The sequence below is a fragment of the Passer montanus genome, unplaced genomic scaffold (assembly GCF_014805655.1).
Source record: "Passer montanus isolate IOZ18808 unplaced genomic scaffold, ASM1480565v1 scaffold22, whole genome shotgun sequence".
Taxonomy (NCBI): Eukaryota; Metazoa; Chordata; class Aves; order Passeriformes; family Passeridae; genus Passer; species Passer montanus.
Window position 1 is genome coordinate 13,104,961 of NW_024366815.1, and position 207,016 is coordinate 13,311,976.

At 38.4% G+C, this 207,016-nt stretch overlaps 2 protein-coding genes and 1 pseudogene across 4 annotated transcripts; 2 read left to right on the top strand and 1 right to left on the bottom strand.

Annotated features, from left to right (window-relative positions):
- The first annotated feature begins 22,861 nt into the window (after positions 1 to 22,861).
- Positions 22,862 to 143,035, top strand: LHFPL2 (LHFPL tetraspan subfamily member 2). 3 transcript variants are annotated; one of them, XM_039709947.1, is made up of 4 exons: positions 22,862 to 23,321; positions 84,800 to 84,852; positions 128,180 to 128,950; positions 142,385 to 143,035. In XM_039709947.1, exons 3-4 carry the CDS (start codon positions 128,521 to 128,523, stop codon positions 142,639 to 142,641), a joined length of 687 nt encoding a protein of 228 aa, XP_039565881.1. In that variant the 5' UTR covers positions 22,862 to 23,321; positions 84,800 to 84,852; positions 128,180 to 128,520; the 3' UTR covers positions 142,642 to 143,035. The 3 variants fall into 3 exon arrangements, with proteins under 3 accessions (XP_039565881.1, XP_039565880.1, XP_039565882.1); XM_039709946.1 differs by having other exon boundaries at positions 22,862 to 23,289; XM_039709948.1 differs by lacking the exons at positions 22,862 to 23,321; positions 84,800 to 84,852 and adding an exon at positions 127,906 to 127,987.
- Positions 142,711 to 145,200, top strand: LOC120502525 (annotated as a pseudogene).
- Positions 145,201 to 150,304: 5,104 nt separating this feature from the next.
- SCAMP1 (secretory carrier membrane protein 1) lies at positions 150,305 to 190,673 on the bottom strand. Its single transcript, XM_039709831.1, has 9 exons — positions 190,426 to 190,673; positions 178,885 to 178,962; positions 171,125 to 171,223; positions 170,753 to 170,864; positions 163,895 to 164,023; positions 158,113 to 158,272; positions 156,336 to 156,437; positions 154,429 to 154,546; positions 150,305 to 153,585 (listed from the first exon to the last, which is right to left on the bottom strand). Exons 1-9 carry the CDS (start codon positions 190,480 to 190,482, stop codon positions 153,421 to 153,423), a joined length of 1,020 nt encoding a protein of 339 aa, XP_039565765.1. The 5' UTR covers positions 190,483 to 190,673; the 3' UTR covers positions 150,305 to 153,420.
- Positions 190,674 to 207,016: the final 16,343 nt, after the last annotated feature.

Consider the following 207,016-nt stretch of genomic DNA (forward strand, 5'->3'; position numbering starts at 1 on the left):
TATTGACCAATTGGAGTTAGTTCAGTAGAGAACTATGAATATGATCGTGGGGAGGGATAAAGAAATGGGTTAGTTTATGGTGGTGAGAAAAAGGGAAGTTGCTATCTTCAGCTACCTGATGTGAGAGCGTAGAGAAGAGGAAGCAGGACTCTTCTCAGAGATGCACAAAGATGAAAAGCACACAGGGAACGTGTGGAGTTCCAATGCAATATAAGGAAAGGAAAAAAAATCACACCCTGAGTTTAATTAAATAGGGGAAATCTGGGACTATGGCAACCCTAATCCTGGGGATCTTCAGTCTTTGGTTGGAGAAGAGTCTCAACAATTCTGTCCCTGAAACTGGATCAAATTTGAAGTTGACCTGGTTTGGTAGAGGTGGTGAGGAGCAACCAGTAACCTCCAAAGGCCCCTTTCTGCGAGAATTGCTCAGTGATTCTGTGATGAACAAAATCTTACTTTTATTACCTGCCTGGTAAGTACCCAGTCTTTATTACCACAGTGGAGTCTGTTTTCATCCTGAAGTGGGCTCTGAGCCATGAGGAAACCAAGCCAAGCAACATTTCTCAGTTAGTCATCAAATTGATGCAAGATAACCTGCCAGCTCTCTATTAGGGTCTCAGACCCTGAGTTCTGGTACTGTTTCTCAGTGTCCTTGGCTAAGTTCTCAGGATGCAGAGCTCAATCTGTCATCATCTCCACAAAGCAGGAATCTAATTGCCTTTTTCCTGGCTCCAGGACCAGCTCATATAAATTGCACTAAAATTTTGCAAAACTTCCCAGTTTTCTCTTGGGAGACTTGTGCTAATTGTTAGCAAACAGATTAATGAAGAGTAAGGCTTGACAAAATCTGTGTATTAAAAAAAAAAAACCCTGAAAAAAAGATTAAATGAGAAAACTGAAAATACATATGCTTTCTTGCTTTCTAGTACAGCTGATTCACCACTACACTGTCTTAAATCTAATCTTGAATGCTTGTCTCTTCTACCTTTGATGTTTTTTCTATGAGTGGAAGTGAAGCTAAAGCTCTCCAGAAACCTGTTCAGCTTTTTATCTTTCTCCCAAAGAGCTCTATGTTTCTCTTACTCCTTTATATCAGTATGTCACTTCTGCTCCTTTATATCAGTATTTTTTCCTATTCTGTTTCATTCACTATCTTCCTTGAAGACAAGGAGAAAATAAACATAGATTCAGAAAAAGTAATATAATAGACAAAATATTTTCTCTGCAGTTTAATTGGATACATTCCTATGGAATCTTGTTTCAGACCAAATTTCAATTTCGTCCATTCATCCATCGGTGGCTGAAAGCAAATGGTTGCAGGAGAATATGACTTGGTAAGCTCCTCAGATTGTTCCTCACCTAAACAATCGCTCAGTGCCTCAAAGACTAGTTTCTTTTCCATTAGGTTGCACCAGCCTTTCCACTGGGGCCCTTGGGGATAGTGCCTCACCCTTCAAATACTTTCTAAGTTGTTGGTATTCACAGAGACATGCATTTCCACAGCTTATCTAGACATCTGATTGCTACCTGCCTCCAGGTAATTTATATTTTCATTGATAAAACTTACCTACTGTGACAGAAGCTCCTACTATACTACAGTTAGCAACCTTCATATGAATTAATATATTTAAAATATTAAAAACATTATATGTTCTGTAGAAGCAGTCTGCAAACTGGTACCTGATCATATCTCCTTCTATTTCATGAAACACATTTAGTCTTTTCTTTCTGTCATGTGTCTCTTCACTCAGTTCCTGCTCAGGTTTTAGCTAAGACACAGGTCATACAAAGACCTGATGTTGCTGGGACCAGTGCTGTGAGATCCAAGAGAGAGCAACACGTAGGAAGCCTACAGGAAGGGCTCAGGTCATTACAAAGACGTTACTTGTCTGCTGCAGACATAATCCTTCCTACTGATTGTCAGTTCCTTCAGAATCCACTAACTTACAGGAATCATGTAGACCAAACTTCAAAGCTGTAAGTCGTAAACATGACAGCTTGCCCAGAAACACCTCTGAAGCATATCCAGCATCAGCCAATCTGCTGAGGTTTTCATGCTTCCTGATGGGATACATGGGAGGCCTGCACTGTGACAGAGGAGGAAGGATGAGCACTCTCCCCAGCAGCTCTGGGAGTATTTTGTTTACATCTTTTAAGTTCTGATTTAGATAACTTGTGAGTTAAAAATCTCATGAATTAAGGAATGAATTAGTGAATTCCCATGTTAGTCTTGTTTGTCTGAAGGAGATTGAGTCTTTGTTTGATGTGTGTGTTTCTTTCCTTTCCTAATGAGCTCATAAAATAATTTACAGATCATGTTGTCCTGTAAATTAGAGAGATCCAATCAGACCATGACAAGCTTGGGAGTACAGCAGCATTTCACTTTTGAGCTTTTGAAGATTCTTTATGATAACTGAGGCTTAGGCTCTGTTATTTGCTGACCCCATCAAGGGAGGGAAAATGTAGGCAAAAAACCTTTTTATAATCTATTGCATCATGTTGACAAAGCTTGCATCTTCCGTCAGTAGCTCCAAAAAAACCTTTATTGCAGTTCCCTTTCCTAACTGTTGCAGTCAGTTTATTTTATACTGATACAATGATTTATGTTAATTTATAACTTACCTGTTTAGTGCTACTGTAAGTTCCATATTCTAATTGTAGCATACATCTAGTAACGTGGTTTCAAGTATGGGATTCTGAAAGAGTGAAGTGTTAAATTACCTTTTGTGACCTTTAGATATTTTTGTATGTGTCATAATGATACACGTTGTCCTTCAAATGTATTTTTGAGATAAATCATCCAAAGGACAGAAGTTTCATTAGTTCTTATTCATCCAGAGTATTTTGGTACAGTTTATTTGTGCAATCAAATGCAAATTGAGACGTTGACAGCCATTCCCCAGTAAGTAAGGCAAGTAGATCCAAAGTATTTATATTATCCTCACTCTTTTTCCATAGTGCATATTTATTTAGTGTCCTATGTACAAATGCAGACATGTAAGATTAGAAAGCTTACTGTTCTCAGTCAATATCACATATAACATTTTCGTTTACATTAGGAGTTACAAGATGTGATTATTGCAATAACAAGGGACTGGACTTGGGAGTGGGGGAAATTGCTGGCTGACATTCCTGTGCGTCCTTCAGCATTCAGCACTTGTATTACAAGAGGAAAGATGTCTTACCCTCAGAAGTGGTAACTTCTGTTAATGATATTTTTAACTAGGTTTTTTATGCTGATAGCTAGTTTCATGGAAAAGAAATTGTAAGAGCTCAAGTAGTTAATGTCCTTGACTTCCATCAACATCAGCTTTTAGGCTGAAGTTAGAAAACATTAAAAAATTTCTGATTTTAATTTGCAAGGTAAGCAGAGCTTTTGTCTATGTCCTGCAATCTCCATTTTAATGTCTTGCTGATATTCTAATTTATATATTTCATTTACTGGGAAGCGACTGTGACATATTGTCTCACACAGGTATTCAATTCACTCTCTGTTGCCTCTCGTTATGTTTTAAGATGCAAAGATTCATTGTTTTCTCAGCTACAGCAGACCTAATTTTTACTTTTTTTAAATTGTCTAATTATTTTCCATGGGTGGTCCTTCATAAAACATTTGACTTGAACTGTGTTAGGGAAAAAAAACATCTGGCTGACACATTGAGATTGACATCTGCAAAGAGTTGTATACTATTAAGTTGTTTAAAATAGAGAATTCTTTATATGTTTTGTGGTTACTTGAGTAACATTCAAAATGCAAGTATTTTGAATATTACTCAAGTAACCACATAAATAAAACTTCATTTCATCCCTTTCCAATTTAAGATTCATTCTTAATCTAGCAAACATCTGAGAATTATGAATTTGAAAGTCTTAATCTTTATGCTTCAGAAATTATTTAAGCTTCAGAAAAGTAACCAAGTTTAGGAAGAATGCTGACACTGGCTACTCATTTTGCATTGCTTACTTATAAAAAAGATGTACAAAGTCAAGGAATAGATGGTCTTAGAAACAAAATAGAAGATCTGGATCCTTTCTTGAGTCAAAGACCCTATATTCAACTTGAAAATAATTTGTCCAACTTTCCTAAGGTTGAAAAATGGGTCTTGAATATAGATGTGAGTTTCGTCCTCTTTGGAATCTCTGAACTGAGGAACTCAGAGTTTAAACACTTGTGGTCTCTGTGGATTTGAAACTCCACTACGAGTCCTTGTTGGCCTCACATCGTACTTTCTGACAAAGTGGTTTAATGGTAGAAAGACTACTAGCAATATACCCAAAACTGTTCCATGCTTTCCTTAACAAACAGTTAATGAGCACAAAGTTACACAGAGAATCCTGTTAAACTTGTGCCACCCTGTTGCAGACAGGTCTGGATGGAAGGGCTGATGATGGTAGAGCCACTGTGCTGGAGTTTGGCACACAAGGACATGCAGTCCATACGTGTAGCCATGTTTGTAATCCTGGGGCCAGAGACACCCAAATGACAAAGTGGCAACTGAATCACAAAACACTTAAAGTCAAAATGAAAGATTACTTGACAAATAAAAAATATATACTGTCAAGTACTACCAGGGGATCCAGAATCTAGCTACAGGTTAGGGCTGTCCTAAATGTAGAAACACCAAACCATTTCCAAGATGTAGCAGTTATTAAGAGAGAATTTGTTTTCCTTCCTACCTGCTCCTTTGGCAGCCCACCACAGGCCCTGCTCCAGCTACACCCCAAGGCTGTGTTTCTCTCATAACAGTAATCTTAGCATGATGGAGGGGTCAGAGGATCATTTCTCCAGCCCAGCCCTTCCCTTGGCAGTCCTTTTGGAGCCCCACCCCAAGTAGACCCTCATGTCTCTCAGCTATAAATAAGCTGGGGTTTGTAATGGGGAAGTAGTGCTTTTGGTGAGAGAAGGGGAAAAAAACTTTGCCAATTCTAAGTTTGAGGAGGTTAAGCAATATTTTTGCCAGCGGGTTTCCAGCTGAATGTTTTAACTCTTTCAGCTTACTGTCTTTGTCAGCTGCAGGCAGTGGACTCATTTTTGTTTTGAGCTGTGTTATCGTGTGGGAGGATCGTGGTTGAACATATGGTGTAAAGAACTCCCTGGGGTCCCAAGCTGCTGCTTCTGAATCTAATGCTGTCCCATCTTCTTCCAGTGCATTGCAATTCATGTATGAGCTCATCTACATCAGGCAGAACTGCTGCAAGGAACAGTAAAAACTTTTTTTGGCACAGAGCAGTTGGAATGAGTCAGCCATCCAACCGTGGACGGGATCAGTGACGGCCCTTGTGATAATTGCATACCGTGGCTGGCAGAGGCAAGGAGGATGATGCAGTACTTCTTGTTGTGTTAGTGTTCCCTCCTGAGAGTGTTGTTTTTGTGGGGTGGAGTGCAGAGATACTGGAAAGTTGGTGATGTATCTGCTGCCAAGTTTCAAAGAAGTGACTACCGGCTGCCATCATCAAAGCAGTTACCGGATGTTGATCCCCTAATCCTGGCTAAACTCAATAGCAATAAAGGCAGTTATATTTTGTCTGCAGGACTATAGTTAGAAAAAAAAAAGTATAGTCTGAATAGCTAGATTTGGATCTAAGGAATGCAGTGTTTATTTGGACAAATCTTCAAAAGCCACAACAAGGTACTGCACCAAAGCCACAGTTCTGGGCTGCCAGATTTTGGCATTCAGGACAGTGGTAAAAATAAAAAAGCCCTCTCTTTCTTTTTGGCTATGCATTCTTGCTATTTCTTCAAGCAAACAAGGAGTCAGAACACAGTGAATACACGTACAAACAAAGTAAGCTGTGTTTGGTATTCAGCAATGCTTATTGAGTAATTTTGGGCATAGAGCCCATGGTAATGAATGGAAAACTTTGATCAGGACATCTGTGGCCTGCCCAAATAATTTCATGGGACCTGCAAATCTGCCAGAAACATCACTCCATGGCCCTATTAACCAGGGATGTTGGAAGTCTTTCTTGATTGTGTACATTCTCCAAGCACACTCATGAACTAGGAGTCATTGATTTTTATTGGATAAAAAACTCAGAAATGGCTTATTCAAGGACATCTGAGCCCTTAACTTTACCCTTCACATTTATCCTGCTTCACTGGGAAAAAACTTTAATGAGTCTGTCTGGATGATGAAAAGATGAATGTTAAAAGCATTGAGTCAGAGTGTGGACTTAACTTCTAGCAAACATACTCTTAGTTCCAGCTTAACTATACTTAACTTACACTAAAAAATAGTTTGGGTTTTTTTTAGCTATAGATTATAGTCTGGGCAATTCTGTGATTCCAAATTGTTTTCTTGATGTTGCTCATCAGTGTGCAGTTATCCAGGAAAATAGTCAATTCCTGGAGGATCATAAATTTTCCCCTCTTCCCTTGTGTATGTGGTAAGAGGAGCCTTTTTCAAAAGGCTGTGAACATTGTAACTGCCAGCACAAGAGCCATGAAAGCACTGCTGCCCTGTAGGTGGCCTCTATAGATGTACTGAATTTTCACTTTAATTCTTGTGCTTTTTGCTTTGTTTTCAAATATGCTGTTTTACAAGTCATGCTTGCTGGAAAAAGCACTGTCTGAAATAATCCCAAAGTGGCTATTAGTCTGGTCTAGTCATACCCTGCAGCCCCAGCAGTGACATGTTGTAGAAACAAAGTCATTCTCCTGCCTTTTCAGTTCTGTTTTGACTTTATAATGAAGAGAGCATGATCATGGTATATTAAACAACTGGATAAGAGCAACATATACATTACCATCACTCTGCTTCTAACTAAAGCTCCAAAACTAATACAGTTGAGCAGCCTGGCTGGGAATTTACTGACAGCTTTCTTTTGCCATAAATTCAGCATTAGAAAAAAGAAATCCAGAACAGCTGAAATGGCATAGCCTTTGAGTAAAAAATAGACATATTTATAATATCAAAGGAGACTTATGAAAATATCCCAGCTGGATTTTGAAAAATGTAGGAGTGAATAGAGTAGAACAATTGCATTTCTGTATATGTTTGCCCTAGAAAGTAGCCCACTGTGAAGTAATATTTAGGAATGTGAATGATTGAGAGATTGTCTCTTAGAGGCAGCAGGTATAAGATGTCTGAAATTCCTTTGAGTTATAATTGCTTGTGAACAACAGGATTTTTTGGTAATTATTTCTGCCCACAATTCACAAAGCCCTAATGTACATTGCTTTACGTGGAGAACTTTTTAGAATTCACATTTTTCTGTATATACTTTGTGATAAAGAAAAGGGCATGGTATATGGAAAAGAAATTTTAAAATGAATTTCTAAAAATTATTATTCCAACACTCTAAAATGGAGAGATTTTTCTTAAAAAAATAAGAGTTCCTATGTAAATGTTTATTCTATTTATAGTATTAAGTGCAATTGCAAGAATCCATCTTCCTGATGATAAAGACTGAGTGTAGTGTTAAGAGGCAAGTATAATCACTAACCCACAAATATCTTTGAGGATTTTTGTATTATTCAGTGAATTATGCATTTCAGATTTAACTTGTGACAAAATATGCATTAAATGTGTGGGCCTAATCCTAAATCCAAACAAAGCAAGCTCCTACATTATCTAAGTTTTTGTATTTCTAAATTTTATATTTTGAATCTGTGGTTCTAAATACCAATATTAAATTACTTAGCATCTGTTTTCTTCAGAAGCAGTGGGGATGCTGAGACCCTACTATCACAACACTGTTTAACAACAATTCATTTCAGAGCCTATAGCAGTGTAAGCATCATAAGGTACAAGTAAAAGCAGGCTTTTTAACAACAGCCACTATCTATCCTTTTTACTTAATATTATTTAATGACATTTGTTTGATGACATGTTCAAATAAAGTAATGGCCTCTTTTTAAATGCAAATGCTGGTTTTATCTATAGTTTATTTTAATTGTGCTTGTCATAAATGTACTGCTGATGCATGAGAATACAAGAGAGGATTTAAGAACACTTGGTTTATCCTAAATATTATCTGGGTAATAAGTACTGATAATCATCAAAATTCTAGACATAGCAGAGATCTGGCATTGCTTAGGTCCATAACTGTCAGCCCCAAATGCACACGCAACTGCAGTGCACCTGTAGCACCGTTTCCTTCCACTCCTGTCTTAGGAGCTGATTACTGCATAGATCTCTGTATTTTTAAAGGGAAAGTCAGAATAATTCCACTCAAGGCCATAGCTTCACATGAATGCAGTGCTCATGAAAGGTTATTGCCCATGAGCTGCAGTCAGAAGATTCAGAATTAATTAATGATTAAATAACATCCATGTATCTTAGTTGCCCATATGAAAAGGGGGAAAGGACAGGATATTGTGAGAAATACAGATAGGGCTGTGCTTGGAAAAGCTTTGTTTGGGGCATTGGTCACCCAGCCCGAGTGCAGTCATGGTTCCAGTTTGTTTTATAAACTGGCCCAGTCAAGCTGTAGAGCAGAATTAAATACTCCTGTTTATCATATAAACTGGCATCATTGTTTCTGTTCAGGGAAAACGCTTTGATAATTGTTCACTGGTTAATTTATATTTGTAGTGGAATCACGGCTTATTTTGAACATTAATCTGGAAATACGATAAAATGAAAACCATTACTATATCACTGCTGGAAAAGGAGAAAGTTACTCTCTCAGCTAATAACTAATTCAGCTGAGTTACTCTCTCAGTTAATAACTAGTTTTTAAATGTATGAGTATTGCAAACATTCTATTCTTACTTAATATTGTTGTTGGTTTTTTTCATTGTGTGTTTATCTTTAAAAAAATGTTATCTAGATATGACTCTGAGACCAGTTAGCAAACATACATTTATTTATTAAACTTCAGTCTCTAAACAGACCTGCAGTACAGACCTTAGGAGCTGTCATTAATAAAATTTACTGCATTGAAAATGTTATGATCTCCATTTTCTCATCCTTCTGCTCAAAAACCTGGAATGAAAGTTTTTTAAAAAAGCATAAATTACAGCTATAAATGCTATAAAGAAATATGTTTAAGATAGAATTTTCTTTTTGTAGACCCATAGTAAAGCCCACAGAGACAGAGAGCCCAGTAAATCTGGGAGATTTCTGTATTTTCAAAATGGGCCCATATATAAGTTTACATTACTGCTTAGGAATTGACTTCCAAAAAGCCATAACAGTGGCTACTGTTCTTTCCCTTAGGGTCCGAACAAGGAAATCCAATGTTTTCTGGTCAGCAGTAGGAATTCCACTTTGTAATCTGACACTCTTCATTCCTCTCCTCTCAAAGGCAGTAAACCAAAAACTTAAAGGCAGAACAGATTTTCAGATCATGTAGCATTTGTAAATCCTCACGCACATTTAATGATTTGTTGGCATGTACAAACTGAAAGCTTCATGACCTGGCCTTTCTCTTGTCAGTTCTTGCTCTCATCACATTGTCTAGTTATGCATGTTTCACTGAGAATTCATGTTTTTGCATTTCTCTGATTTCAGCCCTATTGTTCCAAACTCATGAGGAATAAAAAGTCATAGGAGAGCCAAGATCTTCATATTGGGAGGCTGATACAGCTTGACTGTAGCCAACAGATCTATGCTAGTTTAATAAGAATACAATTATTAGAAAGATATTAGTCCCTTTTTTTTCTATTTTTAAATATCTGATCTCTAACAAGCATGTGATGGTGGCATGCTTCTGCATATGTATGCAGTGGTAACAACTGGATCTTTTCATGCTCAGAGTGAGTAACTCAATTCTAGTCAGTCTGTAATTTCTTTCTGACAGGCTCGTTATTTCTCTGCTGATGGTATGGTTATGGTTAAGGGCAGCTGTACAATTTTAAAACACAATTTTTCTGTAATCACAGTATGTCTCTTCAAGTACACTTCTGTCCTAACGGTGCATAAGCCAGCACATCCAATGACCACTGCTGCATCAGTTGTAGAATATGGTTGTAAGACACTTGAGAGAACAGACATCTTGACACACAGTTTTACTTGCCGCTATCTCTGTTTATTTATCTTTCTGTAATGGATATGTATTTTTACAGGAGTAATTGCAAAGTCTCTGGACTCTGGGCTAGGAAAGTTATCTAGTTCCTTTGGCTGCTTGTTCTCATTAAGGATTTGTTCAAGTTCATGCTGGTGTCAGCATGCCCTCAGACTTCATTGGAAAACCTCATGCTATTTGAAAAAATCTGATTATTTTCAAGTATGATACAAACTTAAAACTCAGTTGGAACTGTGCAAACTTCCATAAGTCTTGTTTGTAGCAGGAACAAATGCAGTAAGGACAGCAGTTAGGAAATTTCTGTTTGCTCTTCTCTGTGATTTAAATATAGGTACTGCATTTCCATCTACATATATTGAACCTCCTTAGTCACTTCTGTGACTAATCTGTTAAAGATCCTTTTGAAGAGATAAGTATTTTTGGAACATTTCTTAAAACTATGGTATTTTCTGGACTTTCAGAAGAAATTCTGAGTAGTCCACTCCTGTAGCTAGTACAAATTTCTGGGTAAATAATAGCAAGGTTTTGGTGAATTCTACACTTTGAGTTTGAGTACCTACTGAAGCTGACACTTCTGGTATATGACTTTTAGCTTGGATCTGTACTCAAACAGTGACAGAAACTATGAATGTAAATTAGAAAAATAAAATCCTGCACATTTCCATGTGTTTACTGTAAGGAGGTTGCAACAGTAAATTCCAGCACAATGACTTTGTGCTCCTAGGATATGAAGTGGGTATTTTTCATTGTCACTTTTTGTGAATTGTGTACATCTGAAGTTTATGCATTGCCTACAAAGCAGAGAGCCATTTAGAAGAGAATGCATTTACTACATTTACTACACCCTATTCTTCACAGATCCAACACCTCAGACTTCTGCACAACCTTTTGAAATTAGCTGCTGGGAGGAAGGAACACTGGCAACAGCATTAAGGAAGTGCAGTCTCAGGCTCTGCACTCCCTTAATTACAAACTTGAGACTCATGGTTAATGGTGATTAATGTTCCATTCTATTTTGCTAGTTCTTCCCTGTAGGAAAAGATCACATAAAGCTGAAGTACTTTCAAATAACTGTTGATGTGAATGAATTTCTTTTTAAAAGAAAAGTTATTTCTACATATGTTGCTAACAAATTAAGAATAAAACTCTTATCCAAGTGTGTGTCATTTAACTAAACCTGACAAACACAACTGCATCTAACTATTGTAGCTGCTTCTCTTTCCCACAATGGTGTTTTATTTTTTTTAAACTTCAAAGTCTCCAAATTCCTCCTGATTGATGCACTGATTTTAACAATGTCTTTGTTGTGTCCTGCAATCAGACAAGTGCTAATATCCTTGAGGAATCTGGCAGGACTGTGGGAATCTTCCAGCCATAATTGCATCTTATAGTAAATGTGATGATATTGGCAACTTCAGATGAGTTGACAGAATGTGCTGTTGCTGAGGGTGATACCAGCTTTCTCCATTGGCTTACGAGGCTAAGGGGTCATTCTTTTATGCATTCTTTGCTGTCTCTGGTACAGAGTTTTTTAGTGCAGTTCTGGAAGACGTTAGAGACATAAATGCCTGCTGTGTTTAAACAAAGAAACAGTTTAATCAGGGGAAAAAACAACAGGAAATCCTAATTACATAGTTAAAATTGCTAGCATGATGAATTATGATCAGTAACACTGAATTTTAATGTTGTAGTTGAAGTTTATTATTTTGAACATTATGAGAAAAATAAAGCAATATAAAGATGCTGAATGTAGTTCAACTTACTGTACAACCATGTTAACCCAGGTCTTGGATTTATGTATTCAGTTATTTTCAAGTTATTTTAGCTGAATGCTTCATTATGTTTGTTTTTCTTCTGCAGGTTCTAAATACAGAAAAATTCCACTGAAAATGAATTTTTGGGGCTAAGGACATTTCAGATGATTCACTACATGCCTAAATGTGCAACCTCCTTATATTTATTCATTTTTTCTGAATCTGGATCTGTGCCTCAAGCTGTGGTTATCACTTGCTCAAATTCTGGTACAGACCGTCCACTTCTCTGGTAATAAATATGGTTTCCCTAAGTATGGGGCTAAAAACTCCTGATTTTTATTCTTGTGAGTTACTCCACTTTTCTTCCTCCTCTGTACTTACATAAGAAAAGTAAGATCCCTGTCATTTAAATTACCTAATAGACCCATGACTTGCAAAATATTTATTCACTGGATTTTATTTTTTATGACCAGAATATGAAGAATAAAATAATGTTTTCTCTTTGGTTGTTTTTTAAAGAGAGAGTGATTCACTTACTATGTTTAGAATAGGACTAATGTAGGTTCAGGGCCACTATCATACTTTAATTAATATGACAGATGAGAAATAAAAGGGTGCTCCTTATTTGTTTTCACCGCATGTACTCTGTCTGTGCTTCCTGAAGACCACTTGGCCTACAATCATTTTAAAAAATACCATGATTTGGCTCTGAGTCACATGTTTTTATTGAAATCAGATAGCCAAAACCAAAATAATCTTAACTTGTTAGAAACAGTGAATGTTCCAGAAGTGTGAGTCCAGAAGACTGGCATAAGCACGCTAAGTAGAGGGTACACATAAAAGCTGCTGACTTATCCTCAACTTTGGGTTTTATTAATTTTGCTGCTGTTACATCACTTGGAAACCATGGGCACCTTGCCATACAAGGCTGGGATTTTTTGTTTGGTGTTTCAAGGCCAGAATATATACTCTGCATATTAACAGTGACTTCAGTCCTAATTTTCAATGGCAGAAGTTGATCAGAAACTGCTTCATTTCAGGAACCATTTCTTAATGAGCTTGCACCTTGACTTTCTTCCTGCAGCACTAGAAATGACTGTACAGTGTGTCCTGGACATGCTGTGAATTCCCCAACAGAACCTGATGCATCACTTTGTCAAAGGAAAGAGGTGTAATTCTTCCTAGTTTACTAGATTATACTTAACAATTTTCTCCTTTAGGATTTTCTCCAAGTGCTCTACTTTTTGCAACAATTCGTAATGAAATGTGACTCCCAGGAAAGATCATCAGCTGAATTAATTTTAATGTTAAAATATGACCTGTGCTTACCTGTTATTCAATGACTTTGCAATGTACCTACCAATTTCTTTTGTAACCATCTCCTGAATACCACATAAGAAAAGGCTAGAAAAAAAAATCTTAAGAGAAACGGTACTAGTTGAAATTTGTAATTTTGTTAAAACATATTCAGCTAGCAAACCCCTGTCTTTTAAAGGTTTCTGTGGGATAGTTAGACAGCCTTATTATTGCATGGGGGCCACCATGTGTATTTTGTCTATTTAGTACTATTTTGTGAACTACTGTGATATACTGTATAATTTTTGAATTTGGCTATGACACCAAGTTCTAAGGTGTAGGCATTAGCTCAGTAAGATCTTATACACTGAAATACCAAATTCTATTATTTCAGCTTTGGAAATTAGAATTTTCTTTATTCACTACCTCTTTATGGATATTTTGCAACTGCAGGAAAAGCATGCAGTAATAACTATGTAATGTCTTGGTCAATATGTGCCTTATTTTTCTCCATAATTAATTCTTCCTTTCCTCTTCTCTTAAGTAGCCCTATCATTATCATCATTAACAATGTTTACTTTTAATCAGTTGTGGTACTTTAATTCTCAGCTCTTACTTCTTTTTCCTAATTCTCAATAATTGCAGTGTCCTTGCAATATCTGTATTGTTTGTTTCCACGCTATTGTTTTGATTCCGTCTTATCTGTTAAATAAGGAAAGCATGAATTCCTAGGACTAATCACTGTAATGTTTCATTAATGTTATCTGCAGGTAATTATTTTCATTTGTGTTTTAATATAGATCATTCATCACTTCTTAAACAGCTAATTTAATTCTTTCAGAGATGAAAACATAAAAATGCAACTTAAAGTTTCCTGCTTACACACAGCATAGTTAAAGATGAAGTGTAACTTGGTGTATGAGAGAATCTTTGAGAAATAAAAGGCTGTTGTTGTGCTTCTAAGTGTGTGATTCAAGGCATCTGTCTTTAACAAGGATAGAAACAAGTTTTATGATGCAGTCAAAACTGACCATTAGCAGGGAGTAAGATTATTTGATTATTTTGCAGAGACACAAGGCAATTGACTCATCAGTAGACAGGGTCATCACTGAGCATACACAAACCAATGGCACAGAAGAGAAATTTACACACCCTACAGCAAGATGGTACAGTGTTTGCAGTGTAGATGTGAAACTAAAAGCTGTGAAAAAAAGTGTAATTTTCCATAGGCCCATCAACCTATTTAAATATAGTGTTTAAAATTCTGAGTTTTTATGATGTGACCAGTAGAATCCTGAGTTAGAGATCCCAGCAAATCTCTCATGCTAACAGCAGATATGCACCTAAAGGGTAAATGAGCAATAAGGTGAAAGGAGTTGTTACAAAAATGATGGTCTTTGTTTTAAAGGAAAGCTAAGACTAGTGAGAAATGTGTGTTTTAGAAAAGGGCTGGATCCCAAAACAAATCCAGCAGCTTGTTGTCCAGAATCCTCAACCTCTAGCAAAAGCCTTTGTAGCAAAAGCTCCTAAATAGGTTTCCTGTATTTATATTGGGCATGATTTTCACATTCTTTTGAAGTTGATATAGAGATACCATATCAAACGAAGTGATTGATTCAGGTTTCAGTGAATAATTGGAGAAAGAAAATTCTTTCTACAGGAGAATACCACAAATCTTTTAGCAGGATTTTCGCTGTCATTACATTTATTTTTTAAGGTTTTCTTTTAGCCAGCTATCTGGTGAACACAAGGCTTCACTGATGCAAGTTTGTGAGCTCAATTACATGGAATTTAAAGCCAAAACACTAGATGAACTTTTTGTGGCTTAATTATACATACAAGCTGTCATTAAGTTGAAATACAAAGTCCGAGTATTACTTTACAGAAATGCCATTTTATAATGAAAAGGCACAATATTTTCAAAGAAGCTGAATTCTTCATAGTGCAGAACTATGATCTTTCTGAAGACAGTTCAGTGGGTTATGTAAAAAGAAAGCGTTTATTGCATTTGTTTGGCATAACAGTTTTATCCAAAAAAAGATTTCATTACTGTGTCATTAAGAGCTTCAGATACTGGAACAATAGTTAGTGTGCTGACACAAATTTGAATCTATTTCTTAATAGATTCCTTTTTGAGTTCTGAAAAAAGTTCTGAGGTTATATGTTTTATTCTAAATAGGGTAAAATCAGCAAGTTTGTTTGCTAGTTTTATGCCAATAGTGCCTCACTCTTCATTGTTTATTCAGTGTAGGTATTCTTTGAAAGCATCTAATATTAAGGGTCACTTAAATTTAGTGTTGTGTGCTGCAATGAGCAATGAAATCTGATTTCAAAAGTGTTGGAGTTTTTTAAGAATTGTGGTTAAACCTCTTTGTACATGTTCCTTTTTTTTTTTCCTGCTGAAATTCAGAACACATGGCCTTGTGCTGAGGAAGTTAACATTATAATACTCTGTAGTTTGCCCAGTTACAAGGAAATTGCTACATTGTAATTGTTAGTACATAATTGTGATTAGTGATTGATGAAGAAAAGCCTACTGCTGTCAGTTAGTATGCAGGCCATATCAAAAATACATGCTTCAACCTTAAAAAGCATTTTTGCAATTCACAAATATTTTCTTTTAGCAAGATTCGAGTTTCCCCAGGTTATGTAGACTGTATGTGATCCTCCACATTAAAAGATCATCCCCAAATTATAGTCAGTATGTATGTGCATATCTCTTTTTGGAAGAGATATGAAGTTGTGTGCCCCCAGGCATCTTAGGACACCTGAATCTCTTTAATCTGTCACATGTCAGATGAGTGCTTTTGTGAGGCCATTAACATAAACATGATGTAGTCCCACAGGATGCGTTAATGCTGTCGGATGATTTTTTCAGAGAGTGTGTCTGCCTTGTAAGATTACAATTTAAAATTCATATTTGATGGGTATTTCAGGTATTCTGTAGCTAAAATTGTCTTAATGTTTTGATTTTTTTTCCTTTCTAAATTATATATGATGTGCTAACTACCTTCTAGAAAAACTAAATACATTATGCTAATGAAGATGTTGCTGTACAGTATGCCCTCCAAAGGTTAGGGGCCATTTTAATTTTGAGTGTATTGGAATAGCTTGTGGCAAGGTCCAAGCCTTGGTAAAAGACTTACTTCTCAGGAAGCTTAAATTTAAGCATACAAAAACTCCTTTTGTATTTTGTTTTTGTTTTTAATTTATTTTCTGAGTTCTGGATAAACCAAAATATATAGTGCTGGCAAAAGTCCTACACTGCATGGCTTCCAATTTGACTTTACAATCAATAAGCCTCAAACAGAAAGTAAAGGCTTCTCAGGGAGAAACAATGATCAAGGTTGAAAGTGTGATTCAAGACAGCATGGTTTACCCTGAGAATTCTATCATTCTTTTACACTGCCTGGAAAGCTCATTTAACCTTTTTTGGAGATGGATGTGATCATTTCATAATATCAGTATTAGAAGTCAGAAGAGTTTTAATATATTTGTCATCGGAGCAGGAAAGGAAAACAGTGAAACCAGAGCCACATGGGACAAGACAGGGATTTCAAAAACATCCTAAAAGATTACAGATATTACAGATAGCTGACAAGATGACGAGGATAAACTACTAATTAACACTCCCCAGCTGGAGGACATAATTATAATTTTTGTAAGGACAGTTTTATCAGAGTGTAAGGTGTGGAAATGTGATAATCTACAGGATAAACAATGCAAAGGGGAAACAACAAAACCAAACCAGACCAAAACAAAGGGAACCCAACAAAAAACAATCTGCATCATTGTTTGTTCCTTCTTTTGGGTCTTGGCAATGCCATGATCAGTGTGTAAAATCCTGAGCATCCAGATAAGCATAAAATATGTAAGGAATCCACTTCCTATCCTTGAATGTGGGGAATGTGTAGAAATTTGCTCAAAACCAGCACAAACTGCCGGCGGGAGTAGTGGGTGTCTATAACTGCTCTGATTTGTGCTGCTCTGGTTCTCACTGACATGCTGTGATGCCTAGGAAACTTAAATGTAATAATGTCTGAATTATTCCCAAGTCAGAATTTCTAGAAATACCAATTTTAATTCTGAAAAATGTTTCAAGCAGTTATTATAGAACTGGGACTATGGAGTAGCAAGATTGTTTCACTGCATTTCTTTGGATAGTTTGGGTGAATCTTCCCAGTCCTTAAGCAATTTTTTCAAGTGTTAAATTGCTTTGAAAAACTTGGCAATGTTACAATCTTTACGATTTATCTCTAATGATGTTTACACTGATGAATGAAACATTAAACATTTTTGAGATATATAATTCCTAGAAATAGCACTAGGCTATTTCCTTTTTTAATTTGTAACTTAGCCAGTAGAACTGTAGGATATTTTGGAAAAAGTCCTAGAAAATGCCTCATTTGTGGATGAATAAGCTAGTAGTTGAAGAAGGCATCAGAATTGCTTTTTTTCAACTGGATATACGAGTTGATAGAGTAATTTCAAATGTTTTATGCATAGTAGCCTTCTCAGTCATTTGAATGTACAATTTCTCTCAGCAATCCTGAGGACATTAGAAGAGAAACAGATTAGCATAGCTGGTTATTAATGTGGGAATTTCAATAATTGAATATCTTACTTAAAACCCAAACTCTTTAATTATTTATACCTAATGGATGTCTTGGTTTGTTCAGTTGAAAGGATACTGATACTTTAAATTCCCATTAATTACTGCATCAAAGTGCACTTTAAAATTTCTCTATCCTACAGCGCTAAATTATGGGAAAGGAGATAAAACAGCTGTTACTGCTGTTTTGTCAGGCAGCATTTATTTGGCTAGACAGTTTTGTTTTTTTTTACATACTAGTTACAATAATATGTGTTTCAAAAATAGAGATTAGGCACAGTGATAAATCTGGATCCCTTCAGTGAGTCTGAGTGTCTGCATTCAATTAAAGCCTTCTTAAAATACAGTGATAGATTCTTCTATTGTACCATATTGGCAGAGTCCCAAATTAGTTTAACAATTAGTCCCCAAAACACCAGGCTGGGTTCAGAGATGGAATGTGAGACCCCAGAATACTCAGCCAGGGTCAACAGATATCTCAGACACCCACCACAGGCCTTTGTCTCTTCTCATGTTGCTTTCTTTTTAAAGGTCTCTGACTCTGAGACACTGTTTTAACTGACCTTATTTTTTCAATTTGTTTTTATTTTGATGAATGCCTGCTGCTGCCTTGCATTGGTCTGTATGTCTGGAAGAGTTCTTTCTTCATCGCTTTCCCACGGAGGCTTAAGCAGCCCTGTCCTTCGTCCCTTTCACTTATTCTTCGTATCTAAATAGGTCATTAGACTAGCTTTCCTGAGTTACCCTTGACTTCTTTCTCCTGTACAGATTAAAATCTCAAGATATGTCTCTGGATATATTGGAATTAAGTAATCAGTTCAGATTCAGTATGATTTAAGACAGCTCCCAGTCTTTCCTTCCAAACCTTCTTCCTATTTCCTTTCTCTCTGCAGACATCTCCATGCTTTCTGCTACTCAGCACTGATCTTTCCCTAGGTCATCACATGCTGGTAAGTCTGGATACTGCACACTGATTCTGTGCATAACAACTTTGAGATAGTAATTTTTCTTCATCTGTGGCTACAATTCTCATATTAACTTTATTTTTGACCTGAGCTATAAAATTCCTTTCCTCTGAAATCTATATATACAATATAGTATTGCTGTTCTCCACTGTGGATGTTCTTGCATCTTTTTCATTAGCTACAACATAAAGTGATAATTTTGAATGACCTTTTTAGCTTAACCTCAGCTTCTTCTCATTTCTCATTTGCTCCTGAAGAGTCTCCTGTATGAACAGATGAGTTTTCCCATTCTTCAGATGTCTTCTTTTTTTTTTTTTTTTTTTTGTCCCTACTGTCACTATACATCTTTAGATTAGAGAGTTCAAATTGTTTTCTGTAACCCCATATACTGGTTGGCACTAGAGCAATGAACTATTGAAAAATTAAATATCATAGCTAAGTGTTTACAAAAACTGAAATTTCTGAAGCTGCAAACAAAAACAAGTGTTACTTGAGAAAGACACATTCTCTTAAATATTTATTTCAGCTGATGTTTTCTACATCTTACTATTCTTTTGGGTTGCAGATCAAAAAACCCACAATAAAATAGCACCCATGCCCCACCTCAATTTCCTCACTCTTCCAGAGTCCTCCCTTTTATATATTTCCCACCATCTTCTGCCTATTAACTCCTCTTTTCCCATTTTCCTTGGAGTTCCTGGGACAAGTTCCAAATGCAGCATTTTCTTTAACATTATTTTATTCCAAAATATTCTTCCCTGTGGTCAGATCATTCATTTGAATAGAATATTAAAATTTATTCCATTCCTCCACAGTGAGAAAATTTTGGAACAACAGCCACTTAAAAAATAAAACCAAAATATCAACAACAAAAAGCAACAGAAGAGTAAGTGCAATGAGGGAACAAATCTAGTATGAATAGATCTGAAGCTTAAAAAGTTGAGATTGATTTGCTCTTTAGCCCAATTACTAATTCCAGTATGCACACATGATATTCACTTTGTTCATTCTTAGCTTTTTGTAAGCTCTATATAGAAATTTTTGTATCTTATCCAATATTTTAATAGTTTCCAGTGACTATTCACAGGCTAAGTGAGAACATAATTTTGAGCCAAATAGTGTCTGTTCTTCTTTCCAACCTGTATGTTATTTGCTAGTTATTTGGATGTCATAGTCTCTTTGGTTGTACTTTCTGCTATCCTGTTTTGTCTGCCCTGTCTATATTCTATTCTTACAACCTTCAGAGAATGTTTTCTGGGCCACATCCAAGGCTGTATTTGTTCAGGTGAACTTCAGGAAATTTCAGGGTAAAATAATCCTTCATTCTAACAGTCCATGGAGAATTTAAATTGATCAAGCAAAATGAGATCACTTATTACTATCTGGGGTTATAAGTAAACCAATATTTAGGGAGAAAAACTGACTAAACAAATTGATGCCTATGAAGTTAATACTTGGAAAGATCTGTGAGCAAGAGGAAAAAACATTATATCATCTTTCTCATCTCATATATTACTTAATCCAAAGTGTGCTTGTTTGACGTCTCTGCTTCCTGTTTGGATAACGCGTATGTGCTAAGTTCTGGTGATGAGTTATTTGTTTGTGCAGTTGTGCTTAAGATAAGCTAAATAAAAATGTTTACAGCTGCACATCAAAGACAATATAGTAATTAGTTAGCATTAAAACCCCACTACTTAGATAGAAGGAAATACCAAATTCCTCACACCAATTCCAAATAAAGAAGTGTACAAATTAAGAAAAATTTAAGCTGTGCTTAACTCTGCCAGGGTCACAATCCTTGGCCTTCAGACTGCATCAGGGGATTTCAGTGTGCTGGTTCCGACCTCCTTGTGAAAACTGCTTGCTTGTGGCTATTTTTCTAAGTCACAGACTTGTTCAGCCCCACAACCTGATGTGCTGAGCTTGCCACACAAATTTTCTTTTTAACACCCAGGTAGTATGCTAAAAAGTAGCTGTAACAACATGTGCTGTGGACCAGACAGGATCCAATGGGGTCAGACTATCTGTTAGCCCAAGTGAAAACGTTCTAAGGCATGCCTGCCTTTTGTTTTACATGCAGTGCTGTGAGTCAGTAACAAGTTTCTTAAAAACTTTATCAGTGTTCTATGGGTTATCATTTGCTTATTATCAGGTGTCATCTTTCCCATTAGTAATTACTTTATCCAGTGGCTAAGCCTGCACATTACCATTTACTGATAGCAGCACTGTGTAATTGTCCCTTTTGTGTATTTTTAAATAGCAACCAGTTTTTAAACAATTAATGGAGGAGGAAGAAAAAGCTGCTGGTGCCACTGGATCCACTGCTGCAGCAACCATCACAACATCACTCTTTATATCCAGTCTGTTAATTGCTGTGAGACTTAACTGTGATTTGGACACATGTGGGTGTCTATGTTTAAATGCTGACTTCGTATATGAAGATAGCAGGAATGCTTTAATAATTCTTTCCCTCCATTCTAGCTTTATTAAATCAATTAGTATTTATCTTTTTAAGAGTTAATAGATACATCTTTTTTAAGAGTTAATAGATATATATTTTAAAAAGTTAATAGTGAGAAAATAGTTTGCTACATGCATATTTGCAATGCAGACTCTATACTTTTTAGTTTCACCTTGTTTTTCTAGTATCATGGTTCTATCGTTTTGAAACAGCATGGAGCGTGTATCTATTTCAGAAAAAAACTGATCCAAAAGTAGACGACCTATGTATTGTGGGTATTAGCTCAAAGTGCACTCCAAAACTGGTGTGCAAAAGACCTCATAGCTTTCTGAAAATGAATATGACTAATAGATTAACTTTGTCTTATCGAATAATGTTGTCAGTACGCTACTTGCGTGAAGTCTCTAGGGTTAAAATATTCTTTAAAGAGATGTTTATTTTTGGACAGACCTATTGAGTTGTCTCCTATTGTATGTTAAAGTAGCTGCTCTCAAAGGTCACAGAAAGTTCAGCCTTACAAAGACACCCTTATTTTGTAGAAAATGAATTTTCAGACTCTCTAATGGGAACATTCAAAAATGTCTCTAATAAAACTTTTTTTAGAATGTTTCATTTGATGACTTGTCCAGAAAGAGGAAAAGTAATGTAAGGACAGAAGTTTGGACAATAATCAGACATGAAAGCATATCTCTGTTTTCAGTAAGTGTAGAGAGTTGCATATGTTTTTCTTGTTTTTGCCATAGGAACATAATTCTTGGAGTTTTCTATTTGTTTTTTAGCTTCCTCAACCTATGTACCTGGGAGGACATTTTCTGGCTTTTGGTTTTCTAAGCAGCAGACACCAATTAAAAAAGCACAAATCCAGCAACTGGGTCCAGTCAGATGGAATGTGCTCTTGCAGAGTTGAAGACTTTGGAGTCTCAAGCAGTCAACAGGATCAGCCTGCGCTGACTGCTCTGTATCATGGCAGTAAAAGGATAATTTAGTCAAAAGCCATAGCTTCAAGTAAATGCAGTGTTTGTGAAAGATACCGTTCTGATAGCAGTGAAAAGAGAACTCCCTACTTTTTCCCAGGAGGACAGCTTAGCTGCAGCAAATCAAATTTTGCGCTGGTGTAGCACTTCATTTATGTCTCTGAGATACCCAAAGTGATTTATTTTATTGACCGACTTAGCAGCTGGTTTTATCTGTTGCAACAGACAGTTCCAATCTAGCGAGTGAAGCTGACACTGAGATGAGCTGTATGAAGTTAGACACCTGTCATCCACTTACAAGGAGCAGCGTATTACACAAGGGTGCAACTGTGTGGGATAGCAGAGGCACGCAGAGACATGTCCAAGCCTAAACCTTAATTTTCCCTGCAGATGCTTTAAATGAGTGTCACTGGTTGTAGACACGTATGTGCTTGGCATTAGACATCTCAAGATACTTTAAAAATTACAAAGTTCTGGAAAAGCCTGGGTCATCAGAGTGTTGCTTTGAAACTGGAAGAGTGTTAAATATGATTTTAAAGGGATATCAGTGGGAAATTATTTGTTCTGAGGGGAGAAAGTTTGAAAACAGAACATTGTAGACTTTTTAGACATCCTCTTGCAATATAAATTGTATTTCTGACGGTCTAAACCAAGGGAGTTTTTGTGTAGAAGGAGTTGCTGTTTACCACTCCTGCTTTCCATTCCGTGCAACCATTATGGCTGGGTCCGGTGATGCGACATGCAATAGGCAATTCCGGGCCTGACAGTGCCGGTCGTGCTGCCCGTTCCGTTCTCAGCCTGTGTGTCGACGGGGCAGATGGAGAACCCTTGGACCCTTGGTTATTCAAAGGCCAGGATGGCGGGGCAGCGGTTATTTGGGCTATTTCCAGAGCCTCTCTCCCCGGCTGTGACAGCATCCAGGGCACGCCACCCGCCCCGGCCCCGGCCCGGCTCCCGCGCGGCCCCGCTCTGGGCGCTTCCCCGCGGCCGGCGGTGTGGGAGCGGGGGACGTCAGTGTGAGGGGGCCGGTCCTGGGCAGGGCAGGGCGCCCGCGTCCCGTCCCTCCCCGCCCCTCGCCGCGGCTCCCTCCCTCCGGCTGGGGGCGGCCGGGTCGGCCCTCGCCGGGATCCCATTCCTCCTCCCTCGGTGCATGGTCGCGGCGGGAGCGGAGGAGGGTGAGCCCGGCGGGGCGCGGGCCGGAGGCGGCGGCGAGAGCGGAGCCCCAGCGCGGAGGAGCCGCCTCTGCCCGGCAGCGGTGAGGCAGCGGCACCGCTGAAGTTGTGCGGGGTAGGGAGGACGGGAGGGAGGACGGGACGGAGGACTGGGACCGCTGGCTGCGCTTCCATTCATTGCACGAGCGGCGGCCGGGCTGCTGCTTCTCCTGGGCCAGGGCTGTAGCCTTAGGGACAGGCCGGGGACGGGGCACAGCGCGGAGGTGGCGGCAGGGACGGGGCTGTGCCGCCGGAGAGAGCCGCCCGGCGCTCGCCGGGGCAGCGGTGGAGCGGGAGGGCACCCGGGCGCCTTCCCCGCCGGCAGCGCGGCGGGGACCCAGGGCGCGACCCGGCGAGGCGCCCGCGGCCGCCAGGCCGCCTCCTTCCCTCGCTCCCCCCGTCCCCGCTCCCTCCCTCGCGCCGTGCGGAGCGGGGCGGGGCCGCGGGGCACCGCCCGTCGGGGGGCCCCGCTCGGCTTCGCGCGGGACGGGTAGCGGGAGGCGGGCTGCCCCTGGCCGCCTCTGGCCCGGGCACCTGCAGCCGCTCCCCGGGGCACGGGAGCTTCTTGGCTTTCCGCGAGCTGCCTCTGGGAGCGACGGTTCAAAGCTCACCTGGGTGCCTTCACATCGCTGACGAGTTCTTCACACTCGTCGTGTTTCTGGGACCAGTTTTTGAGGGAGGGATGTGTGTGTCTGTGTGTGTGTATTTTAGTTTTTAGGGCCCTTCAGGGAAGGGCAGGAAGTAGGTGACACAGGTTGCCGGTGCACTTTTTTTGGTAGTTTAGGTGTCGCTCCCAAGGCACTCAGTAACACATCATGAGATTGGATCCCATAATTCAGAAGTTGTGGGTGCACTGGAGCAACATCAAGTAAAACAGCATGGGCTGGCAGTGCCGTGTCCAGACAAGTGCCCGCACTGCCAGTACCTGGTGGCAGAGGAGCAATGTTGCACCATCATAGTAAATTTACACCAAGCCAGAACTAAGCAGACGCGACGCTGCGAATGTGTGCGTCCTAACGAGAGATGTATTAGTAGGAATAAATGAGCACAATTACAGAGCTCCAGCTGACCTCATCCAGAAGAGAATATTATATATGTTAATAACAAGGTTTGGCTTTCTTAGGGAAACATTTTTTAGGCACCATTAAAGATCCCTTAATGAAGATGTCTTCTTGGTCCCAGTCCTGCAGTGGGTTCTGACTGCTTCAAGCTCATACCTGCAAGGGGCCCTGTTGTTTCCAGTGGGTTTGCTTTGGTCACAGGAACCTTATGTCCTTATAGTAATTCATAGAGACCTAAATTTATGTCGTGCACAAAGAGTGGCTAACTGGGAAATGTCAGTGACATTAGATTTTGTTTTTTCTGAATCAAACATACAAAAATATAAACCAAATTAATCTCTGGGATCTTCTTGAGTATTTTATCCATGTTCATGCATTGTTAGGTCAGGGTATAGGCAGACTGTTAAGATAGTTGTTAATGACAGGGTTTCATGGGACCATTGCTCAGTTTTTCATTCAACATGCTAGTTGCAGCCACTCCAGCTTTAATCACATCACTGCTTTCTTCACAGGATTTCTCCCTCTGAGTCATGCAGTGGGTTTAATCAGTGTGGAGGAAATTGCCCACTTTATCTTTTTTTTAGTTAATCGTCTGTTTTTATTAAGCATTCTGGGAAATGTTTGCATGATGATGTACCCACACATCAGGCAAGTAGTAGTAGTAATGTGTCATTTTCTTTTACAACTGTAAATCCCTGGGAATGGATGCAGCATTGCTGTGTAAGAATGTTACATTTATTTTTATTACTTATTTAATCAAAGCATTGTTCCACCACATCTTCTAAGACACTCGTGATTGTGCTGGGCTGGTATGTTAGGATCAGAAGTACGGCTGGCAAAGACTGAAAGGAAGCCAGTAATTGCCATGATCCTTTTTCGTGTTCTAGCTTGTAGCTGTGAAGATTGCTTGTGGTGTTCTGTAATTCAGTAGGACAATGACTTATTAACTGCTATGTGTTGTTGCATCAGCAGAATCTGACTGGGCTGCAGGTGACTGTTTAGTTGGCAACCAGACAAGAAACCTGGTGTTTTATTTTGCATATGGTGCAGACATTGCTTTTTCAATAATAATTACGTGAAAAGGAGGATTCATTATTTTTCTGAGTGTTTTGGAGAACAGAATTATTATTCATCAAAATTTGTGTTTCCAGAAGATTCTACTCTGTTAGACATTGAGTACCCATTGGAGGGCTCCCCAGTAAAAGAGAAGTGATGGTTGCAACGCAGGGGATGTGTTGAACACCGGATGGCAGCTCCTAGCTAATATAAGATTTCTGCAAATTAGAAGGAAAAGAAATCAGGCAAGGAAGCAATTTCTAGGAATTTTACCCTCAGCATCTTAAACATAGCTTGTTACAAGACAAAGAGGAAAGAGTGTCTCCACATAGAAATAGCCCGTGGTGAAGCTGCTGTTTGCCTCAGAGGTGTTTGTTAACAAAGCTTGAAGTGGGAGGGTGAGGATGGCTGCCCTGCTGTCCCTAACTGTCCTCACCTCCTACACACACGTGTGTTTGTGTGTTTGTGCCCAGGCACAAGCACACACAGCTCCTCTTGTTGGCTGACCCTTCACACCATCCAGCCTGTGGGGAAGAGAGCAGTGCTCAGCTTCCAGCTGCTGGTGGCAATAAGAGAAACTGTTTTTTGTCCCCATTCCTTCCCTGTGAACAAGGGCTTTCTGTGTCTTCCTTTATCTTGCTTTCCTCTGTGTTTTCAGTGCTTCCCTTCCCTTTCAGGGGTTCCCATTTCTCTGCTTTCTGCCTACCTGATAAATAATTTTGGGGTGTCAGCATTTGAACTCTTTTGGGAACAAGGAAAGAGGTGGCAAGTTGCTGGAAGATGTTACTGATTCTCAGAGCCCTTTTTTGATGGAAGGACAATTGCTGATGTGATTGTAGTTGACAAGTCTGTTAAAATAATACCAATTTCCCTTCTGGCTTTTCAGCTTTCCCTTCTGGCTTTTTAGCTTTCTTGAAAATTGACAGGATTCTCCTGAGCTGTGGTGCCTAAAATCTGCCCTGGGAAAGTGGAACTGACAGGATGCATTCTTCCAAAATCACTGTCCTACATATGGATGAATTGGAATAAAGCTGAATGTAGGGCATTTGTGAAGCCCAGTTTAAAAAAAGAATGTTGTTATCCCTTGCCTTTTAAAATTGCTCAGGAGTTGTGGCCAGATACTGTGAAAGCTGTCTAAACAAGTAGTCAGTGCCTCCCTTCCCTTTCAAGGGTTCCCATTTCTTTGCTTTCTGCCTACCTGATAAATAATTTTGGGGTGTCAGCATTTGAACTCTTTTGGGAACAAGGAAAGAGGTGGCAAGTTGCTGGAAGATGTTACTGATTCTCAGAGCCCTTTTTTGATGGAAAGACAATTGCTGATGTGATTGTAGTTGACAAGTCTGTTAAAATAATACCAATTTCCCTTCTGGCTTTTCAGCTTTCCCTTCTGGCTTTTTAGCTTTCTTGAAAATTGACAGGATTCTCCTGAGCTGTGGTGCCTAAAATCTGCCCTGGGAAAGTGGAACTGACAGGATGCATTCTTCCAAAATCACTGTCCTACATATGGATGAATTGGAATAAAGCTGAATGTAGGGCATTTGTGAAGCCCAGTTTAAAAAAAGAATGTTGTTATCCCTTGCCTTTTAAAATTGCTCAGGAGTTGTGGCCAGATACTGTGAAAGCTGTCTAAACAAGTAGTGTTTTACTGTCTTGTAAGTAAAGTGATATTTTTATGTTACACTGCTGACAGAAGGTGATGCATTTCGGAAAAAAAATGCAGAACTGATGTCTTAATTTCCTTTCCATTTGCTTTTGTTTCTCTTTACAACTCTAGCAGGTGAGACATTAACCATGAATAAGTATTTCAACATCAGTTAATCAGAGAGTAATCAATTTTTCTAAACATATTTTCCTAAAAGACACTTTTGTGGTAGGTACTTCCAAAGAAAACCAAATGCACAGTGCAAAAATAATTAAATTATAAACTTGCTACAATGGCAAACACTGACAGCAAATATACCTGATCCATGTGAATGGGTTGGGAATGTATCTGAAATTCTGAACTGTGGCAATACATTGGACACTTACAGTATGGACACTTATAGTATGTATCCATGACTGAGTATAAATAAATCACAGCGAAAGATATTTAGAGACTGTTGTTCACATAATCAGTAGGTTCCAGTTTCTGATTCACTAACATAATTACCAAAAAAAAACAAACAAAAAAACAAAACAAAACAAAATAAAACAACCAACCCACCAAAAAAAAAAAAAACCAAAAAAAACCCCAAAAAAAGAGCATGATCTTTTGCTAAAGATGAATTTCTCCCGTTCTCATTGTCTTCTAGTTCTGTCTTTTTCAGCTTGGAGCTCTATAGTTAAGTTAGATGTGGGTTCTTCAAAGGAGAATCCAGAATATTTGATACATTGATGCATGAGAGGAATGCTGCAGCAATTTGTTCTAAAATATTTCCTATTTTGGTTTACATGTTGTTGGTTGGGGTTTCTTTAAGGGTTTCTCTGAAGTCCATGGTGAAAACATAGGAACTAAATGATAAACCATGAGAATGAAATACTATAAAAAGAGCAAAAAATGTCTGGAACAAAGCATAATTTTGTGTTGTAACCTCTGAGACTACTATAATGAACACAGACACGCAAGGAAGGCTTATTTTAGCTGATTTGTTTTTTTACCTTTAAGGTCTTCTGATTTTTTTACCTTTAAGGTCATTCTAATCAATGAAGCAATACTGCTGAAGCAGCTGTACAGTCTTCTTTGTCACTGGTGTTACCACTGTATTTCAGACTTCTTTCTCTTAATACTTAATGTCATCTTAAAGATGGTGATGGTGTTTTTGGACTGATGTCTTCTTTGTGGTATCTTACATCTTACTGATGAGTATATTTTGGATTTTAATTATACACACAGCAGTAGCTTTAGAGTTGACTAAGTGATCTTCATGGTTGCTGACACCTGACATTGCATACATTATATGCCTTTCTTGTACATAATTTCTGAAATTCAGCAAAAAGTATCAATGCTGTCATTCCATTCCAGATCAATAGCATAAAATAATGGATAGATCAATAGATAAAATAATATACTATGCCTTAGTACAACTGATACTTTACCTTAAAGTTTGACTGTAGCTTGTCAGCCTTTTCATTCCTTCTGATCCCAATTAAGTTTTTCTGTAAGAGTCCTTTAGGAGAAAATCCTGTGAGTTTAATGCTAGTAGAAATTATCAATATCGTGATTGTAGCAATTAGAATCAGAGCCTGGTCTGAATTTAATGTTGCATTACTTTATTAAAAGCCATACAGTTTTAAAATCTGTTTTATTTGAGCAGTGTGACTTCTCAGGGTTGTTGAGACTTTGGTTAGCTGTGGCAGGACTTTCTTGGTTCAGCTTTCAGTGATAATCTCTTAAATCTGTTTGGAAAGAATTACCTGTGATGTGGGAAGATAAATTCAGTCTCTGTATTTATTTGATCTTCTGCTGAGATTGCAGATGGAGTGCCAGTTGGTGCCATCTGTGTTTATAGATTTTGCAATAGTATTCACTGGGAGATTATCTGAAAGCCAAATCAGTTTACATAGGTCAGTGAATTGCAGTTTGCAAGCCTTTTGTCTGGGATCATTGTAAACAAGTTTTTCAGACTTTTCATTGAACTTTCATTTGTCTAAACCTGAAGTGTGTGGTGGTGATAGTACACCAGTATTATATGTTGGTAGATACATTTGTCTTTAATGGTTATGTACTCTTGTTTTGTCTCTTAGCATGTGCATATTACTTCGATACATCATCTCCAAACAGTAAGTGTGTGGAGGGAAGGCTGTGTCAAAACTACTTTCATATAAAGGGGTGAGGTTTTTTATTTAATGTCTAATAAGTCCTCTATGTATATACAGTGTTGTAAATATAGTTACGGTTCCTGCTGTTAAAGTACCTGCAGAAGAGAAGGTGCTGCAGATAAGAGTACATATTCTATCAGGTATTAGGAGTTTACTGATGTTCTGGTTTCAGCTGAGTTAGTTATTTTCCTTCATAATAGCTGATATAGTCCTATGTTTTGAATTTAGTATGAGACTGATGTTGATAGCACAGTGATGTTTTTGTTGCTGCTGAGCTATAGTCATACCAAGTCAGGGACTTTGCAGCTTCTCATGCTCTGATAGCAAGTAGACTGGGATGCACAAGAAGGTGGAAGGAAATGCAGCCATGATAGCTGACCACAACTGGCTTCAGGGGTGTTTCACACCAAGTCCTATGGTGTGAAATGAGCATTATGCTCAGCAATAAAGCTTGGTGAAGAAGAAGGGGATTGCAGTGATGATGTTTGTCTTCCCCAAGTCACTTTTAGCTGTGATGGAGCCCTTCTCCACTGGTGATTGATGAACACTGTGAAGCGTTAATTCAGTTCCCTGTTTTGCTTTGCTTAAATGCATGGCTTTTGCTTTACCTATTAAAGTGTCATGAGTTTTATCATTTTCCCTTTTCTGATTCTCCTCCCTATCCCCATGAGGGAGACTGAGTGACAGTCATGACAGCTAAAGCAATATTTGTACAAAGTACCTCCACAGAGTTCTTTTGTGCAAAGAATGGCAGCATCTTTTTGCACAACTGTTTAATACTGATGAATAATACAGACTGAAATATGCTTGAAATATAAATATGCTTGAAATAAAAATATTGGAGAATATCTCGTGCAAATACTCTAGTTCTTGCAGCCTGCTATGAAACTTTTTTCAGAAAATAAGGCAGTAGGTATTCATGGTCATCATGAAAATTTTGGCAATTGTAACTATTTCAGAATAGCCACGTGATTAAGACTTGAATGTCATTCTCCACAGGCAGGTCTGAGTAATTTAAAGTTTACAAGAAAATTTTAAATATAAGTTCTAGTTTTAATATTATAATGCATTATTTTATTTTGCTTGTGGGAAATAGTAGCATATATTTTCATTTTATATTCAGTCATACTTGTGGATATGTTTCTGTGCTCTTAGAAAGTCATTTTAAGTTCAACACAAGTGGTGGGACGAATATGGCATAATAATAAAAGCTTCATGCATTCTTACATCTCATCTCTCTCTCTCTCTCTCTCTCTCTCTCTCTCTCTCGCTCTCTCTCTCTCTGCATGGATTTTTCTCCAGCTAGTTTTTATCTGGTGTGGTTTCCCTTTTAGGAGTTAACAAAGGTCTAATTTTTTTCTGTTTTGGGGCTTTTAAAGGTACTAATAGACCTGCTGCATGACAGCTGGCATATAAGATATTCCGCAGACTGCCCAGCTGATTGCACTGCTGAGATGGTAGGTCATTTAGAAGAGGTATCCAGTTTGCAGGAATGTGGATGAGGTTTGTGTTGCGTACACATGTTTATTCAATCATTAGTCATGATCATGACTGCATAAAATCAGTGCAATTACCTTCAACCAATCTTTACATCTAAGTGGCCCAGACCGCATTCCATGATAGCCCTGGCAGCTTGAATTTGAGCTTGCCTTTTGTCGCAGCTGAATTTGGAGTACGGAAGTATCCATCCTTTCTTGAGCTTGGTTACTGCAAGAATGGTATATGTTAATGTGAAAGAGAGAAAGTCCTGTCTAAAACAGAGCTTTAGGAATAGTCTAATTTTTTTGGTGTTTGACTGGCCTGTACCAGCAGTTTACCTTGTTTTTCTGTTGCTCACTGCATGCATTGCACAGTAGGTAAACAATCCTTAAGAGAGCACTGGGGCTGTCTCACATAGTCATGTGCACTGTACTCTGTGTAGTATGCCTCCGCTTCCCAACCAGATTTAAAGAAGGCCCAGGCAAGGTCAGAGAATAGAAGTCCACATTTTCAGCAAAGTGACTCCAGCGCTTGGCTGGCGGTCCCTCCTTCTTTCCACAGGCTCCTTGGAACTGGGCAAAGAAAGGGTCTCAATAAATAATTTATTTATTAGCAGGTTGTAACTTCTTATTTTCCAGAGCAGTCAACCCTGTAGCTCTCTTTAACCTTCCACCCCACCCCGCTTTTTAATTTTGTTGTTGTTATATCATTGGGAGGAAGAGATTCCACCTGATATCCCAAGAATATCATACAAAGATAAGACCAGAAGAGACCTTATGGCATCATCTACTCCATTCTTCTGCCTCAGATTAGGATCATCTGTATCTGTCATCTGTGACTTGTTCTGAGGAACTCAGTGGTCTCCCTTACATCATCATGACATGTTAAGATTTTCGTTGTGTGTTATCCAATTAATTCCTTTCCTGTAGTAATTTAATACTACAGTTGCTCATTCTACATTTGTCTAGGACAAAGCAAGTAATTATTTTTTGTGTATTGTGGTTTTTAAATAGCATGCTTTTTTTCACCTCAGAGGCGCTGGGTTTTGTACACTGGTTATTTTTGTTGCTTTTCTTTGGGTTACCTTTCATTACTTTGCATCTATTTTGTTTGTCCAGTTAAGAATATATTTATCTTGAGGCTCTAATGATGTAGAATAAATCAGAACGGGATCCTCCTCTTACATACTTAGTGACGTGATGAGGATCTTCTTTTCAGCACTGTGATTCTCTTCAGCAGTTAAACTGATGAGGAGAAGAGACATCTGGGATGTGATGATACTTTTGTAAAAACATGAATGGCATGGTGAGGGGCTTAGGGATAAGTTGTTCATTTTCTCTCCCAGTACAAGAACTAATGAGTGTGAAAATTAAACTAGCAGGTGTTGGGTTTGGAATAGCAGAAAGAGGAATTTTGTAATGCACATATATTAAATTGTGTAACTCCACAGGATGTTGTGGATACTGAAAATTTATACCAATTTGAAGTGAAACTGGACAAAATTAATGGAAAAAAGAGTCTGTAAGGGATTATTAAATACATAAGCATGACCTCTGGCTTTGAAAGTCCCTGAGCTGCAAATTATTGGAGACAAGTATTTGGGGAAAGTATGACTAAATGATTACACTATTCTCATGCTCTTCCCCAGACATCTGCTTTTGGCTGCTCTTGGAGACAGAGGTACTGCATAGACAATTTGACCTGGCATGATTTTAGATTCGTCCTTTTTAATTGTAAAAACTTAAGACACATTTTTTTATGAGTTAACAGCTCAGGGTAGCATCTGCAATCCTTGTACTTTTTAGACCAAAAGCCTCCAATCCATTTTCCATGTAATTTAAGACAGAAGAAGTTTCTTAATAAAACACAAAGATTATCATGAACATTTGTCTCCTGCCAGTTGGCGTCAACTGCAAATTATGTTTCATTTCAGTCATGCTAAACTGCCAGATGAGATAATACATATTGTCTCATTTAGGCAATCTAAGCAGCTATGTCTGTAATCCTAACTTGGCTTTTCTGAATTATTTTCTCCTACGTGTGTGTGAAATTGTATTTAATATGAAAGTTTTTTGGTTTTTTGCCCATCTGCCTTCTCGTGTAGATACATTTTAACTGCTTACATGAACACATGCTACATGAGATTCCCTGCAGAGTTAGAGAAAAGACTGAAAGCCTTTATGTCTCTGATAGGGACAGACGAGTCTAGAGGGAGGAGGATGCTTTGTTGCTCTTTACCCTATAGATTTACTGATTTACTGGTTTATTTGATTTAGATGTTGATTCAATGATACATCTTTAAGGCACTTGTAAGCTAATCAAAACCCATAACCACATGCTGCAAATGTCTCATGTAAATATAACTTTTCATCCTCAGTTTTAATGTTAACCTTATACTAGTAGGTTTTCTGTTCTGTCAGATGTTGCTCATCTCTGTGACTCTGACAATACCTAAATAGATAATTGTTTTTACTTTTTCAGCTGATGTGAAGTCAGCTTGAGTGCAGCATCCTGCACTCAGACAAACTTGACAGAAATGTGCTTGTGCCTTTGCTTGCTTGGGCATAAATTTGTATTGCGTAGTGGTCATATAAAATGGTGATGTACCAAATGGTTATCTGGCATTTATGAAGACACAGCCATATGTTGCACATGTCTTCTTTACTTTTCTGTTGTGTATTAATATGTTTAACACATTTTGGCTGGGTTTTCTAAAGTGAGTGTGGGGGTTAAATTAATAGTGATTTCCCTCCAGACTATATCTGTAGGCTGCTTCATGTTTTACCACATAAATGTTTCCTCTATTCTTGTAATATCAAGTAAACAATTTTATGTTCCTCCTCTCAGTGGTTTGGGGCATGAGAAAAAGCAATTTTGCCAGGAGGTGCAAAGCCTGTGCAGTGATCATAGTGGCAGTGAGGGTGTTTTATGCCAGTTATTAGGCTGTTCTGTGTTACTGGTGGTTGATTTCCTAGATTTATCCTGTGCTACTGCAGTGGAGTCTAAGTTGAAGATACAAGGATCATGTAGATATTAGGAATTTCCTTTGTGAGCCTCTGTCGTCTGTAACTACATCTGCTCTTGGGGTAAATTCATCATACTTTTACTCCACACACTTTGCTTTACATACCAGAGTGGGCTATATTTGAAGTGTGTGGCTTTGGAGGTGGGAAGGGAAAGGCAACATTTTGGTTTGTGTAGGTGAAACTGCTGAAGTTTGTTGTAAATAACTGTGAGTGCTCTTGTGTTATTGTTGGGATGTTTGTATATAGTAAATACTTTGATCTCTACATACTGACTGAACATTAATGAATGTTAGTAAAGTTGTTTTCTGACTGCTTTAAGAACAGACTCTAGGAAAGCCTAGAAGGATTCTTTTGTTCAAATATCATTATTTAATACTTGCAGATATTTGAACTGATGATGTATTTGCATATAGCAAACAGAATTCTCTTCTCTGAAGGATTATTAAAGCTGTGCCAAATTCAGTTTGTCACAGTCAACAGCATCACAGCTGGGTATTTTGGAACTGATAAAAGTAACTATTCTTTTTAGGCAGTAAAGTTTTCCAGCTCTTATGTTGGACTAAAACACCTCTCCTGTATGGACAGAGAAAGATTCAGCTGTCTTTAACTGATTATGCTGACAAGTGTGCCAGGTAACATGAAGCTACTGTTTAGATATCTAACTGTATTTTAGCTGAAGAATAGTGCAAGGTTCTTTCCCAGAAATTCGGGGAATGTATCAGAGAGACTCACACTTTAAATGTGATCTGTGAAAACAGTGAACAACAACAACAAAAAACTTTGTAATGGTTTTTCTCCATTTAGCCTTTTGCTGTTGAGTTATGCTGAAAAAAAAAATAAAAATGTGCCATTGTATCTAGGTAGCTATCATGATTGATTGTTCATTGACCTCAGATATTGACTGAGTAAATTTTTTTCTTTCAGTGAGGATGAAAAGTTCGTATTTGAGTCAAACAAACCAAATAATATGGAAAACAGATCTCTCTCTTTCCAATGCACCTTCCTTTACTGGAAGGACTGAACAAAAACTGATCAGTATCAGTGCTATTATTGCTCTGTTGTGTTCTTCTCTATCAGATAATATAAAATGCTATTTAGAAGCATTGGTTAATTCAAATCTAGTAGCAATAGTACATCAGACTGGTGTCTTTCTGGCCTGAGGCATCATTTATCAGCTGAAAAGAGCAGTTTATGGGTAGCCATCTTTGCAAAAGTGAAATATACTCTACATTCTCTCCAAAACCTTTAGCTGTTACAACTCATAGGAGGAAGTTGGTCTGATAGCTGAGGAATGAGCACTTACAGTCCCAGTGTATGGTGAAGAGGTTTGCAGTCTGGGGGGAAACACAATTATCTGCTACTTACTTTTTGTGGGCTGACTTAGACCATTATGTGTCCTTCCTTAGTCAAATTCTCAGAAATACAAAGTTTCTTTTTAAGAAAGCAGAGGCTTGTTTTTAAGTTTGTTTCCTGTGGTTTTTCTGCATAGCCTCAGAAGCTCCGATGAATATGTATCTTCTTATTTAAAGAGGAAGCAGGTATGGTCAAACATTTGTTTTCCCTAAAGGAACTGTAATTGGTATGAATAACAAAAAATGCATTACATGAAATAGGAACAAACAAGCATTAATAGGGCTTAATATGCAGAGATGTCTTGAAGAGTCCTGTGCTTGGGGCACTGTAGTCATAAAAAGAGAAGGCAGAAGCTCCAAGTGACAGTGCAAGGGGCCCCTCTTTGTGAGCTTCCTTGCTCAGGACAGGGAGCATTCTGTTGTCTTTGGATAACCACAGACATCTTGACTTTGCTTGAGAGAAGCGAAGAGCGTATCTCTTAATTTGCATTTTGATGGTAGAAATAGTGTTTGTACTGGTCTTGCAGTGAGGCTGGTGTCCTGCTTAAGGAATAAGAAATAGTCCACCAACCTCTTCTGTCTGCTGCTTAAAAATAGCAACTTCATAGAGTCTCTCTGCTGTATGTCACTGTTCTTGTTTTGCATATAACTAAATTAATTATTTGATTCTGGATGAGTTATATGTCCTCATAGCTCTGAATTTAACTAGTTTGAATTGTGTTTTTCTGTTGTTTTAACATGTGCATGCCATTAATGGCTTAATAATGTAGTATAGTCTTTGTCTGTAATCCAAGAGAGGAATGAACATTGCTGCTCAGCATTGTCATTAGTGAGTAGAGGCTGATTTAAGCTTTGAATCTTAATTTCTCTGTGCATAATTTATTTTAGTTATTTTTATTTGCGTGTATGTGTTTTCATTTGACTGAGATAAAGATATAAAGCAGAAAACTATATGTGGTTATAGTCAGCATAAAACTGTCTAGGCTGCCGAAGGTTGATTTTTTTTTCTGGATTTTTTCCTCCTTTTTTCTTTGAAGTTCACATGCCTTCACAGTGGAATAAATGATTCAGTAGTTGGTCCATCCCCCTGGATTATGGATCCATTGAGAGCCAAGATTTTTAATGGCTCGTATGTGATCTATCTTCTTTTTGAAGATAGGGTACGGTTGTTTTTTGGAAAGTGCACACATACCTAACCTGTCAGTTGGAGGAGAAGCAGCTGTTGAATGAAAAATTTCATATTTCTTCTTCTGTAATTTAACATGATTAGGAAGTAGTTGGTTTTCCTTTGCATGTAGGTTTAATTTGCATTGTAGGCTGGCAGCACATCATCCATACCCACTTTTGTGGTTGCTGACTGTGGCTCAGAGACCTTTGTAGTTCTGAGGGCTTTTGCATCTTGAAGTTTTAAAAAGTAAATGAGACAGTCAACAAAAGACTTTGTTTTTCCTATTTGCATTGCATTATTGGGGAGTTCAAGCCTCTGAAGAGGCCTGTAGCTATTCCTGCATCCTTAAATGCCACTGGGATAGCCGGCGTTGAGTCTGGCAGTGATGGTAGTTCTTGGTGCTGGTAACCATTTGGTGAATGTCTCTCTCATTTTCCAGCCATATGTAAGTAATCTGAGCATTGCCCTGGGTGGGTGAGTTGCTTCATCACTAATATGTGTGACTTTCTGGAGGGAGTGTGTGGTCCAAGAGACCTCACAGATTTCCTGAACATGGCCCACACTGTAGTTATGTCTGTTATTTATTATATCCTTTCAGAAACAGAAGATAAACTAGTTTCCCTAATGACTATGTTTTTTCATATGCTTAAATGAGCTTCTGCCTGTAGAGGGGAGATATTTTGGCTCCCTTTCACTTATTTTCTGTGTACTAATGTTTTTGTGCAGCTCAGCTGGAAAATTCACCACCTACGCATTGGTTTATTCCAGCACAAGATAGATAGCTGTTTAATATGTGAATAGTTCAATTTTTAAACATGTGTACTGTCTGGAAAATATTATAAAAGCAAATGTGTGTTGCAGTTTTTATGATGTTTAATATTCATAATAATGTGATTGTTAGTTATATTGGTAACTTTTGAGATGTATTTTGAGCCTCACAAAAAACCGCAGTCTTAATTTTGATTGAGTGGACATGTGAAAAAAGTAGTGTTTGACCATAACTGGCATGCAGAAAAACTAGTACATGATTTTCCAGGACAGAAATCTGTGAAAAAAATATCATCAGATATAGACATCATAGTATCATCCTCATTCAACATCAAGCATCCCAGTTTAAGTAAGAGGAAGAAATTGGTTGAGTTTTATCTTGAAATATTTTATTTAATACTATGCAGATATGCAGTTTAAACTAAAAAGAAAATGGATCCAAGTAACCTAAAACCTATTAAAGAACTAGGAAAATCTGTAAGATCTGAGTTTGAGGTAGTAATGAAAAAATATGAGTTCCAATTATATGCTAAAATATTCTAGGGACCAACAAAGGGGGCGGGAGAAAAATTGTTTCTTTCCTGTTTTATGAACACTTCTTTGTCCATTTACATTTACATTTGTTTGAATTGCAGGCATTTCAGGGTACATGTTACGAAAAGTTGTTGATGGATTCACAGGAATTAAGAAGAAGGTGTCAAAAGGATCAAAGGGTTGGTGGGAAGATTTATGAGGGAAACAAAACTACTCTTAATAGTCTTTTTGAACAGTGGTGAAATTAGGTCAAAGATAGGTGATAATGAAATGAAGAAAACGTGAGCTGTGTGTCAGTGTTATGTTTGTATTGAAATAATTTTCTCTGGAACTGTTTCCCATCAAATACCAAAAATTGCATTAGTCAGATACAATAAAATTAAATGCGTTACTTTGTTCAGAAAGCAGTGCTGTAATGAGCAGTCTTGCATTGGCCTAGACTGAGCAAACGGTCTATTCCCTACCTCCAATTTCTGAGAACCATTTGTGGGGTTTGTGTTGATTTTAGATGAACTTTAGCTTCATTAGTGTTAAAGTTTATTAGTTTTTGAACTTGTGTTAGAAATTGTAATGGAAATATTTGCCAAATATTATTTTAATATGCAGAATCTACATGGTGATACTTAGATGTGTAGGTTTATAGTTAACCCCTGTCATTTTCCATGTCTGGGAAACTTTCATGTGTGATGATGTCAAATGGTTCATGTAATCAGTCACTGGAAATTTTAAATGTAACCAGTAGGCAATGAACTAGATCAAACAAAACAAAGGAATATGACCTCTGTTCTAAAAAACCAGGGAAGCAGAATTTTTTGAACAAAAGGAATAACTGAGGTATTTCCATTCCTCTTCCAAAACCTCATAACTATATCTCTTATGAATTAATGACTACTGCTCATAATTTACTTCTCAGATAAATCACTGAACAACTGCATTTGTAGTCATACAGTGTTCTGGTGTTTCCTTAAGAGGTGGGTTGGCACACTGCCAGGACGTGTGGTTCATTAAATTAATTATTCCTGGTAAATACAGATTTTGAAGTCATGAGGCACTCGCTCACTTCATAATTTGAGGAAGCTTTCTGTGATTCTGTCTGCTTACATTTATAGTTTGTGCATTTATGACTGATGCTTTAGAAAGATAAATGTTGCCCAAAAAATTAAGACAATCAAAAGTTTCTAAAAGCAAAGTTAACTCATCCCTTTTTACAGTCAGTTTATTCATTGCATTGTTGAACTATTAGGCTTTTTAGTGGCATGAATGGTTTGAGTGGATTGACTTTTAAAGTAGCAACCAATTCCTCAACTTGTCCATATTCTGGCATGACTGCTGATGAGAAAAAGTACTTCTAAGAAACCTCAGTATTCTGGAACATAACTGAGGGACATTGTTTTGCAATTAGGAAGATGCATGTATTATCAGTTGGTCTTTCATTGTAGCTAGGGATTTCTTTAACATGAAAATTTAAGGCACGATCTATGGACTAACAGTTTTATTCTGAAACAGAATGCAATAATATCTTTGCTTTCCTCTCGTAACAGATAATGCAAAATTAGATGTTAAATTAGACTTCATTTTGATAGGACCAGAATAGCAGAAAATTAAGTGGTGTCAGTTTCTTGATAAAATTTCAAGTATTGATTTTTGTATTGAAATTATGTCTGTTAAATGGAACATCTGTCTTGTTTCAGCAGTAATGAAAATAATTGTTTTTAAAAAGTGTATCTTCACTTTAGTATCTTGAATTTTTTTATCTTCTGCTCTTGTCAGTTCCTCAGAGCCTGTATTTATTATTACTTTTGGTCAAGTAATGAAGTTGTGTTAAGCTTTTGAGAAAGAAATGGGTGGAGATAATAGTGAAAGGAGAGAGATTTACTTAAGAGATCTGTTGCTGTTTGGTTTTTTTTTGTTTTGTTGTGTTTGGGATTTATTAATGTTTGGGGGCTTTTGGGTTGTATTTTTTTTTTTTTTGTTCATTTGGGGGTTTTTTGTTTCAGCTTTTTAGGGGGTTTGGTTGGGAGTTTTCGTTTATTTTGTTTTTTGGGGGTTTTTGTTTGTATGTTTTGGGGGTTGTTTGTTTGTTTGGGTTTGTTGTGGTTGATCTGACTTTGGTAGAAGAAGAATGTTCTGAATCTGCATGTCAGTAGCTTTGGAGAGGCTATCCAGTACTGGGAGGTTGTCTTGAGGTACCAAGTGAACAGGGCATATTTTTCAGCCACTTACAAAATCCTAATTCTATTCATTTATATAACTAATTTATTTATTTATTTAATATAGTATTGAAGACACAAATTCCAATTCTTACGACATGTTTTGTTGTGTTTGGGATTTATTAATGTTTGGGGGCTTTTGGGTTTTATTTTTTTTTTTGTTCATTTTTTGTTCATTTGGGGGTTTTTTGTTTCAGCTTTTTAGGGGGTTTGGTTGGGAGTTTTCGTTTATTTTGTTTTTTGGGGGTTTTTGTTTGTTTGTTTTGGGGGTTTTTGTTTGTTTGTTTGGGTTTGTTGTGGTTGATCTGACTTTGGTAGAAGAAGAATGTTCTGAATCTGCATGTCAGTATCTTTGGAGAGGCTATCCAGTACTGGGAGGTTGTCTTGAGGTACCAAGTGAACAGGGCATATTTTTCAGCCACTTACAAAATCCTAATTCTATTCATTTAAATAACTAATTTATTTATTTATTTAATATAGTATTGAAGACACAAATTCCAATTCTTACGACATGGTAAGACTGCATAACAGATACACCATGAACTGCCTGAGATGCACTTTCAGATGTTTTCAGGAGAACTGTAGTTGTGATGGTGACATGATGAAGTTTTCATTTAGAGTTTTAAAAAACAAAAGGAAACTAAGTATGTTAAATAACACTAATAGCATTCTATCTACTTATCTTTCTCTTCAGGGGGAATTACTGTTTAATGTTGTCTGGAGCTGTATGGAATTGTAAGGAGGCCCATAATGCATTCTTGAGCTCCTGCTGATGAGACTTTTGTGCATTTTTAAAGGTACCTCAGAAGCTGACAGACACTTATGAGAGATAATCTTCCTTTCCTTTTTAAAACTCTGCTTACTGACACTTGAGGAGAATACCAGCATCAATTAACATGAACTGGTGCTGAAAATTTTAATAACTAGGAATAACTGTACACAGCTTTAGCTATATATTTGGGTTTCAAGTTTAGGTGGATCTGTGATCTAAAACTGCAAAAAATTACTTTTCTGAAAAGTGATGAAAGACAAATGACCCATTCAGCAATGATGGTGTTGCAGTACCCAGAGATCTGACTGAAATTTAGGGGGACTATCAAGGGGAAAAGGAGGTGAACTGAAATGTGTGACTTCCACCCATCCAAATTATAGATGGTATATCTGCTTAGGATCACATAGATGAGAAGAAATTAGTTCTGCATGTGCAGAAATGGAAATTGTGGGCTGGAAATTTAATTAAAAACCCAAAGCCAGCATAGCTGATGTTGTCACAATTAAAGCCCTTTTCCAATAGTAAGTGCTCCATGCCCATTTTCAATTGTCTTAAAATTCTGAAAGAATATCCATTTTTTGTTTGTCTCAATTATTTGAGAGTATACAGTTGCTGGAGGGCTTGTGGGTCCCAAAGTCTGGTCTTTAGGGGTTGTATGCAGCTATACAGTAGATTCTTCATTTTAAGAGCTTTGCAGAGATGTCTTCTCATCATGATGCAACTCAAAATGTTTCCCAGTGCCACCTATTAAGCTTCAGATGTCTGTTCATTTCTAACATACACAGTGTATCTGTATTAAATCTGAAATTACAAAAATAGTAGTTTTTGGCATTAATAATTTGTGGTTCAAATTATTAGGGGAGGATAATAATCAGTATTATCAAAACTTAGTCTCCCACCTATTTCACCTCAAGGTGACTTCAGTTTTTGGATACTGAGGAGTCACCTACAAATCTTTAGGAGAAGTCAAAACTCTGCCCCTTGAGTTTGATTGTCCTGATCACTGTGCTCAGGACTGTTGAGCTTTTTCTGTTAGAAGCAAATTGAACAGCACATTACAGTTTGGGCATTAGTATGAATGGCACAACTGTAAATGAGAGAGCAAAACCAACAAGATATTTATAATTAGTGTTGTTCAGTATTTGGAACAGACACCATAGCGCTTATCACAAATCTGTAACAAAACAGGCTGCAGTCCAATAACTACAGCCGTAAACAGAATCCATTAAAATCACCAAGGCCAAAGAAAGTGCATTCAGAAAATCTGGAAAAGCTGAGCAGTAAGTTCTCTGTTCTATTAATGCTATTTACATCTCCATCCTCTTCACCTTTCCCACCAATTTATTATTTTTTTTTCTTTTGGAGAAGTTTCAGAGGCTAGACTATGACATAAGTGTTCTGTCTCTATTAGATTACATGTGATGACTTAATGTACAATGGACTTATGGGCTGGATCTGTGTTTTGTTATGGACTGCTGGGGAGGAGAGCTGAATGTACAGATGTGTGAGTGACTGTGCTGTCAGCCCTGAACAGTCAGAGTGCCCTTGCTGCCTGAGAAGGTAAGGGCAGATTGATGGTAACAGGCAGTGATACACTATGTATTCACTGTGCCCCATCATTGGTAGTTTCAGTCCTGACCTTCTGCATCAAGTTGTGGTAGGCAGCAATATTTTGCTCCTCGAGCAGTGGGTGCTGCTTGAAAACCATGCTCTCCTTCCTTCAGGGAAACGGTGCTGGGTGGACTGGATAGAAATGCTGGAAAAGGCTGGCTGTGTATATGACATTGGGTTGTCTTTGGTGGGATTGAATGAATAAGCAATCAAATAAGTGTATAAAACTAATGCTGACTGTTACAGGCTTGTGGTAAATTCATCTGATGAAAATTTCTAAGTTTGTTTTTAATGTGACCAGTTGATGGATAAAGATGTGTAATAGACTTAGGTGAAGTACTTAACCTGTCAACAACCATTTTTGCTCACAACGTTAACCAAAGCAAAATCAAAGTATCAGCTTTGACCTGGCTAAGTGACAGGTGCCGAATGTAACTGTAAATATGGAGTTGTTTTTGTTTAGCTGGATTTGCAGATAAGCTGCTGTCTCTTCACTGGTTATTTTATTGGTGACAAAAATCACATTACCCATGTGAGCCTCTGGAGAGTCACAAAACCAGAGCTTGCAAGGCCCTAAAGGACGCCTGTGGTCAGGCAGCCTGACTTTCAGGGCAGTGGAGGCATTCTATATTTCTGGATTAATTCTTGTTCAACCTGCAACATGAAAAGAGCGTTTAAAAATCACCAGTGATGGAAAAAGTCAGTGCTTTCCATGCCAATAACATATGGCAGATAGTGGAATGACAAATAACAGATGGTAATGTGGACAGGTTGGAAATTCTGAAGTCAAAGTCATCCTGATGAGAAATATGAATAACTCCATTGGCAAGTCATGTGGAAATGTGGCAACTCTAAAAAGAGGGTCACAGCAGATAATCAGCTCAACATAAGTTGTCAACATAGAGGGAAGATCCAAGGATAAGAGGAAGGACCTATCACAATTCCAGAGAATAAAAATGAGGTGCTCTGCCTACGAGTAAAGTTTATATCATTTATTTGGCACTGGTACAATTGCTACTGGAATAACCTGCTAATGTCTTATGTATCATGAGATACATAACATGATGCTGACTGTTACCAGATAAAAGCCATAAAAATCTATGGTAGAATGAGATAGGCTGGCATTAAGAAAGTTAAGGTCAATGCTAGAATCCAGATTAAAATTTCCCTTCCCCATAGCTTTTTCCACCCTTGAAAATAAACTAAAGTTTCAATGCTGAATTATTTCAGGGAAGTCATATGGCTTGAGTTATGTAGCAGTTCTGCCTTTCTAGTTTGATGAGGTATGAATCTGTTTAATAGAATGATAGACTACTTTGAGTTGGAATTTACTTTTAATAGTCCAACCTCCCTGCAATGGGCAGGACATCTTCAACTAGATCAGGTTGGATGAACCCAACCTGATATTAAATGCTTCCCGGAGTGGGGAACCTATCACATCTCTGGGCAGCCTGCTCCAGTGTTCCACCACCCTCAGTGTAAAAGTCTTCTTCCTTATATCTAATCTAAATTTGCCCTTTTTTTAGTTTAAAGGCATTGTCCCTTGTCCTGTCACTACATGCCCCTGTAAAAAACCCTCTCTAGCTTTCTAGGCCCCCTTTAAATATTGGAAGGTACTGTAAAGTGGAGCACCCTTTTCATCTCTTGGCTGAAAAACCCCAATCTCTCACCTGTGCTCACAGGAGAGGTGCTCCAGCCCTCTCATCATTTTTGTGGCCTCCTCTGGAATTGCTTCAACAGTTCCATGTCATTCCTCTCCCCAACAATTCCATGTCATTCCTCCTCGGCTAAGGGAAGGGAAGTTCTGGGAAGTTCCAGGAAGGAAGTTCTGGGAAGGGAAGGGAAGTAATTTGACTCCCCAGCTTTTCCTCTCCATAATAAACTCCTGTTACAGGTCTTGCAGATAAAACCTTTCAGGCCTATACTTTTAATTAGTCCTCACGTGGCCAGCATACTATCCTTCTACTACATACAGAGTTCAGTTTTCAGTAACTACAGGAAAAATTTGAAGCTGTCTCGAAGTTAGTCCAAATTTCAACCCCCTCCACAAATGGGCTGGCTTTAATTCAAATGAATGCACTTCCAAAACATATGTATTTGTGGGTGTGTGTGTGCGTCTGTCATCTGTGTCTCTAGTAAGCAAAACTCCACAGATGTTTCGTACCTGCATTAGTAATTTGGAGTATTTTCAATCTTTTGAAAAGAAAAAAACAAACAAAAAACCAAACACCCCACAACACTTCTCTGACAACATGAAGTAAAATTAAATCCCACTGTATATCAGAAAAGATTCTGCTAAACCCAAGAGTTCAGTCAATAAACATTAGCCCCTTACATCAAATGTAGCTTATAAATGATTAAGCCTTAACAATCCCACCCCACTCTAGTAGGTCAGATAAAATCTGCTGCTTCTTAATTGGCAAAATATTTCACCAGTCTGACTAATCACTTAAGAGAAATTAACCCCTTGATGCCGTGTGTTTAAAGATTAACATTTACTGTGTTCAAAAAGTATAAGCCAGTTACTTAAAAAACCCCTATTTGCAGCTCATTTCCTTTGATCTGAAAATACATACAACAGCTACTAGCCAACAACAACTCTACCCATAAGTAACTTTTTTTAATATTTACATTAATTATAACTAGGAACCTGATGGTCAGAATTCTATTTTTATTCTTTATGATCCAAGAAACTAATTTAAACTAATTTTCTAAATTAAAATCTTTAGAATCAAACCTAACAAAAATCCCTGAAAAAAATCACCTGCTCAAACATGTGAACTCCAATGCTGGACAAATCGAATTTTCTCAACAAGAAAAAAGCAGAGGCTTTTCTTACATTTCTTCAAGAGAGGAATACCAATTCTAGAAAGCTAAACTTAAAAAAAAAAAAATCTAATTGGAAAAACTTTCATATATTAACACAGCTCTAATTAAGGATTTTTAAGCAAGCACCAAAAGCAAAAGATATGCTAGAGAATTGCTGAGTTTCACCTTTAATCCCATGTTAAAAAACCCAACTTTTTTCCCTTTGATATGTAATAAAGAGCAATCAGGTATAGCAAGCAGTACATCTTCCATTGCTCTTTACTGGAGCCATTGGATTTCAGCTCCCTGGAGATAATCAAACCTTGAGTATGAAGAATGCATCACAGTGACAAACAAGGGATGTATTACATTACATACTTCCAACATATTCTAGCAAATAACCCTTAATTCCCTTCTTTTGGTGCTACTGTGAATGAAATTTGTAACATAGCTGATAATTCAGTGTGCAAAGTTACCATCAAATTGCTCATGCTGTAGAACTGGGAGGAAGCTGGTTTCTGAAGTACACATCTAATGAGACTATGGTGCAGCAGCCAGCCTGCCTGCCTGCCCTATGACCCTGACAGCTCAGCAGTCAGCTCTTTGTTGGGCTGGAGTCTTCCTTTCACTGGTGCCAAAACATGGGCACTTTTAACATGCATTTTTTTCTGCATCAGCAACCTAGCACCAGCCTTCATCATCAGTTGCTGGTAAAAAGCCGATGTTCTGATTAAACATGAGATGGCTGTCATGCCTCACATTCTCCCAACTCTGAAGTTTCGTATATTTTTCATATATTTAGGAAGTTACTCAAAACAAGCCATGCTCCTAAGTATAGGGCTCAGAAATGGTAATTCCCAACTCCTAAGTGCAGGCACCAGCTAAGTCTCACAAAATCAGGTTCTTTCAAGCATTTTCTCTGTTTTCTTGGCTGTCTTCCTCTTGAGTAGGTCAGCTTCAGTAAGATGGGAAAATCCCCCAACTCTTCCCCTTCTAACAATTCTCACAATTCCTCACCTGGTGGTGAGGACACTTGGAGGTGGTGACTACAGGCGGGTTCCCCAGTGTGCAGATAGGTGGAAACACAGGTCATCCATTTTCAGCGGAAGCACCCGAACTGACAGGCAGAGGGTAGCTACAGGATTACCTCTTAAAGCAATACACAATGGGACTACAGGGCAGGCACAGTTCTTTTACCTGCACAGCCTCAGGAAAGAATCCCGCGTTGGCAGACATGCCCAGCACCCACCAGCCAGGTGGTAGCACTATGTCAAAAGTATACAGGAGATGAGCAGCAACACTGTCCTTGGGCTAATCCTGCAGGACTCACCATTCCCTTGGAGATCTCTGGTTATTTCTACTGACTGTACAAACATTGCAGGCTCTAAGATCAAGTAACATGAGTCAGGTAGCAAATTTTTCAGTGCTACATGGGATTCAAATGTGGAGTTGTTTTGAAGCTGCACCCAGCAATTTTATGACAGAATACACTTGTATATCAATTTCTGGCAGAATTTTGAAGCATGCCATTCTGAAAGTAAATTAATGGAAGAAAAATGAGTCAAGGGAAAGATTCAGTTTACTTTTACATGCATGACTCATTTTAATTATCATCCTGCAGGCAGATCAGTTAATTGCTAGAAAGAACTGATTATTTACTCCTTTTCTCATTAGGTAAGAGCCATTGCACACTCAGACTTAAAAATCATAACATGAACTAAAATCAGACCTTGCTTTATATTTCTAGCATTTTTACTTCCTTTTGTATTTTTACCCTATTTTCAAACTATATTTTTTTGGAAAATAATGGTGAGTCTACACTGCTAAGGCATGTCTTTATTTTTTTTTAACTTCTGAACTTAGTTGCATGAGCTAATAAATCATTATAGTGTCTAATTTTTAAACTAATCTATTTTTTAAACTGTCTATTTTTTAAACTAATCCAAATGCATCTCTAGAAGTTTATATTTAAATCAGTGAATTAGGAACACTATTTCATAGCATAACTCAGTACACATGATTTTTTTCAAAGCAGTTATCAGATCAAGTTTGTTGTTGAGTTGTTTTTATTTTACTATACTCTAAGGGATCTCAAATTAAACTAATTTTTCAGAGAAGAGATAAAAGGACAGAAATTTTAACTGCTTTTTAGGGTTATGTGATACCTTCAGGGTTTTTTTATGGAACAACAGAAGAGAAGGACATAGAAGGACATCTCTTTCATGCTAGAAAGAGAAGGACAAAAATCAAATTGAGCCCTGGTGACATGGCAAGTGCTCAGCTAGTGAAATCATGCCAAAACTAGCACCTATAATTAACATACAATGGAATGGCAATGATGAAATCTCAAAAAAAAAGTTATCTTTCATTCTGTATGAAGGAGTTGTGTATTGTGGTGGGAAGGTATCATTTTATTCTTGAAGAAATCAGATACATATGTTGGTATTTCAGCCTGGAAATAATACATGGCAGGTATAAATAATGCACTCCCCCTGCTGCTATGAATTATTATTGAAGAGTAACATATCTAGAGAAATTATCTGGATTTACAAACAGTCTCACTTATGCTGAGAACCTTCAAGATTGCAGTATTTCAAGGACATATTATTTCATACAGGAGATGCCTCCAAAAAAGCATTCAGACTTGTGAGTGGGCAGAAATCTGGGCAGAAATCCTAGGCTACTGGTTGCTGGCAAGGTAAGCACTGGTATGGTCCATCTGGCCAGCTAAATGTGGCAATAACTGCATTGATGGTTTTTCTAGGAGACAATTTAGCTTCAGCAGGCATTCACACTTCATACCCAAGTAGTGAAGTTTGGGTGTGAAGTTTATCCTGACATTATTTTAACACTTTCTTTTAAGTAGGAGTATTCAAATTATATACAATTTTTTCAGATGACAGTTAATGTTTTTGTTTGCTTTTTTGGTCAGCTGATCATTGAAAACCTCTGGTGATTTTCAAAACAGTGGTGCTTGGACAAATTTTTGTAATTTCACTGTCTCTTCCTTCACAGGAAGGAAGTGTTGTATCTCTTAGCACACTTCAAGTGATCAGATGTGTGTGTTCAGATATGGCCACATAAATTTGTTTGTTAACTGATAGATACGTTTAGGCCATTTAAATTTCTGCTTTTTAATTAAGTTTTTAATTCAAAACCTCTGTTTAAAATATATGTAGGACCTAGGAGATCTCAAATGCTTTCCTGGTGGAAGTGAAAGTTGAAGGTTTGTGTTTTGTTGTGACATTAAGTATCCTTAAAAAGGGAAGTCAGTATATTATTAGCAGTTATGTTTTAAACTTAATTATCTCAAACAAGTGAAGATAGATATCAGGCACTGGATATATTATTCTGTGGAAGAGCTGTATTTTCTAACCGAACTGTGAAATGTACATTTGTCCCTGAAGTTGGATAGTTATGCATACATTTGTAAAGTACATGCATTTGTACGTTACTACACAAAATACTGTGAATATGTGTGTTAAAATACTTAGGACTCACAATGCTAGCAGTAACATCTGTTACTTAATTAACAGATATTTTATTTTAATGAAGTGTGTGCTACAAATTTAACTGTGCTTTTGTTGCTCAATAAGAAAATGTTTTTAAGTTAAATGATTGTGCCTTTCAGTCATTTAAAATAAACCTGCAAGCTAATAATATTTTTAGGCAGGTCTCCTAAATCTGAGTCTGTTTCTCTTCTGCCATGATTGTAGAAAACTTTAACATGAGCAATTGCCAAGGCTGAGTGCTGGTGCAGTACTGCAGTCCTAATAGAAAGCAGAGATGTCTGGAGTAATCAGAAAAATAATGTGTGAGCCTAACTCCAGTCAAATTATATTAAAAAAAATATTACAGGTGAGGCAAATTAGAGGTGTTCTGAAGTCCCACAGATGGGCAACCTTTCCAGTGGTATTCAAGGAGGGCAGTACGGGGCGTGATCCAGTGTCTTGATTCCCCAGAATTGAGGGAGTGCATAGCCTTGCTCTGCTTCTGACCAGCCCTTCTCTCTGCCTCTCCCAGACTAACTCAAGTCAAAAAGAACCCAGGCTTAGGATGGTCTGTCCTGCTGTTGTAAAGCAGGGAAGGAGATGGTACTGTCTGGTCAGGTATAGGGGCAGAGCGAAGGGAGGGGAGGAGGGGAAGCCTGCCCTGATGTTCCTTTTTCGTTGGCAAAAAACTTTAAAAAAACTTTAGTTCAGCTGCTCCCAAAGCTGCAGCCATGGGGTTACAGGCAGGTCTCATCTTCTTCTACAAGATGCTTTCATTTTGTGTATGTTACTCATCATTTGGATCAAAGGAGGTCAGTGGATAGAGGATAAGATGTATGAGAGTTTTAGGAACAGATCTCAGGCTTGGCTGCCTCTAAGGGTATGACATGACTGATACCATGAAACTGGCATTGTTCTGCTTCAGATCAAAGGTTTGCAATCTTCTCCCCATCTCATTTCTAATTCCAGATAATTGGGGACAAGCACAGCAGGACACTGTCTGCCTGACACATCTAAATAAACTCCTATTGCAGAGATTCCTGTTCAAAGCATTCCGCCTTTTCCCTCCCCAGTGGTTGTGTTTCACAGATGGAAGGAAGCCATTTTGTTTTCACAACTTCTGTTATTGCTGTTTGATTCTCCCCTGGGTATCTCTTTTTCCAGGATTACAGTAGCAGTAATGTTAGTTTTGGAAAGAGGAAAATAAACTGGTCTGTTCCTGGAAATCGAAGTAGTGCTTTATGGAAAGAGGAGACGTGGTGCTGTGGCCCTTGTATGTAGTACTCTGGATTGAGGAGTGAGTGGCAGACGTGGCAGTGGCCATGCTGAGATTAATGTTTCCAGGTACAAGCCTGTGCCGTAAAAAAACATAAATGGAAGACAGTTGTCAGTAGTGAGGAGTTAAGTGATATCACAGAAACAAAGCCTACTCATTCTGAGATCTAACAAAATACTTGCTGTCTTGCAGAGACAGCCTGGTTGAGTTACTTGCCATACTCTAGATGTCTTCCATCTGGGTCCATATCTCCTGTTGGGATCATGCACTTCTGTATCTGTAGGCAGTAAAAAACAATTTCTGTTTGACGGGATCTTATGAGACAAAGAGCATTTAAGGGTCTGCTTCACTTGTGCATGGCTCACTGAGGCGTCACACTACTTATGCCTGCAGGAATAGCAGGAATGTGCCGGTGTGTTCATCTGTGCTTGCTGTGAAAGCTGCAGTTATGCCTGACCTGCAGGGCAATCCTCCTGTTTCAGGGGAATCAGTTTCCCATTGCTTTGTGAACTGTCCATGCACTTCTTATGTTTACATGAAGGAAGATGGACCGGTTCTTGTGTGACAGTGCTGGCGGGCAGAGCAGCTCTCGCAGCTGGGATAAAGTACATAGCAGAGTCCTGCCAATGAGTTTGAGTCTCTTTGCATCTGGAAACTGCTAGTAATAATCCCATCCTGCCAGCCAGCATGTGAGGACACAGTGGAAACTGGGTTGTTTTGCTTTTATTTTTTTGTGTTTTAAAGCTGCATTTTAAAAAAATTTCAGTGATCATCCATAATGGAACAAAAGATAGGCGCAGGAGAGTGGTCGTGACACTGTTTTTATAATTTTTTGTCTGGAGAATTGCTTACTCTTGGGTTTGTTTAACAAAACTCAGAGGCTCTGTAAATGCACCTTGGCAGAGGGAGCTTCCTGGTGAATAGCAGGCTTCCATCCGCATTTGTGTGGACTTAAAAAGAGCTTTTTGATGATGTGGTACACTGCTGAGCTAGGCTCCAGAAAGATGTCAACAAATGTTGTACTGGTGTATGTAAAGTCCAGCGGTTAGCTACCATGTTAAACACATGAAGCATAACCTTAATGACCTTTTATGAGAGTTTAGGGCAAAAGTATGATGGTATTATATCGATGATATTAACACATGCAAGAGGATTATTCTCTTCAAGGATCCCAGCATGAAATGGTTCCTTAAGGTACAAATTTTATTCCTGCCCTGCAATTTATGGATTGTGACTTAATTTCTCCCAATACTATACTAAAATGTCTTGCTGTATCATGAGGTTTACTGAATCTCCAATGTGAGATTTTGTCTGAATTTAAGAACTTTCCTAGGAAAAAGAATTGTTTCTTTTTCATTAAACCATTTCCTATAACTCTCATGGGCATTTATTCTTTTGTGTAATTTGAAAACTATTCCTCCTGCATTGTATTTCCTTACTAATTTTCAACTCTGAACAGCTGTACAACTTAAGTAAGGATCTAGTTGTCTGTCAAGTGATAGTTAAGTATCATGTGCCTTTACTTTTCAGTCTTGGTCCCTATTTACTGCAGATGTTACCAGTATATCTAAAATACCTGAGGGAACACAGTAGAGTGAGAAAAGCAGAGGGGAGCTGGATGCTCATTTACAGTGTGCTGTATGTCCAGGGTGGAAGGTGCTTCCTGGAGAAGCACTCTTTCTGACTCTGGTCTGCTTCCTGGAGTCACATGTCCCATTCTAATGGATCTGTGGACCTGATGTAAGGGAAAAAAGGAAAGCTCTGATGTTTACCAGAAACTTTATTTTCTTTACAGACTAACTTTCCATCAACTAATTCAGTTTAATTAATTTTGCTAAGAGATGGAAATTGACATTTTAGAGTTTGAGTATTTAGAACATAGCCTGTTTTGCAGAATGAGAAATTAATTGATACGTGCTTTAAGTAATCTGTTATTTAGGAAACCATGTCTTACTGGAGAATACAGGCTATGTACTATAAAAAAACTTCACAAAAAGGGGTGATGTAAAAGGAAAAAGACCAACCATGCTAACAGATTTGGATACAAGTGAAAAGCAGGTATTTCAAATTTAATTTTCCTTTGTCACAGGTTTAGCTGTTGTTCTGTTGCTTAATGGTGAGGAATTCAATTTGATCTTACCTTTTGACTTTTCCAGCTGGTTCTTACTCCTGCTTAATTTCTGCTATTCATTGCCTCAAGCTATTCCAAGCTTCAGTGCAGATAAGAGAGCAAACAACCCCTGCCATCCAAAAACTAAACTAAAACAAAGCCCATCTAGAAGAGTTTTCTGTTTTCCTGCAGTTTTTTTTCCCTGCTGTGGCATGCATAATCTGTCTTGATATTTGAGAGATCTTTATTCAAGTCTTAAATACTGTTTCTACCCAATAAACTTTAAAGGTCTTAGAGTAGATGCAGGCTTAATTGCCTTTCCCAGTTGAGGGGGACTGAAGTGCACCTTTGTGGAAAGTTACAAGAAAATGAGTTTGTGTTATAGTTTCAAATAGCATATTGATTTTGCTAAGGAGAACTTTACATCCATTGCCTGTGAAATTTCCAGAAATATTTGAGAGCACAGATAAATTTTTTATGTGAAACTTTGGAATTTGGATGTTGCAAAAGCACACATTCTTTCAGTCATATGCATATACATTCCTTCTAGCTTCATCTTTTGAGTATTTTATCCTTGCTCCTTCTCAAGCTTTATTTTTCTTTCCTTTCCTGGACTGTTACCTTTTTCTGTCTGTGAGGGCCTTAAAGAAGAAATTCAGGTGGTATTCTTCTTGAACAAAAACTGGTGAGCTAGTACAATGCAACATGTCAGCCTTCATCTTGTCAAGTTACCTAAGTTTTGAGGCTCTTTTGCTTAATTTTGGGTTTGCTTAATTTTAAATCCCAGCATGGACTTCTGAAGGTATGCCAAAATATATATGTTCAGTGTGCCCTCAGTTACTAGAAGTCCAGCATTTTAGAAGCTCATTCTTAATGAGCAAACTTCACAGTAGGATACGGGCACTATCCTGTTGTTTAAAAGGAGTAATTTGTTTACTTCTGGAAAATATGAGAACTGTGAAGGAGCCAGTGTTGCAAATCTGCTGTAATCAAAACCCAATGAGACTCATCAGGAAAAACCTCCACCATATACTACTGAAACAAAAGTTTAACAGATGGGCCTACTGAGATTATTTTTAGACATGTAAATTGGTTGAATGTTAGGAGTAACACTTTTCTTACTTGAACTGCAACCAATGCTTTGTCAATTTTTTTTCTGCCTAGCCATTCAAAGATTGGAGTGTTTTATAAATATTTCTCTTTTTTGTCTATAAATTTTGTTTTCAAGATCTACAGACATGAAATAAATAATTTTTTAAAATAAAAGTGGATTTTTTTTCAACAGTCAAGAAGCAATGCAGTATGCTCTTAAACAGATCCATGGAGAAGATAATTGAAGGCTGTTAAGCAAAGCTATAGAAAATCAGTATACAATACAATCACAGTCTCTGTCAAGCTTTGTGGATAACCTACTTTTAAAATAGGCCCCAAAAGCAGAAAAATTGCAGATTAAAGAATATGCTTCTATGACTTAGGTTCTGTTGCTTCTGAAGTGTGATTTTCCCAAAGCTCTGGAGAGTTTACAAGTAGTAAACTGTCTGTTTCTTGGTTGCTATGGAAAAAATGAGGAATTTGAAAATACAGAAAAAGAAAGCAGCAATTGATCCTGGTGTTACACAGGAACATCTGTCTGGAGTTTCAAAGGCAGCTAGCTATCAGCTGTGGCAGATTTTTCTGTCTGGCTGTGTAAGGATTGTGTGAGCTTGTTGTGTCTATATTGAAGCTGCTATTGTTCTCCTGCTGTGAAATGACAGATGGACATGTCTATCCTGAGAGATCTGCGACTTTTGGCTGACTCGTAGTTTCTGAATCCATGCATAATAGAGCTTGCTATAGTCCTTCAAGTGGGAAGAAAAACAAAAATAGAAGAAAAATCCAAATGAAACATATGGTGCCAGGCTGTATTGTGAAATCATAAAAAGTAAATTGCTTTCTTCTTTTTGAAGGCAGATGAATTGTTTTTCTGAATGGGAGCTATCAGCTTTTACTTTTTTTCTTGGGATGTAACATATCTGGTGCATATGTATGTATATGTTTTTCTTTGCCTCAGATAAGACAAGTTACGGTGCTTTTCTAGTGTGGTCACATAAACAACCAGGACAAACATGTGGAATCTGAAAAGAACAGTGATGAAGGAGACTAAATTGGTTGAGATGCGTGGAGGGCATGGTGTCCAATTCAGAAATACATGTTTTGCTTTCTAATGACATGAATTCACATGTCATTAGGAGCATGTTAATTAGTTTTCCAATTACAGGAGTTTGTCTTAATACGTAGCATAAATGTATGTTAATTGGGTAATAAATATATTTTATGGTTCTGAAAACTGTTTTGTCTGACAAAATCTTGTTAAAAACATTCATCTCTGTTCAGCTCAGGTAAATATGTTTTGGTCTTGAAATAAATTATTAAATTAGAATCAAATTTTTAAAAAAGGAGATGGAATTACCACTGGTTTTGAGACATCTGTTGGGAAAATACAACTGATTAATTTGGGTCACTGTTACAATGTAAAACTAGATGCTGATGCTTACTCCTCAGTTTGCCATTGTTTAATACAAACCACCAGCATTTTTGCTTCTGTGATGTTTTCTCTGCAAGTTTCTGAATTGTTAAGGTCTACCAAAAGAATCTGATAGCCAAGTAATGCACCACTGTAATTGTTTAAACTGGGAGCTATAAACCACCCTTCTAGACTAAAGGATCTGTATAAACAAAGGGCTTATTTAATCCTGTGAAAAGAAACATGTAATGAAGAACTATGTATTGTAGAAGGGGAAAACATGGAATGTGCTCTGGATCAGCATAATTTTTCTTCTCCAAAATGTTTTGTTATCGTGTTAATAGAAAATGCATATTTTTAAGGCTGTGGAAAGACAACAAATTAGTTAAAAGCTTGTCTTGGCTTTCCTCATGCTGTACTTCAGGTAGGTAGGTATGTTACAGCTCACCTCTCTGTTACCATTAGTTCCTTACAGAACAGTTGAAGGAATTGGATGGGCCAGGATGAGGCAGTGTGATGTGTATCTCTCCCATGGGCACACTGTGGTCTGCTGGTGCAAGTGTGTTGCTCCTAAACAGAGGGTCGCTCAGAGTCAGCCAGTCACTACCTCTTTCTTAAACTAGTAGGAGACTGTGCAATCCAATTTCTTCAGGTGCAATGTTCTGTGAAAAGTGATATTTCTTTCTGCTAATACATAACTTTAAAGTCAAAACAAATTAGTTCAATTCAGTGCAGTGTAATTGAAGTACAGTATAGATACTATAACCTTGATCCTATTCAGTAGAATTTTGATCCATATCCCAATAAAAGGATTTCTGCTTACCTAAATTGATTTTTGCCAGTGTGAATTGAGAATCCTTTTCAGCTGTGTTTCTGGATGACTCATGTTAAGACATAGTTGATTTTTCAAGTCCTTGTTGAATGGTAAGGTGTAAATAGGTACTGCTGGCCGAAAAAAAAATCAAATTGTGAATTTAATTAATGAAACATGGACACTGTGGACATCTGTGAGAAATAAGAGTTAAGACATTAGCTGATCCAGTCCTCCTTCATCCATGTTTGTTATTGTGTTTTTCTCTAGCTTGTTAGTATTCGTTTCAGTTCTTCTAAATGTGTTAGTTCTTCTAAATTCTAAACATTAACTGTTCTAGTGGTATGCTGTCTGATGAGGTACAGCACTGTACTGGCAACACACAGAAGATGTGAGGTGTTGTACTTTCTCATGTATGTATTGAATACAGCAAACTGAAATTGTGCAGAAACTGCACAAGTAGTATCATAGGCCCAAAACTTATCAAGTGAAAAGAATTAGTGTAGATATTTTACTGGTGAATGGAATACTGGTAAAAGGAGGGACTCTACTATTATACTTCCTGGGCTACAAGGAAGCTTGTTGCTACAATATGTGAGTTAACTCAGCATCTGTAGAGTCAGTAAACAGTGCTGGAGAATAGAGCCAGAGGGCATAAATTCTAGTAATTGGTGTCTCTTGCTCTTGGCTTTATTTTTCTTTAAAAAAAACTTCCTTCTCTTTAATTTTTCTTCCATTTAAAAAAATGAGACAGAGAACACCTTTTTGATATGCCTAGGTTAGCGTGACCTTTTATAATTAAATTATTTAAATAAGTACACAAAGGATGGGATGGTTTCTGGCAGTACCAATAGGTCACTTTAACTGATTGGTGTGTAACAACACACAGTATCTTGTTAGTGGAGCCATGTTTTTGTGTGTAATACAGTGTGTAGCCCACCTGCTAGGTAACTTGCCATTTCCATTTACTTCAAGGAAGGTGCAGAAAGACAGAGTGCCTTCTTGCACCTCCTGCTGCATTCCCTGTGTCTTGCCAGGCTGCATTGATGTTTTTGGAAAACTTGACAGGGAAGTGATAGTGCTGACTGCAATTGAGAGCCAACAGGGGACTTCTATTAGCACAATGTCCTCCTACTATGGCGGTAAGGAGTACCTTGGACCAGAACAGTGGAGACAGCAGCTTCCTGCACTTCCTCAGCAGTGTAGATAAAGGCAGTACTTGAGTAGATCCAATTTCCCTTGCCGAGCCTGTCACAAGGGGCTTAGTAAGTTTTTCACAGTTTTTTAAAACTTCTATTGACCCGCCCTGTTTTATTGCCCCTCAACAGGCTTTTGAAGCTAAGCTGAGTAGATCCAATCTCCCTTGCCAAGCCTGTCCAAAGGGGCTTAGTAAGTTTTTCACAGGAGTTTTTTAAAACTTCTATTGACCCGCCCTGTTTTATTGCCCCTCAACAGGCTTTTGAAGCTAAGCAATAAGGTTAGTGGCTTAGACCACTTTTTTTACTATCTTAATTGAAAGAAAAAAACCCAAACAACCAGCCACAAACATTTACTGCCTTAGGGGCTATAAGTGCTTCAAACTAGTGGCTTGTTGTTGGAGTTTGTTTGTGTGTTGTTTTTTTGTTTGTTTGTTTGTTTGTTTGGGTTTTTTGTTTTTTTTTTTTTTTTTTTGGAGTTTGTTTGTGTGTTTTTTTGTTTGTTTGTTTGGGGTTTTTTTTTTTTTTTTTTTTTTTTAATCTAGATAGCGAGGAGTCACACTTAATGAAGTCCAGTTCTCATAATTTTTCCCTTTCTCCTATTTAAGGTCTGGTGTGATCAACTTATGTTTTTCTTTCACTGATTTTAATAGCTAAGAACTGGAAGATTGCTAAACTGAAAACTCAATGTTATAATTTACCTCTTTGTCAGGTACTAGTACAAATATTCAGAGAGTCTTTGAAACAACAGGAGAGTCTTCAGAAGACTGGGTAGGGGCAAATGTGAACCTATACTCCCTACTAATTTATTAGATGAATGAATGAATAAATAAATAAATAAATAAATGTATATTGTAAAAGTGCTGTGGAATATGAAGGTAATTGTAAGCCAGTCAATAAAACCTGAAAGAAAAAAATAATTACAAGTTGGTCAATGAAACCTTAATCCCTGCATATTTTTTTAAACAAGTTATTAAAGAATTGCTTTATAAGCACCTCTGGAATAGTAAAATTGATAAGCAACCAGTCTAGATTTATCAAGAACCAAGTGTGTCAGGCAATTTCAATTTCCTTCCTTGGTAGTATAGCTAACCTAGCAGATAGAAGATGAGTGGTAGATAGATGAGGTATCTTGACTTTATTATTTTTTTCATGCAGTAATTGTGTGTGATATTCTTGACTACCTCACATGTCATTCATAGAAGAAGGTGGGGAACTCTACATGAAATCAAAATGACCACAAAGTCACAATGACACCACCAAATCAAAATGACCACACAAGTGGTTGAGAAGAGCTCTCTGAGTGTTATTAATGGTTTACGGACTACTGAGAAGGCGTTTCAGATGGGTCCAGTGTATCTTCTAATTTTGTTCTGTATTTTTATTGGGTACGTAGTTAGTAGAACACTGAGAATATGGTAAATGGCTACCAAGCAGACCCTATGAATCCACTTGTTGCATATAAGGAGTCATGACATGCAAGTAGCCAAAGCAATCCTATTATCAGATGGCCCAGATTCACTATACAGGGTCCTGTGCCTCAACTGGAAAATTTAGATGGATCTCACATGGGCAAAAGGATGTCTAAAAAGCAATTGATTTGACAATTTGGAGAGACAGTGTAAACACAATGAATTGAAATTCCAAAAGATGAGCACAACTTGCTATGTTTTGCATGCTTCCTGGAAGAGGAATAAAAACTTAAATTAGTCTAGCGAGTGAAAATCTGGAGTTTATAGTTAAAGGACAAATACACCTGTTTGTGCATCTGAAATACATAAGTAAGGAATGCTGCATGTAAGGGGACATAGTTGTTATTTTCTGTTTAGCACTAATGGGGTCTTTAGCACTAATGGGGTCATAGCAGCTGTAATAAAGTGCTTTAATACTATGACCTGCAAGAACATTTTGAAGGGATCGACTGTTTAATCTCACAGGAAAAAAATGAGAGCTGTGGCAGATGTCTCACAAAAAGTTAATATCTTTATAGGACGTAATTGTCTTCCATTATAAGTAGAGCAGAAAAAAAATAGTATAGTTTGAATGGATTATAAAAAAGTAAGAACTGTCCTAGATACGCCATTTTCTGCGGCAGCTGCCTAATACCTGGTGTCTAATATGTGATTTATCCATTTACATATTCTCAATAACTCATTTCCTTTTGTTTATTAGAAGGGACAGGTTCTCCCATGTCACATAACTGGAGATGGGGAATCTCAGTAACAGTAGGCATCTGAGTCATGCTAGTTTTCCAGGCTGAAGTGTTTTTTCCATTTCTGATGGCTCTTGAGCATAGCAGTGAATGGAATCTGGCCAGCAAACTCTGTCCTAAAGAGCAAAATCCTATTTCATTATCAACAGGTGATGACAAAATTAAATCTGGATTGGTGTATTGTCTTCCCCATAGAAAAGATACCAGATTTAGCCTCATCTTTAGAAAAAGTTTTGAAAAATTCCTGTGTACTTAATTTTTTCTTGCTTTTTAAGAACACAATAAATTGCCCTACCACTAAATAAACTCCTAAAACACCCGCAAATCCACCCCGTTTTCATGTAACTGGACTTGATTGGCCAGTTTACCAATGTTCAGATAAATCTGAAGGAATTATTGATCCTCATGGAAGTTTAGTAGTTAACCATATTAAAAGTGACGTTTAGTACACGAAGGGAGCAGAAGTTGGCCTAAATTACTACTTTCTCCTTATACGGGGATCTGTGCTGTACTATGCTGTTCCTCAGGTACAAGCTATGAGGTCCACCTGTTGAGGCTTAATTTCCACTGAAATGAAAAAGCTTTCTAAACCTGGACCAAAATTTAACCTCTTTGTAGAATACAGCCTTGGCTTTTAAAAGTGGTTTTACCTAATTTGTTTTCCTGTTTCAGAGTTGGCTATGGATCATGGCTTGTTTCCCAGTAGTGAATAAAATCACACATATGAGACAACCAAAATTATATTCCTTATTTGCAATTTTTGTTTCTCACAATAATTATACATAACTCTGTCTAAATCTGTTGTGTCTTACATTATATCATGCTGTTCACAGAAATAGTGATTAGTGCTGTTTGTAAACTGGTAGAGAATTAAAGAGTCTAATGTCTGTGCCTGTTGCTTTGTCTGCCTTCATCTGGTGTTTGGCATATTTTCCTGTATTTCATGAGAACAGACAACTAGGTATATTCCAGTTAGGCCAAGTGTCCATTTAGTTTCGTACTCTTTCCAAAGGCGGCTAGTAAACATGCTTAGGGAGAAAAATGTATAAAATGCATGGAGTATATGTAGTAATTCTTTCCCATGTTTAGGGCCCTTAATTAGTGGTTTAGGAGTGTCCTTGGTTGAGCACAGGCATTTGTGTTTTCAATAACCAGCAATGGGTCTGTCATTCAAGAATTTAGGTTTTTCTTTTTGAGTCTCTTTATACATTATGTATGTCCAGTATCTTGCTGCAATGATTCCATAATTCAGATATACATTGTGAAGAAAAAGCATTTCCTAGCTTATTACAGATCTATCATTATAGTAACCTGCCCACTTGACTTTGTTGTGAGAAACGGATCCTTGTTGATTTTTCCATGCATCAGTCATTCTGTCAGCCTCTTGTACACTTCTCCTTGGTGATTTTTCTTTGCTGAAGGCTTCCAATCACTTTGGGCTTGGAAGGGTTGACATTCTTTTGGTGAAGAGTCAATCTCACAAGACTGTGAAAGCATCACCATCCACTTGGTGGCCAAAGCACTGAACTTTTTTACTTTGTTATCAGTAAAACAGAGTGAAGATTTCTTTAATTAACTAAGATCCTATGAATTATGGGTTAGATGACATATATAAATTAAGGAGGAATGAGATTGTAGATCTGAAAATTATGAAAATTTCCCCAAGTAATATAATACTGACGTTCCTCCCTTTGTGTGCTGTACATAGTCATTAACAGTGGCTGCTGTTATTGGATGGAAGTTATTTCCACAGGCATTTTTTTGGTGCCAAAAGCACAAGTAATGACTGTGTTTTTATGGTTTCTCCCTTTATTTTTATGTAAAAAATTGAGAATAATGAAGGCAATCTTATAGTATTTTACTTTGTTTGAAAAGCGTGTTGACAAATGAGTTGCCTCTCAGCTGGCGAGGCTGAGATACAAATTCAGTTACATAAATTTCATTTAAATAGGAGCAAAATTACTCTAAAATTAAAGAAACCCCAAACACTTGCTTTTCATTCCAAGGAAAGTCATCCATTTACCTGGTCATGAACTGGATCTGAACTGTGACCAGTGTGTTGAGCCTGTAAAAGAGCTCTCTCCAGGTATCCTGGCTGTCCAGTTGTGCCGCTTTTTTTCCCTATGGGCCAGCATATGGGGCCTGTCTGTGGTTTATCAAATGCCTTATTAGTCCCCATCCAGCAATGCTGCACCTTTATGGCCTTGCATGAAGAAGTGAGTGTATTTGGCATACAGTGGTGGAGAGGGCACTGTGGGTGTTTGTTGTGGCAGCTTTGGCTCATGCATTGGCACTGTGCAGTGCAGAGGGTTTGGGAGCAGGGAGCAGTGGGCAGGGCTGGACACTGCAAGCACTGCTGAATGTCAGCATGTTGAGCATGAGCCAGTGGGTGTTGGGAGAAGATTCAACAGAGGGGCTCTTGGGACATGGTGGAGAAGTGTCTGAGTCTTCTTTAGTATTTCAGTTCTGCCTGGAAACTGCATAATTCTGTGGTGATAGAGGATAAGGACCCTGCATAGCACAAAGACCTTCCCACCAGTGTAATTTGTGCAGTCCTGATGCCAGGCATTATCCTGGGTTTCTGTGCTGGGGTCTGTAAGTGCTTCTTTCTCTATGTAATTTTTTTGTTCAGTTCATTGATTTTAGCCACCAGCAGAAAGCAGACTTCTCAAAGCTTGATCAGCTGTGAAGCATGAATCTGACAACAGTGAGCTTTGTTAGTAGTAGTGGAGCTCATGGATTTGCTTGCTTTAATTAGTTTTCCATAGCTGAGGAAATCTTTGCCGTATAAGGGTTTATTTCAGATGCAAGTTTTCTATTAGCAGACAAACGCTATAAATTTTAACTAAAATAATTCAGACTTCAGTCCTCTAAAATTCAATGAAACAGTTCTCTTTGTTTTGTGTGATTACTTCATATATTGTGTTAGGAGCTTTAGCATGAGAAGGAGTGGATAGATGACTCATCTGTCCTTGGTAGGTTGCATGAAAGATACTGTGTATTGTGCAGTTTTCAACTCCAGGCTAGAAGTTCCAAGTCTGTGCTGACCCTGTGATGGTCTATAATGTGTAAACCTGGAGCTGCATACCTTGAAGAATTTCCAGGAAAGACTGCCAGAATGCAGAATAGGCCAGGTTGGCAGGCACAAGGTGGGACAAATATGTGGCCTGCTGTGAAAAACTAAACTTAAAAGTCAAGGAAAAATGTTTTATGGGTCTTTCCTCTGCACATTTATCAATGTTTTAAGTTACAGAAGTCAAAAACAAATGATGAGGTTTGGCAGGTGTACTAATGCTAGTTTCTAGCCCTGTGATCATAAATAATGAGTTAAAATGTGGGGTTCTTTTTAGTAAATAGCTTGTAGTATTATCTAATAATTCACACAGTGTTCGCGTTAAGAGTATTACAATCCATTAGCTCTTCTCTGTTTGAAATTTTAAAATGTTCCTTTTCTTTATAAACAGAGAATTCTGACTGACAAGGCTTATAAGCCTTGAATTTAGTATAGAATTTAAATTTTCTTTGTCTTTCAAAATTAAGTCATTCTCCAGTAGCCAGTAATAGCCTAAAGTTATTAACACATAAGCAGGAGCAGTTGAATTAAAGCAGTATTTAGCACTTCCAAAAATTTACTTATCATATATAATATTTAGAGGTTGGGTTATTTTTTGGTAGCCAAGTGATTTTATATTATAATTCTATACTTCCTTTGCCATTGATAAATACCAGTCAAAGAGCAGTGGTTTGGGTGGGGGGATCTTTGTAGCCTCGTTTCTAGGCATTGTTCCAAAATACACAGCTAAAATACTTCATAGATTTTGTTTAGAACAGGGCCTTTAATGGAAAGATGACTGTTGAGTCTTTTTGGTGCAATTTTGCAAATACTTGATGCTTGTACTTTCCTTCAAACTCAACATGACATTTCAGCAGTGGAGTTGGCTGTTAAAAATACAAAGCTTGTCCTGCGTACTTTATAGGATTGTCCTGCGTGCTTTAAAGAGGATCAGTGGGGCTGTCAATTTTTTTATGAATATGTGATGCTTTTGGAGAAATCTGGTAATGAGAGAAAGAGGAGAATACATGAGAACTAATTGTGTGGAAGGCTCAAGGTATCATCTTGCTGCAGTGAATGTGGAAAGCTTCCTTTGGACTGTTTTGGTAAGGTTGTACCCTTATCTGCTCCTCAGTGCCCATGACTGAAATTTATGATGCATGGTAGATGCCTTTAGGCAGAGAATGAGCAGTCAGCTTTTCATTAATTTGTAACAGAGAGACTGGTGGGAACGTTGTTCCATGCTGTGGAGAGCTTGTAGTGAATTCCTTCAATGTTAAGCAAGCTAAAAATAATTCTCTAGAAAATGTATGCTTTAGCTAAGCCCTTTGTTTTCTGAACATACATTAGAACAGAGATTAAAACTATATAATGAAAGTAAAAAGAGTATCACATATACTCCTTCTCTTTATTGTAGTCTTGAAATTATTAAGCTGTTGAATACATTTAAGTAAAGATTTAAAATTGATCAGTACTATTTGTATAGCACTGGGGAATTTGTCTATATGCAATCTAAAGATCATGTTAGAAAACTTTTATGGTTTTTTAAACTCTTTGTAGCTTTGCAACTATTTTTACATCCCTTTTCTATATATTGATTCTTTGTGGGGACTTGGATTGAAGAGCTGGCCCATATGTCTGCAAGTAGGTGACTTGCTGAATCCAGTGGCTCCTCATGGGCAGAGCAAAGGAAGAATTGTGCACTGGATAAAATCAGTTTCCTTTGCTACTGTTTGGAGGCATAAAGTTTCCAGAAATTTTAGTTTCCACAGGAAAGGGAACAAAGATGAAAGCCATTGATACAGCCCTTCAAAAATGGTGGTGGAATGGGTCATAGAGGGTGGGTTGCCGGGGTGGAAAGAGGGAGAGGGAGAACACAGCTGTTGAAAGGAGCAGAGATATTGTAGCTGAGGGGCCAAACAAAGCTAAAGGAGTCTGGTTGCAAGCAGAATGAAAGCTTCTAAAAAGCAAGCAGTGCATGCATATGAGGCATCTTGGCTGTACATTAATTTCTTGATCAGGTCACCAGGTACATTTAGGTATGGGAGCACTGAAGGCAACATGAGTATAGTCTACAATATTTCTGTGAAAATAGAATGTGTTTGTATTCTTTTTAAAGTAAATTTTTTAAATGTAGATCTCTTCCTTGCCTCATAGAACAAAGATGTTAAAATGCTGGAGGAAATTGCATAGGTATGTTTCAGTCTCTGCATCTCCTTGAGGAGTAAATGGACCATGACAAGGATGTTGAGGGGAAGAAACCTTTTCCCCATGATCTCACACTTTACTGGCTTGGAAGCGAAGCCAGAACTGTAACCCTTTCGTGAAAAAAAAAATTTACTGCATTCTTGTTTTGCAAAGGAAAAGAAAAAAAAAACATTACTTGAGTATAAAGATGGTGTTCTGCTCCCCACGTATGTCGTCAACAAATCATTAGGGGATTTGGCTGTGAAGGTGTATTTCTGTCCTTGCTTCGAGGTGGTTCAGATTGTCCCACCTCTCCTGGCCAGAGGGGCTGGAACTGGCTTGGTCGTTAGCATGTGGCCATTCTGTCTGGTCCTGCCAAAGCTGTGCCAGTGCACAGCTGGGAGCTCAGCCCTCTTGGGTGGTGCGGAAAGGGATGTTGGCCCTGATCGTGTTACTAGCACTGGAGGAGAGCAGAGTGGAGATCTCATCTCTCTTGCAGACACAGTTCTTATGGCCTTAAACACTGAACAGTGGCAAACCTCTCTGTGGATCTCATCTTGATCTAAACATTTGCTTTTTGTGTTTGTATTGGGGAGGATGTGAGATAGGAAATTGCTGCAAGCTGACCTAGTATCACAAATTTAACCTGGTATGTGCGTCCATGAATGGATATCCATAATAATAACTGTTATTAAACCAGTTTTACTTTGCTAGCCTAGTTTCTCAGAGCAGAGTATACTCTTGAAATCACTGTGGCAGCTGGTTGTGATTTGTTTTGGTGGTTGCAGCATAGTTTGTGTCTGAATTCAGGAAGAAAGAAAATTAAAATAATTGGGTGTGAAGTTAATCTGCATAGCATATAAAATGAACTTTATGCACATCAGAACATCTCAGCCAGGTGGATTTTCATGGTGTTAGGTATGTGAATAGAGTTGCTGTCACTCACCTGGCTGAGAGTCTCACCTTGCCTGTCTAGCAGACAGAAATCCTTAACTTTTTTTTTTTGGTGTAATACAAAGAGTATCAAAGATGCATTTATCAGAAAAACTCTTCCTTAAAATTCAAGCAGGAAACAAGTGGAAATCCCATTGACATTGTGTTGAACCAGGAAAGTACTCTTAATTTACAGATATTGTTTTGACTGAATAGAGGAATTTATTTGTTTTGTAAAAGGCAGTAGAAATACTTAATTTAAAAACAAGCATCATAAACTTAATTTACATTGTCTGGGACAATGTAAGCATGTTACTTACCCAAAACACTTCAATGAAGGAAGTGTGTCCTTCCTGCTTTACTAGGAATCAATGTTTTACTTTAAGTAGTAGTAATTTACACAACCTGTGTATACAATAAGCAATATAAACTGTAAAGGATTGAAAGGATTTATTTGTCCTTCCTCATGACAAGTGTCTTTCATCTCTTTACTGCACACAGCCTCATTACTAAAGACTTGTATTCTTCTATATGAAAAACACTAGTAGCAATTTCATGCTTTCTCATTCTCAGGCAATAGCTTTAATTATCAGTTCTTACTATTTAGTACTTATGTTAATTGTGGCTTAAAAGTTTTACTTGACTGCTGCATAAATGTGGTATAGCAAGATGTCATGGAAGCTTTTTTGTTTGTTTTGTACGAATATTAAAAATTTCTCTTGGCCCCATGCTTGGCCTCACAACTTTCCTGCACAAGTCTCAAAGTTGTTCCATTTTTCTGCTGGAAGTGTTAAGCATAATTATAATCTCATGCTGAATTTTATAACAAAGACTTTTGTTTTATAATCTAGACAAAAGCATTCAATTTGTTTTATACAGATATTCATGAAATGGATGATTAAAGAAAAGGATTTTTCCTTCTCTTTGCCTTTATAAGTAATGAAGCACATTCTGCCACTTTTCCTTCTCATTCAATTTTTAAAATAAATTTCTAAATGCTAAATAACCTTATGACATTTTCACTTTAGATAATCTTGGCCACAAATTGAAAAACTTTACTCCAAAGTTAAGGTTCAAAAGAATTTTTGAACAAAGTTGTCTTTTCATACATATAGAAAGATGGGAGTAGCCTATCAGTCTAGGACAAGATTCCCAAAGAAATGGATGTTTTCCATAGAGCTGAAAGGAAAAACAAACAGAATTTTTGTCTATGACCAGACTGTTGGTATAGAGATGAGTTGTTGGGGCACAGGCTCTTTAGTACTGTGGATTAAATTTTACCTGTCTGAAAGGCATTTTTGTATTTGTATCCAACCAGTTCATTGCTATTAAGAACTTCTTTAAGTCTTGTCCACATACTTGTCACACATAGGTGTGAAGATCCAGAATATCTTCCAGGGTCATCATCAGACAGCACCTCTTGGGCTGTCCATTGTGTTCACTCTTCAGCAGTGTATTGTTTTGGCAATTCAGTCCTTTGAATGCAAGTGGACATTAAACAAAACTGTGAAAAATTTTCAGTAAGCAGGGCTTTGCCCTTCAGGCAGACTGTGATGCTGCAATATAGTTTTTGACCAAAAAAAGCGCACCAGAGTAGTGGTTTCCTTGAATGTTAGTAATGTAATTGTTCAGTGGTAGGTAGTTAATACTATTAGTTAAATTAAAGTGTCAAATGAACTAAAATTCAATAAAAAGAATTTTGGCTGCATTGCTAAGATAAACCTGAAAATTATGAATACTTACTTTAATGAAAAACCTGCTTTTTGTTGCCTAACATTATTTTACATAAATATAATTTTATAAAAGCTGCACAGAGCTTCTGATTTTGAAGATGCAAAAATAGATATTTCTATTTTGCTTGTTCAGTAGTAGCAGCTACCTCTGAATTTCATTCTTGCTAGCTGATAATTGTAGTCAATAAATTTTAACAAGCCAAATGTGATATGCATATTAATACTACTCAAAGTATGAAGAAAAACCCCAGTTATAACTAAAGGACAGGTGAAACTACATCCATGGCCTCTTAGGTTCTTTACTTCTGGTCCACTTTAAAGGACTTTTAGTATTGTGAGAAGGAATGATCAGGAAGAAGATTCCCTGATTAGGCTTTTAAAATCACATACAAATAATTTTGGAGTTTGATTGTAATGTAATCACAGAAATTTTGAGTGTTATTTAGAAAGACAATAATGTTGATGATTAGAGAAAATGAAGTAGCATTTTTTTGATTAATCTTTGATTCTATTAGTTAAAAAAATACTTGTTTCGGGAGTTGGATGCTACTAATTGAGTCTGTGGGAAGCTATTATATTAGGCACAGGGATTTGAGAGTCAAGCATAATAGCAATGTATGCTGTCATCTTGTCCAAAACTACTTGTCTTTATTAAAAACAAATAGTTTAGGCTATAAGAGTTAAAAAAAAGAGATTAAACTCTCCTTTTAGACATACAGTCTTTCAGAAGAACATGTGTTGCAGATATGTGCTATGTGCAATATATAGCATATAGCTATATATGCTATATATGTATATGTATATAGCTATATATGCTATATATGCTATATATAGAATATAGCTATATATTACATATATAGCATATAGCTATATATATGTGCAGATATGTACTATATATGTACTATATATAACCTGTTGTAAGAGATATTAATTCACATGAATACCTGAGAGAAATGTTACAAATGCCTGAAATACACACCTAGAAATTAACATTATTTAGTTTCTGTGGCTCTTTTTAAAGTTCAGTTGAATTTTGAGTTAAATATAATCTTTCATCAATGTGCTTATGACTAGTGTCTCTCTAAAACCACTTTTTGCATCTAAAGTATTATTAACAGAAATATCATAGAATAGTTTGAGTTAGAAGCGTTCTTTAAAAATCATCTATTTCCAACCCCTGTCATGGTCAGGAACACTGTCCACTAGACCAGGTTGCTGAAAACACCATCCCTGAACACCTCCAGGAATGGGACATTCACAACCCCTCTGGGCAGCCTGTTCCAGTGCCTCCCCACCTTCACAGGAAAGAATTTCTTTCTAACATTTAATCTAAACTTCTCTTTTAGCTTAAAACCATTCTCCTTGTCCTATCACTATGTGCCTGTGTAAAAAGTCACTATCCCTTTTTTTTAGAAGCCCCTTGTAAGTGCTGAAATATTGCAGATATGCTGTATTCATAAGACAAAGAAAAGACAGATGCTGTTTAATGACTGAATTTTTTTAAGTAGCATTTCCTCTAAATGACTTGCAATTTTTGAAGCTTGAACACTGCACCTGGGTGGAGAATCTTGAATGGCCTTATCTGGATGAATTTTGTTTCCAGAAAATGGGAAGAAGTTCAGAAACTTGGCAGTGTTTATTCTAGCATATTGGTATCCTTTCTGGGCATTCAGTGTTTGTGAAGACTATCCTGCCTATGACTTGTAAAGACACATAGTTCCTGTTAGTGAAAACTGTCTTTCTCTTTACGTGTGTCTCATGTTTCCAATGTCCATCCTCATTCCTTATGCTTCAGTAGAGGCCACAGAAATGTTGAGCAGCCTGGAACATCTTGCCTTCAAGGAGCTGGACCTGCTTAGTCTAGAAAAGAAGAGACTGAGAGGGGATGTCCTCAATGCATATAAGTATCTCAAAGGCAGGTGGTAGAGGATGGTGCCAGACATTTCAATGATGCCCAGATACTGGACAAGGACCAGTGGCAAAAAACACAAGAAGTTCCACCTCAAGATGAGGAAGAACTTCTTTATATTGAGGGTGGCTGAGCACTCAGCAGGTTGCCCAGGAAGACCATGGAGTCTCCCTCTCCATGACATTCAAAACCCACGTATTCCTGTGTCCCATACTCTAGGTGGCCCTACTTTGGTAGCGGGGGTTGGACCAAGATGAAAGCTGCTTTCCATCTCTAACTATTCTGTGATTTTTGTGAATGCATCATTATACATAAACCAAGAGTTTTGTCCTGTGATGAATCAGCGGGGGTTGGACCAAGATGATCTCCAAAGCTGCTTTCCATCTCTAACTATTCTGTGATTTTTGTGAATGCATCATTATACATAAACCAAGAGTTTTGTCCTGTGATGAATTTCGTTTCTGCCATGCTTCTAGATTAGTCTCTATAAAAACCTACTTCTTCCTTAAAAATAAAAAAATGGCATTTATGAATCCCAACTCTCTGAAACATCTTAGTGACATTGATTCATAATTTGGAAGATGAAAACAGCTTTTAGGATCTCAACGGTGGGTGCCCTATCAATTTAAAAGATGTTTAACATTGTTTGAGACGACTTATTATTTAGGACTCTGTATAGATGAGTAGCAGTTCTCTCTGATTTCTGGTGGCCAAAAAGAACCCCATCTTTGAGAGCTATCATCTTCAATTTGTTTAAATAACTGGAAGAAAACCTGTCGTAAATTTTTGATCTATTTCAGAAAGCCTGGGATAAGGCTTTTTAATATAAGTAGATTCCATGTTTTACACATTTGGACATTTGGTTGATGTGTTAGTGGAAGACTTTAGAGTTTCAAAGAAACTGAAGATGCCATTTTAAACAAGCAATTTTTCAGTCAAAGTAGTACTCCATTCTCAAAAAAGCCTAAAATTAGAACAACTAGCCTTGCTGTTGCTCAGTTTAGTTATTGTTATAATAGAAGTGAATGTGGTGTTGAGCATTTGACAAGTTCCTCAGCATATGTGATAGAATAATATGTCCTTCTGTGTTGAGTACCTGTCATCTTGTGTAGATATGAAAAGGGGAATTGGTTCAGCTTTGCATATCAGTGTTCCTTTGATGCAAATTCTCCATTGATTTTTCTTCATTTGTTATCCATACTATTGTATGTATCCATACCATATCATTGTATTGGTATGGAGTAAAATTAAGTTCCAAACCACTGTCTTCCCTCCTGTAAAGTAAAAACAAACTATTTTCTTGCTTCCTATTTTATTTCCTCAATTTGCTCTTTATTGCTTTGTGTTCATCCCTTCTTACTTCACAGGAGTCATTAAATAGCTGCTGTGATTTTTTAAGAAGATATGAAGGGACTTGAATAGGAATTTCTTTTCTGTCTCAGGATGTTAAAATCAATTTGGTCACTGCATGTTATGGTGTTCTTCCTCCTTCCCCCACTGATGGAAACATGAGTGGTTTAATCTAGCTCCAAATTGCGGAAACCCTTTGCTCTTAAGTCAAAAAACTGAGAAAACTGAGTGTAAGTCTGTGAATCATTTTATGAAAATAGTGGATCGAGTTTCAAGCTTCGAGTCCCTGCTGATACATTAAATTCTTCATGGTATTGGCAGGGAAGAAGCAGGGGACCTTTCTTTAGCTAGATAAATAGAAGTGTCAACTCCAGATGCCTGAGGGAGACACTCCAGACAAGCTTTTAGTACAATTACAGAAGGACAAAGTGGAAGAGACCCATGGGACTTCTATGTGTATTGAATTTCATTTAGCTTTTTGGTCACAATTGGAGAAAAGTCCTATGGCAGTGTTTAAAGTAGATATGCTTGTAGCCTTCTGGGTATAAATATGGGGATGTGGAGCTTTTTGTTTTTTGGGTTTTTTTTACATATGCATGCATATGTTATATTTATGCAGTAGTATTTTAGGAAATGCTGTTGGCAGAGGGTACTCAAGCTAAAAACATAGAAGTACCTCTCTTTCAGTGACCACAGCACATGGAAGAATCAAGATCCTTCCTTGGGACATTTCCCAGCAGCTGAAGTGGACTTGTTCGGGACTGGTGCATAACTCAGCAGCATGGATGCTTAGCTTTGGTGCTGTCCTGACATCAGCAGGATTGTATGTGTAGTGGGGAATTTAATTTGTTCACCTGATACTCTGTAGACAGTTGATAACTTGTCTGATCTTCACTTGCCTCAAAAAGCCTTCAGTGATTCTTTACATAAACGCATTTATAATCACAGAATAGAACTCAAAGTCATTATTGTTTGCAGTTTGTTGATGGACATGGCAATCATATCTGCCATATAATTGGATAAGGATTTTTGTTGTATTTTAATCTTTAGCCAAGCCATATTGCTTATCCTTTTAATGTTATAGTGACTTTAGTTCAGATTTGTTAGGAACGTTTATTTGAAAGCACAATGCTGTCTGATCACATCCTCTGCATTATAAATCTTGCCTTTTTGATCTCTCTAAGTTACATAATGAAAATGAGAATTTATAATTATAACATGCAGTGCATCCTATTTATGACTTCTAATTAATGTAATTGATTATCATATGCATTTTAAATTGCTGTCCTAATTAGGTAGTGTCAGCAATTGTGTTGAGGAGAATACTTTCAGAACCCATCACTGTCCTTTTCTCTAGAAGACAGACCTTTTTTTTTCCTTTTTACATAAATTTCTTTTTGCATAAATTATATGAATTCTGTTATATGAACTCAATTTCTTCTGCACTTTTCTGTGTTTTCATTTTAGGAAACTTCTCTCTTTCTCATTCTTGTTCTTCATCTGCTTCATCTGCTGTGACACACTGGCCACATGGTTTAACCCAGGTTTAACCTGGTTTCCACTCTCACCAGTACTGGGGAGTGTGTGTGGGCATACCTGTGCATGTAACAGAACTCAAAAGAATGACTCTTCTTATTTTACAAATAAAAGGTTATGATTCTGTTTGGTTGGTTGGGTTGAGGTTTTTGGGGCTTTTTTGAGCTTCTGTTTTCGTCCATATTTTTAATCACAGTGATTGTGTAGAAAAGTTTGAAAACACCTTTTCCAATGTGAGGGAATTCCATATCTCAGACATGTGCCCTTTTAAGAAAACACCAAGTATTTGGAAGTTCACAGTACCATGGTAGCCCTTGGCAGCAGTATCTGGTTTCTTTGTGTGTGAGAGAACTGAAATTTTGGCCCTTCTCTGGGTCATTCTTATATATAACTAGCTAACAGTCTACAGAAACACAGAATATTCTGAGTTGCAAGGGGACCCACAAGGATAATCAATTCCAACTCTTCAGTGAATGGCCCATTAGGGGGTCAAACGCACAGCCTTAGCACCATGCTCTAACAAAATGAGCTAGTCTTGACAGTTTACTTTAATCCCAGTATTAATTAGAATTTTTTTTTTAAACATCATTTTTCATCTACCCCGAGCCCTCCCTGTGAATTTTGCTCAATCAGTGTAGATAATGTAACTTTTGTGCTTGTTGTGTGTGGAGGTCAGATGAAGGTACAAGTGATGTCATAAGACCATAAATAATGTAGTTAGAAGTATCTGGTCAGTAGAAGTATTAGTCCAGTTGCCTAAAATACAGAGGAAATTTGGACTGATATTTTCATAGTTTCTACTGCTCTTCATCTTGAGGACTTACTGGAGGAAGCACTTGTTACATTTAATGGCTGTAAGTGGATCTTTTCTTTTGTAATTTCTTCCATCATTTCTTGAGCAAATATGGAACTAAGCATCCAGAGCAAACTGTGGCAGATTTCTTCAGTATAACTGTGTCTTGCATAGAAGTGCTTTCTTGAGCCTAACATTTCCCAATATGCTTTGGTGCTGTCTGCACTTGTTTTGACAAATACAGTGAAGAGTTGCTATCTAGTCTTCCTTTCTGTGCTTATCCACATTTTCTAGGGATCAAAAGAAAATTCACCCATATCATTTAAATCTGTGATCTGTTCAAAAGATGTCATACAGTTATAGCCTGGAACATTCTCTCGCTACTACAGTGCTCCATGTCAAAACAATGTATTTTGTGTGTTGTAGTTCTGCAGGAATTTGCCACTTCTGCATAACTTTTAAAAGGTACCTGATAGGCCATAAAATGAATCTTTGCTGACTGGGTAGAATACTGGGATGTGAAATTATGATCTTTAGGAAGAAAGTCTGGATTCTGCTTTGCCTTCTTAGTTATAGATGATGACTTCTTAAGAATGTATTAATCATTTCCATCCAAGAGCATCTTATTTTTTTATCTGACTTAGAAAAGCAACAAAAACATTCAGCAAAAAAAGCTGCTTAGACTCATGGTGTTTTGCACTTTGGGATACTATTACACATGCTTGCGATTATCTACTCTGCAAACAATTGTCAGAAAACTTCATCTGTTTTCCAAGTCCCACAGAAGAACAGATGTGGAATTAAGTTTCAAACAATGTACTGTTAATCACTTACATCTGGACACGAAATGAACTGGAACTCAGTGGGAACTGATTGGACGCTTTGTTAGTTGAGCATGGAGTGGAGAATTTGCATTGTTCTCAGTCTTCAACCTCTGAACAGCCCTTTGAAAACAGTACTAATATATGAACAAGACAAGGATCTGTTTCAGATATTTAACTCTTTCTAGAGAGCCAAAACCTTAGGAGACCATCTGAATGGAGCTGGACTATACTATGTGGATGAATATGGAAGAGTGATTGTGTATCTGTGTTAAATTTTCATTTGTTTGAGAGCTTTTTTGATGCTGTAAAGAATACTGAAGAGTAGCTGCATATCATTTGTGTACTTTCAAAAACAATTAAACAATTACTTAAACCAGTCAGCTTTGCCTGTAAGAGATTTAAAGTGCATGTTCAATTGCTGGAAAACCGTAAGAAAGCAATTATGCCAGAAAACCTACTCATGTTGTGTTCTAAACCTTAGCATTCATTGGAAAAATCACTTTAAAAGGCAGCTCATGCAACTACTTCAGAAAGCTAGTTTTGGGGGAGAAAGGATCACTATCTGGGGACTCTGAAACTTAGAGCTTCAACTTTACAGAGTTCTTATTATGAATCAGTGCGTTAGAAGGTCACTGAGACCTAAGTAATTTTTGGATTCTTGTTCTTTGAAATACTTTTTTCCCTACTTGATAAGAAAACTCATGGAAAAAGACCTGTTGATATTTGTTCCTTGTGTGATTTCCCTCTTTGAAGTATATATAGGTCTAGAAAAATAGTACCTTCTCATAGGAATCTGCATTTTCTGCTGCTGTCAAACTGAATCTGTTGTTAAAATGTGTAGCTTACATACATGTGATTATTTTCAGTTACTTGATCCCATGTAGCCTGGAAATAGTTTGCCTTCCTGACCCTTCAAAATGAAAAAGGGAGTGGGGGTGTGAAGAGAAATTTATTGCTTCTTAAATCTGATGAACTTGATTAAACAGATAAGATTATGTCATATTTCAGGGTTTATAGTAGTTCCTTAAAAGTTTTTAAACTCCCTTAGATGTTTAGCCTTATATTATATTAAAAGGTTAAAAAGGCTATGAACTCAGCTGTGTATGGTTTTTGGCTTGAAAATAAAAGAGTTGCCCCAAAACTTGAAGTGGGGCTTGAGGAGATTGGTAATGGTGCATTTTCCTGCCTTCCACAGAGTTCTCCGCCTTACTGCTTCATTGGCTGTTCCTTAACTTCTCACCTTCAGGTTCATCATTATGTTTATTCTGGTAGTAAGCAAATGGCCAAAGCCAATTAAAATGTTAATTCCTACTAAGATAGCAAAATACAGTGTTTTGAGAGGTGAAGAGAACAGAAGGAACTTTCAGAAATGTTTGTTATGTTCCAGAGACATGTTGTCTCTTAGCTTGACTTTTGGAGAGATCTGTGAAGCTTAGACCAGAGTTTATATATTCTTTAAACAAATCTTTCATATGGATTTCCTAGGGCTGTTTTGCTTGTGCTTTGTGAAGTGACCAGTTTCTTGCTTTTCTTTGTTTTTGGGGAGGTCTGCTTGACCTTAAATTTTCATGTTTTCTTTCAAAATAACTTTCTATCATGGATATTATTTTGTTTATATGCTTTGCAGAAGAAAAAAAAATATATAATAACACTCAAAATAAACATCTTTATAACCAAATATCTTATTTTTTAGCCTTTGTCTAGAATGAAATAAGTGGCTAAGTATTTAATGTTCTTTAAACGTGGCTTTGTGGATGTGGTCGATGTAGACATTGTGTACATTATCAAGATTTAATAAATGTAGTTGTCTTCTGTCTTTAATAATCAAAAGCCTGGGATAATAGGTCTGTATGGTGCTAGTAGAACTCAAATGAGAAACAGCATTTTTGGTGTGTAATACTTTGAGACTATTTTAAATGGGTTTAGATTGCATGCCTTGGTTTTAACAGGGGGGTTTGAGACAGCTTCAAGCTGTTTAATACATTTTTGCTGAGAGGTGGGTGGGAGGTATCCTAATATACCTAAAAAAAAACATTGGATGAGAGGGCCTTTAGCAAGGGAGTTTATTCCCTTGTTATGCTTGTGTTGTTCCCCATATTATGTTTTGTTAATTTGTTAATTTTGTTAATCTTATGAATTTGTTTCATCATGTCATCAGCCTCTGATAAAGAACTAGAGAGTTTTCTTACCTATGCTCTTTTTCTTGTTGTCAAAATCTTGCTCTTTCAGATGGTCAAGAACTTATATCTCAATTTTACTCAGAAATGGATGTTAAATAATAATAATAATAATTTTTAAAATATTTTGAAGTTTAAAGAATATTTATAAAATATATTTATAAAATATATCCTTCTTACAAAATGCATACTGTGACAGTCTTTGAAGAGGATGTTACTGACTACAGGAAAAACTAAACCTAGATTTTCTGTTTGTATTGCCAGAACATTTCTGAAAAGATTGTTTCTCTAGCAGTGTTTTAAGTAAATTTGCTTCAGAAAAAGCTTAAAATGGAAAAAATTTAAAAGGCACAAAAAAGCATCACTGTGGTATACAAAACCACAATTAATGTATTTTTTAGTTGCTCTTCAATTCCCACCATCCCCAGGACTAGTTAATTCTTCCATCCGCAAATGAAATATACCCTTTAACACTTACCAGGCAGTGGCTAGCTCACTTCCTCTTCCTTGGGTTAGCATCAGAGGAGTGGGTTTGTGAGGCCCAGCTGGAAAAGCATGCTGCATGGAAATGGCTCAGGACTTTTGGAGGTCTGCAGAAAATGCAGGGTGTCCTCCAGAGCTGGAAAATTGGGCAGATAGTACTTGAGTAAGGATTTTCATTTCTGTAACATGATTTACTGAAATGCTCAACAAAGGCATGTATAATGTTGCTTAGAGTCTCATCTCCATTTAGTTTTTCTTACATTGGGTTTGGGTTGTGAATTTTGGTTTTTCTTTTTTTACAAGACTGAAGAAGGGTTCTGGGACATGAGCTGTAGAAGAGCTGAATACAATTTAATGTGTAATTAATATGTAATATTTTTAGCCTTGAATTAAGGTCTTGAGTGTGTTAGGTGGATAATGACTAGATAAACTATTGATAGAAGGAAGTTTGCTTTGACATCAAATTGAGTGGCCTAAGCTCAAGATTTTGTCACTTGGGAAAATCATTGCATAAGTCACTGAAGTCTTTCAGGATTAAAAAGCAGTTTTTCAATGGAAGAAGGTCACAGGTTATACCTCTGGGTGCTTTAATTTGATAAACTGCTGTTTGTGTGTATATTTTTATTGCTTCAATGTAGATGAAATCTGCGAACAAGATGTGGAAGTTGGTTCAATGTAGAATATATGCATAGAGTAAACAATTTTGTTTTCCTGACACCATAGAGAAGTTTGAATTTGTATTTGGAGAACTCTTAACAGCTTGTGTCTCAGTAAGTTGCGCCCCAGTTCTGTGTTTGTTAGACATCTTGTCCCAAATGTGAGGAAAGGTCAAGTCTTAAAGCAGATATGGTTTTATCTGGGAGGGAGAAAAGGATTGTGCTTAAGCACAATGGATGAAAACACAAAACAAATGGGTTCCTAATTCAATCATAATGCAGCATTACTGAAAGATGCGGGAATGTTATCAGGCAATTTGGGCAGTCTAATGGTTGTTTCATTGATTTGTAATAGTCACATCACCATCATGATACTCTGACTATAATTTTGGCTGAAGCAGGAGGTGTGAGACTTAAAACCAAAGAAACTGCGCAGCTGTTGCTTTAAAGAGCATGTGTGGTACAGATTAAATAAAAGAATTTTTAAAATTGCTTATGACATAATGAAACTCCACAGTTGCCATCTCTAGACCTTCAGGAAATTATAACTACTTGTCTCCCTTGGCGACATTCTCTTCTACTTCTGCCAGAAGACGACTTTGTTTGTAAATTTAGGATTTTGCCGGTCAGTGCGTGGTAATCTGGGAGCAATAATTCAAATGCTAATAAATACTCATCAGAAGTTGTTACTTATTAAACCAGCTGACATTTAGGAAGAATAGCTTGAGCTTGCCAAGTGATTCTAGCTCATTGCTTAGGAGCATGCCACTGGTTAGAGAATTTGATTAGCAACTGCATGTCAGGGCTCCCGGGCACTCTTGTGCCTCAGCCTCCCCTGGGTCCTGCCTGTGCTCTTGCCTGGGGACCCAGCAGTGTGTTTCAGCTCAGCCTGGTGCCATCAGTCTGTGTTAGAGCTGTGTTGCCAATGTGCCTGTTCCAGCCCCACTGCTGTGGTGTTGACCTGGAGCCTGCCTGTGTCTGATGGTCACTGGGCTGCCCCTGGGGCCTGTCCCTCTCATCATCTGCATGCAGGCAATAGGTTGTTAGGCAGTGCTGGCCCCAGCGTGAAGCTGCTTTCTGAATCACTTCGTGTCTGGTTCTTCTCTGTGGTGGCCACCTAGAGCAGCCCTGTGGCCAAAACAGAGCCAAGGAACAATTTTAGTGACTGTAGATGTAGTTAGTAGAGATACTGCTGCAAAGCTTAGGTTGCCTTGAGCTGGCAGAGCGTTGTACTGAGCAAGACCGAAGCGCTGGCTGTGGTGTAACTCGTGGTGCAGCTGTGGAAGGGGGACTTGCCATTTTGCTTTGTAGTTGATGTGGCTCAAAGATGCGACTCAAGAAGCATGTTGTAAAGTGAACTTAAGTGCTTTTACACTGCCTTTAAGATAAACAGTTTTTGTCCTTTTATGCTCGTGGATAATGCTAAAGATAAGAACTCCCACTGACTCCAGTGAATGTGGGATCAGGCTCATGGCTGGTACTCTATATTATGGACTTCAAATAAGGATTTATGCTTAGCTGAAACAAACCTTAGAAGCCAAAACAAATTTTACATAATGACTTCACTAGAGCCAAATTTGCATATTTTTGTTTTGGTTCGCAATGACTGGCTTGTTTAAGAAATGTAATTTTATTCATTTACCACTCAGTGTTATTGTGTTAGGTAAAAGGCTAAGAGGCATCTTCATCTGCAGTGCAGGTCTCTTAATGCTTCTGTATTTATTCTGCTTGGTTTTGTGAGAATTGCTAGGATTATAAAAATGTATTATTTGGTTTAAACATTTTAAAGATGTATAAAACTATGCTGTGCTGCTTTCTTGGATAAGGTGCTGCAACGGGAAAACTGGCATCAAGAGCAAGGATCAGTATATTAGAAGTACATCTGGCTTTTATTAAGTGTAAACTTCAGGACAGGTGCATTAGGGGAAAATATTTTTGTAGTATGAAATAGGATTTTTTTTCTTCTGTTCTCTCTGAAACAGCTTGTAAATTAAGCTGCTCTATATGACTCTTCTAAATTTGCTTTAATTTTTTTTTTTACATTACATGCAGATAGATATGTAGCATGATCTAGATTGAACAAATTAGGTAGATAATAGAAAAAGGAAAACTAGAATTTTTTTCTTTTGTAGGTTAGTGTGAAAGAGAAAATCATGAGCCTGAAAAGAAATGTTAAAAAAAAATCTCTTGTATATCTTGAGCTGTTAGCTTCCCATGGTGTTTAGCATTCTCATTAATTTAGAGAGCAATTTTACTTGTGAGGGGCTTTTTTTTGACCTACTGTCAGTGTATCCCTAAAGAGCATACTTTGTCCTTCTTGTTTTGCTGTTATTTCTGAAGGTAGTCTTAATGACGCCTATGAAATACTACTTGTTTTTTTCACTTCATTTTATGTTGTTCTGCATTGATAGCAAAAGACAAAGAACCCATTGAATGCATTATTTCTATTCATAGTGACATAATTGGTCATACAAACCTTCTTGAAGTAAGCAAATATTTCTTTGATTTCAGTAGTTGCTGGTATATAATACATGGAAGTATCACGCAGTAGTATATCTGAAGAAAAAGCTACTTGAAAAGGATGTTTTAAGATACAACAGATATATCTGTATTCTTTTTTTATTGTATTTGTGCTGGGTTGCCTAAGTATACCCACTTCCTACTGTGTACAAAGACAGGGTATGTGACATGGGAATGTTATCAAACCCATTGTGTTCTCTTAGCAGTATCCAGTCTATTTGATTCTCCTGTTGACTGTAAATAAGTGAACTTTAAATCAGTGGTTCTACTTGTTATACTGTTTCTTCCTTAGTTATGCTAAGACATTTATCCCTTTCAAATGAGAAAGCAGCTAAAAATTAAGATTGTAGTATTTCCACCTTTTTTGGAGGGGTGGAGCCAATGCAACCAAATTTACAGTTAGCTGAGTAGAAAAGAAACAGATTTTGTGTGTTTTTGCCAGCTGTTCTAGAAATCTGTCTGAGCTATTGCAAAATCTGTAAGACCTCCTGAGAGAAAGAATGAAAGCATACATGTGTTTTTCCCATTTTGATTTGTTAGGGAGAATTTGGCCTTTTGCAGCGTAAGGGAAGTGCCTGTGTGGTGATGGGGTAGTGGAAGGTGTGTGGACTTTCTTCTTTTTAGCTTTGTCTCAAATGTGGTGACAAAAGGAGACTTTTAAGATATAATACTTACTTTCCTCTTTTTTGAAAGTTTTAGTATTTTTTTATTTTTTGTGAGGAAGAACACTGCTGTGCCTTTGGCAGGTGGATGGCTCTGTGAAAGAGAGGCTTTTCTACAGCTTCTTCTATGGGCTGATGCTGTCTTACACTGCCTGTACTATTTTTTAAGGACTGCAGACTCCAAGCAAGCAAATTTTCCTTAAAAGCAGCACCTATTCAGACCATTAGGTTTATTTACATGTACTTAAAATTGATCCTACATTTTTTGGTACTTGAGTTTAAGGAAAGCAATTTGGCCCTTTTTGTTCTTGAAAATAGTCTCTGCTAACACTGCTGTATTTTCATTGCCATGCTAACTGTTTTTGAGACAGAAAAGCTGAAGGAATCATGGCTGCTTGGTCCAGTCAGTTGGTGTTTTTTGGTATTTATTTAATATTTTTTTCCTGAAGGAATATTATATGTGCCAGGAATTCAGAGGCCATTTCAAGCTAATCTTGACTTTGCAGTGCTCCTAGTACACTTTTCTTTGTCCTCAGAAGCACACTTTGTTGGAAGTTCTGCACCAGCTTTTCTGTTGTTAAGTCATCTTCACCAAGGCCAAATTATCTCCCTTTGTAAGAGTTAACTGGCTTTCTGACTCACTTTGTTTATGTAAGGGGAATTTCTTCATATATCTTGTCCTGATGAATGTATAAAAATGCAGGATTTGCTATTACCATGGGAAATTTTGTATTTCAGTATTGCTGAATCAGCCTAACCTTACTTTTGTCACCTTGATTTATTGCTTTTTGGTAGTAGGAATACAAAACTTTTCAAGATGCATGTTCCTGAAAATGTTGGCTGAAGGTGAATAATAGCTTATTAGCGGGATCTTAGCCTGTAGACATATCCCAGGATATTTTTGGCCTTCCTTGTTGCCAGCACTAACTGTTGGTTCATGTTTAGACCACTTTCTGCCCAGACCCCCAGCTCCATTTCAGGAAGTGTGCCCTGGGCAGCCAGTCTCCAGGGGATTGTACCATCTCAGGTACAAGAATTTGTTTGTCCTTGCTTAATTCTGTGAAATAGGGTGCAGAAGTTTATAGGTGCATTTTTGGAATGACCAGTCTACGTAAGTCAGGTTTTTATTGCAGTGGTTTAGGAACTTTTGGAGTTCTTCCTAAGTCATACTTGATTTTAAAAGTGTTATTATAAATTGCCACAGAATATATGAATAATCCTAAATGTATTTTCAGATCTTGGTATACTTCGTTAGGAAAATAGAGGAACAGAAAACAATGTGATTTTGTGTGTGCTTAGTTTATGTGTTACTGCTTCATATAATCCGTATCACAGGATGACAGGATGGTTTGGGTTGGAAGGGATCTCAGAGGTTTTCTGCTTCCAGTTTCCTGTAGTGGGCAGGGACAATAGAATCACAAAATCACAGGATGACAGAGTGGTTTGGGTTGGAAGGGATCTCAAAGGTTTTCTGCTTCCAGTTCCCTGTTGTGGGCAGGGACATCCTCTACTAGGCCAGGTTTCTCAAAGCCCCATCCAACCTGGCCTTGGAAATTTCAGGAATGGGGCATCCACTGCTTCTCTGGGCAGCCTGTGTCAATCCCTCACCACTCTCACAGTGTATTTCTTTCTTATATCTAATCTAAGCCTGCCCTCTTTCAGTCTAAAGCCTCTACCTCCTGTTCTGAGGTTTTCTGCTTCCAGTTACCTGTAGTGGGCAGGGACATCCTCTACTAGGCCTGGTTTCTCAAAGCCCCATCCAACCTGGCCTTGGAAATTTCAGGAATGGGGCATCCACTGCTTCTCTGGGCAGCCTGTGTCAATCCCTAACCACTCTCACAGTATATTTCTTTCTCACATCTAATCTAAGCCTGCCCTCTTTCAGTCTAAAGCCTATACCTCCTGTTCTATCACTACATGCTCTTGTAAAAGTCACTCTCTTGCTTTCTTTAAGGCCCTCTTGAGGTACTGGAAGTCTGCTAGAGGGTCACAGAATCACAAAATGGATTTTGTTGGAAGGGACCAACCACAGTGGATCCTGTGTTCCAAGCTCCCTGCTCAAGCAGGAACATCCTGGAGCACATGGCACAGGATTGTGTCCAGGCAGTTCTTAAATCATCTCCAGTGAGGGAGACTCCACACCCTCTCTGGGCAATCTGTTCCAGGGCTCAGTCAGCCACAGAGTAAAGAAGTTCTTCCTCATGTTCAGGTGAAATTTCCTGTGCATCAGTTTCTGCCCATTGCCTCTTGTCCTACTGCTTGGCACCTCTGAGAAGAGCCTGGTCCATTGTCTTGATACCTCCCTTCAGATACTGTAGACATTAATTAGGTCCCCTCTCACTTGTCTCTTCTCGAGGCTGAACAGGCCCATCTCCCTCAGCCTGTGCAGCACTTGGAGGCATCAGCCACTTTGCCCAGCTTTGTATCATCAGTGAATTTGCTGAGCAGGCATCTGCCCCTTCATCCAAGCCATGGATGAATAAGTTAAAACAATACAACATTGAACCTAGAGGCACACCACTAGGGACAGGCCTCCAGCTACACCCCGTGGCTCTGATTTTAACCCCTGGGGTCTGTTCAGCCAGTTCTTGATCCACATCACTGTCCACTCATCCAGACTACATCCCTGAGTTTGTCTAAGGAAATCTACTATCAAAGCAGACAATACCCACTGCTCTCCCCTCGTCCATCCAAGCAGTGGTTTCATTAAAGGTGGCAATCAGGTTGGTCAAGGAGGTTTTGACTGAATAAATCCATGCTGACTATTCCTGATCACCCATGTGTATAGTCTTCTGAATGAGGTGCTCCCAATCACCTTTCCAGGGATCAAGGTGAGGGTGACTGGCTGGTAATTCCCAGGGTCCTCATTCTTTCCCTTGAACACTAGGTTGACATTTGCTTTCTTCAATTGTGAGCAGCCTCACAATCATGTCTGCAGAACTTGTAGATGAATCCCATCAGGACATATGGACTTGTGGATGTCAAGTTTATCTACGTGGTCTCTACCCTATCTTTCTTGACCAAGGGAAAGTCTTCACTCCAGAATTGCTTTACCCAGCTCTCCTGGGTCAGAGAACCCCGAGGGCTGGTCTTGTTAGTGAAGACTGAAGCAAAGAAGACATTCAGTGAAATGTCTTCTGGCTTCTCTTCATTCTCTGTCACTGGGGTCCCTCCTTCCATTTAGCAACTGGACCACATAATTCTTATTTTTCTTTGTTATTGATATATTTGAAGAAGTCCCTCTTGTTGTCTGTGACATCCTTGGCCAGATTTAATTTTAGGTGGGCCTTGGCTTACCTTGTGTCATTTCTACTTAGTTTAACAGCTCCCTGTGTTAATTACAAATGGCCAGATCCTGCTTCCATCTCCTGTGTATTTCCTGCTTACTCTTGATTAATGACAGGAGTTCCTTGTTTATCCATGCAGGTCCCTAGCCTCATTTGCTCAATTTCTTGCTCATCAGGATGGATCATTCTTGAGCCTGGAGGAAGACTAACTGTCTTTGACCCCTATTTCCTGCAAAGCATGTTCCCACAGGATTCTTCTCGATGAGGTTTGCAGAGCCCCCCCGCTCAGGCCTATCATGTTCTCTCTGGATGTTGTTCCTTCCCGCCAGTGTCTTGACTGCACACAGCCCAATGACATCACCAAACTTGCTGAGGATGTGCTCAGTCCCACTGTCCATGTCCCTGACAAAGATGTTAGACAACAGCGGTTCCAAAACCAACATCTGAGGAACACCACCAGCACCAGTCTCCACCTGGACATGAGTTTTGACTGCAACTCTTTGACTGCAACCATCCAGCGAATTCCTAATCCACTGAGTGGTCCATCTGTCAAATCCATGTCTCTCCAATCTAGAGACAAGGACCATGTCAGATGTTTTTCACAAGTTCAAGTACATGAAATCAGTTGTTCTTTCCTCATCTACAACAGTGTAATCCCATCATAGAAGGCCATATTCCTCAGGCATAATTTGCTTTTTGTGAAGCCATGTTGGCTGTCACCAGTCACCTCCTTATTTTCCAAGTGCCTTAGCATAGTTTCCAGGAAGATCTCTATTGTCTTGGTGGGCACAGAGATGAGAAAGATTGGCTTGTAGCCTTACTCTTCTTCCCATTTTTTTTCTTTTTTAATGGAGGTTACAATTCTCTTTTTCCAGTCAATGGGAACTTCACCAGACTGCCACAACTTCTCATATGTAGTGGATAGTGGCCTGTTTACTCAGAATGTATCTCATCAGGTCCCATGGACTTCTGTACCATTAGGTTCCATGGACATGTGCACCTTCCTGAGGATGGTTGCAAACCTGATCTTGTCCTACAGTGTGTGGTTTCTTTCCCAGCCTTTCCTCAGAAGAAAAATACTCCGGTCCCCTAACCCTGCAGTCTACAACTTCCTCACAAGTTGAAATGGGTAACTGTTGATCTCTTTGCTGAGCAGTGATATGACGTAGGAAGCCGGCATGAAGCTGTATTTCCTGGATATTAGAAAAAGGTTCTTCGCTCTGAGGGTGGCTGGGCACTGGAACAAGCTCCCCAGAGATGCGGTCACAGCACTAAGCCTGACAGAGTTCAGGAAGTGTTTGAACAATGCTCTCAGTCATATGGAGTGATTTTGGGGATTATCCTGCGCAGAGCCAGGAGCTGGACTCTACTTGTGAGTTCCATCCAATTCAGGATGTTCTGTGATCCTGTTATGATCTTTGTAGTCCTTCACTGGACCCTCTCCAGTAGTTCCATGTCTTTCTTAGCCTTCTGCAATTTGAGCAGTGTAGCTGAAACACTAGCCAGTGAAAACTGAGGCAAAAAAGTCATAGAGTACCTCAGCTTTCTGCATGTCCTGGGTAAACACATCTCCTGTTTCCTTGCAGAGAGGGACCACATTTTCCCATCTTGCTTTTATCACCAACATACCTGTAGAAGCTTTTCTTGTTGTCCTTGGTGTCTCTGGAGAGGTTTAATTCTATCAGGGCTTTAGCTTTCCTGGTCTTATCCCTGGCTTCTCAGACATCCTCTCTGTATTCCTCCCAAGCTACCTGTCCTAGCTTCTGCCCTTTGGTTTGTGTCTGTCCACAAGCTCCTTGTTCATCCATGCAGGCCTGGCATTTCTGCCTGACTTCCTTGTTAGGATGCACAGTCTTTGAGCTTGGAAGAGGTGATCTTTGAATATTAGTGAGTTTTCTTGGGCCGTTCTCCCAGCCAGGGCTTTATCCCATGGCTACTTCACCAAACAGATCCCTGAAGAGTCGGAAGGCTACCCTCCTGAAAGTCCTGGGTTTGTGCTTTTTCTTAGTGCCTTCATGGTTGGAGTGATGCCTAGAATGCTGCGTTTCTAGCCAAGCAAAAGTGGCCTGGTAGGGAAATGTTACCCATGTGCATATAATCTCTTACAAGCAACATTTTTACCATTCCAGCCACCAATACTAATCATGAATATTGTTTTGATGTTTTTGTCTCTGTACCTTTCTTATGTTTTACATCATTTTTTTCCATAGGTATTGCCAGGCATCTGAAGGGGTTGACTAAGACCTAAGGATTTGGAACAGTGGTAAGTCAATGAAATTCTGATCATATTTTCTCTGTTTTCACATGCTGAAGTTTTACTACTGCAAAGGAAGGATGAAAGATGTTCAGTAGTTTATACCTTTTGGATATTTTCTTCTGAGCACCAAGTTCCTGTTCAGAGCATTCAGAGAACTTTTTCAAGCAGAAATTTTAAGAAGGAGAGGAGGAGGTAGTCTCATTGGCTGCTCTTGGTAAGTGAAGCCTCTCCTCATATCACCCTGACTTTGAAAAAACTTTAAAGTAACAGTTCAACCTGTGCTTGTTGAAGTGTAACTTGACCCATTGTATTAATATAATGATGCCTGAATTGGCTTTTCAGAATAATGCGGTTTTATACATTTAGCAATTATAAAATGAGATATCATTTTAGAATACATCATTAAAGATTATCATTCTAGAAACCTGAAGTAAGTTAATAAATTACTTATTGAATTTGGCTTACAAGTTGAATTTTTTTTTTCTTTAAACTGCAGTCTTTATTTGTAGTTTTTAACTCTGCCCCTGCAAACTGTGGTATCCTTTGTAAAGTTAAATTATTTTCCTGATCCCCTATGCTTACTGCTGATTCTTTGCATTGTGTGTACCAAATATGTATAATTTTGACTAGAGAAAAGTGCAAGAAGGATCTAAGGAAGAACTTTAAAAATTTCAAATATTTTATAAAGTGAGTTTTATAATCTTTTTATAAATATATTATTTACACTTACCTGTCTGTAGGTGTAGGCTGTCAAAGAAAGCCTTATAAACACACAGATAAAATCAGTGTTACTTGTATTTAATAATCATAAAACAGAAGAGAATCATAGAATCATTAAGATTGGAAAAGACCTCCAGGATAATTGAGTCCCACCCTTGACCAAACGCCACTATATCAGCTAAGGACATGAAGTGCCACATGCAGTTCCTTTTTGAACACTTCCAGGGATGGTGACTACCACATCCCTGTGGAATCTGTTCCAATGCTTAACTAGCTTTTAAGTCAAAAAATCATTCCTGATGTCCAACCTGAACCTTCCCTTGGTGCAGTTTGAAGCCACTTCCTCTTGTCCTGTCACTAGCATCCTGGGAAAAGAGGCCAGTGGAAGAAGAGTAAAATAATACTTCCAAAAAGTAACTGCATTTTCTTACCAAGAGATAGTTATTTGGAATAATCTAATGTTTCTAGTTCTCTGTTTCCTATGGCAGAGCCAATTTACATGAAATATTTAATATTTAAGTTTGGTTTGCTGCTATTGGCAGCAAATGTTTAGAACCCATGTATTTTGTTCCATTGTTGTGTTATTGACTTTTGGTGACCAATGCAATGAAAAGCCTTTGCCTTTTTTTTTTTTTGTTGGTGGGGTTTTTTTATTTGTTTTTTGTTGGTTTTTTTTTTTCTGTAATGGCCCCTGAGAAGTATGTTTGCTTTTCATTTCAAAAATTAGCATTTAGTTACAACTTTGAAGGCATTGATCAGTTTAGAATATTTGCATTCATGTAGGTCTATATTTACTATGTCCTTTCTATTTCTGCTAGTATTTAACTAGAAAAACTAGATAAGTAAATTTAAAGTTTTTCAGTTAGTTCTGGATAATTCTTTTCTGCCTACATTTTAATCTGCCCCTTGCTGCCATCCTGCACTGCCTGACAATCACCAGAACTAAAATGCTGTATCCATGTTATCATCAGTGCACAGATGGAATGAAAGCATTATAGACAGTTCATATATCTATATTCAACAAAAAATACAGGTATTCTTTTCATCAAGTTTGATGCTGTTGAAGAAATGATACTTAAGAATTGGAGAGACTCTTATTAAAATAGAATTGCTTTTTGGCTAGTGTTACAGATAATATAACTTACTTTATAATAATACGCCTCAGACCAGCTACGGGGGGATTCCTATAACACTTAACAACAGAACAGAAACACTAGCATGGGCATTAATAACCAAACTTAAAAAACAACCTGAGCAACTGTTAGCAGCAGCAGGTGGGAAACCAGTGTACAGGGTAGTGGCGATGATAAAATTGCACAACTGATAAGATTAACTCTGTCAGGATCTAATATGTTTAGAAGAAAATTGAAATTTTAAATTCATAACAAAATATGTAAATAATGTCATCTCTCTCTAGAACACAGCAAAGTCAAGTTGTCTGCATTTTATTCAAAAGCATTGCATAATTTGTCTTGGGGAAACATTTGAAAATAGTTAAGCATTTATTTACATAAAAATCTTCAGTTGTAGCAAAATAGCTAATAAGATTGCAACTGGAAGCAATAAATAAACAACTAATATAAAACTCTAAAGGATCAAATTAGCTTATGCTAATCTCTTAATAAAATCTTCAGTATTTTGCTTACTCTTTTGAGCATTCACATAGTTCCTCACTTGTGTGTGCTCCTTTTTCTGCAATATACGTAGGATAGAAGCTTAAAATGCCTTTTCTAATAAACATGATGGTTAGACTCTGAAATTGTATTAGGCAAGAAAGCACCAGTTATTTTTGTTTTCCATATAATATTAGCCAAGAAGTGATTGCTTAGTGCAGAGATGCTAAGATCATTCCAGGACCTCACATCACAGATGATGGTAATCCACACTCCAGTGAGATAACTCAGCAAAAGTAGATGCTGTGCTAGATGCTGGTCCTGGGCATATCTGAAAACCAGCAGGTGTTAACGTGCAAAAAACCCATATTTTGCACTCAAAACTCTGGTGGGTGATAGTGAGATCATTGAAGATGTGAAGGTTTGATCCTCTCTTTTAATAGCTGAAGTTTCACCAGCCACTTGCTGGTATTTTTGACAGAGGTTGATACAAAGGTGCTGTTCTTGGACCATGGACTTACGTCATCACAGCTACTCTGGAACCTGCCAGCTAATATGACATATATTCTTCTCTGTTACATTAAAATGCATGTTTTTACTAGCTAGTCTTGTTCCCCTTCAGGTAATACACTTACCTAAATTTCCTAGATAGGATCCTTGGAGGGCCTTTGCCTTGGGAGCAACTGGGAGAAATCGAGATGAAGGAAAGCAAGCAGAGTATCTTTCTTCAGGTCTTTCCTTGTGATGTGATAACCATCAGAAGAAGAAAAGTTGTGGTTTGCTCAAGATGTTCTGTCATCTGTGTGCTGAAGTTTGCCGTATGATGGTATTTCGTGACTTCAGGAATGACGTTTAGTGTTTCTGATTAAGTCCTGCTATATCTTAAGCCTGAAATAGAAAACTTGTTGAAGTGACTAAAGTGTCTCCCTCTGTGTGTTAAATCCATGCAGTTAACAGCAGAATATGATGGGGAGAGGCAATTGATTCTGGGGATTTGTGTTTGGTTTGGGATATATGGTCTTTTTATATCAATATAGTTTTGTACTGTGCACGTAGCAACACAGAGACAGAGGGGGTTTTAGAAGCAAAAAATAGATATGCGACAAATGTTGCTGTATTAATTTGGATTTTTTAATAGCCAGATGAAATAGGGAGCTGTACTGCTTTTCCTCTTTGAACCATCTCCTTTCTGTGTCTCTGCTTTGCCTTTCTTTTTTATTTTTAATATAGTTCACCTTGGTTTACTCCTTCTGTGGAGAACTTTAGGATGATATAAAAGTACTAATTCCAAATTGCATCTCACTTCCATTTAATAGAAACAAAATAAAAGTGGATTTTTTTTCAATTTTCTTTCTTTTTGTTTGTCATTAGAGGGAGGAAGGGACATGTTACTGAGTCAGAAAAATATTATGGTTTCAAGTTCTTTGGAAGGCACCAGGAGCTTTCAGATGGTGTAAAATCACATTGAACTAATAATTTGTTTACAGATTAGCAAATGCAATAGTTCATTTTTGTGTTACTATTAATGGAACCTAGTGCGGTTCTTGACATGGAGATGCTGTACCACAAGCAGTGAATAAATAGCAATTGTTGCTACAGCATGAGGTGTGGTGTAGTGCATAGAGCAGCCTGTCCCAACTCCTGCATTTGACTAAGTGATATTAGGAAAGGTAATGAATTTCTTACTCCTCTTGTCGAGTTAGATTGCAAGGTCTTTTGTCCACGTATTGTGCCTGTCCCAACTCCTGCATTTGACTTCTACCTCTGTTATTAAGCTAAGTGATATTAGGAAAAGTAATGAATTTCTTACTCCTCTTGTCGAGTTAGATTGCAAGGTCTTTTGTCCACGTATTGAGCCTCAGTCTTTGTCATTGTGCTTTGTTGTCCTGTGGAGTCCTTCATTTGCTATAGTATTACAGATTTTCCTCTCAGAGTTTCCCATTAGCTATCAGAAACTCACTGTATTGTGTGGAATCCTGAAGACACTTGAATATTTAGTCTACAAGAAGAAAGCTAGTAATGTTTTCCAGAGCATGGTTTAATATTGCATCTGGTCTTGTGCAACTCAGGCTGATGCCAAAAGGGATACTTTAGCCTGTTCTTTCCCTCTCTTGCATCAGTCCCAAGGTGAGTTCAAGGTAAGCAGCTGATTCAGAAAAAAAAACCAAAAGACAACCCTAACTGCCAGTGAAGGAAAACTAAATCAGGAAACTATGCTGACCTGGCTTGTCCTGTGGATGAGAAATTACTAGATGCAACAAAAGGGACAAAGGCACAATAAGCAGCTGGAAGTAGGTGGGAAGAGTGATGCTGTTTCTTTCAGCAACAGGTAATAAATATACCAGATGAGACATAGCATGGAAACCTAGGCTTATTAAGAGCTGCGTTTTACAGCCTTATTTTGCACTCAACAGAACAGTGTCTTGCAATGGTTGTGACAGCCAGCTACAGTTATGATTATGTTAGTTTTTGATACTAGGTGTTCTTCACTGGATGTATTTTTTTCTAATACAACTTTTTAATCATTTTTTTTCCCCCTAAAGTAAAAGTTACTTTAGGAAAAAAAGTAAGTAACAGTAAAAAACTGTTACTTTTTCTTAAAGTAAAAGTAACAGTTACCTTTATTATTTGCATTACAGTTTCAAGGCATATTTCTAATGCCTAAATATAACCTTTTATTTTATTTTAATTTAAACTGAAGTAATTTAACCATGCAAATTGGGTGACAGGAGCTGCTCTTGATGTGGTAGTTTCTACAGACCTTATATTCATAATTTCCGCTTTAAACTCTGTCAAGAAACTTGATTCGTCCTTGAAAATTGATTATGTAATTGGAGTTGACTCTTTGAGGGTCATTTTTCTCTCACCATTTGACTAAGTGATATTAGGAAAGGTAATGAATTTCTTACTCCTCTTGTCGAGTTAGATTGCAAGGTCTTTTGTCCACGTATTGAGCCTCAGTCTTTGTCATTGTGCTTTGTTGTCCTGTGGAGTCCTTCATTTGCTATAGTATTACAGATTTTCCTCTCAGAGTTTCCCATTAGCTATCAGAAACTCACTGTATTGTGTGGAATCCTGAAGACACTTGAATATTTAGTCTACAAGAAGAAAGCTAGTAATGTTTTCCAGAGCATGGTTTAATATTGCATCTGGTCTTGTGCAACTCAGGCTGATGCCAAAAGGGATACTTTAGCCTGTTCTTTCCCTCTCTTGCATCAGTCCCAAGGTGAGTTCAAGGTAAGCAGCTGATTCAGAAAAAAAAAACAACAAAAAACCAACCCTAACTGCCAGTGAAGGAAAACTAAATCAGGAAACTATGCTGACCTGGCTTGTCCTGTGGATGAGAAATTACTAGATGCAACAAAAGGGACAAAGGCACAATAAGCAGCTGGAAGTAGGTGGGAAGAGTGATGCTGTTTCTTTCAGCAACAGGTAATAAATATACCAGATGAGACATAGCATGGAAACCTAGGCTTATTAAGAGCTGCGTTTTACAGCCTTATTTTGCACTCAACAGAACAGTGTCTTGCAATGGTTGTGACAGCCAGCTACAGTTATGATTATGTTAGTTTTTGATACTAGGTGTTCTTCACTGGATGTATTTTTTTCTAATACAACTTTTTAATTGTTTTTTTTTTTCCCTAAAGTAAAAGTTAATTTAGGAAAAGAAGTAAGTAACGGAAAATGTTTACAGATTAGCAAATGCAATAGTTCATTTTTGTGTTACTATTAATGGAACCTAGTGCGGTTCTTGACATGGAGATGCTGTACCACAAGCAGTGAATAAATAGCAATTGTTGCTACAGCATGAGGTGTGGTGTAGTGCATAGAGCTGCCTGTCCCAACTCCTGCATTTGACTTCTACCTCTGTTATTAAGCTAAGTGATATTAGGAAAAGTAATGAATTTCTTACTCCTCTTGTCGAGTTAGATTGCAAGGTCTTTTGTCCACGTATTGAGCCTCAGTCTTTGTCATTGTGCTTTGTTGTCCTGTGGAGTCCTTCATTTGCTATAGTATTACAGATTTTCCTCTCAGAGTTTCCCATTAGCTATCAGAAACTCACTGTATTGTGTGGAATCCTGAAGACACTTGAATATTTAGTCTACAAGAAGAAAGCTAGTAATGTTTTCCAGAGCATGGTTTAATATTGCATCTGGTCTTGTGCAACTCAGGCTGATGCCAAAAGGGATACTTTAGCCTGTTCTTTCCCTCTCTTGCATCAGTCCCAAGGTGAGTTCAAGGTAAGCAGCTGATTCAGAAAAAAAAACCAAAAGACAACCCTAACTGCCAGTGAAGGAAAACTAAATCAGGAAACTATGCTGACCTGGCTTGTCCTGTGGATGAGAAATTACTAGATGCAACAAAAGGGACAAAGGCACAATAAGCAGCTGGAAGTAGGTGGGAAGAGTGATGCTGTTTCTTTCAGCAACAGGTAATAAATATACCAGATGAGACATAGCATGGAAACCTAGGCTTATTAAGAGCTGCGTTTTACAGCCTTATTTTGCACTCAACAGAACAGTGTCTTGCAATGGTTGTGACAGCCAGCTACAGTTATGATTATGTTAGTTTTTGATACTAGGTGTTCTTCACTGGATGTATTTTTTTCTAATACAACTTTTTAATTGTTTTTTTTTTTCCCTAAAGTAAAAGTTAATTTAGGAAAAGAAGTAAGTAACGGTAAAAAACTGTTACTTTTACTTTTTCTTAAAGTAAAAGTAACAGTTACCTTTATTATTTGCATTACAGTTTCAAGGCATATTTCTAATGCCTAAATATAACCTTTTATTTTATTTTAAATTTAACCATGCAAATTGGGTGACAGGAGCTGCTCTTGATGTGGTAGTTTCTACAGACCTTATATTCATAATTTCCGCTTTAAACTCTGTCAAGAAACTTGATTCGTCCTTGAAAATTGATTATGTAATTGGAGTTGACTCTTTGAGGGTCATTTTTCTCTCACTGCCCTTTCTCTTAAAAATGTATACAACAGATTAGATTGGTTTCTTTGATCTTGCTTTCTTTGTGATCCTCATGTAATCAGATCTTGTCTTGAAGTACCTGTCTTCCCCACTCACTGTAAGTTTCCACAAAACAAAAAAAGGGCTGAACAGGACTGAGGAAGAGAGACATGAAATATTAATATGATTTTGGAAAATGTTGTGACTAACTTTAAGCAAGGGGCCTTTACACACGCTTGGGAGGACATTGATGTTTCTCATCAGTTGCATTCATGGGCGAGGTTGCCAAGTGAATTCAGCTAAGCAGGAGGAGCAACAGTTCAGCAGCAAAAAAAGCAAGTGTGCTTCTAAGAATGCTGCAGCCCAACAGGGACCCTGGCTCTCAAGCCGTCTGTGAAACTGACCTAACCAATGATGTTGCTGAAATTTCACATCTGTTATTTCTTACTGCCCACTTCTTTGGCAACGGCCAGTCTTCATTTTTTCCATTATAGGCAGCTGCTGGAACTGGAAAGAGCTTGAGCTTATTTTCAGATGTGCTAAATGGACTACGTTTTACCTTTCTTCCTTTCTCCTCCCCACCCTCTTTCTTCTACCACATACTGCAGCATACTGACTTTTTTCCAAAGTGCAGGATCTGTGAGTTGCATGCTTAACATGTGTCTGAAGATAAGCAGATATCCTTGTGCATGCAAATAATTATTTTAAAAACAGGGCAGTCATGATGTCTGGGAAAAGACATATTCTTAAAGAGAAACTGTCAGTGAAATGTGTATAAATTGCGACAGAACTCACCTACCAATTTTCATTGAAACCTGCTTTCAACCCTGGCTGACTAGACTTACTTTATTAAGAAAGTAAGTGCACAGAATTCAATGGTGGAGCCAAGTACTTTATTACTAACTAGAACTGAGCTGCTTGAAATAACGAATTCCTTTTGCATTTCTTGAGGCTATCTTACTATTTTTCTTCAATGTCCCGTAGAGGAATTTTCTTACATCCTTCTGGCCCTTTCTAGCTTAAACTATTGGAGCTGTTAGATTACTTCCCAAAGCTATTAAGTGGAGGAAGGTATTACAGCCTCTAAGCAAGCTAGAAAATAACCTGTTGATGTCTGTTCAAATTCATGCATCTAAAATTGTGGAATTGAAGCATAAAAATACAATCTATTTTTCCCTAATAATTTTTGGAGGGCAGACCGTGGAAAAAGCTTTCAATGATAGTTACAAACTGAGAACTGGCCAGCCTGATGAGCAAAGGTTGGTGGCTGAACGTGTTACAAATACCAGGGAACCACCAGAATTCCTTCACTGATTTTAAATAAGCATGAGATAATAGATGTGACTTAATCGAGGACATCAACTAATATGTAGTAAGGTATCCCTGGCAGTTGAGTGCTGTGGTCTGATCATTCTGCTGCAGTTCTGCGTAGGGGTAGTGCTTCCCTCAGAGCAGTAGTCTCAGATCCCTGCTAGGTAGTGCTGAAGGACTTGAGACAAGGGCTACATCACAGTGAGAGAATATTACCAACTTCCAGTGCCATAAAATGGATAAGAGGAATGGATGGGAGGAGGTGAGGTAACATACCTCACCCAAAAGTGGGTCAATCTTATGCTATATATGTCTCCTAAAATACTTCAATATGTCCATGAAAAATGCCTTTAAAATAAGTGTTTTATTGTTTCTAAGTATTAAATGTTTCTCTGATGAAATAGAGTTTAAAAGCCTGATAAAATTCTATATTGCTGTAATTAAAAAAAAAAATGCTGTACTGAATGTGGGCTGATTATTTTCTTTGGTTTTGCACTTTTTATATCTCTTTAGATCTCTTTTTTCCCTAAAGCAAAATAGTTTTGTCTACTTGTAGAAGGTTGCCATTGTCCTTTACCAGATGGTTTTCTAATCCACTTCTTACAGAAATTATGCAGGAAGATAAATATTTTCATAAAGATTCTTTTGGGGGTAAAATTTAATGCAGCAGACAGTGAAAAAAAATTATAATCTCTAAAGATTTATGGATTTTATTAAATGAGGGAAAAATCTTTCCTTGCAGATAATTTTTTTTTTCATGTATTGGAAAAATTGAATCTGAGAAGAACAAAAAGAAATTCTATATTAGGGAGGTTGAAAACATCCCTTGAAGTCGAACTAGTTTTCCAGATTGTGCTGAGCATATTTCTCTCATGAAATTGGCTACTCTTACTCATATTTCTTCCTGAAACTGTCAAATCCATTAGACGTATGACAATAAAATACTCTTACATGGGCATATGTAAAGACAACATTATATTTAATGCAACTAAAGCATTTTCTAGGTCTGCCTTCCCAGCATTCTCATGGATAGTTATCAAATTATTTTTATTTGTTACTGTATTTTTTTAAATTATTGTTTTCCTGGCAGCTGGCACAACTCTACCTCAGAGTTACTACTAGCATACCAAGGCTGTGCAATGTAGAGGGGATGCTGCTTTGTCTGCATGTGAAATAATCTAAGTGAATCAAAAGAAAGTGGACTAGATGACGTGACTCTCATTTGGGAAGCCTTTATCCCATTTATTTTTATTTCTTTTAATCACCAATATGTGTGTATAGTTCTTTCTTATTAAAGGAAATGCATGAACTGTAATAGCGCACTAATTTATGCTGCATTTCAGCAAATTATTTCAAAAATCCATCCCTTCTGTTTTGGGATGGTGCTCAACTAACAGCTATAAGGTAGTAATTTGGATTAGCTGTGCAAAATCATATCTTTTAGCATGTTTTGTGACAGTCTGAAAGACTGCTATGTTCTTTTTTCTAAATGTGTCTGGAGGCACAGCTCAAAACCTTAAACCTACAGAAAGCTTGTCAGAAGGTTTGTGTGTTTCCAGGTATTTGAGTATCCTTAAACGTAATCTGGTTATATTGGCACACTTTCAATAATTTTACTTGTTAAAGCATCAAATACCTCTGCATACCATGAGCAACCTTCTAATGTTGCCTGAGTTCAATTCAAAATGACCATTGTTTGAAGTGTATTGCAATGATCAGAAAAAAAAAGTTATTTCTTGGCTGAAGTTGTGGAATGTAGTAGTCATCTGTAGTTGTGATGATCTAAGGAAACATCCATAAAGCAGGGGAAAAAACAGGTTTTCAGATATACAGATCTTCAATAATACTCTGGAAAAGCGAGAAGTTTCTGCATTCACTTCTGAGTACCAAGTCTCAACTCCTCTGTTAAAAGCATTTCTGTTTTTAAAAGTTGACTTTGTGGAGTTTCACAAAGGTTGATGAAAATTAGAGAAACAGATTAAGAAAGGGATGAATAGCAAGCAAAAGAGTTTAAAAAATGAAACCCAGCAGCTAGACAGCAAGGAAACAAAGGTTGAAAGCTTAATTCTCTGTCTCCCACAAAGTAAATAACAGTTGTTCTTCCCACATCCTAAGATGGGAGCTAGTAAAATTTTCAAGTGTGAGGCACAAAAAGTGTTAGACTGTTGCAGGAGCTTCTGAGGAACTTCTGAGGGTTGTGATGTTATCACCTCAATTCAGCATTGTATTAGTTGGGCTTAATAGTAGGGTGGAAAGTGTAGCAGAGAGCACAGAGAAAAAGGATAGAAAAGGGTTTTGTTAAGTCATTTTAGAACTAAACTGTAGAAAGGACAAGAAATAAGTTTAATTATTCTGGTACACTGCAAGAAATCCACAAGTCTCACTTGCTTTCTCACAGTGTAATGTGTTTGTTCTTAGACATCTGAAAAACTTGTTACAGAGTTTTTATTCCTTTTCTTCTGTAGGCTAAGGATACTGAGTATATTACAGCTCCTGCTCTGCAAGCCTTTATTCAAATTGCCTAGATGTATGAAAATTCCTTTTGAGGGTGACAATCTGCTGTGAATACTCAGAGATGTTCTTAAATGTCTGGAAAATGGACCAGGGCTGATACTGAGTTGGGTATTATTAGTTCCATTTTCACTTCTTCTTACAGGAAAAAAAAGTTATTTCTACTTGAAATACCCTGAAGTGTTTTGCATAAATAAAGAGCTCAGTTTCTTCAGCTGTTGCATTACTTCCCTTTTGAAAAAACATTCTGATTCTAAGCAAGGACTTTGGTTCCATTCTTTTCCTTCTTATTATGGGCTAACCAGAAATTGTCAGCTTCATGATAGATCATGCAAAAATTCTGTTTACTCTTTGAATGAGTTCTTCAGTCCATCTTTGCCATGGCTAGACATCCTTTTCACTAACTTTGTTGCATTTGATGACTAGAGAAATGGGGCAGCCTTTGTCCCCCTTTGTGACTGCTGTTGTGACAGAGCAGCTAATCAGTACATTGAGCTCAGCCCACTTGCTGAGGCCATCAGCTTCATCTGAGGCTTGTTCTTGTTCTCACACTTTAGTAACTGAGTTTTGGTGAGAGCCCTTGAGTAAGATGCAGTCCATTTGTTCTGCTAACAGCCCAGCTGTGGATATATAAAATCCCCTTTCCCTGTTGCTCCTTGCAACAACAGGTTTAATTGTTACGGGCTCGTAGGAACCAATTAGATTAACAGATGTTAAAGAGAGCCAGTTTCAGGTCTTGGTGGGAAGCAGTAATTTGAGAAGCCTTGTGTAAGGGCTTGCTAACACCTAGGTGATGAGTGTCTGTGTTTGAGGCCTTGGGTGCCATGAAAATTGCATCACTTTTCTCCTGTTTGCTGAGGCCAGATGGGAATGTTTTTAAGAACAGCAGCCAGAGCACATTCTTACTTATTTTAGCAAATGACAGCATGTTCTAGAAGCTCATCGTTAGTTTTGTTGCAAATTTCCCATACTGCATTAAGCTCTGTTGACCCTTGCCTTTATGCTGGCTTGAATATGTCTTGTGGAGAGAGTTTATTTTGGGGTCTTTTTGGTTTTCTATATTAAATGGCAAGTTTGTTAAAATATGAAATATCATAATTTAATATGACAGAGATCTCTTAGTTCATCTACTTAATCCATTGCTGAATCAGAATTGCTTCCTGCTGGGTGCAACCCGAGAGAAAGTTTTAGTACTTTACGTGTTGGAAATGAGGGCAGGAGAAGTTTTTTTTCTTGTTCCTCTACTGCCTTAAGTTGTTTTGGTCAGTGCTGCAATAGCAGAATCTGCTCTCAGCAATGGTTTAGATTTACAGATATTTACGGCTTTTCAAAAACTTAGAGTGTCAAGGCACTTCAGAGGAGATGAATTTTAAAATATAAAACTATGTCTTCACTTGTTTTCTCACTCACCTTCTGATTTATAAAGTGTTGATTCTTACATGTCCACTTGCACCTTGAATAGTATTTGAATGATTTTGAAATCATAGAACAGAATAAGAGCTTTTAGCAACCAAGGTCCAGTTAGTGTTGTTTACTTACTGATACCACTCATTAATTTTTTTTGGTTGGTAGAGGGAAAAAATAACCCAACCATAAGATTTAACTTCATCTATGTCCCTGCAGTTGTGGTCTTGTTCCATCTTATACATGGGTGGAGTGGCATACCGTTGCTATCAAAAGCTGTCCAATACATAAATACTTGTTACTCTTGGTCAGGAAAAAAATGAAAGTTCTTTCGATTTCTGAAATTTTTACACAGCAAAGAAGACACGTGGGAATTCATGTATGTGGATCTTGTTGTGCATTCACTCAGAAATTACCATTAGCAGATGAAAAGCACTTTTGTAACTATATCTTGGTTTTGTTTCACCAAAGTTTGATACAAAATAGTCTGGCATGTGACCAAGGGTGTCACCTGCATGCGTAGTGTCTTGATGAATATTTGTAAACTGACAGATTCCTCTCTTTCTCACCACAGTAATGAAATTGTAAGATGTAATTATGGGCACCATGGTTAAGGCTAAATGTGTGACTCAAGGAAAACACTAGATATGACTCATGATAAAATCACAAGAGCTGGAAATCATTTGAGCTCACTTGGTTTCGATAGGTATCGGCTATAGTTGCACATTTCTTTACAGGACCATGCTTGTAGGTTCAGCTAGCAGCATATTTTTGTGGTATTATCCATGCTAATAAAAAAGAAATTAATAACACTGGGAACTGTGCAGTGGTATTTTGAGGATGGAACTTTGTTTTCCATGCCAGCTGATGAAATAATAAGTATTGATTTAAGTAATTAAACCCAATGCTTCACAAAGGGACTATATAAGTTTGACTTCATATTCGCAAAACATAATTTATTAAATACTGTGACACAGAACTTTACGGTGTGATTCATTGGAAGCTAATGTATTATAAAACATAATGTATTTAATAACAAGATCATGTTCCAAAATAGGTCCATAAAACTGGACTTTTGATATTCCTATGAATATTCACAATCTTATCCAACAGAAACAGAAGTCAGAATAGCAGACTCTTGGGTGAAGAGAAAATTTGACCATTTTCCAGTTGAATTTAATCTGTAGATCATTTCTATATTCACAGCTGTTTGTGTATGTTAGTTCCGTTTCTGGAAAAGAAACTGGCAATAGAAAAAAATAAAAAAGAACTGGCAAAGAGTGCAATGATGCTGTGTCTATTGTGTAGGTCCAGCAATTTGCAGCATGCCTCAATCAGTGGGAATTATATGAAGTTATAGATTTTGCCAAATTTTCCAACCAGGGTGGCCTAATCCACCCAATTTTTTTACACATTTTTAAAATGTTTGCGATGTTAAAACTTGGAATAATCAACACAAGTGTAAGAGTTGTTATATGATCCACCTGGATTTAATCCTTGAAGTGAGAAACAGCTGTGGCTTTTTCAAGAGCTATTCTTGTGCTGATTGTGTGCATGCAATTACATTTGCACAAGGAAGGCAAATGTAGTGACATAGGTACACATCTGCCCAGTGTTCTGTGAAGGTAGGTGTAAAACTCCAGTTGGCTTCACTGAGAGCTAGTACACCTTTAACAGCGGAGTATATGTTGAAACACAGCTCATGCTAAAACAGTCCTCTAGAATTCACAGAATTTGGCATGTTATTTGAAAAATCCTACAAAAGGTTGTTCCTAGAACACTATTAAGTAGCTTTATTTATTCCACCTTACTATATTTGAGACTTTTTTTTTGCGCTTTGGGAGACCATAAATCGCAGAGTTCAAAGAGGCTTAGAGAGAAATGTTGCAGATAATAGCCATGGATGTTTCTGAAGTCTTTGAGAAGAGGAGAGCAAGAGATAGCTAACAGTAGATAAAATACTGGACCTTTTGTCATTAATTATTTTTGGTACAAAGGCAGAGTTTGTCTTTGGGACATGAGTGTGTTGAGATGTAAAAATCCATTGAATATTTTGTGAATGGCTCATATCCTCCTACTTTTTAATATATAAATAGTTTGCAACTCACAGATTAATTTGTTTAAATTCTTTGTTTGAGGATCAAGAAAAAGGTCTAGTTAGACTGAACGCTGTCTCTCAAGGCATTGACAGTCTGATATTTCTATGACGCAGTCTAGAACAAAGTCTGTTGAGTAAAATGTGTATCATTTGATCTCAATTTATTATAACAAAATAGATGGTTTTGCCATGGAAAAGTTATTTAAACAGTGATGGAATGGAGTTGGTTTGCTGAAGTGTGATGAAGTACATGCTGCAGTAAGGAACATATTATTTTAATTAAATGGATGAACAAGTTTTGTGATCTTATTATTCTGATCAGCTCTTGATAAAGATCTAGACAGTTTTCCAGTTGCTAAAGCATTTTGCTGACTTGTGCACAATGGCTAAGACAATAAGGGTTGACAGCAGTTATACTGACAAACATACTGGCTTTATAATTTTCATAAAATAAGAGGCATTGTTCCAGATCATTATTACTACCTTTAGTTCTTAAATGTTAGAATTAGTGTTACTTACTACTGGATAGTAGTTATATCTGTTAGTTATAGCTGAACAGAATTACCTTCTTGCTCCTTTTGAAAGGTAAATTTAACTGTACCCCCTTGTTTCAAGGCAGAGCTCAGCTTTTGGTAGAGAGCAATTCTTGGTAGGTGAATTGTCCTTTGCAACATAGAAAAGGCTAAAGGGAGCTATAGTTTTGCAGAAGGAAAAAAGAAAATCTCGAGATGCTAAATCACACAGACATTTAGTAAGTTTTATGCCTTATATTGAGTATTTGTGAATCAAGAGCAGATTCCAGTCCTTTCTTTGCTGAGTGGAAAGCTTTCCTACAGCTATATTCAGAGAAAAGCATTCCATACTGCTTAACTTCTGCCTCTTTTCAGCCATTGTAGGAATACACTCCAGAGTCTGCAGTGTTGTAGAAACTATAAATTATGTAGTTTCTGTCACTGCAGTATTCTAGCACAGTATTTTGATTACCCGTAGCTGCCAACTTTGAAATGCAGAGTTGCTTCATGCAGTTCTTTGTTGTTCTAAGCTGACATTTACATGTTATAAAAATAATTAGTATTCAGACAATGATTTTAGGTCTGAGAGACAATTTGTAATTCTTTATCCAAAGAGAGGGTGCTACTGTACCTTTACTGAAGCAACCATTTTGGTTGCGGTAATGTAGGACTGAAGTGGGGACAGTGAAGCTTGATCTGTAAGTTATATGATGTTCTTCCTGAAGGTGAGTGATGGTTTTGTTGTTTTTTCTTTCCCTAAGGTTAATAAGAAAACACTAGTTCTTTGCAGAGTCCAATGTTCTCAGATTCAAAGTCTTACTGCTATCCTCCTCACATTTTCAAGATGACTTTTAGCTCAGAAGGGGAAAGAGAATAGAGATGCAAAGCAGATGGGAGGCTGATGGACAAGCTCCTATAGAAACAGTTTGAATGTTGGTCAATAACAGGTATCCACTATGCTTGTTTGAAAAAGGATATTAGGCCAAGACTGTTTTAAATGTGCTTTTATAAAATTTCTTTCTAACTTAGTGTTCTCCAGAACAGGTTGCAATTGTTTCAACTTGCCCTTTGCCAGCTGGTGCTGCCTGATAGCAAGCTGATGAAGAATTTTCTGTGAATTTTCTTAAAACCTGAAACTTTATGAAGTCAGTATTTTTCACAGGTCTGTATTATCGACTTCGACAAGAATGGAATTGTTAGCACAAACTAGAGAGATTAGTTTGCTCTGTAACAGCAAACAAAGCTGGACACATTTCATCCCGAGGTCCTGAGTTGTGTCCTTGTTCTCTCATACTAGGTAAAGATTTTGAAAGTCTTATCTGTGTTTAGTGTAATTAATGGAGGAATGTGTTTGATGTAATTGTGATGGAGGAAAGTTCGAATACAGACTTCCCCATACAGACTGTCTTTTAGCTGTAGTGCATAAATGTTTCCTTGTTTGTTTTGCTTTCTTTTACATACTTTTGGGTAGGGTTTTGGTTTGGGGGCATTTTTTTCTCCCAGTACAGAATAAAAGAAATTTCTAGGAAGGGACAATAACTGTCTAACAGACAAAAATTGCATATTGATGCTAAAAATCACTCAAATACTTTGAAAAAACCTTCTTGCTGTGTTGGCTAGAAAACTGAGTCATCTGTATGTTTCAAAACTGTGGTTTGATTTATATTGCTTAATTGAAGCTAGATTTTTGGGGGCTTTAGAAATGTTCATTCCATTAGGAAAAGTGGTAGTTCTTTGTTTAAAGAACATTTCTGGCAGGAGGTAAGAAAGTCTGTAAATACACACACCTGTTTTGTGTGTGTACATCTTTGCAAAATTTTCACTGAAATATAAGTCCATGTTGTATCATAATCAGAGGCTGTTGTGGGCTGCTGGCTGAAAACAGTTTGAGTCCTTGAATAAGATGCAGCATGCACTGAAGCTGGGTTCCTCAGTATAGTCTCTTTTGTTTGGTTTTATTTTAATATTTTTATAAGAAAGAGTGGCTGCACATTAATTTTTCAATAGGAGTGGGAAAATATTTGATAAATTTGATAAAGGGACATGGCAGGGATTCATTTTATAACAAAACATGGCTTGAAAGTTTGGGGCGGTGATTCATATCTTGGTTTCTCTTTTGTTTAAATAACTAATTTGGAAAACAAGCTAGATGAGTTTGTTTGAGGGCAGTGTAGGATAGGATGGACAGGAAAATTTTGTCCAAGTTTATGCTGGTGTGAATTTTCATTAGATTTTAGTGTGTTGAGTTTGTATCTCATTTATACTGTCAGACTTTATGGATAATGTCTCCTCAGAGGTGATGGGGATCTATGTCAGGCCAAGCCCTTAGCTTCTATTTTGATGTGCTGGTAACATATGAACAGCACTAGGAAGAGGCAATGCAGTGGCCTGACCAGTGCTGCTGAGCATCAAGGACTGTCTCTGGTAGATGATAGTGATGATTTATGATCTGGGAACTTCTGCAGCACTATTACTTGATATGCTGTTGTTGTGCATATTTATGTTAGGCCAGCAAATCTGCTTTGTGGTGTACAGTTCCTCTGCAGAAATCGGAAATAAAATTGTGAGAAGAGAGAAATTTTTAGATAATCTTATTTCTGTAAACTTCCTGGTTGATTGTATTAATTTTGGAGGAAACATCTGGAAATCCTGGCTCCAAATATGTTAAAACTCAGCAGGCAGCTATTAGTAAACACACAGAGGAACATCTGCAGCAGCTGCAGCAGACCTTCTGTGCCTCTCCTCAAGACATAGCTTCAACGACAACTTCTCTTAAAATCTATCTATTAAGACTTTGATGTACAAGTGAAGAGAAGCAGATGTAAGATGTGATCCCTCTAAGTTACTAGTGGGTATTATAAAACAACAGAGATGCAAGTGGCTTAGCAGCTGTTTCCAGTTAGCCATGACTTCTTGTGTAACTTGGTGGTGATGCTTTAATCCAGGGATGGAAGAATATGGATTTCTCTTCCACTAATACAGTGTAAATATTTGCACAGGAGAAAAACAGTTATGCAGAGCATTATTCAGTAAGGTTGTGAGTCCCAAACATAGAATCACACTGAGTATCTTTGTTTAAAAAAAAAAAAACCTGAAAATTTTGTAAGGCTAGATGATTACATATGCTATCTTCATGATTATTTCCAGGCCATTAATATCCTTATATTCCAGTATTTCATTCACTTGAATGCTTTCTCTTTTCACCATGCATTCTCCCATCTTCAGATAAAGCATAACATATTTCTTCAATTTGTCTTGTTTACCTCATTAGTTTGTCATAGTTTTTCTTTGTTCTTCCAATGCCAGCCAAAATGGAGACATTTGCTTCTCTTATTTGTAGTTAAATGTTATGAATCTCAACAGTGGCAGGGAAGAACAACCAACAGGACAGGCTGGCTGAGTGACAGGATGAGTTTCTGCAGCTGCTCCAGTCTGACAGCATTCAAGCAGAGAGTTTTGCAAAAGGTCAGGTCTGCCAGTAGCAGTAGAGCTTTTTGTTTGGAGGATAAGGTAGATGATTACAAAGAGCTGACACCTTTGGGTAGAGATTGAGGAAGTTTATTGCTGATTTTCTAGAAGTTAATGCAGGATCTCTTTGAAGGAGGAGATAGTGCAGTGGAAGTTTGTTTCTTCCCAGAGATGTGTTGATAATGAGACAGATGGGTGTCTGTGACACAAAGTGTTAAGAGCATGGACTGGCAACACATGAAATACTTGCTTTGTCTTGCTACCATTGTGGTTCAGTGGTCCATTTTATGATTATACTGGTAGGCCAAGGTAAAACACACCCCTACAGAAGAGTATGATAACTTGCCTGGTCTTGGTTTTTTAAGGACCTCTGAGCTGGATCTGCATTATTCTGCTTTAATTATTTGTTAAAATGTTCTCATACTTGCTATTGAAGGAGGCAGTTTAAACCTTTGATGAGCATGGCAAATCTTTTCGTTTTGTCAGGACCGACTGCTGGGCTTTAAATGCAATTTTCATCAACAGCATGAGGAAAATGTAAATTAAGCTTTCATCCTTCCTACTTAATAGAAGCTTCCTACTTAAAACAGAAATCTGACTTCAGGCATCAGTTTCTTGTGTAAGGACTTGTCTTTGACTTGCCAAGAGATTTTCTTAAAAGATATAAAAAGTTTTCCTTGCTCTTATGATAATAGCAACAACAGTGACAAATGGAGAGCCTGTAGATTGCACTTCATGGGGGAGAGGTGAGTGACAGGGGGGGGAGAGGTAAATACAAGTATCCTTCCTTTTTTCCTTGCCAAATGTTGTAGTAACTCTGTAGAAAGAAACTAGACAGAAATTGAGAAGTCTGAATTAAAATGACAATGAAAGAACAGGAAAATCAATTCAACCCACACCTGAGAATCTTAATTTCTTTTTTTTTTTTTGGAAGGACAGCTACCAACAGAGTGAATTAATGTTGAGCTTAAAGGTCATTAAAAGGTTCTTTTCAATTAGTAAGGTGTCTCGTAGCTGAATACAATTTGCTACGCTAGAGAAGAATTTTTTTTCCAACTGCTGTACATATTTTTCTTATGTGATTTTCTTTTAACTCTGTGAGATTAGAGAGTATATTTTCTCTGTATGTTCTAATGTAAGTAGTGCAGTACTCTTGAAATTGGATACATTTTGACTATTACTTTCAGATCTGTTTCAGACATTTGTCAGCTCTAGCTGAGGGCTGCAGTTGAAGAATAATGGATTGTTTTCAGTTTTTTCAATGGTGTTTTTCAGAAAGAGGATGTTAGAAGCATTGAAATTCAACTTGAAGAGCTCCTCATAGCAAAAAACACTTTTTCTCTCAAAAGGGTTGTTTGTGTTTTTGGTTTTTTTTAAGTAACCCACCCCCAATAATCTTTGATCTTGCAAGACTGGGATTAATTGCTATGGACCCAAAACCCAGGCACATTTGTATATTTATTATGTAAGTAAGGAGAATTAAAAAAGAAGTGTATTCTTGTAGTCTACCATGTGAATAATGTTTGCATTACCAAAATGAAAGTAAAGAAGGATGTTTTACTTTCTTTACTGTCAGAGGCTTCTGTTAAGGAGATTGAGGTGGCTGGCTGAGAAAATATCCCAAATAGACTGTGAAAAGTTTGAGTTTCAATTAGGATCTTATTCTGTTTGGGCATGCTAATGCATTAACCTGGGACTTTGAGCATCAAATGGCAGCTTAGCCCACCTCAGAGCATTTCCCATATTGGCATTTGCTATGCACACTTCTTGCCAGTTAGCTCTACCCTATGCAAGCCCCTTTATTGCTTTCAAGGTTTCTTTGCTAATTCAATTCTTCAGGCTCTGTTACACTGTGAGAAGCTCTGAAGGGCTGAGTGTTGTTGTTTGGCTAGGTACTAAAACAGGATTTGTGTTAGAGAGCCTTAATATGTGGCTTAAGAGAATATTCCATCAATAACTGCTTTTTTACCATGTTGGTATTCTATTTTCAATCTCCACGGCTAAATCAGTGCCAAAAGCTTTTACAAAATCTGCCTGGCAGTATAATTTATGATTAGACCTGAGAGGTGAAGGCTAACTCAGCAGTGTATTTCACATAAACAAGTGCTTAGAGTTGTGGGTTGAAAGGGCAATTTCTCTGGCACACAGGCAATGTAGGACATTTTCAAAGTCTAGACAAACTGAGACAATGCAAAAAAAAAAATCAAAGAAGGGAATATTTCATGCTCTGACTTGTAATTTTAATTGTTTTGGGGTTTTTGTTGTTCTCACATGCCAAGTTAGCAGCAAAAGCTTGCTATTCTTTTACCTACATTTTGAAGATCATGTGTAATGCATCTAAATCCAAGTTCCTGAAAAGAAATGCTTGCTTTTGGACTGTCTGAACACTTTTAGGAACATAATCTGCTTTCTTCTCTCAGTAGCATGGTGTAATAAGTGGGTTAAACCCAAATACATGTCAGATACTTCTCTGACAGGTTTGAAACCTAAAAAATGGCTGAATGTGCTCCTCCCTATAAAGTATTCTGGGGAGTGAGTTGAACAGGTTAAATACAACTTCTTCAAGATTGGCTGTATATTCTTACAGAAGTTTCAAATCTATATTCAGTATTATTAGATTCAGTTTATAACCTATTTTGTCAGTAATGAGTACCTTAATTTTCCCTCTTAAGAACAGGAATACTTGTTTGTCTGATTGACCTGGAGATTTCTCATGAAAATCATGGACCAAAAGGAACCTCCTGCTTAACTTACGTGTCCTTCCCTTTCTGACCTCCAGTTTTTTTTGGGAGGAGTTTTTTCGTTAGAATTTCAATTTTTTAATTAGCCGTCAGGACACATGGTTTAGAATATGGTAGGTCATCCAAACTACCCAGGAAGTATTTTCACAATAGCAAAATCTTGTCTTGACAAAATGCAACTGCTAATGAGTAATTACTGCTGAAAATAAATGGCAGTTGAACTGAATAGATCATTGCTATGTGGAAGTGGAACCATGTGACAAACACATCTGAAATCTCTGTTTTTTTCCAAATAGGCAGTGAAATATCTACATTGAAATCTTGAACTGTAGTAGTTTTTTCTCTTCCCGTTACTTGAAATCTAATGCTTTCAAGGGACTTCATTTATTTCTCAGCTCACATTAACACAATGGAATTTGAGGTTGAAAATAACTGGGGAACTTAATTCAGATGTTTCACTAATAAATTGAGTTTTATCTCAAATAGAGACAAAACTCAATTTTTTTATTGTGTTTCACAACTGAGTTTATAAATAAACTTGCACAGTCTGCAATTTCATCAAGCCTAATCTTTCCCCAGCACCCACAGGAACTGCCAGTGATACAAACATTTGGAAATTCTAATTGTATATACAGTGTTACCTAAATCCTTTCATCTCTCTCAGAGAAATTCTTTCCTGTCTGTTATCTGGAAACCAAATTACTAAAGTTAGTATCCGCTCTTCCTGAAGGGAAAAAGGAAAATATTAATTTTTTTTAAATACAAATTTATTAACACACTTATTATTTGGTGGAAGCTGTGTCTTGTTGCTTTCTTTACTGTGTATCCTTATAGATATCTTACAGAGGTACTTTATTTTTCTATGTGATACACACTTGCAGCAGTTTTAAACTAAGTACTTATTGCAGTTGGAATGTTGAAATATAAATGTAAACACTGATTATTCAAAACTCTGAGAGGACATATTTTGTGTTCAGCATTAGTATACCCAACTCACATGAGTGAGTGTAAAGATATTTTCAATTAAGCATGTAATATTAAAAGCACTCAGCACTTGACAGTCTAGAAAGACATGGAGTTTCTCAAAAAATATATTCCATCTTCCAGGAGCCCAGAGAAGCCTCCACCAGAGGCCTCCTGTCACTAATCCTATGTTGGGAAGTCATCTGATGTTCTGATTTTAAGCATCCTGCAATAAAGTCAGAATATTGAAGATAAGAACAACAGGCTGGAAAAAAAGTATATTGCTGGCACTAGATAAGCAAACCAACTGGAAGTTTGTTCTTTGAGAGCTTACTTGGACAGTGTGTGCATATTTAGTTTTTTTAATGTGCATGTGTAGTTGTAGTTCTGTTAAGCTCCCATGAGGAAATGAACTCTGAGACAGAACTTGGAGGATAGTCATGGTAGATGATGTCAGGAAGAGAGCTCAGGCCAAAAAAGCCCTGAATGCAGCACAAGAATGTGATGCAATAATCTTTGATTCTTGCTGCAGACTGCTCAGTGTGTGGTGGGGTTTTTGTTGCTTTTCCCATTTTTTCCCAAGTGCACAAGTCCAACCTGTCAGCTGATGTGATGAATGATGCTGGTCTGTAGCTGGAGAGTGGTGTGGCAAGCCTTTCCCTGCTTCAGAACACTTCATGATACATATCTGTGCAGGCCCAGCTCTGTCCAGAGGACTGTGGGGTGGGCAGAGGCCACAGCCAGATTTGTCTGTCTGTGCAATAAGGATTGATCTGCAGGGAATCATTTGGAAAGCTAAGTCATGCACATCTTTCTGCATGCTCAGGATAGTCAGCAGCTTCACAAGTACAATTAGCATCCTCGCTCTTAGGTCATGGCATGAAGAGAGCTGTTCTTCCCAGGTCTCTCTGAAACTTTGGGGGGTCTTGGCTAGCACTCTCTGACAGGTATCTGGGGGACCACAGGCTTTTTGTGTGACTTGCTGGTCACAGCAGCCCACCTGCTCAGTGTCAGAGCCAGAGGCTGGGCAGATCAGTGCAGGGGCAGAAGTGCTGCTCCTCAGGCCACTCGCTGCTGTAATTTTAAAACAGAAGTGTTGCAGTTGGGAGCTGGATCACCCCATCCCATTTTTGAGGAGGGTTTAAGGACTTATTTATTTGTTTTAACTGTGAGGATTGCCACACAGGTGTTGTGGAGGGGTCAGCAGGCTATTTTGTATGAAAAGTAGAAAGAACTCTTCAGAACTTGTCTGGAGTGTGTTGTCTAAGCATGGGTACAGTTGTAATGTGGGTAAAGGAGGAAGAACTTTTAATGAAAACAGAAGAATTATTTTTCTAGTTTTTATCTGGAAGTGGATGGGCTGCCCCTGGATACAATTGGACCAGTGTGGCTGAACTACAGAAAAATAAGAGTGACTTCATAAAACTATATTGTTTTCTAACTATGTAAGATAGGAGCTAAACAATAAAGATGAGTTCTGTGTGGGTAATATACTGCACACCAGCCAGTGAGTCACTGAAGCATTGCTGAAGTGAAATAATTCCAGCATGTGACTTGACTTGTGACTTTGAATGAAGAAATATCAGTAGTTTTGACGTGTTTTCTGGAAGGAGCTTCTTTTTCTAGGAGCCTCAGTCAATGGGGAGATTTGAACAATTGTTATGTCACACTGTAACTTTTGTAATAATGCCCTTCAGCTTGTCATGGTGAAGGCCTTTATCTGAAAAGAAGGGGGAGGCCTTGCTTTTCTCCCCCCTGCTCCCTGGGGTGTGGTTCTGCTGCCTTCCTACTGCCCGATGGGGCGCTTTTCATCTTCACTGTGAGCCAGTTCAACTTGCACACTGAGAAAATGCCTGTGTGCTTCCTTCCCGGTTTTCTTCCCAACCCTTCTCTTCTGGATTATCTTTTTGCTAGTTTGTCAGATTCTGGTCACCTCATGGAGGGATCCAGTGTTTACCAGAATGATAAAAGTAAAAATGATAAAAGTAAATGATAAAATCAGGAAAGTGAGTGTCAGGGAATGGGAGGAAAAGGAAAAGGATCGTGTTTGGTCTCCAAGGTGTCCCTGTAGGCTGGATCGGCTGTAGCATCTAATGTGTGTGTGGACACGGTAAAGTAGTGATTCAGATGCAGAACAAAGGACTTTTGAGATTGCTGTCATGCAGACTTTTAAAATGTAAGGAAATGCCAGACTTGAGGGTACTTGTGCAAAATAAATTCTGTACACTTCTTGGTGCTTTTCATCTGTTACTGTTAATACCCATTTGCAATCCCTGAGTAAGTTGGTTGGGCTGCCTCCTGGAGAGAACTTAACTGTTTCTTCAGTAGCGAGCTCTGTCTCACTGATCCAGACTCCTCATCTTTTTCCAGCTTCTTCAGCCCACCCAGTCTCTAGATATGGTGTGGTTGTTGTTATTTTTCTTTTTGTGTGTGTCCTTGGTGGGTTGTTTTTTTGGGTTTAGTTTTTGAAGTTCTTTCACTGTTTCCTTCCTAAGCAGCCCCCAGCATTGCCCTTTGCATAGCTCAGTCACTGGCTGGAGACGGAAAAGCGTGCTCTGAACTGGGCTTTGATTTCAGCTCTCATCTGACATGGTTCACAGCTGATGGAAATCATGTGTTGTCCCCCAGAGAGGGTTAGACTGCTCGACTGCTCTCATCAGGACTCCAGCTTGACAGAAAGGTGTACAAAGTGAGGATGCAGACTATGGAGGTTTGAGTTGCTGGGCAAGCCTACAAAAGGCATCCAGCTGCCCAATCAGGGTGGATGTGTACCCGTTAGTGTCACAAACCATCTGATGGAGTAGAAGAGTTTATCTACGCTTACAAAGCTTTCTTTCTTGAAGAAAAGGTCACCAAATGCTTTTAATACTGAAAAACACATCTTCGTTTTATAGAACACCTAAATTGTTTGGCTGAAACTTGTGCAAAAAAATTCAGCCTTGGGCAGGCATCTGGTGTGGAATGTTTCAGCCCAAACTGCTATTTTGGCAAAATTGTATGCAATGAAAATACATTTTAAGAGTGGAAAGTGTTGAACAATCTGTATACTAAGGCAGAACTTACATTTTGGTGGATAAAGGGAATCCGTCATGGAGTCTGAGCCTGAACTGCAACAACTTTCATTCCACTTTCCTGTAAGGGCATGCCCTTACCCAATTTGAAATTCTCCATCAAACTGTGTCAATTGAACATTTTTGTAGCACTTACATAGTTACTTTATGCAGCTTTAGCTGTTACCAAAGGAAATATGGAGAGGCTCTGGGCTAACATAACTAAAACTTGAGGAAAAAATAACCTTAGATTGTGATGGCGTACAAAAGCAGGTTCCTGCAGCACGCTACAAATGTTGACAGGAAGACAAGCAGAAGATTCTGTTATGGGATCTAGTTTTATAATTATTTCGACCATTTTGAGCGTGTGCATCACCTGTGCTGGAAGTTACTGCAAACCCCCTTGGGTGTCTTGCATCTGCATCCCAGAGGAGGTGTTCAAGAAACACAGCAACTGCCTTGCACATCCTGTTTTGATTTGGTTGATTTATTGTCCTGCAGTTTATCGAGTGGCCATGTGAAGGGCATGAATCTCAAGTTTGACTGATGGCACTGTAAAAGAAAGCTCTTTGCAGTTCACCCTGAAATTCTTAGCACATTTCTGTCCAGTCATTCAAGCTTACCCCAGCCACAGATGCTTTCATAGCTCTTGCTGAAACTTGAAACTGGAAGAAAGGTAGAGCAAATCTTTATACAGATTTTTTTTAATGGTAACCCTACAGAAATTTTTTTTCTGTTCCATTATGTTTTGTTATGGCTCTATTCAGTGCTGCAGTTGTTTTTACAACTACCCATATAAGCTTCTGTTTTTTTGTTTAAAGTCAAAATTGTTTGTTGGACAAAATGTTAATCTATGGAGGGTTTATGGACTGATTGTGAACCAGAACTGATTTTCTAGGATCTTAGCAATATCACTTCAGTTACTATCATGTCTACTCTTCTATATGAATCAAGGCTTCCTGTATCTTCCCTCCTGTCACATTTTTAAGACCTCTGGCCATTGATCTCTCTTGCCATCTGTGTACTTTGCTGAAATGTTAAGCAAGAAGCTGGATGCTTTGAAAATGCATGCAATCACTGCTTTCTGCATTTTGGCGGGAGTGCTAACACATCTCTCAATTAGAACATTTCAGTTTTGCTTTTGTCCTCTTGTCATTCTTTTGTCTCCTACTCAGTTGTGACCCATTTTACATTCACTTTCTTTTCTATAGTACTGCTAGCTGTTCTTCAATCTGTATTTATATACTTCTCTTTCTTGCTACTTGCCCTTATTGAATGTTGTCTTTTTTTGATTTCATGCTAGTTTATGTTGTACTTTTAGGAAATACTTGAATTCTGCTATGTCCAGATTCCTGGATGCTTCAGTTGTTTTTAAAAAATAAAAATAAAACTTCATTCACCATCCCCTTTCAGACAGGGAGAACATGGAACAGTTTTGATGTAGGGTTCATTCTAATCCCATCCCCCTTTAAGACCCTGCTTCTCACCCCATCCCCACTCCCTCTTTTTTTTTTTTTTTTTTTCCATTGCCAGAAACATTCCACATCTCTCTGTCTGCAGTTCTCTGGGCATCTGAGCACATACACACATTCTTGAGATATAGCAAAATATTATCTGCTTCTCATGTACTATATCTAGCTGAGAAAGCAGCATAGCTGTTTCAAAGTGCATCAGTATCCTATTAGCCCTTTTCCTTTTCCTCAGTTAATCTCACTGGTGTTAGTTAATTCATATTGATATACACCAAGGCTTCAAGTTCATTGTGTTTATGATATGCAATTACTCTAGGCAGATCCAATTACTGACTTATATTTCAATAAATTGAATTCCTCTACATGAATGCCTCTTGAATTGCTCTACTAAAGATCATGTCTGCATATAGTGAAAGGTTGTAAGGGTTACCTTTGATTTAATCAGTTTTAGCATACTCTGTTTTTTTTTACTGTCTTTTCTAAATGCAGTTTTGGAAAACCTCTAATTGTATTTTCTGATAGTTGTTTGGTGGACTTAGTGTAAACTACTCTCTGAGCTCACAATATGGCAACACAGCATAGGAATTTTTGTGAGATGGGTAGTCTTCTAGTGTTAACAGCATATATGGGGAATGTGAATAAAATGTAAGTATGGGTTTTTATTAAGAGGAAGAACAAGCAACCCTGCATTCTGTAGAGGGCTGGTGCTCAGCCTTATTGGGTTCAAAACATTGAAGTTAGGATGTATCAGATATGCATTCCTTCTCAACTAAGTTTCTCCATTACCTGTTTTCTTTAAGAAGCTGTTTCCCAGTGATTTCATGTTGCATGTTTATTCTTCAGAACTTTTAAAAGGTCACTCATCATTTCAAGGGCTCTCTCAGATGATTAGTAATCAGAGTCTCACTTCCTGAATACCAGCCGATCTAAGTGAAAACATAGTAGCTGAGTCACTTTGTTATTTAGTTTCTAAGATTACAGTTGTAGATGTGTGTTTTGTGTCCAAAGAAATTTTTACTCCTGTGATCAAGTAGCAAGGCAAGCCTCATGGAAATGATGAGTTCATAAACTGTTGGCAGTTAAATTAGAATTTTTAAATTATACTGAACATTTAAAATATCCTGTGAAATCTTTCTCTGCAGGAGGAAAAAAAAAATCTATGAAAACTCATTTACTGTTTCAAAAGCTTCGCTGTAGTTCAGAAGTCTGATATGTCTATAGCCTTGGTGTTCTGCATTACTGTCTTCTGGGAACTGATTTCAGACAATGTCACTAACCAGAGGGATTTGTATTTTAATATTCTGGTGGGTCCATGAAAGCATTTTACCAACTCAGAGATCAGTATCATAGTCTGTATTTGTTTTGTGCTTTAAGCCACTATTTTAACTAGGAGCTAAATAATATTATGCATGAATATATCTTTACATCTGCAGAATATATCTAACAACTTTTTTCAAAGTAAAACAAAATACACATCCCCATCAGTCCACCTCAGAAAGCATTGCCAGAATTTTATTGTTCTAAACAAATGGGCCTGAATTTCTTGTTTTCATGGCAGGGAGAAAAGGTGGGTGGGATGTATTCTCCTTTTTCTCTCTGTCTAGTTTTAACATCGGTTTGACGGTATCCAAAACAGTTTATGCATATTGGAATAACAGTTTCTCCCTGCAAAACTGTGGTGGAGCATGACTTCGAATTAATTTAGGTGTGTTTTAATATTGTCAGACTTAAAAATCTGCTCTATGCTAATGCTAAGTTTATCAAGTTAAATATTATTTTTTTTCAAACTATGTTCTTTGTATGCTACCTCACTTAATCAACCAAGGTATAGTATATTCTTATAATCTCATGATTTTGAAAAATGTGCAGTAGCCCCAGTTTTTAACTATTAATGCAAATACAACTTATGTCTACCAAGACAGGTAGAGGAAAAAGGCAAATTGAGGTTTTCTCTGTTAATTGTTTGCATTCTTCATTTGCCTTATAAAGGAATTGCTTATTTGTGAGTGATAGGTGTACATAAGTACGCTGCCAGCAAACCTAAATGAATGCTTTTTTTCTCTGATCTCTTAGAAAGCAAATGAGGGAATGGACAAGTCAACATTATTTTTCTCAGTGCTGCTAGACACTTGTTTTTTGATGGTTTCAAACAAGCTTAGGGTAATTCCTGCTTTCTGAGCAATGTTACTATTTGCTCATCAAGATCTTCAGGATCTTCTGTTAATCTTAGCAGCTATATAGAGTGCTTGAAGGCTGTGATCCCTCATTTAGTAGACTTTCAATGGTAGCCTATCCTTAGGAAACTGGATTATTTGAACTTTGAAAATGGGATGATGTATCCATATTTAGTGTAACTCAAGTCGTCTTCAGCAGCATTCTTCTATGGATTTTCTCATAGTATTTTCAGGAGACAAAATGTAATTTAAATTGCACAGAGGGATCACTGCCTGCTTGAAGACCCTTCTTGGTCTTCTCCTCCCAAAGGAATAGTAATTGAAGCTTTAGGGTTTAGCATGTCATTCTAAAGAAACAGTCCATTTAAAGGTTAGACTTAGTTCCATAATCTCATGTTCTTTATGGATTTAAGGGAGTTGCTTATAAGAGTTTATAGGTTTCCTGTTTCCTGGTCTTAGTTGAGTATAGGTTGATTTTTTTTTTTGCCCTCCAGCATTACATTCTTCAATATAGAAATGTTACTGCTGTTTGATAAATTTCAGTCTTCTATATTAACTTATTTTTACAAATTCCCCAAGAGTTTCCAAAGGTTAAACAATGATTGACCATTCCTTTGCACACATTTAAATTATCTGCCATTCTTTTACAACTTCTTGTAGAATTCAGTATCACTTTTCCTATGTAATCACTTAACATTTGTATTATAAGACTTCTGGTAATGTCACTTTTTGTACTGGTGAGTATTGAAAAGAATCTGTAAGGTGCAAGGACACCTTCTTGTGTCAGACCTTCCCCAGGTCAGTCTGTTTTTGCTCCAGTACTGTCAAGAAGTGATGGTGCTGCTGAGATGACCTGGGTTTTCTTGGGGAATGGCACAGGCTTTCCGAGTTGGCTGTCAGCAGCCAGGCTCTTGGAGTATGAACAAGCTATCAGTCTCCACACAGGTACAGTGGAATGTCCAACATTGCTGTTGTTCCTCTTCATATTTTAGCACACTGTTATTGTCTCAGATTACAGTAATAGTGCATTGACCTTCTTTTATGCATGCAGCTTTCCTGTACAGGTTATTATAACAGCCTGTGTTTTCATTCCCATAGTATGCATTGTTCCACCATGCTCTTCCTCTCACCAGCTGGTTCCTATTTATTTATTTTCTTTTTAACTGCATTTGCATAAAGATATGGATGTTTTACTGTTACTTTGCTTCCTCACCAGCTTGCAACTGCTCCAGATTTATTTTTAGTATTTCACCTTATCTCTTCCTTGCATTTGCTTGCAGTTTAAGTACTTTCTGCTTATTGTTTCTTTTTATAGCTTCCTGTGAAAAAAAACAAAAAAACCCCAACCCTTAAACAAAACTACAAGTTTGAAAACAAGGGAGAGGATTGTTTTACTGGGTTTGACTGTGACCACCATGCTAATTTTACATTTCTGACACACACGTGTAATCTAACCTAACGTGTCATATTTGTTTGTTTATGAGCCACCCAACTAGACCATTTGTATATGATGTTGTTGTAACAGGTAATAAAAAAGCCAAAATCTATTTCACAGAAGTTTTTCGACATTTGGGGAAAGGAGCTATGTTCATGTTCTTTCAGCATACTTCATTGTAGTTTCAGCTGTTTTTAAGCCCTCCTGCATACAAGACAGTGTCTGTGGAATACAGAGAATTGGGGTGTGCACATGCTACAAGCAGTATTTCGCTCCAGTGAAATGCTACTGTACAATTTCTGCGGTTTTTTATTTCAGCCTGCAGTTGGGAGAAAAGCTACTGGGCGTATCCTAGGTAAAAGGACTAAGACTCTGCTAAATGCTTTAGAATTTTTCTGATAATTTGTTAAACACTTTTCAGTGAATACTGGTATTCTTTTTTTATTCCAATATTTTGTAAAAGCATTGGAGAGTTCAGTACAGCTGCAAGGACTCAGAAGCCATAAATCACAATGCCAAGGTCATGATCATGATGAGCAAATACAAATACTGCTTATAGGGCAGGAATTACCCTAAGTTTGGTTTTGAAACTGTAAAAAAATAAGCATGCCATACTAAGAAAGAAAAATAAAAAAGGATAACTTTACCATATAATATCTTCTGCTTTCTGTGTTCCCTTTCCCTAAATGGGATAGCAGATTTTGATTATAGTAAAAAAGGAACAAAGTAGTTCTTTCCTTTCTTGGAAAAAAACATGCACAGTAAACAAATGTGAATGTTTTTGAAGCCAAAGACACATACCTTGAGCACTGAAGAACACAATTTTCACCAATTGTGGCATCTCCAGCACCAGTCTGTGTATGTCTCTTCCAGTCCAGAGGAAATGGAATTTTCTGTGAATTTTGGTGAAAGATAAGCAATATTTTCTTGTGTTCTATCCAGAATTACTCAGGCAGCATCTTAAAATAATGCTGCAAAACAGGGATCAACCTTCAGTGCAGAGGACACCAGGAATGAAGCCAGTGGTGATGGCCTCAAAGCCTGGTGTATGCTGAGTTTTTCCAAACACAAAGGCAAGCTTTTGATGTGCATCTCAGCCTGACAAGGGTAGAACCTGCAAGGGCACAGATCACAAATTGCAGCTGTGAGAAGACAGTCTGCTTGAGAGTTTGCCAGTCTGCTTGAGCTGGCAGCTCTGACCTGGCTGTGCACATGTACCAACTGGACCATCTGCTTGAAGAGCCTCTCACTTCTGTCTTGTAACAAAGCCTTCTTTCTAGGAGAGCTACTACTAGAGGAATCTAGATTTTGCAACAGCAGTTATATCATCTCAAGCAAATTGGTATTTTCACAGCTCAATTCAGATGAGATCATTATCCAAATAGTAAGTCAGTCCAGTTAAATCTTTTATTCCTTCTGTGCTGCAAATAGACCAGACTGCACCAAAAAGCTTTGAGAGCTTCTTTTCTGTTACTCCTGCCATCATGACAGGTCAGGGAAAAAGTGATTACAGAAGCAAGGACTCAAATGCTTCATTTGGGTTTTGGTTTTTATCTTGGTGAGTTCTTGTTTACCCTAGCGAAGTAAATGGAGTGTACACCAACCAGTGTACTCTTGGAATTTATCCTATGCAGAACACCAGATGGATCTGTCAGCTCTTACTCTACACAATGAATTAAAAGATAAGTGATATTCCAAAAGAAACAATCCCTTACTTTTTCTAAAGATGGCATTCACTGAACACTGATTAATGAGTTTTATTTCCAGTTTCCTGTAGAATTGTATTCTCTGAGGTAAAGATAAAAAGGGGAGCCCGTTGTGCCATTTTGGCACGAGAGATGCCAAATTGATCATCTGCAAGTGTTGTAGACACCGTTCATCCAACAGTGCTGGGAGACTGTCAGAGTTCTGGGTGTGCATTGAAGCTGTTTTGCTTCCTGTTTGATTTATTCAGTGGATTGTGGAATTTGTTACAGTTTATGTTTTTTTTCTTAAAGCGTTGAGATTATAATTTTTGAAATTTAACTTTTATAGAAATATTTATGCTGATTAAATAAAGTAAGAATTTTTGTGTCCTTAATCTTGTATCTGTTGAAGTAGATAAATCTCCTGATTCAACTTTTATTCAGGGTGAATGTAAAATTATTTTGTAAGAGTAGAATGTTTCCAAGCTTTTTGTCTTTTTGTACTATACACACACACAGATACAGATATATATACACACACACACACATACAGAAGACAAAATTTCAGCTGTGTCAGATAGCAAGATTTTACACATTGACAGAGATCTGGAGCTTAATAATGGGTAGCAGTCATTGGAAAACATTTCAGTATGTTAGGCAGTGCTTCACTAGGAAAAAAAATCAATCCCCCCACACCGTCCCTAAGCCTGTTTTATAGATGATAATGTTGGTATTTCTACCTGCATGTTTTTGTCCTCTCTATATCTGAATAGTCCATTTTGATTTATTTTCTTTATTTTCTCTCCTTTGATGTTTTGGACGTCTCATAGCTCTGTTGCTCAAAAGTGAAAGAACATTGGACTATGCATCTTTTAAAGAAACAAAAACAAAACATAAAGAAAATATGGTTTTTTTCAGTATATTCTGTTTTAGGCTGAAATGGTTTTGCTTATTTGTTTGCATTATCTGAACTTTTAGTTCTTCAATCTTAACATAATCAAAGAGAAAAAGACTGGCAAAAGAGCATGTCCTATTCACCTGAGATAAAGGTAAATATTCAACTATATAAACTGGGACATTTGCCTTAGATCACAGTGTCATGGTACAAAATTCTGAGTAAAATTCTGATAAGTTTAAGTACATGTATAGTCTGAATGACCATATTTTTTCAGCTTTATACATGCTATTAATACTTTATTCAAATCGAATTAATTTTGCCTCTGATGAAATTAGTTGGTTTTTAGGAGAGCATTTATTAGGAAACAGAAGATAAAATTTATAATTTGCAACCATGTATTTTAAAGAACCAATTAATGCTAATAATAATCAGTATCAACATACAGAATGCAATGAGTGCACTTTTTAGAACTGGTTTTAAACAGCAGCTTCCATGATGGACAGTTAATGAAACTGTTTCTTGTACCGTACTTCTAATTTTGCCATGAAATTCTGTGCTTGCATAGAACTTGAAATGCAGTAAGGAGATCTAATAGATAATCTTGCATTTAAAGATAATTTTTGGAATTCAGTTAAGTGTTTGAAACTCACAGAGTAGAGAGATTTCCATAAAGCTTGTAGTATGCAGGGACTTTTTTCTTAATAATAATAATTATCTGTCTGTTCCTTGGAAGATCTTCAGATACGCATTTGATTCATTTGCATTTCCCAATGGGAAAGACATAATCAAGAACTTTCTACCTTTTGGCAACAGTACAGTCAGATGTTGCCCTTCCACCAGTCTGTAGAGTGCATTTACTTTCAAAAAGATTAATGTCACTGAGAACTGAAAGAAACTAACCAACCTAGTACGTAAAAAGGTGGTCTGTGGTGAAGTAAGTCCACTCCCTCCAATCTAGTGGGATCTGGGAATATCCGTAGCTTCATCCTCTTCAGTGAGGTACCCGTTTGGGAAATCATCGAGTAAGTTTATTTTCCTCCCTGAAGCACAAGCAGAGAAAGCTTAGTCATAGAGCTAAGTTTATTTCTTTACAGGTGAATTTCTTTGAAGCTATTTTGACATGTTGCTGTGGTAATTGTCTAATTCAGCAGTGGTTACTGTAGGGAAAAAAAACAGGCAGTTTAATACCTAAACCGTTTCTCAGTGAGCAGAAAATCAAAGTCACTATTGGAGATGTGAGCATGTCCACAGTCCTCCTTTGTGGAGAAGGAAAGGTACACATGTGGTGTGACAAGGCTAGAGATTCAAAGGGGCACAGGAATAGCTGAGGTTTGTGTTAGAAGGATGATGAGAAAAGTGTTCAGGACAGTGCAAGACACTGCAGAGCATATTAAATCTCCAAAGTTTTAGGGTTTCTAGTGGCAGCATTGAGGTTCAGTTCACAGTATTGCTACAGACCTCATTACATGAGGGAGGGAGCATCTCATCTGGAGGACTGGGGTGGTTATTTATGCTTTCTTCCTTTTTTTTTTTTTTTGCGTATGTATTTGTATGGCAGTAAGGTGGATCATTACCAGACTTACATGCATGTCCCCACACAGGTCCAGTTTTAGTGTTTCTGTGATACAAACCACATGATGTCAGAGACGGAGGCATGACAGCATTTTAGGAGAAAGTGAAGCTGAGAAAGATGCACTTTTCTTCCCCCTCCAGCCCTTTTCAGTTTCTACAAACATTTGTTAGTTATTAATTTTTGTGATGGTATACATTTTAAGGACTGAAAAGGACTGTTAGCATTATCTAGTCTAGCAAGTCCAACTGCATTAAAACAAGCCAGAATTCTGCACATGGCTCAACTTGTAGAATTATCTTCAATCTTGGCTTTAAAATTAAATCCAGTTGCTAAAATAAATATTCTGTTTATTTTTGCTTCTTGCTCTAAAATGGGGTTTCCAGAATTTCAGCTATTAGTCTAGATTTTTCCAGGCTCTTTGCAGCGAGCTTCCATTTTAGAGATCCCAACTAAACACCGCATTCCTGTAATTATTGATGAATGAAACATGCAGTATTGAAAATCCCTCATTCAGTTCTTCTCTTTGGCCACAGTCAAGAGGTTAACCATTAATAATAACTATAGCTCACATTTAGTTGATGTGCACAGAATATGCCAGTGTCTGAGTACTTTGCCTTTTCCTGGTTAAAAGGTTTTTTGTGCACTCTTTTCAAGTTTACTGCTATATGTGGTGCCCAGATACTTCAGATCCTTGCCAGTATGGAAACAGCAGCTCTGATGAGCATCTCTGGCAGCTCTGATCCATCATGGCCCTTTTCACTTACCTGAAACACTGCTGGTTCTCCTCAGCTCAAGTACAATGAAAAGTCACAGTCAAGGTGTTCCTGTAATGCACACACATTTTATGCATTACTGTGCCAAGGTGCTTGTCTGTATTGATTGTTTTTGAATGACGTTTCACTTTCAGTTTGAATTAAGAGGAACAAGAATGATTACATATGTTTTGTGACAAGATAGGTTCTCCATCTCATCAGTCACTGCTGTCGTAGCAGGTAGTTGCTGTAGCTGTGTGTCTTAGATCCAAAGTGCAAAGATCCTGTTGTGCCAAAAGTGTGTCCTTTCCTTGCTGAGGGAGTGTTACACGTCATGAACCCGGGGAGCAGTCGATACCTGCCGGGTGTCTTTCTAGTTGGCGGCAGTCTGGAAGGACTGATGTAGAAGATTGTTTGCAGTGAGTAACAATGCAAACAACTCTGGGTCCTTCCTGCTCGGAAAGGTCAGGTCTTGGGTCTACAGCTTTAGGTCTCATCTCAGCAGAAGAATGACCCACCCCTGGCTCTTCAGACAGGCTGGAGAGCCATAACCTTTGTGGTTGCTCTGCTAACAGAGCCACAAATGCAAAAGGAGATACTGCAATGGTTTCCTTTCGGGAATTAACTGAAGTGGCGTTTCCTTCATTCAAGGAACCAAGGCTGTTTGCAGGGCTGTCTGCTTTGTCTCAGGGCAAATGAGGAGCCCAGTATGGTATTCCATGTTGGCCTAACTTCAATAGGCACATCCCATAGGTGCCTTTCTCTTAAGCTTTTTTGTCTAAAACAGCTTCTCTTCCCTCCAGTTTGAAAGACTGTTCCTTCCTAAACAATCCTCAGGTCTTTGATGTGCTGTGTTTGTGAGGCTTTTCCTGAGTTAGTTTTGTCTTTTTAGTAAGCAATTCCCTAGAGTTTGCTGAGAAGTATCACAACTGAGTCATTCTTTCCTTTCCTGCCTGTTTTTCTCACTAGTCTCATATTAAACAATAACCAGTGTATTAGTATAATAAATATCTTAGTACAATATTAATAAATTATTAAGAATAGTTCCAAATCTGTCACAATGATCTCATGGGGGTGAAGTGTTTTTTACAATAAGCACAGATTACATGTGGTTTTATTCTGATGCTCTAGCTTATGCATACACCATTAACTATTTCAATAGCCATAGTCTGGATTCCTTTTAAAGTAAAAATCCTTAATATAAAAATAGCAAGGATTTCTTATATATATATTAGTACAAATATTATAAATATTAGTAGTTCCTTCCTTCTGACTTCCCATTTTTCTCCTACCCTCCCTTTTTTTCTGATCAGTCTTATTTAGGAGCTCTAGTTAAGAGTTTTATGAAGTAATAACAATGCAATAAATATTTGAGTCTGCTTGCATATGTAGGTAATGTAGGTAATGTAGGTAATGTAGGTAATGTAGGTAACCAAGAAAAACATCTTCAGATGAGACTTCTGAAGACTGAGACTTCAGTGAGCTACCGAGGAATCAAACTAGGACAGAAAAGTCATGATTCTGCTCCCAGTTGGTAAATTCCTGAGCAGTTAGACTATCACTAATTGTAGCCAAGATTGCTCCCTTAGTGATGATTTTTGCTGTGATGTGTAATTTTCTCCTGAGAAGCAACACAGAAATACTACACATTAGCTTTTCTTAACATTGTAGGCTTTAATAAATTTTGGAATTACAAAAGATCCCAAGTAAATTTTCAAAACACAATGTAATGGCTGCAGATTTAAGGAATTTTGTGAGTCAATAAATACAGAGCAATGGAACAAATCTCCAGCTTGAGAATTTTTGCTTCAGAGGCAATGCTGGAAATCTAAGTTAGCTTGATATCCTCTTAGTGGGGGGGCAATAAGCAAAGTTTTGTCTGGATGAGAGAAGAGGGAAATGAATTCTGTGTTTAAACCTCCCCTGCAGCTGGTCTGAAAATTTGGAAACTTTCATTCTTGTAGTGATTTTTCAGTGATGTATTGGCCCCATTAAAGTCAGTGGGAGTTTTGCCATGGCTTTTAATGAGGTCAGAAAAAGAATAGTACATTTCAACTGCTTTTTTTTTAAGTTGGAAAGAAGTTTTATATTTGTTTCTTTTACAGTGATGTATTCTAGAAACAAATTCACCTGTAATTAGATGTCATATTGCATAGCATTTGGAAGATGAAATGGAATAATCATCATGTCCAGCTTCACGAGACCAACAGTCACTGTCAGAATTATTTTCTCTTGTTTTACACATTTATTTTTCACTTGGTGTACATAATATTTGGGCACATGAGGGATAGTTTAATTAACATTTTACATCTACATTCCTTTGCTAGGGAGAGGCTGAAGTAAACAGCACAATTTAAAGGAAAGACGAGGAAATAGTGTTTTGATTAGGATACTTCAGTGAGTTTTGACTATTTTGAAAAATATTTTTGTTTTCCATTTTATATCTTACCTTGAGCCAGCAGGAATAAGACATGATGCATCATAAGCCTACATTCTTTCTATTACTATTAAAATTCATTTGTTTAGTCTGATGTGTTTTCAACTACCTATCACAATGATGCACTCATTAATATGCCTGTGCAGGTTTAGAATAGTTAAATATTCATTAGATATGCAAATATTCACTCTCTTTAATTCACAAGTGAAGATTAATCAAAATTTTAGTCTTTGTTCTTCAAGTAAAAGCTCTGTTCTGGAATGTTGTTTAGGTTGGCAATAACTTGATGAAAATTTGTAGGTGAATGAAGAATCCTTTGTTTATTCTCAGCTATTTGTCTGAAGCTGTGCAACCACTTCAGCTTTAAAGGACCTTCTCCATTTTGTTATCTGACACCGAATCTTTTTGATCACTTTGAAATGTGTTGCATTTAGAAAATGAAACAAAGGCACAATGAAGTGTCCTTCCCACTTCTTGGTCCAGGTGCTTCCTGTGGTGAATATGCAGTGCTTATCAGAAACCAGTGCCACCAGAGCTCCTTGTGGGCTGCAAAGAGAGCCTGCACCAAACCATTTGGGACAACTGGTCTTTCCCAAAGTAATAATCCTTGTCGCCGTTCTCTTGTGACAGGGGAGTGTGATTAATGTACTTCTTTTTCCATTTGCAAGTCACCTCTAAGTGTGTGGGGTAGAAATGCAGAGGTGCACCTTTCTGTCTCCTCACAAATGCTGCTTGTTGTCTGGTCTGCTCCTTTGAGGACTGCAGGGAAGTTGGCAGAAGCCTGCCTGTTCCTTCTGAACAGCAGTTCTTGTAAGAATGGTTGTAAGAGAGGACTGAGTGGGAGAAAAAGTTTATTTACGAACATTTATCACTTATCCAGAAAATGAACAATTTCTAGTGCTCATACCACATTGTCTTAAGTGCAATCCCTCTTACCTTGGTGGTTTGATGGCTGTCTCACTCCACCAGGCAGGGTGAGCTCGCAATTGAACAATTTGCTTGTCCAATAACACCTAAGGATGGAAGCTTTTTAAAGTGGGAGCTCATGTCAGCCTGGGTGGGGGTCAGCTTGAGGTAATTGAGTCTTAGTGTGTGAGCTTCTTTCTGTTTGTTTTAAATAGTCAGTAACCATCAACACAAACAGGAGCCACTTCCACTCTCGTAGTTCAAAGCGTATTCAGAGAGTTTATAACTGCTAATGAAAAACATTTCAGAGAAAGCAGAGCCCAGGCTTCCAAGATTTGCACATTTTGCATTATGAGATGCTCAAGTTTGTGCATGGTAAACAAAATTGAGAAATTCCTCTATGTAGTTGTACTTTGGACCCCAACAAACTTCAGAAGAAAATGTCTAACTGCGCTTGGATTTATTTTATAAACTGGGGTGGCTTCAGCAGTCTGTGTGGCCTTCCATTCAGCTGTTTGCTTAAGCCAAGCCGAAAGCATTTTATCTAAAAATTATTTATTCTCACTCTTGAGCTGACAGAACGAGACTGAAAAGGGCAAAAGCTGAATTGTAGTCCAAGCCTTGGACTTCAGTTAAATCATAGGAGGAGCATGAAGGACTGGCCACAATATTGTTCTGCAAGGTACTGGTGGTTTTCTTGTATGCTACTTGTTGGACACCTTTTTAAAATAAATAGCCTCAGATTTGTACTTTGCAGCTGTTCCTTTCTGTCTGCTTGGTATGCCAAAGCAAAACTGTGCAGCTCAACATCTTCAAAATCAAAACTTTAATTCAAATATCTTAATTTGGATAAGCTTCTCACTTTCTGGTTTTGGCAGTGTAAGTAAAATGAGGCAATTTTGTTTCTTTATCTCATTCAGAAAAATATATGTTTTTTATATACTTTGAACATAGACATATTGTATACTAAAAGGCAACAGTTGAATAGTCCTAGCTAGAGATGTGAAAGTATGACTGGAGGCAGTGCATCTGGTTGTCAAAATGGAATCTGAAGAGAAAGAAAGTTTTAGCAATGTTTTAAGTTGGATTGATTTGTTAGATTAAAATAACCAAAAGAATTTTGCTTTTGAGAACTCTTATTCTGTTGGGATACTTTGAGGATCTGATGTTCTCATTGACATTTTTTCACTGTGTTAGACTTCACTTAATGCAGAGCATGGTTCTGGTAGCCAACGTAAATGAGGCTGAAGGTTTAGTTTGACCCATCCAAGGAGCTGTGCTGTCCAGACAAGGAATGTGGGTTATGTGGTGGGCCAGAATGGCACTGCCAAGACCCTCGTGCTGCTGTGGTGTGTGGCTCATGTGGGCACTTACTGTGCAGGGCTGTTTCCCAGCATGAATGGCCTCCTTCCACACCAGTGTGACTGAATGCAGTAATAAAAGTAGGGAGAGGCCCAAATGACTATGAGGTGGGGCTACTTCTTGTAATCTCCTTCTTCAGCGAGAATTACTTTGAATGAGTTACTACCAAAAGGGTTAAAGAATCATTGTGTATTTTGAATTTGGGTTGTCAAAGCAAATATTTTGACAGTCGGTCAGAAGTGGATGCCGAATGGCATGCTGTGAAGAACATAGGGTTCTGTCACGGAAAAAACTTGTTGAGGGATGGGAAACTGAGAGGAAGAATAAACAGCTAGTTTTCAGCCTTGCAAGGGCCTGGTTTGAGTTTCTGCTGAACAAAAATGGAGGAAAAAAAAAGCAGGGGGTGAGCAGAGTGAAGCTTTATGAAGCACAGTTATTTAGCACAGCCTGTAGCTGGAAAGGCTTCCATGTATAGCACAAACGTATTGTTAGAGCCACATGAGAGATGGTTAGGTTCATTGGGAAAGTCATAGGGGGAGGAGGTTGTTGGGAGGAAAAGGGGGAAGAGGTTGTTGGAAGGAAAAGGTTAACTAAATGTAACTGAGCTGGAACTTGTCTTCAGTACTTCATCTGCAATTATTCCTTACTAAGTATCGGAAAGAAATGTCTCTGCCCTTCCTCTGTGCTCACCATCCTACTTTAAATGTTTTTGTCTGTCTGACAAAAAGGACTTGCAGATGCTCTCCTTTGAGCATGTCACTAGTACACAGAAAAGCTTATGCAGAAGTTCTCCCAAGGATGAGGATACATTGGTATTTTATTGACTCTTGGTATCTTTCACACCAGAATAAAGAGCTCATTGCCTAGGAAAAGACAAATCACAGTATTTTCAATTGAATTGGTAGTTCTCAATGACATCTACTACCTCACCTTTAGATGGTGCAAAGTTTCCTTTAGTTGCCCAGCAGCGAAGGGAACTCCTGAGATTTGACATGACCTCCAGCTTTAGACAGACTGTTTTGTTCATGCAGTGACTTTTCTGGAGATACAGTCATAAAATTTTGCTGCATTTTATTGAGCTTACATTTCAGTTGGGAAAGAACCCCGTGAGTCGGTCTTTTCTTCAAATATAGCATCCCATGTTTTCTATCAGTGATATATTTTTATGGCTGCCAGTGTTCATCTAGAATATCCACCTACCTAAGTAAACATGAACTTTGTTTTCATCTGTGTTCAGTAAATGGTGTTTTATATCAAACGGTAAAGAGTCAACAGTAACAGCCACTATGGGTGTTCAGCTCTTACGTCCCTTCCCCCTCACTGAAAATCCTGGAATTGCAAAGATGAGGAGTTCATATAGGTGCAGTTCTTGCAGAGAAATGCAGATTTTATAGCTTTTTGGAGCACATTTTAAAAAAATTAAGGCATTTTCAATTAAATTCTCTTTAATCATGCAGATGACATCAGAAGAACATTGGTCTGTAGTGGACATATTCTACATTCCAATCATTATTTTAAGTGGAAATACTGAGCAATTTAACTTTCTTTGGCAGGCTGACACTTCAGCTTCTGTTATTACAAAGGGTGTATTCAAGTCATTTGTATGTCAGGTTGCTTGAAAACTTAATGCTCTCCCCCCAAAAAAATTGGAAAATTAGTGGAATTGCTCACTATGTCTAAAGACCCTTTTTAAAGACAGTGCCTAACACTGAACTACAGGAGAAAAATTCTGTTGTTGGCACATCAACTTTAAGCCTCTTTTACCAAAGGAATCTGTTGATCTAGACAATTCACTACAACTAGTACAGGGGGAGTAGAAATTGCTGGATGAAATCTTGCAGATGATTCATTATGTCTAATATAGGAGGGAGTAGAAATTTCTGGATGAAATTCTGAATGTGTGAAGCTGCGTGTATGTGTTTCATTTTGCATTCAGCGGGACTAATATTCAACCACCCAACTCAGAGCTTCTACGAAATTAAATACCAACCCCATGACAAACCCAAAAAAATATTGGGGATTCCTGTTTTGCTGGCATCTGGTGACTGCAGCAGCACAGCAGTGAGGTTCAGATGTTCTTTACCCTTGCCTCCAGTTCAATGTTAGTATTTGGGGTTTGGTGAAGAAAACTTCAAAGTGCTACATCCTCATCGTGGAGGGGGTAACATGAGGGCATTTCCTGCTCCCACCCTTGCTTTCAGGCAACACTGTTTCAGTTCAAGAGCAGAGGCGTGTGGGATGACCTGTTTGTTATTTTGAGGCCGATATTTGGATAGGAGTTGGAAGTATAGTGATCTCTGCCTCTTGTACTAAGATAAGTGTAACTCTGGGAATGTCATCAGGCGCTGTTGAAAGGCAGTATAATGGCTTGGAGAAAGCCCTGGGGAGCATTTTCCTGCAGTCGCAGCATACACAGGGCTGTGGAGGAGGGGAATTGAGGGGAGTGGGGAAGCTCAAGTCTGACTGGCAACCCCTCTGACTGGGTCTTTTGGCTCCTTGGCAGTGACTGGGGCTCTTTTCCATATATTCCTGTTTACAATGGCATAAGTCACCAGGGCTGGCAGCAGTTCAAGATGAGGCGTGTGACATATCTGCAGGCGGATTGTTTTCCTGAAACACTGGTGCAAACCTTGATCCCAGACCCAGGGAGGCACCACTCCTTGCAAAATCCAGGCTTCAAAGGGGTCACCACATCACAGGGTGAGCTGTCTGCAACTGTAATCTTGTTCACCTCTTCTTGAGGCGGGGTTGGCTCAACTGCAGCAGTCAGCAGAAACCCAGAAGGCTGGAACAAGGTTCCTTCATTGCCCCTTGCCCCTGGGTGCCCATGGCATGTGGGGCTGTGCTCAGCCTCTGTCCCAAAGTCAGGCTGTGCTGCCTCCCCAAAGTGAAGGCAGGAGCTGCACATCTGTGAAACTGCTTAAACATGTCCAAACATTTTGCTGGGTGACTGCCAGCACCCTTGGTAATTTGGACCAGAAGAAGATGATGGGGGTGTGGTGGTAGGAGTGGGTGGGACCGCTGGGTGTTACTGAGACCTTTGCTTGCAAAGTGTTTGACAAACACCCACCATGGGATAGGGCACAGCAGATATTGTAAGTATTGGCAGCAGTGGGAGGGAGATTAATTACTCCCCTGCAACAAATCAGGGAGGTTTCCAGCAGGCTTTTTGACCAGCCGTTGTTAGAGCTTTGTATTTTGATGTGAATCTGTGCCAGATCTTGGTTTGTTGTGGGGGTGGAAATGACTTATTTCTCACTGCTGATGTGTTTTCTCTTTTCTTGTAGGTGTATGATGTCAATCAGTGGGCAGTCCTTGTAGCCTCCCCACCAGCCTGCAGTGTCATGTGCTAGTATGAATGTTAAGAAAGAAACGCATACTTCAGAGCTCAGCATCCCAGAAAGAAAAAAGGAGGAACTAAACAGAGAGAGCAAATGATTGCACTGCTTGCAAGACTTGAGGCTGTTCACTTCTTCTCTTGAGAAGCTTCATCTTGGCCTTCGTGAGAGAGTTGAGAAAGTAGGCAGAGCAGCCACAGTGATTGTCTTAGGGTCCTTTTCCTTTTTTAATTTCATTTTTTCTCTGGATTTTAAGTGTGCTGCACTGATCACAAGCACTGGACATCAATATGTGTCATGTCATTGTAACGTGTCGGTCGATGCTATGGACTCTCCTGAGTATCGTGGTGGCTTTTGCAGAGCTCATTGCCTTCATGAGTGCAGACTGGCTGATTGGCAGAGCGAAGCCTTCAGGCTCGGAGGAGGTGGACAACAGAACGGGGGGACAGCAGGAGCCCTACCGTCCCACGCTGGGCATCTACGGGCGCTGCACCAGGATCCCCCACATGCAGTTCTCCAGACGAGACACGCTTTGTGGTCCTTATGCTGAAAACTTCAGTGAGATTGCCAGTGGGTTCTGGCAGGCAACCGCTATTTTCCTAGCCATGGGAATCATGATTCTCTGCACCGTGGCATTTGTATCTGTCTTTACTATGTGTGTGCAGAGTATTATGAAGAAAAGCATTTTTAATGTCTGTGGGCTGCTACAAGGGATTGCAGGTACGTGCACTTTGAGAGCAACTGAACTTTTAATTTTGGGGTGATTCAGATGAAGAAATGTAGCAATTCGGGCCTGCCCACAGGCAGACTGCATTAGGCAGACCCAAAGTGATTCTATATGCTGGTGTTTATTCAAACATAACTGAAATTTATAGCTACACAGCATGTAATACATTGACATTGGCAGCAGAATTGCAGCCTAATGTGTGCCAAAATGAACTGACCAGTATTGCTTTTGTTTGCTGTTCATTTTTTTTCCCTCTGTTTGAATTTCTTTCAGTTACAAAAACTTTTGTCCTTTGCTACCAGCAGAGAACAAAGTTAGTACTCATGTTAAGGCAGTCTATCTCCCTCTCGCTACTTTAGTAATTTTTCCATGGACCAAAGGCAGTTTCCTTAGTGTCTCAAAGGCTTCATGTCTGTGGTGAGAGTAGAAACCACCCTAGGGCTAAGAACTGGTTATAGTCGCACACCCAGTTCCTCCAGCGTTTCATGTGAAGCTGCCTCCTTCAAAGCTGTGAGCTTGACAAGTGATACCTTGAGATAAACCTTTCCTTTAGCCAGCTTATTGTTCAGCTGCAGTTACACAGCCCTGTGAGCTTGTCTTTTCGCTGTTCAAGGATCAGCTGTGCTTTGCCTGAAAAGACGAATTTGTTCTAGAGATTTGGTGTTTCTGTTTAAACCCATAGATTTTACAGAGATTAAATGACTGTCAGTAAACCAACCCTGGACAGCCATAGTTAGAGAAGTATTTATTTTTTCTCTAGTTGCCACTGAGACACAGGGAAAAAGGTTTTCATCTTTTGTGCTCTCTGTGTGTGTGGTCATCAGGAGGAGGAGAGTGGTCTTCTGCCCTGCCTCTGGCAGCCCTCAGAGACCTGAGGGAGGGGATGAGCAGGGCTCCCTCCTCTTTTTATCTCAGTGGGGCTCTTAAGCAGATGTTTTCAATTCACAAAATTATTTAATCACAACAAAAAATTAGATTTTAACTTGTTTTGCTTGAAATGTGAATCCAGCTTTCCCCCTTCTCACCTCCACTGAGGTGGCCAAACATGTCTGTGACAGCTATACCTAAACAGGATGATATTGATATGATATGATACCTAATGATAGATATTCAGACCTTTATCTGAAGCTGGATGGTTTCATTTGCTTAGTTGAGACCTAAGAAAATCTTATTCTAAATACACATGGGGAAGTAGGTGAAGACTGACTTTACTGCCTACTGCAACCCTCCAAAGCCAGTGTTACAAGCCAGGGACTGGCTGATGCTGCCTCAGGACCACTACCACAGTGGCTTTCACTGTTGGCTACTTCATTTGTCTTCACAATGGAAGCATAACACTTACTTCATGTCACCCACAATGTAAGGTTTGTGCTTCTGGAGCAGAATTATATCCCTAGATTGGCTAAAGATGCTTCTCTTCATATGATGGCATACAATTAGTGTATAGGTCCTTTAGATGAATATGACAGGTTTTGCTGTAGTGATTCCTGGTGTACAGAATTTGCCAGAAGCAGTGTGACAAGGAGGCAGCTTGGCAGTGCAGATTAAACCAGGGAAGTTGTCAGTTTCTTGCTTTCTTACTCTGTTCTTCAGAAATAATGCATGACTTATTTTTCCAGGAGATACAGTTATTACTTGTTTGCTTTTGGAGGGGCATTTTTATGAGAGAGATTGCTTAGCAGCATAAATAGATCTTTGGCATGTCACATTTGGGTCTTTTGAAAACATAACTTTACTTAAAACTCTGATACCATCTCAAAATACCTAGTCTGTCACCGAGGATTTGCAGGTAGAAGGTACTTGTATTTTGGAATAGTGTTCTGAAGACCATGCATTTGTGAGAAAATGCATGCTGACACAGTTTTATGTTTTATTATCAATCCAGCTGTACCTATAATGGGATTTGCAGCCTAAAACATTGAACAGTACAGTTGACAGAGCATTTCGTACGTGTTAGGGCATAGATCAGTCCTTCTTGGGCTGTACTCAGCATAGAAGCACTTCTCGTCTTGCAATTCAGATAAATGACACGGCATGAAACTGGGTAAGAAAAAGGTCACCTTAGTGAAACATTGCTGCCAGTATTTACAGCCAGGCATCTTGTGGCTCGCATTTTGTTTCCTCAAGATTAATTTTATTGGGTCCACTCCTACTTTTGTGCCAGTAGTATTACAGCATCTGCTTACTTAATTGCAATTATTTTCCTTTAACTAATGATGGCTGCTAATTTAAACTTTGCCAGTTCCTGAGTTTTGAAAAATGCTTAAGCACGTTGCTTAAGAGGGACAGTTGTCAGCATGGCTAATTCAGACAGGGATTATGATAGATAAACTAATCCCCTGACCAGAGAACAAGTTATAACTCCGTCTTTATAATCTTAAGCATAGCATCATTCTTTCTAATGTGAACAATTATGTTTTTAGTAAGTGTACAAGAAGAATTCACAAAATAATTTTGTTAATAAATATCTTTGCAAGTATGCCAAACATCTCCTTTTTAAAGATGAGATGCACACATGGTAGAATCATCTACAGGAACTGAGGATCTTGCAGACTTAATCTCATTTAAAATCTCTATATCTTTGCAATAGAGATTTAATATAATTAAAAACATATGACAACCTAGTTTATTCCTGGAATTCATCATGACAAAATGATAACAGACACCAGATATATCTTTCCAGTCTAGCAAGATCTGTTGTGGATGATGACTACAGTGGAATTACAGAGCAGAAAGCAACATCTCTTCTGTTATGGCCCTTGGACAAACGTGCAAATTGTCATTTAGATCAACAGGAGGAAGCCATACAAGTATCTGGACCACAGGGATTCTTTTATTATTTTTGTGGCAGAAAATGAGAAATACAAGGCCATAAAGGAAGAAAATATGGCTGTTGTTTAAACTCCTGTAATTCCTTTGTTATAGAGCAAGAACTTCTACTACTTTACTTTCAGACTGCAGTGCCATTTATTCTGCAGCTGTAGAAACAGCAATCAATAGTCCTGGTTTTGGAGATGTTTGCAGATTGTTTCATCTGGACAAGCTTGTTTTCTCTGCATTAGAGTGCAGAGAATGGAGACATGTAATTGAATAGATAATTACTATCCAGAAGGGGAAGACCAGGCAGACTTTCATTTGTATGTCTTTTTAGGGAAAGTATTCTACTTTTAGTTTGTGAACCACTTGAAATGGAGAGGCTGGAGGAGAAAGGATATTATTACATGCTAACTGACAAGAATCAATTCAAAGTAAACTTTCACAGTAATTATGTAGCTATAGGAAGTAAATAATTGGTTATCCAGTACTGACGTATGTTGGTATGTCTATAGTGTAGTTGCATATGTATTTACAAATCTTATTTGGGCTTGTGTACTTCACTTCGTTGCTAAGTAATATAATATAAACATAACCTAGCCTCAAAAGAGGGTGGGGAGAGCTTAGGACAGAGCCTAAACCAAGTTTGGCTTTCATCTCTGATAGTTTCCTTTATGAAGTTCATAATCAGCAACTTGGCTTCCTTTTTTGGCCTCTGCCATGGCTGGGCAGACACAACCCCTTCCCCACAGCCAGTGTTTGCCTGACTTGCAGCTGAGCCACAATGCACCAGCAGCACCCTGACTGCACACCAGGGGGAGGAAGCTAAATTAGCTAAACTAATATTACATCACAGAACTTGAGCAAGCCCTTGTGGGTTTTTGTGGGGACATCATGTGCCTGCAAAGGCTTTGGGGAGAGCATTGGGGAAATGGAGCTGACACATGAGGAAGGCTAATGGATTTGGGAGTTCAAGTTTTTTTACTTCTGTTTTACTGTGCTGGAGCAGGGCTGCCTTGCCAGGAACATTTACCAAAAGAGGATAAAATAGTTCCTCCTCTCTAAAATCTTTCCAGGATGCTGATGGCTTCATCTGGGAGGTCTCTCATAGGTCACCCCCTTTTCATGTCTTCTTCTGTTCACAGTCCACTGTCTCCTAGCTGGGGCGTGACAGAAGCATGTAGAAATTGGGTTGCAACTGTCAGAAGACCTGCTGTGTGCCAGGTGCACACCACAGAGTGTCTCTGGTTTATTCAGGTGAATATATGAGTGCATTTTGCTGTGTGGCTTAGCTGGCTGTGCCATTGGCATCTTTAGCAGGCAGGTGTCCAGTCAGCCAAAGCAGAGGTTTGTGTTTTCAAGTGCTGCTGCAGGCAGGCCGAGAGCAGTAGGTTCCCTTGGATGCTTAGTTGAGTCTGTCTGTTTGGGCCCAGATGCTGCAGCTTTGGGCCTCTCTCTGTCACCCCAGAAGTTTCTCCTCCAGCATTGCTGGGGAATGGCTCAGCTTCTTCCTTTCCAAGACCTGAGAGGTTTGGTTTTCCCTCTGACTGTTGCCCTGCAAGTTCTTAAGCAATAATAGCTATTCCACAGTACTTTCTCTTCTCAGGTGTCTCGAGAGCTCTTTTGCATTCTTTGTTCTGACATTTTTGTGATTTCTCTCTATGACTTTCCATGTCTTCCTCTTTTCCCTTCTTGGTATCTTGAAGGGTTCCTGCATCAGCAGCTGCTGCAGGACCTTAGCAATAGTTCAATTGCAGGAGTACAACTCTACCCTCAAATACAAAGAAACTTCTCTGCAGCTTTCTAAAATGAAGAGGTGAAATTCAGTTTCAAACCAGCTGTGTGTATAGCAGTCTGTCTTCACTGCTGAAAGAGTTTGTTTTACATCTCTTGAGCTGAGAAATTGTTCAGCCTGTTACACTTACTTGGCATCGTTTTCATTTTGGGAGTCTGGGTGATTAGGAAGATGGCCTGAGCAGAGTGTGATAGGAACCATCTGAAGGGGATGAGGATCTGGAGCTGGTTGTGGGGGTGGGTGAAGTAGGATGCAGCCACACAGGGTGGGCTCATGGTGTGTGCAGCCATGCGACTGCAGACTCCTGGCTGCTGGAAGTTAAGGAGGCCGGTGGGAGTTGCGAAGGAGGAAGCTGGGGAGGAAGTGGGAGGTCAGCCAGGCCTTTCATCATAGAGGGGAGAAAAAGCAGGAGACACAAGCTGTGGGAGAGGGGGCATGAGGCTTCTAGAGCTCTTTCATAATTCAGACCATAACAGAAAAGGTTACAGTAGTTGCAGCATAGTTTAGGATGTTTGTTTATAGGTGGCATCATGCTGTACAAAGGCATTATTTTGTCTGAGATGGAGACAAACAAGTGAATAAGGAAGCAGGCACCTTGTGAGCTGATGTTGCCTGCCAGCAGCAGAAGCTGTTGAACAGACAGGGAGCCCAAGCAGTAGGAGAGCAAAGCAAGAGTGATTTTGCCCTTGAAGGCAAGGAAGCTTCTTGTTTGTCTTTCTAAAATGCAGAGCATGCATTTTTCAAAAAGCATATTTCCTCTTTGGATTCAGCTCAGAGGTTTTCTTTTCTGGTGCCAGAATTCTGAATTCTTGGGGTGGGAAGAAAGAAAAAAGGGGGGGGAGAGGGATTTCTGATGGAAATCCTGACAGTCTGGACTGCTTTTGCTGTCTGTGGTATAGTGCTTCCTGTAACCTATATGGCCCAATGCCAGCATGATATCTAGTACACACTTGGCTGCTGAAAGTTCAAGCAAAGGGAACTCCTGTCTTGGAATATGCCAGGGAAGGAAAACTAAGTTCAAGTGCTAAATTGCTATTGAGCCTGAGGGAGACCATTAGTAACTTCAAAGAAATAAAATGAAGATGTCAGTATTTTGTTAGATTTGGTGGTTGACTCATCTCCTGCACTATCAAGGTGGACACTTGAAAACCAGAGGACACACAGCAGATTAAAATTAATTGAAAAATAAACAAAAATGTCAGGTTTTCAGTGATCAAGTTTGGCAGTTGATTATCTTGACAAACATAAATCTCTTCCAACAAACAGCACTTTGTGTGAGAGAGACTCCCATGCTACCCACTGAGAAACATTTTACTGTGGCACACGTGCACACTGAGGTCTCTTACTTCTACCAACATAGGTGAAATGCTGAGCACTTATTTACACCCCTGTCCTGGTGGTGTGGGAAAGAGTGCTGGTGACCCCAAGAGGCCATGGAGATATCAGGAGGGCACTAGGGCTCTGTTTCTGTCAGATTTTTGGTTCTAGGCCTCAGAGCCAAGACAGATGCTGCTATTTTTATATAGAATGCAAACACGAGGAAAACATTTAAACTTAGCTAATGCTGTATTCTCACTCAAACACAAGAAAAAAAGATGAAAATAGCTGTGTCAAGAAGAGGGGCTAACTTTTGCTAAGCTTCTGTCTTTGGTGTTTCTGATGTGGTGGTGAGGAAATAAGTCAATTTGAGTTGTGCTTTCTTACCCAGTACAGATGCCCTGCACTCTGCTGCTGAATAGCTCATGAAGCCACAGGAAATTCTCCCCTTCCTGCACCTCCATTTGCCTTTTCCTTCAGGCTGAGTCCTAGTTCCTCTGCAGCTCCTCTCCCCCACCCCCAAACTGAAGTTTTGTTTGTACTACGGGATCAGTATTGAGGAAATGTAAGGCCATGAAAAAGGTGACCTGTAGCCCTTTTACCTCTGTTTAAGCTAAGGGAGGTGGTTGTTTTGGCCACCCTTACTGAGTATAGTTATATTTCATTCCTTTCTACTAATCCAGCATGAGTGATTGGTGGTTTGGAGGCAATGGCACTCACTGGTTGAATAGTAGTGGAAAAGGTTATGGTGAGTGGTAGGAAATAGATGGGATCTTGTCCTCTGCTTCTTTTGAGAACAGAATATTTAATATGACCTTTCTTCCCTGATTCAGAAGCCTCCTTGAATTTACCACCCACAACTGAATTTCTCACTAAAGGAGCATTGACTGAGCCTTTTATTGGGTCATCCTAGATTAAAAACACTCAGTGCTTTTTTGGGTTTTAAAGTAAAATGTGAGAGTGGCTGAGCCTGAGCAATGGCCCGATGAGTGGAGGGTCTTTATTTACCTCTGTACTGCTGAAAAAATGTAAACATTTGGTTTTTCCCATATAAGTTGCTTTGTCTTGACTTAATTGCTTGGGTTGACAGCCACCACATGGGAGCCCCCAGAGTGTGGTGACTTTACACAGCTGGCAGCCAGCAAAGAGACAGCAGTGTCACTTCAAGGCTTGGGACTGATTTTACTTTGAGTCTACACATTTTCTTCTCTCCCAGCTAATGGGCACTGTCACCACATACATAAAACTTATTAAAAACTAATGGTGAATTTACCATCTCCTCTCTTAAAAAAAGCAGTCTGCAGGCTCACACTTCACTTCAGAGAAGTCTGAGCAGTAAGATCATACCAATACAATAAACAACCCCCAAATTCCTAATGCTGAACTAATAGACTGAGTTAAATTGTGGCTTTTTTGGGGGAGTAGTAAAATACAATGGTTGATAATGGTTGAGTGTTTCCCCTGCACTGTATTTCTGTCTCTGTTTCCAGATTGCAACAGTGCTAATGTCATCAGAGGTTTGCATAGGTTTGGTTATGAATAAGTATCTACAATTTGCATAATACATGGAAAAAGAAACCTGAGAGTAGGAACCTTATCCTCTTCCTCAGCTTGTGGAAGGCAGTGATTAGGGAAATATTTTTTCTTCTGGTATGTGCATGCCCTTATAGTACCCTGAGACAATTCTAAAGGGAAAAAAAAATCCGTGCAGGTTTTGAGGCATCACCTGTTGTAGGTTGTAGTATTAAACTACTACATCACAGGTTGTAGTATTAAACTACTAATTCTTCTGCCTCAGCTTAGGGTATCCCAGGTACACTGGAATCAATATATGTGAGCAGTCATCTGCAGTGCTTGAAGGTATGAAGGTGTGCACTTGCCTCAGTGCACTGCCTGCTGGCAGCCCTCCCCCTCTCAACAGCCATGCTTCCAACATGCCCCAAAACACATCTTCTTGTGTTAGCCTGCACCAACTGTGATGTCCAGGTGGGATTTCTAAAGCATTGATCTTCATAATACTGTGAATTTTTCTTTTGTTTCTCATGCAGCATTTATGAGTGGGCCAGAGGCCCATTTCCAAGACACTAGGGCATGCAAAGTCTCCCCTTTTTTTCTGGGCAAAGACTTACTTGCCTCTGGTCAGCTGCTTGCATTTGGTGGGTCTGGCAGCCATCCAGGGGGCTGAAGAGCAATTGCAGAGGCAGGTCTGGGGCCCTGTGCTGTGGGTACTATAAACAGTGCTCCATTCAGCATCTCACACTTTTCCTATATCCAGTGTGGAGTGCCAGAAACACCACGTCAGCAGGCCTGAGCCCATCTCTTGAGCTCTCGTCTGATTAAAATGGTACTACTGAATCACTTCACAGGCTGAAGGTGTCTGTTGTGCAGCTGCCAAGTCCCTTCACCTGTCTGTCAGGGGCAAAGTGATCAAAGTGCATGAGAGGTAACCTGGTAGCATCCCTTTGTCAGGGGTTTGTCAGGAAAAATTTCCATATGGGAGAACTTTCTTGGCTTAAGCTACACTAGTATATTTGTACAGGTATTTAACATATGAAATGTTCAGGTAGCATATTGACATATGTGGAAAAGTGAGCAAAAAAGGCAGGGTGCCTGGCTGATGCAGTGTCCCTGGACTGATTCTTAATCCCCGGTGGTTTTGCAGAAGGTTAAAACAATCAGGATCAGTGCCACTGGGGATGCAGCCCACCTGCACTGCATGGCAAAGCTAGTCCCTCCCTGCTTTTACCCTTTTACCCTTTTTTCCCTCTCTTAAAATGTTGCTGCTCAGTTGTGCGGCTCCATAGGAGTCTGTTGCAGTGCCACCTCATTGATCATAGCTGCTTAATTTCCTGTTTCTTCAGCAGTATTTAAAAACTTTTTTTACTATTTTGCTAGGAAATGAGTAGATAGTTTCAGGCTTTGCAATGGAAAGTGGCTTTGTTAGTATATGATCTTGTTTAATATGGCACAACAGCAGCAGCACAGGAGACTGTCAGAACTAAACAGCATGCCTTCATCTGGCTGAACAAGCCTCTGCCCTGCCTCCTGTCTCAAGGGTTGCTTCCAAGGAAAAAGAAAGGTTTTACTCAGATCTGAACCCCAGCTCATAATGTGACATAAAAATGCCCACAGTGAAAGGCTGGTCTGTTGGTTTTCCACAGTGTTGACCTGGCGGCATTGCTGCAGTGTATAAAAACCAGGAGGAGCCTGGTACAGCTGCAGGCCTTTAAAAGGGGAAAAGTTCTTGGTGCAGAAATACAAAAAGTCTTATCCTATAGAAAAAGCATTAATCAAGTGTCTTCTGAAATATTTTTGCACAGTGATGCAGTTTTCTATATTGATACTGATATTGATGTTCTCAGTATGCTAAGGTTTTGCTTTGGTGTTTTCGGAGAAAGGAGTTGCTTTTACACCATTTAAGTAAAGAATGCCTGATGTTTGATAGGCTGTTGTAATCAGGAGATACATAGTAATCAAATAGTAACATTAAAATCTAAATCTCAAAGACATCTTTTCAAAAGCAAGTAATTAGGGCTTGATAATAAAAAGTTGTATGGTGAAATTGCGTTCAGTGAAAGATGTAAAAATGTTCTCTGCTGACAGAACTTACACCTAAGAGTGTAAGACCTCATAGGTGAGGTCTCTGGGTAAAAAAGTAATTTGAATAGCTCTCTGTTGTCATTCCTAGGCATCTGGCAAGACTGTGTGACATTCATACCTCTGTTTTGAGGATTCCTCAGAGCAGAGGTAACTGAGAACTGGCAACAACTAACAAAAGGAAATTTTGAAAAATAATCATATTGATTTCAAGAAGCAGGATTGTGCTGCTTAAAAAGTAGAAACAGTGAATGTGTACAGCAGAAGCTGCAGTTTCAGCAGTGCAGCTGTGCCCATAGAGGGATTTAAATCTAGAATAGTGCAAGCATGAACTCTGTGGATGTGCCTGTAGATGAGCACAGTGGAAAATAGCTTGTAATATTTTCAGAGTGAATTTGTTCCTCCCAGCAGGGTGAGCAAACAGCAATAATTTCACAGGTAGGTTGTCTGTGAATTAAAAATAATTTCTTGTACAGCAGCACAAAGAACTGAAGAGGTTCATTGTAGAAAACTTGTTCAGACAGAACACACAATTTTTATTCTCTGTTCTTTTTCTTGAGTACTGGCTTCTCTTCAAAGACACAGGGGCAAACAAAAACTGATTTATTAAGGAGAAATACTCCATAATTAATATTTACTGTCCTTCTGCTAGATATGTCTCAAGGCAAACTGTCAACAGAAGATACGTTTTTTTCTCCTTGTCCCTTTGCATCCATGCTTCCAGGAGTAGAGGGGGTGGTTCTTTTTGAGGGGTGTCTGGCTGCAAGTAATTGAACAGTTAAGTGCTTTGGTTTGCTGTCTGCTGTTTCAGGCAGTTTAGGCAATGGTTTGCACTATTAGTGTGTGGTGGAGCATCATCTGTCTGTTTTGTTCAGCTGTAGGAGTCATTGAGATGGGCTCTGTGACTGTCTCTGCTGAGATACTGGGTGGCAGGAAGCAAAGCTGCTCTTCCATTGAACACTCTGTTCTGGGCTGATGGGGAGAGGCAGGAAGGGACACTGCACAGCTCAGCCATTGCTCTGGATATGGGAGTTTGAGCTGAATATGTGATGAGGGGCCTGTGCCTCTCCCTTTGCTGTTAGCGTGAACCAAAGGAGTGCCTTTCTTCTCTGGGTATTTTGAATTGACTTAGTGGAATCATCTTTATTTACTTTTCCTGTCAAGCAGGAACCAGTTATTAATTAAATAAGAAATTGTGATAAATATTAGAGATAGTGCTAAGATGCTCATGAAACACTTTCTGTCTGCTCTGAAATGGAGAAGTAGGAAGGAGGTTTGGTAGTGAAAATACTACTTTTTTTTTATTTCATTATGCTGGTCCAGTATAGGAGTTACAGTTAGCTGTCTGAAATCAGGTACACACTCTGACTGTATTCAAATCCATAGTTAAGGCTTTCCTCCAGACTTTGTGTTCATTTGTGAGAAAATAGATGAAGTTTATCAAATTGTGGCTTTTTATAGTATTTATTATATTTATATATCCAGGAAATTTCTGTACTTTTGAAAAAAAATGGTCTAAGTCAGTAAAGTCCTGATGACTACATTTGGGAGCCTTTTGAGAGCCTGAGTTTTGGGTAATGGCTTTTGAGCTTGGGGCATACATTCCATGAACCAGTAGCTTTCAGGAGTTGCCCAGTGCTCTAGTTTTGATAAAAAGTGATGGATATGTCTTCTTGGTCCTGTTTTGACACGGGGCCATAAGCTGGGTTTGCTGTTAAACACGGGCTGTCTAGGTTTGTGAGTGATGGAGTGGTAAACTTTAAAAACTTCCATGTTGGCAGCAGCTATGCTGGCATTTCAGATCCAGCTTCTTAATTCAGTGATGGTGATTTTTACCTACCAAAGGGCTTGTGATCGTTAGAGATCGCAGCAACTGGCCCATACCAATGTGCAGTCAGAAAGATACACAGCGTGGTCATACTGGCTGCGCAGAACAGGAAACTAGTGATGAGTAGGGGAGAAGGAACTGCTGGTGTTTAGTCTGAAATGGCTGCAGGGCTCAGCAGGATGAATGCACAGCTTATCCAGGTCTGTCCAAGATAAAGCAATACTTTATACTTAATGTATTTGGCCAACCAGCCAGGAAACACTGCATAAAATTTGTCACTGGTTCTTAAATGTGAGCAGTGATGAAATCCCTCCACAGAGAACGGATATCACTCACTAATGGATTTTGCCGCCCCAAAGAGTAATGACATTTAGGTCATTCATGCCCATGGTGTTGTGTCATCATTAGAAAAACGCTGGAGGAAGGACTTTCTTTTGTGAAATGTCTGGCATTCACAGACATTAATTTTAGACAGTTGGATGATGTTTTTTGCTTTTTGTGTAAATTAATTGCTTACTAGCTAGGACCCACATTTTCATTGTTGATGAGGCCAATATCATGCATCTGGCCAAATTTCTTTGAATAAAAATTAAGGAACCCTAACATACTGCAGAGAAGTCTTAACTGCTAGTCTAACTGAATGGAAGCAGATGAAAACAAGTCTTTAAACCTGTTCTTTGTAATCTCTTGATTACAGGAAAAAAAAAAAGACTGGCTTTTTGTGCACAACTTTTAGCCTGTTTCTAGAAGGTGACAGCATTTTTAGCAGCTGTTTTCATCAGCATACCAGGTTAAATAAAGGGATCTAAAGTGCAGGAAGAGTAAATCAGAAATATTTATGGGATCTGGAAAGCTATATTAATTTTCTGGATAAACTGACTGCATTTAAACAAAAACTGTTTTTCATCATTTTCCTTTTAAGCAAATTTTTAAGGTAAACAGAAAGCAAATTTTGATACTGTGAGCTGTTCTTGTGTTTAGCTCCTTCTTACATTCCTTGTAGAAAGGAGGTATGTGTTTAATGCATTGTGATTTTTTTTAGTGCTCATGAAAAAGCACTGTAGCCACTAGCATGTTAGACATTTTGATTAAATCTCCTTTCTTTGTGCAAAGACGCGTGTGCAGGGACACTAATGTGACTTTCAATTTCCTTAATGAAGCCCTTCACTGCTTAGATGGTCTTCATAGAGAAACCTGTAAATACAAGAGAAAATCACATGGGTGGAACAAGTTAGTCTGAGCTTTTCACGTCCAGCCTGAGGCACACCAGACTCTTGGGGGTGTTTAGCAAGATGGGGAGTTGAGGCTTTTGCCCCTGCCATCACTGGAAAACTGCTTTCCTTCTGAAGTAGTTAGTCGACTGTTTGGAGCATCCCAGGGTTACGTATGCACTGGCTACGGATACTTGGATCTGTTTGTTTGAGGCAGGCTCCAGAATCCCTCTGTTATGAGAGCAGCTTAGTGAACTGGCAGTGTTATCTTTCTACTATGTCCTAATGTGGCAAAAAAGTAGAAATGTGACTGGTTTTTTGTGGTTTTGGGGTTTTTTGGATTTGTTTCGTTTGTTGTTGGTTTTTGTTTGTTTTTTTCCAGGCAAGAAAATTGATGTAGGCAAAATCCAGAGGAAAACAGGCAAACATGTTTATGGTGAATTGCTAAATAAAGCTAAATACAAAATCAAAAGTGGATGCAAATATTCCTACATTCTTGAGAAGTGCAAGCATAAGCAGTAGGTGGAGATGCTTGAATATTTTGCATGCTCTGTATTTGTGGCAATAATGTGTGAGAGGAAAGGATGTAGGAGGAGTACAGAGATTAAAGTAAGGAATTAGGCCATTATCATAAAAAGTAAGCCTTTCATGACATAAATCACAGGGTAGCTTCAAATTTAGTTGAAAGACTGCATGGCATATACGAGGCAACAATCAGTAAAGGAAGATTGGATGGATGAGATGTCAGTTTTCTCCTAATTGTGGTAAATTATGAGTATTAGTGACCATAATAACAATTACTAGATGTGCTGCATTTGGTGTTAGACTGATTGTTTGTAAAACTTCTTTCTGTTTTTACTTCTAGGGCTCTTCCTTATCTTAGGCTTGATACTTTACCCTGCAGGTTGGGGATGCCAGAAGGCGATAAGCTATTGTGGACCTTATGCTTCTGCTTACAAACTAGGAGACTGCTCCTTGGGCTGGGCTTTCTACACAGCTATCGGCGGCACTGTTCTGACGTTCATCTGTGCAGTCTTCTCGGCGCAAGCTGAAATAGCCACATCCAGTGACAAAGTGCAAGAAGAAATAGAAGAAGGAAAAAACCTTATCTGCCTCCTTTAACTCCAGCGGGGAAAAATACCAGCACCTGGATCTTTATCTGCTTTCCATTGACTGGGCAAGCAGATCCATTTACCTGTTTTTACCATTTGTGTGATTGAGCCCCATGCATTCCAACCCTGAACTACTGAAAGGGTCTTTCTTCTTTGCTGGGCAATGAGGATCAGAGAAAGGATCCCAAGAAAGCAGAATGTAAATACTTGGGGATATTTTTAGTTTCATTCTGTGATCAGGACACAGTGATATTAATCCGACTGGGGATGTGAGTAATCACATGTATATAACAGGAATGTTGTTAAAACTGAAAAATTCTGATTGATCGGATTGCCTAACCCACCATGGTCACTTTGAAGAATTTGGGTTTAAAATAATAAAAGCCAGCACATTTTTTTTTAAGCAAAAGAGAAGCTTATTTTAATGAGGCTTTGTTTCCAAGGGCTCCCCTCACTGGTGAATATTTCTTTACCATCACCTGGTTTGGTACCATTTTCATGGAGGTGCTTTTTGGTAGTGAACTTCCTAGAAGTACAGTGCCTTCTTGGATATTAACTCTATGTTGGAGAGAGCAAAGCTGACGTTTACACCAATCTTAAATCATTTAGAAAGTCAAGTCCTTACCAGGTTTCTCTCTCTTGAAACTTAGAGCACAAGGTGTGTGCAACTTATTACTTAGCAGGTAAATACTGTTTCCACTGACTAGACAGAGAAGATGTTGTTAAACTGGCTCTCACCTGATTAACATAAAACTGAAATATTTCTACAGCTGTTATTAAAACTTCTGAAATCCCAAGCAGACAACAGCTCCCCACAGTACCTGCCATATCTGGGCTGCAACCTCTCCTACAACTGTGGATTCCACATTGTAATTCAACATTGTACTTTTTCTCTTGTCAGTGAAACGTCATTCCCAGTCTACAGATGAGTCTGTCTCATGACCCAGACGCACATGAGTCTTTAGGAAATTTAAATTTTTCAGGAAGCCTTTACAAATTCTTTGTGGCTGGGAAGATTTTTTTTTCCCTTTTTTTTGTGTGTGTGTAGTAGTAGACCTTTTTCCAACTAAATCAGCAGAAGTTAAACAGACATTGCCACAAATGCCTTTTTTCTCAAAGCCAGCTCGTTGTGTTATTTGTGGTGTTGCCTCACTTACTAGAACTACTTCTGATACGAAGTTTGTAAGGTATTTTAACAAACAAAGGAATGATGCAACTGTGCCATAGGAGCATTGGGGATAACTGATCTGAGTAGTTCTAATTAAATACTAGGTGAATTTTAGATTCCTTTTCTTATTTCTTGGTAGTTTAACATCATCTAGTGACAATGTTGCTTCACTATCACACAGAGCAGAGGTTCTTGGTTTTGCCTGGTCAGTCCCTTAAAATGTGCCATTAGTTATTAAAAAATGGTTGTTACTGTCCAGGTAGGCAGCTGCTCTCAAGGCACTGCTGATGTGCTTCACAAGACAAGAGCTGTTCCGCAGTCCTGCCGGCGGGCCCGGGCAGCCAGGAGGATTGGGGAGCAGTCACGGAGCTGGGGTCCCCTTCCAGCGCCGGCTGCCCACCAGTGACAGCAGCTCCAGCCTGTGCCTCTATGCCCATGGCACCTGCCACCTGTGCACTGGGCAGATACACAGGTGACCTCTGAGACGCAGTGCAACAAGGTCATCTTCTGCCTGTATTCAAAAAGGGATTGTTTTAACCTAGCCTCTTCTTGCATTCACCTGCTCCTGCAACCCACATCCACCATCAACTACTTTAAAACAGGGAACTCAATGTTCTTTTAAATATTGAATTTAAATCCCCCCCAAAGTTATGGTCTGGGACCAACTGCCTGCACAAATCAAGATTTTAATAAAGCAAAATTACCAGCACGAAGTGGTGCTCGAGGGTGAAAACCAGAACCCACACACCTTGTCCATACCTGTGTGTCTCATTGGCTTTGCCCCATACACATCCCCCACACCTGAAGGACATGCACTGGGCTTGTACTGGGGTCCAGCAAGGCTTCCTCCAGGCATCCTTCCTGAGCCCCTTCTGGAGCATGCGCTGAACCTGGGCCACCAGCTCAGCTCTCCCCTGCCCTCCAGGGCCCTGCAGCTGGGACAGAGGGGGTAAGCAGTTGTATGAGTACCATATAAACCAGCTAAAAATTACTAAGCAGATGTACAGTTTTAGCTTCCTTAGGTGGGTAGCAATCCAAAGTCCAGGTCACCATTGCCAACAAGTCTTGACACAGTATTAGGGTGAAAAATGCTGCACTGGCTTAAGCACTTGATTAGCCAGAATCAGGTCAGGTTAGTCCTTACAAAGGTCGAGAGAGCATAATCCACTCTTGTTGAGAAGTAAACAATGAACAACCTTCATTCATGTTACTAGCTGACCTCTGCTGTGATACTCATGATGCTTAAAAAATTTCAGTAGTACATTTTGTTTGGGCTTGATTTTTTAAGTATTAAAGAGATTTTCAGTGGCACATTTTGCTTTTGTTTGCATTCGTAACCAAGGAGAACCAGCTTTTCTGCTTGTTGCTGGTATATTATCAGCTTGCTCTGCAACAGCATAATTAACTAACTTGCAAGAATATCCATGTTCATCACATAGTACAGACAGAAGACAGGCTGGGAAGAAATACAGAGGAGAAATAATCAGAATTTCTTTTCTCAGGGTTCTGTTTTTCTAGCAAGTGATAAGGTGGTATATATAGCGATTTTTTTTTCCTGGATGAGGTTTTCAGGTGCAGGGTGCACTCCTTAAAATTTCACAGCTGTTTAAATTGCTCCTGAAGTTCACCTCAGCAGTAGCTTTCAAAGGCACTTTGGGAAAGAAAAAAGCAGAATCAGCTTAAAGCTAATTTAATTGATTTCATGAGGGGGCTGTAGAGTGTAACTGCTTCTTAATGTACATGCACTGCATAGGATCTAGAGGAATTTGCTGTGGATTCTTTAAAACCTGTGTGCCAATTAGTTCAGTTTAACTTTGTTTTGTGGTATTGAAGATTTCTTCAAACATCTGTGGTTTCATCAACTTCTTAAAACTTATATTCAATAAAGTGCCATAGACATTTTTTTTTAATTGTAGCATATTTAAATATATATATTATATATATATATCTACACAGACTTGTGTGAGATGTGCAATACAAGGAGTGGGTTTTGTGGGGGGTTTTTGGTTATTTTGTTGGGGTTTTTTTTTTGTTTCATTTTGTTTTTTAGTTTTTTGCTTTTAAACAAGTGATTGGAAAAGGGACTTCCCAGGGAAGAAGTGGCTGGAGTTTGGTAGTGTGGATATAGTGCAACACAATAAAATCACTGATGTTGAAGATCAATACAACAGTAGTAAAAGCAGCTTGAAGATTTAACAAAAATATCTTCTAGATTGATTTGAATTACTCAGAATACAGACACTTCCACAGTGTGAAGCTGTGTCCACCTCTTGCCATTAACACTCAAAAAGCTCAGCAAGGGTTTCTTAGTGTGCTTTATTTGTAATGTGGCACTGCAAAAAACATTGCTACTGAGCTATTTCTGGGTTGTCTATATCACCTTTGTATCTATTTTACTCAATAAAGTTCTCTGGATTCTGAGATTTTTTTTTTTTAGCCAAATAATTTCCATTTTGCATTGTTACCCCCCCCCCCCCCCCCCCCCCCCCCCCCCACAAAATCTCCCCGCCTCTGGATGCAGGTGTAGGAATATAGTTGCCTCAGATGACCACATGGCTTTAGCGTGTTAACTTTATTCTAATTAAGACAGCAATAAAACTCCGACACATCCTCTTTATTCATCTAAGAAAACTGCTTATTCGCCCACGGCATATGCCCGAGATTCTCTGAAGAGAGGTAAAAAACAACCCTCACGTAAGTGACAGTCACTTTTTAAGCCGGCTATTTGTGCCCGAGGATTGCTCCGAGGCGCAGTGGAGCCAGCAGCAGTAACGTTTATTTCACTGTCAGTGCTGCCCTTGCCTGCAGTATTTTATCTGCGGCAGGAGATGGGCAAGAACTCCTCAGAAACAAGTCTTCCTCGTCCACTTTTATTGGCCTTTTAAAAACCGCCTTTGAAATAACACCGGAGGGCTTTGGATGTATTTACACCTTTCTTGTGGCTATCCAGACATTTTTTTCCAGTGATTATTAATATTTTGTAATGGGGAAGGGGGGGGGGGGGGGTTTTAAGATTTTTTTTTACCCAAAAAATTTCCTTTTTGCTTTTTTCCCCCCCCCCCCCACCCCCCACTGGAGTTTCCCACATCCTAGTGGTAAATGGAGAGGAGTTCAGGCCTTCCTTGGAAGCTGTGGGCACTGGTGCCTGCACCTCAAGGAAAGGGCAGAGTCCAACAAAAGCAGAGCACGGCAGCAATGCATACACAGCTCCTCGGTATAGGAAGAGCGGCTGCAGCAATCCAGCTACAGTAGGTTTTGAGCCATGGTTTATTTGTGGTACTGTTTTCTGTTCTTGACTCACCACTATGTACAACTGTTAGCATGAATGATGTACCTAATGGTTTCTTTTTAACCTAAATTTCAATTAAATGTGAGTTTTTTAACTTTTAACAGGAGTCTGACTACCTTAATACAAGCATATTGGACAAGTTGAGACAAGCTGAACTTTGACTGTAGCTTTAATAGGATTTAAGATCCCAGTCCAATGATGTATTTCAGATTCCCATCTGACTTAAACAGTTATTACTGATTACTGATCAGAAGTATGTGATCTGAAATTGTAACTTTGTGTTATATAATACAGTTCCATTAAAGAGACCGTCTAATTGAATATAGCTCTGACAAAATGTGTTTCATTTTGCAACTAAAGCACTGCATTTCCTTTTTCATGAAAAAGGGTAGTCACAGTTGTAAAACAAATATTGCTTCACCATACACAGATTTTAAAAATGGTGTTTGCCATAGTGTGTTTTAGCTTTCAGCTGTGACATGACAAACACTAGAGAAAGGTTACAAAGCCAGCCTACAGCAGAACCAGGAACAAGGCTTTCCATAGTTTAAAGAAAAGTCAGCATGTCTCTTTATTTGTCAGTCACAGTGGTCCACTTCCATTAAATTTATATATAATTATTCATGTATAGTTTAAGTACACTTCCAACAGTTCCTGAACTACAGAGAAGCAGCTCTCAGTTACAACTTGGAACATCTAGTAACCTATAATCCAGAAGTTGGGGGATAGATGCCACTGAATGCACCACTACCACCATCAATTTATGAATTTCAAAGCACTTATTCTCCAAATATAAAACACTGCTTAAAGAAATTAGTAAGTACTGATTTAAACAGCTAGAAGTATTACCTTCCTTTTTCAGTAAAGTTAATGGAGTTGGCAGTAGCAGAGAGTTTGAGTCTCCAGTTATGTGTATTACCCATTTCTGTATTCTTGTAACTTGTTCTCCAAGCTCCATCTGGGTTTAGAATAGTGGAGCAATCACAAAATGGATGTCTATTATCAGTGTTAAGAGTGACAGGAATATGAAGATGTTGTCTTGTTTTGCAATTCACTGAAAACTTGTTTTCAAACAAATGCCTTTTATTTGGAATATCTTGATATCAACAAAATTCTGAGAGTGTAGGAATCAGTATCTGTAACTGGCTTAAGGTATCACTCAGATGTGGTGGGATCAATAACTTGGTCTGACCAAGGTAAAAGAGAAAGAATGTCAGATTTAATCACATAGGTCTTAGGCTGGAGTCAGTGATCTCAGGAGTGTTTAGTTTTTTCCATCCTGTAATTGATTCTGTGATTCTGTATTCTGACTACTTCTGATTGTTGTCTTACCCTGGACAAAAAGTGTCACCCCACTGCCCAATCCAGGATATCCATTTTTTCTTTCAAAACATCATGCACTCCTCTAAAAAGAACATCATGCATTCTTCTAAAAAAATACAGGCACAGCAAAGACAACACTTCGGCACTGAAAAACAGCAACCATGCACTGGCATGTGTGCAATGACTACAGCTCAGAGGAACACAATTGTTTAATTAGGCTATAAACATGATAAAATCTACTAGCAGCATTGTCAGCTGGAGCAGTGGCAGAGCAGCTGATGCCACAGAGGCACCAGTGGTCAGAGGCAGCTGTTCTGTACTGTGGTCTGGGCTCCAGCCAGTATTGCCTATCCAACTCCAGCTGTACAAGGTCACAGAGCAGAAAAGCTGAGTGCAGAGCCACAAGAAGCTGAGGCCAGCCTGTCTTCCAGGCCTGCACCAGCCATGTTTTTACTAATACAGCCTCAAACTTTAATAAAAATAAGTCCCAAATACTTCCCATCTCTCCAGCTGCACATTTCCCTTCCTATATCATGGATATAAAGAAGTAAAACTTGGTATTCTCAATGCTGTAACGAGCAGCTTCTCTGTATTGAAGTATTCTCCTTCACGTCTGAGTGTAATGTAACAGGAACATGAAGGAGCACTTGCCAAAAGCAGGACAGTATGCTTATTTTATATACATATACACATACACTTATTAGTCAACAGGAAGCTCCAGGTGTATTGAGACTACAACTGTTCAATGTAATCACTTTCATCCAACAAAAAGCATTATTTTAGTTGAGCAGTATACACTCCCATTAAACTGCTGGAATTTTTTTTTCCAGACCAAAATGTATGGCAGCATGAGCCACAAGTTACACATCCTTATCAATGCCTTTTCTCTTTTCCCCTCAGTATCATGTGATGCCATATCTAGTTTAATTCTTGTATAAAGTTTCACTGACTTTTGCTGCTGAGCTAGGTCTGCACTACTGCCTTTGTCAATCTTCCTGGTTTTTATAGTTACGAAAATAAAAGCTGCCTGCAGATATAAAATTAATTTGTAGGAAAAAAGTACAAACTAATTCACACATCTTTTAATGTTACTGAATCAAACCTATTTAATTATCTGACCTACTGTGCCGTACTACGGATTAATAACCAGAATGTTCTAGGTGTGTGGCTTTTTCTTGGCAGAAATATCTTCCCAGAAGTATCACTGAGTATTTTTAATTACAGTTCTCTTAACCCACACTCTTCTCTCAATGTGTGCATGATTTTCCAACTCCATGCTTACAACTTATTGAGGAAAGTAACCTGAGCAAACCAGAGGAATTACGTCCCATGAAGAGCACTAAGACTGTTTAATAATTCTAAACATAAAACATGACTGGATCATATGGCATGACCATGCTTACATTTACAACAAAGTACAAAACCTCTTCCTTCCTACAGATCTAGGATGGCAAAACTTCTTCCTTCAGTTTGCTGAAGGAAGAGGTTTTACCATCCTAGATCTGTAAATTACAAAGATCAAGTGGATGAAGAGTTTTCATACTGATTGATGCATGCATGTGAAAGTGTCTTCAAAAACACGTCTGCCATCTCCCAAAATAATCCTGACTGTACCTCAGAACGCTGTTCACTGTATCATTGCATGAATAAGCATCATGCATTTGCAAACTTACCTACATCACAGTTGTCTAGATGAAGTCATTCAGCCCTTCAGAGGAAACCCAGCAGTAAGATGAGTACTAGACAGCAGGTGCTGCAACTGACATTACATGAAAAAAATCAACAGACTGTGCTAGTGACTAAGGAAAAAAAAAAGGAAAGCGGGACAGCAGTGACACAGAAATGTTGATTCACTGGGAGAAATTAGGAAAATAAATACTACCAAAGCAAAGCTTTTTTCAGCAACTTCATTTTACTTTCAATAATGTTTTAAGAGTCACTTAATACCTGTAGAATTCCATTCAATCATGACAGAGCATGTTTAATTTTAACCCTTGTGAGTTTACAGCACAAGAAGGTAAGTTGCAAGTATTTTAACAATTTTCTTCGTAACAGTTGAGTAGACTAATCCTCTTTGACCACATTTATTGATAGTGGACATTTTGCTTCACCATTTCAGCAGAAATACAGCATCTATATACAGAATTATAAAAAGCAAGTCAGACTTTTACACAGATCATCGTCCCTGCACATCACCCTGACTGCTAGAAGAAAAATCCCCATTATTGGTCAAAACTATACAGAGCGAACACCTAGGAAAAAAGTCTTTTTTTATTCTATGACACTGTGTTAATACAATAAATATACAAAACTTCTGAACTACCCAGACATGCAACAGAAGGACAGAAGAAGTGCATTTGTACAGAACCATGACATTCACCAGGATGGCAGAACATTGTTAGTAATTTACAAAATATACAAACATCCTCAGATAAATAAAAACAACTCCTAAACTACAAATCAAAGACTACTGACATTCCAGTGTTTAAACTTCATACCTTGTACTCTGTTTGTCACAATACTACAAAAAGACAACTCAAGTGGGTGCCATACTCTGACTAATAAGAGATTGTAAAATTTAATTTTTGTTAGATAAAAAATATTTTAAACAAATTTCAGCCTTCTGTTGTCAAAGCTAAACAAATTTTTCCCTCCCTTTCGGGCTGCAAAGTATCACAGATTTCTGGTTTAAAGTATTCACATGTGACACAACCCTGAATTTCACTCAGAAGGCTTAAATCTGTACATTCAACCCATGATATTACAAATCAACAATTCTTATACACAGAACATTACATATGTTTTCTTAACCTTCAAACATTTGAGAAAAAAATCTACCTGTCAAATTCAGGTTTTATTCCTAATGTGTTTGGTGGTTTTTCCCGGCAATCTGTGCTATTATGCAATTTTCAGTTAAATTGTAAAGACTGTGTCCCTAGGATTCCAATCCAAGAGATACCAAAAGAATTCCCTAAATGTACATTTAAAAGTACATTTTACTGTACTTTAAAATGTACATTTAGGGAATGTAAAGTAATCCATAGCAGAGTTCCTAGATACAACCCTCAAGTTAAGTTTAAAATATGAAATTAACAATCTTGATATATAGTTTCTAGAATGATGATCCCCCAGTCTCAGCAGAGAACAGTGACTTTCATCTGGAAAGCTTTAAAAACATTCCACACAAATTTACGTTCAATGTTAGCATGTCCACTATTATGACATCTTAACAGCCTTGTTAGATAGAATATTTAAGCACATATATTCATTAATGTGAACTTCAGCCTAGGTGAAACTATGACATTTTCTCAAATTCAAGTGTGGTTTAAAGAAATTAGTAAATGAAAGGAGACTAATAGGAGAATTCATGCTAACAGTGTATTACTGATTTAAGCTGATTAAGCTAGGGGAGTATTTTTTTAAATGAGCTTCTGTTATTATGAATACAGTGCACTGAAACAGAATACAGTGTATTGAATTAGGTCCACTTTCAGAATGTGGAGGGGCCTCAGAACTTTATGCTGTGTTATGATTCACCTTAAGAGCTGAATTAATTTCAGCCATGGTGTGTATTTACACAGGTTGTGGGATAACATCTTTCCATTTTCTGGAAGAGTCTGAGAAACTATATAAGTATTGTATATAAGTCTCATGAGGCAATCCAAAAATGTAAGGTCTTCAAAGCAGAGAAGCTCATACTATACCAAGTCCTGACGATATTATATTCTAGAATATTGTGATGGATTATGGATTGTTAGTTTCACAGCATCAATCTGACCTCTTAGGCCTCCAATTCAATTACTTAAAATTTAACTTTAATAAAGATAAACATCTCTCCCTTTGCCGAATCAAAATTGTTTAAAAGCTTTTTTTTTCCTATAGCTTAAATCACATCACAGAGATGGCTCTGAGTTAATATGAAAATTCATTCAAGTATCTGTTAAATGCCATTGCTTCAAGAACTAGGTTTTAGATAATATTCTTGTTAGAAAATTAAATACTGTATATATAGTGTTTTGGACAGGCAGTAAACAGAGTGACTGTCCGGGATAGAGATTTAGTACCACTGTTAAACATAAATCTATACTTGAAAAAAAACCCAAACAAAAACTAACCCAAAAAATCCCAAATAAAACAAAAATACCACTGCACATAGAAGAGGGACAGAGGATATGTGAATACTAAAGTTAAAAATAGCAAATATATATTCATTTAGCTCTGTGATTGAAATCACCAGTTAACTTCTTTAAACTGAACTATTCTATTACAGAGAATGTTTATCCCCCATAGTAATTTCTCACAGGTAGAGAATACTCCATGGAAATACCTACAAATGCTATAAAGTGGCGCAAGTAAATTCTGGACCAAAACACTACTTAAACAAGATCAGGTAACAGTATTCATGCAAACTTACAGGTTTATATCAAAAGACTTACCTAATAAAAAGAAAACAAAACCAAACAAGAAAAGAATTTATACTCTCTGCCTGACTTGTATTTGACCCCCACCAGCTGCTGAAAGTGCAAAAACAGTAGTCAAACCTAACAATATCTCTCAGTCACTTCTTACTGACCACTTATTACCCCACTTCTTATGGTAGAAATAGGGAAATCAGTTCTTGCAAAGAAAAATAATTAATCCAAACTGTTTTCCTGAACTTAAAAAAAAATACTGGAGTGAATTGCTAAAAAAACTTCCAGATTCTTACTACATTGATTTGATCATTATATACCAGAGTTCATTCTCAGGCCAATTGTTGAAATTATTTATCCTCCATAAACTATATAAAGCTTTACATTGCAGAATTCAGCATGTTAAAGAAGGGGGAAAATGGTTTTCTTTTTAAAATAAATAAATTTCTAATAAAATAAACCATTTCCCATTTAACCCATGCACAGCTGCAGAAGAAACAGACATGCTGCGTGAATTTTGATCTAGGCATTTAGGGAATACAGTAAGTGACTGGAAAATAAAGAACAGTTGAAGAGAACCGGGGTGACTTTGTTTCTCTACATCCGGTTACCCTTGAAGGCGTTCTGAGCTGCACTGGTGGCTGCTGTCGAGGCGGCGTTGGCTGCAGCAGTTTGTACAGTTTTGTTGGACATCACTCCCGTGGCAAACTCCTGCTGCGCTTTCTCAAAGCTCGCGCCAGTCGTGCGGTACAGCCCGTGCACCTGCGGAGGGAAAAGCACTGAGAAAATGGTGCTGTGCTTCCCACTTCTTAGCAGACCAACAGCAAAGTCTCAATGCAAAATGGAGCTGTGAGGTGGGGAAATGTGATTTGTTCATGTGTTTGAGTGAATCCAGAGATGAGAACATGGGATTTTTTCCCACAAATGTCTGAATTTTTCATTGTCCTGTTGCACACACAATTTGACTGTGGGGGATAACTGTAATTATCTGCAAGTTCAGAAGGGTCTCATCATGTTCACTAAAATGTGTGATGTATATTTGGTGTATCTGTATCTCTAGCTAGATCTTCTGGGTGGAAATTCACTGGAAGTAACCAAAGAGAAAGAGTTTATTTCCCTGAGTTTTCATGCTCCTGCATCATTAGCTGGCAGTAAAATATTAAAAAACAGAGACAGAGAAATAAAAATCCTATTCTGAGGTGCTGAGCATCTCTCTCTTCTATTGATTTTAATGCGAATTATTTTGGTAAGAGCTGTAATTTAGCAATCATTTTAGTCACACTTCTCTGCGATGGACAACATGGCATGTACAGCTAGTCACAGTGTCCAGTGCTTTCACCTACTCCTTTGTGGTGGGGTTACCTCTCAGCTTCTCTAATTCAGAGCTATCATTCCCCATCTGCAGAATATACCTGCATTGTATAAACACCATTTTGTAACTCCACAACAGTATAAGCAAAACTGTACTAATGTTAATAGGCAAGGCTCACCTTGAAGAATGTAATTTAATCCCCACTACTTTGTGAAAGAGTACCTCTCCTAAGAGAGAAAGCAAGATCCAAATCAAACATAGGAAACAAAAGAGGGGAACAATATGTAACTTACCTTTTTAAACATAACTAGTGAGATAACAGCAGATGCTGTGAAAAGTGCAGCTATGATTATCATCATAATGCCAACAGGAATACTCTTATTAAGTCCAGTAAGAGATGAAATCCACCCACTGAAGGAAGGAGAAATAACAAATTTTACTAGTACAGCATATGAATCATTTAATCAAAGACAGCCTCACCAAAGAAAATTTCATCACCTCCTGGTTCTGAATAATTTTGAGTATTTTTTAAGAAAAATCATGGGAATTTTACATAAGCATTTTCTGGTTCTATGATATGCTTTTGAAGTTTAATTTCCTTTTTTTTTGCAGAAAATGCAGTGAAACTGTATGAAAATTTCTTGTAAATATTATTCTCCTTGAGCAAAATAATGGAAAAATTAGAGAGCTGTTTCTTAGCTTCTTGAGATTTGTCTGTTATACTGTTATTTCAAATTGATTCAAGACGACATGAATTCATAGATGAGAAAATATCCCTAAAAAGATAGTTTCTAACTTCTGTAAATACAGAACACAATACCACACATACACAGCTTCTCTGTGAAGACTCATTTAATTGCATCCACACAGTGATGCTTTCTCAACTGAGGTCAATATAATTTTTTTAAGTAGAAAGCATCAGATGAACTAGTAGAAAAAAACTGCTACTTCAAGTATTTCCCCATTGTTCAAAACTGAAACACCAACAGACACCAACAGTTTCAGACCTGAAAACTAAAAAAGCAGGTTGCCTTATGAACAAAACCCATGTATTAAGATGAATAAGATTTTTCCATGTTATTAAAAAACCCCAAAAAACCAGCAAAAAATTATATAAATCCAAACCTTAAAACTTTCCCCTACCTGCTTCACACTGCTTTGATATTCGCTGTATCCCACTGTAATCTACCACAAAACCACAAAATCTGAACTGTAATTAGGATTTTCTGATAATCTGACTATTTTCAATACTCCTTCCCTAAGTATGCTTAAAAGCACACTTCCCAGACTTGGATGAATAAGCAATTGAAGATTCCAAAGGGAAAAAAACCAGGTTCCTTCCTTACACAAAAATTCTAAAGCAATGTTTTGTCTGCCTTACATATATTTTGAGGTTTGCAGCAAAAAGCACTGATAGAGAGAAGTGTCATTTCCCAGCTACAGCACTGCCACTCATGACTCTTCATGTTACCTGCTAGCTACTACAACCTTGCTTTTAGTTAATTCCTTTATTTCAAGGACAGTGACTGATTCCCCATAGTTTCTCCTTGTAAAATCTAAATATTAGACCTCAAAGACTCAAATAAAAGATAACATACCTACAAGCTTCATGTAAAAGCTTATATATTTGCAAACATTTGAAAGAAAGACAAACTTGCTGCAGAATATGGATGTGAATCAAACAAATGTACTTTTCAAATAATATCCAAGATATACCGCTATATTCACCCAAATGCCTTGTTAAATTGTTCTACAAATTTTAGCCATAAATTTCTCAATAAGTAGCAAGTATATAAATATAACTAGAAATACCTAATAATACGAAAAATATGCAAACAATGTGTTATTGATGTCTAAATTTTTGCTTTCCTTTACCTTAAACACAGAATGAGTAATAACTCCTTACACCACCAAAATAGAGGAGGTTAGTGTATGGAAGAGTAAGTTCAAGGTGGTTTAAACTGAAGGATAAAATTTTGACCTGCCTAGTAACAGAAGTACCTCACATTCTTTGGATACATTTCACCCACTTCTCCTAGTCAAGAGCACTCCACATATGATTTCTTTTGAGAGTTAAATGTAACATTCTAGTGAATACAAGTTTATTCATTTGAAAACATAGACTGTAATGCAGATGTTCCTTCAAGTAAGAGTGTTTGTCTTACACACAGTACAACACTATGGCAAACAGAGTACTCACCAGTTTCCCCATCTTTGAAATCCTGCAGCTTGAAGTACATGTACAGCAAACTGACAGATATATACAAAGAAGAACACAAAGAACCTGAAAGAACTGTCACTCCTGAAAGAGGTGGGAAAGAAAGATTAAAGCAGCCAGAAAATTCATTATTTTTATTCACATTCTGTAGCAACAATCTAACTTTTTACAGCATTAATTAGATGAAAAGTACTTTCATGTATTAAGTGACCTGAACTATCAGCAATTCTGTGGTTTTCAGAGTGTTTATTTACAAGAGCTGCTCCTTCTTCTTTAATATAGTGATTTTGCCACCTGCATCTCTAAGAAACGTGAGAATAGTTCTGTTCAGCTGACAGCAGGGCCCTTCAACTAACCATTTAAGTTTGTATTCTGCTCCACTTTCAGAGTGAAGTTCACAGCGATGGCAAGATGGGAAGAGAATATTTAACTTCTGAAAGGAAGTAAGATCTCATATGGAATTACTGAAACACATGGCATACCAGAATACTGAAGCAGCTGTTATTTCAACGTAAAATGTACAAAATACATTTCCTGGTTAAATTACCAAAATGCCAGCCTTACAAAGACCGAAAAAAAAAAAAAACCAAAAAAAACCCCAGCTAAATATAAATGTACAACCAAAATTTCAATGAAGACTCAATATACTACTATCAAAACTACTGACCATATGATATGCTTCCTACTAGACTTCTTAAGAAAGTAGAAATCATTTACTTAAGTATAAAACAGATTTTTGTCCTTAACAGCTCTTCCTGAAGAAGGGAGTTTGTAATTTCTATACAACCAGTTCAGTTTAATAACTACTTCATTTTCAGATGAGCAACTGACTTAAAGTTGAACATGCAAGTAGAGTTCTCCTTCCTCAACCAAGCAATTTTCTCTAAGAAATTCTATAGGTTTACTAGACAAGAAATACAAGTTAAACTATATAATTAATGGAAGATTTGTGGGTATAGCAATACCGCCTTGGTTAGCAAAAAGAAACACTTCTTGTAGTCTAAGTGTTACAGTTAATTGCAACTTCTGGCCATCAATGTTTTAACACAAGAATAAGGGTATTTTAACGGAGAACATTCTGAATCACTTCAATGTAAAAAAAAAAACAACCTAAAACTTCAGGAGTACAGGACCTGAAATCTCTACATGCTGATCTTCACTAAGAAGAAGTTTAACTCTGCATGCAAACACAATTCCATTCTTAATCACATACCTTATGCTTCTGAAGTTTGCGAAGATTGCTAAGACTAGGAAAAATACTAGTTGTTTAAGATATACCTGCTCTACTAATTCTTAAGAATCTCTGTCTGTTTCAATTACAGATACTCTAGGTGTCTATTACTTAAAAATAAAAGCTTTTAAGAGTAGCTATTTATGAAGTTCTTTCAGGAAGCAAAAAAATTAAGACACTATTAACTACTAATCTGCTCAAATTCTTGGTGTGTAGAAAGACAGATGTAATGAGAGAGAATGTTCTCTGCAACTGTTACCAGCCCTTATTAACTTCCACAAAGTTAAGGACTTCTGACAAATATTTTGTCTGTAGTAAAAACAGTAAATATTTTAAAGGAATTCCATTATATTACCAACTACTGGCATCTGTATTTCAAATTCAACAACTGAATTAATGGCAAACATATTCTTTGTTTCTAATGAAAGCACTTTAAAGGATTATCATCATGATAATCAAGCAAATTCTGGAATGTTAACGCATTTTTGACAAGTTTTTAAATATCCTAAGTCAAGCTGAAGTTGTTACCTGAAAGCTCCATAAAGTGGTCTGTACCAGCAGACAAAAGAACAAGGGGTGAAAAGCAAGAACCAGAGAATACTCAATCCAAAATCAACCCCTCGTGTAGCATCGACGTAAAACCAGGCCAAACATCCAAAGATATTAAGAAACAGTGTCACTGTATGGACTGTAGAAGCAAAAGCAAAATAGTGTTAATTAAGTTATATTTAAACAATAATTTTTTACCACTGCTAAAGTTATACCTGAAATTTTAAACACTTTAAACATTTAAAGAAAACAGCATTTTAAACAAAACATCAGCATGCTGACAATACCAATACCATCTCAAGACCTTCTGTAATAAATTTTTATATATATATATTTTTTTTTCCTAAATCTTAGGTAAACCCTGTATTCACAAGTGAGAGCACTCAACATGAAAATTCAAGTACCACCAGCTATCTGGCAATGGAAAATATCTTGTCATAAAAATAAAACACTTTCAAACATTAAATTAAGAAAAAAGAGGTTTCTAAAGCTGAAATAATTTCTTTTCTTTTTCTACAGTAATAATTGAATACAAATATTTATGAGACCATTGAATATTTTTTGAGAGAAAGCTTAAAAATGACAAAGTGCATCACAAAATAGACACTGTACACATTCAAATTTGAAAACAAAAATTTCCCAAATAGTCTTTCAACAGAAAGCTCTTTGTCTTCCATATAATAGAACAAAAACTTCACTTACTAAGAATGTTCTTCAGTAAAACAAGTCTGCAAGGAGCTGTTCTAGATGTTTTAATGCATTTTGTATATTGAAATATTTCTTAGAACACTGGTCTTCCTAAGAACATCTGCCTTTCTGGGGGTCTATTGTTAGCTCAATACTATAATTTTCTCATTGGCAAACCTTGTTACACAGTAACTATTCAATTTCTACTAAAGAAAATGTGTTTGCGTTATGATTTCACATTTTATTTTAATTAAGTTTACTTCTTAGAACAGAATAAGGCAATATTAAGAAACATTACAACTACTATATTCATGCTATCTGGCAAAGAAGTTAGTTCTGCTAGACTTCAAAGATGGACATGAATTTTTCTCTTTGTTCAGCAATAATCAGTGATTCAGGAAGGATTTTGCTGCCTCAGAGAACAATTTCTTTCCTTGTGGATCAGGATAAAGCAGGGTATTTATAACTGCACAAACTGCTCCTGACAGCAATGATTTTTCTTTTATTTAAGTTCAGACCAACACTTTAGTCATTCTCCTGGATAGCAAGGTTAACAGAATAGGCAAGATACTAAGGATTCTGAAAAAGAGAACCCTCAAACTCTTTGTTGTTGTCTTAATTAAGACTTGAGCTATAAATCAAAACAGTGGGAAAAAGCTCTTAAAAGCAAGATGCACAGATCATTGCATGGAAGACTGATGAAACTGAAAACATTTCCTCAGATAAATCATATTTTCCTGCAACAGTTGCCAGAATCAAAACACTTATTCATTAAAATAAAAGGCAATTATTGCACCTACATATCTTAGCACTGCCCCAAGGGGTAGGCAAAACAACTCCTTTCTGAATTCATGTGTTATGCCTCACAAAGCAAAAGAAACTATACAAAAAAATCCCAGTTCCTGCCTTCCTTTGATAAGTACAAGAAAAGGGTATTCTCTCTTTTTCTATTAAATACTGGAACACATGGAGACCCCTATGTTACTAGAAACATTCAAATTCTGGTGGAGACTGAACTTTCCCAAATTACTTTCTTTTAATAACTGCAATTATGGTAACAGGACCAGTTTTAAAAGAGTACCATCAGTGCAGAAAAGGGTGAAGCATCACACCCACTACTGATACTAAAACACAGGGGTCTGCTTCACTATTGCAACAGAGAGTGTCAGCTGTGCAAAGAAGGTATTAGCAAGGTATAGAGGAAGACTACAGACTTGACTGACAAATCTCACTTTACGGTGCTTGCCCTTCACTCTGCCTGCTTGGTGCAAGATACAGAGAATTCTTTGAGCCAATACCTTCACTAAGGGATGTAGGCAAGCTCAAGCTCTTATATGAATAGATGTGTTTGTGGGTTCAGGGTAACAGTTATAAAGCACCTTCCACCTACTTGTCTCAGCAAATTAAACCATAAATCAAGCTATTAGAAAATAATGACCACCTGGAGGCTGAAATCACCTAGGGCTTCATCAGAAGTCTGCAACATAGAATTTCTGTATGACAGCTTCATAGCTATAACAATATAGTACTCTGTGATTGAAGAAAGCCTTCTCCTAGTTTGTGTGTAGAAGCAGCTCAGGTTGAAAAAGAAGGTGTTCATGCCAGAATAAGAGTAAAGAATGGGAAAATACATTAATTTAATAAATATTAATACTTTACTTTTTTGTTTTTGTATAAACTTCTCTGAACAGAAAAATTCTCCTTTAGATATATTCCTTGTCTTAATTAACTACACTTTATCATCCATAAATGTCTGAAAGTGAGTTGTGGATAAAGATCGCAAGTTGTACTGAAGATATTTGGCATGTACATTATTGAGATGATTTCGCAATTTGAGTCCTTATGAAAACAAATTTTTGTACTAGATTTAATTTCAGTAATATTTCATTGATTATAGTTTCAAGAAACCTAAGCCCACATTAGGAGACATGACTGTCACCCTGGACTGGAACTGCCTAAAGGCACATGGGATGCCTATAGAATGGAGAGTTTTGAAGCCACAAGGAAACTCATAAGTGAGGACTTGGCTAGTGAAGTTTGATCACATATAAGCTTGGAGCACCAAGTAGCTTCAGATGTTGTTCAGGCTTCTGTTCCTAGTCTGTTCTGCTCACTTGGGAGAGGTATGCTAGCATGGCTTACAAAAAAGAGGAAGATCTTGCATAGGGAAAAAACAGATTCTAAAACAGACAACATAAGTATTAAACAGTCTTGGATCAGCACATAAACATGTGCTATCTAAAATGTGAAGGTACATTTAAAAAATTTCCTGATCCTACACACTAAAAAACCACATAATAATATGGAGTGGACTAACACTGAATTTGTATGACAGCAACCAGTCAAACCTTGTGAAAACACCACTCACAAGGAAAGGCTGAGTGAAATACGCTAAGTAAGGCAAAAGGAGATGACTAATGGGGATAAATGTATTTTCCATAGCAACAGTGGATAGAACATGAAAGATCAAACACAGGAGGGGAGAATTAAATTAATATACCAAGAAACATCTTCTAATTCTAAAAGACAGGAATGCATTAGAACAGGCTTGGAGGGAGTTTGTGAAGTGTCTATCATTGGAGGTTCTCAGGGACAGGCAGAACAAACATCTACACAGACTGATATACATATATATACACACACACACCATCTAGCATATCCTCAGTCAGAGGGTGAGATGAAACTCTCCTGAACAGAAAAAGTTGGCACTTCAGTGTATTAGCTTTCTACCAGAATCTCTTCCATTTGCAACTTCAAATAAGACATATTCTTTGAAAATCAGAGTGGTGTTTATTTGGCACATGCTATCAGCCTGTGGGGAAAGTAGCTTGAAAACATGTATTTGAGCCTGTTTTTGAGTGTTAGCACAATTCAACAGACATTGTAATTGACACTGGACACAGTAATAGCACAAAAAGATCCAAGCATTAATGCTCAGCACTAATGAGCTAGGAAAACTGTAATTTTCTTGTGTAAGCCCTTAAAGCACCAATGGCCACAATGCCAAGATAAAATAGAAAAGCTCCAATAGCAACTGTGAAAAGTCATTGCTAATTGATTGTTATAGTTCACAAAAACATGTAAGCACTCAAGTCTGTTTACAAAAAAAAAAATCTCTCCCCTAGGAAAAAATGTGCAAATATAAAACATATCAAAGAATTAGAAAACTCTGACTTCTGATACAAAAGGAGAAACGAGGGATGAGTTAATGAAATAGGGATACAAACAGAGTTGTTTTCTCATGAAAGGAAGAGCATATGGATCTTAAACAGGTAAAGAAGTTTCCTCAGAGATATAAAAACCAAGAATGATGATATCAAATTAATACTAACTGTGGAAACACAGAAAACTAAACTAGTAAGTTTGTTCCCAGGGCTACTACAAAGGAAAAGGACCTACTTCATAAAGTGCTGAGAAGGCAGTCCAAATGTGATTATGTTCACAGAACCCCTAGACCTTACATGACACAGGAAGTTCTGGAAGACGAAAAAAAAAAAGGCAAGAAGAAGCAGGTCTACTATGGGAATAAGTACCTCCTCAGAGGATGAATAGTCAATGAGAAATTAGCCAAAGTACACAGATGCAGCCCTAGGAACAAAAAGACCCAATTGAACAGCCAACCCCAAGGGATGGGGTTCTATGCCCTATCTTTTTTATCCTTCTTTTTTTAACCATGAAAAAGATTTTGTCTTGTTTTTCCTTTATTATGCCCTGTTCCTGCCTTCTTGAGTAATACATGTAAGTCAGACAGCACTACAGCAAGAGAACAAAGAGTGCAAGAAGACTTGGTTGAAACCTCAGTCTACCTAGACGATAAGCAGTCATGTCAGTATTAAAGCACAGCTCCTACATATTTTGAAAGAATATAATATTGCTTTTTACTTTTCTTGTTGCCATAAAAAGAAAAATTAAGAAGAGTATTAATATTCCAATTCTAACTACCCAGCTTCACCTCATATTTGAAGCATATGCACTTTCAGAACTCAGTCCTGCAAATAGCTAGAATTGGTAACCATCCTAAAATTTTGAGTATTTCACCTTAGATTTCATATACATCTCAATTATCTGGCAATTTGATGAGAGTGACCAGTTATACGCTCTACAGTTGCTTATCCGAAGATTAATGATCTAGCAACGAATATAGAAAGCTCTAGATTATGACGAAGTGGAATAGATTTGATTCAGTGCTGTCTGCTCATTTCATGTGTTTCAATTACATGGTTCAATCACAGCAATACGATTATTAGAGTAACGTGTAAAATTATGGAGATTTCCTAACTACATCTTAAGCTACGAAAAAAAGTTCAGAGTACATCTAAAATCCACATTTTCTTAGGAAGGCTGAAAATATATTAAAGGCATCAAAGTATCTAAATCTTGCAATTTCATCAGAGTATTTATTAGGCTTGTATCAATCACAGTGGACAAGGCAGAAGAAACAAGTATGGCATCTGCACACTTCTTTATTCCAGCATTTCTCCAGTAAAAACACAGCCCCTCAGTGAGGGCAAAATTAATCCTACAAAGATGGTGTAGAGCATTCTTTGACTACAAATGATAATTTTAACATAGACTGATTCTTCAGCTAATTGACACTATTTCTTAAAATAGGGTAAAACGATATTAAGCCTTTGCTGCAGATTAAAGCTGTATTAAACTATATAAAGTTATGTATATTAAAGCAAATGGATATTATAGATCTTGAACTCAAAAGTCTATTAACATTAATTGTGAGATTTATTCCTTAACATATAAGCTGATTTTAAAACCAGTAAAATTATTCCTAAGTTAATAAATGATCAAAGTTCATTTTACAACTGGAGAAACTTAAACCAGATAATTGCAATACATTAGAACCAAACTGCCCTAGGATAATCCTCCTTTTCTTCTGTGGAAGCTTTTATTTTGTAATACAATACTTTTAAAACTGAAGTTAACATAAAATTTTGCTTCAATATTTGGCTTCTGGATTTAAAATAATTCTTCATTATAGATGTTCCAAAAACCAAAGCAGCAGATATATATTACCAAGTTTGAACATGCACTTTATTTTTCTTAAAAAGAAAATACTTACACATCCACAAATAGTACATAATCTTTACTGTCTTCTGGAATTCTACAGGAATGTCTACTGAAAAATCCTGGTAAAAACAAGGACCTACAGGAAAATTCTCAGGGAGAGGTGGCCAGTTGTTTTTTCTACCTGCAAAATAGAAAATAAAGGAAAAAAAAGGTGTTTATAATGTAGATTTTGTCTCTGTATACTTGAAAGAGGTACATGTTTGAAATTGTTTGAACTGTTTAATATATTAGTTTCTTAAATGGATTGATAACTTGGGCTACCAAAACCCAAGAGTTTTAAGAGTAATCCTCAATGTAAACTTCAGAAATTAAATACAATTAAGTGTAGCCAGGTCACGGAAAGTACAATAGTTATCTACAAAAAAGACTGAGCAGGCATCCAACATTTCCTAAAAAGTAAGAGAATTTTTCACAAAACAGATATGGACAGAAAAACAATTTCTGAGAATTCCTCGACTTTTAAATGAGTATCTCCCATACTTCCACCATACTCATACAGTCTGTTGAACACAAAGACAGGGGACTGAAAAGCATTCTTCATTTTCAGAATCCTGATATTTTTAGTGTCAAAGTATCTCTACTTTCCAATACGGTTTCCTGACAAACTTACCTAAAAAGCAGGAAGTCTCAAAAGAAAGTGAGTGAAATGGTTTGTAAGTACCTATTTCTAACAATATGCCCTACAGCATCACTGTATTTTGATACAGTTGTGTGACAAAGTGAGGACACTGCAAAGGACACAGGATCAGACACTAGGCTTTCCTGAATGCTTATCTGATTGCAGGCTAGAGTTTACACTCTGCTGAACACAAGTCATATCAAGCAGAGACCTGGAGATTCAGTTGAGACAATCGCTGCAACAAAGTGATTGCTTTGAAATGCTTTGCCATTGCATTTCAAACTCTGAATGCAGAGTTTCAGATATATTAATCACCATGTGACCAAATGAATTAGTTGAAATAGGAAGCAGCACACTTTTATTAGGTTGAATGCAACGCTGCACAGAACCTGAGTCAAGAAGGCCAAAGGCATCAAGCTGAGGTGACATACCAGCTCGAAGATCTTTCACTACAGTAAATTAAGACAATAGATGACAACAGTGTCCTAGATGTGCAGCCAGCATCTTAAGGCAAATGAAAGGAAATAGGTAGAGAATTCCAAAAGACACTGTTCTCCAATCAAGATCACTCTATGGTGTTTTCAAAGGAATCCAAATTTATGTGCATGTCCCTGGGATTCAGAAATGCAATTCATGGAATAGTTCAAAGTTGTGCCAGAGTAAGTTCACAACAGACATCTGGAAGCACTTCCTTACCAAGAAAATGTTCAAACACTAGAATGGGTTTCCTAGAGGAGTGGTCAATATCCTCAGCCTGTCAGTGTTTCAGAGCATATGAATAATGCCCTTAATGACTTACATGCTTTAACATACTGGTACTGAAGTGGATAGGCAGTTGGACTATATGGCCATTGTCAGTCAGGAGGGCAGCAGCAGCAACCAAAGGTTTCTTGAGCTCAGGGACTCCTGAACAGCAGCCCAAAGCCTTATAAGGACCCAGAAGCTCTCACAAATCAGACAGGAGTGGAGTGAGTATTACGAGGAGCAGTGTGGGAGATTTAATCAGCTTTAGGGAGCACTAGTGACCAGACCATGGTGCATCAAAAAGATGTAGTGTGGTAGTTTGTGCAGCAAGGTGAGTAGGGAGGGTGCTGCAATGCACAGGTTGGTCCATGCTTCGGGTAAGTGCTAAGTGCTCTAGGTCTCTGCCATAATGATGGACACTTGTCTCAGAATCAAAACAAGTGTGTCTACTGAGAGCCCCAGAGAAGTCTGACTGACACATCCACTGAGGGAACTGGTAAGGAAAGAGACATGAGTACAGGTGGTAGCTTGCAATGGATGCACAGATACTTCTGCTGGAGAAAAGGCTTGTACCTGCATGAAATGTGCATAGTTTGATGAACTGCTGCAGAAGGTGGACAAATTGCAATAGGCTGTGTTAGAGGGACTGAAATGGAGATAGAGAAACGGCTTCAAAACCATATACTTACAATAGACATCACTGAGTGTAAGACACTTTAAATCTGGTGACCCACAAATACAGAGCTCAAGTCCAACCTCTACCCTCCAACATCCACACCAAAACATATACAATGTTTTAAAGGCTTTAGATGTCCATTAGCAAGTCCAACAAGGAATATCTGGACCAGCAGCACATAGTTGCTACTCTAAGAAGAAACACTGAGTAATTGTGGTGGGTGAATATCTTAGTGTCCCTAAGACACCATCTACCAGCCCAATGGAGTTACAAGAGTAATGTTGCCTGCCAGAGACTAAGATCCATAATACTGCCAAGAGGGTAGCCCGACTTGTCAAGAGCATGGACCATGGCCCGCTATTCCTTTCTCACATGGGTACAAATGGTAACACAAGCCAAAAAATATGCAGGATCAAGAAAGACTGTGCTGGCAAGACAAGTGACAAACAGTGGTGCCCAAGTCATCATCTCATATATCTTCCTGGTCACAGAAACAGGGACAGCCAGAAGCAGCCACATTGTGCAGGTCAACATCTGGCTTCCTGGCCACCATCAAGGTTTTGGCTCTTATAACAATGGGTTTTGCTTGAATGATTGTGGCCTGTTAGGCCACCTATTCCATATGAGGTCCACCTGTTTAAAAAAGGGCAAGAAAATCTTTGGCAGCATGCTGGCCAATTTGGTGGGATGGACCTTAGACTACAGGACTCAGGGGGTAGGGTCCAAAGTGGCTATGATCATTCTATTGCTTCCTTCTAGAGACGAGGTCATGCCAACCAGTGCATCAACAGATGTTCCTTGACTCCTTCTCAAGATGCGAATTACAGGGCTAATGACATCAAGGGTATTCATGGCTACAATGAATCTTGTTACACTCCAGCTAGGGAATCTGGACACTGGATTGCCTGTCTGAAGTTGCCTGTACACACAGCAGCATGGGGAATAAACAAGAACTGGAAATCTATGTGTAGCTGCAAGACCATCACCTCATTACAATTACAGAGATATGGTAGGACAGCTCACATGACTGGAATAATTTCATGCCTGGCTGTAATTTTTTAGAAAGGACAGGTCAGAGAGGCAAGGTGGTGGAGTTGTTCTTCATATAAGAAAGCAACTGAATTGTATCAAGCTCTATTCAGGAACAGACAAATGAGTTGAAAGTTTATGGGTGAGAATTAAGGGACAGGATGATAATATGGGTGACACTGTTGAGGGTGCTTGTAGGCCACCTGATGAGCACAAGGAAGTTGACGAGGCTTTCTATGGACAGCTGGCAATAGTTTCACCATCATAGGCCCTGGTTTTCCTAGGGACTTCAACAATGCTGGTATTTGCAGGACAACAGGGCCCAGCACACATAGTCCAGGAAATTCCTGAAGATCACTGCAGATAATTTTTTGAGGCATGAGGTATAAGAACCAATGAAGAAAGATGTGTTGCTGGATAATTGTCTTGGGGTGATTTTTCATTGATACTCTATTCCCTAGTCATCTGCCTTATTCCCAGAAATAGCTGCTGCAGCTTTAAGATAAATCAGGGGGAGGGGCAGGGAGCCTTGGACTCCTGCAAGGGTTTTATTCACAGCCTCTCTCCAGAGCGTGCGGCTGTGGTGCAGGCCAGGACACCACATTCTTGCTTTCACTAAATTAGTTTTTGTTAGCTTAAGCACGGGGTTTTTTTTTCTTCCTTTCCACTGGCCTGGAGGCTGCAGCAAGAATACTTTCAGCTGCATTTTGGTTTTTTTTCTTGAACTGTTTCTGCTGCATTTTTGGTTGGAGATCCAAATTGACCCCATCCGAACCCAACTGAGATGGTGGACCAGCAGGGAGCTACTCTGACCCCAAAACCTCAGGAAAAAAGGCTGAGCCAACAAGAGAAAAGACACCAAAAGCCACTAGTTTCATCTGGTGCAAGGAGGACACTAATGCCAGAAGTTCAACAGGTTTCCATCTGTTTTGCCTGAGTTGTGGTGCAAACTCCTTTTTCCCCTTCCCTAATACAAAGAGCCAGCTGCCATTTTTTTCTTTCCAAGCCACACCTCCAGGTGGGGGGTAAGGTTCTAAAATGTAAACATCTACCATTTATTCAATCTTTACTATTTTCTGTGCCTTGTGGGCACCATTCTTTTTGATAAGCAGGTTTTTTTTTCACTTTCATCCGCTGGTGTTCATTTCTCATTGGCAAAAATGGATTACTGAAGCCCTTCTCTTTAGAGGAAATACTCATTCCAGAGCATTTTCTCCTAAAATTTGTCTCTAAGCCAAGACAACAATCAAACCAGGAGGAACTGGTTGAGGATGTGAAGGCTGAAGCCAGCCTTGGCTATAGCAACCATCAGATGGTGGAACTCAAGATGCTGTGTAGTGGAGGTAAAGTAGCAACCAGGTCTAGAACCCTAAACTTCCAGAGAGCTAACTTCACCCTCTTCAAAGACCTGCTAAGCAGAATCTCAGGATTAGGGCTCTAGAGAAGGGGATCCAAGAAAACTGGTCAATATTCAACCATCACTTCCTCAAGTCCAGCACATTCCTATGACCAAGAAACCAGGAAGAGGGGGCAAGACACTTGCATGGATAAGCACAGAACTTGTGGTAAATTTCAAACTCAAGAAAGAAATTTATGGGATGTGGTAAAAGGAGCAGGTCATATGGAAGGACTATAGGAACATCATCTGAGTATGCACAGATTGGACAAGAAAGGCCTAGGCCCACTTGCAATTTAGTCTGTCAAATGATATCAAGAACAAGCCAGGCTTCTACAATTACATTAACAGCAAAAAGAAAACTAGGGAAAATGTGGGGTCACTGCTGAATCAGATAGGTGTCCTAGTGAAGGAAGACCGAGAGAAGGCAGAATTACTGAATGCCTTCTTTCCTTCAGTGTTAGCTACTGAGGCCAGCCCTCAGGAAATCTCAGACCTTGGGGCAAGGACAGGAAGGCTGGAGGAAAGAAGGCTTTTTCCAGTCATAAAGAGTTTGGTTGGAGATCAACTGTGCAGACTTATAACACACATAAATCCAGAGGCCCTGATGAGATGCACCCACAGGTGCTGAGGGAGCTGACAGATGCTGTAGCCAAGCCACTCTCTACCATCTTTGGAAAATCATAGGAAACAGGAACAGGACCTGATGACTGAAGGAAAGCCAGTGTTACTCCCACCTTCAAAACTGGCAAGGAGGGGGATCCAGGAAATTACCGGCCAGTCAGCCTCATCTCCATCCCTCGAAAGGTGATAGAAAAGAACACTCTGGAGGTCAGCACCAAGCATGCAGAAGAAAAGAAGGTCATCAGGAGCAGTCAATCTGACAGCCTCCTGTGATGGCAGGGCAGGATGGGTAGGTCAGGGGAGAGCAGTGGTTGTTGTCTGCTTCCACTTCAGCAAGGCTTTGGGCACTGTCTCCCATAACGTCCTCATAGGTAAGCACAGGAAACATGGTTTAGGTGAATAGACAGTGGGGTGGACCAAGGACTGGCTGAATGGCAGTCAAAACCAGAGAGACAAGGAGCTCCTGGAGAGCGTCCAGCAAAGGGGCACAAAGATGATGAGGGGTCTGGAGCATCTCTCTTATGAGGAGAGACTGAGAGGGCTGGGCCTGTTTAGTCTAGAGAAGAGAAGACTGAGAGGGGATCTCATCAACATATAAATATCTGAAAGGTGGGTGCCAAGAGCATGGGGCCAGACTTTTCAGTGGTGTCCAGATACTGGACAAAAAGAAATGGCAATAAACTAAAACACAAGAAGTTTCACTGAACATGAGGAAGAATTTCTTTACATTGAGAGTGCTGGAACAGGCTTTGTGGAGTCCTCTCTGGAGCCCTCTCTAGAGACCATCAAAACCCACCTGGATGCATTCCTGTTCCTCTATCACTTGCTCCAGGTGACCCTGCCTTGGAAGAGGTGACCTCCAGAGTCCCCTTTCAACTCTATTCCAGTCACTATTCTGAGATTCATTGTATGTCTCTTCCAACTGAAAATATTTTATTCTATTCTACAAAATCTCCTGACAACTTGAATTACTAAGGAATTAAGCAATTTGGAATTGTAACACTGCATATTCAAAAAAAGACCAGCATGTGTGAAAATAAAACAGAATTGTAGATAAAAGTGAAATGACCAGATAAAGTTAACCTTACACACAAGGATTTGCTTTGTTGCGTTTTGGGATTCTTTGGGAACTTCAGTCTGAAGTTCTTCCTTTTGAAAAGGAATGTTCAGATGTACTTCTAGCAAAGCATCTTCAGTTAAGAGGATGTAAATCTACTCACATGTGTGAAATTGCTGTAAAAAACAGTTGATTTTGCACAGCACAGAGTCTGTGGCATACAAAAAATCTAATAAAAATTTAATAATAGAATAGATATTTCTGCTATTTGTGTAGAATATTATGTTTGTAACACAGCAAAAGAAATTAAATGTTTCAAACCAGAAGAGTTCTCATACAGATTTAAATAGACAAATAAGGAATCAGAGATGTTACTTCAAGAAGTTGGTTTTACTTCATCTCAAAATGCTCCATTTTTATTCAGTAGTGTTACTCAGATACTAATCTAGAATAAAAATAGAATAATAGATAGAAGAGAACAACATGCTACAGAGGCCACATTTAAATTTTTTTCACTGAAAATCTGAAAGGACAGCATAGTTTATTCACTGTATTAATCTTCTCAGTGGAGATAAACTTCCTTTTACTGAAGACATTACAAAAATGTAATGCCTCTTCAATCTGCTTCACAATGTCACTGTAAAATTAAAAGTTTCTAATGAAAAGTGACATTTCTGAAATTTAAAGTATATTTTTCATGCATACCCCCTTGCTGATTGAGACTCTGCATTTCCCTTTCTCTGCGATCTAGTTCAGCTGCTTTTCGTTCCAGCTCTTCCTGACGCTTTAGCAGTTCTGCCTGGGCCAAGGCATGCTCCTGAACAAAACAAATATAATCAGATATTGACAAAAAGTATGAACATGGCATAAATATTCCAAGTCTTTTCACTATAACTGAGCGTCTCCATTTATGAAGACTGACTCAATATAGCACAAATTCACGTATTACCAATTACTTAAAGGCAGTATTAATTTTAATTTGGAAAGCAATACTTATTTACAAAATACATTATTCCAGAAACATATTTAAATAATTATTATTAAAAGGAACCTAATGCCTAAAAGTTGCAGACAAACCTTTGCTATTTGTGTGTAGGAAGATGGTTCTTCTGTTGGTTTCATTATTGCTGGCTGGGTACTGGGTACATTCGGCATTTTCACATTTCCTGGAGGAGGCTAAGAAAACAAAAGACAATTACAGAGAAACATTTTCCTATTCTAATGAATTTCATTATATCTGTAAGAACCAATTTAGATGTTTTAAAGGAACTGCTACTGAAAGAAACTGAAAACTTGATATGCTGCTTTCAGTATTTCTAATCTTTAGGAAAAAGACATCAGCTGGGTTCTATGGTGCAGGTTATCTAGCATTACTTTCAATTAACACACAAAGAACTTTAGGAATTCAGTAAAAGTAAATGGAATTTTAATTTTGTTCAGACATGAATATTAATACAGCCAGTAACTGTTTCAGAGGATTGCGGCATCTAAGAGTCATCTATTCATACTCTGAAACACAATGTAATTTATTAATAATGTCTTCCAGAGCCTTCTACTTAACAAAAGCTTATATCACCCAACTAACTAGAGAAGTAATATAACATATGAAACTTTCAAATTCAAGATCCATAATCTACTGCATTACTACTTCACCAATTTTTGCTAGGTATCACTCCACAATTTCTGCTAGGTTAATACAAGTATTATGAATATAATCCCAGCAAAAGATGCATTTCAGCAAAAGTTGCATTTCAGCCATTATATTCAGAGGATACAGACTGTTGCTGAAATACAGTAGTATTTCTTTCATTAAGCACAGAAAAAATATATGTTTTTGACACTACCGTGTACTGATACTTAGCTTCATAATGTGGCATGGGGAAACAAAGTCGTAGTGCTCAAAACAATCTTACATGCTAGAAGTTCAGTATGGCTTTAATGTTTTTTCCCAGGTTACTATTCAAAGATCACAGCAATGCACAATAGGCACAGGTGCTATAAATTATCTACAACAGATGAAGAATCTAGTGAAGAAAGCATCATGATCATAGAGCATTTCAAGTTGAAAAGGACCTGTAAGGATCATGGAGTCCAACTCCCAGCTTAAGTTGGCTAAGCAAGACTTTCCCCTCAGGGACCAGTTCTGGCTCTGACTAATGACTGTATGGTCTCTCAAGTGTTTGTCTCTTGCTCACAGAATAACCTTCTCCATAATTTTACCAGGCACTGGACTGAAACTTATTGGCCTGTAATTACCAAAGTCTTCCCTCTTAAGTCTTACTGAACACTGGGACTACATTTGCCAGCTTCCAGTCAACTAGTATCTTTCCAGACTCCCATGACCATTGAAAAATAACATGGACAGGACCCACAATATTGATCAGCTAGCTCTTTCTGTATACGGAGATGAGTTGCACCAGGCCCCATTGACTTATGTACATTCAGCTGGAGCAGTAAATCTCGAACAACTTCAGAGTTTACAAAGACTTCAAGTCACAAGACTACAAGGGTCCCTGGGCGCATCACTGGTGTTATAGATAGAGGTAAAAAAAGGCATTAAATATCTCGCTCTGTCCACACCCCTAATTGTGAGGTGACTGACCTCATCAAGTAATAGATCAGTATTATCGCTGAACATCCTTCTGCTGTTGATCTTTTTAAAAGGCTATTTGTCCTCCACCACAGTGCTGTCCAGCTTGGATGTTCATCAAGCTTTAACCACACAAATCTCCTCCCTGCAGTGGTAAACAGCTTCTCTGCAGACCCTCCTGTATCATCTGTCTTTGTTTTCAATGTCCAAACACCTCCCATTTTTATTTAAGTTCTACAAAAAGATCCCTGCTTAGCCAAGTCGGCCTTCTGACTCACTTCCTTGAATTACAATACTTTGAAATTGCTTGCTTTTGAACTCTTAAAAGACGACTCTTAAAAAAATTACCATCATGCTTTTTAAACCCAGTTTGCTCTAAGTCTTCCTGCCAAACTAAAGTACTTATTTTTATAACCCTAATCAAAGCTGAAAAGCAAAAAGAATACTACAGCTACTTATGAAACAAACAGAAATATTCAAATGCCTTGGAAAATCATTTAGCTCCTAAAATAATGCTCAACAAAAAATCCTGCACAACATAGCTGCACAGTCTGGGATTTTCCTAGAAGTGAGTAGTACTGAAGTTGTATCAGTATAATCTCAAGCTCTAGTATTGTGCTCACAACCTGGGCAGCATCCAAAGAAGCTTAAGCAGAAGCAGCCCATTTCAGGGGAAGCAATTCTGTCCCTCCTCTCTCCTCTCGTGACACCCCAACTGTATTACTGCATCCAGCTCTGGGACCCCCCAGTCTAAGAAGACCATGGACATAGTGAGTTCAGAGGAAGGACACCAAGCAGGTCAGAGGAATGGGGCACTTCTCCTGTGAGGACACGCTGAAAGTTGGGTTTGTTCAGCCTTGAGAAGAAAAGGCTCTGGGAAGACCTTCTAGAACCTTCCATTACCTGAAAGCTTAAGTTGGCTATGTCTTGAGAGAAACCTAGAACGAGAAGCAGACCCTGGGCTTCTAGACCTTCACAACCTACGAACTCATTCTCCACATGTTCTTTATGCACCCTACATATGCCTTTTGGTCCCATATGATTTTTGATGTGGGACCTACTAGTTCTTTATGGAATTCTTTATGTGTAGCTGTTTTTGTCTGGACAGACTGCAGCTTCAGTTGACAGTTGCAGCTTCTTAATCATTTAGCTTGCACTTGTCTTAGAGGCTCCCTTCACAAAATTAAGCCACAGTTAAAGAATAGTTCAACTTCCCAAAGTGAAAGTTTGTAGTTTGCAGCCCAAGGTTTCAGCAACAGTCAGTTAAAAAGCAATCTGAACACAGTTTAAAAAATTCATCTAACTAAACCTGTTTCCAACACCTGACTGAGACAGATGTTCAAAATATGTTCTCTCATGAATTGATTTCCTCATACAGGTGAAGTTTATTTATTTGGGACAGGTTAAAACTTCCAGAAGTCAGGAGTGGATGATCAGTTTGATTTCTTACAGACTTCTGTGGTTTTCTGCTGTGTTTACATACAAGATGGAAGGATAAGGAACTACCCAGGAATTTACTGGACAAAAAAAAAGTCCATTGAAATACATTTCTTGAAACAACAAGAGGAAATACAACTTCACTAATGATTTTATTCCAGTTTTCTAATGCAATGTGAAATTGGTTGCTATACGCATTATTATGTATAGCTGTTGTCTTACGTTGGAAGATGTAGCTGGGAGGGTGTACTCTATCACCATCTGTTAGAGGTGGGGCAGTTATCTTCTGTTAATTGGGCAGTTTTCTTTATCTCTTCCACAACCAATCCTCCCTCCAGAGAGACATCTTCTGTTCATGGGCTATTGAGTGTCACTGCATGACTGATAAAATTACATCATCCCACTGTGAGATGCTTCAGCCAGGGGGAGCAGCCAAGCATTCCTACCTGGATACAATCTGAGATTTGGAACACTGGAGCAGCCTTTTCCCACTGGATTCCCAGAGGCCCATCTACACCACCACAGGACCTTCAGAGGAAAACTCCACCCTTCCACAGGATCACTGCTTCAACAGAACCACACCTGTCACTGCAGGAGGACTGCAGCCACCATTTAATGGGAGTGCTACCAACACCCTGAGCCACAGGGTGTCAGGTCATATTCTGACTCTGTCAGTGCCGCTTTGTACTACTGCAATTTTTAATTTTATTTATTTTTATTTTCTTCCCCAATAAAGAACTGTTATTCCTACTCCCATATCTTTGTCTGAGAGCCCCTTAATTTCAAAATAATAATAATTTGGAGGGAGGGGTTTTACATTTTCCATTTTAGGGGAGGCTCCTGTCTTCCTTAGCAGACACCTGACTTCACACCAAGACAGGTTATATGGGTATACAGGCATATATGGGTGTATAGGCTTATCTATATACAAAGAGTACTTCAAAAAGTTCAGAACATAGAAGCAGGAAGAGATTAAAAGCTTTCTTTAACATAATTTCATTAAATGATGAAGCAGAAATACTAACTGAATTCTGCTACTAATTGCAGATCTTCAGAAACATGACAAAAGATACAACGTAATCTCCATGGTGACTATTAGAGCTGGAGACAAAACCACTGAAGTTCAGCCAAGGACATTTAATATGACATTTACACCATTCCCCAAATATATTTTTTTAACAATCAAAAATAAGACAGATTTTGAAATCTGATCAACATAAAGGGAAAATCCCTAACAAAACTGATTTCTCATGTTAGATACTGAGGTGGTGATATAGGCAATATAAAATCTCCCTTGCTTACTTGCTCTTCTCCATATGTCTTACATGTTATCTTCCTACCACTGAAGGTGAAGGATGAAAAAAAGTCAAGGCATAAAAGTACTAGAAGCCAGTAAACAAAATAAGGAATACTGAGAGAAAGTAGAGTTTACTTTTTTTTTCCCATGTCCCATCCTGTATCCAAAAAAGACTGGTAGGAAGTACCTCACTTGACAAAGGGAGCACAACTGAGATAATGCAACAAATATTAGTATTCAGTTTGAAATCACTTTCTCACAGAATAATCATCCATTAAAATCTACCTGGCTTTGAAATGGAGAAATATTTTTGCACTCTAGCATACTTCATTATCCTCCATTTGGAGAGAATGGGGAATCACAAGCACCAGGCTGCAAGGAGACCTCCAGGACCTTGTAGTCCAACCTTTCTTAGTAAAAGCAGGGTCTAAACAATATGGCCTAGCACTCTGTCCAGCTCAATCTGAATGCTGCAGAATCCAACACTTCCCTGGAGATCAGTTGAGGTAAGTTGTTGATCAGGTTATTCTCACTGTGAAACATTTTGCTCTTGTGTGCAATTGAATGTCCCCAGCAATAACTTTCACCCATCACCTCTCATCTTTCGCATGTGACTTCCTGTAAAAGTGGAGTCTCCATCTTCTCTGCAGCCACCTTTCAGTGGCTGGAATATAGACTTAAGGTCTCTAAGACTTCACTTCTCAAAGCTGAACACTGTTTTCTGAGTAGTTTCTCAAATATCAGGCTTCCCAGACCTTTGATTGCCTTTGTGGCCCTTCTCTGGATCCTCGACAGGCTGTCCACATCTTTTATGTATAGCCAGGATCAAAACTGAATGCTTTGTTAATTCTAGAGCCTGCAAGGTACCATCTTGGTACAACCACTAAAAATCTGGAAACTGACTCCCACCAAAATTACTTGGATGCTTTTGCTCTGAGCAGCACACAAAACACACAAACGTCCCTATATTATGGACATCAGACAGGGATACTGACAGACACATGGGTATTTCTCCAAGTCTAAAATTCACAGACCGTGCTTCTACCTCTGTTTATCCAGCCTATGAAGGCATTTACTTCCAAGGTCTCTTCAATTACCCTGTTGTACATATTTCTTTGTATACACACATAGTATGCTCTTCTCTTGCATACAAAGCTGTCAAGAAAAGAGAGCTGAGTGCTTGGAATTATGACTATATCCCCAGGTACCTAGGTAGAGTCCTTCAAATGCATATAATTACAGAATAAATACTCGTATGTTCAGCATCCACAAGATAAAGCGCAAGGGAAGTAACACATAAAGGTTGATTATTACAGCACTCTTAATTTTTTTAGTCTTGCTCCTGTCAAGAAAACCTGTGGAAGTTCTTTACCTCTGCGGAGAAGTGTTCCTTCAGTGGATAATTTTTATTAATCTGTAAACATGCCACAGATTAACTGAATCACAGTGCATTGTAGATTTGACCATTGACTTAGATTTCCTTCATTTTCCCAGCTTTTTGAGTAACATCTCTAACAAAAAATTTTAATTTTTTTCCAAGCACATCTGACTGTTCAAAGCCAGATAATCTCAGCCATATGCTTCAGTTCTCCTTTTCCCACAAAGCTGCATGTTAAAATAAGTACAGAAATAATAAAAGAAGTCAGAGTAGCTAAAGATTATATTTTTGTAAAACAAGACCTTATTTCTTCATGACTTATGGTCAATACAAAGCGATTTTTAAAGTCTTCAAGCTTCATAAAACAAAATCTAACATAATTCCTGATATTGTGACCTAGGAGAAAATAATTTTGGAGGCTTGCTTAACATTGTTGCTAGCTGTGAATATTCTGCCTAAAACAGCTGATCCAAGGCATATCCAAAACCAAGCTTCCTCTACACAGAATTTTAAAACTGTATGAAAGCTCACTGTTTCATTGCTATGAGAGTCTGCTCTCTCTGCTCCCATTATTTCCCATAGTCTTGCTCAAGTAATAACCAGTAACAGTTGCAATTGATCCTTCTTGTCCCGAAAACTACATCGAGCTCTTAAGTAGCTCTTGGGGGAAACAGACAACAGAACCCAAGGGTTGATCTGAGCAATGCCCCCACCTAACCATAGTGCTGATAAAGATTTGACTCAAGACAAGTTTGGAAGAAGCTAACTTCTGTAATTGGTATACAAGTATTACCATAAATCAATCACCTTACTTCATAAATAGTGCACAGCCCAGGGCCCCTTGAGCTTTCTCACACAGTAATGGGCTGCACACCAGGACCTCCCCTTGAGTAGGGACACATCTCAGCATTACTCCTCGAGGCAAAGAAATTCTTGCCACAACAGATTTTCAGAAATTGCCACTAAATTTTGAAATCTTAGCTAAGTGTCAGAAAGGACTGATTGTGCACAAGTAGTCCTTTAGATCTGTATCACTGACAAAATCTGGGGCTAAGTCTGGATCCACACATACCAAACCCCCTGCCCCCTCAGGAAGAAGTCCAGAATGCAATGGGGCCCTTTCTGAACCACATGACTGTACAGAAAGGCCTTCTTTACAGCTTTTTCTGACCATGCCCTCTGGGCAGTAATTAAATGTACTTCACCATCGAATCTTGTTAAATAACTTTACCACCACATTTGCATTTGCTATGCATCTTTGTCAAAATGCCTGTTTATATCTATTAACATAAGCTCCTTCTCTCACAAGTCAATTCTGTTGTTCCATCCATGGCATTGCAAATACTCAAATATGAACAATCCCTAACAGCATTACCAGATTTGTCATAAAAATAGGACTGCATTTAAAAAATACAGTATTTAACTGTTTATAAATTATATTGGCAGACAATAACCAGCCACACACATTTTGATAATCTTGCACAAGATCTTCACTATCAAAAGCAGCCACTTTTGCAGAAAAAGGTGGTTACAGTATGAATTTACTAACCTATTTCTTGTATTCCTCCTCACAATAGAAAAGAAAAGCACAAGGTATATTGAAACTATGTAAATTAGGGCATAAAACAACTGTTTCTCTGACATAAATTTGTCCTTTCACTGTTATACCACTATACAAAGCCTGTGCACCGTTATTTAAACAATGTTCTCCTTCCTCTGAACAGCATTTTCATTAAGACAGAAATCAAAACAGAAATCAAAAGCAAAACTCCTGCGTAGGAGTGCCATACTCATAAGCTCCAAAGCTAGTGAAATGCAGAAAACCACAAGGACAGACTATCAGGAGTCTGTAAAAACAGGAAGAATAATTTAGTAAAAACTATCAGAAGTTAGTAAGGACAGGAAAAAAAAAATCTGGTTTGGCCCCTTTTCAGAGGGCCAGTCTTCCTTAACAAGTCAAAGCTCTCTGAAATCAACTTTGCCAATGCATCCTCCAAATACTTAATGGAACAATCTATTCTTCCACATCTTCCACTACCTGTAGCCAGTCCATTCTAGAACATCAGTCCCAATTCTGAAAATAAAATCTCACAAATGAAAGATTAACAACACGATTAAGAAATAAATGTGCTTACTGTTCTTGAATCAGAGAACGGATTGTATTCATCAAGCCCTGGAGGAACGTTTCTTGTCACTTGTGTAACAGAAGGATCCTAGAAGAGGAAACAGTTGTGTAAATCTGTGCACATGCATATAATCAAAAAGGTGACACCCATATCATTATATCGTATAAAACCAGATTTTCTTTCAAAGTAAAAAAAGGTTTGTTTTCACGAAAGAAGTCTGTAAACATCTACCTCTTTATCTCCAAACGAACACCATTTAAATCTGAGCTTCTTATAAACCTAGATTAACACAGTGTAACAGAAACCCCATCTGTCATATATTTGATTTGTAAGGGAAAAAAGCTCTTATGAGAAAAGGGAAAAAACCTCTATCCTGCTATGTTGACCAGGCATGGACTCCACACCTTGAAAAGCACAAAAGAAGAAAAGAGCTTTCTGTAACCCTTGGACTTCCCTACCCAGAAGTATATCCAACACCATCCAGAACAGAGAAAGCATTTCATAAGAATGAAGCTAAAATGCCAAAAGCACTTCTGATTCAGGTTCTACTTGAACTAGTAAAATTAAGGAAAAAAGTTTAAGTTTTTTCTACCTCAATTAATTATACAGCAAAAAAGACTGCTTGAGATTTAGCTTGAGAAAACTATTTCAGGAATTAAACACTTCTCTGTGCTACTGACAGGGAGGCTTTGTTCTGCAGAAGAACACAAGTGCCCACCACAATGGACCACATCAACTCAGTTTGAAAAAACCTGTACTCAGTCCATGTGATGCCTGGTTCTACCACATTGTTTCTTTGCCTTAAAATTTTTGCATTTTCAGAATATAACAATGGTTAAAAGGTAGGCTTTCTTGAAAATTAGTAAATCCATTTATTCAATACTGTCACTTACATATTTACATAAATATACAAATGTCTCATATTCTATATGTACATCACACATACAAAGAGAGCTATATATACTATTTACTTATTTTATAAAAATTATTTTTAGATATAGCTATTTTCTCATTTCCAACAATCTAGTTCAACATTAGAAAAAAACCTGGAGTTGATAAAGACTGAGAAGAGATGAAATATATAGTTATATATAGTTACATTCATACTCCCTTTTAAGAGAAGCAGAAAGGAAGGTCAAAGAAGTTCACCCCCAATAATGCAGCTGGTAACAACAGAAAACTGGTAACAATGAAGGAAGAGAAGGTTGAGGTACTCAACATTTTTGCCCCAGTCTTCACAGGCAGCCTCTCTTCCTACACCTCTGAAGTGGATGGATGACAGGAAGAGAACTGGGAGAACAAAGTACTACCCACTGTAAGAAAATATCAGGTTCATAACCACCTGAGGGACCAAAATTTACCTAAGTCTGTTGGACCTGACAAGATGCATCCCAGAGACCTGAGGGAATTGCCTGATGTAGGTGCCAAGCCACTCTCCGTGACATTTAAAAAGTCATAGCACTCAGGGTAAGTCCCAGGTGACTGGAAAAGGAGAAAATGGTAGCCATTTTTAAGAAGGGCAAGAAGGAGAACCGCAAGAACTACAGACTTTCAGCCTTGCTTCTGTGCCTGGGAGGATGATGGAACAGATCCTCCCAGCAGCTGTGCTAAGGCACATAGAGGACAGGCAGGTGATTGAGGACACCAGTGACCAGCATCCCTCAAAGATCTGTATTGGCACCAGTGTTTAATATCTTCATTAATGACATAGATAGATTGAGTGCACTCTCAGCTAATCTGCAAATGACCCCAAGCTGAGCGGTGCAACTGACACAGCTGAAGGATGGCATGCCATCCAAAAGGACCTGGAGAGGGCCCATGGGAATCTCGTGAGATTTAACAAGGTCATATCCAAGGTGCTGCACGTGGGTCAGAGCAGCCCTGGCACCAGCACAGGCTGGGATGGACAGATCACAGCAGTCCTGCCCAGAAGGACCTGGGGGTGTTGGTGGCTGAGAGGCTGGACATGAGCCAGCCATGGGCACCCCCAGCCCAGAGAGCCACACGTGTCCTGGGCTGCATCCAGAGCAGGGTGGGCAGCAGGGCCAGGGAGGGGATTCTGCCCCTCTGCTCTGCTCTGCTGAGACCCCACCTGCAGGGCTGCAGCAGCTCTGGGGCCCAGCACAGGAAGGGCTTGGACCTGCTGGAGGGAGTCCAGAGGAGGCCACAAAGGGATCAGAGGGATGGAGCACCTCTCCTATGGAGATGGGCTGAGAGAATTGGGGTTTTTCAGCCTGGAAAAAGAGAAGGTTTAAGAGTGACCTAATTGTGGCCTTCCAGTGCCTGAAGGGAACCTACAAGATAGATGGAGAAACTTTTTACAAGAACATGTGGTGAGAAAAATCATTGCCTCAAAAATTAAAAAATTATATGTTGTCTATTTTAAACAAATTCATGTATATAAGCCTTCTTAAAACACCCTCTGGTCACAAACCATTTTTCATTAAAGCATACATTTAGCTCCAAAACAGTATTCCAATGGACAATGAACAAGAATCATCTTTCCCAAAGATGCACACAAAACAACGTTAAATGCAATTCAGTATCAGCTTTCTTACATTTGACTCATCTTTAATTAGTTCTTTCAAAATACCCATGCTGGTGAGTCTCCCTCACAAGCCTGTGACTGTTACCATGCTAGACTCAAATACATTGTTACAACTAAAATATCATCAAGTCTTGCATAAACTGGAAAATTAATTAATTGTTACTGTGTTATTTGCTAAAATGGCTCTCACAAAATACTGAGCAGATGAACCATAAAAAAGAGGGAAAACATGGTGTGGTATGTTTTTTGTCAAAATTCAACCAGAAATTACTTGAAATGTTGAACAGAAAAATACATAAAAATATGCAAATAATGAAATATAACATTTGAATGATACATTGGTATACCAGACTCATCAGCACAAGATCAAAAAAGATGAAGTTAAAACAAAGTTAATATAAGTAAGACAACTTCAAAATTCAATATACAGAACAGTAGAAACTTGTATACAGCTGAAAACTTTCATCTTATTGTGGTATGTCTACTGTAGCCAGCAGCAAAGCCCGGAAACTTGTTGTTCACTCACTGCTCTCTGCAGTGGGATATGGGAGAGAATCAAAAAGGAAAAAGCAAATACAACTTGTGGTTGTTAAGAAAACAGACAGTTTAAAGGTGGAAGAGAAGAGGTGAAGGTAGAGGCAAAAAAAAGGCAACAAAATCCCACAAGACAAGCAAAGACAATTGCTCACTACCTCCCACCATGTCTGCTCAGCTTCTGAGCAATGGTTGCTTGGAACAGCTTCCCCCACTTCCTACCACCACCAGCGATGCTGCCAAGCACAATGTTATGCAGCATGCAAGGTCCCTCTGGTCACCTGGGGTCCTGCCTGTGCCTCCATTTCCAAAAATCATTAAACAGTGGTCAATTCAAATTAAGAAGAGCAACCTATATTCAGAAATACAACATACAATCAAAAATAAATATCTGATGGAAAAAACCCTTTTTTTCTTCAAGTGTTTTCAAGAAGACCAGGGTGAAAAACTCCTCAGATCTCCCTGTACATCTACTGTGACATTCCAACACTAACAATGAAAGAGAACATATGCTGAGACAACAAGGTGTACTACAGCAACAGTCTTGGCACTTGAAAATAAGTTCAACACTTAAATACATGCAGTGATTAGGGCAAGAAGCCCTTTATCAAAAAGTCCACTGCCATTTTGAATTAACAATTGCTACACCTCTGCCAAATATTGCTATTGTTTGCTAAAGTAGCAGCAGCTCTAAAAAAACCTGAATGACCCAGAGGACATTCAATAACAGCTCTATTCAAGTAAAGCTCCATTACCCAGGAAAGGAAGAAAATTACAGTTGTATTGAAATACACAAACTGAACTCCACCAATGCAAGTAGCATTGAAATTCTGCATTCAGAAAACTTGAATTAGACAGTCTAGACTTCAACAGAAGTCTGTGACACAGAAAGACCAGTCATCACAGGAAAAGAGGAATGCCACAGCTGAAGGAGGCAAGGACCAGTCTGGAAATTTGTATCACTCCTATATCTCATTCCCTGCTAGAACTATCCTCAGCGCTTCATAGTCAGGGTGCCCAGGTGTAGGTGCTATTCTAATTGTTCTGAACACCTACACTGCATCAAGTGACTGATACCAACAGGAGCTACACTTCATATTTCAAAACACTACTTACAATATTTTTGAAGAGATCAGACATTACATCCCACAAAACACAAAGAATTGTTTTGAATAATTTACCTTACACTCATTGCATCTCATTTTAAAAATGGAGCAACAGCCAACTCATCTAAACACAGTGATGAAAACTGTGAAGCACTCATACTCACTGCTGCAGAATAAAAAAAATCAAACCACTGAATTTTGAAATTGTTTATTGGTTGTATTAATTATTCAAACCCTGAACGTGCAGGATGACATACTCAGAAGAAGTGGCCTTTAAATGAATGCTATGAAACTTCTATTTTGCATGGCATGCATATTCTACCGGTTAAAAACAGTAAAAACTAATTTTCCACAGGAATAAGTGAATTTATGTTGTAATAACTTATTTTCTGTATCTCATGTTCCACCCAGCCTTATCTCACCCAAACTCCTGCTGGTTCAAATCCAGAGCTTCTGATCTTTTTACTTAACTATTAGTCATACAATCACAAAACAGAATTAAAACCAGATATTTTTCATATCCAGCTATTGTAGCTATTGATGCATTTAAGTCACATAGTCATTTCAGATGACATTTTCAAGATCTGAATTAGTTTAGGAGACTAAGAAAGTAGAACAACTCAATTTAGCCATTTTCCTTCTAAATCTTTCCTTTTACCTGCTTCTTGCAGTCTTTCTCCTGTACCATCAATCTCAAAACGAAATATTAAGACACTTTTTAAAATCCTGACAAATTCAGTACAAGCAGCAATCCATTTTTTATGCCAAGAATGGAAAAGCCATAAAAAATACCCAACAAACAGTAACACAAACTCAGAAAACAAACACAGAAAAAGCAGCACATTTATATTTCATATTGGCAAGACCACCTATAGAACTATTAAAAGCATCTTCTGTGCCAAGGTAACAAATTATGCTCACATCACTCAGATACAGATAAAATTAACTGGATATCCAGTTATCACAGAGAGTGTACAAACACAATTAACTACAAACAAGGATGTTGAAAACAGAGCAGAATAATCTATTCTATGTGAGCTTTTACAGCTTTTTTAAAAACAGAATTGAATAACCTCTGTTGTTATTCAATTCTGTTTGAATAGACCTCTGTTGTCTAGGAGACCAAAACTAGTCATCAGCCACTAGTTTCACTAACACAGAAGATACTACCAAATTAAAAACTGAAGAAGTAAATACATCTCTAACAATGGCTGGTATTACCCTTCACTGGATATATGTCTAGAATTGCTCCACCGCCAGTAAACAACTTCTAAAAAATACATCATATAGTAATAATCTGAAAACCAGCATCAGCTAAGCTTATACTGTTAGTTGTGATTTTAAGTGAAGGGAATATAGTGAACAAGGAATCAGCCCATCGAAACGGTCATTCATACTGCTGAAAAAACTTTTCACTTTGAGGGATACCTACTCTTCTACCAAAAGACAAAAGCATTTTCTGCACAGAACATTTTTTCAGTTTAGTCCCAAAGACTAGCAAGGAAATAAAACCAGTATTTTACTGCAGACATTAGGAAATGGAATTTATTAACACTAAACCCTGATTTGGATAAAGATTATAATGCTTTTATAACACATCAGCAATTGAAAACAATTTCAAATAAAAATCACTGAAGTTACACAAAACAAAAAAAAATAGTTGGAAAGTAAGATTTAAGTAAGAATTCATCCTGAAGTTTTGTGGATTTTGATTCTGGGGGTAGGAAGAGGTTATAGTAACAGTAACAGTTGTAGTTCCTGCTCTCTCTGAAGTACTCCCTAAGACAACACCACTAGGTCAGAAAATTAAGTGTTAATCTCTGTTGCAAAAATGCAATACAAAATGCCTGAAACTGTTGGTCTGACTTTTTTGATTTCTTGACCAAAGAGAAAATTATCCATCACACTTTTCATAAACAGGTTCTGGAGTGTTTCTCCATCCCATAAAACCACCGGATTAAGCCTCTGACATTGCAATTCACACATGTTGAATAAACATTCGGTAAAAAATTCTGCACTTATAATAATAAAAACACCCAAGTAGCCACATAACAGTTTTCATAATTCCAAGTTTTTCAAGTTTATCATATCAAATGCTGCCTGTTATATGTGACATTCATCACATGAAAGCAGAGTTGTAAAGGGCTCTGAGCAGCTGAGCATGGCAAGATCCCCACCTTTGAAGCCAAGAAGAGCTTCAGAGGCTGATAAGGCCAAATTTGTCCTAAAGTTTGCACCAGCCTCATCTTCCAATGGAGTACTGGATGCCTAACAAAGTACCACCCCCATCTCACAGCTGCTCTCAAACCATTCTCCTGTCCCAGCTCTGATATGTGTGTATGTTCTCCTTTGCAATGTTGAATCTCAGTATACAGTGCAATAATAACACTAGGCAATATGTGCTAACACTTCAATGAAAATCTACAAGGAAAAATGCAGCTATATGATACTGAATAAGTATCAAAATGCTTCACATTTTTAACATGTTACAGTGCCCTTACAGAACTGATGAAGTGTACTCTTGGAAGCCAACTCCCATGTAGAACAGCTAAAGGACAATCCACTACCATAATGCTCAGCATTAATTTATGCAAGATTTAAGGGTATTCATAATTTTTGAAGACATGAAGGAAAAGAAGATAGTAAAAGTCAGGAAGAAATACCTATATTTTATGTCCTATACTAACTTTAGGACAGACAATTTAAATCCGTATATTTTATATTAAATATATACTGGAATAAAAACTCAGTTATGCATATAGGCGTGTGACAAAACTTCTTCATTTTAAAGAATTTTAAAGCTGCACAAACATTTTATCTAATAAGGGTCCCAATTCTTAAAAAAAACAGGACTTCTCTTTATTCCTCTAAGTTTCTATCACTTTAGCTTCACCTCAGCAACCACCACCTAAACTGTATAGATTCTTCTGCCACAGAAAGTAACAGTCATTTGCACAACTGCTCTCAGTATCAAACCTCTCAGTTGTATTTCCCACCAAATCAGACAGGAAATTAATTTGTGCTCATGTGAGTCAAGTGTAATATCCAACTTATAACTGGAATTACTACTGTGCTTAGCTCTAGTGACTCAAGTAATCCTGTGATGTTGCAGTGTGTTTTTATTAGTAGCTTTATTGTTTGATTTGTAATTTGGTAGTTTTCTTATGCTGTTTCCTTTTTGTTCCCACCTTTTCCCAGTATTTTTGTCACTTTTCTTGTTGTTAGTTACTAGTTTCTATTTCTCCGAACTATCAGTTTACTGAAACTCCTCCCTTGGGATTTTTTATTGGTTTATACATTGTGGTTCCCACCTTGTTTTTTACTCCCAATTCTCCTGATTTGTTAAAGCTTGTACCCTCCCCTGAGACCTGCCCCCAAATATAAGCTCCTTTTTCCCCCGATCGGGGTGCCAGGAGGCAGAAGAAGGGGAAGTTTACCATCAAATAAAGTTACCCCAGGACCGGTGTACTGCTCTGCGTCTCTTACTGCACCAACAGCTGGAAACTGGGATTCAGCAGGGCTCAAGGAGGGGGTCTGCCACAATTCAGGGAAGAATTGAGATGGTTGAGAGTACCTCAACCATCCAAACCAGAATGTCAGTCATGGCAGAACTACCTAAGATCTGTCTTTCTGGAGCAACAACTCAAAGGTATTCACAGCCTGGATCCCTAAATCCCACTCAAAGAAACTACTCAAATACTTAGCAATTTGAGGTCTGCTCTGATTATGCCCTCCCACACTAAATCTGATGAAGAAAAAAGAAAAATCTTTCTATGACAGTGATCTGGCATTTCCCTGAAGGTCACCATTCATATTTGAACAGAAATGTATCTTAGTTTTCAGGACTAGCATGATTTCTATGGTGTCAAATACATGCATCTGCTCAGAGCTAAAACATCAGATGAACTGACCCAACAGAATTTATCACACAACTCAGTCTTTATGGTTCTCATTCTACAGACACCAAAAAATAACCATTTCACATGTTAGGATAATTAACAGTCAGTTTTCAAACCTTTTGCCATCTGACAGCCAAGATCCAAGGGGGTATGAAATTCATAGCTCTATTTAAAAAGACTTCTGTGAGTAGTAGATTGTTCACTTACAAAAGAAAAAAAAATCAAACCAAGAAAACAGAACCAACAATTTTTATTGTAGATGAACTGCTGATTGTTTCAGAGTAAATGATACTTACACTGAATTTTGAGACTGCTATTTCAGAACCTTTGTAACTGTATCACCTCCCAAGACAGAAGACTAAAACTATCACCTATCCTATGACATCAAAAAAAAAAAAAAAAAAAAGGAGCACAAGGAGACAGCTACACTAGAAATGTGCTTTTGTTTTGTCATACAAAATTTACTTCATGCTGCTTTACCCTATTTAAGACAGATTGTCAGGACTTTGAGGATTCCCAAACTCCTCTTAAGTGGTCAGACCCCCACTCCTCACTAACACCTTACCTGTTTACTTTCACTGAACACGATCCTGACCCTGGCCTGGCTTTCTAAGCCGGGCTCAGATCTGCCTCCTCTCTATAGATCTGCCTAGCACTGAATGCAGTTACCATCACCACATCTGCTCTGCTCATCCTGTTCGGGTGCTGTGGGACTGCAGCATTTGTAAGTGAGAACTTCACAAAATGTGAATTCACACTCACAAGCTATGACTAGTGCTTCTTACTAAACAAAATGAATAGATTTCATTACTACCTCACTTCCAATCATGTTACCTGAGGTTATACCAAATGTGTACTTCTTCATATTGCTGATACATCATATCATAAAAGGATTCTCACATCTTCATTTGTATGGTAGGTTGGATGCATTTTCTCCTGCACAACCTTAATGCTATCAAAAGCTTATAAATGTTAGCATGTCACTTATCTGTTTGTTTCAGCACCTCTGACTTTCAGAAAAAGCCATCTTTTGGATTTGTTGGTATAGCATTCAGTATGCTATTGCCATTTATTTAGAGAGGAAAACTATTACTTCAAAAGCATATCTGACTCTGGATTCAGTTCCAGTTTGTTGCTTTTTTAAAGCCACAAATAATTAAAAAAAATGCAAAGGCTAGGTAGCCACTTGTCTCAAAATCCACAGCACCTCATGATCAAGCCAGGTAAGTTAATTTCAGTTTTTCCAGAAGATAATTTATTTTTAGACTTCCAAAAGTATTAACTACACAAAATACTGAGCACAAGGTGTTTATGCTTTACCTTTCCAGAAAACACTTTTATTTGATTCAACATCAAGCAAGAAGCTCTGCTCTAATATTTTTATTAAAAGTCACAGGAACAGTTACAGGAAACCTCCCATGTAGATCACAGACAGCTAGTAAAACCAAAATGTTTAAGGAAAAAAAAGCATCTATCTTTAGACCTTGGCAACAACTCTTCCACCTGATGCCTTCCCACTACCCCTTCTCTGCCATACTACTTTGTGATTTTACATTAGCCCAGGAAGCAGCTTCAAAAGCAAGGAAAATAACTAATCACATCATACATAAAATTATCAAGCAACGACAAAATATGACTACATTAGGATAGTGTTTAGACAATATGACTTAGGCTGTAAGGGTCCATCTGGAAATACTGGTTCTATGCATAAAGTATTTTAAAACACATAAACTTAAATACATACATGCATTACTACCCACTAATTTCAAAGCTGTTCTGCCAACAAGATGGCCATCAAGCTTTAGCTTATGTATGAGGCCTTTTGCCCATTCAAGTTGAACGCACAGGTAAGTAATGGCATGCAAGATAATTTTCATGGGCAGTAGAATGCGATGGAATTTGGCAAAGGCAGAAGGAAGGGAAAAAAGCCTCTGAAAAAGTACACAGCTTTCCTGAACCATCTTCTGCAAATGAAGAAATCCAAACACAGAACTTCAAGTTACAGAGAAGCTGTTAAAGAGTCCTTTTATCACTGTGCACGGCAGATGAGAAGCAGAGCATGGATTCTGCCCAACAGTTACAAAAGAAGTCATTCCCTACAGCCAAACTGGAATAACCTTTTGCACTTTAAGCAGCATCTTCAAAGTCAAAGTATAATTCAGGTGTGCGCCTAGCTTAGGTCTCACAGGACTACCCAGGACAAATTACACAGCCTGATGAGCACTGCAAAGACAGCTATTTTGCATCTAATACCCCTTACTACGCTGGAATTTTGCTAGATGTTATTTGATTAACTATTACAAGAAGGATGGAAGTAGGAGAAAAGTCATAATGTATTTCTGTTGCTGAAGACGCATTCTAGAATGACACCTTTTCAGTGTTTGGTGCCAAAAAGAACGGTCCTCACCAACACTGGTACCAGCCCAAACTATTGTTGGCAGCAGACTCAACACCAGGACTTGTGTTCACCTGGACAACTGTGTACAATAAGTGAAAACAGACCTTAGCCTAAGGAACTCTTGTCTAATGAATGCCATTGCCTCTGTTTTATGACCATAAAAACTAAACTAATGACTCAGACCAACTCTAATGAAAAAATGCTTCCAGCATCTATGCAGACAGAAGTATGCTTGGCTTGAAATGTGACAGCTCAATTTTTAAAAACCTTTATTATTCCAGCTAACATTCTAAATTTGCTGCCATCTTTTCTTTATCTGTCCTTTAAAGTGCCTGCAAAAAGTCCACTCATATTATCAAAGTGGGTAGCTTCAGAAGTTAGTTGAAGTGGATTCAAACAACAAAGAAAAAAACAGGAGGGGAAGCATCCAGAGAGGTCAGTTCGTTTTGATAACTGAAGCCAGTGAGTGAAGAAAATTCACAGATGTATGACAAGTCAACAATGCAAAAACTAAAAGCTTTATAGCACATTACAACAAAGCAGTTTGAGACGAAGCATAGAATTCATGCGCAGCCATTGGTAGCCTGGTTACTTCAGACAAAGGTAAGGAAACAAGTAAGCTTAAAGGCAGTGGGAGGAGGCTAGAGAAGAAGAGAGAAAATTCCCTAATTCATTAAGTTTAACTATTTGGCTCAACTAGATGAAAGAAAGAAAAATATAGTAATAGCATTACCCCTAGCACAAAGCTAGGGTCAAAATACCCCAAACTTTTCTCTTTTCTTCCATCAAAATAACGCATATGAAATACGACCTGTATTATTTTAGATACAGAAGAAAACACGGAGCTCTGAAGTTGTGAAACGCTGCCTGTCCTCCGCGCCCTGCCCCCACCCCCACTCCGAGTCTCCGTAGCCCACTCAGGGCAGAGACCCCGGCCCGCAGCTGCCACGGGGCCCTTCTTCCTTATTCCCTTCCCCCTTTCCTTCATTCCTTCCTTGCTTCCTCTCGCGGAAACCCCGAAGCTCGGCGCAGACCGACACCAAGGAAACCTCACGGCTCCCTCACCTTGAAAGGGTTGTTGAGGTCCGGGTCGGCGAAGGGGTTGCTGTCGAAGTCCGACATGGCGAGGGCAGGCGGGCGCTGCGGTCCCCGGCCGGCGGCTCTGCCCCTGCGGCGGCGCCCGGACAGTGCCCGGCGCAGGCGTCCCCCCTGCGGCTGTCACAGCCCCCGACACAGCCCCACGGCCCGGGCCGAGCCCGCCCCGCCGCACCGACCAGCCACGGACCGCCCAAAATGGCAGCCCCGGAAGTGAAGCTACGGGTGGGATGGCCCTGGGAGGGAGAAAGGGATGAAGGCGGAGCGGCTGCTCCCGGGGCGGGCGGGAGTGGAGCTCCTGCCTGAGCCGGGCGTGGGCGGGCTGAGGGGAGTGCGGCATGCGGGAGGAGCCGGTGCCAGGGCTGGCTGAGGGTTGGGTGTCAGCTGTTGGTTGGAGGGCCTGCGGTTACGCGCCGGCGTCGTGTTCGCAGGTGCTGCGCTGAGGCAGTGGGGGCTGTGTCCCGCCCTCGGTGGTTAGCGCTGGCTGGGAGCCGGGGGAGAAGGAGTCCCGGGATTCTCCGGAGGGCAGCCGGAGCGAGGGGCGGGCAGGGGCGGCCCGGCCCGCCGGGTATCCCGGCCCCCGCCGAGCCCCTGCGGCCTCCCCGGCCCTCCGCTCCCGCAGCCGTCAGGGCGGGTCGGGACAGCCGGTCCGGTCTGGGGAGTGAAGTGGATCTGCGAAAGTAGTCAGAAAGCCTTACTTGGTAAAACACGAATTTACTCTCTCGCTCCCGCCTCCTGTTGGCATGGTAAATACCATGCCAACCGGTTTACCCAGCTTGTGGCTGCAGGTGACTTGTACAAAGGTTCTACAAGGACGGTAGGGAAGGTTCGGCTTTGAACCATGGTCACCAAATCCTGCCTCCGTGGGAGGAAGCATTAAAAAAGCCTCTTGGAAGTATTCAAGCATTTCCAACAGTCAAAAGACTTTAAAAATACTTCCTCAGAAATGCTGACAGTGCAGTTTGAAAAACCTGGTCCAAAAGATGCAAATAAATGCAAAGGAGCACCTTTGGTCCAGAGTTATGGTTGAAATGTGAAATTCAGTGCTACCAAAACAGTCTACATTGATGCTGCACTTTCAAAATTAGCAAATCCTGAATTTCCTTGCATGCTTTCTAGAGAAATTATTTGAGGTTTCATTTAAATAAAAAAAAAATTAAAAAGAGGTTTGAGGCAGGTCAGATGAAATGGTTATGGCAGTAAACCTGTTCTTTTTTGCTATTCAAATGTGTATTTCCCCTCCCTCCCCACATAATAATGCAGACTGTGAGGCACACTAGTGTTAGCACTTCTATGATTTTTAATATCTCTTCATGTATCATTACTCTGATCTTCGTGCTGACAGTCACTACCATCGGGCCATTATGCCAACAGGCCAGGAAGAGTACTATATGTAAATGAGAACTGATTTTGCATGGATCAGTAGAGAAAGCAATACTTGCTTCAGGATCTGCTCTGATTTATGCAGACGTTTCTCAGTTTTTGTGAAGTACAGTGAAGTATACTGTCAGACATAAAATGGTATGGAAGTGGGACAAATCATAAAAGCATAGCTTCTAAGCAAAACACTTTCAACTTCTTGGTTGCTGTGATGTGTAAAATATTTTAAAAAAATTTACAAGGCAGTTGTTGCCCAATCAACAAAAGTACATTACAGTATTATTCCCTATCATACATATATCTCAGTTATGATGACAGCACATGAAATCATGTTGTTTTCCAATATTCACCCATGGCCATGTGTCATGGCTCAATATATGTTGATAAGTCCAAATGCTATCTGTGTTGACAGTCCACATGACAACTGTGTATTTGCTTCTCTTTGAGCTAAACATGAATGAATGCATGCATGCATGAATGAATGCAAGTTTGGATGAAAAGAATGTGTTTTCCTGTATGGTTGCTGGTGCTTCAAATCACACATTTGACATTGTGACATTTCTCTGATAATAATTCGTGCACAGTTACAGAGGAATAATCCCTCTTGTATGCCTTTCAAGGCAATTATGAAACTGCAATAGGATGTTTTCTTTGAAAAGAATAGTACGTGTTTTACAAAAACATCAGGTTGGCATCCAATCAGCTGATGGGGTTCTGCAGGGCTCTATCCTCTTCAACACACTCATTCACCTGGACATGGGATTCAAAGGAATACTGTGTGCTGGCAACATTAAACTGGGAGGAGCTGTTGACTCCTTTGAGGGCAGAGAGGCTCTGCAGAGATAAAAACAAATTAGAGAGGTGGACAATCACCAATCACGTAAAGTTTAACAAGGGCAAGTAACAGATTCTGCCCTGGGATGGGGCAAACCTGGATCTACAGACAGACTGGGGAATGAGAGGCTGGAGAGCAGCACTGTGGAAAGAGAGCTGGGGGTCCTGGCTGATGGCAAGTTGAACATGGTCAGCAGTGCCCTGGCAGCCAGGAGGGCCAGCCGTGTCCTGGGGGGCATCAGGGACAGCATGGCCAGCCGGGCAAGGGAGGGGATTGTCCTGCTCTGCTCTGAGCTGGGGCAGCCTCACCTCGAGTGCTGGGGGCAGTTCTGGGTGCCACAGTGTCAGAGAGAATGAAGCTATTGGAGAGTGTCCAAAGGAGGGCTATGAAAATGGTTAAGGGTCTGGAGAGAAAGCTGTATGAGCAGAGGCTGAGGTCACTTGGTCTGTGCAGCCTGGAGAAGAGGAGACTGAGGGGAGACCTCATTAGAATCTGCAACTTCCTCGTAAGGGGAAGAGGAGGGGTAGACACTGATCTCTTCTTTATTGTGACCAGTGACATGACTCAAGATAACAGCATGAAGTTGAGTCAGGGGCTGTTTAGGTTGGATATCAGGAAAAGGTTCTTCACACAGGGAGTGGTTGGGCACTGAAACAGGCTCCCCAGGGAAGTGGTCACAGTCTGACATAGTTCAAGAAGCATTGGACAATGCTCTCAGGCAGATGGTGTGACTCTTGCATAGGGCCAAAAGCTGGACTTCGATGATACTTGTGGGTCCCTTCCAAATGAGAGTATTCTATGATTCTATGATTAAAAGTAGAACTTTGGTAACATGTAGGTTACCAAATTCAACTGTAAGTGCTACCATTGTACTATAGGTGTTAACTTCGAGATATACCAACTGACTGAAAGCTAATTGAAAATTAAAATTAATTTATCTATCCAGCTAATTGAGTAGTTTCTATTATACATGAACCACATGGGCAAATGACTGATCATTTGATGCTAAGGGTTGACATTGTCATTTTCCTCATTTTCCACAAGTAAAAAAGATTGAGAACAAAAGGTATGGGGAATGATGCTTTCTGGATTTCAAATCAACTATAAAGAGGTTGCAGAGTTTGAGTTAGAAAAGACGTGATTAGCCAAGGATGCCCACCCTGAAAAAATCCTCTTGACACTGTGCTTTCTAAATGGTATTTTTTTTTTTTTAGAATAATGTACTTGCAGTTAACTGTTTCTAATCCTGTTACAAGAAAGAGCTCATAAATTTTTCATTCTGATTTATGAAATGCTAAAAAGTGTATTGAAAAATAATGCTTAGTAGAGAATAGGTGAATTGCTGTAGACAAAAATGTCTTAACTGAAAATTCTCAAGCCTTCTGGAACTGGTTTAATTTATTGCTTTTCAATAACTCAACCAGAGGCTTTCTTAGCAAACAAAACTATCATAATCTGAATTTACTTTTTTCCCTCAGAAAGAGGAGTTCAAGCTACTTCTGTGACAGCTGTACTTGGATTCTCATGTTTACGAAGTCTTGTGTAAAGAACTGACTTCATATTATTCTTCCAAATCCTGGTTGTCTCAATTTTCTATGACTTGTGGGATTTGCAATGTTTATGCCAAACTCAGGTGGTGGTGAGGGAGTGCTCAGATCAGCTGACAAGAAAATCTATCAGGTTTTTTCAGTCTAAAATGTTCAAGTGCTCAGTAGACCATCAAGTGGTCCATCTTGATCAGTAGTTTGCTCCAATGAAATAGAGCACAGTTTTACAGAGACTGGACCTTCAAATAACAAAACCAAGCTGTAACAAAGACCTTTTTAATTCTTTAACTTTAACTCATATAAAGAGTGTTTCCTCTCATAAAGTGAAGAAATCTTTCCAGCATCAAATGCTAGCATGATGGTTAAAAGACAGCAGGGATGATAAATGTCTGTGTGCCACAAGAGCACATAGCTAAGACTGCAGATGAGCAGAATTGCTGGCATGGACGACTGGATGACTGCTAGAAGCTCACATAGTAGAAACAAGGAGTAGAACATTACGGTAGTACAAGTTACAACTTCAGATTAGATCATGTGTACAACTTCAGATTAGATCATGTGCAGATACCACTTGTAAAGCCTTTGGGCATAAGACACCTAGTCTGTTAGGTAAAACCGTAACTGAAGAGTTATTCAATAGTATCTTCTACTGATAATAGAAGAGTTATTCAATAGTAGCTCCTGCCAAATGAATAATTTGAAGTAGCAAGATCATTTTTCTAGGCTTTGCAGCAAAGACATTTACTTGCAAAAGTTTGGAAAGATTTTAACTTTAGAGGGGAGAATAAAACTGTGTTAAACAGGCATTTCATTGTAATACGTGAAGATAATGAGCTGCATTATTTCCCAAAATCTTTCACATCAGTCTCAAAGAAAAATGCATGGAAAAAATAGATGAAAGGTCAGAAATCATAGTAGCATGCAGAACTATACATGCAGACTTTCATTTCACCTCTTGTTCTTATTATCAAGGAAGCCCTGATTCCACAAGATAATTTCAGTTTCACTGTGCCAATAATCAAAATCTCTTTGTTTCCAGAGTGTTGGCTAATATAAGCCTGTTTTAATAGTCTGAAGTTGGAGCATTAGTCTTTTTCTGGGAGTGGGGCAGCTTAGCCAGTTCTACTGTCAGAAGTTACAGTAGTACTCTTTTCTGAGTAGAACCAGCTTACCCAATTTACAGGAGGCAGTGCATAACCAAGTCAAGCCCCTGTAGTCAACTAACAAGGACAACAGTGAAAGCTCACAAGCTGGTGAGCACCTTGCCCTTCTTATAAGAACCCTGACTACTTTCTGAAGCTCTACACTTAGATTTTCTCACTATGTTCCAGAGTTGTAGCAAGATATTTGGAATTCTTCTGTAAAGAGCTCACCTCTTTGGGAGGAGAAGAAGGATTTTCAAGGCAATAGTTGATTTGTAGAATGGAACAGGTAAGTGGTACACAGCCAGACTGCAGTAATTTTGCCAAAAGCCAGCCTAGTACTGCCAAGTGATGTTGTGCCATGCATGCTTATGCTCTATACCACACTTGCTGTGGCTGTTGCTGCCCTGGACACCACCCCAGACCCACACTGAGGTAAGAATATATGAATGCAGACAGTACTCCTCATGCCCCTCAGGAGGATCAGAATTGAACTTTATTTTACAGCAGAGAACTAACTTCTTGTATTTGCTTCTCGAAGTAACTGATTTTACTGATGTCCAGGTGCTGTAATGGCATGCTGTGTATTAACAAACTCATGCCAGTGTTGGCTTCAGGAAAGAATCACTTTTGCTGACTTAGAATGACATTTCTCAATGTCATATTTTCAAAACAAAGGTATATGAAAAGTAAAAGCTGTCCTCAGTGGAGCCATTAGATGCTGCTGCTCTTCTTATTCCATTTAGTTCTATTGTAGTATATCTGTTCTGGGACAAAAAGTAAATCATCAGCAAATCATCCTTCCTTCTATTTTTATCACTGTGGACCAGTTGCTTGTTTTCATGTAAGGAAATCCCCTTCTCCCATGACAGGGATTGCCTTTATTTTAGGATTGTGCAGGTGCATCATAAATGTCACTAACAAGGTGTATTCATTCTTTCCCCGACTGAACTTGTCTGTCTGTTCCCCATCACACAAACAGTAAAGGTAAGAGAGCCTGGTAGTCACTGGCACTGGCCAAAACATCAGGATGTAATCATGTAACAAAAGTTACTCCTGCTGGAAGAACACCTAGTTATTTGTCTAGAACAATAGCAATTTTCCCCGCCTTTCTAAAGAGTCATGACTGGTGTGGATGCAGCCACACACTGCCACAAATGCTACCTTTACGAGGATAGCTAATCTATGATGAAAGCCAGTGTGAGGGTGCAGTGAATAGTAAGCTGCAGTCATGAGGGAAGATGTGACAAAGCAAACACATGCTGTTTGGGAGTGAGGAGTGCATTCCAAGCAGCTTTGAAGTGAAGCCAAGAAGCACTGACAGTCTGTCCTGCTTGCATATGTTCCCTTTACCAACTTCAGAGTGGGAGGAAGAGCAGAAGCTAAGGAAAGTGATAAAAGAGCTGTTTCAGCCAGTGAGATCTCAGTCTCTGCTACCACTGTATTTACTCTTTCTGTATTATATTGCAGATGCTTGTCTTCTGTGGCCCTTTTTTTACATCTTCCCAGCCTCTCCTCACATCCGCACCACTCAATAAGAAGTACACAGGTAGCCATCAGTGGGAATTTCCTAGACAGTAGCATAACTTGCACCATGATCACTTCCAGCCAAATGATCCTGAGAAATAACTTTTTAGTGTGTCTCTCATCCTTTCAATATTAAAATTGTGCTTTTGTAATTGAATGTAAGTAGCTGTGTGGGGGTTTTTTTTGTTTTGGTTGGTTTTTTTTTGTTGTTGTTGTTATTTTATGTTTGGCATTGCTTTTAATCACTTGTTTTTCTCATAATTGCTTTCAATTTCAATTTCACTTTCACTTTCAATTTCAATTTCAATGAAAAATAATTCAAAATTGTAGTCTCCAAATGTCAGGAGTTCTGAACAAATAGAAAAAAGCATAAAAGATGAAAACCAAGAAGGTGTTTTGGTATCAATTCAACAATATACAGTTTTGTAGATAAAATCTAGGATTTTGCGTAAAATAGATCAGAGTGCATTCTTCACAATTGGATTCTTCTGATTCTGTTGCACAGGTCCAAGTAGTTTCTTCACACAAAGCACAAAAAATGCAAGTTTTTGACTTGAGGCAGCCTGGTGTCATTCCATCTCTACAGATGTACGTTCTTTCTGAATATGACCATTAGTAGACAAGAAGTCTCACGCCTGGTACAGAGAGCCTCAATAGAGCTGTGTCAGGACACGTACCGCAGTCATCTGGCAGGAATCCATGCCTCTTCTGCTGCAGTCACTATCCCATCAAAAGCAAAAGTAGCGTTTGCGGTGCTGAATGGTATCCTGGATGTAGGCAGTGATTTAAGGACAGGTTTCTTTCTAGCCTGTAATGTAGAACTCTAGTATGATACACAGAAGGCCAGCTCTTCCGAGGAGTGCAGTCCACAAGAAGTCCCAGAGGGAAAGATGATGAACAATTGAATAGCTCCACACAAAGCAGTAGAGTACCAGGCTTCTCACCATCCAGAAACCTCCATTAATAGCTCAAACCTCCATTAATAGCTCTTGCTAACTGAGCAACAGTGTTGGAAATGTGCCCTCACATCGGAACTGACTCAGACCTGTATTCAAACAACATGACAGTGCACAACTGCATGTGTGCCACAACAGCTTCAGACAAAAAGGGAAATTTAAGACAGTCACATATAGTTTGAAGCTAAATAATGGATATAAAAAAAATAAAATTACTAAATCTACTGGTGAAATTTGTCTTGCAGATTATCACACTGCTGGGAAGATAAAGTGTGGTGTAGTTATTCTGAAGGCTGTAATAGCAGACATGAAGTGAAGCTGACAAAAGGATACAGAAATAAACAATTTAAACATGAAATAGGAAGGATATAGTGTTGAAGGAAAATCAGGCAGATTTTGGTTCAGTGAAAGGAGTGATTTCCAGAAATGTTAACAAGCAGAAGGAGAAGAGATGACAGTAAACCATAAGTTAGGTAACCAGATGTGGGAGGTGGCCATGGGGAGGACAGAGATAGAATGCCATGGGAAGACACCATTGTGTACATCAGGATGAGAGACTCCCCACGATCCTTTGTTTGCCCATGCAGGTGTACCTCGGTCAATTGGTTGCTGTTCCTCCCCTGGTCCAGAAACTTCTACCCCTCCTCTTCTCCCATTGGTCCTCCCTAAGAAACCACACCCCTCTCCTTTCTCACTGGTTTTCATTGAGTCACCCCATTCCAGCTCCTCCCTTCTTCCGCACGCCCATTGGCTCATTTGTACCCTAACCTCGCCTTTGTTTCCGCAGTTATATGCCCTGTTCTGGGCTCTTCACCTTGGTTTCATTTGGTAGAGATCGTGTTCCTGTGTGCTCTCCTCACCCTTACCCCACCTGGACCCTCAGACCTTCCTTCAATAAAGCCCACTGGATCTACCAAGCGAGGAGTCCTCTTGTCTGTCTGGTCAGGCTTTTATTGCCACATCCAGGCTCGAGTGCTAGGTGGGCTGAGGGAGCTGGTTGTCCGGATCAAGAGGGGATTGCTCTCGGGAAGGCAGTCACCCTGACAGCACCTGCCCAGGGGTTCCTGCAACCAGATATCCCAGTTTGAGTAGAACTATGTTTTTTAACAGCATATGGTATTTTTCTTGTTTTTCTTTGCTCCAACTTCATTCCTCAGAATTTTTTATAGGGCCATGACAGAACCAGAAAGTGTCCTATCACATGTAATAGGCACTTGACCTAAAACAGAAGGTGTCTACTCTATTACAAGGCAAGTCTATTTTATAAGATAAGCGATAGGAACTACAGCTTTTAAAAATCTCCACAAATCTCTACAGTCTTCTTTTTGTGAACAAAATCAGTTGATGGCATTTTTTTAATATATATATAATGTGGACATTGTGTTCCCATTTTCAGTAGTTGGTGCTCTCATGGGAGTTTTCTCTAAGGTTTAGGAAAGCACACTGTGTTGGTTTTGCATAAATTGATTTTTGGTGAGGAGGGAAGGAGCCAGCCATGGAAGTGGTTTTTTCTGTGAGGAGGTGCTAAAAGCTTCCCCCATGCCTGGAAAAATGAGTTGCTGGCTGGCTCCAAGAATAGACGTGCTGCTAAGCCAATTAGAAAAGCTGGTAATGCCTCTATGAGAACATACTTAAGAAAGACAAAACCGCAGGAAGCCCTCTTTCTCCTTTGCCTGTGAGAAGGGCTGAGGGGACTGGCTGGGTGCCTTCTCAGAGTAGCCCACTGGTCCCTTTTCCAGCAGCCATGCCACCAGAGGCCATCCCGGTGCCGTGAGCAACCACGCGGCCCGTGCCAGGAGTGGCCCTGGCTGACACTGGCCCCAGGAGGGGCCAGAAGCGGGCATGTGGCTGCCACCATCTTGGCACAGCCAGCAATAGACTTTGCCTGCCTGGCCACTTCTAACCTGCCGCACCACAAATGAAAGGGCAGAAACAGCAGCAGCTTTTTGTTTTTTTCAGTGCCCAACGTGAGGAGGGACCCTGAGTGGAACTGGTGCCTGGCGCATCTTGCGCAGTGTCGGCAAAGACCATGTGACCAAGAGCAAGAAGCACAATGCGCGATTCCCCAGTGTGGAGCCTGGACAAGATCAACCTTTCAGCACTGCAAAACTCTATAAAAACTGTTCCACTTAATAGAACTTGAGAATAAATGAACCAATGAATGCTGATTCTCTCCTGAGTCATAGAAAAGGAAAAGCAGAACAACATGGCGACTCTAAGGGCGGTGTAAAGGAGGGAGGGGAGGAGGAAGTGCTCTGAGCATTGGAGCTGAGATTCTTCTGGAAACCATGGTGAGGATTATAATACAACAAACTGTTGCCCTATAGTTAATGAAGCACATGTGGGGATGCAGAATTCACCCACAGCCCATGCAGAAAATGTGCTCACGCTGGAACATGTGGATGCTGAAAACCTGTGATCTGGTGGGAGGCTTGAATAGAGACAGAGAGAACTCTCTCTTCCAGACATAGAAAAAAGATGACCCTTGCTTTTATGCAACTCATCCTTAAAACAAAACCCCGTGAACTAAATGGCCCATGAAAAGAAGCAGTTTTGGGATGACTGGTTTTGCCCATGGGAGGGATTTGTGTTTCAGCTGGTTTTCTGGCAGGACTGCTACTCATGAAAATTAGAATCATGTTGGAAATGTTCATAGAAGACTGTCTCCCATGGGAAAGACCCCATGGCATAGCAAAGGAGACTTCTCTCCCTAAGCGAACTGAAGAAAGATCTTTAGAAGTAACAAAATGACTAAAAATCCTATGTTTTTGCTTTCCCTGCTCTGTCAGTGGGAAAGAAAGAAGGGCGGGAGGTGCGGTGGTAAAGGTGTTCTAAAGGTTTATTTTAGTTCTCATAATCTTCTTTTAATTCTGTTAATAAATTTTTCTTTATATCTTTTAAGTTTTGAGCCTTTTTTGCCCTTAAAGTGTTTCTTCCCAATCCTTACCTCAACTCGTGAATCCCATTAAAGTGTTTTATTTCCCTCTCCTCTCCTTAATTATAGCAGAGGAGAATGAGTTATTTTTGTGGGGGCACTGGCATTTGGCCTGTGATCAACCCCCAACACGCATTCATTTAACAGTTGACTTTCAAAAAACCAATTGTATCTTACTTGCATACTCTAAATGTGTGCAGGCACTGAGCAAGCAGTGGAAATGGACACAGAAAATAGCTCTGGAATTCCGGTTTCTAATAACTCTTCATGCACACAGCCAAATTCAGCATAGTTTGAAATGGAAGAGATTTATTGCACAAAGGTTTATATTAAAAAAATTACTTTTTTAAAAGAAATTACTTTCCCTCTGTGCTTGCCCTTTGACCTACATAAGAGGTAGTAAATCTGATCTTTAAAAGAAAAAGCATTTTGGTAGAACTAAAAAAAACCTACCCACTCACTAATTTCAGAGGCTATTTTCAGAAAGGGCAAATTATGGGTATGAAAAATGACAGATTTCAGCATGCAAATTAGGCTGTCTCTGAAGAAGCAACATAAATTGTTTGTTAAACTTCTGTCTGCTCAGATTTAATAACAATTGGAAAAGGAGTATATTTAATGTTAAAAATGCAGTTATTGCTCTCTCAGTAACAGTAACACAATGCATGCTTTCAAGACAAAAAGTACAAAAAGTATTGTTTCTTTAAAGCATCACAGATCTGTAGAGGAAAGGATTTCAACATTGATTCTGTTTTGTACTGGTTCTTTATTAGGACTGATTTGTTTTTAAAAAATGGATGTAGAACATAGCAAAATACATAGATACATCACTACATTTAGTTGCTGGAGAGAAACAGAACACAGGAACCAGATTAGTTGCTTTATTGTGACCATGATTGGTTATTTACAACAGTGTTTTAATTAAAATCCTTAAAATGTTAAGTTACCAAATGTTAGTTTGTTCATGGTTGATACAAGCATCACTGGAAGCATATCAAAAGTGGGGGAAAACTCTCGTACCTTTTCTGTCTCTCTGAAGCATTGCATAGAAGGAAAGCAAAACTGCATTATTAGCTCAAAAGTTTAAAATTCTTCACTGGCCACTGACAAAGGGAATGTTTTGCCAAAGATCTTCTTGTTTCTGTCTTTCCATAAGGATGAAATAGATGGTATTGTCAGCATTAATGTGGATAAAGACTTATGGATAGAGAATATACTTAGTACATATTTATTAAACTGGGTTGCTAAATTATTTCAAATATTATAAGGTACCATTATTTCTGTGTGGTATAGCTGTAGTGCATGCAGAGTGCTCTGCTCCAGCTTGTGTTCTCATAGAATAAAAAACATTTAGAAATATGTGTGTACTACTAAATTACTGTGATCCCAAGCAAGTTTTCCCCGTAGAAAAATCCATCTCTCTTATCGTAAATGACTTATGAATTAAGGACTTCTGAATCTGTAACAGAACATTGAAATATTTTTAAACTTCTCAAACAACTGAAAGTTCTGGAGTACAGCTCATAACCAGGTATTACAAATCACTAAATAACTTACTTTGTTAAGTGTCATGGCATTTTTAGGAGAAATTAAAGTTTGATTTTTTTTATCTAAGTAATCTATTTATTTAAGTAGTGTATTATTAATGTCTTAGATTATCAATATCTTGAGAGTATCAGCATATCAAGTAGTGTATTATTAATGTCTTAGATTATCAATATCTTGAGAGTATCAGCATTGTCTAAATAGTCATAAGTGGCCAGGAAAAGATGGTATAATAAACTATTATTTCTGTTCTCAAAACACATTTGCCTTGAAAGCCCTAAACTCTTTTCCCTTTTTTTGTGTTAGCTTTTGGTAGGTATGTCTGGTTTCATACATAAGGTGCCAGTTCTATTAAGTTTAATTAAAAAACAAAAGTCACCAGAAGCTATATGATCCGATGGGTGGAAACTTACTTTGAAATGTGGTGCCAGCCTGTTAAACGTCTCTTAGAAAAAGTATAGAGAAGTTTACTCTTGGACTTAAAGGAGTTAATATTTTTTATATAAACTATGACTGTAACTCGCTTATTTTTTCATGCTGTTTAACTTCCATAACTGTATATGGAAGAAAATCCATATTTAAAATCAGTGAAAATATGAATAATAAAGAACCCAAAAGTGATACAGAATACCATTTGCCTTGAAAGCCCTAAACTCTTTTCCCTTTTTTTGTGTTAGCTTTTGGTAGGTATGTCTGGTTTCATACATAAGGTGCCAGTTCTATTAAGTTTAATTAAAAAACAAAAGTCACCAGAAGCTATATGATCCGATGGGTGGAAAGAAACTTACTTTGAAATGTGGTACCAGCCTGTTAAACGTCTCTTAGAAAAAGTATAGAGAAGTTTACTCTTGGACTTAAAGGAGTTAATATTTTTTATATAAACTATGACTGTAACTCGCTTATTTTTTCATGCTGTTTAACTTCCATAACTGTATATGGAAGAAAATCCATATTTAAAATCAGTGAAAATATGAATAATAAAGAACCCAAAAGTGATACAGAATACAAAGTGCAGAATTTTGAATCAAGAATACTATTGGAATTTCTATTCCAAAGGGTAATTTTCATTGTAAAACATTTCTTCTTTGATTTGCAATATTCATAATAAGAGATTAAGAATGCTGTATACTTTCTGCTTTCTGCTTCATGCACATGCTGTGAGATGCACTTAACATTTGAGTAATATTTAGCAACTAAATATCATTCTTCCTATTTTTGTGAATAGGCACCACAGAAAGGCTGAGAAAATGCAGACAGCAAAATAATATATTTGGTATTTTATTCAGAAGAAAATTAATGTGAAAAATGCAACAAAAGTGCTCCATCCTCTTAGTAACAATCTGGGAAATGTGAAAAAGTAATGCAGCCTCACTTAGATGTCACACCCAAAAGATAAGCTTGGTAACGATTCTGTCAAGCATTTGCAATGAAACATAAAGTGAAGTAAAAATGTTAGAAATACACTGTCATAGTGGCCCTTTTTTTACCCACCCTAGCACCTAAAAACCCTCAGCAAGGCTTTCATCATTTCATGTCTCATTTACTGTAACAACCTTTCCCTGACTAATCCATTTTTTATTGCGCATCTCTTCCCAGAATGCTGTTGCTGAATTCATTTCCACTTCATTTTTACAGCACTACATGAGCTCTCCCTTCTCCAGTATGTCCTGTATAAAGTGGGGCCTATGTAATCTTACATTTGACATTGACATATAGGACAACAGTACTGGTAAATTTTATAAAAATTAAAATGTTCCATGAAACAGATAGTACTGAATTTTTGTTGCTTGGTTAATTTTGATGTCACAGTTGTGATCTGCATCAGGTCATTCTAATTTTTTGCTGTTGGTTCATATTTGCAATCCATACTCCATACGTTTAGACACTCTGAATTTTACCTTTTAAAACACAGCATTAAAATAATGCATAGCAAAACAATTCCCATTGTCCTTGAAGGTTGCACATGTCTGTATGATATGTCATAAGATAGTTTTATCAGCTTGCTTTCTAATGACTGACTGTTTTTATAAACTTTTTATAAGTGACTGCTTTTAAAAACTCCTATCACAGATAGTTATCTTTAAATATGTCTGTTAAAACTATGCTTCCCAAGGTTATATGCCATAGATGAATGCTTACTCTTGTTTTAAGCCTTGAACAATGTTTAATTTGAGCCTGAGTGAAAACATTTTTTCCTCTCATTCTCTCTGTGTATGTAAATGTGTGTATGTTTCTATGCACTGTATTTATATTGGTTAATTGTATATTGCCCAATGTGCCATGGACTGCCACTTGTGTTTTTAAATTCTGGAGGTTGTTTATGCTTGCAAGAATTGGTGAGCAAATAAACTTCACCCAGCTACATTACAAGATTGAGCTCATTAAAATCCATTCCATCAGTGTTTCTGAAGCAGTGTTTCCTACAGGAATTGTGTGACAGCATTGTCCTGGTTTGTCCTACCACAGAACTATTTCAGTTGTTCTATTTTGTGTAGTAACTAACAAATTAACATTTAGGAATTGTTTCATTATTTTTATAGAGTTACTCAAGATTGTGTGGATTAACAGATTCAAAAAAAAGAGAACTGAAGTCCTACTATGCATTTAAAGTTGAAGAATTCACCAGGTATTTTCACTGCTAATAACATTTTCACATTTACAAAAGAGTAAGCAATTGCAAGTCCATATACCATTGAAATAGGTCCTCCTTCTTTGTATCATTGGTGCCAAAACAGATAGTATCTCTACACTTCTGAAGATATCCTTTACTGTTTTAAACAACAATGCCATATGTGACTTAGAGTGTTTTAATTAATTTGCTTACTGCTGAAAGAAGTCTATATTCTATAATCCTCCCCAAATTTATTATTTATATGATGAACATAAAGTCATAAAATATAAGGAAATCAAATTGCTGCTTCCAGTAGGTCAATCCCTCCACCTTATTCTGTGTTCCCACACAACTATCCAAAATGGCTTCCTAATTAAAAATGTTGTAAGTATAAAAAATGTCCATGTCTTTTTCTTCCATATAATGTTACTATTTATGGATTTTGTACTAGCTTTTAGCTGTGAAATAGGAGTGAAAATTAGTTCTAGCCAATAGCAAGCTCAATTTTTTAAAATTAAAATTAATTTTAAAATTAAAAACAAAGACAAGGAATTGAAACACTAAGGATTCCTGCTCTTATCTCTCTGAATTACATTGTGCTCAGAGAAATTTGGTGTAGTTGCTTATATTTTTTGTTTTATGTAATGAGGAAACAATTCCTAAGGACTTAAGAATTGTTTGCAAAGGACTTTGAAGTCCTTGGATGGCCAATGCCCAGTCACCCCCCTTGTCCCCTTTTTTGTATTATGCTGCATGACATGAGAAGCATTAACACACAGGAGCTGTGACTGGAGACAGTGGGATACAAAAAAATCCTGCGAACCCCGAGTGCCTGTCAGAGGATGGAACCACAGCTCCCCTGGTGATCTCTGTCCCCTGGCTGGTGTCAGCTGCAACTCTTCCATGCCAGCAACAAGGGGAGTGGCACTTGAGTTCCTCAGGTATTTTAATATCTCAGCAGTCTGCAAGTTTCCCCACTTACTCTACAGCTTAATATTATGACTCCATTAACTCCCCCAAATTATACTCAGATGCCCCAAATTATATTGAAAGAGCACAACAGGGACATGATTGCAATTACTGCATTAATGGGCTTGGTGAGGGTGCCGTATCGGTAAAGAATTGAAATAACAAAACACATAACTTAAAATTATTTGTTGGAATAATAACAACAATATATAACTCAAAAATTGTGTAAGGAGAAGTGATATGAGAAGTCCACCAGCTGCTACAACACTGAAGAAAATATTTTGATTTTACTCAGCACTTTAGCAAATTACAGGACAATGTCAAAATGTGTAATTTTTATTCTTTAAGAGTTGACAAAAAAAAACAAACCCTGCAGACAGTTTTCTGTAGTGGCTCTTGCTCTCAAGAAAACAGCTCATGGCTTCCATTGGGTGAAGAAAAGGGCTGATGATCCTCTGGCTGAATTTCATGTGGGGAACTGCAGGGATGGAAACAACGAGAAGCTGCCAGAAGCTTCGCCACGTTTGATGGAGCCACATCCATCTGACTTCAAGATGGACTGACTCCTGGACAAGGCCAATCCATCAGCAAAACTGGAAACATTTTGAGGATAACATATTAAAGAAGTGTGGGCGGAAATAAGGCACACCCACAGCAAGAAAGAAAAAAATAAGATTTGGTTTATTTTTCTTTATCCAGCTCTGGATTGATTAGCAATAAATGAAAGTTCTCCACTTCCTTATCAGGTAGAAAATACAAGAGTTCCATGACAATGTTTCAATTATCCACAAGAGGGTAGAAGAGGAAAAAGCCACTTCATCCCAAGGATGTACTTCATCCTTTCAGGAGCTAAGAACTCTGGATTGCATGAAAGGCAACTGTTTACACAGACAAGAATTTCTAAAAGCCAAGTGTAGGATTTCCAGAACTGAAAAAGTATCACTTTCCAGTACCCCATTTTTAAAAACAGTGCCACATCAGATTAAAGTCATATATGTAGCATGCTACCTGGGAAGGAAGCAAGATATCCTTTTGCTTAACCTTAGGCAGGAAAGCAGTGCAACTGGGCTGGGTTTTGCCATATCTGCACCTAAGGATTCAAACAAAGGTGAAG

Coding starts and splice junctions, on each gene's coding strand:
- SCAMP1 (XM_039709831.1), bottom strand. CDS start 190,482: ATGTCGGACTTCGACAGCAACCCCTTCGCCGACCCGGACCTCAACAAC. Junction 156,438..158,112: donor CCACTTTATGGAGCTTTCAG/GTAACAACTTCA, acceptor CACCTCTTTCAG/GAGTGACAGTTCTTTCAGGT. Junction 154,547..156,335: donor TTTCAAAGATGGGGAAACTG/GTGAGTACTCTG, acceptor TCCTTCCTTCAG/TGGGTGGATTTCATCTCTTA.
- LHFPL2 (XM_039709947.1), top strand. CDS start 128,521: ATGTGTCATGTCATTGTAACGTGTCGGTCGATGCTATGGACTCTCCTG. Junction 128,951..142,384: donor GCTGCTACAAGGGATTGCAG/GTACGTGCACTT, acceptor TTTTACTTCTAG/GGCTCTTCCTTATCTTAGGC.